At 36.4% G+C, this 288,358-nt stretch overlaps 27 protein-coding genes and 1 long non-coding RNA gene across 34 annotated transcripts; 8 read left to right on the plus strand and 20 right to left on the minus strand.

Annotated features, from left to right (window-relative positions):
• Positions 1–2,574: 2,574 nt before the first annotated feature.
• On the minus strand, positions 2,575–11,249 carry LOC110801856 (uncharacterized). The gene is made up of 5 exons (XM_022007266.2): positions 10,212–11,249; positions 9,043–9,116; positions 7,880–7,991; positions 5,598–5,650; positions 2,575–3,087 (listed from the first exon to the last, which is right to left on the minus strand). The coding sequence occupies exons 1-5, from the start codon at positions 11,125–11,127 to the stop codon at positions 2,944–2,946; spliced, it is 1,299 nt and encodes a 432-aa protein (XP_021862958.1). The 5' UTR covers positions 11,128–11,249; the 3' UTR covers positions 2,575–2,943.
• A 1,489-nt stretch (positions 11,250–12,738) lies between these two features.
• Positions 12,739–15,714, minus strand: LOC130459585 (uncharacterized). Its single transcript, XR_008919094.1, has 3 exons — positions 15,577–15,714; positions 15,095–15,146; positions 12,739–12,910 (listed from the first exon to the last, which is right to left on the minus strand). It is a non-coding gene; the product is annotated as an uncharacterized lncRNA (long non-coding RNA).
• A 9,571-nt stretch (positions 15,715–25,285) lies between these two features.
• Positions 25,286–26,626, minus strand: LOC130459467 (ethylene-responsive transcription factor ERF084-like). The gene has a single exon (XM_056826846.1). It carries the CDS (start codon positions 26,575–26,577, stop codon positions 25,693–25,695), a length of 885 nt encoding a protein of 294 aa, XP_056682824.1. The 5' UTR covers positions 26,578–26,626; the 3' UTR covers positions 25,286–25,692.
• Positions 26,627–36,011: 9,385 nt separating this feature from the next.
• On the plus strand, positions 36,012–39,225 carry LOC110801897 (uncharacterized). Its single transcript, XM_056842597.1, has 2 exons — positions 36,012–37,948; positions 38,022–39,225. The coding sequence occupies exons 1-2, from the start codon at positions 36,012–36,014 to the stop codon at positions 39,223–39,225; spliced, it is 3,141 nt and encodes a 1,046-aa protein (XP_056698575.1).
• Positions 39,226–39,740: 515 nt separating this feature from the next.
• LOC110801894 (uncharacterized) lies at positions 39,741–44,979 on the plus strand. Its single transcript, XM_056826847.1, has 6 exons — positions 39,741–40,332; positions 40,427–40,636; positions 41,170–41,439; positions 43,519–44,289; positions 44,387–44,739; positions 44,826–44,979. The coding sequence occupies exons 1-4, from the start codon at positions 40,045–40,047 to the stop codon at positions 43,957–43,959; spliced, it is 1,209 nt and encodes a 402-aa protein (XP_056682825.1). The 5' UTR covers positions 39,741–40,044; the 3' UTR covers positions 43,960–44,289; positions 44,387–44,739; positions 44,826–44,979.
• Positions 44,980–45,116: 137 nt separating this feature from the next.
• On the plus strand, positions 45,117–47,149 carry LOC110777819 (uncharacterized). Its single transcript, XM_056826848.1, has 3 exons — positions 45,117–45,199; positions 46,631–46,700; positions 46,798–47,149. Exons 1-3 carry the CDS (start codon positions 45,150–45,152, stop codon positions 47,101–47,103), a joined length of 426 nt encoding a protein of 141 aa, XP_056682826.1. The 5' UTR covers positions 45,117–45,149; the 3' UTR covers positions 47,104–47,149.
• A 2,902-nt stretch (positions 47,150–50,051) lies between these two features.
• Positions 50,052–53,913, plus strand: LOC110803634 (protein FAR1-RELATED SEQUENCE 5-like). The gene is made up of 4 exons (XM_056842598.1): positions 50,052–50,058; positions 51,055–52,501; positions 53,482–53,839; positions 53,896–53,913. The coding sequence occupies exons 1-4, from the start codon at positions 50,052–50,054 to the stop codon at positions 53,911–53,913; spliced, it is 1,830 nt and encodes a 609-aa protein (XP_056698576.1).
• Positions 53,914–56,653: 2,740 nt separating this feature from the next.
• On the minus strand, positions 56,654–57,969 carry LOC130472167 (uncharacterized). The gene is made up of 3 exons (XM_056842640.1): positions 57,842–57,969; positions 57,555–57,764; positions 56,654–57,084 (listed from the first exon to the last, which is right to left on the minus strand). The coding sequence occupies exons 1-3, from the start codon at positions 57,899–57,901 to the stop codon at positions 56,968–56,970; spliced, it is 387 nt and encodes a 128-aa protein (XP_056698618.1). The 5' UTR covers positions 57,902–57,969; the 3' UTR covers positions 56,654–56,967.
• A 968-nt stretch (positions 57,970–58,937) lies between these two features.
• On the minus strand, positions 58,938–60,770 carry LOC130472168 (uncharacterized). The gene is made up of 3 exons (XM_056842641.1): positions 60,569–60,770; positions 59,377–59,996; positions 58,938–59,298 (listed from the first exon to the last, which is right to left on the minus strand). Exons 1-3 carry the CDS (start codon positions 60,752–60,754, stop codon positions 59,070–59,072), a joined length of 1,035 nt encoding a protein of 344 aa, XP_056698619.1. The 5' UTR covers positions 60,755–60,770; the 3' UTR covers positions 58,938–59,069.
• A 619-nt stretch (positions 60,771–61,389) lies between these two features.
• LOC130472169 (uncharacterized) lies at positions 61,390–64,351 on the minus strand. Its single transcript, XM_056842642.1, has 7 exons — positions 64,034–64,351; positions 63,780–63,909; positions 63,081–63,166; positions 62,048–62,804; positions 61,775–61,957; positions 61,603–61,683; positions 61,390–61,518 (listed from the first exon to the last, which is right to left on the minus strand). Exons 3-7 carry the CDS (start codon positions 63,152–63,154, stop codon positions 61,405–61,407), a joined length of 1,209 nt encoding a protein of 402 aa, XP_056698620.1. The 5' UTR covers positions 63,155–63,166; positions 63,780–63,909; positions 64,034–64,351; the 3' UTR covers positions 61,390–61,404.
• A 6,972-nt stretch (positions 64,352–71,323) lies between these two features.
• LOC110801891 (uncharacterized) lies at positions 71,324–71,908 on the plus strand. The gene has a single exon (XM_022007298.1). The coding sequence runs from the start codon at positions 71,324–71,326 to the stop codon at positions 71,906–71,908; it is 585 nt and encodes a 194-aa protein (XP_021862990.1).
• A 7,399-nt stretch (positions 71,909–79,307) lies between these two features.
• On the minus strand, positions 79,308–85,833 carry LOC110801863 (uncharacterized). Of its 2 annotated transcripts, none has more exons than XM_022007273.2 (9): positions 85,527–85,833; positions 85,105–85,211; positions 83,814–83,912; positions 82,524–82,637; positions 81,994–82,113; positions 81,675–81,788; positions 81,197–81,294; positions 80,450–80,660; positions 79,308–79,661 (listed from the first exon to the last, which is right to left on the minus strand). In XM_022007273.2, exons 2-9 carry the CDS (start codon positions 85,181–85,183, stop codon positions 79,576–79,578), a joined length of 921 nt encoding a protein of 306 aa, XP_021862965.1. In that variant the 5' UTR covers positions 85,184–85,211; positions 85,527–85,833; the 3' UTR covers positions 79,308–79,575. The 2 variants fall into 2 exon arrangements, with proteins under 2 accessions (XP_021862965.1, XP_021862966.1); XM_022007274.2 differs by having other exon boundaries at positions 82,003–82,113; positions 85,527–85,824.
• Positions 85,834–87,387: 1,554 nt separating this feature from the next.
• On the minus strand, positions 87,388–92,701 carry LOC110801858 (putative disease resistance protein RGA3). 2 transcript variants are annotated; one of them, XM_022007268.2, is made up of 3 exons: positions 89,998–92,701; positions 88,392–89,775; positions 87,388–87,991 (listed from the first exon to the last, which is right to left on the minus strand). In XM_022007268.2, exons 1-2 carry the CDS (start codon positions 90,809–90,811, stop codon positions 89,060–89,062), a joined length of 1,530 nt encoding a protein of 509 aa, XP_021862960.2. In that variant the 5' UTR covers positions 90,812–92,701; the 3' UTR covers positions 87,388–87,991; positions 88,392–89,059. The 2 variants fall into 2 exon arrangements, with proteins under 2 accessions (XP_021862960.2, XP_056698621.1); XM_056842643.1 differs by having other exon boundaries at positions 88,392–92,700.
• Positions 92,702–92,730: 29 nt separating this feature from the next.
• Positions 92,731–98,803, minus strand: LOC130472170 (disease resistance protein RGA2). The gene is made up of 2 exons (XM_056842644.1): positions 98,284–98,803; positions 92,731–96,649 (listed from the first exon to the last, which is right to left on the minus strand). Exons 1-2 carry the CDS (start codon positions 98,313–98,315, stop codon positions 95,821–95,823), a joined length of 861 nt encoding a protein of 286 aa, XP_056698622.1. The 5' UTR covers positions 98,316–98,803; the 3' UTR covers positions 92,731–95,820.
• An 8,276-nt stretch (positions 98,804–107,079) lies between these two features.
• LOC110801872 (F-box/LRR-repeat protein 14) lies at positions 107,080–110,642 on the minus strand. Its single transcript, XM_022007280.2, has 2 exons — positions 110,460–110,642; positions 107,080–108,690 (listed from the first exon to the last, which is right to left on the minus strand). The coding sequence occupies exon 2, from the start codon at positions 108,650–108,652 to the stop codon at positions 107,240–107,242; it is 1,413 nt and encodes a 470-aa protein (XP_021862972.1). The 5' UTR covers positions 108,653–108,690; positions 110,460–110,642; the 3' UTR covers positions 107,080–107,239.
• Positions 110,643–112,864: 2,222 nt separating this feature from the next.
• Positions 112,865–122,287, plus strand: LOC110801855 (APO protein 2, chloroplastic). 4 transcript variants are annotated; one of them, XM_056842645.1, is made up of 6 exons: positions 112,866–113,189; positions 114,451–114,512; positions 114,993–115,153; positions 115,279–115,631; positions 116,229–117,095; positions 121,948–122,287. In XM_056842645.1, the coding sequence occupies exons 2-5, from the start codon at positions 114,464–114,466 to the stop codon at positions 117,064–117,066; spliced, it is 1,401 nt and encodes a 466-aa protein (XP_056698623.1). In that variant the 5' UTR covers positions 112,866–113,189; positions 114,451–114,463; the 3' UTR covers positions 117,067–117,095; positions 121,948–122,287. The 4 variants fall into 4 exon arrangements, with proteins under 4 accessions (XP_021862956.1, XP_056698623.1, XP_056698624.1 ...); XM_056842646.1 differs by having other exon boundaries at positions 121,953–122,287; XM_022007264.2 differs by lacking the exon at positions 121,948–122,287 and having other exon boundaries at positions 112,865–113,189; positions 116,229–117,324.
• On the minus strand, positions 118,069–121,721 carry LOC110801866 (flotillin-like protein 6). The gene is made up of 3 exons (XM_022007276.2): positions 121,107–121,721; positions 119,580–119,975; positions 118,069–118,772 (listed from the first exon to the last, which is right to left on the minus strand). Exons 1-3 carry the CDS (start codon positions 121,647–121,649, stop codon positions 118,221–118,223), a joined length of 1,491 nt encoding a protein of 496 aa, XP_021862968.1. The 5' UTR covers positions 121,650–121,721; the 3' UTR covers positions 118,069–118,220.
• A 433-nt stretch (positions 122,288–122,720) lies between the features above and the next one.
• Positions 122,721–130,611, minus strand: LOC110801860 (BRAP2 RING ZnF UBP domain-containing protein 2). 2 transcript variants are annotated; one of them, XM_022007271.2, is made up of 12 exons: positions 130,315–130,611; positions 128,894–129,009; positions 128,686–128,794; positions 128,485–128,599; positions 125,890–125,987; positions 125,522–125,628; positions 125,075–125,324; positions 124,923–124,976; positions 124,681–124,824; positions 124,474–124,538; positions 123,261–123,315; positions 122,721–123,129 (listed from the first exon to the last, which is right to left on the minus strand). In XM_022007271.2, exons 1-12 carry the CDS (start codon positions 130,561–130,563, stop codon positions 123,103–123,105), a joined length of 1,389 nt encoding a protein of 462 aa, XP_021862963.1. In that variant the 5' UTR covers positions 130,564–130,611; the 3' UTR covers positions 122,721–123,102. The 2 variants fall into 2 exon arrangements, with proteins under 2 accessions (XP_021862963.1, XP_021862962.1); XM_022007270.2 differs by having other exon boundaries at positions 122,721–123,160; positions 130,315–130,610.
• Positions 130,612–133,874: 3,263 nt separating this feature from the next.
• Positions 133,875–139,084, plus strand: LOC110801871 (cysteine-rich receptor-like protein kinase 43). Its single transcript, XM_022007279.2, has 6 exons — positions 133,875–134,036; positions 134,594–134,790; positions 137,264–137,393; positions 138,002–138,129; positions 138,442–138,538; positions 138,636–139,084. The coding sequence occupies exons 2-6, from the start codon at positions 134,596–134,598 to the stop codon at positions 138,938–138,940; spliced, it is 855 nt and encodes a 284-aa protein (XP_021862971.1). The 5' UTR covers positions 133,875–134,036; positions 134,594–134,595; the 3' UTR covers positions 138,941–139,084.
• Positions 139,085–139,475: 391 nt separating this feature from the next.
• Positions 139,476–145,330, minus strand: LOC110801889 (uncharacterized protein At4g15970-like). Its single transcript, XM_022007296.2, has 4 exons — positions 144,697–145,330; positions 143,072–143,163; positions 141,188–141,574; positions 139,476–140,196 (listed from the first exon to the last, which is right to left on the minus strand). Exons 1-4 carry the CDS (start codon positions 145,328–145,330, stop codon positions 139,699–139,701), a joined length of 1,611 nt encoding a protein of 536 aa, XP_021862988.1. The 3' UTR covers positions 139,476–139,698.
• A 3,027-nt stretch (positions 145,331–148,357) lies between these two features.
• Positions 148,358–149,383, minus strand: LOC110801888 (uncharacterized). Its single transcript, XM_022007295.1, has one exon. The coding sequence runs from the start codon at positions 149,381–149,383 to the stop codon at positions 148,358–148,360; it is 1,026 nt and encodes a 341-aa protein (XP_021862987.1).
• A 4,364-nt stretch (positions 149,384–153,747) lies between these two features.
• LOC110801869 (uncharacterized protein At4g15970-like) lies at positions 153,748–158,002 on the minus strand. The gene is made up of 3 exons (XM_022007278.2): positions 157,783–158,002; positions 155,545–155,916; positions 153,748–154,465 (listed from the first exon to the last, which is right to left on the minus strand). The coding sequence occupies exons 1-3, from the start codon at positions 157,987–157,989 to the stop codon at positions 153,980–153,982; spliced, it is 1,065 nt and encodes a 354-aa protein (XP_021862970.1). The 5' UTR covers positions 157,990–158,002; the 3' UTR covers positions 153,748–153,979.
• Positions 158,003–193,097: 35,095 nt separating this feature from the next.
• Positions 193,098–196,091, minus strand: LOC110801875 (uncharacterized protein At4g15970). The gene is made up of 3 exons (XM_022007282.2): positions 195,621–196,091; positions 194,363–194,734; positions 193,098–193,722 (listed from the first exon to the last, which is right to left on the minus strand). The coding sequence occupies exons 1-3, from the start codon at positions 195,885–195,887 to the stop codon at positions 193,237–193,239; spliced, it is 1,125 nt and encodes a 374-aa protein (XP_021862974.1). The 5' UTR covers positions 195,888–196,091; the 3' UTR covers positions 193,098–193,236.
• Positions 196,092–204,883: 8,792 nt separating this feature from the next.
• Positions 204,884–207,875, minus strand: LOC110801876 (uncharacterized protein At4g15970). The gene is made up of 3 exons (XM_022007283.2): positions 207,439–207,875; positions 206,320–206,691; positions 204,884–205,538 (listed from the first exon to the last, which is right to left on the minus strand). Exons 1-3 carry the CDS (start codon positions 207,616–207,618, stop codon positions 205,053–205,055), a joined length of 1,038 nt encoding a protein of 345 aa, XP_021862975.1. The 5' UTR covers positions 207,619–207,875; the 3' UTR covers positions 204,884–205,052.
• A 6,560-nt stretch (positions 207,876–214,435) lies between these two features.
• Positions 214,436–217,868, minus strand: LOC110801868 (uncharacterized protein At4g15970-like). Its single transcript, XM_022007277.2, has 3 exons — positions 217,319–217,868; positions 215,728–216,099; positions 214,436–214,960 (listed from the first exon to the last, which is right to left on the minus strand). The coding sequence occupies exons 1-3, from the start codon at positions 217,571–217,573 to the stop codon at positions 214,475–214,477; spliced, it is 1,113 nt and encodes a 370-aa protein (XP_021862969.1). The 5' UTR covers positions 217,574–217,868; the 3' UTR covers positions 214,436–214,474.
• A 3,434-nt stretch (positions 217,869–221,302) lies between these two features.
• Positions 221,303–223,367, plus strand: LOC110801887 (uncharacterized). The gene is made up of 5 exons (XM_022007293.2): positions 221,303–221,688; positions 221,804–222,290; positions 222,366–222,590; positions 222,747–222,839; positions 222,939–223,367. The coding sequence occupies exons 1-5, from the start codon at positions 221,303–221,305 to the stop codon at positions 223,365–223,367; spliced, it is 1,620 nt and encodes a 539-aa protein (XP_021862985.2).
• Positions 223,368–242,385: 19,018 nt separating this feature from the next.
• LOC130472143 (protein FAR1-RELATED SEQUENCE 5-like) lies at positions 242,386–244,515 on the minus strand. The gene is made up of 6 exons (XM_056842605.1): positions 244,163–244,515; positions 243,053–244,073; positions 242,880–242,963; positions 242,760–242,801; positions 242,612–242,674; positions 242,386–242,523 (listed from the first exon to the last, which is right to left on the minus strand). The coding sequence occupies exons 1-6, from the start codon at positions 244,513–244,515 to the stop codon at positions 242,386–242,388; spliced, it is 1,701 nt and encodes a 566-aa protein (XP_056698583.1).
• Positions 244,516–244,551: 36 nt separating this feature from the next.
• On the minus strand, positions 244,552–245,837 carry LOC130472144 (protein FAR1-RELATED SEQUENCE 5-like). The gene is made up of 2 exons (XM_056842607.1): positions 245,714–245,837; positions 244,552–245,267 (listed from the first exon to the last, which is right to left on the minus strand). Exons 1-2 carry the CDS (start codon positions 245,835–245,837, stop codon positions 244,552–244,554), a joined length of 840 nt encoding a protein of 279 aa, XP_056698585.1.
• Between the last annotated feature and the right edge of the window lie 42,521 nt (positions 245,838–288,358).

Genomic DNA, 288,358 nt, shown 5'->3' on the forward strand with positions numbered 1-288,358 from the left:
GCGACTGATAAACATAGATGCTAAATTTGACATAGCTGCTTGCTCCTTTTAATGTTTTTAGTTTATAAAAATTTGATTCTCCCGCCTCTTTTTTGCAAACTATTACCCCTAAATGGACCTTCATATGCCAAGGTACAATTACATATTTGCAAGTCTAGATTCCAACTGAAAAACATAATCAGAAATACACCTTTAGCAAGAAACTATCAAAACCCTTCACCAAGAAAACTATCGAAAGTGAAGAACAACAAAATTAAGCAAAATAGAAACACATGTAGTCATGTAGTCATGTGTATTGTAAGTATATGTAATATTAACAAAAGCTAGTCGTCTGAATCATAATCTGGATCATCTTGCAAGATATAATCTTACTTCTTAGTCGTATGAACACTTAGAAACTGCATGTGAAGATGTTCAAGACGGGGACACACTTGATTGTAACAATCATCAAGGTTTAGGAATCGATCGTCCCAAATAAAATGAATTTAAAAAAATTAAATTCAGATAAAATAAGTTGATAAATATCCGAATAATACATGCATAGTAACAAAAGATTCAACTAGAACAAAGCCTAATTCGACCGGAAATAAATGAGTATTTTCTTCAAACTCCACATGGATTATGGTTAGGTCCGCCTTCAAATTGACTCATATTGTTTATATTTTGGTGTACATTAAAATAAGAAAATTTCCAACCATAATATATAAAAAGGAAATATTACTCTTTTCACGTTTTTATTAGACACATAATTAGCTTGCATGGGCACATAGTTTTATGACGCTCATATAAAATTATGGACTGATCAAAACTGGGCCGGGTTCGGGCAGATTTTTGTGCCCAAAGCCCGCTATTTCGAGCCAAAATTAGCGGGCATTTCAGGCCATTTTCCGGGACGGACTAAATTTATAACTAAAATTGTTGTTTTACGTAGCCCAAAGCCCGCATTTTTTTAAAAGTTCAGGCCGAGCCCAAAAGTCGGGCCGGCATATTCTGCCCAAAACCCGCTAAATTTTGGGCCATGTCGGATCGAGTCCATGATAATCAGCTCTATAAAATTAGTACTCCCTCCGTTTCTTTTTGTTTGTTACGTATTCCTTTTAGGGTGTTTCACAATGTTTGTTACGTGGGAAAATCTTTCCTTTTATAAACTTATTATACTATCATTTTTTGTGCCATCTTTTAATTTTAAGGAAATTTTGTGAAACACTACCTTAATGTTTGGACATTTTGTGAATTACTACCTTATAAAAACTTTTTTATATTTTCCTACCTTATAAGTTTGATATGTTTTAGTAACACTACCTTGTAACAGAAAACGTTAAATCTCTCCGTTTGTGGACCCCACCCGCAACGACTTTATTCCATTTCTTTTTTTCCTCTTTCTGAATCTCTGTTCTCTTCTACTATTTCTCAATCTTTGTCCTCCCATTTCTCAATCTCTTACTTCTCTTTCTCAATAACTCAAGAATATGACCACCGTGGCACTTTACGCGCGTATACACAACAAAATCTTTGGATGACCTTGCATCTGGACTTCGCTTCGAGCTTCTTCAACGTCCCTTGTTAAGAATGTGGAATATTGTCAACTCCACCGTTGAAATAACAACAGCGCATGTCAATCAGATCATCTAAAAGTACAACACTTTGCCAATAACTCAAGAAAATCAAGTTGAGGTTGACCGACAAACTATTTCTTTCCATCTCTGCTAAAATAATGTGTTTGTGGATTCTTATTAGTTATCATGTAACCTGCAACTATATCAAATGATAAAGGATGTGATGTGGGCGTTGTTTGCGAGTCGTAAATCACTTAATTCAATGACAATGAACTATAAAAATGAGTCAAAGATTGAGAAAGAGAAGTAGAGATTGAGGAACGAGGGGACAAAGATTGAGAGAGAGTAGTAGAATAAAGAAAAATGGAATAAAATCGTTGGAGGTGGGACCCACAAACGGAGAGATTTAACGTTTTCTGTTACAAGGTAATGTTACTAAAACATATCAAACTTATAAGGTAGGAAAATATAAAAAAGATTTTATAAGGTAGTAATTCACAAAACGTCCAAACATTAAGGTAGTGTTTCCCAAAATTTCCTAATTTTAATTGGTCCAATTTTTTCAACTCATTAAATATCTTTGCAATTTCCCAAGTATGTTAAGTTAGCAATCTTTGTGCTTTTCCATTATTGGTTCATTTTGATAAATAAAACAATCTTATTAGTTGTTATTATTATTAGTGGATTGAGGTTTTACTTGGATTTACTTTTTTTATAATAAAAAAAAGAATATTTATTATACGTTAATAAACGTGCAAAAGTCCAAACGTAACAAACAAAAAGAAACGGAGGGAGTAATCCGTACTCTGTATTAAATGGTGCAAATGAGCAAGTCCAACCATTATTTCATAAAAAATGCAACTTCTTAGTGTCAAAATTCATAGGAAGAAGTATGAAGTGAACCAAACACAACATAGGAAATTATTTCATGAAAAAATGCTAATTCTGAATATTAAAATGTCAACCAAACAATCTAAGGGGACAATTCCTAGGAATTTTGACCCAAAAAAAAAAAAACTCCTATAAAATCCTAAAGGAACTTTATTCCATGTCAATCAAACAAACAGATAAACAGCTTTATCTTCTACCAAGCTCTCTCAACATCAAATTGTGAAAACTAAGAGAAGCTATTCTCCACAATCTACATTCAGCTCTTCATTCAGCTTTACACTGTATACATAAATAAAATAAAATAAAATGGAACGGCCGATCGATTCCTAAATGCAACCATCTTCCAAATCCCTCTAACCTCAGCTACCATTTGAACCTTAAAATCGAAATAAAAAACAGACTTCTTGAACTATAGAAAGTAGGTGCAACACCACCACAGATTAAAAGCAAATTAGCCCTATTCCCTTAATGAAACAAAATGTATGTATACGTTGTTTTAATTCTTGTAATCAGGATTGTCACGGAGGCCAAGTTTTGAAAGAACAAAGCAATAGGACTCCCAGTCAGTTCTTCTAAGATATTTCAACAGCTTCTTCCTTTGCTGCACCTTCGCTAGCAGTCCTCGACGAGAGTGCTTATCCTACAACAAAAGAACCAGCATAACTGTTAGCAATACAGTTGACAATACAGTTGACAGAGGAGAAAATCAAGGGATAGTATCACAAGTAAAACATTATGACGCCTCTTTCAAATTCAGTTTTCATATCAAGCTGACAAAAATACTACTCCCTCCGTCTCTTTTTGTTCTTTACGTTTTCCTTTCTGGGTGTCCCAAAATGTTCTTTACATTTCGTTTTAGGGTGTCACATAAATGCTTTAATATTCTATCAAAATCTGTGTCCAATGATTATTTTAACCAATTAAATTCATTTGAGCATTCAATCTCGCACATTTTTCCATTGGGGCTTTAAATTTTTCTCATTTTTCCAATATTAGAATTTTGATAAAGTGAAAACATTATAAATAAACGTAATTTGCCATGTTTAAATAAAAAAATAGAGTAATCTCAATGCACAGTAAAATGCTACAATGATACAAAATTCTAATCACACCCCCAAACCCCTACTACACTCCAAAAACATACTCCCTCCGTATTTATTTAAGGGATACACTTGCCTTTTCCGGCCGTATTTATTTAAGAGATACACTTGCCATTTTTAGTAACTTATCAACCCCACCATCTATTTAAATAATCTATCTAATATATGTTATGTCCCACCATCTTATTAAACAAATAATTTCATAACTACACCCCACTCCCCACCCCCTAAAATGACATGGTCCCCACCTATTTTACTTATTAAAATATATACCCAACCCCACTTGTTTAATTACTTTATTTCATTCAATTATTTTTCTTAATAACTGTGTCCGGCCAAGTGTATCCCTTAAATAAATACGGAGGGAGTATGATATAGAAATTCTAATGTATGAATTGCAAGGTAGAGTACACTGTACAGACAGCATAAGAACTTCGTGATACATAACTGGATGAGTTTTGTCATCCATCCTATATTCCTATGGGATTAACTGTGTAGCATAGCTACCAAATAACCACAAGTACTTGTATGTTGTATTACACAAATAGAAAGATCCCAAAACAATTGCCACTCAAGAGCAACATACTCCAATTCATAATCAAGGATAGAGACACAAATCAAATAACTAGCAAGGTGAAAAAATAATGACAGATATGAGGGGACGTTTGGTTGAGCTTTTTGGAATTGGTTGAATTAGAGTTAGAATTCATTCCATTTATTTTATTGTTTGGTTGGGTCTTTTTGGAATCAGGTCTCTTACCAAAGGGGTTCTATCTCCATGACTCTACTCATACCCCTGGAATCTCATACCCACCTCTTACCATAGGATACCACCCAAGTTACTAACCCTAGTTCACAAAAGATAGAGGAGAGAGAGGAGGGTACAACTGGCCACCATCTTCAACCAAATCCCCGGCGACCTTCGATCCAGCGAGAGAGAAGAACTCACCAAGATTAACCCCACCACTTCTGATCCGGCCAGCATCGCCATTTAATCCTTCCCTTTTCTCCGGCAATGTTGGATTCTTGCTGAAACTTTTTATTTCGACGGATTTTTTTCCGGCAAATTAGTTTTTTAGACAGAATTTATCCTTGTGATTTGAATTGTTATCAATAGAGTAGGATTTCAGATGAGAAAAACTGAGCAACTTTTAAATCCTCGTTAGTCGCAAGTCTGCAAAACAGAAATTTACTAGGATATTCTAACAAACATTTGTAACGAACCCAAATCAGATGAGAGTCAAGCCAGCTGTGCGCTTCACATACTCCAGAAGAGGACAAAACAAGAAGGTGCAAAAGGAAGCTTCTGAGCAGCAAGGGCAAGCACCACATCAGCAAGGATAAGACAAGAGTAGTAACACGAGGTGCGGAAAGGGTGTAAATAAAAGGGAAAGGTTGAGTGAGAATAGGCAGGCAATTTGTGAGTATTATTCTCTGGAGAGTAACAGCCTTAAGCTGTCCTTGAGACTGGTCACCTAAAGTCACCCCCCTTTTGTAAGCTGACAATTTTGAGCAATAGAAATCAATCCAACAATTCCCTAAAATTATTCTGTTGCATTTATTTCTGTAATTCTGCAGTAAGATCGTGCGAACATTTTCCCTTTTCTATTTTCTTTTTTCCTTGTTATTTCATAGGTCTGCTACTTTTTTATTGTAGATTCATTTTACTTTACATGTAAAATTTATCATTTTTGGATCAACTATAGGGAGTATTCGAATCAAAATTATCATTTTTAGATCATTGGGTGTTCAATAATCCATTCTAAAAGTGAACCAAACATTATGAATGAGATGTAAAATTCATTCCAAGATTAAACCAAACAACTTCAAGTTGGTTGGTTTTGAATCCATACCCCCCTTGGTATGAGGTTACATACCAATCCATTCCATTTTAATGAACCAAACGGTTCCGGAGCAAAGGAACTTCATCAGTTATCTCTTAAAAGGACAAAATAAGTCCAAGAGAAACAATTCCTGAATGAATATTAATACACACCTGTAATACACAATAACATACAGAAATGCAAAGGATCCCTGACAGAGACTTTACCTTCTTGTGCAAGACTGAAGATAGGTGAAGTATTTCTGTTGTAAGTTGTGCAACTGCAAAGTAGAACAAGATGGATGATGATCAGTTGCAAATCTTGCAATACATAAATGAGAACGGCAGTCATGAACACAGTTGTAATATTTAAATCTTATTCTTAAACTGGTGCCTTCCATTTACTTGAGTTCAACAGTGTATTTAGTATGTTTCCTATAACTCAAAGGTTTGAAAACCTTCACTACCATCTAAAAATTAATATTTCCACAGCCTATGTTCAATTGCCTACAATTTTGTTAGCGGTCCAGGATCAGGAACGATCTGACACCATTAGCCTTGGACAAAGTCCATCAACTTGAAGCACCAAGCGATTCAATGTAGGGTTTCAACCTTTAGACTCTTATTTGCCTCCCTTTTCTTTTCTTCTATTTTTCCCTCCCCTTCTACTCCCTTTTAATGTAGGTTTGAGATGGTGTTTTCCATATTGCCTCCCTTACCTTTTTTTTTAACCCTTCTCCTTTGTGATTCTACTCATTCTAGTTTAGATGCTTTTGAGTTGTGGTCTTTCCACTAGTTTCTAAAAGTGAGTACTAAGTCTCCTCCCATTCTGTTTCCTCCTCGGAGTCCTTCCTATTCTACCCAACTATTCCAATAGGTTTTACTACTCAACACTAGCCAAAATAAAGTTCACTACAATTTTTTTATTACATAACTTATATGCTGCCATTCCTATAGCCTCATCAAGCCATTTATGCCAAGTACATGAAAGAAGATGGGTAAATGGATTTATGCTGGTGATGGTTCTTTCTTTCCTTTCAAAGAACCAAAACAGAAAAAATCTTCGCCGTCCTGGTCAAAAGCTCTTTTCCTACAGCCTTGAGTCTAACCTATTCTGCAGGTTCATGCAAAATCATAACCTGGTGGCGGTGGGTATTTTTTTTCCTTTGTTTTTCTTAAAAAATCAAAACTAGAGAAACCATAGACGGCCATCCCCCCCCCCCCCCCCCCCACACAAAAAAAAAATACACAAGGAGGGAAGAAGAGGAAGACCTAGAAAGATGATAACCAGTATAACCGAAAGGAAAGATAAAGATTCAAGAGAGATAAACAAGCTCATTTGGAAAAGGGAGGAGCACAACCTAGGTGCCAGAAACTACAAACAATAAATACCCTTACACTTCACTGCACTCATTAAATGAGCCCCACCTTGGGCTTAAAAAGATGCACCTAGCACCGGACCTGACTGCGGCACATAGCCACACACCAAAAGCTATCTGGTATTAAACCATATGTTTGATGACAAGGATTCCACAAGCCAAAGACTAATATACCTTCTAAATAATTTGTAAACCTTAATCATACGGAACTCTATTGTCTCTACATTGGCAACACTGAGAAGTTTGAAACTCTCTACATTGGCAACACTGAGAAGTTTGAAACTTACTGATAGAGACTGAACTTAAGAATGAAAGCAGGAATCAGTTAAACAAAGTAGGAAAATCCAGAGATTCTAATTATTTTGGGGTGAGAAAGAACCAAGCAGGTTTCTTTCCAGACCTTTCAGGACATTAACTAGCCCGTTTTAAGTATCACATTCACAAGAATTAAATTACTCAAATGACTAGTAGCCGGTATCTATTAAGAAGAAAGATACATCATGTCCAACATTTATCAAGAGCATCAAAAAAGCACTCCTCCAAAAAAAGAGAGGGAAAAACAATCCGTCAAAAACAGTGTTTGCCGTCCTGTAGAGAAGTACTCCCTCTTTTTTTCTACTTCGACTTTTCCATTATTCATGTTCCCCACTTTGAACATACTTTTTAACTAAAATATAAAAAGAAATCTATTATTTGAAAAGTTAATGGATTTGTCTCAATATATATTTTTAGATATAAAGCTTTTACAAATAGATAGTTAAAGATACTAATGGTTAAATTTTTTGTGTTCCATTGAAAGTCAAAGAGGAACAATTAATAACAAATGGATGTCCAAATCCTGTAAAATATTAGTAGCCATCACCTTTAAACCAACACTTTCATTAACCGCACCAAAATATAGGGAAGAAAGAGGATTTTGGGAAGGGCAGTTCATTTTGTCTCTAAGAGATATCATACAAACTATTCACACAAAAACAATGGTTGAAGTGCTGAACAAAAACTATTCAATATGGCGCAAGTCAGGAAAAAAAAAAATCATATTGGCCTGCACTTTCAAGGGAACAAAGATTAACTTGGGGGGGGGGGGGATCTGAGACTTAAAAAAGCAAAGAACTTAGCCTGCTTGCTTACTTTGAACACGTGTTGATCCACAATCTGACTCGTGCATTTTAAACTCATCCCGCATTTTTTTCAACTCAATCTTCAGTTTCTCCTCAGCAGACATGTTATCTGGATGGAAATACTGCAAACAGAAATATGATAAGAAAAGGTAAGGAAAGTACTTCTATGTTTACGAGACAGTTCTAGCAAACGAAAGCCAGAGTATATACTGTAGTACTGTACTATCTTTGATAGAAAATCTTTTTCTGGAAATGTAACATATCGCAGATTTCTTATAATTGTTTGGTTTTTCACAAAGTTTCCATCCCCGCTATTGGTTCACTAGAAAAACATCAGCATGAATCAAGTCAGGGGTGGAACCAAAAATTATATATAAGAGGGGCCTAAACTTAACATACAATTTTTATAACAATGCAAAATTAAAAAAAACATTCATAAAAAAAGAAAAAAGTAAGTATGAAGTAAGGGAGGAAAGATTCAAACCTTGTACCCACAAAACTCTAAACTTTCAAGGTAAAATTACCACTTGAGCTTTATTAGACATGTGTTTTTATAATGCATATTGAATTTTTAAACATATCATGAGGGAAGCCATGGCCCCAACCACCCCCCCCCCTAATTCCGCCCCTGAATCAAGTAGTAATAAACTAATAATGAAGTGGTCAATATACTGCACTTGATATTCAGAGCTTTAAGTAAAAGTAAAGGGGTTCCAAGCCAGTGCCATCAGAAAAGGATATGAAAACAGAACAAGGAAACAAAAAATCACAAAAAAATGGGTACAGCCGTACAGGGAACCATGGGTGCAGCATCCGCCATAGTTTTACAACTTACTATCAGTTGCCAATTTGCCATGCAAACAGTCTGTCCCAAAATGTTAAGAAGGTAAAGTTTTGTCCTTAATAGCACAAAGTCAACCCGTCCGATTAATCGATTTGGAGCTGCAAATGACGCTATACCACAGCATACACATGCATGTTATCGTGGGGATTGCTGAACAATGGTTGGCCGTTGCCCAACTTAAGTGTTTGGCTGCCCCTCTCCCTAAAGTCAGTCATCTAGCACCATTCTTTGTATTACACTGATCAAATGATGGTTCATGATGTTGTCAAGGCATGTTCACAAATTTAACTGACAAAAGAAAACATGGGATTTCAGAAAGGAACCATTACCTTTTCAACTAAATGCTCTTTTGGAGGAGAAGTCATAAAACTAGATGGATCAGCGAACATACCAACACCGTGGACTACAGGGTAAAAAAAGTGCTTTTATCAGCAAATTAAATCAGAATAGCAAAATGAGCAGCCTTAAACTTGAGTGCAATATTCTTCAACCACTCATCATGACAACAAACAATTCAAAGCTCAGACAAAATTCTCCTCCTCTGCAGAGAGGGTAATACTAAACTAGCCGAGATACGGAGTATAATTTGCTGAATGCAACCATGCAGATTAAAAATATGACAAGAATTGATTTACAATCAACTCAAATTTATACATTAATTTTTAAACTTCTAAGAGAAATGCATTCATGGATACAGAGTTGGATACAATAATTGAGCAGATTAAGGATTTGAGAGTGTGGCCAATGAGGACATAGCGTAATGAATAATTTTAAACTAAGGCTCCCATTTCAAGAAGAGAGCTATAACCCCAAACATCAAACAGATGAAACATTTTTGCTGCCTTTCATGTCCAAGAAAGGAATTTACTCCCTCTTGCATTTCACATGTTCATATTCTATAACACATATTAAGCCCTGAATTATAATAGGCACACTGAATGCTTGAACCCAAATAATCTAACCTATATTGAACCTTGAATATAAATAAAACCATTTTCCAGAATCCTGCACAGAAGTACAGTGAAATCTTAATTTTTCATCAACAATTAAACAAAGTCCACGAATTAGTTTTAAACAACCTCATCCTAACAAAAACATACAGTACTATTCAACATCCTTGAGCTTGGTGCACTATCGAATATGTTTCAAAAAGCAATGATACAGTAGGGTTTTAAGTCATTTCTTCAAATTCAGGCAAAAACTACAATATCATCCCGTCGATACACACAACACATGAGGTTAAATGGCAATCACAAAACAAAGCAATTTCCATTAGCAAATTTTTTTGTTCTCATATGGATGTTAAGATTGACTACTTCATAGTTTGTGATTATCATAACCTGATGTTAAAATTCCTGGGTAACACCTACATAACTAGTATATAAGATAATAGGTAAAGCAATCAACTCGAACATCTGAATCACAGGCGATCAAATAACAGAAAACCCAATTCGTCAAAGAATATAAAAACATTTTCACTGGATAAAGAGACACTCACAGGAAAGGCTCTTGGGTTTCTCCTTGATCGAATCAATGGCCTTCCTCAACTCCACAAATACAGCATCGCCTTCTAGTTTTGATTTATCCTCGTTCACCTTAAGCTTCTTCAACCTTTCATTTAACTCCATTATCGAAAACCAATTCTCTTCCTTTCCACCCGTCTTCTTCCCCGTCACCTCAGGCCTCAGCTCCCTCAGCTTCCTCCCCAGCTCCTCATGAGAGTATATCCTATACAACTGGATTTCCGAAGACTTGTCGTCGACATTTGCTTCCCCTTTCTTCATCTCCTTCTCTTTCATCTCCCTTCCAAACACTGACAACGGCAAGTTCTCCACCGATCCCCCAATCACCTTCCTGCCACCACCGCCGCCGCCGCGTCCACCATAACCACTTCCTAAATTTGCCGGCTGATTTTTAAAGATGTTCTTATAGTTATTCAACGACATATTGGCACTCGTATTCCCACCACCCTGACCTGCTCCCCCTTTCAATTTGAGTAAACTCTCTCTAATCGCAGCAATCGACAACTTTTTCTTCTCGGTGTTATCATTAGGGTTTCCGACATTTCTGGTCAGATTCTTTGGTGGAACCGTCGATCGGCTGCGAAAATCCGACAAATTCCTATTGATTTCATCAATTGACGCCTTTTTCGGAAACGACGAACTTTGAGGATTGAAGTAACCAGTGTTCGACTGTCGCAAACCTGGCGATTCGTGTTGCTTCAGCTTCGACTTAATGTCGGCGAAGTACGAGGAGAAAGGCTGAGTCTTGTCGCCGCCATTGTTATTGTTGTTGCTGTTGTTGTTGTTGTTGTCGGACGAAGATGAAGAAGATGAAGAGAAGAGGAGAGAGAAAGTGAGGTTGGATCTGAGAAGAGTTTGAGAGGGTTTAAGGTGAAGAGCTAAAGACGCCATTGATGGATGCTTGGGAAGGTTCAAAGTTAGACCCTAGAAATGGGAGGCCATTGAAGGAGTAGCGTAAGGAAGGACTGAAGAAGGTTAGTTGATTTGAAGTTGTTGGCTTCTTTTTTTTTTTGGGTGGGCTTGTGTTTTGTGTTGGGTTGTTTACTTGTTTTGGGTCCAGGAAGTTTCACGTGACATGAGTAGCCCCTTGACCAAATTGGTAAAAAAAATATTAACATAAATATTTAATTTTTTATTTATTTTACATAAGCTCAATTTGCATAAAATAAAAGGATTACAAACTACGAGTACAAACTAAAACTAAACAATTACGACCATAAAAGACCTTTGCATAGCTTACAAACCAAGCGAAATAAAATCCACTACGACTTGAGGTAACATTCCCTTCTTCTGGCGACTCTTGATTGTCGTGATAATATTGCTTACAACACCATTGAAGTGGTATCTTGCCCGAAGCATAAACCACGTATGTTTCCTGATACTTTTTTGTTTCCACCAATGACAGTGATTCCCTTATCAAGGGTAGAGCTAAAACAGGGTGAAAGACCAGTAGAAGCGCCCTTGAGACCTATGAAACTTGGGAGACGAAAAGAAAAGTGAAAGAACAACACATACAAGCAGTCCTAGTTGCAAAGTCCTTGTGATTCGCTCACAAGGGAAACAAGTCACTAAAGTGACTTAATTATATTTAATTGTGTTCATGTAATGCAACTTTATCTTAAATTGAAGTACTCCGTACTAATTGAGAGTTATCCTACGTGTTTTTAAATAACTACTACTCCCTCCATCCCAAAATTATCTTCCTGCTTTCCTAAACGAGCGTCCCAAAATTATCTTCCTGTTTCTAATTATAGATGTACTAACTTTTCACTTTACCCTTGTTTGGGACCACGAAAACAAGGAAAACTAATTTAATAACACAAAAATCAGAAAAAGAGGAGGGGACCATTTGATGGAAAAAATGACCCCATATTACCCCTGTTTGTGTTGAATCTGTGTGCTTTAAATCTGAGCATTTTGATTGGTTGAGAATAAATATTATTGTATTCTTATTGGTTAAACTATTTTGATTAGGATCCATGTGCAAAAGAGGAGGGGACCATTTTGCTTATTCCAACACAAGTACAATCCAATCATTAGACTTATCCACTCCAAATATTTTTCTTAAAAACCGTGAAATTGGTCAAACAGGAAGATAATTTTGGGACGGAGGGAGTAAGAGTTATACATATAAAATACTACTAAGAGTTATACATATAAAATACTACTAAGAGTTACGGAGTACATAGTATTCCCTCCGTATTTATTTAAGGGATACACTTGTCTTTTCCGGTCGTATTTATTTAAGAGATACAATTGCCATTTTTAGTAACTTATCAACCCCGCCATCAATTAAATAATACATCTTATTAACTTATGACTCACCATCCTATTAAATAAATAATTTCATAAACCCACCTCACCTCCCACCACCCAAAATGACATGGTCCTCACTTGTTTAATTATTAAAATACTAGTATTTTATACACGCGATGCGTGCGAGATTATACACAAACTAAAATTATAGATGAATATATTGTCACAAACCAGACCAAATTACATAATTTATGGCGATTTTCCTTAAAATAAGAAATGAACACAATTTACTCAAATTCAATACTAAAAAGTAAATACAACTAAAACAGTTTAAAATTTGCATCATATTACTCTTAATTTCTTTCTTTCGTAGATATTTTTTCCCGGATTGTTGATTCTTCTCCTTGATGCGTCTCCACTTTTGATCGAACATGGAAAAATTCAGAAAATTTCAAAAAATCAGAAATAATCAGTTTACTCATAAATTCAGAAAATAATCCAAAAAATTGCAGAAAAATAAAATTAATTAACGACTAAATTTCATTATCCACCTTCCAGCATACATCATCGGTTTTTATTGTAACAAAATAACCAAGTGAAGGGTTATTTTCCAAATTATTCTTCCAGTTTTGCAAACTGAATTGTTATTAGTTCTTCGCTTCATGTTTGATTAATTATTGGTTCCGCTAAATTAATAATTTCATATACAGAAGAAATTAAATAAATCGATGATGTATACTGGAAGGTGGATAATAAAATTTACTCACTAATTAATTTTTTAAGATTTTATGTAGATTTATTTAATTTAATTAAAATAAAATAGATTTAAAAAATTCATTTTATGATTTTTAACACAAAACAACTTTAGTTAAAATACGGAGGAGATTAACTTTGGTCTTTGGATCTCTCTAGATCCCTCACCTCGTTTCTATCTCCTCTCTCATATTTCTCATCGTTCTCTCCCTTTATCTCTCCTCATATCTGAAGAAAAAAAATGGCGGCGAGAAACTCTTGGGTCTAGCTGCATCGTAACTCCTCTCCCTCACCTCTTTTCTATCTCATAGGCGATTATTCACTCCTCCCTCACCTCTTTTCGAGCTCACGGACGATTGGATCTCCCTGCATCGCCGAATTCACAGTAAAACAAAAGGAGATTTTGCAGAAATGGTGAGCATATGGTGAGTTCGAATTATGTTTTTGGGTTTTTAATCGGATTTTACTTCATGCAAAACATTGATTTGTGTAAATTGTTGGTTATTTAGGGTTTAGTTTAAGAATTTATTGTTGCATAATTAATTTTAGTTGGGGTTATTTTTGGAATATTGGGTTTCATGTCAAACATCTTAATTTATTGTTGCATCTTAATTGTTGCAAAACATCTTAATTAGTTATTTTTGGAATTTTGGGTTTCATGTCATGGATTGCGGAAGAAGGTGCATAGTTGCTAGGCGAGGCGCCAGTCAAGGCGATGGGCGAGGCGCGCGCCGAGGAGGGGAGTGAAGGACATCAGGTTGCTGCGATCAGTGCTGCGGGAGCTCTGAATTTGCTTAAAAAAGGCATTCATTTTACTCATGTCTATTTTTTGTTTTTGTTCATTATTGCTACTTTGGAGTTATAGATGATGGTTTTTTAATTCTGAAATGATTCTAATTGTTCCATGATTTATATGATTACTATTGTTTGGGATTTTTTTTTAAGGTCATTGATTTGTGGTTGAGTGGTTAGTGGGATTGTTTGTTAATTTAGACTGATTTCGATTGATTTGTTTAGCTTTAGATTTGTTAATTTGTTTAGATCTATTGAGTGTGTGTAAAATGCCATTTTTAAAAAGCAACAAAACATGTCATAAGTTGATTTGTTAGTTGATGTTAGTTGAATTAAGTAGTTTTTCTTTGATATTGGTGTTGTTGTGGGTAACATGTTTTGGGAAGGGTGGGGAATTTGGGGAATACTTGGGAACCTATATAAAATAAGAGTGAATTTTAATTCTGAAATGATTCAGTTTGTTCCATTGTTTATATGATTAGTGTTGTTTGGGATCTTTTTTAAGGTCATTGATTTGTGGTAATTGGGTGGTTTGTGGGATTGTTTGTTATTTTGGACAGATTTGGATTGATTTGTTTAGCTTTAGATTTGTTAATTTGTTTAGCTTGATTTTGTGTAAAATGTCATTTTAAAATTGCAAAATTAACAAAACATGTCATAAGTTGATGTTAGTTGAATTACATAGTTTTTCTTTGATTTTGGTGTTGTTGTGGGTAATTACAATTATAAAAGGGTTTATTGTTATCTGCATATACATTTTTTTTTTGGGTTAATTTGTGTGGGTTTTCTGGGTTATTGTATATGCAGAAATTGAATTCTGGGTTTCGATCATATTGTGGGATGGATGACTCTGTTGATGCAACTGCTGACAATAAAAAAGGTGGGTTTTTTCTCTCTTTTATAAACTAATAAAATCTGAAATTATAGATTAAAATTTAAAATCATTTAACAGCTTATTTAATTAAAAGCATGATATAAAATCTGTAATAATTAATTAAAATCAACAGAAGCATGCATACTATTTATTTTTTGTTTAAGAGATCGATGGGGAACATACCTTGTGTCGTTGGTAATTGTATGCGTGATGAACTTAAAACCGAGCGTAAAACCTGCAAAAACCATTTTTTATTTCAGGTATTCATGATTTTAATCAAATTATGTCAATTTAAATTAAGCACTCTGAAAATTGGTAAATTGACTATAAACAATATCATAAATTTATAAATTTTGTATCAATTTATAAATTGATAATCAATTTATAATTTTGTTTGAGTGATATGGACATTTAATCATATATTGTTGAGAAAAGATAAAAGCATGAATAAAATTCTGAAATAATTAATTAAAAATCGAACTTAAAATCTTGTAAAACCATTATTTATTTCAGATTTCATGAATTGTAAAATTAATGAATATTCAATTTCATTGCAATAACCAATTTCATCTGTAAGTCATGTATTTTTCAGTCGAATATTTTCATTTACACAAATTTTTGTTTTTATTTTCTGCATGAATCAAGGAGAAGAGTGTATTACTTACACGTATTGGCGGTGGTGGAGCTTGCTATCAACGAACTCTGATGGAACTCGGTTTACAGTGATTTGATGAATGAAAAGATAATTAGTAATTTTAGAAATTGTAATCAATTTATAAATTTGTTTGATTTTTTTCCCCGAACGTGAGAGGTGAGATTAGAGGGATTATTTTTTGGAAACTGTAATCAATTTGGTTCTTTTTTCTCTAATGACGTGAGGTGAGAGATTAAAGGGAGAGATTTTAGGGATTTTTAAATCCTTTCCTGATTTGTGAGAGATTATAGGGAGATTATACGCTAATTCAGGTTTCCTTATTTGTTAAAATTTCAATTTTCAAAATTGAGAACATTGGTATCTGTTTGAAAACGTGGAGGGTAGTTGGGTGAACATGTGAAGGGTGTTTTTGTAATTTTATTGGGGGACACGAAAAGTTAAGTTACAAAAATGCCCTCAGGAGTTGGCTTATATAATAGAGATCTACCCAACTCCACTTGTTTTATTATTTTATTTCATTCAATTCTTCTTCTTAATACTCGTGTCCGGCCTAGTGTATCTCTTAAATAAATACGAAGGGAGTATACATTATGAACTTTCTTTTGAACGGAGGTCCTAATAAACTTTTAATATGTGTATACTTTGTACCGCTACGTGCCTGGTTATGGTTACCTTCATTATATTTCTATTGCTACATATTATTTACACGCTGCCATTTAAGTACTCCATCCGTTTCAGATTAGTTGTTACACTTTCATTTTTCGTCCGTCCCAGATTAGTTGTTATACTTATGAATTAGAAATGACCCCACAATTATTATATTGTCTCTCTCTTTCCACTAAAACTTTTTTGGTCCCCACACCCTCTCTCATTCAATTAAAAAAATACCCCACTAACTCCTATCACATCTACTTTTTCAATAAATACCAATTGATAACCAAACAACCACTTATCACCTAAAACTTTATGCAAAGGTAAATGTAACAACTAATCTGGGATGGAAGGAGTATTTATTGTATTAGATAGGTTTTGGTCCAGTGTCAAAAGACTGAGAAACTATGTTTAATAGGTTACAAGTTTAAATTATCGGTCTCGTTCCTCCCATTTAAAATTTGCAACGTCGTCCTTTTATAAAACTTTTATTAAATGTCCCATTGAGAATCTTAGGAAACTATGTCCAAAAAACACTTAGGAAAATATTACTCGTAACAGTTTGTTGATAAATATTAGGAATAATTGACTGGAAAAATCCCAACTTTGAACGTTTCACTTTTATTAATCCCAACTATGGTTTTTTTTTTAATAATCCAAACTTTTACCCCTAATGACTTTTAACAATCCCAAAAACCGGTAACCTGTTAAAATGGTAAACACTTGCAAACTTGGACTTGGGCTTTTAGTTTCTCTCTAAAAAATTTGGTACACGTCATTCATTCAATATCCATTCACCCAAAGTTAAACCCTTTTTGTTTTTCATCTGCTGTAAAATAAAATAAAAACAAAAACCAAACACCTTCCATGCTCGTATGTTTAACCTTAGATTGTAATTTGACAATTTTTTGATTGTAAAAGGAGGTTCATTTTGACATTTTTGTTTTTACTTTGTGTTATTTGTTTAATTTGGCAGGTAAATAAACTTAAATCATACTACATCATCTTCATCGTGCTTCATTTGGTAACCACCATTTCTGCTATGGTTGTATCCCTTTCAAATAACTGAAATCAAAGGTCATCAACCTTGTTACTACTAGTAAGTTACTGGTAGTAACCCATTTAAATAAATTGAACTCTGTATCCTTTATAAAAAAAAACCCCAAAGGAATACACCCCCTTGAACCCGAAAATGACCCGGTGGATCTAACATATGAGGTTTACTTCGTTCAGCTATTAAATGTCACATTAAAATATGAGGTTTGAAAACATTTAAAATTTTGGGTGGAGAATCAAAGAAAATGACAAAATGAGAAACAAGGGTTATAAGGAGATTTATTAAGGAAAATAAATAAGGGGGAATAAATGCATTTAAAGAAAAAAAAACTAACTCTCTATTGCCATGTCAGCGCCACGCCATACATTACCTGCTACAGTAAGTAACTTACCTGCTAGGCCCGTTAAAAGTCAATAGGTGTAAAAGTTTGGATTATTAAAAAAAAAATTATAGTTGGGATTATTCTGGTCAATTAATCCTAAATATTATGTACGGAGTATATAAGAAATAAATACACCAAGTACTTGTTTAATTTTCAAATGTATGCCTTTAGACAAAATTAATGAAACTCATATTTACTTTTTTCGTTTTTACTCATAATGTTGTTTCACTTTCACGCATGTTAATGCACAATTTTTATCGTTAATGTCTGCAATTATCTTCAAATCAGAATTATAAAAGTTCGATATTTTGGAAAACACATATACCTCCGTCCCAAAACGATCTTTACATTTCTGTTTTTAGTCCATTTTATAAAGTTTTTATTGTGCTTTATTTTTTGATATAAACCTTTATAATCTTACCCCTTTTACCCCACAATCTCACATCATTTACCACTTTTCACTCATTTTCTCTTATTTATTCATTTTTTTTTCTTACATTCACTCACCTTTTTACACTCACTCACTTACTTTATTCATATTTTATTGGAAAAATTGATTCTAAAAATACAACCTTTAAGCGATCTGGTTAAAAAGGGCTGACTTTCCGTTTAACTAAGAATACCACAACCTTTTAGACATGTCTTCTTTTAAAGGGTCCTCTCGTAAATGACTTGCTACAATAGGTAATATGAAAACCAACCTCACAAATTAAACCTTTTTTCTTTATATAATTAACAAGAAGATTAAAAAATATTGTAGCATATTACCTATTTTAGCAAGTTATTATAGAGGGGAGCCTTTTAAAAAAAGATAGGTCCAAAAGGTTGTGTTATTCTTAGATAAACATAAAGTCTGCTCTTTTTAAGTAGATCGCTTAAAGGTTGTATTTTTAGAATCAATTTTTCCTATTTTATTACATTAACACACCTTTTACGCACTCTTCCTTTTTTTCCTTAATATTTGTGCAAATAGTGAAGAGCATTATGACACGGATGTATTATCTAACAAGATCCCACATGATTGTATTTTATCCTACGTATAAATCACCAACAATAGTCAAAGAACAATATGTGCATAAGATAAAAACTCCAAACGTTACGACTTACGAGTATTAAAAAAATGGAGAAAGTATTTTTTATAAAATAAAAAAATAACTTTTAATTGATAAGTAAAAAAACCCATATACCCCACAAAACACACAAATTAAATAATGAGGTAAAATATTTCCCACTTAGACCCTGTTTTTTTGGACTGAAAGTCTTCGAACTGAACTGAACTTATTGAACTTGAACTGAATTTTATTAGATCTGAACTGAACTGAATTTTATTAGATCTGAACTGAACTGAACTTATTGGAAATGAAGTGAATCGAACTTATATTAATTTAACTTAACCGAAATAAAATAAATCATGATAATTATAAATTATAAATAATAATAACTACTCCCTCCGTCCCATAATATAGTGCCTGTTTTCCTAAAATGGTGTCCCTAAATGATGTGCCTATTTCTATTTTAAACCATTAATTTTTACTTTGAAAATTGTACTTTTTGACTTTTATTCAACCCATGTGCTTGATTTTTGTCCTTTTTAGGCCTATTTATTATGTACACACCTTTAATCTATAATTTATCTCTCCATTTTTGCCAACTAACATGTACTTTATCTTGAAAGTACAAATCATTATTGTTTTTATTATCAATGTTATCCTTTACCTTAATAACCGTGATTTTGGTCAAACGGGCACTATATTATGGGACGGAGGGAGTACAATAGTATTAGAAATAATATTCAATAATAGAAAAATGTGAAAACTAAATAAGTAGCTTAAAACAAATATAAATATAAAAATATTAAGTGGTAGATTCATATAACAGAATATGATAGATATTTGTCATTGAATAGTAATTAATGAGTTAAATCGAAATATCATTTATCAGGACATATGGATGCACCATACAAGAATTTCAGACCATTTTAATTCGACATTCATAATTGAGAATTACCGTTGAAATGATGTTAATTTGAGGAGTTAAAGAAAAAGCGAAAGGTTCTATATAATATATATGACAAAAGTCACACAAGTGTATATAAAGTCAATAATTATTTGCACTTTACATTTCATATATAATTTTATATGAATACACACGCTTGGATTACGAGTGTTACAACATCATGCAAATGGTCATGAGAGAGAAGATCCACCAACGTTTATTGAAAATCGGAAAGATGGCATGTTCAAAGTTCGAAATTTTATAGAAACACACATTTGCTCATCTATTCGACGGGGCATAACATGAAAATGATGATGAATTGAAGTTGAAGTGGAAGAAAATATGAGTTGGTAAAACAATGAAATAAGATGATTAGAAAAACAAGAGGATGTAATAGAAGACAATTAATTTATATAGTAAACGAGTCCACCTCGTTCCGCTATCATACTGGCAATAAGGTTAATGATGTAATAATAAATAACAATAATAATTATTATTATGTCGCGCATCGTAAGCGGGTCAAGTATCAAGCTAAGTGTTGTGATAGATGTGACGCATTGTAAGCGGGTCAAGTATCAAGCTAAGTGTTCGACAATTGGGTACGATTTTTACCTTTCTCATTTTCTTCATTGAGGGAATTAGAGACATACATTATATTTCTAATCATCTTATTTCATTGTTTAATTAGAGATAGAATTAGAGACAAAAATTCTCTAAGACTCAAGATATTAGGGCACGAGGTGTTGAACATATCTTCACCAGAATCAGTTTTGTCATTGCTAAAGGAGTGGGGGCCCATATAGTATATCGGGTCCCACTAACTTTTTGTAGATTCGAAGTTGATTAATTAATATATATTGTCTCGGTTTTATAATAATAAAATAATAATAATATATATTTATTGCTAACATTCGATTTTTTTCATCGGTTGTGCTTTCCTTGAATAAGGGAGTCGGGGCTCAGTTAGTTGCTAGCCTCTCATCCAACTTTGTGTAAAAGATTGATTATTAATATTAATAATAAAAAAACTATAATAATAGGAAAATAATACTATAATAATAATCTTAAATAATGGATAATAAAAATGATAACAATGCTAACTAATAATAAAATTGTGGTTACACTAATCATCATCATCATAATAATAATAATAATAATAATAATAATAATAATAATAATAATAATAATAATAATAATAATAATAATAATAATAATAATGAAATACAAATAACTATATTAATATTAATTGAAAAAGTTAGAATAACAAAAACTAAATAAATTATATTAATAATATCTATACTAATATATTAAAAGGCGTTGCAAAAAATGTTTATGTGTCACATAGAACTCTCCTGCTTACGCCACATCATCCACTCACCAATGTTATGTGGTGTTATTGACAACCAAAAATCAATACAATAAGGTTCAAACACAAGACCTCAAGTTTGGTGAATAACTCTCATCACCATCTTAACCAACCACGCACTAATTGTTGTTTATCCATGCACGTTAATTTATAATACATGTTAACATGAAGTATAAAACAACTAAATTTGTATGTTACTTCTTATTTCGTATGGACTATATTAGAATAAAAATAACAGTTACAATATTAGGAAAACCGTGAATTAAACAATTAAAACATTAGGAAAATTACTTTGCATGGTGCAGGTAATGTACACGTGTAGTTGATGAACTTTATGAATCTTTTCACTTTTATTGTCTACATGTATCTTAGTCAAATATTGAGTTGAAAAAAAAAAATCGAATTTTAATTATTCAAAGTAGCAACCGGGGCATCGCCCATGCTACACACTAGTTATAACATAAACAATATAAAAAAAATAGTTAGAATAGAACACGACCTTACTCGACTACTCCACCTAATTTAGAAATTTCCCCATTTTCAGCCAATTTTATGAAAACCCACCATCACAATTCCATTAATTAGTACTTCCTGTGATCATCTTCATCTCCCGATCTCTTCTTCAAATTCCGATCCCCATCATTAATTTCCAAAAACATTAATGAATATAAACAATTAAAATCAAACCAGATTCCCTTCCAATTATGATGGGGTTTTATTTGTTTTTCATGATCTTTACAATGGATGAACTCAACATGCAGCTTTAATTGGAGGTAGAAGTAAAGATGGCCGTGGGCCGAGCCCACAGGTCGCGGGGCCTAACCAGGCCGGGCCTACTCCAGACCCACGTTGTTTCGTGTCGTGTTGGGTCGGGCCGAAAAGTTAAAAATAGGGGTAGACTCAGCTCAAGCCCACAGGCTTTCGGACTGGGACGGGTCGACCCGTCGTGCCCAAGGCTAATTTTACTAAATTTAGTGTGCTTTCTCGTGCCGGGTCGAGTCGTGTCGTGACTTGTCGTGCTTTTTCCAAAAAATTAAGGCACAAGCCCGACCCACGGCCCACGAATTCGTGCCCGTGTCGGGCCGTGCTTTTTTTCGTGCTCGTGTCGGGCCGGACTTTTTTTCATACCGGGTCGCCCCATCGTGCCCAAGGCTAATTTTACTAAATTTAGTGTGCTTTGTCGTGCCGTGCCTTGTCATGCTTTTTTCAAAAAATTAAGGCACAGGCCCGACCCACGGCCCACGACTTCATGCCCGTGCCGGGCCGTGCTTTTTTTCGTGCTCGTGCTGGGTCGACCCAGCCCACAGCCATCTTTAGGGCAGAAGAAGCAGTTTAGCAATTTATAATATGGGTACTAATTTTCCTTGAGCAATTATTAATTTTGCTAAAAGTAAAGAGATTGCGTATTGAGAAACAAATACTGTAAATAAATCCTGCCAAAATCCGTATCTCTTTCCATCAAACTCCCATTGATCTCCCAATCTCTCAGGTCTCTGTTCCAGCAGAGTAGCAGTAGCAGTTACTTCAATCAAACTTCAAAAAAGGAGGTATTTTCAAGTCGCAGTGGGACCCACCTTCACAGCTCAAGATTCACAATTTATATCCAGGTTTTCATGCCAGTTTTTCTGTACGAATTTTCACCTTTTTTAATAAAATTAAAAATACAATACTTAATTCAATAAATAAAAGGTAAAAAAAACTGGGAAAAATAATACTCCATTTTGTTTGAGAGATACACTTGTCATATTTAGTAACTTATCAATTCCACCATTTACGGAGTAGTTAAATAATACATCTAATTTACCCTATCACCCACCATCCTATTAAACAAATAATTTCAGAAACCCACTCTACTATACCTCCCACCCCAAAATGACATGTTCCCCACTTATTTATTTATTAAAGTATCTAATCAATCCCACTTGTTTTATTATTTTATTTCATTCAATTTTTCTTCTTAATACCGTATCCGGTCAATTGTATCTCTTAAATAAATATAAAAGAATTACATTTTGGAAGATATATTGGCAGAGATTATGGGATTTATTTGAAAGTAAAGAGGATCTATACATCTATTACAGTTACAGATTTACAGGTAGCTGAAGTTTCCTCTTGATAATTACTGTTGTTGGACCATATTGCATCATGATGATTTTTCTCATATGGAGTATATCTAGCCAGAAATATGGGACGTAGCCAAGTAGGAGAACTTAGTAAATTTTTGTAGCAATACAATTACTCCGCCAACACCATAGTACGAGTATTATTTTTTATGAAGTACGGAGTACAAGGGAAAATAGTATACTCCCTCTGATCTGAATACCCCGTATTAATCCTCTAATTTCTTTCTAATACGTACTTTAGAACATATTCATGTGCGATCTTCTTTTGTTCATCTTAATGTGTAGTTTAACAATATTAATTTTTTATATTTTTCTAACATACATATTTGTAGATATTTACATTTAAATATTGATTTGAAACGAGTTGAAAAGTCAAAATATGACTAATATTTAAGAACGGGAGATTTTAGAGTTGTTAAGCTCTGTTTTATTGGACTTATTTTGACTGAATTTATTTTATCTGAAATAAACTTATTTGTATGTGAAAATGTCTGAAAAAAAATTATTTTTGCTGAACTTATATTGTCCGAACTTATCTAAACTTAATTGAATTTACACTACAAGAAATTGTACCATTAACGACGGGAAATCCCGTCGCTAAAGGCCAATAATCGTTGATTAATGACGGGACTTCCTGTCGCGAACCCGTCATAAAGGGGGCCGTCGTTAATGTAAAATCTCGTCATAACCCGTCGTAAAACATATTTGTGACGATTGTTCTCGTCTTTGTTTGGTCTTAGCCCCGTTGTGTTTTTTGCGACGGGATTTTTGACCCGTCATCTTTAGATTGTCATCTGAACTTATTTTATCTGAAATGAGTCAAAATAAGTCCAATAGAATATAGCCTTAACATGAACGGGCCCAAATAAAAAGTATCCCTAACTAGCTTGAAGCAGTTCATGCTACATTTTTTTAAACAACAATTCTTACTCGAATTCGATACTTCACTAGCTAGTTTATTATCCTTATAATGTAAGGATGAACCCCAATGCCCCAAATATAAGATTGTGGTAGATGATAATCATATATTGCGTTATCCATAACAAAATAAACTGTAATGTAACCCTATAGGCTGACGGACTTCAAGGTCATGGCCTGTCTTTGAAATGAAAACCAGACTATTGCTATTGTATAATCAATTCAAAATTTGAAATTGTGTTGTTTAGTTATTAGATACCGACCGAGTAATGTCTTGGCCTACTAGAAATGTATACTTTTCAACTAAACGGTTGAGAGTTCAATCCTCATTAGGGATATTTTGAGGGAAATTTTCCTTTATCGCTCCCCCAACTCTTGATTTCTAATCCGCTAACCCAAGCCGGATTGACTTGTGCCGGATTTTGGTCCTGTAGGACACTGAACTATTACATACAAATTCTTCTTCTTTTTTACTTTTTTTTTTCCCAAATACAAGGTACTTGCATTGGATTTTAGAAGTACAAGAATTGAAGTATTTCTTACTAGTTAAGAGAGAGAACAAGTGGAAAATTTTACCATTCAAGATACTCCGTATGATGCAAACTTAAAAGGGACACCCAAAAATGAATATAGAGAAAATCTTGTAGGAAACAAGGGAGCATAAACTTTTGTCGAAAACTACCTTATAATTTGAAGTAGTGTTTTTTGCGAGAAATTAACTACTCCATAAAAATCTATGTTGTACTTTACTACATTTAAATAATTTGGGTTGCAATATACAAGGGAGAACTCTTAATTGGATTACGAACATTGATTCCAAATTTCATGGTTGACTTTTATTAAGTAATATCTTACTCATATAATATAAAATTATTTATAAGATAACTAATCATAGCTTTTTTTTTACAAGATAGTCTTTCACAAAAATACGATTTTATGAGATAGTTTTTGACAAATTTACCTTAATTACTTGATTGTTAGCAGCTAGCATGTGTCAAATTGACAATTTATTTACGCGACCATGCCTTAATTTGTATTATATACTTCGTGTGTGAAATACTCTATTCGTTTCACAAATATAGTTACACTTCGTATGTCTAATGACTCTAATCCTCTATTGGAAACTAACTATTATCACATTGTTCATGCTCAGGCAGTGCCATGACAATGAATAATATAATACGGAGTAATATAAGTAAAAAAAATACAAGTATCACAAACTCACAGTTGGACCAAGATTCCAATTATAATCACAAGAATGATTCTACATACTCACAACTCCAAAATGAAAATAAAAACAAAACCAATGTCTCCTTAATTAAGATACGTATTTTTTTAATATCATTTCTCAACCTCCACGACTTCCAACACATTAACACATAAATACATAATGCTCTTTTTTTGTTCTCTTCAAATTTCAACAAAACAAAATTACTAATTTATTAGGACTCCGTAAATAATTAGTGACTAATTTAATCAAGGATTCGTATTAAAAACAAAATCTCCAAGATCAAAACCCATCTTCTCCTACTACTTAATTAACCATGTACTAATCTATTTAATACTCCGTAAACCGAATTAACTAACCCATGCATCCCTAATTAGAGAGAAAAAAACAATGGAGTACTTTCTAATTATATATGTACTCCCAATTTCAAGTCAAGCTCCATTAACCTATTTTTAGTAACAAGTTGAGACATGGATGTTACCACTTGACACTTTTTCTTATGCGTCGTCGTTTTTGGATTATTCTTAATTAACTCGTACGAGGAAGACGAGGACGAGGATGTCGGCGACATTGTTGTCGTGGGGACCACCGACGGGATTTGGAAGTTGGTTTTCGCCTTTGATCCTCTCAACCGCCTTGCTGCTGCGTCGTATGCACGCGCCGCTTCTTCAGGTGTGTCGAACGTGCCGAGCCAATGGCGGCACTGCCCTACTCGGTCCCTTATCTCCGCTGACCACCTTCCCCACGGCCGCTTTCTTACTCCTCTGTACTTCTTCTCCACTCCTAGCGCCGCCGTTTCGAAACGTTTCGCCGTTTTCTGGTTAGTGGGGTTTGAGGCTTTTGTCGAAATGGTAGTTTTTACGTTTCCAGTTTCGAAACGTTTCGTGATAGTAGGGCAAGGATTCGAAACTTCAACCTCCTTGTTTTCTTTGCATGCTGTTGTTGTTGGGGTGGTGGTGGTGGTGGCGGTTGTTCCAAAGAGTACGTGTTGCCCAACGACAGCGGCAATTCCTTCAAGGACAGCGGACGACGGTGGCGGTGGCGGCGGCGGCGGAGGAGAAGGAGGAGGGGTCTCCCTCTCTTTGCTTCGGCAATGTGGCAAATCAAAAGAAACGTTTCGTGAAAATGATGGTATCAAAGTAGAGAAATAATAAGGTGATGATAATGAATCATATTGATAAAGATTATAGTTGAAAGTAGGATCATTGTTGTAAATTAAAAACGGGAAATTTGGAAATGATTCTTGTTTGAATAAGAAGGAAGAAACGTATTCTAAGGTAAGATCATTCATGGTGAGAAAGATGAGAGAGAAAGAGATAATGGGGGATTTGGGATGAGAAATAATGATGATCAAAGCCACACCACTCCTATATATATATATATATATATATATATATAGGGTCAAATAAAATAAATAATTAAAATATTTATAGTCGTGTGTAGTGTATGTTGTAACCGATGAGTAAAAGCATGATTATTATTTATATTTAATAATTTGTTTTAAATGTAATAAAGTTTACAATAATGACAATTTTTTGGTAGGTTAGAAATTTAAAAAACTTATCCTAGTCTTTTTTCGTGCAAATGACACAAAACAACAATACAAATTATAATTATAAAGGGTGATATAAGGATCAATATGTAACCTACTTAGGCCCTGTTCTTTTTGGCTTAATTTCAGCTTCAGGACTTATTTGGCAGTTCAGTTCAGTTCAGTTCAGTTCAGGAGCATTCAGTTCAGTTCAGTTCAGTTCAGTTCAGGAGCATTCAGTTCAGTTCAGTTCAGTTCAGGAGCATTAAGTTCAGTTCAGTTTAATTCAGTTTAATTCAATTCAATTTAATTTAATTTAATAATAATAATAATAATAATAATATTATTTATTAATATTACTTGTATTATTATTTATATTATTGTATTACTTATTATTTATATTTATATTATTATATTACTTATTATTTATACTTATATTATTATTATTATTATTATTATTATTATTATTTATAACTAAATATTTATTAATAATTACTCCCTCCATTCCTTTTTGTTCTTCCCATTTCTATTTCGGGCGTTCCTATATGTTCTTCCCATTTCCTTTTTTGGACATACCTTTTTACCATAAAATTTCCTACCATCCCTTATTTAATTCATTCACATTTCCCTATTTACCCACCCAACCCCACTTTTATGATTTTTTATTACTTTATTAAAAATATCTTCTCTCTCCTTCATTTCTTTATTACTTTCCTTTACCACTTTATTACTTTCTCTTACATTCAATCAATACTCTTACACTCAATCCTTACAAGATTCCATTTTCTTAATTTCCACACTATTTCACAAACGGGAAGAACATAAAGGAACATAGGGAGTAATATAGTTTATTATTATTTTTATTAATTAGTAATTATTTATTATTAATTATTAATTATTTATTAATAATTATTATCATTTATTATTTATTATTTATTATTAGTTATTAGTTATTAATTATTAATTATTAATTATTTATTATTTATCATTTATTATTAATTATTAGTTATTAGTTATTAATTATTATTATTTATTATTTATTATTTATTATTTATTATTTATTATTTATTATTTATTATTATTATTTATTATTATTATTTATTATTTATTATTTATTATTTATTATTTATTATTTATTATTTATTATTTATTATTTATTATTTATTATTTATTATTTATTATTTATTATTTATTATTTATTATTTATTATTTATTATTTATTATTTATTATTTATTATTTATTATTTATTATTTATTATTTATTATTTATTATTTATTATTTATTATTTATTATTTATTATTTATTATTTATTATTTATTATTTATTATTTATTATTTATTATTTATTATTTATTATTTATTATTTATTTATTATTTATTATTTATTATTTATTATTTATTATTTATTATTTATTATTTATTATTTATTATTTATTATTTATTATTTATTATTTATTATTTATTATTTATTATTTATTATTTATTATTTATTATTTATTATTTATTATTTATTATTTATTATTTATTATTTATTATTTATTATTTATTATTTATTATTTATTTCGGTAATATATTCTGTTAAGTTAAGTTAAGTTAAGTTAAGTTAAGTTAAGTTAAGTTCAGTTCAGTTCAGGAGCATTCAGTTGAGTTCAGTTCAGTTTAATTTAGTTCAGTTCAGTTCAGCTCTGAAGAACAGAGCCTTACTTTCTTCGTCCCTACAAAATTGCTCTCCCCATATACTCCGCATTATAAAGAGATGTCACTATTTAAAGGGAAATATGAATGATTTTTGGACATAAATCATAAAAGTGATTAAGGGGCTTTCAATATTTTTACTGCGTTTGTTTTGTCATAGTAATTTTAAGCTGTCAATTATGTCTAAATGTCTACTACAGTACTACGTATATAGTTTGTTATTACGTTACGGAGTATCTATTACTATATACTAAAAGAGGCACCAAGGAATGACATGTGTCGTTTTCTGGTGCGATTTTTTCCCGCCAAAATGTTTTTTATTTTTTACTTTAAAATAACTAAATTACATTACGTTTTTTTAGGAAACTAAGATAAAACTATATTTTAATTACCATAGATGTGTACTGCATAATATATTATTGGAGGAAAGCTAAATCAATATTATTTTGGAAAAATTACTTTAAATAATCCAACCTTTCGACGATTTTCCATTAATAATCCAACCTTTCGATTATTTTCGAATAATCTAACCTTTACACCCCATTAACTTTTATTACACCCATATGACCGTTTACCTGCTAATAAGGTCACTCTTATTTTTAATAAAAAAAAAACTAAAAAACTTTAGGAAATACAGTATAATTATTTTTTATTTTAAAAAATAAAAATAACTCCTCCCCTCTCGTTTCTCTGTCTCTTTCCTTTGTCTTTCCCGTATGAATTTTCACCAGTTCGTCAATCATCCATGCCATTCACCACCTTTGAGTTTCGAATTGTCATCATTGTTTCAAATACTTGAAGCCCATATTCGCACAAGCCAACACCAGATTTATAGAAGTCCCAAAAATCAAATTGGGGGAAAAAATTCTGATTCTTGTTCAAATATAATTTCAGGCAAATGTTTGAGCAATTCTATCGGGATTGCACATGAATTTGAGTATCTCTTGTTTAATTTCGATCAAATTTATATTTATTTTTATACAACTTGGAGCTTTCACTACCGTTGTCGGAATTCCAAGATGAATTTCTTACATCGTCGAGCATCATCGTTGCTACCACCAATCAACCCCGCACCTCCGGCGGCGCCACTGGTGAATCATCGTCTACTTCTTCAGCAATATCATCAAACTCAATTCTAACACTAGGCTTAGGAAAGCCTGAAATTGAGTACCTGATTGTTGCCGGAAACCACTTCCGCCATGAGTAGAACCACTAGCACCACCCAAATCGCGCGTCACTCGGCGTGTTAATCACGGTCAACCACTGCGTCAATTGTACCCTCGCTGCTGATTGCTCAACCAAAACTCTTTCAGATTCATCTAGTGACAGAATATTATCATCCGAATCAGAAAAATCAAGCTCCGGAATTGGTTCGATCGAACCACTAAGCCGTTTGGTCACGGGCGGATTATCAGCTCCGGCCGCCGTCGAACACCCTTGCTTCGCACTGATTCTACAAGAGTCTCTTTACTCTTCGCCTTCTTACCACCCTTCGCCGGTGCCTTCCGTCTCCTTGCCATGGCTACGAATTCCGTAAAGAGGAGATGAGGTTGAATGAAAGGGGCAGGAGGGATGAAAGAGGGAGGAAGGAATGAAGGATGAATGAAAGGGGAAAAAAAGAAAAAAGAAATTTAACTTTTTATATAACGAATGGTTAGAAGACACGTGTATTAGTTACCTGTTGTATCAGGTTGGTGACCGGTTGGGTGCAATAAAAGTTAATGGGGTACAAAGGTTGGATTATTAGATATTAATCGAAAGGTTGGATTATTAATGGAAAATCGTCGAAAGGTTGGATTATTTAAAGTAATTTTTCCTATTATTTTTTCCTTTATGATATAATTTTATTTATGTATTATTATAACTTTTTAATCTGATAAGAAATATGAAAAATATTGATAAATGAACTTCTAATGTTAGTCTACTATTAATAATATAATACGTAGTACATAGTAACAGGTAAGTAAGAATGTTAATTAAAATAATAATACATGGTAAGTAGACTAACATATAAGTTTATTTATCAAGATTTTACTCAATTCAAAATATGTTGTATTTGACTAACTCGGTTATGCTCGGGTGTTTTCGAAAATTAGTCTTGAGTCATTTGGGTTTGGTTGACGTTGTTAGATTGTTCTACATACAAGTAAATGACTATAATTTTTAACTTTGTATACTAATATGCAAATTTAGTTCATTTGAATATATTTTTTATACAACTTTGAATTTATACTTTTTCATATATCGTTTTTACTTTCATGTTTTCCTAATATCACAAGTATTTTAGTTACTATTAAAATAATAAATTATTTTAGTAGTAGCCGTGCGTTGCACGGGCCCTAAACTAATTATGGATATTTTAGACTATTCTGTAGGTGGACAACAAAATGTCATTTATGTAAATGATCTCAAAAGTTCTCATATAAAATAGGGATTTAATATAACTAAAAGACAAATGTACTCTCTCATTTAATTTTGAATACTTTAGGAACAAATGAAATATAAGATAGAAACTAGAAAGGGGAAGTACAGTGGTCATGCAAGAGTACTTCATAAATAAGGCGCCCTAAAAAACATGCGAAAATTTAGTAATAGTAGAGGAAAGAACAGTAAACAGAGTGGTGAGTCAGTCAAATATACTCCATAACACTATAACTATAACAGTAGTTAGTTTGCTGCACTTTTGAAAACAACAATCTCACATTCTCACTACTACTACTACTACAGTACGGAGTACTACTTTTAGTACACCGTATTTCTTGTCTCATTTTCATTTGGTCACGCTGAGATATAATGTACTCGGTACCATTATTTTTTTCTAAATAAAAAGGGGGAAATTGATTAGTTTGTGCATGCGCTTAGGTAAAGAGAACATAATCGATTTGCAAAATCTCATTCCGAACTCCTTCCGTATTTATTTAAGGGATACACTTATTTTTTCCGGCCATATTTATTTAAGAGATACAATTGTCATTTCTTGTAACTTATCAACTTCACCATCTAATTAAATAATTAACTGAAGTTATTAAGTGTTTACTTAGTGAATTCATAGATTACATAATTCACTTTATTAAAATCTTTTGTCTGATTATATTGTTCCGTTTGCAAACAGAATGAGCTAAGGGAAAAGGAAAAATCAGGGGAGTTTGTTTCTCATGGAAGCCATGACATTTTAACTGAAGCGCTAATTGGAAATCCTGAGCATGGAGGCCATTTAAGGGGAGTGGGCGGAAAAGCAACGCTTATATCAGTTTTTAAAAGAAAGGATCAACTGAGGGTATGCTTACAATTAAACAAGTGGAAGAAATTACAAATTTCCTCACTGAACAAGTAAGGGAGCAGAAAAGGGCTGAAATGAGATTTGTTACCCTTGATGTCTTGAAATCTTGTGGTATACAAGTACTTAAAGATTTGGAGGTTAATATGATTGATGTTCCCACTCGTAGTAGTTGTCGGTCTAATGATCCCGATCCTTTCGCGAATGGCTCTAAGGTTCTTATCTCCCTACCATCATTTGCTTTTCGTACTGTTTTTGCAAGAAAGTAAGAGTATTGCAAGCAACTAGGTTATTTGTGTCAACCTTGTTCATGTATTTTTTTTTACTTTACATGAGCCAATTCCTTGTGATATATTAGTACTTGAAGAAAGCTCTGGAAATCGAGTTGTGGCAACAGGTACATTGTTGAAAAGCGTACCAGGGGAGCTTGTTCATGGCGTTCCATTACTTGAAGATCATGTCAAGGTGAAAATCCTACATGTTGTTGAAGGTGAAGAGAATACACCTCTACCCTTGCCTTTTTTTGGGCACGAGTCCCTTGGTGAGATAAAAGGAAGTTGGGCTCAGTGGCCTCGTTCACAAGTCAGATTATCCATTGAGGTGACATTAATTATACTTATTGATTTCAGCTTATCAATTAACACTTATTGATTTTGATTGACACTAATCTATTTTTTTCATAAAAATATGTATAGAACTTGATCGATCAACCACCACCACCAAAGAAGATTAGAAATAATCTAATGGAGGTAAGAAACTAGTTGACGCCGGTTCACCTATTGAATCTCGTTTTAATGATAATGAAGAAGAACTTGCCCCCTTCCTTATTGGCAAGGACATGTTTTGCCATTGCCAAATAGCTGCAAGCAATTATACAACTTGTATAAGAATCGAGAAGTTGATTTCAGCGTTGATATTGATTTCGAAGAGGATATCTTATACTATCCTGATAAAGTTTCTTTTACTGCTTACGTGTTTGGTGATGATCTTAAGAAATTACTGAACATGGAATACATATGTACATCTTGTGTGGATATCTGGATAAGGTAAAAAAATGTGATCTCTAAAGTTTGTTGAACTTTAGCTAGATATGATTAATACATGTTAACTAATACTTGTTGATTTGGTTAAGGTTTTTGCAAAACGAGATCACGAAAAACAAGCTCCAAGAAGAAGTTGGATTTTTTTGTCCGCATAAGCTAGGGCTGGTTAAACTTCGTCCCAGTATCCACACAAAATATGTGAATCATTCAATTACCCAGCAAAGTACGAAGAAATATATACTTGCCCCGATCCGGCAAGAGTAAGTACATTTATACTACTTATTGATTATAATGCTTTAAATCAGTCCATTTTTTTTCCTTTAAAACTAATATCTTCCTTGTTTATGCAGTAAATATCATTGGATGTTGGTTGTGATTTGCCTTGAAAGAGGGGAAGCCTTTTTCTTTGATTCCATGGCTGATGGGTCGTTAGAGAATTTTCATACCAAAGGCTCCTTGTCTGTGTAAGTACTCTAGCTTCCTTACCTCACACACTTCTCTCTTTCTCTCTCCTCTTTCTTACTCTTCACTACCGACATATCTTCGAGATTCAATCCGCAACTATAAGCCATTCATCGAACCAATAATTTATGCTTTACTGGCTGCATTGTGGCATTTGTATAAATGTATAATTGTAGATGGCCTTGACTATGTTGGATATCTGATCATTTATCTAAAGTTTTACATTTGCTGCTGGAACTAATCAACTACTTATTAACTGCAATTATATATGTTTTATTTTTTGGTTTTTAACTTAAATTCTTTTACTTCTGCAGTTTTAGTTCTGGCTTTTTGCAAATAGTTTTTGTATTGTATGTGATGTTTTTTTCCATGTCATGCCTCAATGTGATGCGGTTCGTGCTTATTAACTTATCACTTCCTTAAGCTTTCATTCGTAGTGCACTTATTTTAACAAAAAATGTGTAGTAGATTGGCATTTATATAGTTCACAATAGTTACCAGACTTGGGTCCCATTCTGGAGGGTAGTAGAAATTAATTATCAGTTCGAGCTGCTGAAAGAGTAGAATGTGGCAGAAACATAAGCTAAAATGAGTATAGAATTATCAGCTCGATCTGCTGCAAGAGTAGACTGTAGCAGAAGCAAGCAAACAGAAGCTAAAATGAGTATATAATAACCATAGCAAACACCAGAATCAAAGAAGTCTCAGCACAAGGAGTAAGGACCAAATATCCAGATGACAGAAACGGCACAGGAACAATTTCTTTTTTCTTTCTGCTCCACTAATCAAGTATAACATGATTAACATCTATGATAGACTTAATCTCACAGTTACTGTGGTTCTTAGCTCTTTGCACCCTGTAGCTTCATTCTATTTGTTAATGTCTGCAAGTTAAATAAGGGATTGGCTGATTTTGCAGTTGCAAAATAGTTTGGGCTGTGTTGTAGTTGCTATGGGAGGTGAAAATGTTCGGTTCGTCCTCTTCCTCTTCTCTATTTGTAATTTGATTTGGTGATTTGGTTTAGTTTTCTAGGATTGTCTTTGTGTTAGTTTGTTAATTATTGCTTCTTATAGAATAGGAGCAATTTTATGATTTGTTGCTGAAAACTTTGAATTTTGAATTTGAATGGATTAATGAGAATTGAGGGGATTAATGAGAGTTGATGGTAAACGACAGTATACTCTAGTACGGACCCAGATTTCTACTGTCAAACTCAAAACTGATTGCTTAACATCTTGAATAGTTGAATGTCTATATCTAGGCATGATCAGTAAAACAAATGGATTCATCTCAATTTGTTTGATTTGTTTCTTTTGCTTGTTATTTTCCACAGAACTGGTTTCATTTATCCCCAACTAAAATAGGCTTAGTCAACTAATAATTAGAGGTTTAGTTTATAATTAAAAGGTTGAAGATAATTCTCCATAATAACAACGAAACAAGAAGAAAAATCTGTTGTATCATTCGTCCTGTGCAGTACTGTGATTGGTACATTATCTCAGTTTGTCAGAAAATTGATTATTGGTCGTATTGGATTGTATCAAGTTTGTGGCCGGGTTTGAACCTGATGAAATATTTATCACATTGGACCCTTGGACGGTATGAACCAGTGCATAGTTTTTTTTTTGATGAACCAGTGCATAGTTGTCGTGTTGGATTATATTCTGAGCTTCCTGGCCAGTGATGAACCGATGCATACAATCTGTTACAACTTCTGCAAACTGATATTTGCCTGGGCTGAGTACACTCTTAGGCAGTAGTATCTATTCGGTTGTTCAAAATGAAATTCCAGTACTTGACTGAGTCATTAACTAGGTGTCATACTCACAGTTTGATTTGTCATGTGCTGCAACAAACTGTTGCTTGAGTTTATTACTATGGTGTCATGTACTCAACATATCCCATTGGGCCTATAGGTAAATAACAAAGTTCATTACTTGTATCTTGCAACTGTATTATACTCTGGTACGGAATCAGATTTCTGCTGTCAAAACTGAGTATTTGAAATCTTGAATAGTTGTCAGAGGCGAAATCTCTATCCAGGCATATTCAGGAAAACAAATGGATTCATCTCAATTTGTTTCTTTTGCATGTTATTTCAAAACTGAGTGCATTTATCCCCAAATAAAATAGGCTTAGTTAACTTATAATTAGAGAAGGTTGAAGATAATTCAACATAATAACAAAGAAAAGAGAAGAAACATCTGTTATATCAACCACCACTGCTAGAACAACCTTATAACTTATTGCTTGTATTCACATATCCAGGCACTCAATTGGTTATTTTTCTTGATGTCTTGCTTGTATTCACATATCCAGGCACTCAATTGGTTATTTTTCTTGATGTCTTGCTTGTATTCACATATCCAGGCACTCAATTGGTTGAAATCTTACTATTAGGATTCTCAGAAGAGTGCAATTCCATACCATAGTGCAAAAGTGAATTATTCGTTGTTGGCAGCCTAATCTGGTAAAGTTTCTTTTATTTTCTCTTCTCCTTTTATTTCTTCTCTTTTGATGATGGTGGTTATTTTACAAGTGTTATTTTAAATATCATTTTATTTAAAATAAAATTATATATCATAATCTCTTATATATGTTCATGATTGGAGTAATAACGACCAATAAACTAAAAAGTCATGCATTTTGTATGTATGAATTTTTTTTGTGAAATAAGTATGGAGATGATATATGTGAGATATGTATTTGGTTAGATATGGACAGAAGTTGGATTTCACGAAAACGTAATACGCCTGAATTTCGTCAAGGGGTTGAGGAATTTATTCAATTTGCATTGAAACACAAAAAGGAGGGGGGTAAAATATGTTGCCCTTGTAGGAATTGTGGCAATATTACTACGGTCTCTACAGAAAGTCAATTACGAGATCATATATTTTGGAATGGGTTTTCTAAGAATTATACCGAATGGATATGGCATGGTGAAGGGATTTCAGGTAAGACAAACAATAACTATGAGGATCCTGTAGAGAATCTAAGTAACGATCATTTATCTTATGAAAATGATGAGTTAGATGATTTTGTGCATGATACGGAGGATAATTTAGAAGAGAGGTCGCATGTTCTTGATAGTTTTTTGAGTGATGCCGAAAAACCTTTGCATGAGGGTTGCACCAAGTATACTAAATTGTCTAGTGTGCTAAGTCTGTTCCAGATAAAAGCAGAAGGTGGGTGGACTGATAAAAGTTTTACAAAGTTGATGGAAAAACTAAAAGACATGTTCCCCGAGAACAATGAGCTTGCAAGTTCTACATACCATACTAAAAAAATGTTGTGTCCGATGGGTTTGGATGCAGAGAGGATACACGCTTGCCCTAATAATTGTGTGTTGTATCGAAAAGAGTACAATGAGTTGCAAGAATGTCCAAGATGTGGGGAATCTCGATATAAGGTGAGTGACAATGGTGATGCTACCAATGAACCTGCCAAGGTACTATGGTACCTGCCTATAGTTCCGAGATTGAAACGCTTGTTCGCTAATGCCAAAGATGCTGAAAATTTAACATGGCATGCTGACAAGCGCACAAAAGATGAAATGATTCGACATGTAGCCGATTCCCCACAGTGGAAACATATTGATGATCAATTCGAGGAATTTGGTCGTGAATCAAGGAATTTGAGGTTAGGATTATGTACAGATGGGATCAACCCGTTTGGTAACATGAGTAGCCAACATAGCACATGGCCTGTTTCGCTCGTGATATACAATTTGCCACCTTGGCTAACCATGAAGCGGAAGTACATTATGTTGTCATTGTTGATATCAGGGCCTAAGCAACCTGGGAATGACATAGATGTGTACTTAGCACCACTAATTGAAGACTTAAAAATGTTGTGGGATGAAGGTGTGCCTGTGTTTGATGCATATCGACAAGAGACTTTTACATTGCGTGCCATGATATATTGCACAATTAATGATTTTCCTGCATATGGGAATTTATTCGGTCACGTCACAAAGGGTTATAAAGCATGCCCTATTTGTGAAAATGATACAAAAGCAATTCATTTAGAGAAATGTAATAAGCAGGTATACATGAGCACTAGGGTGTTTTTGCCTCGTAGTCATCCCTATCGCAAACTTCGAAAGGCATTTGATGGAAAACCTGAGCATAGATCTGCCCCTATTCCTCTAACAGGGAAGCAAGTCTATGAACAGGTTAAGGACATCAATTGTGTATTTGGAAAACCATACAAAGCTACGACTGGCCAAGCTTGTTACAAAAAGATGTCTATATTTTGGAGCCTTCCATACTGGGAACATTTGGATGTAAGACATTGTATTGACGTGATGCATGTTGAGAAGAACGTATTTGATAGTCTTATTGGCACGCTTCTAAACATACCAGGTAAAACAAAGGATGGAAAAAATGCAAGGGATGACATGGTTAAATTGGGAATTCGACCGGAGTTGGAAGCTGTAAAGAAGGGAAAACGCGATTATTTACCTCCAGCTTGTTACACTTTATCTAAAAAGGAGAAAAGGGTCTTATGTCGGTCCTTACATGGCGTGAAGGTTCCTCACGGGTATTCCTCCAATATCCAGAGGCTTGTTTCGATGAAAGACTTGAAATTAATAGGCTTGAAATCCCATGACTGTCACACTTTAATGCAAGAGATTTTGCCGATTGCAATCAGGTCTATTTTGCCAAAAAAAAGTAAGACACGCCATAATCCGTTTGTGTTTGTTTTTCAAAGCTTTATGCTCAAGGGTAATTGATCCTGGGAAGTTGGATTCATTGCAAGCGCAAGTAGTTGTCACTTTATGTGAACTTGAGATGTATTTTCCGCCTTCTTTTTTCGACATTATGGTGCATCTAGTAGTTCATTTGGTGAGAGAAGTTAAATTATGTGGCCCAGTTTACCTTAGGTACATGTATCCATTTGAGCGCAATATGGGTGATCTAAAAGGCTATGTGAGGAATCGATCCCGACCTGAAGGTAGCATAATTGAGGGTTACTTGAGTGATGAGGTCCTCGGATATTGTACCGAGCATTTGGCAGAGCTTGAAATGGTTGGGCTCCCTACGCCTCGCCATGATGAAGATAGAACACAAGGAAAGGGCACAATTGGGCGTCGAGTCATCACCCTTAGCCCTGAAAAACTAGATCAAGCGTACTTATACATATTACAACAAAGTGCGGAGGTGCATCCTTATTTGGAAGATCATATGGAGACTATCAGATTGGAAAATCCTGGAAAAGGTGAAAAGGTTATAAGAGATGAACACAACCGCACATTCATTAAGTGGTTTCAAAAGAAGGTGACTGACCAGTTACGACATGCACCACATGATGTCACTGATGTCATTAATATGTTAGCATTCGGCCCAAACGCTAACGTTATATCCTATGAGGGGTATGATATAAATGGGTATTGCTTCTACACCAAGAGAAAGGATAGTACTAGTACCATGCAGAACAGCGGTGTTTCTTTAGTAGCGTCCGGTCTGCATTTTGCGAGTGCCAAGGACAATAGACCACGACATGCGAAGATGTCATACTACAGAGTAATTGAAGACATATTCGAACTTGATTTCAGTGAGTTTAGAGTTCCTGTGTTTCATTGCAAGTGGATGGAAATAGGCAAAGGGGTTAAAACGGATGAATTAGGATATACATCAGTAAATTTTGGTAAATTGGGTCACCATGATGAGCCATTTATAATGGCATCACAGGCAAAACAAGTATTTTACATGAGCAATCCATCTGAAAAATCATGGTCGGTAGTTATTCAAGGAAAGAGACATGGTGTTGCGGTTGCTGACCTTGTGCCTGACGAGACAGAATTTAATGAAGTTGATGAGATTCCTACTTTTGCAATGTATCAAAATACACCAGTTAGTGTAGACGACTTAACTGGACATTATTTGCGTGATGATCATAATGGAGGCGAATGGGATACACTGAAATGAAATCTAGATAGGTACTTATGTGTTCAAGACATGTTATATGTATATTACATGTGTCTATTACCTTGATCGTATATTAACAAACATGTTACATCTGTCATTTCAGGTACTCTTTTTCTTCTTCTTTGGATTCATCTTAGTACCCGTGTGAAGGACTGATTTCTAAGAGGTAAGATTCCTTTGTCTTTTCCTTGATGAACATGAGCAATATGAGTGCTTATATTCTTCTCTTTTTGCATTCTTGTCTACTGCTTGTGTTTAGGCCAGCTCCCGAGGTTTGATTATCATATTTTCCACGTATAGACTATGCCTTATCAGTGAAATCACAGATCCTAGCATGAAATTTAAACTACATTACATGTTTATTAGAATAATGCTTGAAATTTGAACTTCCATCTGCCTATAAATGTTGCATTCTGATCTGGTTCAGTTATATTTATGTAGCTGCTGTTGGGTTTTGGGCTTCTGCCTAAGTGGATGCTGGTGAATTGAAGGCTATTAGGGCAGGTTCAGCTAATTTCGTTTACCTCGGTTGACTTAACTAGCTTATTTTTTGTGTTTAGTTTTCTGTTATTTTGAATAGATTTTAGGCTAGCTTTATTCTTTTAAGCTTGCAGCTTGTTGCAGGCCTAAGTGGCAGTTTGAGCTTGTACAAACTTGAAAGCGCTTTTGATTAATATTTTTTCTTATTTACCAAAAAATATTATGGTTATTTATTTTCCTATTTCAATTATGGTTATTTATTTTCCTATTTCATTTTAATACTTGAATTGTACTGTGACTCACCATAAACCAATTCTTTGTTAGGAATTATTAATTTTTATGGCTTCCGGAGAAGATCATCCTCCTTCTCAGGGGGATACACAGGAGAAGACGAAGAAAAGCGCAAGTCACAAAAGGAGAGGGCCTACAACGGCGAAGTATATCATGGAAGATGATGATGGACCATATGCTCTTCAGTGGAGTGACGATGGTTCTGCTATTGGAGAATTCATGAATAGGTACATAGCCTATACTGGGTCAATTACTCGTTCAAAGGTCAAGATTCACATTACACACTGGAGCATGGTTGATGAGGAAATAAAGGAAAGATTATGGGTTTGTATCAAGGTACAATGCTTTTACTTTTGTGTTAGCACCCCTTTCCCACGTGTCATTCAATGTCTCGTGTGTACTCTAACATTAAAAAATCATGTTTTTGTAGAAATTATTCTTGTGTGATGACAACAAGAAAGAATTTGTGCTGAGGAATTGCAATAAAAGGTGGAAGGATTTCAAGACCAGATTGACGAGCGCGTATTTCAATAAATGCACAAAAAATGAAGTGGACAACCCACCATGGAAGGAATATGCAGGCATTGATGAGGAAGATTGGAAAGTCTTTAAAGAGCAACGTGAATCAGATGAATTCAAGGTGATTAAACTTACTTATATGTGTTTGTTTTAAACTCGGGAACTGTTGCCCCGAAGCAAGAATCAGCCTTATTTGATACTTCATTGTTCTGTGAAGACTTATCTTCTGTTGCTCAGATAGGTGCTGTTAGTTTTGAGAATGAGCAGTTTAGTCCACGGCTAGGTTGTGGCAAAGATCCTTTGTCCATGGATAGGTTGGGACTTATATTTGCATTTCTTCCAGTTTTACAGTGCATTCATGAATCTTAATGAATACTTTTTAAACGGAGTATATAATATTGGAAATCTATCCCAAATCATAAGTTAATTGACTCATTAATGATTAGTGTGAATCTTTTCTAACAAAACAACAATACATGCCATATGGTTTAGGACAAATGCGATCAATGAGAAAACGCTCTTCTGGAGAAACATATGGGACTGGCACTGACTTTACACACACAAAAACACACACCTTGTGAACCTCAAACATTTTTGCACGATTCTTCTCTTTAACTGAAATACTTATGCTGGAAATTTTATTTCTTTTGGCAGGTTACCAGTGAAAGAAATCGAGCTAAACAAGCCAATAATTTGTATCCCCATCACTTGGGTCGCGGTGGATATGGAAAACTAGAAGAACGGTTTGTCCAAGAGCAACTGAAAAAGGCCATGTTGTCTGGTGCATCTTCTTCAAAGGGTGTTGAATCAGGTGAAACACCTGTAGTAACTCCAAGACCTCGTTATGAAAGGTGGATGGATGGAAGAAAGGACAAGAACGGGAATATCCCTAATGAGAAAACGAAATTGGTTGTAGAGAAGCTCGTAAGTATCTTTTTCATATTTCTCTTTATAATTTCTTAGTCTATTCTGTTAACTGAGGTGTGAATTGTGGCCCACCAATTAAATTTCCCTCCATTTTTTCCTAACATACGTTCATTGTTTGACTTCTTCTCTGCCATTCTTCTTCTTCTTTGATTTGCATGACTAATCTGTTGCTATTTGATCTGCATTTCCTGCTGCTGTTATCTGATCTGCAGTGTTTTTTTTACTGATCTGCACTAATCTGTTATGTGATCTGCACTGTTTTTCACTGATCTTCTATCTGATCTGCACTGTTCTGCACTTATCTGTTATCCGATCTGCACTGTTTTGCACTAATATGCTATCTGATATGGACTATTTTGCACTGATCTGCACTAATCTCTTGACTGATTTGCACTGATCTGCACTGATATGCACTGGCAGCACTGATCTACACTGACTGACCTGAATGATCTGTAGCTGTTGCTGACTCGTTTGTTTAATATAGTGCAGATCTGCCTGACTGATCTGTTGCCCTGTAACTAGAATGTCCCCCGTGCATTCGCACGGGATGTATAAAATGTTAGAATTAGAATAAAGTGTAGTCATTGTTTAAACTAATAGCAATTACTCCATACAAATAAACCTGCTAAAAGGGAAAATGAAATCATAGATCCTAAATAATTCAAAATTGCAAAAGACTATTCCTACTTCAAATAGTAGAATGTAAACCCCATAGAGTCATCCATAAACCAGTAAACCACATACCCATTTCCATTTGTCACTTTAGTTAATCTTCAATTTTAATAGTCGTTGCAATAAAAAATTTACAAAGGAAAAATAAAATCATTCATCAAAATTTAAAAAACTTACACAAAATCATATTTACCCTCCAAGATAAGTTATATAACCAATACCAAGTAAAACTCATTAGACTAAAAAAAAAACTATAATTGTAAAGTTATAAACTTGTAACACATAACGTTGACACCTTCACATAAATAGAGATATCATTAACAGTAACCAAAATCCACCAAATAACAAATTTTGGGAAGGTACATTTCTGTTGTCAACCGAGTCATGATCCATGCCATGCCACATTCACTATAAGTGCTATCTATTGGTTCTGTCTCCTGATCAAGTTAAGGCCTACCAAAGTCGACTTCACAAAAGTTCATGCGAAAATTATTTGCTAAGTATTGCGTACTTATACAAGCTTATGATATGACCTTGATGTTCTTGTGAAAATTTGATCTATAAACACGAATCATCCCTATTAGGTAAAAATTGTAAACTAAAACAAAAGGTCCTCAGTTCTATTTCTGTCTGATGTGATCTGACGAATGACGACTAACATTCAGCATGTAGCTACTTCATACTTGAGAAATTGAAGTACATGCACCAACAATAATTAGTGCCATTTTTCCTATATGGGGTGAAACGACCAATATGTATTAAACAACTCTAGCATGATCCATTAACCAAAATTTGGTCCACATAGGTCCTTTTTCCCTTATGGAATAAGAAATAGATTAAGCCGTTAGGCGGGAAGAAGCGAGGAATATATTGAATAAATAGAGATATCTTGACTGATTTGCACTGATCTGCACTGATCTGCACTGGCAGCACTGATCTTCTATCTGATCTGCACTGTTCTGCACTTATCTGTTATCTGATCTGCACTGTTTTGCACTGATATGCTATCTGATATGGACTATTTTGCACTGATCTGCACTAATCTCTTGACTGATTTGCACTGATCTGCACTGGCAGCACTGATCTGCACTGGCTGATCTGCACTGACTGACCTGAATGATCTGTAGCTGTTGCTGACTCGTCTGTTTGATATGCACTGATCTTCTATCTGATCTGCCTGACTGATCTGTTGCCCTGTAATATTCAAATAAAATTTCACAAATATTAGCTAATCTAAGTTAAGACTCCTTGAACGTTTAAACTTTCCCCAAACCCAATTCATTTGCAGGATTCCTTTATTCAAATCAACTAAAGTTATTAAGTGTTTAGTAAGTGAATTCATAGATTACATAATTCACTTTATTAAAATCTTTTGTCTGATTATATTGTTCCGTTTGCAAACAGAATGAGCTAAGGGAAAAGGAAAAATCAGGGGAGTTTGTTTCTCATGGAAGCCATGACATTTTAACTGAAGCGCTTGGAAATCCTGAGCATGGAGGCCATGTAAGGGGAGTGGGCGGAAAAGCAACGCTTACATCAGTTTTTAAAAGAAAGAGGCGTTGTAATCAAACAGAGGGTATGCTTACAATTAAACAAGTGGAAGAAATTACAAATTTCCTCACTGAACAAGTAAGGGAGCAGACAAGGGCTGAAATGAGAGTTGTTACCCTTGATGTCTTGAAATCTTGTGGTATACAAGTACCTAAAGATTTGGAGGTTAATATGGTTGATGTTCCCACTCGTAGTAGTTGTCAGTCTGTTGATCCCGATCCTTTCGCGAATGGCTCTAAGGTTCTTATCTCCCTACCATCATTTGCTTTTCGTACTGTTTTTGCAAGAAAGTAAGAGTATTGCAAGCAACTAGGTTATTTGTGTCAACCTTGTTCATGTATTTTTTTTACTTTACAGGAGCCAATTCCTTGTGATATATTAGTACTTGAAGAAAGCTCTGGAAATCGAGTTGTGGCAACAGGTACATTGTTGAAAAGCGTACCAGGGGAGCTTGTTCATGGCGTTCCATTACTTGAAGATCATGTCAAGGTGAAAATCCTACATGTTGTTGAAGGTGAAGAGAATACACCTCTACCCTTGCCTTTTTTTGGGCACGAGTCCCTTGGTGAGATAAAAGGAAGTTGGGCTCAGTGGCCTCGTTCACAAGTCAGATTATCCATTGAGGTGACATTAATTATACTTATTGATTTCAGCTTATCAATTAACACTTATTGATTTTGATTGACACTAATCTTGTTTTTTTTCATAAAAATATGTATAGAACTTGATCGATCAACCACCACCACCAAAGAAGATTAGAAATAATCTAATGGAGGGTAAGAAACTAGTTGACACCGGTTCAGCTGTTGAATCTCGTTTTAATGATAATGAAGAAGAACTCACCCCCTTCCTTATTGGCAAGGACATGTTTTTGGCATTGCCAAATAGCTGCAAGCAATTATACAACTTGTATAAGAATCGAGATGTTGATTTCAGCGTTGATGTTGATTTCGAAGAGGATATCTTATACTATCCTGATAAAGTTTCTTTTACTGCTTACGTGTTTGGTGATGATCTTAAGAAATTACTGAACATGGAATACATACGTACATCTTGTGTGGATATCTGGATAAGGTAAAAAAATGTGATCTCTAAAGTTTGTTGAACTTTAGCTAGATATGATTAATACAGGTTAACTAATACTTGTTGATATGGTTAAGGTTTTTGCAAAACGAGATCACGAAAAACAAGCTCCAAGAAGAAGTTGGATTTTTTTGTCCGCATAAGCTAGGGCTGGTTAAACTTCGTCCCAGTATCCACACAAAATATGTGAATCATTCAATTACCAAGCAAAGTACGAAGAACTATATACTTGCCCCGATCCGTCAAGAGTAAGTACATTTATACTACTTATTGATTATAATGCTTTAAATCAGTCCATTTTTTTCCTTTAAAACTAATATCTTCCTTGTTTATGCAGTAAATATCATTGGATGTTGGTTGTAATTTGCCTTGAAAGAGGGGAAGCCTTTTTCTTTGATTCCATGGCTGATGGGTCGTTAGAGAATTTGCATACCAAAGGCTCCTTGTCTGTGTAAGTACTCTAGCTTCCTTACCTCACACTCTTCTCTCTTTCTCTCTCCTCTTTCTTACTCTTCACTACCGACATATCTTCGAGATTCAATCTGCAACTATAAGCCATTCATCGAACCAATAATTTCTGCTTTACTGGCTGCATTGTGGCATTTGTATAAATGTATAATTGTAGATGGCCTTGACTATGTTGGATATCTGATCATTTATCTAAAGTTTTACATTTGCGCTGGAACTAATCAACTACTTATTAACTGCAATTATACTAGTATGTGCCTAAAGAAATAGAACTCTGTCTTCCAGTGTTCTCCAGAAGCCAATGGCTATTTTAGGCTTTTGCTTTCCGTTTTACCTTGACATCCAAACTCCTCTAATTTGAATCCTTGCATCTTGGATTTTGTTACATGTAGACCAAATAGGAGTTAGGTTTATTTGAGACAAAGGATACTAATTCAATTTCTGCTGTCTCATGGTAGTCCAAGCTTATTGATGCCTTCTAGTCTATATTGATTTGTTCCCTTGCTGTAACATCTTGGATTTTGTTACCTGTAAACCACTTATTGCTATATTGATTTGTTCCCTTGCTGTAACATAATCTTATAAAACAAACAAGTTAACCCAACATCAGTAAATCAAACATATTTGTACACCAATTGGGAAGCAAAAAATGAGATACAACCTTGGATACTTTGGCACCACATGCAAGAGGCAGCCAACATAGAGGCGCATGTAAAGATATTTACAGTGTTTGCGCCATCACCACCGGTACCGATAATGTCATTTATATAGAATGTGGCAAAAACATAAGCTAAAATGAGTATAGAATTATCAGCTCGATCTGCTGCAAGAGTAGCCTGTAGCAGAAACAAGCCAACAGAAACACAAGCTAAAATGAGTATATAATAACCATAGCAAACACCAGAATCAAAGAAGTCTCAGCACAAGGAGTAAGGACCAAATATCCAGATGACAGAAACGGCACAGGAACAGTTTCTTTTTTCTTTCTGCTCCACTAATCAAGTATAACATGATTAACATCTATGATAGACTTAATCTCACAGTTACTGTGGTTCTTAGCTTTTTTTGCACCCTGTAGCTTCATTATGTTTGTTAATGTCTGCAAGTTAAATAAGGGATTGGCTGATTTTGCAGTTGCAAAATAGTTTGGGCTGTGTTGTAGTTGCTATGGGAGCTGAAAATGTTCTAAGGCTTGCGCCATTTCATCCAACCTCTTCTCAGCTTGAACACATAAGCTGGATTTAGCTAAAGAAACCATAATTTCATTGTGAATCAAGTTTCACAAACTGAATATTTGCATGTTCCCTTGGCAATCTTTGTGCTAGCTTGTTCCCTAGATATTATGGCTTTCCCCTTTAACAGTATGAACAAAAGCAAAATTAAATTATGTGGATTTTTTTCCTTTGATGTTCAGCGCATATAGGACTTTAATGAACATGGACAAAGGATCTCGGAAAACGAAGCTAACGTGGAAGGTGGTTAAGGTAAATTTTTATTATATTATATTTTTTGTTGTGAGAATAAAGACCTTATTTATTTATGTGTTGACATCATTTTTATCTTATATTATACGTGGTGAAGTGTCCTCGTTCTCAACAAGTTGGGCTAGTTGAGTCCGGCTATTATGTCTTGAAGTATATGGATCAAATAGTATCTCTTGTATTGAAAAAGGAACGTGATTTTCAAAAGGTAATTAACGTATCAAATTTTTTAACTTTAAATTTGCACTTGCTTAATTGTTTGAGTGTACTTGCGTCGATTCTAATATATCTATGCATTTGGTTTTGTTTATGTAGCATTTCACTCTGGAGGCATATACTCAAGAAATTATCGATGATGTTCGTGAAAGATGGTGTAGATTTTTCATTGATAATTTTTTATAGTTAATTAATTTCAGTTTGACACTTAGTTGACATAAACTTCTCAAATTCGTGTCCAGGATTTTCTAATATGTAAAAATACAATCAAAAGTATTATGTATGACTTTTATGAAATTTTGAGATTATATTGCAGTGGTTTGAATTTTTATTTATGCCATTTAATTTCGATCGGTCTGAATGTGGCCATTTAGAAAAAAAATGTGGCGCATCTACAACATCGTCGACGTCCATTTTTGTCGTCGCTTCTCATGTATACAGGAAATACCGTAAATTACTATATACGTCGCCTCTTAAAAAACAAGCGACACCATAGTGTACCATATACATCACCTCAAATGAAGTAGGCGACACTATAGAGTATCATATACATCGCCTCCAATAAAGGAGGCGACACCATAGAGTATCATATACATCCCCTCCACTATGGAGGCGACACCATAGAGTACATTTGAATCGCCTCAACTTAAGCAGGAGACACCTTAGAGTCCCTTTGAATCGCCTCAAACGAAGTAGGCGACACGATAGGGCACCATATGCGTCGCCTAAAACGAATTAGGAGACTCAGAAAAGTACATACAAATCCATAAATTTCCTATTCAGAGTCGCCTCTAACATAAGAGGCGACACATAAACTGACCTACAGTGTCGGTTCATAGGCGACACATAAAGGGGGTACCTATAGAATCGCCCCCTGTGGAGTCGCCCGTGAAGCGACTCTATAGGTGGTTAAGAGGCGACTCCAAAAGGTGTTTTTGTAGTAGTGATTACAGCTTGTTTATGGTTTTTCTTTTTCTCTCATTAGTGTTTTTTTGTGGTTTATTTTTGTGCCCTTAATTTTTTGTGGTTCATGAATGAGATGGGAATGACATCCATAAGCACGCCAGGGCAGGGCATGGCCCAAGCACCGCATGCCCAAGGCACAACGATCGGACCACATGCACAATGCCCCGACTATAAGCACACGATACGAATAAAATTTTCGGTCAAGTCGGGACACGATACGAACAAAATTTTCGGGGCATTGTGCATGTGGTCCGATCGTTGTGCCTTGGGTATGCGGTGCTTGGGCCATGCCCTTCCCTTGCGTGCTTATGGATTCCATTACCATCTCATTCATTCGTACCGTGTGCTTATAGTCGGGGCATTGTGCATGTGGTCCGGTCGTTGTGCCTAGCTTGGGCATGCGGTGCTTGGGCCATGCCCTGCCCTTGCGTGCTTATGGATGTCATTCCCATCTCATTCATTCGTACCGTGTGCTTATAGTCGGGGCATTATGCATGTGGTCCGATCGTTGTGCCTTGGGCATGCGGTGCTTGGGCCATGCCCTGCCCTTGCGTGCTTATGGATGCCATTCCCATCTCATTCATTCGTACCGTGTGCTTATAGTCATGCGGTGCTTGGGCCATGCCCTGCCCTTGCGTGCTTATGGATGCCATTCCCATCTCATTCATTCGTATCGTGCTAACGATGGCATTGACGTCCCATAATGCTCCTTAACCAAGGTCTCGGGTTCGAGCCTTGCGAATGGAAAAAATCTCAACTGGGAGGGATGCTGCCCATCGAGGTACCCATGCAAACTCCCGCGGGAGATTAGTCCACTTGCCGAAGGCGGTGGGAACTCCTCGTAGTAGAACCTAAAAAAATCAACCTCACCATCTAATTAAATAATCTATCTAATATATCTTATGTCCTACCACCCTATTAAACAAATAATTTCAGAACTACACCCACCCGCACCGCCTAAAATGAAATGGTCCCCACTTGTTTTACCTATTAAAATATCTACCCAACCCCACTTGTTTTATTACTTTATTTCATTTAATTTTTCTTCTTAATACCCGTGTCCGGCCAAGTGAATCCCTTAAATAAATACGGAGGGAGTATTACGGAGTACTAGCTATTTGGTTTTTTTCAACTCTGTATTTTGATGGAGGTAAAATAATCAACTTAATAAATTGCATACATGATTCATTACTCGAGCTTGAGCTAATATTTGCAACAAATGATATGATAGTCTATTACTCTGCATAAGTTTATAATTAGAACTAATAAAATTGGTTAATTCCACCACGTACACTTTCCATGAGCTACTTCAATAATTCCTTGGAGTTTCCTTTCGCTCTATATATCCTTCTCACCTTTCCTCAACTCGTGGGCGAGATCGACTAGCTTAAACCGTATGTAATGCTAATGCCTACTAGATTCTTCATTAATATATTAATTAACTTATCCAGATTTATGATATGTTTCAATATAATTAAAAATACACGTAACATAATATGGAGTGTATGTTATTTACTTAATTATACAATTCATAAATTGTTACATGGAATTCCTAATTGATATCATGATATGTGGAATCACGCATACGGTGTTCCAATCTTATTATTACCAACTGGTAAGGTCATTCTTGTGCTTAGCTAGTACATGTTGTGTATATATACTCGTATGATTTGTTTTGTTTTGACTTATATAGTAGAAAAACAATAAATATATATATATATATATATATATATATATATATATATATATATATATATATATATATATATATATATATATATATATATATATATATATATATATATATATATATATATATATATAGGGTCCCCCTCCAATGAGAAGGACATTAAAATGGGAAGAATAGGAAGCCACCGTAGCCGTCCATCTCGCGAAATCTTGAGCCGTTGATCTCGCGCGTGAAAACAACGCGACAAATCCCCAACAACCAAAACAACGCCACATTATTTCCCCCAAAATCCCGACATTCTCTTTCTTCTTTCTAAAATCCTTCAATGGCGAAAACCTACGAAATCCAAGAAACAAGAATTAAAGAAATCACGAGAAATTTGTTCATGGCTGAAACCAAGAATTAATTCTTCCAACTCGATTTTATCATCCTTCTTGCTAAGCTATTCAATTTCTGCTTCTCCTAAAAGAAATTCGTCCATAATGGAAGGTACTTTTTTTAATTATTGAACAAATTACAAATTGATTGAGAAATTGAATTGATTGATATTTTTGATTGAAAATTGCGTTAATTTTGAATGAATTTTGCATAAATTTTGATTGTGTCTTTGGTTGTTCATGAGATCGAAAGGGAGAGTAAACCCCTGTTTTTAATTGCGAAAATATTAAAATTAATGAAACAATAATTCATTTATAGTGAATAGAGTTGATTAGTAATTTCGAATGAAAATTGCGAAAATTAGTAAGTAAATTGCATAAATTTTTAATTATTCATGTTGAGTTTTAGGGGGGGTTTAAAGTCCCTGCTGTTCGGTTTTTGAAGAAACAAAAAAGAGATTGCAACTGATAATAAATTGAGCAAATGAGCAAAATTGTTGCAACTGTTTAGGGTGTGAACCAATTGAGCAAATGAGCAAAATTGTTGCAACTGTTAGGATGTGAACCAATTGAGCAAATGAGCAAAATTGTTTCAACTGTTTAGGGTGTGAATCCCCAATTGAGAAAATGAGCAAAGTTGTTACAACTATTTAGGGTGTGAATCAATTTTACTCATTTATGCTAATTTTTGAGAATGAGCAAAATTACAGAACTGATTTTTTGGAAATTATTTGCTCATTTGTTCAAATGAGCAAATATGGACAAAATCAGTAAATGTGTGGAAGAAATTATTTTGCTCATTTGGTCAAATGAGCAAATTTTGGCACAAGCAGTAACTGCCTGGAATATTAAATTTTGCTCATTTGGTCAAATGAGCTAACTTTGCCACAATTAGTAAAAGCCTGAAATATGTAAATTTGCTCATTTGACTTTTGGCACAAGCATTAACTGCCTGGAATATTAAATTTTGCTCATTTGGTCAAATGAGCAAATTAATTTTGCTCATTTGATCAAATGAGCAAATTAATTTTGTTTTGCTTGAATCTGATTGTTACTGCTTTCATTTAATATATGTAATTATTTTTGGTTTGTGCATTGCCTATTTCAGTTCCTACTGTAGTTCTTACAATAGAGTCTACAGAGCCTGCAAAGGAGGGGCCTGCAAATCCTACAAGAGTATCTACAGTGCCTACGATAGTCCCTATGGAGTCTACAACAGAACCTATGGAGCATAGAACAGTACCTACGGCGCCTACACCAGTCTCTACAGTGCCTACAGAACAACCTACACCAGTCGAATATATTCGAAGTCCTAGAGCAGAAACATATCTGACTCAAGATGGAACTAGGGAATGGATTCCATATTGTGTTGAAGATAAGAAACCACGTGAAGGAATGGTATTCAAAACTTTAGAAAAGGCTATCGAATTTTATAAGGAGTATGCTGTAATATGTGGTTTTGACGTTCGTTCATCTACGGTATACAAGAATAGCAAAGGTATCGTTCAAAAGTATTATCTTTGTAGTAGAGAAGGTATCTTAGAATCCGAAGGTAATTATGATGAAAAAGGGAAGCGACGCCGTAAAAGAAACTCAAAGAGAGTTGGTTGCAAGGCTAGAATCATTTGGAATCTTATCAATGAAGATGGAGAATACAAAGTTACCAAATTTTTTGAGCCTCATAACCATTGCCTAGCCTCTCCTACATCCATGCCATATTTGAGAAGTTCAAGGAAAATGACGATGGTTCACAAGAATTTTGTGAATAATAATACAAGAATGAACATTGGACCAACGAAATCTTTTCGGCTATTTAAGGAAAATGTAGGTAGTTACGACAATGTTGGAGCCACAATGAAAGACTTTATGAACTTTCATAGAGATTTGAAGGAGCACATCAAGGGTGATGATGCTAAGATGTTAATTGAGAATTTTATACGAAAAAGAGATGTTTTCAATGGGTTCTACTTTGATTATGCCCTAGATGAACATGATCATGTTTCCCATCTGTTTTGGGCGGATGCAACTAGCCGTAAAAATTATTCATTGTTTGGAGAGATGATATCCTTTGATTGCACCTACGACTCCAACACATACTCAATGGTTTTAGCTCCTTTCACCGGAGTAGACCATCACAAGTCTTGCATAAAATTTGGGGTTGGTTTACTTTCTAAAGAAGATGCTCAATCATTTGAATGGCTTTTTAGGACTTTCCTTAATGCTATGGGAAATTGTGAGCCTAGATATTTGATAACCGATCAAGATCCGGCAATGAAAGTTGCCATAAATGAGGTGTTTGTTAACACTCGCCACCGACTTTGTTTGTGGCATATAATGAAAAAAGTTCCTGAAAAAGTAGGCCCTGAGCTCAAACAAGATGAAGATTTTCTTAAGTTGTTAAATGAGTGTGTGTGGGACATGGAACAAGAATCCGAGGAATTTGAAGCTACTTGGAACTCGCTTATGGTTCAATATAACCTTGTGGAGAATGGTTGGTTCCAACATATGTTTTCAATAAGAGAACATTGGATACCATGCTACTTTAGAGATCTCAGGTATGGCAGCATTTTCTCTCTTTATTAATATGCATTGATGTCAAATTTTTTTATTTTGTTAATCTAATTTAATCTCATCAAAAATTTGATATCATTTCTGCTTATTTACTTTCTGTCAATCTGTTTTTTTGGCACCTTTCACCAGTTAAGTTGTGATGTATGGTGTTTACTTGAAGTCTAGCTTAAGATTAAGTTGTTGAGAATGCTCTTTCCAGATAAGTTACGTCCTGCATTCACTTTTTTGAAGTCTTCTTGTATCCTGTCTTCTTGAATCCTGCCTTATTAGATTTGTGGGTTTCTGATTTTTTTTCTGTGCCTTTTTTGATTAATTAGGTACAACTTTTGTTTTTTTTATTAATTATTCTTGCTCCTTTTCTATAATTGGGGTGTTGTTTTTTTATTGTTCAGATGATGTTTGCATTTTGTGTAATTCAAATTTGGTTTGATTTGGGGTTTTGGAATTGCATTCATCTCAATAAATTTACTCATTTAAACAAATGAGCAAAATATATTTACTCATTCATAATCAGAAACTTTAATTTCTGCAAATGAGCAAAATTCATTTACTCATTTGTTTAAATGAGTAAAATAAATTTACTCATTTAGACAAATGAGCAAAATAAATTTACTCATTTAGACAAATGAGCAAAATAAATTTACTCATTTAAAATCAGAAACTTTAATTTCTGCAAATGAGCAAAATTCATTTACTCATTTGTCTAAATGTGTAAAATAAATTTACTCATTTAGACAAATGAGCAAAACAAATTTACTCATTTGGCTAAATGAGCAAAAAAGGTACTCATTTTTGGAAATGAGCAGAAATATGTCCAAACCATAATAGTTACTTGTGTAGAAAATTTACTCATTTGTCTAAATGAGCAAAAATATTACTCATTTGTGCAAATGAGCAGAAAATTTTTTGATTACTTTTTTGTTTTAAATGTCATAAATTTCATATGTTAAGCTATTGAATGCAGGTTAGGAGGCATTTTAAGAACTACCTCTAGATCAGAAAGTGAGAATAGTTTTTTCAATAATTTCACCAATCCGCATGTGACACTTGTAGAATTCTGCATGCGTTTTGAAAGTGCAATGGATGCACAAAGGCACAAGCAAGATAAGCTAAATACAGAATCCATTCACTCTGTTCCTCAATTTATAACTCCATTGCCTTTGGAGAAACATGCAGCTGAGGTGTATACCAGAAAATTTTTCTACATGTTCCAGGATGAGGTGTACAAGGCTTGTTTCAGATGTGGGATTAGTTCTATTAGAATGGAAGAAAATATTGAAATCGCACAAGTCATGGACCATTCTCGACAGAAAACAAGTAAGGTAACATTTAATTCTGGAAATCTCATGACATCATGTTCTTGCAAATTGTTTGAGAGATTGGGGGTTTTATGTAAACATGCAATATGTGTTTTAAATGCAAGACAAGTTACAAAGATTCCAGAGTACTACATTCTTGATCGATGGACAAAAGAGGCAACCAAAAGGCCAATTTTTGATATGCATGGTAACTTCCTTGAAGAATGTAGGAAGATGAACACAACAACTAAAATGTTAGGGGAAGTCTGGTCGGAGATTTTTAACTGTGTAGGCCTTGCAGAGGGAAATGAGGAAAATTTGCAACAATTTCTCGATAATCTTAGAGATTTTAGTAAGAATTTGGTAGAAAAAGGAAAGTGTGTGCCAATGACAAAAACTCAAGAGATGGAGCTTTTTGTTGGTCCTAGTGCGTCTTCTAACCTCAACATCCAAAATCCAATACCATCAAAGAATAAAGGCAAGAGACATAGAATAGTAGGAGAAAAGGAGGCAGCAATTGAGCAAAGTCAGAAACCCAAAAGAAAATGTAAAGCTTGTGGGGCATATGATTATCACGACAGTCGTAACTGCCCGAACAAAACTACAACCTAAGCAAGGTAACTGCCAAATTAAATTCAGCTTATTTACTTTCTGTCAATCTGTGTTTTTGGCACCTTTTCACCAGTTAAGTTTTGATGTATGGGGTTTACATGAATTCTAGCTTAAGATTAAGTTTTGATGTGTGGTGTTTTCATGGAGTCCAAGGGAATTGTGTCTACTTTGTTAATGATGATGATCTCAAATTTGTATCTTCTTACAGCCTACTAGATGATAGGCAAGAGTATATATTGACCATCAACATCAACACAATTATTCTTTTAATACCTTCTTACTGTAAGTCTCCTCCTGATTTTCTGCTGGTGGGCAAGTTTTCCCTAAATGTTGATGGTCAATATATACTCTTGCCTAGTTGTTTATTGTTGTTAGCTCAACATATTGCATTTTCCTTTTGGAGAGGGATTAGAATTAATTTACAGAGGGTTGAAGGAGAGGTGTGTCAGGAGGAGGGGGGTCGGGGTCGGGTAAAGTATAAAGTAAGCTATGATAGATTCCTGGATTACTGGGTGCGGTTTTGAATTTTATGTGCTGATTGGGGGTAATGATCACGAGTAAAAACCTCAAAATCTTAATCCACTCTGCAAGATGGAGTAACCATTTATTGTTGTCGGTTCTGTAACTCGATATTACTGTAAGGGCTAGAGGGGAAGATATTGTCTCTTTTGCGGATCAGAAAGTGTGACTAGTAATAAGTGTTTTAACCTAGAATTGTTTATTTCACGTGGCAAAGATAACAGAATGGTTACTATATTAATGTTACGTTCGTGATCTCTTGATCACCCACCCATCTCTATTCTATTATAGTTGTTGTGTGTAATTCTGTTTGGTTATTGTAAACCTCTGACTGGAAGTGTAATTCTGTTTGGTTACAGCCTACTAGATGATAGGGTAACCTTGTTTTCACAATGCCCCAACTTACAAACCCCTCTCAAATCTCCTGTCTGGTTTAATCTGATGCCACAACATCAACATCAACATCAACATCAACATCAACATCAACATCAACATCACAGGTTAGTAATTAATGTACTCACTCGATCAGTATTCATTCATAGTTGTGTAATGCTCTTTCCGGATCAGTGGACATTATTTACTAGAAACATTCTCTTTGGCTCTCTCAGGTAACTAGGAATCTAGAAGCAGTGGACATATTTAGGCACGTAGATGATCGTCAAGAAGCTGCTGAATGCTTAGCAAGGGAAGCTTTGGGAAGAATGAGCAAAAGCAACATAAACATTTCCTGCTTAGTTATTCTTTTTGAGTACAATTTTGTACATTTTGGAACGTATTTAAGTGTAACAACTAATTATTGTGGAATACAATTGGCACTGGAAACAAATGAGAAAATATTTTTGCTGTGTTTATTTCTTGTGTTACATCTTGCACTGCTTAGTTCAGTGTTCTATTTATTTCTTGTGAACCGCATTGATGATCTGAACTGCATTGTTCAGTAGAGGAGTGCAAAACAGAAGGAATATTAAAATTTGCTCATTTATAAACAAATGAGCAAATATTTGGATTCGAAACTTAAATATTTGCTCATTTAGAATAATGAGCAAATATTTAGAATCTAATCTATATTTTTTGTTCATTTAAATACAATGAGCAAATATTAAATTGAAATTCAAAATTTTCTTATTTAAAAACAATGAACTAATGTTTAACTTTTAACTTCAAATTTTGCTCATTTCCAATCAATGAGCAAATATCGAAGTTCGAAATTTAAAATTTGCTCATTTAGAGACAAATGAGAAAATGTTTAGACTCCTATTTGCTCATTTAGTATTTGCTCATTTAGAAACTTTAATATTTGCTCATGTAGTATTAATGAGCAAATGTTTAAATTCCAAACTTTAAAAATTGCTCATTTAGTAATAATGAGCAAATGTTTAAATTCCGAACTTTAATATTTGCTCATTTAGGAACAATGAGCAAAAGAAAAAAACCGAACTTCAAATATTGATCATTTACAATCAATGAGCAAATATCGAAGTTCGAAATTTAAAATTTGCTCAAATATCGAAATTTAAAATTTAAAATTGCTCATTTAGTAAAATAATGAGCAAATGTTTAAATTCCGAAATTAAAAAATTGCTCATATAAAACCAAATGAGCTATCAAACACCAAATATAAATTAGATCTTTGATATTTGCTCATTTATAAATAATGAGCAAATGTTTAGACTCCTATTTGCTCATTTAGTAACAATGAACGAAACTTTAATATTTGCTCATTTAGTAATAATGAGCAAATGTTTGAATTCCGAACTTTCAAAATTGATCATTTACAAAGAATGACCGAATGTTTAACTTTCAAAATTGCACCTATTTCTTTACTGCTGAAACAACACTACTACAACCAAGATATACAGAATCCCCTCGAGAAGATACTGACTGAACAGTTACACCAATCTTAGGTATCTTAAGACCAATACCAGATGGCTGACGGAAGTCAAGGACGCTAATGGAATCAGCAGTGCAGAACAACCCATCATTTCCTTCTTTGCAGAAATTAGAAGAATATGAGATCATCTTTAGCTAACTCTGGTTTTGCCTTTGATTTTCTTGTCTATGATGACTGATGCTTCATTGATATCACTTTTGATTATATCCACGCAATATTTGGAAGCAAGTTTGTCCATTGTCAATAGCTGCAAAAAAAAACATCCGTTAATCAAAATTTAGTGGCGTTGACCTAGTAAACAGCAAACACCCTTCCATGTTGCGATGAACTTGAGTACTTGAAACAAAAGGAATTACTTTATAAAAAAATTCCAGAATTCTGATCCAAAAACTGCAGATTATTTGGAGGAAAGGTTTATAAAGTAATCTACAAAAACTGCAGATTACTTTATAAAACTGCAGATTATTTGGAAGCAAAACTGCAGATTTTTCATTAATTTTGCTCATTTGATCAAATGAGCAAATTAATTTTGTTTTGCTTGAATTTGATTGTTACTGCTTTCATTTAATATGGTTGGTAAAATTATGGTGCATGCCTTACAGTAGAAGAGTAGAGATTGATTTAAGAAAAATTTTGAACAAGAAATATATCACTGGAAGAAAACAGTAGAAAGCAACTATTTTCTACTAAAAATACTATCAATATTAAAATACTTACATCGTTTTTCTTCAAACCACAATCCCACTTTTTCACTCCCATATAGGCCTCCATGTGCCGCATAAGAGAAATTCCACAGTATTCGTGCGCAGCATCAGTGGATTGCCAATCAAAAGGCAGCAAACAAGAAGTCATATTCATGATATCTTTCTTCAACAAGTTACCTTGTACCGAGCCCTGATTTCCCATCACGTGGGCAAATGCATACCTCTGTATAAAATATAACACGTGTATTAGTAAATATCAATAGCTAAGATAAACAAATGTAAGAGATTATAATTGTATACCAGGTTCTTCATAAGGTTACAATAACTTGGAAAACCTTCAACCCAATCAATCAAATCCATTGAATTTAGGAGAGTGTTGAAGTAGACAAGAAAATAATGGGCAGCCCGACAAACAGGGAAGAAATACAACGCAGTATCCTTGATTTCAAACCGACTTCTCTTCAATTCTTTGTCTGCTGCTTCTAAAAACTTTGCATTCCTAAGTTTAACAGATTCCTTGCTAAATTCCAAAATCATTTCCTAAAATGATAAAAAATAGATGTAAGAAATAAATAAAAGACGATATGTGTTTATGTTTAAACAATGAGAATATTGAGCAAATGATCGGATTTAAAATCTATCTCCAACAAAATGCACATAGGAAAAAACATATATGTCACAACTTCAAGAATGAGAACAATCATATAAGATTCTTCCTGAAATAATGCCAAATCATCGCAGCAATTAAGATTTACACATCTAAATCTTAAAAGGTTCCACTCAATAAAGCTACAATAAAGATAGAAGCTCTAATTTCTCTAACAGAAATAGTTACTGGTGAAACGGTAAGAGATATTTTCAACTCACAGATGAATAAGCTGATATGCAATAATAGGGGTGCCGAAGCAAAGCCAACATCGATTCTGCAAAGTTTGCTCATTTGGTCAAATGAGCAAACTTTGGCACAAGAAGTAACTACCTGGAATATGTAATTTTGCTCATTTGGGCAAATGAGCAAATTTTGGCACAAGCAGTAACTGCCTAGAATATGAAAATTTGCTCATTTAGTCAAATGAGCAAATTTTGCAACAAGCACTAACTGCCTGGAAAATATAATTTTGCTCATTTGGTCAAATGAGTAAAATAGAAGAAGTAACTTTCTGGCACAAGCACTAACTGACATGGCTACTTAGTGAAAAATTTCTATGATTTTATGATCCAAATTAAAGCACTGAAGTGTCATCCAGGTCGGACTGCCAAGATCCAACACTAGTACTTGAGTTAAAATGAAAACTCTGAGTGAAATAGGGGGTTGAGAGACTACAGGAGTAGCGTACTCAAACAGTTTCTCACCAGAGAGGCAGAAACTAATTCGTTTAGAATATTTGTAGCAATGTGCCAATGTTTTGTTCAAATAGCTGAATGTCCATCCCTTGGCCTTAAGACAGGGGAGGGGGACTAAGCATTCTGATAATTCAGGAGATGATATAGCCAATGCCCTAAATGAGAAACTTAAATGCAACCAAAATCATTGAAGATTTTTTAACAAGAAATAAAAACTTACTGCTGGTAGACAACTGAAAAAGAAACGAGCTGGTGAGGAATCAGATTTGTATTGTTCTTTGGAATTTAGAATCAACAACCAAGCGTCAATTATGGGAGAGAACATTCCATTGCCTTGTTTGAATGACTGAAAATGAAGCCTTGTCAAAGAAAATTCATCACGTTCACCAACTTTCCACACAAAAAGTTTTTCACTGAAAAAAAAATCAAGTAATAAATCAGAATGTAAGTTAAATGACTTTTTTTTTAAAAAAAAATGATAAGAAACATACTCAGCAGGTTCTTGAGGGTTTATCACATAATCCACAATGGCTTTTTGTGCAGGTGTTAGCGCACTTTTTATATTCACCATTCGATCCTTATATGGTGAGCACAAAGACTTCGACAGAGTAACTTCCCTATTCTCCACCTTCTGCCTTTTGTTTACCTCACAGGGTCCTTTTCCTTTTGTTGGTGAATCCCTCTTTTTCTGATTCCTCCTTCTATCCAACCTCAGTTCTCTTTCAGCCACTTCTTTCTCTAAAAACACCGCTTCTTCAAAAATTGCATTTTCATGGAATTTAATAACAGTGTCTATCCCTGGCAGAGTATCATCCACCTCAACCTCGTTATCCTTCAAAATTTTGTGTAAAACATCAGCAGCAATTTCAGAAACAGTTTCATTAATCGGTGAGTCAAGACCAAGGCTAAAGGACGGGGGTACCAGCTCCTGTGCACATCTTGCATTTTTGTTTCGTATCCCTTTTTCAACAATATCATCCCAAGCTTTAATCACAATCAGATTCCTCCAAAACTCATCATCTTCATCTTGGCTAAATCTTAGAACAGACTCTTCACGAGGAATTTCAGCACGCTCTTCACGAGGAATTTCAGCACGCTCTTCACGAGGAATCTGCACAAAAAAAAGAATCAGAAATCTAAGCAGCTCTATGAATCAGTCCTTATCTTTGCTCATTTGAACAAATGAGCAGATGTTTTTGCTCATTTGAACAAATGAGTAGATTGTTTTAAATAAGCAGATTTTTTTGCTCATTTTAATTTTTTTTTTTGCTCATTTGAACAGAATGAGTAAATTTTTTTTTCATTTACATGAAATATGAGTAATTTTTCTAATATCTTCTTCTTCCTCCTCCTCCCAGACCACCCAGAAACTCTACCAAAAATCCTCAATTTAATCAATCCCAAATTCCACACAAAAAATGTAATAACTCAATTAAAAATTACTAGCTCATTTCTAATATTCACAAAGATATATTCACCGACAAGTTAAGGATGGCAGCGAAAGAAAGAGGGTTGGAAACAGATATATTCTACTTTGATCAAAAAGCTATTAACTGGGAAGACTATATATTGAACACTCATTTTCCTGGTTTAGTAAAATATGTCTTCAACTGATCAAAACCATTTGCAACAGCAAAAGTAATTAAGGTGATCGATAAAAATTATACAAAGTCGTAATCATACCCCAGATTGATTCTCTGTTATATTTGGATTGGGAGTAACAACATTCTCTGTTTGGTTGACGTTGTTTGTAGAAGAACAGTTGTCCCACACAACTGAAGCTGAATCTCTCAAGGACTGAATTCTTTGATCATCTGGGAAATCAGAATATGCTTGTTGCGCCTTTAGCTGAAACTTCTCCATTGCCATTGCAAGTTCATTAGCAGCAACAACCAACTCCAAAATACAATCCTACAAACATGACACAATAAGCAAAACTTTAAACTCGAACTTTAAATGAGAATATTCTGATCGAGGAACTAAAACAGGCTTAGGGAATTCAACTCAAATCCTATGATGGTGGTGAAATCAATGTGATAGAATTGAGGAAGTTTGAGGATTGTTGATTTCTTATTTTTGACTCAAACCTCTGTATTTTTTCATTGCTCGTTTGAACGATTGAGAAATCAATAAGCACGTATACATGAGATCAGCATAAATCGAGGGAGTGGGAAATTGGGTACACGAGTCCCGAGAGGATAAATACGAATTTAATCAGGGATGCATAAATGAGTAAATTACATTCAAATTTTGCTCATTTGTGCAAATGAGCAAGTTATATTTTGCTCATTTGGACAAATGAGCAATCCAAATTTTGGTGATTTGTTAAAATGAGCATGTTACATTTTGCTCATTTGGACAAATGAACAACTTACATTTGAATTGCGCATTTGGACAAATGAGCAAGTTATATTTTGCTCATTTGGACAATTGAACAATTCAAATTTTGCTCATTTGTCAAAATGAGCAAGTTACATTTTGCTCATTTTAACAAATGAGCAAGTTTCAGAATGCTCATTTTAACAAATGTTACTTACTTGTTTCAACTGAAACTTGTTCTTCTCAACAGGAGGGTTGACATTTTCTACAATTTGAGGGGCTTCATTCTCTTCAGGACAAGCAGAAGCGTTTTCCTTCAAGAAAAAAAAAACAATCCGTGTTAATATAGTGGTATAAAGTGCTTAAACAATATGAAATAAAAATATACAAAAATTAACCTTTGATTGATATTCAGGAACTTCTTGTTCAGTCGGTACATTTTGTTCGGGATTCTCATTTTCAATAACCTCTTCTTGTTGCTAAATAAAGTGATAAAAAGTTAATACTATTCAAACTCAAAATAATAATAAAAAAAAGGAAAAGCAGTTAAAAAGGTATTGAATTGAATACCTTTTGAGTTCCAGATGTTTCACCCTTATCTACTGCATCATTCATCCCGTGGAATGCAATCCTACCCAATTCGATCTCAAGTTTTTCTCGTGTGGATAGCATATTACAATTCCATCCTTTTATTATAGGCAGTGATCTTTCAATACGCACTTCCTCTAAGGCAACTTTATCCACATAGAACAGCTACAAAAAAAAAAAAAAAGATTAGATGATAAATAAGAGAATGTGAATGAAATTTATAAAAAAAAAAAAGAAGAAAAAAACAGTAATTACCATAAGAAATACCAAAGATCCAGCAAACCATCTTCCCTCTACCTCTTCCCAGTACATCTTACTGTTAACCAAGCATTGAAGCACAAAATTACACCAATTCAAATTTTTGATTTGACTCATTTCCTTCAAATAACGCAGAATCCAGCAGTTAACAAATTGGTTCTGTCCTCCATGAATAAGAGTCGAAGTAACAAGAACTACGTAATTCCTCAACCACATATCCGAAGATGCTTTACTTGACTTCAAATGATCAGTAAGAACCCCAACAGGAATCAGTTGAGTGAAAGTCTCCTTCACCTTCACATTTTCACCTTTAACTGCCTTAACTTTTTTTGCTTTTTTCGCTGCTTTCTCCTTCATGAACTTCTTGAATTGTTTCTTCCAACAATCCAAGATTTCTACGTCCTTACAATCATTATCCAAGTTGATCTCTTCAACACCTAGAGGAAGCCCCAACACCTCGTGCACGTCCTTCTCAGTGATGAAGAATTCATTTCCGTGAATTCTTAAACAACACGTATTAGCATCAAAACTCTCCACAAGAAACAAACCTAGATGTAGTGGCAGTTTGGAGATTTTCAAAGATAAAAGGTCCCCAAAGCCTACATTCTCGATTGCACTTCGTTGAGAAGCAGAAATCGTCTTGTTCAGTTGAGCAATACTATTCGGGGACATCCTTGTCAACAACATGGGTAGTTCTTTCTTTATAGGTATTGTAGGTTTCCTTGCAATATGTTTGAACGATACTGTTCGCAAGCTACATTAAAATTAAAAAAAAAACACATTCATAATCAATTATTAAATTTTGCTCATTTGGTCAAATGAGCAAACTTTGGCAGAAGCAGTAACTGCCAAGAATATGTAATTTTGCTCATTTGGACAAATGAGCAAATTTTGCAACAAGCAGTAACTGCCTGGAAAATATAATTTTGCTCATTTGGTCAAATGAGCAAATTTTAATAGAAGAAGAAAGTTTCTCGTATAAGTTATGTTGCTCATTGTCTCAAAATGCAGAGAATGAAAAGTTTAGTACCTCGGTTTAGCAGCTTTTGAAGCAGTGACATTTTCATCTTTAGGCAACTTCGGTGTTGAAGTGTTATCAGCCATTTTACATGTATACTGTTAAAAAAAATATCAAAAAAAGTCAATAAAATGGAATTTTAGAGTAGGCATAGTTGTTGATTCAGAAATGAGCAAAATGGAAGCAAATGAGTAGTTATTTATTTGCTCATTTTAAATAAATGAACAAATTTCTAAAATCCGAAACAATAATTTTTACTCATTTACAAACAATGAGCAAATGTTTCAATTCAAACATTAATAAAATGAGCAAGATTTTCAAGAATGAGCACTTTTCCAGACAAATTAAATGAGCAAATTATAAAACAAAATAAACGAGCATGATTTTCAGAACAATATGAAAAATGATCATTTTCATAAATGAACACATTTTCCAAAACCAGAAAAATGAGCAAAAATAAATATAAATGGCTAATTTTAAATAGTAATTGCTCAATTATTTGCTCAATTTCACTAAATAGTAATTGCTTATTTAAATATGACCTAAATTTATTAAAAAATAAAACTAAAAATAAAAAAATAATTCACGAAAAACAAAAAAAACTAAATGCTATGTCAAATTAGATCTACACAATTTCACTTCAAACAACAAAAATCAACTACAATTACACATTATATAACCCTAAAAATTGAAAACACCAAAATCACTCACTAAAGAAGAGGACGAAGATATTGAGACGATCGGCGATGAGTTAAAAGTCGCCGGAGTGGTGACCGTCGGCGAAGAGTTGTCGGAGCAGTGAATTTCGCCAAAAATTGTTCGCAATTTCCTCAATTACTACCTAATCACATAAAACAAGAATAAAATTGATGTTAACTACTTTTCAAATGAGAAAAATTAAAAACGAAATTAATAAATCATCAATGCAAACCCTAACATTTACAAAAAAAACAAAAAAAACTCACAAATTTGAAGAAGAGAAGACAACGCGTTGATAATGTCACAAATTTGGAGATGGTGGCGGCGCGACGGTTGTAGCAAGTGACGAAGGAGAACACGGTGGCGAGTGAAAATGGAGGAGAGAGAAAATGAAGAGAGAAAACGTGAGTTCTGGAAATGAGGAGAGAGAAAAGTAAAACGCGAAAATGAGGAAAGAAGTTTGCTCATTTGATTTTTTTCATATTTACGAAAATGCCATTAGTAAACCGCGATTGATTTGTTTTCAGCGGTTAGATTTAATCACGATGAACGCACACGATTGCTTCTCATTCTTCTCATTTTAAGCTCCCTTCTCATTTGAGTGCAATTCTATATATATATATATATATATATATATATATATATATATATATATGCTACTTTATCCGTTTTTTAAAGTTATTTACGCTTTGAAATACGTGTCCAAAATATGAAAACTTTGATTGTAAATTCTGACTATTATATTGTAACGCCCCAACCTCTAATTCAATTATTAAAGCATAATTAGCAGCGGAATTAACCTAATTGGTCGGGACATTACCTGCCGTAACTCCTTCTTGGGAATTACAAGGCAAACATCAATCATAAGCTATTAAATACTCCAAAATATATATAATAATCCTTTATATTACCAAAATAAAAGTACATAACTTACTAAAAGTCTTTAATTAAAACTATTAAAACTATAAGCATAAACTAGGTGAATATTATTAAAGTGAAAATTCATTGCCACTACTCGTGTCCATCGTCCCCATCAGTACCTAAAACAGAAAATAAAACGGTGAGCCGAAGACTCAGTAATGAACTATTCTAGCAGCGTAAATTTATTTTAATTCATTTTATTTAATAACATTGGGAGAATAGAATAGGTAAAACATTTAATAAAACATCATATTTAATTCATTCATAAACTTTGCAATTTAACATGCTAGTTGTCCGCAAGTACGAACCGTGAAGGAATTCTCCACTGGGCCTGGGCCCATAAGAGCCTGGGCTCATCGTCGTAACATGGGGCTTGGGCCCTGAGCCTGAGATCATTTACCATGGGAGTCTGGGCTCGTAATCCATGGGTGGACAGGTGTCCGTGGTGCATGCATGACCGATATATAAGAAGATAGTATTTTATATACTGCCAGACAAACCAGGTCTTTCACTTTCATTTATCATGTTTTATGTAATTTTACTAAGCCTTGGCTCTTGTATCTCAGTTGAAATAACATAACTCTTTGAGATCATAAAACATCATTTAGATCCTGGGATCAATAAAAATATCAATTCTTTTTTAGCATTGGATAAACATCATTTTATGAGAAAACTCAATCAAATCATATTATAGGAAACAATTCAATCGAATCATATTTCATCCCACAATCCATAAAACACATCAAAATATTTAATTCATAAATTCAATCATAACGTCATAATTTCATAAATCATATTTATAAGGGGATTGCGGGAACTAGCAATAGCCGTTACCTCACTTCCACAAATTGCTAAGCTTTTCCTTAGTTCGTTCTTCCTGAGCTCCGAGTCCAATTTCTTTCAAAATATTAAATAATTGAATTAGTTATTGAAATGATAAATAATTTAACTCAATATTTCGAAATATTATAAATAACAAATTTTTTAATAATAATGTTGAAAATATATAATTTCATAATTTTAATGAAAATATTATTAAACACAATTTTAGTGAAAAATATATGTTTTCTCCTAAATCAATTCACACGAAATTTTATTTAAATTGTCCTTGATAAATCAATCTAGTAACTCATTTCAATGAAATCGATAATAAAACCTGAAAAATAATAAACAATTTTATTAGTAAATATGCATTTTATATAAATTATTAAATCATAAGTATTGTTAAATTAGAATCTGAAAATTATAAATCAGGCTTAACTCACCCAAAAAGCCCAAATTGTAAAATGGCCCAATCTGAAATTGGATTTGAGGAAGGATAAAAATCAAGTTTCAAATGAAACTGATTCCTCTTTTTTTTCGAATGAGGGCACGAACAGGGGAGCACGAAGGGTGGAAGAGAGGAAGGGAGCGTGGAGGTTGGACTGGGCTTCGCCGGGGATTTCGACGGCGATGGTGACGGTGGTTGAACGGCGGCGGAGCAGTTAAGGGGAGGTGGTGAGCGACGCGAAGAAGGGGAAGAAACAGGGGAGATTTGTGTGGTGGTTTGCGGCGAGTCTGGGAGGAGTAGGGGGGTGGCTTGCTGGGTTATTTTGGGGCGGAGGTTACTTGGCAAGGTGACGAAAATGGCTGGAGGTGGTGGTGGTTGTGGGAGGTGGTGCGACGAGAGAAAGAGAGAACGAGGCAGGGGAGGGCGAGAAGAGAGGAGGGAGCAGGGGAAGGGAGCTACGGTGGGGGTGGTGGTGTTCGGTGGTTCTGGGTGGTCGGGAGATGCGGGGTGGTTGAGTGGTGGTGAGAATGGTGGTGGTCAGTGGTGGATGCGGTGGTGGCAGACGGTGGTTGATGGTGGTTGGTTGGATTGAATCACAGAAAATCAAGGAGTGAGATTGAAATTGAAATTGAAATTGTATTTGGTTTGTTGTTGAAATTCCATCTTAATTTCTGAATTTGTATATGAGAAGTGTGATGAACAAGGAGGTGTGCTTGGGGTCCAAGTATCTGAATGTAGACTGAATTGTGGGAAGGAAGGAAGTCTTGACTTCCTGGTTTATACGTGGAGAGCAAGGGAAGAAAGCAAAAATGGAATTTTTTGTTCTTGAGGGATATTTTAATAATTTCACATTATTAGGCAAAATTCAGAAATTGTTTGTAATTTTCAGAAACTTATAAAAATAGAAATGTTTAACTAAATAAATTCTTATAAAAATATCGTTAACGATAAATAAATAAATTTTTGTTTATAAATTTATCGTTTAAAATAAATCGTAAAAACGATTAAAATAACGAAATTCGATTATTCGAAATTTATTTTAAACGAAATCAAGTTAATAAATATTTTTTAATTTTAATAAAGGCAAATTTGCAAAAAAGGAATTTCCGGCGTTGACTCCTTAACCTTTTATATTTATTTTTGTCAAAACACACCTTAACCTTAAATTAATTTGTGAGAGGCAAAAAAAAAGGAATTTCCGGCGTTGACTCCAAAACTCCGGTGGTTGACCTCACGTGATAGTCACGTGCTCTACCATTTCCCTACTTGCACCCTTTTCCCTCCAAAAATTGAGGTCCTTTATAAATCAGAAAAAAGAAAACCTAAAAAAAATCTCGACATTCTCTTCATCTTCCCTGCAACGCATTCAATGAACCCTCATCAATGAAGCGTCATCATTGAAACCGAGAAATTTAGCCAATTAACAGAGTATGTTATCATCAATGCTTCTAGTACTTAAGTTCATCAATTTTTACTGTTTTTGGCCCAAAATTCTGAATTTTTTCTCCCCTTTTTTTGGCGTTTTTGCTTCTTCTGCTTGGTTGTACTTCCATGGCTAAAAAAGGAAAGGGGAAGGCGTCAGCTTCAAGAAAAAGGAAGAGGAAGGAGACAAGAATAGACAACTACTTGAATTACAGAGTAATTCACAAACAAAGGTACATTACCATTTTTAAACGTTGATTTTACTGTTAAATTTAGGGCTTAGTTTAGTAATTAATTGTGATTAGTGAAAGGCATGTGTTTTTGGTAATGACTGTTAATATTAGAACTAGGTTCCTTAAAATTCGATTATTAAACTGATTAGGGTTTAATGTTGATGTGCTAATTGAAAGATGCTTATTGTGGTTGTCTGTATGGGCTTAATCTGATTGAATAATTACGAATTGATTTGTAAAGGTTGAAAATTTTGGGTTTAATCTGGTTGCTTAATTAGTAAATTTTGGCTTTGATGAATTGTTGGCATTTGTGTTGTTGATTTTTTGTTGTTGGCATATTTGTGATTATAAGAAGGAAATTGAATTTTGTGTTTCGTTGGATGTGCATCAGGTTTAACGGTAGGATTAACGTAGAACAAAGTTGGTTTAAATTGATGGAGGGTGTTACAATTAGGTTGTTTCACGGGGGTAAGTTTGTATCTAGGAATAATAAAACTACGTATGAGAGGGGTGATAATCCTAAGGCTGGTATGTCATTGCATACAAATGTGGAGGAGATATGTTACTTTGAGTTTGTAGATTGGATTAGGAAATTGGGATACGAAGTAGGCCAGATATGGTTTAGGAGGCGAGGGTGTAGTTTACATGGGAATGGAAGGAAAGAGATTAAGAGTGATGTTGAGATTCCCGAGTTTTTGAGTGCACCCGAAAAGGATGGGTCGTACCAATTGTATGTGGTGCATGTTGAAAAGGAGTATGATGATCGTAGTCGTTTTCCCGCACATGTGAAGTGGTATAGTGATAGTGGAACTGAATCAAGTGGGGGAGGAAGCAACTCTTTGAGTGGTGACACAGCAAGGGGGGGCCCACAGTTGCATCTAGTCAGCAGTACAGTCAGCAGCTCTAGTCAAAACCCTAATTCTAGTCAACACTCTACACATTCTCAAAGCTTAAACAAATTGCCTCCATCCACAAATCAGTCCACAGGACTCCCACCTTCCATTTTGTCCAGAGAAAACCCACCCCCTTCCACTATCCAAACTCCATCCACAACACTCCTTCATTCCACACCCAAATTTCCCCCACTGCCAGTTACTACAGTGAGACAAAAAATTCCCACAGTCTCCCTTTTTAAGAAAACAGTTGCTGAAAAGGAGGCATTATTGAAACAAAAATTACCTGCTGTGACTGAGGATAGAGCTGTGAGTGAGAGTCAGAAGTCAACTGGATCAGGTGAGCATAGATCTAGGTTAGTTGGGGTTAAGGGAACATTTGCAGGAGCTGAGGAGAGAGCTATTGAGGGTCAGGAAACAGCAGAAACAGGTGAGCAAATATTAAATTCAGCTAGGGGTGAGGATGAGGAGGTAGTTGTGAAGGAGGGTAGAGTTGTGTCTGAGTTGGATAATGACAGTGATGTATTGCTGAGTGAGGGTGACTATGAAGATGACAGTGATGATGATTTTTCCACAAGTTTGTAGAACAAGATATAACAGAGAGTGTTGCAAGGACTATAGGAGGAGTACAAGAAGGAGAAGGGGAACAGGAAGAAGATGAAGATGAGGTTGGGTTTGACATTGGTGATGATGTAGAGCTTAATGATAGTGATAATGAAGTTGTTACCATAATAGGGTCAGATGATGAAGGAACAAATTATCCTTGTTTCAATCCAAATGTAGATTTAAAAGTGCCATTTGAGTTGTTTAAGGGATTGAAGTTTCCATCAAACACTGTTTTGAGGAAGGCAATTAGGTACAATGCTATAGACAAAGGGTATAATTACTACTACTTGCATAACAATAGGAGTAGAGTTTCTGTGTATTGTGCAAATAGGTGTGGCTGTCGAGTGAGGGGAGGTAGGAGTGTGAAGTGTGTTTGCAAACAGAAGAGAAAGTGCAGATTTAAGATTCATGCAAGAAAATTGAAAGGAGAGGACAGTTGGCAAATAAAGAGTATAAGGTCAGAACATATATGTGGGTGGCAGTTTAACAACCCTAAGGTTACCTCAAAGTACCTAGCTGAGAGATACTTAGAGGATTGGAGGGATGAACCAAACACAAAAGTGAAAGCATTTATTAGGAGAGCAAGGAGGGAGGTGAAGTCAGAAATAGGGTATTACAAGGCATATTACAGCAAGTCTTTAGCTTTGAAAATGATATTTGGGGATGCTAGCTTAGAGTACAAAAGGGTATGGGACTATGCAGCAGCTATTAGGAAGTATAACCCGGGAAGCACAACTGCAGTGAAGGTACAAGGCATAGAAAACCCACCTCCATTGTTTCAGAGATTATATGTGTGTTTGCAAACTTGCAAAGAGGGTTTTTTGGCTGGGTGCAGGCCAATAATAGGTGTTGATGGGGCACATTTGAGGGGACCATACACTGGTATATTGTTGACTGCAGTAGGGAAGGATGGGAACAATAACATCTTCCCTGTAGCATGGGCAGGGGTGGAGACTGAAAATGCTGAAACTTGGTGCTGGTTTTTGGAGCTACTGAGGGAAGACATCATTTATGTGGCTGACTCTGTGACTTGGGTTCATGAGAAGGAAGAACTCACCTACATGTCTGACAGACAGAAGGTACAATCCATTTAACTCACCTACATATGTTGTTTTATGCTGTTGTGTAGTTAGTTTGACCATATTTAACTTGTTCGTGTCCGATTTCAAACCCGAGTCTTAAATATTTCAAACTTGACCATGTTTGACCATATTTAACTTGTTCGTGTCCGATTTCAAACCCGAGTCTTAAATATTGAAAGTTGACCATGTTTGACCATATTTAACTTGTTCGTGTCCGATTTCAAAACCAAGTCTTAAATATTTAAAGTTGATCATGTTTGACCATATTAACTTGATCGTGTCCGATTTCAAACCCGAGTCTTAAATATTTCAAACGTGACCATGTTTAACCATATTTAACTTGTTCGTGTCCGATTTCAAACCCGAGTCTTAAATATTTCAAAGTTGACCATGTTTGACCATATTTAACTTGTTCGTGTCCGATTTCAAACCCGAGTCTTAAATATTTCAAACTTGACCAACTTTAAACTTTCCATTTAATTCAAAATGAAACAAAACTTCTGATCTCCATATCCCCCTTTTTCAATGCATTCATGGTCTCTTGGTGTTGCAGGGTTTGCTTGATGCTTTCAGAACAGTCATGCCAAATGCAGATACCATATACTGTTGTAGGCATATCTGGACTAACTTCAAAAGCAAGTTTCCTGGTGTAATATACAAAGAACATTTCTGGAAGGCAGCTAGATCATCCACTAAGGTATACACATACATATTCTTTCTCTCTGCTTGCTTTCTCTGATTCTGCATAATGTGGTAGGTCTACATCAGGCTTAAACTAACTCCATACATATGTTGTTTCCAGCACCATTTCAACACTCACATGGAAGCTATAAAGGAATTGAATGTTGAAGCATTTAAGTACTTGGATGAGATCAACATAGCTCACTGGTCTAGACATGGGTTCAACACTGCTTCCAACTCAGGAATGCTCCTAAACAACTGTTGTGAGAGCTTTAATAATGTGTTGAGGGAGGCAAGGGCAAAACCAATCCTACAGCTAATGGAATGGGTTAGGAGGTATGTCATGGAAAGATTCACCTCAAAAAGGAAAGGATTGAAGAACTACAAGGGAGTTATTATGCCTTCTGTTGTTAAGATGGTGCAGAAGGGTCTTCAATAAGTGCATAACATGAGAATAAGACAAGCTGACTTACTTGAGTTTGAGGTGGACCATGACCAGGACACATTTGTTGTCAACTTGGAAACTAAAGTGTGTGGATGCTACAAATGGAGTCTAATGGGAATACCTTGCTGCCATGCATTGGCCTGTATCCAAACAAAGAGGCTAAACTACGAAGACTTCATCCACCATGCCTATCATATTCAAACCTATGCTAAGTCTTATGACCCACCATTCAAAGGTATGCTTGGTCAGAACCAGTGGGATCAAATACCCTACCCAGGTCCATTGCCTCCTCCTTACAGAAAAATGCCTGGGAGGCCAAGCAAGCACAAGAGGAAAAAGGGAGCTGGAGAGAATGAAGACAAGCAGCATGTCAAGAGAGCAAAGAGACAGAATAAGTGCAGCAGATGTGGTGGCCTTGGACACTACAAACCAAAGTGTCCTATGCCTGCACCACCTACTGAAACAGTGGCTACTTCAACCTCTGCAGCAGTTCAAAATGTAGATGGTCAGGTTGCAACTCAGGAACCCATGGTGGTTCAATCTTCCCCAAATGCTCCTGCAGTTAACCCAAGTCAGCAGCAAGATTAGGGTGTTAGTTTGTTAGCAAGTCAGCAGCAAGATTAAGGAGTTAGTTTGTTGTCTGCAGCAAGTCAGCAAGTTTAGTGTAGTGAATGCAGTGGCTGCTTTTATTTTGGGTGGTAGTTTAGTGTAACATTGCTTTTATTTTGCCGATGAAACCCGAGTCAACTTTGGTACTTGTAAGTCAACATTTGTGATTTGACAACTTAGATTTCTTTTGGCTGCAACTTTGGTATTTGACAACTTGCAAAAACTCTATTTTCTTGACATCTTATATAAGTCAACTTTGGTATTTGTATGTCAACATTATCCATTTTGACAACTTTGATTTCTTTTGGAAAATTACTCTACGATATCTTATTACGAGCATGTTTTGGTAACGAAATAAATTCCCTTAAATACGAATAATATATTTTATTCGAGCACTACCAAAATTATAACGAGGCAAACTTTCCGAAAAATACGAGTCCGATTCATTTTGGAAATTAAAACGAGGAAAAATTTCCATTCCATTCATAACCAAATTGGTTTGATTACAACCAAGCCATTAAACTACGAAGGTATTACAACGAAGAATGTAACCCAACCTAGCTTCTTAATTGCCTAACATACCGATTAAGTTCATCCTACCATCTACCCGAATAGCTTGATTGTAGTGAAACTAAAAAAGACAGACACAATTGCACACACACAAATCATCCCCATTAGCTTATTCTGACTCAAGCCATCCTTCTCAGACCCCCAAGCATCCATCAACATGCCATTGTTCTTCTTCAATCTGTCAACCTCTTCGATTAGTCTAAGCTTCTCTTGATCAATGCAAGCTAATATGTTCCTCATAATGGCAAGATCAGTGGAAAACCTATGTTTTTCTGCTACAAGCACATTGGTAACATCCCTTTTCCAATCAACAACACCTTCATCAAGCCAATCGAATTTTTCGCACCCCCTTTGCCTAGTTTCAAGATTATAGAATTTACAAGCAATGAACTTTCTTCTCGGGTTTTCATGGGTCCAAGCAGTCCTCTTGGCAACACGAAACCCACATTCACATTTCACTTCATTCATTCGACCCATAGTTACTGCAATTAAAGCAAAAAAAAAACCTGATTGAATTACAGATTTGGGGAAAAAAAACCCTAATTTTTCGACAAGGAAATTCCACAAACTTAAAGCAAATTCTTACCTAATACTTCGCAAGGAGAATCGAATTATGTTGGAGATGATTGAAGTCACTCGCTATTCAATAAAATTTGCAGAGGGGAATCCCAATTTTTTGGATCATTGAGTCTGGGAGGAAGAAGAACAGAGAGGAAGTTTTTTTTTTTTGTTTTTTTTTCTAATTTATAAAGGACCTCAATTTTTGGAGGGAAAAGGGTGCAAGTAGTAAAGTGGTAGAGCATGTGACCATCACGTGAGGTCAACCACCAGAATTTTGGAGTCAATGCCGGAGATTCCTTTTTTTTTGTCACTCACAAATTAATTTAAGGTTTAGGTGTGTTTTGACAAAAATAAATATAAAAGGTGTCTTGTCGCAAATTTTGGACTATAGAAGACCCTTTTTGGTAAATTTGCCTTTAATAAATCAAGTTTAAAATTTCGGGGTATTACATATATACTCCATCCGTTCCAGAATACTCGCAACGGTTTGACTTTTTGCACTATTCACATAATTCACTTTGACCCTATTTAATTTATAGTATACGAAAATAAGTGTTAGCATATAATATATTGTTGGATTCATAATATAATATAATATAATATATTTTTTATAATATATAATTTAAGATATTGATGGTCAAAGTTGTGCATTGGCAATCGTGTACACAGTCAAACCGTTGCGAGTATTCCGGGACAGAGGGAGTATGTATCAAAATGTTACATGTAAGATCTTGTTATATTGGTCTCAGTATGTATTTTCAGAATATCAATTTTTTATAATTTTTCCACATACGAAATTGGATATATTAGTAGTTAAATTTTGCATTGTAGTCCGTGCAAATAGTAACGGTAAAGAACTTTCTGAACGAAGGTAGTACTCCCTCCATTCCTTTTTGATGTTCCTATTTGGAGTTTGGGTGGAAAATAAGAAAATGAAATATTGTAATGATTAAGTGTAAGAGTAATGATTGAGTGTACGAGAAAGTGTTGAAGCAAGCTTTACCAAAGAACACTGTGAGTGCCCCACATTGATAAAAGAGAAGAGATATAATCACTTACACCCTCCGTCCTAGATTAGTTGTTACACTTTCATTTTTCGTCCGTCCCAAATTAGTTGTTACACTTCTAAATTAGGAATGACCCCAAAATTATTATATTGTCTCTCTCTACCCACTAAATTTTTGTTTGTCCCCACACCCTCTCTTATTCAATTAAAAAAAACAATCCACTAACTTTTATCACATGTACTTTTTCAATAAAATTACAATTGATAACCAAACAACCACTTATCACCTAAAACTTTGTACAAAGGTAAATGTAACAACTAATCTGAGACGGAGGGAGTAATAAGGCCAAGGGGCTACTCCCCTTATTGCCATATGGTTTTAAGGTGGAAGCTCTTACGGTCTTATTAAGTGGACTCTCGACCCAGAACCATATCTAACAGAAAGTACTCCCTCCGTATTTATTTAAGAGATACACTTGGCCGGGCACGGGTTTTAAGAAAAGGAATTGAATGAAATAAAGTAATAAAACAAGTGGGGTTGAGTAGATATTTTAATAAGAAAAATATGTGGGGACCATGTCATTTTAGGGAGTAAGGGGTGGGAGTGGGGTGTAGATATATTATTTAATTAGATGGTGGATTTGATAAGTTACTAAAAATGGCAAGTGTATCTCTTAAATAAATACAGCCGGAAAAAGCAAGTGTATCTCTTAAATAAATAAAGAGGGAGTAATAAAGAAACGAATGAGAGAAAACACGCTCGTACAAATATTTGTTTAATTTTACGGAGTATTGTCCCTTAATACTCGACCTGTTTTGACCGGACACGCTTGCCAATGCACAACTTTGACCACCAATTTTTTTAACTACATATTATAAAAACTTATAAAAATATTAATATTTTAAAAATATATATTAAAATGAAGTCAACAATATATTATATACTAACATTTGTTTTCATATACTATAAATAAAAATATGGTCAAAATAAATTATGTAAATAGTATAAAAAGTCAAACCGGGTCGAGTATTAAGGGACGGAGGGAATATTACGGAATAACGCGGAAGTATTACCGAAATAATTCCGTATAATCGATTGTTTTTCTTAAAAGTCAGGAGGCTAATAAAAACACTTTGACTCTTGAAAAAACAAAAGTTTGTTAGTACATGGAAGACAGCTTGTAAAACGTCAAATATTGCAAATGAGGATGATAATTACGCAATGTAAAACAAAATGGAGTAAATTAAAAAAATTAAAAAAAAAATGGATATAGGCTGGGTTCAGGAAATCACAATAATTAACGTCAGATAATCGTCATCTTTATGAAGCAGAAAAGATAGTACGAGCTGATCAGTACCTTTGACTGCTTGAAATGATAGATTGATATGAAAAATACATAAATTACATGCAGTATACAGAAAAAAAGAAATACAGTTGAGTATCAGTAATTATTAGTACTCCGTATTTATTTAATTAATACTCCTTCCGTCCCGGAATACTCGACCCGGTTTGACCGGCACAGAGTTTAATACAGTGGAGTATCAATAATTATTAGTACTCCTTATTTATTTAATTAATACTCCCTCCGTCCCGGAATACTCGACCCGGTTTGACCGGCACAGAGTTTAAGGGACTTGAATTGACTTATTTAATTTAATAGGTAGTAGTTGATAGTAGGGTATTATTTTAATGTAGTTAGTGGGAGGTGGGTTAAGAGGTGGGGTTGGGGGAGAGTAGGGGTTGAATTTTTAATTATTTTTTGTATGGAGTAGATGGTAGGTGGGTTAATAGGGGTGGAGTGAGAAATAATATAATATTGTTAGAATATTTCCATTTTTAAAAACAGATCAAGTATTAAGGGACGACCCGATAAGGAAAACAGGTCAAGTATTCCGGGACGGAGGGAGTACTTTGATTGATTATCTTGCTTGCATCTTGCATGGCGTAATGCTCACGGTCTACCGCAAGATATTCTCTTGTACGTACGTCTCTCATCGTAGCAATTTACCTCCTTTTACAACTTGGGTCAAACGTACTATCTTCTATTTTGACTTAATTTCAATACAATTCAATATAGGTTTAGATCAATGAATCGTGTTACTATGAGTAATCGTCGTACTTGGTAATTAGAATCGTGTCACTAGACTCACTACGTACGAGTAATCGAGTTCAGTTCTAAATACAAAAAAATATCGAATTTACAACTTTTGGATATGTAGATAAATAATACATTCGAATTTATACGACCAGTTATAATAATCAATTTTGGCGGAACCAAACCAATTAACCGATCAAATACTATGAAGTACCCATTTTTTTATCTCGGCAATTTAGTTCGTTTATGTTAGGAACACAATTGTCAAAAATTTATGATATATTACAACGTGTTTTAATTAGAAGCATACGGAGTATAATGGAAAGGAGTTCAATCAGTTTTGATAAGGAGTTACATTAACTTTTTACGAGGTACTAATTAAATAACATTGGTGGATCATTTGGAATCTATTGCAAATCTGCAAGAAACAAATTTATCATAATACAGCAGTAATTCGTCTTTATATAACGATTGTTAAAAACTACTCCATTGTAACAAATGTATCATAATATAATAGTAATTCAATTTTATGTAACGACTGTTAAAAACTACTCCATTGTATCTAACACTTCGCTACGTAACAAGCGTCAATACTCCGTATTATTTTATCCTTTTTAAAGACCACGTTACTCGAGCTGACTTTGGTGGGTACAAAATATTTATTTGGGAAAATAAATATGAGCAACAAAAACCAAATGGAGGAACAACTTAATTAATTATGGGTCTAGCTATATGAAGGAAGTCCCTAACAAGACAACACAAGAGTGTAACTTATGATAAGCTAATTAAAGAAACACAATTCCATTCCTCCAACAACAAACAAACTAAAGAGAATGTCGGTCCATTTACCCACTAAAACACACAAACACCGGCTATATTGACAATCTATGAAATTGGGAGAACAAAGTTTGCATGTTGTAGCATTTTTTTACTCAAAATAAAAGGGAACATGCTTTGGACTGCAATTTTTTTTACTTAAACTTGGGTTCCCTTTTGTGTTTTTTACTGTGTCATGCAAAAAGTTAAGAACTTTGAAGAAAAATGATGGTGAAAAAAAGTAAGGTATGATTATAACTTTACGAAATTATTTGTGTTAAGAAAGTGCAAATACGTGTAACTTATACTCTGATGATCTGATTTCTTGCTTGTTTGTTTTTAAAGCTAAGTGTTGTTGCTTGCATAACAAACAACTATAACATCAGTTTGATCTATAGCTAAACAGTGTTCAAAAGTGCCATAAATTCATTTATTTGATCGATTTACATTTATATAATTGGTTATAATTTATACATAAGGGTGAAATTGGTAAAATTCTAGGTAAGTACTAAAATTAGTTTTTTTTTTTTTTTTTTATTCCAATGAGCCACAAGGGCAATATAAATTACAAATGGGGGTGGGGGGATTTGAACCTGAGACCTATTGTACACAGGCCCTCAATCTTAACCACTAGGCCAAGGCATCATTGGTAAGTACTAAAATTAGTAATATGGATGAAGTACTATGACTTTTCCGAGGTTTTTTTTTTTAAAAAAAAAATATTTAGGTGACCGCAGATCCGGAGTCTATCTATCTATGCTTATTTGGAAGGGTTATGTGTAAACCGCAGAGGAACACATACATTGTTCCGCAAAAGAAGAATAAAATGATTAACATATATGATATGTGCATGTAACGATATTTTTTAATACTCGTAATTGTTATTATAAGTGTTGTATGGGGTATTGGAATTTTTAAGATATTTTTCTTTTTTTTTAAAAAGGTTCCAAAAAGTCATGATAACATATGTGAAAGAGTCTATTTAAGTATTCAACTATGATATGAGGTAAATAATTTAATAAGTCAACTTTAGGAACTTTTTTTAATTTCATTTTTATAGATAAAAAATTAAAAATAAAGTACATTAGGAGGTCCTCCTATTTATTTCAAAAACATCGTATATATTTTGATATAATAAACTCCGTATTTCACTGATGACGGTGGGAATTTAACTTGTGTTTTCCTAGTTCATAATTTTCACAATTTCTTTTTTTAGTGATTAAACACCGATAATGAAGATATTATGTGTTCAAGATTAGAGAAATTATATCTTACCAAAATCCGTACATGTTACCATGGATGTGGTGGGAAAAAAAATGTAATGATGTCATAATTTTGCAACCCCTTACCCCACTGGTGACTACAACAGTTCTGATACATGCACACAGTGCTGTTGTAGTACCAGAACCAGACTTAGACCTTGGAAAAGAACAAAATATCAATTGCCAGACCAAGTTCTTCATTCTTACAAGTACTTTTATTTGTCTCACTTTCATCTCCTAATTTTCCTTTTCTTCTTCTTCTTCTTCTGTTGTTGTAGAAGTGCAATTAATAGTAATTTTCATTGAAACATCTCAATGTTCAAGGGAATTACACTCGTACTGTACATTCGGTTATTTTTATTTTATTTTTTTTTTTAAAAAAAAATTAAAATCTCAAAGAGAATTCGTATATCGATTAAATAGGAAAATAAGTTGGAACTTTATGAACATTTTAAACACTGAATAATAAGGTAATGAACCTTCCCTGAAAAAGGGTGTTACATATCGATGATTTGAGGCTTTCTATTAAGTTTCTTTATATCGTACAAAGTATTTTGATTTTCTTGAATTTAAGCCATACGAATTACTCCGTACACGAAAGCACATTGTTGCTATTTGCAAAGTTACTCCATAATCTTATTGACTTGGTTTTATAGAATTATAGGCGAAGTAAGAAGTAATGTCAAGCCTCAAGTGGCTAGTTATGGACACAAGTGACCCAAATATAACCATTTTTAGTATCAACATAAAATATACCAGTACCAAAAACGCAAATGATTTACAAAGCATATTTGCTACTTCTAATACCAAATTAAAGGATATCAGTACATGCCAACTAACTTAATTGGTAAAGTCTTAAGGGAGTGGTACCCTAGACCTGGGATTGAATCTCGTCTACATCATTTATCGCCTTGCTCTTTGTGGCTCTCTCTATAAAAAAAAATAAAAAAAATCAATGGGTACCAATACAAGCCACTTGTGATATTGGCATAAGCCACTTGAAGCTTAGAGTTTATCGAAGTAGCCAGGCAAATCTAGCACATAATTTTTATTTTACCAGGATCATCTTTTCTGAAAAATGGACAATGCAATAGAAGTAATTACGATCGACGTATCTGTTTAATGAAACCACATATACTAATTGAGAATACTGTTATTATACTAACTATTCTTACCAACACAAAAAAAGACTTACAGCACGTACAAAACTGTAAAAATGCTAAGTACATTGTCAAACACAGAAGGTAAAGTGGTTTCAGCTTGTTACAATTGGACAACCAAGTTTCTGAATGTTTCCTTTGTTTTAGAACTTCTTTTGCTTTGGAAAGGAAACATTCAGTAAGGTTTAAACTTCCTAGCAGCTCGTATCTGCTGTATCCGTTTCTTGTCCTCTTCAAATTTACTTTGCAGTTTCATAACCTCTGCAAACAGAAAGAGTTGATTCAATACAGGATACTTAAAAGCTCAAGAAAATAATGAAATGAATCTGCATCTACAATTGTCTACAAAAGAACCAAAATCTGATCATTTACAGGAAAATCCAGAGTGAAGAAGATTGCAACATGTAAACAAATTGTAATTCACAAATTTTACAAGACGGACTTTGAAAATATTCCCCGAAACCAGTTGAGCATTAAAAGAGTATCAGACAATGATTCTTCTGTACTGCTGGCCAAAAACAATCTTCTTTGGACGGCATAAAGTGGAAGGGGAATGGATACACAATTGCAGTGGTTGGAAGGGGAATGTAACAGAACTTACACAAATAGGTTGTGGCAGTTATGGGGTGAACAGAACAAATAAATATGTTAACTTCATAGATGTAATATTGTAATTGAGTGACTCTACTATGTTCCAAAAGTTACAGTCAGAATGAACGTTGCAAGTTGTAAAAAATCCCCAAGTATGAGGAAATGAGAAGTCAAAACTTGAAATGTGTTGCTGACAACACAACACATGGTAATGTAATACGGATACCCCCATTTTGTTCTGTAGTTGGGGGTTTATCGGGTTGTTCATCAAGAATGTTGGAAGTCTCAAGATGAATGAAGAACATAAATTAGCACTAATTAAAATATGGTTATAATACTTATAAAAGCCATCAACATATTGAGCTTAAGTGGAAGCCTAATATAAAGAGGATTTCTATGGCATCCCACTTCCGAAGTAACAAATTGACCTAAAGAGCATGAATAATATGAGAACATACCACTTCTGTGTGCTTCTTTCCTCTGGAATCGGTAGAAATCTAGCCCAACATCCTTACTCTTTTTCTTGGCTAATTTGTCGCGAACAGCAGCCTCCGCTACAGACCCAACAGCAACACCACTATCAGGATCAGTTGTCCTTTTGCCACCCTTGCGATGAACAACAACAGTCCATCCCTCCTCTGTAAGCTTGGTTTCTCTCTCTCTTCTTGCCTGTGATATAAAACCAAGACAATTAAACACATATCGAGGAGGCAGTTAGCGTAGCCATACACCACTGAGAAACAGAATTCAGATTTGAACACCAACAGATTACCAAAGAAAAATAGCTAAAACTGAATTATACGTGTAGGACTAGAATTTGTTAATTTGTCCCAAATACACAACAATGTAAAAGGAATTCCCGGACAATCACAAGGCATTTATTTCACATCAAGGGACGATTCCCAACAATGCGTTCAGAACAGTAACTGGATTTTAAAATAATGTAACCATCTGCTCTTAGTTTTAAATTTAAAAGGTCTACAGTAAAGCAAGAAGAATACAAGAGCACGCACACTCCAATAAAAAGCCTAGTACTGCTTGTTTGTATGTGCTTCAGACACAAATGTATGAATCTATATTGAGAAGCAATTACATATTAAAATGGCAGACGAAGGGGTTTGAAATAATGACACCACTTTGAAGTTTTAACCAATTGTTATTATTGGAGAAGCATCTGAAACAACGAGGAGAAAAAGAAAATTCACCTGCTCCTCCTGCTCCTCATGTGCAGTTATAAAGTTGTCAATCTGTTCTTGCAGCACCTTCACTCCGGGTCTCCTATCGTGGAATTCCTTAATCCACTCTGTAATATATGTTAACCCAAAAGGTCATGCTAAATGTTGCATTCAAAATTCATACAAAACTCCGCTGAGAAAATCATGAAACAATGAGGACGCTGACATAAAATGCAAAGAGAAAAACCACAGAACGTAAAATGTGACCTCAGGTAACCTCAGAAAGAATAATATAATATCAAATTTCAACAACTCCAGATTTGTAGGATTTAAGGCTAAAAAGAAGATAAATTTTACTCTTTTTAGAGGGATCATAGCAAAATGTAAAGACATGATTCCTTCGTTGTCAGATTCATCAGTCATCCAATGACAACAAAAGAACCAAGACGATCACACATCGATTTGGAAACGCTTTAAAGTAACATAAATGGAAAGTACTTTTGCATACTTTTCATGCCTTTGGAGTCATCTTCCACTCCTGAAGAGATTTGATATACGTCATCCGTGGCAACTTCTTGCATCTTACCATCCTTTTTCTTTTTATGAGCCTTCTTTGACTTTCCTTAACAAAAGAAAAAAAATTATGTCAACATAATACCAAAATCTCACAACAGCGGGTGAGATGATAAACATGCAAGTACCTGGTGTGAATTATTATCTTCTCCTAGACACAATTTGTCTATAAGCAGGTGCAGTTCATCATTACAATGATGCATGTTTAAAGAAAAGAGAAACAGAAGGGAGAAACCATTCCTAGAGAAACAAACCTTTTTCACCTTTTAGAGAATTATCTGGATCTGGTTCATCATTCGCAATCACCACTATGTTTGGTTCACTTGATGGAGGATTATCCTTGCTTTTATTCTTAGGAGCTTTCTTTGACTTATCTACAGAAAAAGGGAAAGCTTGCTAAGAGAATAACAAATCAGTTCTTATCTCCAATTTCCATCTAATGAAGTATTTCATTGGTTGCATGCTTTTGTATTTTCTATCTATTTCAGGCTTCAGATACTCCCTTCATCAGGAAACATTCTAAGAGTTCAGTTAACTGTTCCATTTTTTAAAACAACCTGAGATGTACTCCCTCCATCCCATTTTCACAATCCTGTTTCATTTTTAAGAAAGAAAACTAACACTTCGTACTTGACTAGATTCTTACTATTAATCCTGTCTCATTTTTTTTATTCTTTACAAAATGCAAGTAAATAGTGTGAATTCTGAAGACACAAGCATTAAGATGATGCATGTTTTAAGAAAACAGAAACAGAAGGGTAAACCCATTCATAAAGCAACAAACCTTTTTTTCTTTTCAAGGAATCCTCTGCATGTGGTTCATCATTCATCACCATGCTTGGTTCACTCGATGGAGGATTTTCCTTGCTTTTGTTTTTACGAGCTTTCTTCGACTTATCTACAAGAAAGCGAAAGCTCACTAAGAGAAAAACAAATCACAATTATATCTCCAATGCCATATAATATCATACTTTCTATTTTCTATCATCTACGGAGTACTTCAGATACTCTTTTTATCAGGAAGAACATTATCAAAGTTCAGTTAAGTAGTTAACCATTCCATTCTTTTAAACAACTTGAGATGTACTCCCTGCATCCCATTTAACAGTCCCATTTCATTTTTAAGAAATCAAAGTAACAAGCATTTGACTAGTTTCTTTAGTAAAATATTCTGTAGTAAATTATGAGGTAAAAAAATACTCCGTAGTAATAAATACAATTATACAATGTACTTATTGTATTTATTTTAATTTTTTCGTTTTAAACTTTACTTATTTTTACTATCCCTTATAATATTTTTTCTATAGTATATATTTTTACCTCTTATTTTAATTTCATTACTTACATTTTCCCCCTCTTCCTTATTTATTCTTTTAACTTCTCGTTCCTGTCTAGTTTGATTGGTCACATTGACGATCTTCTATATCGATTCATGTTAGCCGACCCCAAATCATTTTAGGACTAAGGCTTTGTTGTTGTTGTTGTAGTAAATTATGAGGTACTCAAGCTTGCAACGGAAGTACTGCTAACATGCTTGAATTTTGACAAATAAATAAATTCAGACATAAATCTTTTATCCAGGAAAAAAAGAACAAAAAGGTTCAAAGAAAGCCTTTACTCTTTAATGAGGCCTGCATAAGTCATGTTAGACTGATGCTCCCTTAAAGTTTTCATTTCCATGGTTTGATCAATTCTTTGGGGCCTTGGGGGAGAAGTACCACTACCCTCTTTAGACAGAAGAAATATACACTGGTCTATTCTAGTCAAAGGGAAAGTAAGAATCCGTTTGGTTTGGTGTAAAACGTTTTCAGTGCAAAATGATTTTCCAAGGGAAAACACAATTCCAAACTAGTTTTCCTTTGTTTGGTTTCTTAAAAGGAAATGGGAGAAGATGGTGAAGATTCAGGGGAAGAAGGAAAAGGTTTTCCACCTCTGAGGGAGTTATGGAAAATTATTTTCCATCCCTTGCCAAACCAAACAACGTAAAATGATTGAAAAGGGGAAAATCATTTTCCATGATAACATTTTACACCCTACCAAACGGAGCCTAAATGAGCATGCAATATGGACTTACGAGCTTTCCGATCTGCTCCAGCTACATGATCCTTATTCTTCTCAACAATAGCACACTTGTCATCACGTTGAAAAGGAAATAAACCCCATGCACCTTCACCTGAAAAATATCCCAGAAGATACAATTTATAACACCGGCAAGAGCCCATCTCCTAGAGAAGAATATTTTAGAAACTGGTACAGGGGAAAAAGAGTCCTTTTGTTTGAACCACAAATTTGGAAAGTAGCATGAAGGAATAGCCTGGTTAACCAAGGGAATGGCAAACAAAAACACATTGAAATTTACTTATGATGCATAGAATGCTAGCAGGCTTTGGTAACTAAACTGTACACTGTTTCACCCCTCGCACCATGCACCCAGAAGTTAGCGTGATTCAATTATGTGTAATAAAATCAATAAAGACTTCTCCTTTTAACTCACTAAAGGATGCAGCTAGCATCACTGCTAACAGTGCTAAGTACTAAGCTTAGTTCAACTAAGCCACAACTACAGAATTTCAGTTCGATTATATAACATATAGGCTAAGAAGTGCCAATCTTTTGACCAATCGGTACTACAAAATAGCATATAGTACTATGAATTTCTTTTACATTACCATTCCCCATATTCTAATTTCTAATAGTAAGACCCAAAAATTATATCAGGGAATAAGGGACACATCAGCATATTTATCCAGTTTCTTGTGATCTCTCCCCCACACTCCAAACATCAATGCACTTCCAACATCCTGCTTACTACAACGAGTAAATTAAGAACCTTTTCCCGCCTCACTCTTTTCCTATGGGAAGCAGTTTACGAACACTTTGAAGATAGAAGGGAAAGGAAGGGGAGGGAAAGAGGAGGGGGAAAGGGGTGAATTGGTGCTCTCTACTTTCCCTTCAAATCTCCCGAATTTCGGAGGACTGATGTTTATCACCCCAACCCCTTATCCAAACAACTGAGCTTGTTCCCCTCCCTTTATCAGTTTATCCCTTTCTCTCCCGTTATCTTATCCAAACAAAGTGCAAATATCCATTGTGAATAACATGAAGACAAAAATCTAATCATCACAAAGCAAATGCATTAATGCTGCCACAAGCTATATGATGTTGAAATGAAGCTAAATACATTTAAAAGTTATTTTCTTTGCATACATATGCACAAGTGTCAAGTCCAATCAAATTTTACTCCTCATAGAGCAACCTATTGGGTACATGAAGATGATTATAACTACAAAGAAACAAAGCGTTGCACGAAAAGTAACAAGATCAAATTACAAAACCCCTAAAGACACGAGTAAGATGAACAATACCCATTTTAACGAGCTCGTGACCGCGTTTTTTGATCTTCTTCATCTTCTTTATCTTCTTTTCAGGTTTGATGCTTCCCATTTCTATTCGCTATAACCCAGAAACAGCCCTGAAGCACCAATTTCATGTTTAATTACTAACCAAATGACATAACCCACTAAGGAATTTCATCAAACACCTTGCGGGCATTAAAATTCAATCACCCAACAGCAGAAACTAGTAAATTAACAAAACTTTATTTGAAAAATATGTGTTAGCAACTTAGCACTAATAGCGTAAGAAAGCAGAGATCAAACATAACTTGGAAAATGTAGAGATTCAATAATACCAGTCCCACCGAATTAAAACAGGTAAACTAGTCCAAGCACACAATTAATCATGAACAAGAAATTGAAATTCAATTTTAAAACCACTAAAAAGGTACCTGAAGCGCTGAACGTCTCCTTCTCCTTGTAGAGTAATACGGCGACGGAGTTGGTGAGTGGTAAGGGGCGGTCCGGCGGAGCTTCAGCAGTTCAGCTTCTCGTAGACTACGTCGTAGTGGGCGCGCGGTGAGGTGAGCCGCAGAGCTGGTGACGGTGGTGTACCCGTAAGCCGGTGACGTTGGTGGACCTAGGGGGCGGTGAGGGCAGAGGGCTGGGCAAGTGGGCGGCGCTGTGGGGAGCAGGGGAGGAGAGGAGTAGGTGTTACGCGAAATAGGTCTGAAACTCTATCGGGTCTGCACTCTGTACATTTTTTTTTTTTTTTGGCGATTTTTTTATTTTATTTTTAAATTTGTTATTCCTGTCCCGAAATACTCGCACCGTTTTGACTTTTTACACTATTTACCTAATTAATTTTGACCCTATTTTATTTCTAGTATATGAAGACAAATGTTAGTATATACTATATTGTTGACTTCATCTTAATATATATTTTCAAATATTAATATTTTATATATTTTTATAATATGTGGTTAAAGATATTGGTGGTCAAAGTTGTGCATTGACAAATGTATCCACCTAAAACCGTGCGAGTTTATTTATCTTTTTCAAAAATTCGCTGGACTCTCCATAGTTCCGCAGCGTATCAATATTTTTAGACCAAGGCACCATTGGTATAATGGGGTTAGGAGGATTACTGGATTAGTCATTGTATTTGTGAAAGTATAAGCATCAATTATACGAATTACTTGTCAAAATGATAACTTTGATAAATCACGAATTCATATTTGTTTTTTGAATCTAAAATCACAAATTCATTTGATGTTCTTTAATATTGTAGTTTTTGGATGTAAAAATATAAAAGAAGGTAACCATACGATTATGCTTAACGATTTCCCATTCTATTTATGTTAGATTCCAACACGATAAAAATTCACTCCTACACAGATCAGCTACCCTAGGTGCATTTCAACACGGGTGTATAATAGAGATACTCTATAAAACCAATTACAGCGGTCAAAGACGTCATTAGCAACGTCAAACTATGTTTGGTTGATGTTGGTCTGAGCATTGTGTAAATATTTTGCCTTGCAGTAACAAGTCAGCAACACCCATCAATTAGAAAGAAAAACCAAAAGTTTTCAAACTTGTTTTAGAGGTTTTTATTAACCTGCAAATTAGTACAGTACTCTTCTTCTCGGCAACACTCGTTGCGTTATTTGACCGTATTTGTATTTTGTAAATGTACAGTAGTAAGGCCAGACACCTTCCTGTATCAGTGATTAAGTGAATATAGCGTAATTAAGAGTAAAATGTTGAAAGATTGCATAACTTGCAAAAGACTCGCTGAAAGTTCTCTTCATGAAAGTCTTGTGACACTACCAAGACAGTATACCTGATCAAAAGGCGGTCCGGGCGGGCCTGGCCAAGCTTCGGGCTAATTTTCTGTGCCCAAAATCCGCTATTTCGGGTCAAAAATAATGGCCTTTTCAGGCCAATTTCGGACCGGCCCAAATTTATAACTAAAATTGATGTTTTACGTGCCCAAAGTCTGCAATTTTTTTAAAAAGTTCGGGCCGGGATCTTCTGCCCAAAACCCAGTTACTTCGGGCCATGTTGTTGATCAGCTCTACAAGAGAGTCACCTTCCTTAGTGACTTCACAATGGACAAGCTTGCATCATTGTACAGGACCCGAGAAGCATAAGCCAAAACACGCCATTAAACCAAGCCAAAGCATACAACTCTACCTAAATAGTAGAAAAGTTTAGCTTAATCAAGCTTATGGTCTAAAATTGATCATTATATACATAAAAGTATAAAACAATTGGCACCCTCCTTCTAGTAGATATACAAGAATCCCAGCCAAAAAAAAAGAGTAGATATACAAGAAGTAGCAAGAGAACACCTGCATATAATATACCCAAAAGGATGCATGATAACAAACTCTTGAACTAGAGAAATAAATACTAGTGCTTAAATGGAAGCAAAATATGAATCCTTACTATCTCTTACATAGTAAAAGTGGTTGTAGAAGATTTTTCCAGACCACACAAAGCCAGTAACAAAACACAATCTAGTTGAAATGTAAATTACAGTACATTGACATGTACTCGTCTCTTACGGAGTGATTCGAGTCCAAAAACCGAACACTTATAACTTGCAAGCAATCCACTGATCCACCTACTGAAATTCATCTTTCAATTGTCCACTTTGCGAATCTAAAATGATGATATGCACAACTGATTAACTGAATACTGCAGGAGAAACAAGTCAAACAACAGCGCGTGCTCTTCAGACCAAGCAGGGCCTATACGAATTATTGAAAGACAGTCTTTAGGTTTTGCGACACCAACAGCATCCTGTTTTTCCAGATTCAGACCACAGAGGAGTGAGGACTGAGTCACTCTGAGTGACACACATACAGCATTGCAGCATTCACATGAGAGCAGTCTCTCAATGGTGTTCCTGAGTCATTGTAAAAAAAGTCCAAACAAAAAGGCAAAATTGTTAGAAGATGTATTTCATTCTACTCGCTTATTAATCTATGAAATTCTTTGTTCGTAGGAAAATTAAAATGCTGCATAAGTATAGGCATGGTGTTTTCCTTTCCACCATCACTTTTTTTGAAGTACTACCTCCAATCCTTAATATTCTTTATGACCAAAGCACAATCGATGAACCAATAGGATAAGTTTTTTTTTTCTTTCCTTTATTGATCCATCATTGCTCACCAGTACACAAATCTTTATCTTCCTAATTGAGTTATAAAATAATACCAAAAAACAATTAAGTAGAATTATAATTTTGAAAAAAAAACATATTGTAAGATAAAAAATGAAAATCTATGAAGTAGATAGGTGCTAACCTGGAGGCCATTGAGTCAGATATATTTAAGATCTAAATCGGGGATGTGGCGTATTTTGGAGCAGTCTTCTCCATCTGGTTCTGGTTCTGGTTCTGGTTCTGGTTCTGGTTCTCGACATCTTTCCCTCAACCCATCACAACTTGATATGGAAAGAGATGTGAGGGAGGGGATGCGGCTTATTGATTCTGGCAACGACCTCACTTTGTGGCAAACCATAATAGTCAGTGTTCTTAAAGACGTGAGGTGATGGAGCCATTCTGGAAGGTCTTCTAAGTTTTCGAGACGTTCAATAACGTGGGTTTCAAGGGAAAACAAGTATTGAATCCCCTTGGGCAGTTTTACAACCTTTGGAAGATTGTGAGTTTATGAAAGGCTTTCCATGGCATCCCATCTTCCTTTTCTTCCAATTCCAGTTTATGGCAGTCCGAAAGTCGGAGACTGTGCAAGTTGATCATATGCTCTATTCCTCCTCCTAACAGACTCTTTAGGTTCATTGCAGGTTTTCAATTGACAATACGTGTCTTACCCAACTCTCTGCATAACTAGACAGAATCTCCACCTCAGAAAAGATTAATTTGAGAGATCTAATACTTTGTAAAGACTCCCCAAAAAGAGAATTCACTAACCCCATATTGTCTATTTCTAAAGTATTCAAATTAATAATGTCATCACCAGTAGGGGTTGAACTTGTTTGCTCTCTTCTCTTTCACATGTGGAATTCCAGGAAAAGATGTCAAATTTGGGCAACCAAAGATCGTCAATTTATGAAGACCAGGGATGACACCATCCGTTTCCACCCCTACTTCTGGTCTCCACCATCCCTTTAACTTTGGAAAATTCCACAGAATAAGCTCCTCAAGTAAAGGAAAACAAGGAATATTACCCTTATCATCCTCCATGTACTCTACACCGGGCATGTTATCGAGTTGAAGGATTTTGAGATGCTGGAGTTGACTCAGCTGTGGCAAATGTTGCAACCTTTCAAAACGCTCCAGACAGATTCTAACAAGTCGTGGTAAATTGGCCGCAATTGCTGCAACCCAACCTGGCAATCGGATGCTTTTATATCCATAAATCTTAATCAGTATAAGATCATGGTGGGGTTGGAGGACTTCCAGTAATCTTTCATCAAGAACAATTGGTGTTTCGTACTTAGCCCCCTTTATTACTAAAGCCTTGATGTGTTTTTTGCTTAACAAATATGATCCCTCCTCGGCATTTGTTGCATCATATGAATAACTCTCTCTAAATTGAATTTTAAGTTCACCTCTAAGGTTATTTAGAGGCATCAGTTCTCTAAGCTGACCGATGTGCACTTGGTTAGAACTTCCTCCACCCAAAACAAACGTTGACAGCGTGTTAAGATTAATCAAACTACCCATACCTGCAGGCATATGAGTCAATGCATCACACCCAGATATATCAAGGTGCCTAAGATTAACTAATTCTCTCAAGTCCTCCGGCAACTCTTTTAGTTGTACACAATATTTTAGCTTTAATACTTGCAAATTATACAGCTTTGAAATCGATTTAGGAAGCCTCTCCAGATCACGATTGAAAGAGAGATCAAGATATCTTAAATGTAATAGGTTGTTTAATGAATTACCTAAAGATCTTATATGAAGCCTACTCAAGTCCAACACCCGTAAATGCCTGCAATTTGCAAGTATTATGGCCACGTCAGATTCACAAAATACTTCATCATCAAAACCAGGTCGTTGAAGTTGAAGGAGAGTACGCATTATCCTCATCTTGCCCAAAGTATCACCCGCACAAGGCAACAGGGAATGCCTAACAGCAACTGAGACATGATGAATTTTCTTGTTCAGATGGCTTGTGCTAGTATCCATCACTAAGCACGACTCTTTTCCAGCTACTACTTGTGTGAGATCATGGATCAAATCGTGCATTTTGACTGAATAAATTTCACCATGCTCATCCATTACCATATCTTGAAAAAAGCATCTCTGCAACAAAATTGAAAAATATTCCTCACCAACATCTTCTTCATTTCGAATTTTCTTCGGACATTCAAGACAACCCTCTGCTAACCAAAGATTGATCAGAAACTCTTTCCTGATTTCATAATCCTTGGGGAAGAGTGCACAATAGCTGAAACAGGTCTTTAATTCACGAGTAAGATGATAGTAACTAAACTTCAATATTTGCATTATACCATCTTCACCTTGCCTTATCTTAGCCAAATCTATTTCTTGAAATGACAGCCACTTGCTTTTATCTTGATCATACAGCATGCTGCCTATTACCCTTATTGAGAGAGGAACATTTGCACATTTTTTCACAATATTTTTTCCAACGACAACAAGTGCATCGTCTACCTGTTTACTCCCTTGGTTAAATGCTATTCTCTCAAACAAGCACCAAGAATCTTCATCTGACAAACCTTTCAGCTCGTGCATAGGATAATCTCCTATAGCTCTTGCCACCCTTTGTGAGCGGGTAGTTACGATAATTCTACTTCCCTCTACACCCAAAAGCAAGAAATCTCTTAACTTAGCCCATTCGTTGCGATCCTCCTTCCAGACATCATCAAGAACTAGAAAGTACCGTTTGCCTTGAATCCGTTGACGAACTGTTATAGGAGAACTCTTTATTCTCTTTAATTTTCAGTTTTTAAATCCAAATGATCAAATGTGATCATTGGAAGTTTTGGCGGGAAAGTTAGTTAAAGTTGTTAGCTAGCTTGAAGAATAAGTTGCTTAAAATTAGGGGGTTTGTTAGAGAGTTAGTTAGCTGTTTTTGGCAGCTTATAAACTAATTCGGGTACATTGTATTAGCATCATAATACAATACAAATCTTCCCAAACTCTCTCTCTCTCTCTCCTTTCATCTGAATTCTGAATTCTCTTCTTCTTCTTATCTCTGAGTCACATTCTTCTTTTAGAATCTGTTGTTGGCTTCCATTAAAGGAGAGCTATCCGAGCTCCCTTATCATTGGTATCAGAGCCAATCGCTGCTAAAAAAAAAACTCTCTCCCTGCAGTTGATTGAAGCTAGAACTGGCTGCTGCTACCAGAAGAAAGGCAGCTATGGAGGATCAATTCAAAAATTTAGAAAAGAGGTTGGAGGAGCAGAACTCCAAACTCGAAGATCAGAACAAAAAAATGGAGCAAAAATTCGAAGAGATGATGAAGTTTATGCAGACTCTTAAGGATTCAGCAACTAGCAATGAAGATACTTCATTCTCGACTCCAAAATCTCAACCTCACAGAACACTAGGTATGAATCCCAAGCTTACTTTTCCTAAATTTGATGGCACCAACCCTAGAATTTGGGTAAAAAAATGCTGCAAGTACTTCTCATTATGTAAAGTCCCTGAGGAACAGAAGGTGGATCTTGCCTCTCTCAACATGACAGATAAGGCTGAGAGTTGGGTGATGAATTATTTGTCAGTTAGAAAAAGTATAATAGTTGATTGGAATGATTTTGTGGCCGATTTGTATGCTAGATTCAGGGATAGTTCAGCACAAAATGTGGTTGAAAATTTTAATAAATTGCAGCAAACTGGTTTATTAGAGGATTATGTGGATGAATTTGAGAATTTGAGGTCAATCATGATGATGAATAACCATATCTTGCCTGAAACTTACTTGTTGGAAAGATTTGTTGGTGGACTTAAAGCAGCTGTTAAACCTTTTGTTAAAGCCTTTAAACCTGATTCCATTTCTGAAGCCATTGATTTGGCTAGGTTACAGGAGGAGAATCTGGTAGCTACAAAAACAACCTACAAACAACCATTTTATAGCCCAAAGCCATTGCAGTCTGTACCACTCCTAACCAACAGCAAACCACCACTCTTACCTACACCACAAATTAAACCAAATACCACCTTATCCTTGACCAAATACCCACAACAAAGAACAAAAAACTTCAAATACATACCAGCTGATGTCAGGCAAGAAAAGATTGCCAAGGGATTGTGTTACTACTGTGATGCTCCATATGACAGGAATCACAAGTGTCAATTTAGGGAACCACAGTTATTTACTGTAGAGATTCCAGGTGATATTATTGAAGAACTCAGTGATAGTGATGAGTTGGATCTAGAGAGAGAGAGAGAGAGAGAGAGTTTGGGAAGATTTGTATTGTATTATGATGCTAATACAATGTACCCGAATTAGTTTATAAGCTGCCAAAAACAGCTAACTAACTCTCTAACAAACCCCCTAATTTTAAGCAACTTATTCTTCAAGCTAGCTAACAACTTTAACTAACTTTCCCGCCAAAACTTCCAATGATCACATTTGATCATTTGGATTTAAAAACTGAAAATTAAAGAGAATAAAGAGTTCTCCTATAACAATATATTGTTATAGGAGAACTCTTTATTCTCTTTAATTTTCAGTTTTTAAATCCAAATGATCAAATGTGATCATTGGAAGTTTTGGCGGGAAAGTTAGTTAAAGTTGTTAGCTAGCTTGAAGAATAAGTTGCTTAAAATTAGGGGGTTTGTTAGAGAGTTAGTTAGCTGTTTTTGGCAGCTTATAAACTAATTCGGGTACATGGTACATGGAGATTGTGTGTGGATTATAGGGAACTAAATAATAGAACTGTGAAGAATAAATTCCCTATACCAGTGATTGATGAACTATTGGATGAATTGTCTGGGGCTGCTGTGTTTTCTAAGCTTGATCTTAGATCTGGTTACCACCAAATGAGAGTTAGTCCATCAGACATATACAAAACAGCTTTCAAAACCCATACTGGACACTATGAGTTCCTTGTTATGCCATTTGGCCTTACCAATGCTCCAGCTTCATTCCAGAACTGGATGAATCAGGTATTTAAACCTCTTTTAAGAAAATGTGTCTTAGTCTTTTTTGATGACATATTGGTGTATAGCAGGACTCTAGAAGACCACTGGACTCATCTGGCAATGGTGTTTGAGTTAATGAAAGCTAACTATATGTTTGCAAAGTTAAGCAAATGTGTATTTGCTACTGAAAAGGTGGAATATCTAGGCCATTATATAGCTGCAGATGGTGTTCATACAGATCCAAACAAGATAAATGCTGTACAAAGTTGGCCAGTTCCCTCTACTATTAAGGAACTAAGGGGCTTCCTGGGTTTAGCAGGATATTACAGGAAATTTGTCAAAGGATATGCAGTCATTAGCAAACCCTTAACTGATCAATTGAAGAAAGGTGGATTCCAATGGAATGATCAAGCCCAAGCTGCATTTGAGAAACTTAAAGCAGCTTTGGTAACTGCTCCTGTTTTGGCCATTCCCAACTTTGACAAGCAGTTTGGGGCAGTGTTAATGCAAGATGGACATCCTCTAGCATTCATTAGCAGAGCCCTTGGGCCTAAATGGCAACAATTATCAGTGTATGAGAAGGAGCTTTTGGCAATTGTGTTTGCTGTCCAAAAATGGGAGCAGTATTTGATGGGGAACCATTTCCTTATCAAGACAGATCAAAAAAGTCTTAAATGGCTCCTACAGCAGAAGATATCCACTCCTTTTCAGCAATTTTGGTTATCTAAACTCATGGGTTTTGACTATGAAATTCAATACAAAAGTGGCAAGGAAAATCTGGCTGCTGATGCCCTATCTAGACTACCAGGTGCTGAAATATTGATTATGGCTATGTCAGTTGTGGATTCCAATTTGGCTAGTTTAATTCTAGCTAGCTATCAAGCTGATGATGCTTTGAAAGAAGTGTTGCACTCTCTTTCTCAAGGCCAACTGGTGGAAGGGTATTCTCTGCAGAATGGACTTTTGAAACACAAAAACAGAATTGTGGTGGGGCCTGATTTGGATCTTAGACACAAGATTATTGAGTGGCAACATTCAGCTCCTGAAAGTGGACATGGGGGAAGAGAATTGACCATCCAAAGAATAAAAGCTATCTTTGCTTGGAGGGGATTAACTAAGGATGTCAGAAACTTTGTTAGGCAATGTGTTACTTGTCAATCAACCAAGTATGATACAGCTGCATCTCCTGGTTTACTCCAGCCTTTACCAATTCCGGAACAAGTATGGGTGGATGTATCCATGGATTTCATCTCTGGATTACCTAAATCTGGTGGGAAAGATGTGATTTTTGTGGTTGTTGATAGGTTAAGTAAATATGCACATTTCATGGCTATTTCTCATCCTTATACAGCTGTTTCAGTTGCTCAATGTTACTTGGATAATGTTTTCAAACATCATGGGTGGCCAAGATCTATTGTGAGTGATAGGGATGCAGTGTTTTTGAGCAATTTCTGGAAAGGGTTGTTCTCCTTAATGGCACTAGTTTCTTGTTGTCTAGTGCATACCATCCCCAAACTGATGGCCAGACAGAAGTAGTGAACAGATGTGTGGAAAACTACCTTAGATGTATGACTGGTGAACATCCTAAAGACTGGCACATGTGGTTGCCATTGGCACAATGGTGGTACAACACCCATTTTCACACTTCCAGCAAGCTCACACCCTATGAGGTTGTGTATAACCAGTCTCCCCCACTTCACTTGCCTTACTTGCCTGGTGAGTCAAGCAATGCTGAAGTAGATAGAAGCTTAGTGAGGAGAGAAAATATGATAGCTACTCTCAAGTTTCATTTGGCCAAGGCTCAAGAAAGAATGAAAGTACAAGCTGATAAGCATAGGTCTGAAAGAGTGTTTGCAATTGGGGATTGGGTCTGGCTTAAGCTACAAGCTTACAGACAACAAACTGTGCAAAGAAGATCCAACCAGAAGTTGGCTCATCTATTTTATGGTCCATTCCAAGTGTTAGCTCCTGTGGGAAAGGTTGCTTACAAACTGAAGTTGCCTGCAGATGCTAAGATACACAATGTTTTTCATGTATCACAACTCAAGAGGTTCCAAGGAGCACTTCCTATTGCAGCTCACATACCAGATTGGTTTTCTGGCACTGATCCCTCCTTGAACCCTATTCAGCCTGCTGCTATACTTGACAAGCGTGTGGTGATGATTAATGATGTTCCACAGGATCAATATTTAGTCAGCTGGACTGGATTTGCAGACCATGAAGCCACTTGGGAAGCTGCCACTACCTTTCAAGCTCAGTTTCCTACTTTCACAGTTTAAGACTTGAGGACAAGTCTCTTAAAGGGGGAAGTATTGTTATAGGAGAACTCTTTATTCTCTTTAATTTTCAGTTTTTAAATCCAAATGATCAAATGTGATCATTGGAAGTTTTGGCGGGAAAGTTAGTTAAAGTTGTTAGCTAGCTTGAAGAATAAGTTGCTTAAAATTAGGGGGTTTGTTAGAGAGTTAGTTAGCTGTTTTTGGCAGCTTATAAACTAATTCGGGTACATTGTATTAGCATCATAATACAATACAAATCTTCCCAAACTCTCTCTCTCTCTCTCTCTCTCTCTCCTTTCATCTGAATTCTGAATTCTCTTCTTCTTCTTATCTCTGAGTCACATTCTTCTTTTAGAATCTGTTGTTGGCTTCCATTAAAGGAGAGCTATCCGAGCTCCCTTATCACGAACCTCCTTCTGTAGCCCTTCTAGATTAAGCTCAGTACTCTTACCAAGCATCTTGGAAAGGATTTCTTTCAAACCAAATTCTTCAGAGACACAAACCCAAAAGCACAATTCAAATGAACTTTTGATCATATCATCTTGAAACACAAATTGAGCAAGTGCAGTTTTTCCCAACCCACCGATCCCAACAATACTCACAAAAGAAACATTATCTTCAGCAGCATCTGAGTCTTGAAACAGCAGATCCAGAATAGCCTTCTTGTCAGCATCTCTCCCTATAATACTGTGTTCATTCACATAGGAAGATGTTTCTTCTCTCCTCTTAACAGGTATATATACATCACTAAAGCCAAACTTAGCACGATCTTCAGCAATGCCATCCAACTTCATTCTAAGCTTTTTAATCTTGCGAGATGTATTAGCAGCAAAAAGCAACTGGTTCTCACCAGAGAAGAAACGGCGTACCTTTTTGGAGATCTTACCACCAGGCACACTTTTCTGCTTCTGAGCAATAGTGTTGAATTTATCGAACAAATCATCAGCATCATAGACAGCATCTTTGAGCTTGCCAATCCAATCTTTTCCCTCACTGTTGAGTTCCTGGTGTTTGGGCTCTGAATCAAGAAGGACAGCATTGATGGTTTCAACAGTTCGCTCGAGGTCTGCAAGTTGGGATTCATGCGCAAACAAGGAGCAAAGTTGTCTCACCTCCTTAGTTTGCAGTGCAGAAAGCAGCGTCTGAGCAACAGTGAGTACCATACCAGTAGGCAGTAGCCATTTGAAGTGTATTTTCAGAGAACTGAAGCAAAGAAAGGAGGAATGAATTGTGGTGTAGTGTACATCCTCTATGTCAATTATTGTATCTTTTTGCTTTGTTTTTTTTTAGGTTGACGGGGTCAGACTTACAAGTGAGGCCAGTAAAGCCAGCCATCATGTCACACTCAATAAGCTCCATGGCATCCTTTTTTTTGACTTCTACCCCCTATTATAGTATTTTGGAGTATCAAAATTATTGATTTCGATATTTTCTAATAAAATACTCGTAAATAAATATGAACAGGCCAGCTAAAGGGAGGTCCAGGGCACCTACAGCACCGGGCCACAAAATTTTAGGCTCAAAAAGAAATCATGTTGGTTAAACCCCCCAAGAAGTATTTAATAGCTGTTTTATTAAGCATTATGTAATCTTTGTCCCAGTTGGTAGTTAAGACCAGGGTTCGATTCTACAACAGTTTTGAATAGCAAAAATAACCTACTCGTATAAGTTTTGTTTATTAAACGCCAAATAATCTAGAACATAAATAAGTTGCAAAAGCTTGTGTGATGCAACATTCTGAGAATAACCAGCAAAACAGAATTCACCTCAAAACAATATTGCAAGCTACAATTCCATGTCAAGAACAAAGATTAGGCAAAGTGTTGAATTAAAGGAAGATTCTGCAATAGCTACAATAAAACGGTAGCCACCATAATAAAATAAATCTCAGCCTTCTATTTTTATTGACTCGTCAGAACCGTTGATTATGCTGACTTTTTAGTTTTTATTTTTTAATTAAAATTAGTTTTTTAATAAAAATAAAAGCATTAAAAATACCCCACTTTCATAATTCAATCATCCACGTTATGAGGAAGCGGTTTCTCTGTGAAAAAAAACAGATGAACAAAAATTCTGAAACTTCAATTCAAAATTAATGTTCTTGTTGATCTTCATAATCAGGGGGCTTGGTAAAATTTCTGAAACGTCAATCCGACTGCCTAAAATTCCACCCAGTTGAACTATACTATTGCTACAATTTTAATCTTTAAATGATACGGAGTACATATTTACAAATTACAAGTAGCTTTTTGAGGGGAAGTTTTTGAATAATGTTTTCGTTGCTTGTTCATACTTGAAATTTATTGTTTTGGTTTGAAGATGGGGCAAATTAGTGATGTTGGCGAACCCATATTTTTCTTTATCTGTATATATAATCCCATTATTTATTTTATCTATTAAATGCTCTATCTCATACTACATAGTTAACATTCCAATCCAAATTAGCGACCTGCACACTGTATATTTTATTTCATTTGTATATATATTTCCATTATTTATTTATAAAACTGGGGAGGAATCCTAATTTTTTGTTTAAATTTTTTATTTATTTATTAATAAAAAGTCAATGTAATCGACGGTTCTGATGAGTCAACAAAGATAAATGGTTGAGATTCATTTTATTATGGTGGCTTGAATTAAATTAATCAGATAAAATTTGGATCCAGAACAAGCATATGTAAACCCGAACCCGAAACTGAAAACCCGAACTAACCCGATCCCGAACTCAATAAGCTCAAAAATTGAAACCCATTTCTCCCCCATTGCAATCAAATAACAACCCACAACACTAAACTGCAAATTAAAACACTTAATCAAGAAATGAGAGAGAGTTATACCATGGGAATGGTGTAGAAAATGTTGCTAACATGGGGCCAAAGTACGGGCCTGGTCAGAAACGGCTCGAACCCAATCAGGATCACCAATTCACCATAATCAAGGGCATTAACAGAAATCCCAGAAGTAAAATCCAAAAACTCTCGCCCTTCAACATCATACAATTTACAGCGGAGAGCACCAACGGAACTCTGGCGTAGGTCCTCACTATCACCTTTGCGTCTTCCTCCATTATCTGCTTAGTTTTCGCGCCAATTTATGAGGCATTCTTTTTCTGCTGCGAAACGTCGACGTTTATGCATGCTGAAGTTGCGGATGACAGAAATTGCGCGCGCTTATGTTGTCCGGAGGTGAGTGTTGAGAGGTTGAATTGACGACGGAGATTGGTGGACGAAGCGACAGTGTTTCCGAGGATGCAGTGAAACAAAGAAGAGGAGTCATTGGTTCAGTAGAAAGAAGAGAAGTTCTCTATGTAGAAAGGGGTTTTCAACCTTTTTTTTTTTTTTTCTCGAAGGACAGCCAATTGATTATTTACTTGTATTTGACTATTTATACCTACTCCCTCCATTCCTTTTTGTTGTACCCATAAGGAATGTTGGGGTTATTTTAAGAAAACTGAATCTTGGATTGTATTGGGATATGGGTAATGATTGGGTGTAAGAATAATGATTGGGTGTAAGAAAAAGAATAAAGTAAAGAGAGAGAAAGTATTAAATTAATTGGGGAAAAAGTAGATATTTATTAAAGTATTGAAATAAATCAGCAAATAAATTCAGTCACATGGGGCCATGGGACCCATCTGAGATTACATGGACCAATAAGAAAGCAGCAAACAATGAATCACGTTTTTTTGGCTGGAAATTTTGGCCAAACTGTTGACTTTCACTTTTCCCTCCAAAATTTTCCCAAAATAAAAAAACAGGGGATTACATTTTTCCCTCCAAATTTTTGAGGGGTTGTAAAAGTGAATTCCCTTTATAAATAGGGTCACTTTCTCCCACAAAAAAACAAAATCTGACTAAAACCAAGTTCAATAAATACACCAAAAATTCTTCCTCAATTCAGCATTAAAGAGCAAAAAAACAGGGGACTTAATGGCTTCAGATCAAGAGGATGACGATTTCCTCGGTTTTTCTGATGATGAAGGCGACGGCATTAACTCCGATTCTGACTCGGAGGAAGGTGATGATGCTGCTGACTTGGTACAAGCTTCTCAAAATACTGCTGCTGAATTTGGGGACATTGGGTTTAATGAAGATGTACCAAACAGCACTGAATATGTACAGCAAGTACCAGAAGTAGAAGGGGAAGGGCAGCAGCAAACTACCAACTTTCAAGAGGTACCCTTTCTTTTTGATTTGAACTTTCCACCACCATCAGAAAATGCATCACCTCATCATCATCAAACAGCAACACACACAACAGATCATCACAAGCCAAGGACTCCAAGAATAAATAATGAATTGAGGCTAGAAATATTGGTGTTCCTGCTCAATAGAAAGATTCCAGATTCAGAAACTTTGTTGTATGGGGCAATAAGGGATGCAGTCATAGAATATGATTACACCAGAAAAACCATAGGCAAAATATGGGACAAAGCAAAGAAACAGAAGGCAGCAATGAATTCATATATTGTGCAAAGCCAATATCACAGATGTGGAAGGAAAAAGGTTCAAGTCTCCTATGACTCAATTGCAAAAATAGGCATGGGGGACAGAACATGCATCGTAGATCTTGCAAGAATGCTGAATTTGGGACCAACAACAGTATGGAGGCTCATCAAGAGGAAAATTATAAAGCCACACTCAAGTCCCTTGCATCCAGGCATTTCAGAAGCATGCAAAATGGCAAGGATAAGGTGGGCAATCAGACTGATAATGGACTACACTATACCACAAGAACCAACATATTACAGCATGTATGACTTCATTCATATTGATGAGAAGTGGTTTTATTTGACTCAAAAAAACCAGAGAGTTTATCTTGCAAACAATGAACCCTATCCACACAGAAGTGCAAGTTCAAGAACCAAGATACCAAAATTCATGTTCATGGCAGCAGTAGCCAGACCAAGGTGGGGTGAAAATGGGGAATGTGAATTTGATGGTAAAATAGGCATATTTCCATTCACAAATGCAATTGCAGCCAAGAGGACATCAAAAAACAGACTCAAGGGGACCATTGAAACAAAGCCAGTGAAGTCTGTAAATCAAATAGAGACAAGGGCAATGATGATCAACAACCTACTTCCAGCAATCAAGGCCAAGTGGCCACCACATGAAGGGGAAAAGGTCATCTATATCATTCAAGATAATGCAAAGGCACATATATTGCAAAGTGATCCTGAATGGCAACTACACTACAAACAAGATGGGTTCACTTTTGTGTTGACTCAACAGCCAGCAAACAGTCCAGATTGCAACATCTTGGACTTGGGATTTTTCAGGTCAATACAATCACTTATGCACAAGAAAATGCCTAAAACTGTGGAGGACTTAAGTGGAGCAGTGTATGATTCTTTTAATGAGTTGCATCCTAAGACATTGTCTAATGTGTGGATGACATTACAGTTTGTTTCTAATGAGATTCTAAAACACAAAGGCAACAATGATTACCAACTTCCACACAACAAGAAGAAGATTTTAGAAGATGAAGGCAGACTGCCAGAGCAAGTCAAAGCACCTATATATGGGCAGTTAATGAATGCATGCAACTCTATGATGAATGGAAAGCAAACCAGTGAAGCAAAGTGAAAACAATTAGATAACTTTTTGTGTTTTGGGGACATGTTTTTAAAATGACAAGTAAAACCAATGTGTCACTTTTGTAAGCTTAAATGCAAGCATAACATGTAGGCAAAACATTTTGTAAGCATATCTTTTGGAAGCATCAATGAATGAATCTCATGTTTAAGTTTAGTAAAGTTTTTTTTCTTCATTCTTATTCACATCAATATAGAGTAATCAAGGCAAGGCAATAAACAAGGCAGCATTGGCAGAAAAAGTACAAGGCACAAGAGGTAAGGCAGCATTGGCAACACTATAAACAAGGCAGCATTGGGTTCTTAAGAACAAGGCAGCATTTGCAATATCACAACTCTAAACACATCGGCTTCAAAATGGAAATAAATAATAATATCACATCATTTTCAGATGGAAATTATTCCCATTTTGAAACCGATGCGTCAAAAGATGTAATTTTGACAAAAACAATCAATTCATCATTGATAACACATGGAATATGCCTCACATAAACAAAGAATCATAAATATCTCAGAATGTCCCCAAAAATCATTGAATCAAACCCTTTCCAATTAAACTTAGCTCCTGAAAAACATCATGGATGCTAATGGTGCATGAGTTTGATTGAAAAACAAAGGGTTTGACACTCATAAAATGAAGACTCATCACAGATCACAAGGCATAAGTACAAAAACTTTATCACATCACATCTCTAAACACATCGGCATCCAAATGGAAAGAATGCATATCACATCATTTTCAGATGGAAATTCTTCCCAATTGGATGCCGATGTGCCAAAAGATGTAATGGACAAGGAAACAAGAACAAAGCAGCAAAAACAAGGAAGCAATGAACAAGGCAACATCATTGAATCTCAGTTAAGTTGTTTTACATCATTGACAGATTTGTTTCTAAATGATTTACAACCTCACCACCAATTCACCAAAGGGGATACTAGATCAATCAATGATGTGACATGATCTGTATTCCCTTTGGTGATTGGTGGTGAGGGACATGTTTAGAATCAAATATCTCAGGTTATCAACACATACATCACAGAATATCAACACTAACATCATTGAATATCAGAAACACATTATACATGTTTTGCAATACATGAATTGCCTCTCCTGTCTAACCTGACATAAGATCTCAGAATGTCCCCAAGCATCATTGACACAAACCCTATCCCCTAACACTTAGCTCCGGAAGAGCATCAATGATGCTAATGGTGCACAAGTGTTATTGGAACATTGGGTTTGAGTCTCAGCAAATGAAAGACTCATCACAGATCAAGCATAACAATAACAATCAACAATGCATCAGATCACCATGAACTGATCAAAACATAGGGTTTGAACCTCATCAAATGAAAGACTCATCACAGACCTCCACTGATTCATGGGACATGAAGCATTAAACAGATCATTAACATGTAGGGTTTCATTTCTCAGACATATTGACACACATCATTGATCAAGTAGTTTCAATACTATCATATCTTTAACATTCTTCTGCCGAACGGAATGATTGATATTCACATTCCGTTGTGTGAAATGACATTCACTCCGTTCGACAAAAGAAGTTAAAGGACAATTATCAAAACAAAGATCTCAGAATATCAACAATCACATCATTGAAGATCACAAACCTCCTAATATTGATCTCAGAATGTCCCCAAGCATCATTAAAACAACTCCAAACCACAAACACTTAGCGCCCGAGAAATATCATTACTGATACTAATGGCAGCACGAGCATTTGTGGTTAGTTGGACTTATTCCTCAGCAAAAAAAAGACTCATCATCGATCACAACAAATAAAGGGACATTATTGTATCCTAAAGGGACATGCTTGGACATTAAGCATTCAACACCAGGCCACACTGAGAGGACTGAAATAACCCAAACCCTATCCCCAAATTATGTTCATTTCATGCCTTTACTAAACCAAAACATAGTTATACTGATCAAATCTCATACTCACCAAAGCATCATATTTATCATACACAAAACATACCATAAAACAGGGGACATTAAGCCATCAAATCATGTTCATCACACAGACAACATTCCACAAAATTTCATAACCATATGGAAACACCATCATCCAATCATCATTATCAATATCAATTTCATAACATCATTATCTAACATCAACATCCATACAACTAATCACAACATCATCATCCAAACAACAACACCCCTGGCCAACAACAGATCACAGTTGTTGGCATCCACCTTATGACTCCACAGCTAGCCAGCATTCAATAAAATGAAAAAAGGGAGAAAGGAGACAGACTTATCTAAGCATCATCAGACGCTGAAGCCGATTTTTTTCCCTTTTCTCCTTTCTTTGAGGAGGGATAACCAGATGAAAGTTGTCCTGGAGACCCAACAGCATCACCATTCTCATTTTCACACTCTCCAACATACACCAGATCAAATGAATCAGACCCATTTGGTTCCTTGCAATCAATAGGGGACAAACAACATGATTAGTGCCCTCATAAAATAACAGGGGACCATGAATTAAAATCAGATTTAATCAAACAACTCAAAATAAAGTTCCAAATAATTTCAGATCACCATGGTTACCACATGCAATGAGATAAATGAGAGCAAATCACACAATAATTCCATTAAAATCCAACTAATTATCCGAATACATCCAGATCCCATTTTTACCCAAAAAATGTGAAATAATATCCCAAATACATCCAGATCTCATTTTTAACCACATGCAATGGGAAATCAGATCAACAAAACACATGAATATTCCGATTTTCTTCAAATAATTTCCAAATAGCTCCAAATAAAATCAGAACTCAATTTTAACAACATGCAATGAAAAAACAGAGCACAAAATACAATCAGAACTCAATTTTAACAACATGCAATGAGAAAACAGAGCAAAGAATAACATAAAAAGCCCGAATGAATCCAACAGATCTCCAAAAAATTCCCAAAAATTTCGAAATAATACCAGATCTGCATTTTTAACACATGCAATGGGAAATCAGACCAACTTATCCAAAAAATAATCCGAGTTTAATGAACAATACTCCAAATAAATCCAACATTAATCAAATCCCACTTTTTTAGACATGCAAACAATCATCAAACCATTTTAATAAAACCGACATCAATAACCCTAAATAAATCGCAAAAAATCAAAAGTAATACCTCATCGGAATCTCCTTCACCGAAAAAACGCAGATCTGAGGGAGTGGGTTTCCGATCGTCATATTTTGACTCAACCTCCTCTCCTGGCTCCACTTCCCTCTTCCGAAACCATTCTTCCAAATAGTTTCGAGTACTCGTATTTTCTTTTTGGGCCAAATACAGATTGTTTTTATATTCGGCGGAGTAGGAATGCTCGTTATTGGGACAGTTGCACTTGGATCCCCAATCACAGTTGGAATCGGGGTTTCTTTGACCAGAAGTTCCCACCCCAGAATCACCTCGAGTTCTAGACAAAGAAGAACCCATAAAGTACCAGAAAAACAGAGATCAGCGACGATTAGGGACCAAAAAGGGGACAAAAATAGAGGGGATCTGATCGGAAAATGAATCCGAGTAATTTTTATGAACGTTTTTCGGCGAAAACGTTTCAGATTTGTGAGATTTGGAGAGGAAAACCCAGATCAGAGGCGGAAAACCTAGGGTTTTCTCAAGAACAGGGGAGGGATTTTAAGAGAGAGAGAGAGTGAAATAAGAGAGAGAGAGAGAGATCCGAAGAGGTGAGAGAGATAAATCAGAATGAGAGGTGAGAGAGGGATTGTGAGATAGGGACGGGTTATAAAGGGAGGGGGGTGGGGTTAGGTTAATTAATTAAATAGGGTGGGTGGGGTAAAAGTGGGTGGGAAAGGGTAGAATCTTAGGGTATTTTTTGTAAATAGTGGGGAATCTTAGGGTAAATTGGTAAAAAAACTATGGCCAAAAATAGTAAAGATTCAGTAGGGGAACAACAAAAAGAAACGCCAAAAAAGGAAATGGGAACAACAAAAAGGAATGGAGGGAGTAGTATTTAAAAAGCAAAACCACATTTGATTAGATGACACGTGTCAACACTAATGATTAGATGACACGTGTCGCCCATTCTTTCCTCCATCAATTTGGATTTTTATTTTATTTTCTTTGTTGTTTGATATATTACACAACTCCAATTTCCTCTTTCACTTCATCTTCCTAATACACCATCAATTCACCAATCTATTCATTCAACATCTTCCACTTCATCTTCCCGATTAACACTTAATATTAATGCACTATTTAATTTATGTATTACTTCAACTGTCAAAATTTACTTCTATTTAAATCATATATTCTCTTAAAATCACAAGCTCAATAAAATTAGAACTTAAAAAGATAGATTAAGTAACCATATACAACCGCCCGTTCTTTGAACGAGCTCAAAAGCTAGTTTGTTCAGGATGGTAAGCCAAGGGTGGCACGTAGCTTTACAAATACTTCATACGGAGTAGTTGTTACTCCCAAGTATCTTAGTACTCGCACCGGTTTGACCGGTGCGGAGTTTAAGACACTTGAATTGACTTATTAATTTAACAAAAGGTCTTGCATGCACAAGGTGTACAATAAATTTATTGTGCACCAACATAAATTTTACCCAGTTTTCTCTAACTTTAACTCAGTTTTCTCTAACTTTTATATTATTAAAAAAAATTAATAAATAAACATTTAAAGTGTTAAATGATTAATTTTATACATTATTAGTCATTTTAAAGAAATATTTTTTTTATTAAAATGAATGTTTTTATTACTAAAAAGTAGATAACTTTTACATATATAAGAGTAACTTTTAAGCATTTTACATCAACTTTAACTTTGGTGTACAATATTTATCGTACACCCCATGTAAATAAGAATTTGTGCTAACCTAATGGCTGTTAGTTGATAGTGGATTTTTTTTTTTAATATAGTTAGTGAAAAATGTGTAAGGGGTGGGGAGTGGTGAGTGAGGGTTGTGAATTTTAAAATGATTTTTTTTAGGAAGTAGGGGTGTAGGTGGGTTAGTAGGTAAGGATGAGAAATAATATAATATTAGTAAAAGTTTCTATTTATAGAAGCGGTGCAAGTATTAAGGGACGACCCGAAAAGGAAAGCGGTGCGAGTATTAAGGGACGGAGGGAGTACTTGTTAGTGTATAAATAGATATTGGTATAGTTTTTGTTATAAAAAATAAAAAGTGGATAACTCGTAAGGCATTTTTTCATAATGAAGATTAATGTAGATGATATTAATTGAGAATAACTTTTTGTAAATGCATCACTACAAGTCTAAAAATAATGTAATGAAATAAGATGATTACTTTGGTGATTGAAGTACTTAATCTTATTATCGTCAAAGCAATTTTTTTTGAAAATATGTGTCCAATAAAAATCATACTCACTCTGTTCTCGAATATTAGTCAGATTTTGAATCTTGACATTATTCACAATTGAAGAGAATCTTCTAATTTATTTCCAATACGTATTTCAAAACATATTCACGTGAGATCTTATTTTGTTCGTCTTAATGTGTATTTTAACAATATCAAACTTTTATATTTTTTTAACATACGTACTTGAAGATATTTACTTTTAAATATTAAGTTGAAACGAATTGAAAAGTTAAAACATGACTAATATTTAAGAATGGAGGAAGTAGTGCGAACTAGGAATAATATGATGGTGGAAAAAAGAAAAATGTTTGTTTTAAAAAAAAAAAAAAAGAGAATGTTAGTGATAGTTGAAAAAATTAGAAGTAAACAAATTAAAAAAAGAAAAAAGAAAAAAGGTTGATATGAGTTGGTAGTCAAACCTGGGACATCTAGGCGAAAATAGAGTTTACAAAACCTCACCTAACCACTGCAACGTCCTTCATCATACGTATATATTTCGCAGATTTAATATATATATAGCTAGTTTTGGCTTGCTGTAGAATCACACGGTTTTTTTTTCTTTTTCCCCCGGGGTGGCACGTGTCCCCCTTGGCCCTTAGCTCAGTCCGCCACTGACTCCAGTGTACGGCCAAGTACCAACAAAGCTTTTCCTCAAAAAAAAAAAAGTACCAACAAAGCAACCAACATAGATACATGAGCTCCATTCAGTTAATACACCAATATTACAGTACATTCACTTTGCAACCTGTGGTTTATTTTGTTTAAACATCTAAATGTATAGCTAAATTCTGACTAACATAAAGTCACAGAAGATCAGTACATCCAAGACAAATCTTGCTTAAATGAAACAGTTCTTGCCACCCTGTGAATACCTCTCTCAGAAACCTGAGGGCAGTCTTCCACCGCCAACAACGACAATTTGTTTGATCCCACCAGCGGCTTAAATCCATCATCGGTAACTCCCAAACACTTGCTAACACGCAAAACAGACAACTTCGAAAACTGAGCTACAACTTGTATACCTTCATCACTAATCTCCTGACATCTCACGAGTTCCAGAGTTTCAAGGCAGTTATTATTAGCTGAACATAATAAAGCCTTCATCCCTTCATCGTTGAATGAATAAACACGGTCTAATGAAAGCTCGCGAAGAGGGCAACTTCTAATCAAGTAAAGAATTCCATCTAAAGTAAATGAAGAAAGTGAAGGGAACTCACAATCTGCAAATGATATTCTGACTGATTCCAGAAAAGTACAGTTTTCTGCCAATGCTTTCAAGCTTTCATCTGTTAATGTTAAACGATTGTTCATCAGAAGAGACACTGAAAAATCTGATGGTATTCGGAGAGATATTGATTTTAGACCTCTTGAGGTTCGGGATAAGCCGATGATGTCATTGTCCCTGATTCCAACACACATGTCCAAGTGAATCTTCTCCAAATTCCTGCACTTGTCTAAAACACAAGCAAGACCTTTTCCAGGCATGATGATGCAGTTTATCAAGCTCAGTTCCGTCATGTTTTCACATGGAACCAATTGCTTTTTCCATCTGTCTATTGCTATTCGGTCGTATAGCTTCATGTATCTGTAATTGGCATCCACTTCAAATTGCAATTGTTTTAGATTTCGCCAACTAAATCCAAGCTTCACCAAATCACCTTCCCCAATAGCTCGACAATTCTTGATTATAAGGTATTGAATCTTTTCAAGCTTTCCAAGATACTCAACCCACTCAGCACTACTAATGTTTAAGCATCGAATAAGATGCAACACACTTAGATTCTTACACCCAACAACAACACAGAGGATTCCACAGCCTGTTATTCTAGGAGTGAAATTCAATTTCAAGGACGAGAGTTTTGAACATGAACCCAAGTAACCAATACCAGCGTCTGTAATGAAGGTGCAGTGACTTAAGGTCAGATCTAGTAGAGAAGGGCAACTGTTTGAAAGGGCAAGAAGCCCTTGATCATCCAACTGTTTACCGAATTTGGACATCCATCCAGAGTAAACAATTTCCACTTTCATCAAGTTGGAAAACCTGTTGCATAGAATGTTTAAAGCTTCATTTGCTGGGTTCAGACCGCAACCAACACGAAGGAACAGTCTCTGCTCATTCTCTAGCTCGTGGAGGCGCTTGCAAGATAAAGACACGGAATTTCTATCTTCTGTTCGTGTAAGCCTCCTTAAAACGTCGTATATCAATGCATCTGGCAAAACGTCCATGACGATTGACGACTAAACTTCCTTGCTAGTTAGGACGCCTACAACAAGACGAACATGAAAAGAAAAATGGTGGTTAGAGCAATTAAAAGAAGTACAGACCAGGGGCACAGCTTCTGAGTCGCATTCAAACCTAAGCTAAAGGATGTGATGTTAAAAGTTAAAACTCCAGTCTGGAAAAGGTATTTCATATAGGCAAAAAATTCTTTAAAAAATTAGACATGAGTTAATTCGCCTGAATGCTTTCAAGGGGAGGAGAGCCATTTTACACCAAATAGGCAAATAACAGAAATTAATTCCATATAAGTGCAGTGCGGTCATTGCTAAAGTTTCAATCTTGCTAATGAAATCTTTTAAGGTCTATGTGCTTTGTGCTACACATCTTTGTTCACCAAAAATATTAGGCATAGATTCTCTCTGAAAAGATAAACATATGTCAGTATAAAGACGAAGAAGTCATCAATTCGATTTTTATGGATACCCATGAAACACCACAAAATGCCCTAAATTTTATCTACCTAAACCCACACGCTGAAAGCAACAGAAACAAAAATTTAGATTCGCGGATAAACACTAAAAGGAAAACAAAAATTGAATTCTTCAATAAACATTGATTGATACCCACAACGGCCCAACCCACCACGGCACCACCTGCCCTTATTTTCATTCCCTAAGCCAGGAACTAAAACTAAACAAAAACTCACATTTGATTTCAACATTCTTATTGTAAAATTTGTAATCCAGGTACAAAGGAATAACTTTCAGGCTTGTAGGTCGCCAGGGTAACGGTGCGTCCCTCTCATCAGAAATCTGAAAAAGAAGAAGTCCTTTTTGGAATAGCTCTCATAAAGCAATGAGGCAGCTTCTAAACTTTCTTTGCTACCAAAAGAAAACGAAAGAATAGTAACCACTAGATACAGTCAAGGGTTTTTAAACCTTTGTTTAAAGGTGGTAACCATGACCTTCACCCTAAAAGCAATAGCTAAAAACGTGATGCATTGGATGGTCATACGGCAGGCCTGCATTCATAACGTCACAAAACGGGGTTGCTTAACCTACGAATTAAGTCGGTTTCTCTACCCTTTAGCACCAAATTCATGCAACCACAAGTCCACAACCATGTGAACCATCAACATATATGAAATGTCCTCAATCATGTTGGAAAAAGTTGCAAGAATACTAACATGTCAAATTAGCAGTACCAGATATCAAGAGCCGTTTTTTCGACATCAGTAGCACACTAATCAACCATCAATGTAAACACCAGATGAGCCGAAACCACATTAATTTCCTAACCCTTAAAAATGTCTCGGCCAGTAAACCAATTTCAAAATTTGTAAGTAACTTATACTCTATCTGAATCAAATTCATACATTTTGACCATCATTTCTATCACAATAATACTAGCAACTTATAAAATAATAACATCCGTAAAAACAAAAACAAACAAAAACAAAAAAATAAAAAATAAAAAAAATAGTGCTGGTCTTAATTCATTCATTATAACTCAGCAGACATGTTGATAAATTAAAACCAAAATCAACGACCTTCCCCAACAAAATTCAAATGTGTTGCAAATCATTTAGAGACTCAGTAGGTCCCTTCTGCCGGAAATGGAACAGTGATTCCAGAAAGGCTCGTTGATACCTTTACGCCGACACGAAATCTGCCAATTACACTTACAGAACTACCAAAATCTCACACAAGTATCAAATCTGAAACACGAGCTGAATTGAATTGAATTGAACTGAACAATATTTCAAAATTTAACCTAGAAAATAAAAATAGAAATAGGAGATTAGGAATTTACCTGATTCCAAATTGGGAGATTGTGCTGTGGGATTTGCGGGAGAGGAAAACGAAATGTAACGGAAGAACCCTAAAAAGGGAGAATGAAGATTTTTTTGATGGTTTTGGGCATTACAGAAGTTCGGTGGGGGAAGCCGTTAATTCGTTATTAAACAATCTCAAAAGTATTTGCCTTTTTTTTTTGTTGTTGTTGTTGTACCACCCAGTTCATTAGTGTAAGGTTAGAGCAAGTGAATTAGCTTGGCAAAAAAGAACGAAAAAGAAATGTTTATTTGATAAACATGTGAATTTAATAATAAAAATAAATTTAAAAAATGGTTAAAAGAAAAATCAAGCAACTTGCTAACCATTGGAGCAAATACACGTGAAAAAATAGAAGCTTGAAAATTTGACGTGGCAAATAAAAGCAACTTACCAATTTACTTACTATTAAAGATGTTCTTGGTAGATTCCGAATTGATCTCCTAGGATAAACTTTCAAAAACTATAAAAAAAAATATTAATTGTACATTTAGCAATTTAGCAAATAAACGCAAATAAATCTTGAATTAATCTAATTATAAAAATCTCTCAATTATATTTACATGAAACATCAGTTAGATTATTTTGAATCATGATTTATTGAGGTTTTATAAATTTGTCGTCAAAACTTATTACTTAGGTAATGTATTTGATCATGCGATTGTATAATTTTTGGTTTTACTATACAAAATTGTCAATTGATAATGCCTTTTTAATTTTTCAATAAGATCGTGGTTATCAATGAAAATTATTACTCCATAATTTGAGCGGCTTTTTAAAAATTATATACTCCGTATGTACTACATTTTAAAAAAAAATATTTGAATGTTTGAAGATACTCCTTATAACATAATTTTTTAATTTAACCTTCTTACCCTAATTTTCTCTTTACAAAAATCTTATACTTGTTGTGGACCACAAAATAAAAAATTTAAATGATTTTTCAAATGAGCACTATATAAATTGTAGTTAATACGTTAATATCTATACTAATATATTAAAAGGCGTTGAGAAAAATGTCAGGATAACTCTCATTACCATCTTAACCAACAACCATTTGTGGTTTATCTCTTCATATTAATTTATAAATGAATGGTAACATGAAGTTTACAACAACTAAACTTTTATGTGACTTTTTATTTTCTATTGACTATTTTGGAAAAAAATAATAAATTAAAGAATTAGGACAACCATGAATAAACATGATGTCATAAGTCTCATAAGCATCAACTACAAAAAATGCCTTGCATGACTGCATATGTCTAATTTGGTGTTTGTTAATTTTGAATCACTTATTTTTTCCACTAGAAAACAAACTATACAAATTGTAAAATGATGCAATTGAAAAATGATTTCTCATGATAAATGACTTAGTGTGTTTGTGTAGTTGACGAACTTAATGAATGCTTTCACTTAATGCTATACATGTATCTTATCAAATATTTTGCTCAAGAAAAATCTAAAATTTTAACTATTCAATGTAGCAATCGGGGCATCGCCCGAGCCACACACTAGTTTTTACTTTAAATCTTGGTAGTCTTGGGTTCAACTCTTACCAAGTGTCCAAGTGGGTATGTATCCCTTTATCTCCTCCCTACTCTCAAATGTTAATAGTGGACTAATTAAGAAGCCACGAGAGTTAAAGTTTCGTCAGGGTTACTCTTACAAAATGAATCCTCTTTATTGTGACACTTATTAATTTTATAGACTTTCTATTTCTATTTGCTACACTTACATGGACATAATAACTAATCCATAATTGTTATTTAATATTGTATGTGTGCACGTCAAATTACATATGCATCTAGAACTTCATACTCCACTTCATTTTATGCAATCATTTTGCACATCATGTACACGAGAATGATAACTAACAGTCCAACACAGGTTAGTGAAGTTGGTTGGGAACTTACAAGTTCGAGCCCCATCAATTGCGTTATGTTTGAAAATGAGTTAAAGTTGATTTGTGTAGCTAAACTGAATAACCTGAAATAGATGTTTCTTACTACTATCAAAAAAATGTAAAAGAGAATGAAAACATTCAACAACCATACTGTATGAACCAAATATTTTAGAGAGAAAAAATAATGAGATGTTCAATCACGATCAAGTCACCATATTAGAAGTTCTCCTCGTAAGTAGGGTCTCATAATGGTTCTTTTTCTCTTTCTTTATTAAAAAAATTGTTTAACATCGGGCTATTTTTATAGGTTTAAAAAATTCTTGCATGCAGAGTTGTATTTGTTTCAAAATTGACACACTTTAAATGTTTTATTTATAGGAAGGTGATTAATTATTATTGCTATTTTAACAAAAAACAACAACAAAAAAAAAAGAATGAAAAAAGAAAAAGAAAAAGAAAAAGAAAAATCGCTTTATCACATTCACACCAAAATATCGTTACTCATTATCCTCCTCCCCTCTTCAATCTCCCTCAACTCAACCCTCTTGCTCCATTTCTTCTACTGTTCCTTGTGTTCTTTTCTGTTTCCTTAATTTCAACCAAATTTTCTAAGCAATCAGAATTCTTCAGTTTATGCAATTAACAATTTGTAAGAATTGCCCAACAATATTTGTTATTCACCGGATTAAATTAAAGATTACCCAGTTGAATTGCACCCGATTGAAGTGAATTTGGAGCTACCCATCTGTTGCCAACACTGAATTTACTTTCCTTTTCATTGTTCAAAGTTTCCCATTGAAGAAGAAGGTATGATTTTAAAATTATGTTACTTATTGAAATTACTATAAAATGCTGGAATTTATGTCTGACATTTGATATAGTTATATTGATGTGATTATGGGTGTGATTTTTTTCCTGAAAGGCATTTAATTTGTATGTATGGATTAAAATTATGAATTAGGTGGAATTATTTGCTGATTTTTCTGGTTTATTTGGAGATGGTAATTTGGTTCTTGCTGTTCATGCTTCCGAATTATTACGCACTACTGAATGAACTCATAGTACTATCTCTGTTCGGAATTAATAATCGTGTTGATAGTGTAATTTGAATTAGAAATGTGACAATTGAATTCGGATGGAGGTTGTAGTTTCTAGAGGGGGTAACAAGATGTCAAAATTGAAGAAAAAGGGAAATGAAAGGAGTATTTGTTTTTTTGTAAGATTGTCAAATTTGGATTATGATGCCAGTTCCTGATTTCAGCTTCTAATGAGTAATACCCTTTTTACATGTTTTTCTTTTGTTATCAAAGTTCATAATTATTGTCCTTTGTTGGAACATTTCAAGTGGCCTTTTGGTTTGATGTAGGGAGTTAAATTTCTAATGAAATTTCCATCTATATTCCTGAGTATTGAGGAGTGTGATACTATGCTTGATCGACTTTTCTCAGGAATCTTCACTTACCCGGGGGATGTTGGGTAAACAAGTTTTGCATTATGTAGCAAGTCGAAGTGTAGAACTCCGCAATAAGTTGTATTTATCCGGGGGATTTGGGTAAATTTATGAAAAGATTCATGTGATATTGGGAAATTAACGAAATCGAAGTATAAGAAGCAACGATTATTTATTTATTTATCATGATGTGGTCATATTTAATTGAGAACAGGTATCGCCAAAGTTTCTTATCTAATTATCAGTCTAAACTTGAAGTATACAACCAATCAAGTCTAATACAAAGTACAAATGTATAGTATTCCGTTGAAGGTTTAGACTTCTATTTAAGATGAAGTAATTGTGAATCAAAAGCTGTTGTTTATAGCTGCCATCTTTAGTAATTGGGTAATTACAATATAAAATATCATGGTGCTAAAGTTTTTGCTTAGAGAAATTGTCTTCTTTTATTATTATCTACTTATCTTGGAGTTTTAATAAACCTCTGACGGAAGGTAGTAGAAGCTAGTTAAAAAGGTTAATCTTTTGTTTTTTAGTTAATGAAATGCTGTCATTCTACTGCAATACCTTTCCATGTGTTTTTCCTCTTACTTCTGTGTTCCTTTTATTCTTTCTCAGTCCATCCCTGGGGATGCCATTGGTGATTCTCCAGCCAAGTTCGGTGACTCCAGTGATAGGAGGTCCGCCTTTATGCCTTTACCTTTTACTCTTTTATTGTACTAGAACTTGGCGGAGCAGGATGCAGGACAACAAATCATATTGCTTCATTTGCTACTTCTCTCTTAATGTTTCCTGTTTTCAGTAAAAATGCTATACTTACACTTACCAGAGTCACCTCTCTAAATGCATCTGTTTTTTGGAGTCCCTTGGTTAGTAGTAAAGCTTCATCAGCCTTTAGCTCACCCACGTTCTTCTCTTCATTCTATATGAAGTTTAGTTTTTATTCTATGTCTCATTTCACCTTTCCTTGTAACTCAAAGCTACACAAGTTACCCGAGAAGTATTCACCGTTAACTTTTTCTTGGTTCATGCATGATGTGTTGTCAAATCCAGTTGCTACCTTCATGTTAAAGTTCACAAAAAAAAAAGTAAAGCCCTTGATTTTTTGGGATGTTTCCCACATTGTATAGATCTTTAATTCCGTCTTTTGGTTCATACAGGGTCTTTATCTCATGTACAAGCATGCCCTATGCATTCAGGCTACCTTAATGAACGTGTCTTGCTTCGTCGTAATACTTTGCTCAGTGTTTCCTACATCAGAAAATCAGAGTTTGTGAAGCTCAATGCCTACTATGATCTTGGTTTTGTTAATCATTTGAAGGTACCTTTTGTCGTTGTATGCGTTATGGTTTCTGACTTCTGGTGCATGATTGAAGCTACAATCTTTTGCTCCCTCCTTGTCTGGTTTTTATACTAGTACTGATATTACGGCTTATCTTTCAATAGGTGTGTGGCAATCTATCCAAACTTTTATTAAAGCATAGAATTCCACCGCAAAGTTCGAGCCATACTTCTGCTGTGGTCATTAAGAATGATTATCCCCAAAATGCTGATCTGCCGAAATATTACTCAAAGAAGGAAAAGAAGCCTTTTCCAGTACCTATAGTAGAGCTGAGGCGAGCAGCCAGAGAAAGATTAAAGAATAGCAAAGGGCAACCTAGAAGACCTGTGCCTCCACCAAAGAATGGCCTTCTGGTTAAGCGCCTAATACCAGTTGCTTATGATGTAGTGAATGCGAGGATTTTATTGACAAACAATCTGAAGAAGCTCTTGAAAGTTGTGACCTTCCATGCATGCAAGTAATGTTTCTTGTCAAACTCTTTATTAAATAAGTTGCTAGTTTCTATATGTATCTGCTTATGCATGTACACACTACTGAATTTTGGCTAGTGATTCCTTGCTAGTTTGCATTTTGATTTTGCATGCAGTTTCTTTAGAAGATTCTTGTCAATGTTTAAACCTGTAATTTTGAATAATTCAAGGGCTGTAACACTTATTGGCTTTTCTTGACATCCTCAAACATTCAAACAATCTGATAGTTGGAAGAGTGTCATTATGTTGCATGCACCTGCTTATTTCATTCTGGGAAATGATTGTACTGTTCATCTATCTAGATCCTCCTTATTATATATAGGACTTCCTATCCTGAATTCATTTAGTTGAAACTTGAAACACCTGAGGGATTCCAGATGTCAAACCTTGAAAGCATCATCAGTTTTGTTGTATTTTGATTTGAACAGCCATAGTCGTACTTAAACATATAATCTCTCTTAAAATGTATTTTGGTTCGACTGAAAAGAAACCTCTCAGGTGATGTCATATTAGGAAATCTTTTAATTTCTGATTACTACAAGTGATGTTATGTTTCCTTTTCAATATTTTTTTTGGCTGTGTAGATGCTGCAATGAAATCCATGTTGGGCCCGTTGGGCACCCATTCAAGTCTTGCAGGGGTCCAGGAGCATCGAATCGGTATGGTAATCACGACTGGGGAAGTGCTGTGGTGGAAGACATTTTGGTCCCTGTAGAAGCTTATCATCTTGATGACCGTCTCAGGAAGCGTATCGCTCATGACGAAAGATTTTCAATTCCCCGTATCCCTGCAGTGGTAGAACTTTGCATCCAAGCTGGTGTTAATCTTACAGGATACCCTACAAAGAGGCGAAGAAAGGCCATCATTCGTATTGGCAAAAGTGAATTTATTGATGCAGATGAAAGTCATCTGCCAGATCCTGAACCCGAACCCGAAAATTCCAGTGTGACAGTATTATCTGAAATACCTGATGCAGAAATAGTACCCCCGTCTAGTGTTGAGGAAACAGTCTTACTCGCCGAAGAAACCCTCATAGCATGGGAAAGGATGAGACAAGGGGCCAATAAGTTGATGAAAATGTATCCGGTTAGGGTTTGTGGGTATTGCCCCGAGGTGCACGTGGGGTCTTCGGGGCACAAGGCTCAGAACTGTGGGGCCTACAAGCACCAGCAACGGAATGGACAGCACGGCTGGCAAAGGGCGGTTCTTAATGATCTGATACCACCCCGATACGTGTGGCATGTTCCTGATGTTAATGGTCCTCCAATGAAGCGGGAACTTCGAAGCTATTATGGTCAGGCACCTGCAGTGGTGGAATTGTGTGTTCAAGCTGGGGCTGCAGTTCCCGAGCAATATATGCCAACTATGAGATTAGATATTGGAATTCCAGTAAGTATTGAGGAAGCTGAAAAGGTGGTTTGATTATAGTTGACGTCAATGGAGATTATAAGGTAAATTTCTTTTTCCAAAGTTCGAATTCATTGCAGTTAGTTGTGTTGTTTCTTTTGCATACCTAACACCACTTCTAGCTAGAGCTGCACTTTTGAGAAAAGAATGGTTTAAATACCATTAAGAATTTGTTCTTCTCTTGTAATGCCTCGCCGATAGCTATAACAATTCTATCAAACCTTGATGATATTAGTAAAATCAATTTTACTTGTTTAAGACAAACTACAGAAATTGGCTCATGGTTGTGCAAACTTCAGAACAGAATTTGTGAACTGTTTAGCTTTCTCATTTACTTCTGATTATCATTGGCTAGGTATATCTTCTGTCGGTTTTTGGTTTGTTGCTGAATAAAGAGGAAAATGATTTAGTAATTCTAAGAATCTTCATTATCATTATCATTACCGCATTGCCTCAAAGAGGCTCCCGCAAGAAGCGGAGTAAGGGGGGTCGGACGTACGCAACCTTAACCCTGCAATTGCAGAGAGGTTGTTTCCAATTGACCCAAAAACGATAACGGGACAACCATCTTCTACTTCGTGGAAAGGAAGCCAAGAGGTTTAAGAGCCATTTTGATTTAGTCCATTACATCTCACAGCCAAAAGAACAAATTAATCTTTGGCTCTATCGGAAATGGTCATAAAACTAAAATAGTAATGATACAAAAAGTTATGCGTATAGCTTCGTATTCGCTTGTACTTGCACATAGCTCTTTTTTATTTCATTTTTCATTTATTGACCCACCCACTAGCGACCCGTGACGCCCATTATCGACCCGCTAAAACTGACCCTTTCCACGACCCGTTTTTGACCCACACCGACCATGACTCGACCCGGCAGATAACCAGGTCTAGTCATGACCAAACAGGCTCTCAAGGGTAGCAGGTTCATACTAGTAACATCAAGATATGATGTTCCAATAACTTTCACAGGCAACATGATCTTTGCAGTTGTACTGGAGAAATTGACACAGAGAAAAATAAAACACAACTATAAAAGATCCCAGGTCCACACTGTAAACAGGTAAATTATTCCTAAGACATCATATTAACAAGAAACTAGAGTAACAAAAACATATGATGCTCAAAACATAACTGAAAAATTCTAGAATTAATTCAAAGGTCAGAATTTCACTTGGTAACTGCAGCAACAGAACCCTTTCCTTGATCAGTATCAGTCAAAGTGGCTAGCCAAGCAGGTGGCAACATCCCAGTTTGTTCATGAACCGTCTTCAATAGTGGTGGCAACATACTATAGACCTCGGCTACATCTCTCATAGACCCACCCGAAACAGACCCACTTCCGGTTGCACCACCACCAGACGACGACCCTGATGACCAAATACTGATCTTTGGTTGCAAACCCTGAACAGCATTTGCATTAATCTTTGCCATTTCTTGAAATGTTCCAGAGTTTATCATCATGTAGTCTCTTAAAGCAGCATAGTTTCCATCAAGGGCTTTAAGAAGGGTACTAATGTAAAATCCTTGAGCTTGAGCAAGTGCCACAATTCCTTCTGCATCTTTCTTTTTTCCGTAGAGGCCTGCATCAGCTGCTTGCTGTCGAGTGTAGAAAGCTGCATCTGCTGATGCTTTCTCTGCCTCTGCTTGCTTTTGCTTCTCGTATAGGTTTGCATCTGCTTCTCTTTGGTTGTTGTATAGGTTTCGGTTTGCTTCTTGTACCTGTTATCCAAAATTACATGATCATATACATACTCCGTACTAGACTTAGTTATTGGACGGGTCGGGTCATGGTCGGTGCATGTCAAAAGCGGGTTGGGTAATGAAAGGGTAAATTTTAGCGGGTCAATAAAGGGCGGATCAAAGCAGGTCGCGGGTCAATAGCGGGCCGATAGTGAATGGGTCAATATACGACCAAAGAAAAATGAAAAAGAGTCGTATGCGAATACAAGTGAATACAAAGTTATCCATATAATTTTTTATACGAAAATGATAAAGGTCGCAACATGCGACCTTTAAGCCGTGTCACAATGATGACTAACATGCTTACGTGTCGTGATTTAAATTGGAAACTAAAATATTTAACTTATATAACCTATTATACATGTTTTTTTTTAAAAAAGGTAGGAAAATCTTAATATTCTAATTTGTTTCCTTCTTTATATTGACTAACTTATTTACATATTTTTATAGTAAAAATATTGCATTGATAGTAAAAATATTCTGATGACGCAGAGCTTACGTGACGCCTATATGTACGTATCAATTAAACTCTGACACGTAAGATTGCGACAACTAATTGTCGCAACTTGCGGCCTTTATCATGGCTATCCTATTTTAGTTTTCAAAATTATTGTGTTATAAGTTCGGCCATATATTGACTATGTCCAATAAGAACCCCGCCCTACCCAGTAAGAACGGTATTAACATGATCCGAGTCCTATACCCATTGGGCTACCCTACCCAATAACCAGGTTTACTCCGTACTCTTATAAACAAAATTAGCAAAGCCTTATTAGAAATTAGTACCTTAATATCATACTCAACAGTGGCCTTACTAAGAAGTTCAGCCCTAAGTTTTTCAGTCCTTGTAAGAGCATTCTTCTTCTCCACCTCGACCTGAAGCTCAGCCTCTCGAATCGAAACCGCCTGCTTAGCCTCAACCTCCGCCAGCTGAGCCGCCTTGGTCCACTCCGCCTTTAGGGCAGCCAATTCAGCACTTGCTTTAGCAACATCAGCCTCTTTCTGGTTCTCAAATATCTTAACCTCACTCCTAACCTTAACTTCCTCCTTTTGACCTTCTCCATCCCTTTGTGTAGATACAATCTTGGTTTCTGCATCAATTTTTGCTGCATTTTGTGCTGTTTGCCCTTGCCTTAACTTTGATCCTATTTCTCCCTTCATCTTTGCTTCTGCAACATCCACCTTAAAAGTACATGCAGATGCTAGAATCAGTCTCTTAGGTTCCAAAATATCTTTAATAACATGGATGCATGATTAATTTAAGGCTTAATTAGCATAAGAAACATTGTTGTTGCAGGATTATCATTTTCAACACGTTTACATTAACCAGTATACAAAATGTTCCTTGTGATTCAAGTTATACTTCATCTGTTCTTAAATACTTGCAACAGTTTGACTGACACACTTGCCAAGACACTAGTTTGACCGTAATTATATGCAATTACATAAAATAGTGAGTAGTAAAATATGTAAATAGTTGATATTTGAAAATTTACATTAGGAGTAATCCAACAACATATTATACAATAACATTTGATTTTTATATATTAGTAAGAAAGTTTGGTCAAAGTTAATGTATGAATAATGCAAAAGTCAAACTGTTACAAATATTTATAATCAGATTGAATAATAAACATAGTAATACATAGACAGATAGAAATGCTAAATCCGTGCACAAAAGTTCTCATAATCTCATTTTGTCATTTCAAGCGTAATGATTGCTAGAGTCTTGGTCGTGGACGGCAGAAAGGTCCGTCTCAGAGATGTGTTTCCAAACACATATATGAGGGCTAGGCGGTAATTACACAATTATTTTGAAAATTTTGAGTACCATATTTGAGAAATGAACACCATTTTTGAACTTTCGAATACCAGTTTCGATCTTATGAGTACCATTTTTAAACTTATGAATACCATATTTTAACTTATTATGGTCTGAGATGTTTTTGTAAAAACATGTCTAAGATGGGAAAATACTCCCTCCTTGGTCGCAAAAGTCAGATCAGTTTTGACAGGTCTATTTCACATACTTATCTTTCAATTACAACAACAACAACAAAGCCTTAGTCCCAAAATGATTTGGGGTCGACTAACATGAATCGTCGTAGGAGATCGTCATTGTCACCAATCAAACAAAAAAGGAGCAAGAAGTAATAAGATACTAATTATCTTTCAATTCTAAGACTAATAATCATGTGTAAAATCTCAGACTTCATTGTGTATGATCCATAAAAATAACTGCCTAATACAAACATTTTGGCATGAAAGAAAGAAAAATAAATTTACAAAAATCAAGATATATATCAAAATTACCTTAGCCTGATTAGCAGCTTCCATCTGAGTTTTCTGACCCAAATAAGAAAAATATTCATGTCCACGAACATCAACAAGTTGTTTAATATTAGCATTATAGATAATCAACCCAAACTGATTCAACTCCAACTGAACCTTATCAAACACTTCCTTCTTAAACTCTTTAGTCCCCTTAAACACTTCCTCCATTGTCATCGAAGCCGCGAGAACTCGAGTTTCACCTTCAATAATCCCCTGTACAAGTTCATGTACATGGTTCGACGTCATGTCATGTGGTGCCATGAGTTTAGCATAAAGAATGAGGCTTTCTTCGGACTCGACACGGGGCCCGATAGTGAAGACGGCGGGCAGCAAGAAGGGCAGCTTTTCGGCACTCATGGCTTGAACCTCGAAGGTGTAGTTAACCGGTGAGACATTGACCCGTACGTAGAGCTGACCAGGGAGGATTAGAGCTTTTTTGGCTAGTTTGATGTCTTTGATGGACCATCCTGTAATGGCTAGGTATTCTGAGGGACCAGCTACTCTATACAATGGAATTAACATGGTTGTTTTTGAGAGTTTTCTTTGTTGTGTTTTAATGGGATTTGTTTTATGATTTTGTTGTTGAATGTTATTAGGGTTAAAATGAAGTTAATGGTGGGGGTTTTTGGTTGTTTGATCATGCATTAATGTAGGAGGGATTTGTTAGCTTAGATCCGGGCTTCTAGAATCTAGACTACAAATAATACTACTCGGTATATTATATCTTGTGTTTTGATTTTTATTTAAATTTGTTGTTGTTGTTATGGAAAATTATCTATCTATTATTTAGGTTAAAAATATTTGAGATTTTTTTTGCAAGGTAAGGATGAATAGCCCTATCGGGTCGAAACCCCGCACGGGTCAACCCGCCCGGGTTAACAGGCTAGACACTTTGAGAGTGGGGGGAGTGATAAGGGAAACCCTCCCTCAAAGTGTCCCTAGTGGGGATTGAACCCCCAACCTTTTGGTTGGAAGGTGAAATCCTTTCCACTAGGTCAAGACACACTTGGTTTTGAGATTTGTTGTTGACTTCCTGTATGCATGATTATATTACCAAATTTGATACTGACGAATGTGCCATTTGAATTTACAACGCTCTTACATTCCAAAGAGACAAGTGGAGTGAGTATCGCGTATTTATTTATTTAAAAAATATTTGTATATGGATTTTAATGTGTCTTTACAACGCTCTTACATTCTAAGTGGAGTGAGTATCGCGTATTTATTTATTTAAAAACCATTTGTAAATGGATTTTAATGTGTTTGAGTGTTTGATGCTTTGATTGGGTTGAGACTTTAATTGTTAGCAAAATCAAAATCAAAATCCTTGCGCAACTGATCAAGAATTACTTTAAATCGTCTTAAGAGCGTTATCTACTTATCTTTACTACTTCGTATGAAGTTCTCTGTATGTGATAAGAGGTGTAAATCATGCAGCAAATCACTTCTTTCAAGTAGTAAATCATGCAGTAAATCATGATAGTAAATCATTTCTTTCGAGTAGTAAATCATATCTTTCACGTAGTAAATCAAGTAGCAAAAACAGTCGTTCAAGTATAGTATCCTTTCATCTCAAAGACCACACCGTTAATCTAGTAAAACAGCTGAACTCTGGTTAGTCTGGCATAAGCAACAGCTAAACAATGTAACGGAAACATCACCAGAATCATCAAGGGCAGAATACTAACAGAATATACACTGTTTAAGAGAGACTAAATGCCAGTGAAGACCATTTTGTTTGTATTCTTATCTAAAACAACTACCAAAACAACCATTCATATTTACAAGTAACAAACTCTGGTTCACCCATTCCAATATGAGTATCTGTACTAACAAAAGTCCCATCACTCAATGCGAGTATTGACGTATATGAACTAATTATTTCACCTCTTCTTCCGGTTTTTGGAATTGGTAGCCTTTGTAGTTGAGGATTCGCCTCCTAACTTCAAAACAGCACCATCATCTACTTCATCAGCTACGGATAGTTGCTCCACTGCTTGCCCTGCTTCAAGGTGTAACATCAAGTCTTTGAGCTGCAAAATATAGCAAAAAAAGAAAAAAAAAACAGATTTATCATCTATTGATCAGAAGCAGCCTCCTGGAAGACGTGCCAATTTAACAAAAATCACAAACCTGTTCTTCAAGAACTCGTATTTTATCATCCTTCAGTCTCACAGCTTTCTCCTCCCTGCAGCAATATAAAATTAGTACGCAAAAATGCAAAATATGTTAAATTTCTTTAACCCTATGTAATATCATTCTACTTGCAAAAGAAACAACTAATTTCCATAAGGATACAAGCAGCAAAAATGAGATACATTCATTTAGGATGACAAAAACTTCATCCCCGTGTAGAAAGTAGAAGTCTATCATGGAGAGTGAGCAACTTGCCAGATTTCAGTACAGTGAAAATAATGTAAACAAAATGAGCACTCTACCTATAATTTTAATCCTATAAATGCCACGAGAAAAAGGGACACCACCCAGTCCCAGGGGTTTATTTTATCACAACCCCGTATTAGTCTTAAACGCGCCTTCCATTGACTCACCCGCCACGTTACTAATCTCCTCAACAGAAGAAAAAAGAAAAGAAAAGAAAAAAAAACAATTGCGAAAACAAAATCCGGTTATCACACTAGATCAAGAAGCATTATTCTGAAATTCCAATACATTATAGAAGTAGCATTTAAATAAACATCTACAACAACTACCTCTGATGAGGCATTTAGCGAGTATAATGTAAGCACAAAATCACTTACTTTACTAGTTTAGGAAAAGACTACAAGTATTGACGTTAAGTTTGGACAAGACTCCCCAATAACGATGAGAAAAGGGATTCATAACATAGTCCGGAATTGAACCGTGTTATCATTCTGCAAATTGGGCATCTGATTCCTATGACAAGTGCTGGAAGCACACACATTCTAAGTTTCTAACGATCAACTAAACCCATTCAGACACAACCTGCCCCTCGGGTTCGTCAGTCTTATTTCCTAATCAGCTTGCGATGTTGTAATCAGAAACATCAGAACAAACAAGAGTTTACATTAGGTAAAAAATGACACAAAATCCCAGAAGGTCAACAAGGATTAGTATCATGTATTCATGTGTCACTATTTATATCTCATCACACAACATCTCCTGACTTTGATACATCATAAACTTAAAACAAAATCACTTTGTGTTAGTGATTGGTGTATGCAGGTGATGTTGTAGAATGAAAGGTCTTGGAATATAAGATGGGAACTTAATAGAAAGAAGATCCTTACAGCAACAACTGTCTGAATGGTTTCCACAGTCAAAATTGAGTATATGACAAAGAACCAAGGTTAGACATTGGCTTTACCTTCCCTCAATTTCCTGTATCTTGGCCTTCCAGATCTCTTGATTTTTCAACAGATTTTCATTAATCTGCAGGCAATCATTGAACACAAGGATCTGAGTTCATTTACGGAAAAACAGCCAAGAATAAACACTAACATTGATGAATAACAGGGAGCTAGCACAAGACATCTATCTAATCAAATGAGCAAAGGCTGACGCAGATACATACCTCATCCAGAAATTTCTTTTCTTTCATACATCTATCCACTTTTGCTTGCAATTTCTGCAATTTCAAGCTCACAGCCTTGTCTACAGCTTCAGCTATATCTTTTTCAGTCTCTTCTTTAATCTCTTGCAATAAAGACTCAAAATACTGCAAATGCACACCAAGAAAATGATCTCATCAAATCAAGAAACATAAGAAAGAAATGCAACGAGCAAGAATCACACTTTTACTGTAGGTGGCCTCACCAATTTTTGATTCTCAAGCTGTGTGGAAAGAAGCTCATTGTATTCATTTACAATCTGGTAAGACAAACCACGGCCAGGGAAAATCAATATCTGCAATTTGCAGAACAAACCAAAGATCTCTAACTTAAATTAAAGAAGAAGAAAAAACATACAGCTTCAACTTTACTATTTACGATAGCATCGTCAATGCCAGGATCTCCACCGCACTCAAAGCTTCCACAGCCATGCGCAGCATGTGAACATGGAACATTTAGCTCAACTAACTTTCCATCAGTTTTTGACTGTATCAAACGGTGAACATAGTTGTCGCCTACATAATCCCAAACACGCCGAGTTTCCAAGTCCAGGGAATAGCAGTGCTGTGTTTCTTTCCAATGCATTATAGAATGGCCCTCTTTATACCTGGATCAAACGCTTCCTGGTCAGAAAATTTAGACAATTAGAATATATTGGCTTTTTTTACAGGTGTATTTATAATGTTTGTATTCTTTGTTACATTCCCTTGGCAGTTTGAATAATAGGAACAGTTTCAGAATAGCAAGGAACTTGAAACTCTGTGATTGAACTATAATTGCATTATTTAAGAACAAAATTATTACCTTCCACAGCCCACAAAACCACATATTACACATATCCACAAATTCTCCGAGGTTTGGCAAACGAAACACGTTGAATTATCAGGCTTCTGTTGACAATATCGACAAACCTAGATGGTGATCATAACAGGTCAATAAATAGAAGAGCAAAATCTTAGTAACACGTAACTGAGAGACGACATATATATAGGCTCCCTAATAGGAAAGGGAAAGTAATGATAAATGAATTTCCGAACAATTCTCAAGTTAGCAAAATCACAAAACAAGAAACCTACAAGTCAACCATCACTCTTGGCTTCTTGGAGTTCAGGGGAAGGTAATGAACTATTGAAAAACTTAAAAGGACAAGAAGAATCTCTTGAAAAACTTACAGGACAAGAAGAATCTGTCCACTTAGAGATGCAGGAGCAGTGGAAAGAATGATTACAAATGGTTGTGAGAATTCCACCGGTTTCTTGATCCAATCTCTCTGCCATACCAGAACATTCAGAAAGCCCGTCAAAGCCATGGGACAAATTTAAAGAAGACAAGCCCTATGGTAATTTCCATGTTAATATTTATTGTAACATACATGTATGTCTGTGCACCATAATTGAACAAGTATATGCTTGTGTGTAAACAAGTCATAAGTGACAAAAAAGTCGTGCACTTCTGAAATGTGATCCAGAAATTTGACTTTGGATAATCATTTAAGAAATATTCACCCCATCAATTTTCAAAAACCACCCACAACAAATGTGCAAGGTAACCGCCAATGTTACCTCATTAGGACCAACCTTCAATTGATAGATGTGTCTAATCTTTTAAGGTTAATCGTGGAGAAGGTGCATCACAACTTCAATCTGGAGAAGAGTAACTGAATAAATTCAACACCCTCCTAGTTTGACCAGTGTGGGAAATAGGGTTTGTGTTTGTCAGATGCAATTAGTTAAAGCCGATATGATGAAATATTTATAATAATATCCAGAAATTTAACAAACTTTGTACTGGTATTGTCACAAAAGTACTCCCTCCATCCCTAAAAGATTGCCCCAAATGTTTTTGTTCACTTTTTTAAGAGTTGAGCAAACTCAAAAGCAAGTAGGTAGGTAGATTTATCTTTTACCTTAATTAAATAATAGTGTGTGAGGAAAGACATGTGAGGACCACAAACCAAATAAGGTATGAGGCAAACAAAAAGGGACATCCATTTATGGTATACAGAGTAATCGTTCAAGGACGGAGGGACTACTAAACAAACCAAAAGGACCGTGGGGAGTTTCCTTATATCAGGTTATCTATAGAAGTCTGACATCATTTGGTAGGGTGGGAGAAGGTGTGGAATCCAAAAGAGAAAGTAGTTGGGTCTTGGAACGTTTAATCCGAGAATATTGCCTTAGTCTGGCTACAGAGCATTCCCTTGGATCAGGCTTGCTTTGCCTCACACTAATTAAGAATGAGAACGGCCTTCAAGTTGTGGTGCGTAAAGGCAGGGCTTTATGTCACTATGTGAGTCCCTGTAAATTGACATCTCAGGCACCAAACTATCTGTAGGTACAGTGAAATTTTAGAACAAGGATATGGGACAGAATTTCTTTAAACACTGTTGCTTTTCCTTGACTCTCCAGTCTCATTTTCTTCATATCTCTGTCGTTTAATACCCTTCATAGCATTAGTGTCTCTTAAATTTCCATTTTCACAAAGCATGTTGATGAAGGGAACCAGAAAAATGTGTATGCATTCACTTGCTTGCTTCCTCCACTTTATTAACCATTTCCTGAAAAGGGATATTGCGAGTTGATAGTTGTCAGGTCTATTCCAACAACTCACAGACCAACATCAACTTAGTCTTTACAACATATTTTCTTTCTACTGACATCTGAAGGCAAAACATTTAGCTTGCGCTTCAACTGCTGTCCTAAACATGAAAAAGCCTTGGAGCCTTGGAGGTCTATATTTCAAGATGGCTATGTACAAATTCGGGAAGTACTACACTGTTATTGAATAGCGAGGGTAATGAGGGCCTTTTTGGAATTGTCTTCTCTTAAAGATTGGTCAAATCTTTCAGATCATGGTTTAGGCCCTTTAGGGTCAAAAGAATGCCAAGATAATTTGGAAATCTTTTTTTGCTATTGCACACATACCAGTAAAGAGCCAGTATAGAAAGTAAGATACTACAGTGAAAGTATATTCTGGGCTGAGTAAAAGAAAAGCACAATTTGGTCGCCAACAGTGTATAACAAAGCCGAGTAGCAACACATACAATAACATCCTCCAGTATGTATGGAGTCTATGGATGTTATGACACCCATATCAATCCAAATAAAAGCAAGAAACAATTCACCTGCTGGAGAAAACAACCGTTTTCACTTTTAAGGCCTAGCTATCGACTTTAAACAGTAACAGTAGCAGAATAATCTGCATTTTTTAGACCATAACAACAACCAACCAAAAAAGGTTGCATAGGGTTAAAAAAAAATCTAGAATTATGTATCTCACATCTTACCTCCCATACAATGCCCCTTTTTCCATGGGAGTATTGTTCTACTCTAGTTTGCTCGAAGCAACATAACTATACTAATAATTTATAACAAGACATTTCGCATTCCACGTGTCCTCCCCTTGTAATTCCATTTCCTATTTTTCTTCATCATCTCCCTCTTTCCTTATCTTTTCTCCTCCTCCTCCAAATGTTCCCCTTCCCTATCTTTTGACCTTTTCCGGACAATTAACTTCGTCATTTCCTCCGCCACCTCATTTTTTCATCAAGTTCCTAATTCATTCTCTTTTTAAAATTAAAAAATCACCCCGACGGTCTAAAAAACTAATGATTAGAAGATTAAGCTGCTAGGAAAAAGAAAAAGGCAAAGAAGTTCCATTTAATTAATGTTTACTTTAGTTCTTTGGAAATTATTCAATGCAATACTTGCAACAGATCTACAGAAGTAGTGAATAAAATATAGGGGAATGCCATTAAACCCACATACCTAAACATACTGGACATGTAGGCTGCTCAGTCGAATTCAGAAGAGAAGCTTGTCCACGTTCAATAGAGCCCGTGTATTGCACATCAATGGTAAAATGCACATGACAAGCTTCTGGCTAGATAAATACGCAGTCAGAACTTACTAAAAAAGATATTGAAAAACTTTGCATATACTTGGAGCAAAAAAAGTTGAAAAAACAACCTCTAGAGATGAAAATGTTTGCCCATTGAAATGCTTGTAGAACCCATCTGTTGACTCCTGACTGTCAAATTTAACCAGAACAATATATCTGTCCTCCATTTCATCATTCCTAGACACAACACAAAGCAGTCGGAAACTCAAAACACAATCATAAGTGGGCATAAATTATTTTAAAAATCACAAGAAAGCCATTAAGACGTTTTCTCACCTGACAATTCGCATTTCAAGCATATGTTGAATAAAAGAACCAGAAAACCGGCAAAAATCTGCATATGTCATGTGATTTGGAACTCCAAGAACACATGCAAGAGGTTTTCTCCCAACCTAAGCATCATCATGTGTGGGTTAGGACCAACTCATAATCTCATATTGGAAATCATTCAGTAGGATTGAAATTGCATAATATCCTTTCTCTAAAAACTAGTTCCAATGGGAAATTATCAATGCCCTAGAACTTGCCACTTATCATTAAGGAACCTTATAAACATTACAGCACGTCTGCAAGGAAAGTCCATGAAAACAAATTGATACCAAGCTAAAATTACTGCTAGAGTTAACCCTCGATCACCCTCCATTTTGTCCTGATACCCTAAACAACTGCAAAAAGGTGCTCTTCCAAGACTGTTATGCGATTAGTTTGTTTTACAGTATCCTAGTAATCACTCTCTGGATAAAATAATTATCGAATTCAAACATCCCCAACAATACCACATTCAAAGTCATGATGGAGTATGATGCCCCTCATTAGATTTCATCATGGAGAGTCACCCTATCATCATACTGGAGAAACAACCGAAAGTGTCTTGTAAGAATTCAAAAGCAAGACATCCGTCTATAACTTTGATTCCCAACAATAACACTACACATTTACACATAACCAAAATGAAGAACAGCCTCACCGCTAAGACTTCAAAGAAATTGTTATCCTTTTCACCACACCAATCACCCACTTCGACAGATAAATTATTAGTAAAAATGCAATTCCTCCTTCCTGAAATACCTTCTCATATGAAATGTCAAAGATAAGAAGTTTGACTAAAATATGTAGGGTTTTAACAATCTAAAGTTTAAAATTACTGGATGATGTACTACATAATTACAAATGAACAAAGACTAACTCCGAGGACCACAATATGTCCATTAGAGAAGGAAATCCATGATGGAGGCAGTAAACTATCTAGCAAGATCGTAATATACCAGAATTCCAAAAATTTAAAAAGACTCCAATCTACTGTAGAACAAGGAGGGTTGAGCGAGGACACAATCTTGATCATACAATTGCAAATAGGATCAATCACACTCTTACCCCCAACAATTGCAAATATATTTTGAAAATCATATGCACATTAGATAACAAGAGCTAAATTGCCCAAATCTTGAGGTCGAATTTGCATAATTTTGATACAAAACTACATTTTCAGCATTGATGATTCAATATACACTTAATCCAAATTATTTAGCGCCATCAAATATTGTAACAACACAATATCAACCAAAAATAAACGAATCCACAAAGCTCTAATATCAAAAGTAGGAACTCATTTAGACCAATCAAAGCCCCAAATTCATACAATCTGCGAAAATTCTCAGCAAAGATGTACAAATAGGAAATGGATAGAGAGGGTATACCGGGAGTTCGGAGAGGGAGGAGGAAGAAGTGACATCGTCGGAGAAGAAATGTATGACACCGCGAGTTTCTTCGATTCTAGGGTTTCCGGAAGAGAACGACAAGGTTTGCGTAGAAGTGGCGGAGGAGAGTTGTGACGAAGAATCGCCGCAAGCCATCGCTATTGATGGAGGGGAAAGGGAGGTTAAGCTGGATTGCGGTGGTTCGGCGGTGGGAGATGTGCTCGCGCTAGTTGAGGTTGCTCCTGCCATTTCTGGAATCAGTTTGAGTGTTGAGTTTGAGAGGGAGAAAAAAAAGGAAGGAAAGGTAGACGACGATTATTTATATGGTGCGATGTAGAGCTGTCAAAACGGTTACTCGAGTCGGGTCCAGGTCTGCTCATCTCGGGTCTCGGGTCATGATCTGGTCGGGTCTTGTCGGGTCATTTTATCATCGGGTGCAAGTCGGGTTCAGGTCGGGTTCGGTCAGGTTGAATATTTATCGGGTCATGTTGGGTTATTTTCCCATTTCGGTATAGGTCGAGTTCGGTTCGGGTTCGGGTCGGGTCTTTTTCTAGTCGGGTACAATTACGGGTTCGGGTCTTAACGAGTCGGGTCAAGTTTAGATCGGATAATTATCGGGTCGGTTAAAATTCAGGTCGGGTATCGGACACGGGTTAAGACCGCGTACGATAGCTATCAGGATTAGTCAAGTTTTAACCTTATAATTAACTTTTATAAATTTGGTTAAATTTGGTTTCACGCTTTTCACTTGTTCTAGGTTAGGTAATTATAAAAAATAATATTAACTTGATTCAAGTTATTATTTAGTTAGGTAAATGACAAATCGGGTTGTCAACAGGTCACGTAAAATCAGGTAACGGGTTGTCACGAATTGAGTCAATAACAGGTTTCATCGGGTTATAATCGGTTTCGGGTTGACATCGGGTCGGGTGTTGAATCGGTTCAGGTCATTTTTCGGTCGGGTAAGCTGACTCAGTTTTGTTATCGGTTATATTTCGGTCGGGTATCAGGTTCAGGTCCGGGTCATGCATTAACGGGTCGAAATCGGTCGTCGGTTTTAACGGGTTTGATACGGTCGGGTTACGGGTTTTCTATTTTAACCAAATTTCGGGTATCGGGTCGGGTCCGGATCCTTAAAAATCCAGGTCGGTTCAGGTCGGTTTCTCGGGTCGGGTCAGTTTTTGACAGCTCTAGTGCGATGGCAGCTTGTGGTGGACCAGCCGGTCGCCCGGTCACACCTCACAACTTCACAAGCTTCTTCTCGCAAACAGGAACGGTTCCTCTCCAAATCTTGCAATTCTTTGGCCAATGGGGTTAACTTGTACATGTGTGCACAATCTATATAATAGGGGCTTCGTTTTATTGGACTTATTTTGACTGAACTTATATTATCTGAATTTAATTGAATTTATCTGAACTTAACTGAAATTATCTGAACTTATTTTATCTGAAAAAAACTTATTTTGTCTGAAATAGACTTATTTGTGTGTGAAAATATTTGAAAAAAACTTATTTTTGTTGAATTTATATTATCTGAACTTAAATGAACTTATTTTGTCTGAAATAAGTCAAAATAAGTCGAACAGAACAGGGCCTAAATTTATTACATATGGAGATCATTTTTATTTTTTATTTTTTTTAAAACTTTTATCATGTTTTAATTGATTTTTATATTATGAAAAAAAAATGGATAAAATATTTTTAAGCGTTAAATTTTATACATTATTACTAGTGATTGTGATGAAGGAATACATTTTATTAAAATAAAATGCTTTAACATTAAAAGTCATAACTTTTATATTATATTGGTGTAATTTTTAAACATTTTGAGTTAACTTTTACTCCGATGTACAATATTATTATACACTACCTTTAGATGAGAACTTGTGAAAATATTACATAAGTGATAAAGAGGGGAAAATAATAAGAAAATGAATGAAGCAAAATAGGTCATCTGATTTACAAAGAGATTAAACAGGATAGTTTTTTTTTTTATTCGTTTAATATTTTTCATATTAGACGGCCATTTAATACGGTAGTTCACTTAGTGGTAAGGTGTGATATTAGTAATCATTCAGAATATGTTTATATTGGTTCGTTTCCTCAAAGTATAACAACCTTAGCGGGAATTGATTTGATTCAATAAAATGCACGCGCAATCTTCCTCAAGGGAGAAAAAATAAGGACCATATACACGTGTACACGATGGAATTGCATTGAAATATTTACATAGGTCATAGAGGAGGAAATGATAAGAAAGCGAATGAAGTGAATACGTGGTTGTTTGAGTTGAACATCTTCAAATGAAGTTAATTTTGTAATATGTGTACGATAGGTCTCAGGTTCGAATCTTCCCTCCCCCATTTGTCATTCTATTGCATTTATGACTCATTCGCACGAGTTATTATTATTATTATTATCATTGTTGTTCTTGTTATTGTGTAGTTATTATTAGAACTATTATTGTTATTGTTGTTATTTTAATAATATTATAACTATTATTATTAATGTTGTTATTGTGTAGTCAATAAATAAACAATTTTTTTTTTAAATTTTATATTTCATACATTTTATTTCTAATTATTTTGTCGCAGATCTTGGGCGGATGAGCCATGGTGGGTGCCACCATTTATGGGCGGCTCACCATGGTTATCGGCCGCCAATTTTGGACGACAGCCGCGAAAGAATTTCATTAATTAAAATTAACCCCTCCATCGTCGAAGCTTCCCACATGGCCGACGACCACGACGTTGAAGGAACGTCGTCGCCCATGAGGTGGTGAGTTCCAGGTGGTGCTGCGTTGCGTGGTGGTAGTATGAGAATCAGGTGATGGTGCATGGCGATGGAGTTGGTACGTTCCAGGGGAGGGTGGAGCTGTTGCGTGGTGGAGGTGTGGTGTGAGGATCAAATGATAGTGGTGCGTAATGCTGCGCGCTGGTGGTGTGAGGATCAGACGATGGTGGTGCGTAGTGGGGAAGATGATGGTGGTGGAGATGGTTCTCTAAACCATTTTTAATGAAGGGGGGGTGGTGGAGATGGTGACTAGGGCTGCCGGATTTTATCGCCGGAAAATATTTTCAGATATCGGAGTAAGAGGGAGGGTGAAAAGTTATGGTGAAAAGTTGTGGTGAAAAGTGAAGACGTGAGGTGGATTTAAAAGGGCACAACCGTCCTTTCGCGTAAAATACGCGGATATTTTTAACAAACGAAGACGTCCAATAACGATACACCAAATTAATCATTACCCATATAAAAGGGTTTCTAAACCTCAAGTGGCTTGTGTCCATATGGACACAAGTGATCCAAATACAACCATCTTGAATACCAACACATAATATATCAGTATCAAAATGCAAAATTGCTTAGAAGTACCACCAATACAAGTCATATTGTGTTATTGGTATTCGCATAATTTGTGTTGGTACTAACATATTTTATATTGGTACTTCAGATTCTGTATTGGTATTACTTATGTCCATATGGTCATATGGACACAAATCACTTGTGACAAAGACTTCCTCACCCATATAAATCACTTGCCTCCATTTTTTATACAAACTACTCTGACAGTCTGACTTATTCCTCTCTAACTTTCAAACAAAAAACAAAATCCCAAACCGCATCCTAAAAGAAACCGACCTACAAACTTACAGAATAAATTCTTGATTGAACAGTTGAACACTTCATCGGTACTTCTTCTGTCCATCTCACCCCCTACTAAGGTAAACTCCACTCAATTAAATTTCATCCCCCTTTTCAATCTAAGCTCTTAAAATTCATTACTCTGCAACTTTTCCATATTTGATTTGAATAATGTCTGCTAAGTTATTTTTTAATTTTTTTTAAGGTGCTGTTAATGGTTTTATTGATAACTTTGAACTCGTATAATGAGATCAGAAACTGGGTGCAATTCAATACCCACCTTGCTTTCTGATTAATAGATAGTTTCCTTGATAAAATTTTGATAGATGGTCCAATTCCGATGAACTAGGCTTCTATGTAAGACCAATTGAATGTTTAACCTGTAAATCTTGGGGTTACTGATAATGCATAAATGGGGTTAAAATTTTGAAGGGTTTGGAGCGTTTTATGTCTTGAAATTGGATGTGAATTGGATTGTTTTACAGTTTTTTAGAACATTTTCTTGTTTAATGATTTAATACTATGGGGGCTTAGAGGATGTAAAATGTTGGCCTATCCAGTTATTTCCTTAATTTGTGAATTGTGAGGTGAAGTGAAGTTATTTATAGTTTCCATGGTTTATATTGTATGGAGTTAGGTATGGAGATCACACCACACGATATTACCGCGTTTCTGAGTGAGCAACCATTAGGTAGGGAGGATGCTTTTGGTAGAACCCTACTTGGTCACATTCCTGCAAACAATTCTTATGGACTCGCGGAGATGAATGTGGCGATCAGAGTGTCACACCCCCGAAGAGAAGGCCAAGATGAGAATCTTCACATGCAGTTTAAAGTATGTTTAATGTTCATTAGGTGCTGTGTTTCGTTCTTATATCTAAATTCAATATTTTTCTTGCTGAATTTGCTAATCAATTTGTACTAATGAACACTGGAGTTCAGAAGTGGTTTGTTTCAGCTAGCTATTAGTGTCACTGGCTATGATGCATTTCAGTTTGACAGTAGTTATGGAAGAGTTTAAGAAAATGAGTAGCGCGTTATTTCTAGTCTATGTGTGTAGTAACTGCAAAATATTATTGTTTGGTGAGCATAGGAAGTTTAATTCCCCGTGGGAAGTTCTACATGCCGAGGGGGTTAAGCAACTTCCCATTTTGTGGGATGTGAACTTCCTAGTAAGTATGTCAACCAAACAATCTCTATATTTTTACTTCCTAAGAAATTGGACATCCCATAAATTAGAATGTCAACCAAACAACATTAATTTTTTTTCATCAACACTTGAAGACTGCAATGTGATGACCACATTCTGTTACAGTGTTACCAATCTCTATCGCCGTCTCCTTTTAGTTGAGTGTATAATCTAATTATTTTGCTTCCTCTTCTACTCTAATTCCTCTTTTCATCTCCCCTACACAGTTACACTACTCTCTCTAGCTCCCTCTTATGCCTTCCCTTTAGAAGCCTCTTTTTTTCCTTTTTACTAACCTCACGATTTCTTAGTCTAGACCTTCATCAGCAGCAATAGTATCAGTTTTTTTATCTCTTTCGACTTATTCCATGTTTGGCATTTAGTAGATTGCTAATAGTAATTGATATTTTTTGATAGCAATTTTGACCAGCAATTATTAGCAAATTTTGGAAGAATTGATAGCCCTAGTAGGAGTATTTAGTTTTAGCTGTTTCAATTTGCAAAATAACATACTTGTATACACATATGAGTACTATTATTGCTGTACTGAAAATTGAGTAAGGTGTTAATAAGTTTTGTCTTATAACTTCTAGTCTTCTAATTATGATTATCCTGTCGGTATTTTTAACAGTAGTATGTTGGACTCAATCTACTCCTAATATTTACTAATTACTCTGTGCAAAAGACTTAATTATAACGGATCCTCTCATTCCTTTCCGTCCTCAGCCAATTTTCGATTACCATCTCCTTCGTTCGTCTGATACCCTCAACTTTTTGATCCATCTGTCCCTGCATACCGGTAATCGTTCTCTTTCACCTCCTTCTTCTTTAGCAACATCATTATTCTCCTAATAATTTATTGTTCCTCTCATATATATCCTTTTATTTTCTCGAAGCACAAGATTTTTCATGGCTCTGAAGCTCTCCGTTTTGAAGCAGAAAGTTTGGCAGTTGGGTATTTTGTACTTGCTGAGTTGCTGGCTTTTATCTTGTCTAGCGATGTAGCCTTCTGAAGGCATTGAGGTCTTCACAGGATTACATGAGTGCTAAGAGGGACAGTATAAGCTTTACTATCTGAGGATGCAGCAAAAAATATTTTTCTAACTGAGGTTACATGGCCTTTTTGTTTGCTATTTTTTTAGAGGTAAGCCAAAGATGGCCTATCACAGGACTTGGAATTGCAAACCTCACCCCTCCTAACCCCATTATTTTTCAAACCCAGACGTTGGCCTGGGTAGAGCTGATCAAAATCAGCCCGAACGAAAAAGGTATTGAGTTTGGATAGACATTTTGGGCTCGGATTGTTTGAAATGTGTTTCAGCTTTGATACCCCAAAATCAAAGTTTAAGTTATAAAATTGATCTGGCCAAAAGGGCCCGAAAATCCCACCTTTTTCCCCCCAAATAGCGGGTTTTGGCGTGAGATTTTTTGTCCCAAAACGGGCAATCTTTTTGTCCAAGGCCCGGCCCATGGTCACGTCTAGGCATGGATGATAAAAGTACTACCCGTTTTCAATCTCGCGGCTCAAATTTGTGAAACACAAAACAGCCTTCACTTGACCCTGCAATTTTACTGAGCTTCACGCTGTGAGTTCAGACGTCAGATGAAAACAAATAATTTTCTTACTCCTGTTAAGCAACGACATAGGGACAATTAAGCCAACACGATTGTTGATTGATTGTTGGGTCAAAGTAATTTTGTAGAGATTTTACTTGCATTATTTCAAAATAATTTATTTATTGTAACGTTGAACTTTTTATGTTACTTCCTTCTACTTCTGTTCTTGGTTGTTTTAGTCAACCCTTCTTGCTTCAAATTTAATGTCTCTTTCAGATTCAGACTGCCAATGCTATTCTGAATGTTAATTTTAGACGAGTTAGAATACCAATGAAAGTTTTACTTTTCCCTTTAAATTACTTGTGCAATATTGTTTCTCATTTTAGAACTGAAATGCAATTTGAGAAAATCCTTAATACATGCATGTGTTGAAAACGAAAAGAGGCAGCATTTGATTCTTACATATGGTACATTCAATTAACATTTTAACAACGCATCTGTTTTCTTCCGTCATTTTCAGACATATACAGATTATTTTATTTTTTTGTACTGTGAACTGCAGAATGAATTGAAGTTGTGTTTTCTTAAACACCGAAATATCATTGGTTTGATTGGATTTTCCGAGACAAAGGAGAACTTTTACCTTGTCTACGAAATGGTGCAAGCCAGGCCGTTATCAGAACTTGTCAAGGGTTAGTTGATTGTTTGTTTTGTCGAAATCTTTATAGTTGTATTTATTTTTGGCTCAGTTAATGGTTTAGAGTGTTGAAAGGCTACTTATATTCTTTTCTCTCTGAAAATCGTGGTCACTACCCCCTCCCCCGCAGTCCGCCTTCTCCTATTTCATCACTCTTTATTCCTCTCTGTTTTCTCTTCAATTCCTTCTATTAGATTGTAAGTATTGTCCATTTGGACATTTGATACAACATAGTTACCTATTTTGTGCACATCTCTTCGGTCATGAATTTATGAGTGTGGCATGTTTACTAGTGTTCGTAATGTCTGGCAAATGATAAATCAAAGAAATTATTTCACCTCTTGCAAGGAAGTCAACTTTGAAAAATGTGGATTTCCTTGGAAAAAGTGAAAATTTTCATTGGATTTATCACCTCCCGTAATGTCTTTATCCCGTCCAAAAAAAACGTCTTTTTATGATTCATGCTTAGCAAATACGAGCAAAAAAGAAACCAAATGTTGTTTCACCTTCTCCTTCAACGTTGGGTTGAGTTATCCTAATTGATAGTACCGAGTATGTTTATATCAACAAAACATGTGTTAAACATTGTGTTTGGTCAAACAGGCTTAACATGGGAGCAAGCATTGAAGGTTCTTAAAGGAACTGTTTCCGGGTTGGCTTTTCTTCATAGCCATCCAGAAGGACCATTTGTGCATTCCAACATCAGTACAAACAGCATTCTTGTTACTAAGGTATCATCTTTGTGAATATTGGTTCGGATTATCTGTTGTTTTTCCGAAACTTGCATCTCAATACCCTTGTATAATTGCAATTTAGGCTCTGTTCTATTCGACTTATTTTGACTGAACTTATATTATTTGAACTTATTGTATCTGGAAAAAAAATTATTTTGTCAGAAATAAACTTATTTGTGTGTGAAAATGTTTGAAAAAACTTTTTTTTTTTGAACTTAACTGAAATAAGTCTGACAGAACAGATCCTTACTTTTTCCATTGCCATCGACCAATTCTTCACTAATCGCCCTGTTGTCTACTCATCTTCAGGACTTCGTTCCCAAAATCGTTGATTTTAGGTGTTGTGTAGTAGAAGGGCAAAAAACCACCCATGATAATCCCAGATACTATCCTTCACAGCAAGAAGGTATGCTTATCTAGGCTCCGTTTAGTTTGGTGTAACGTTTTCAGTGAAAATGATATTCCAATTTCACGACTAATCTCCTTTTCATATTGACAAACAGGCGCTGGTGTTGTCAAAGCGGATATCTTTGCATTTGGACTCGTTGCCCTACAGCTGATTACAAAGGATGGAAGAACAGCTTACGCGGTGGAAGAAGGTTTAGATATGTCTCCTCGCCATATTCTTGATTTATATGTCCCAATGTTTAAAGAAAAGGGAAATCTTGTTCATGCATCATATGGGCAAGAAAAGGAATCGAGAAAGATAACAGAAATGATTTTCAACTGTTTGAAGAAGGATTCTCAGCTTGATTTGAAAAGTTTTCACAGAGATTTGGTTTTATTAAGCTTAGCTAAACAATGTTAATTATCCGTCAACAGATTTTCATTTTCTTCAGTAAAGTAGTGTTTGTAAAAATGTAACAAACCCATACAAACCTGAATTCAGAAATTACATAAACTTTGATCGGATTCAATTGGTAGAAGATACACTCGGTTGTTTGTAGCTTTATATGCAACCGTGTCGTTTTGTAATTTTATTCCTTCAGAAAAACACATTTTTATTATTTAAAAGGACATTTTTACAAACGAAAAACACATCCACTTTAAAAGAACATATTGTTTAGTGAAGTACAACACAATTACTAACACAAATTAAAATGTGCACCCGGTTGTATGTATCTCTACATGCAACCGGGTTAAAAACACATTTTTACGGGTTAAAAACACATTTTAACAGTTTATAAGCACATATATTATTTGTTTTTTTAAAAGCGGATCTTTTTGTGTAAAAATGTGCTTTTAACGGTAAATATGTACTTTCAAACAATAAAATTGTGCTTTTAAAGGAGTAAAAATACAATACCGACTCAGTTGCATGTAAATCTACATGCAACCGAGTGTACCAATATAAAGAATTTTTCTGATAAAAATGTATGTGCTTAAACTGTGGAATTGTGCTTTTAAACCGCAAAAACGTATTTCTAAATTGGGGAAAATGTGTTTTCAAACCGTAAAAAATGTGCGTTTAATCCAATTGTATGTAGAACTACATACAACTGAGTACACCTTCAAATTTGCGGGATTCAGAAACTCAGTACGTCTTACAAGGATAAACTATGAAATTCAAGAAAGAGAGCCCAAACATTTACTTGGGACACTCCAATTAAAAGATTGCGATAATACAGAGTGATTCGCAGAAATTATAGTTTTCCAATCTTCTAATGCAGTATTTAGGTCATCAATTTTCCTATCTAATCCCACACAACAATTAGCATGCAGAGTACAAACCTTGTTGAAGTTTCTGTTTAGTGCACAAAACCCACTAAAATAATCAGTATCCAAAAACCTTATTTTCAACCCGAGTTCTTTAACAAATGTACCACGTTTGATTCTGTTAAATGCATCTTGATCGTGTGCACCTGGATATAAGGATCTTGAGTTTACCCAGAATTCAAAGAATTTGATGGTACGATTGTTAGACCTTGCGAAAAAAAGTCCCATATTGGGATGGTTGTTCACGTCGTGTTTTCTTCCGTTGTATAGATCACATGAAGTTTGGAAGTCTGAATCGTCATGAAGAAAATGCGGGAATGGATCTCGAAACCATACAATATCAGCATCCTGTAAAACAAAGAAATTGTAGTTTCAAGGGGTTTGGATTATAAACTATTAAGGCTCTGTTTTGTTTTAGTAGGGTGTAAAACATTTTCAAGGTAAATGATTTTTCGCTTTTAAATGGTTTTATGTTGTTTGGTTTGGCAAGAGATGAAAAATAATTTTCTATAACTTCGTTAAAGGTGGAAAAATATTTTCTTGTAAGGAATCAAACAAAGAAAAATTGGTTTGAATTTGTGTTTTTTTTTAAAAAAAATGTTTTCCATGGAAAATCATTTTTCACTGAAGCTCCGGTTGGTTTGGTGTAAAACGTTTTCAGTGCAAAATGATTTTCCATTGGAAAATTCAATTTCATACTAGTTTTCCTTTGTTTGGTTCCTCCAAAAGAAAATGGGAGAAGAGGATGAAGATTGAGGGGAAGCCGACACGAAAAAAGCCCGGCCTGCCACGGGCATGAAAAAAGCACGGCCCGACACGAGCACTAAGTCGTGAGCCGATTTTTTTGGAAGAAAGCACGACAAGGCACGACGGCCCGGCCTGGCCCGACCCGCCACAAAAGCCCGTGGGCCTGTGCCTTGATTTGAACTTTTCATCTCAGCCTAGCCCGACCCGACACGAAGCCGAGTGGGCCTGGTTCATCCCGAAGTCTGACTCGACCTTCCCACGACCATCTTTACCGAAGAAGGGAGAGGGGGGTAAGGTGGAAAAGTGGTTTCTCTTGTTTTCAAATGAAAAGGGTTTTTCCACCTTTTTGGGAGTTGCGAAAAATTGTTTTTCATCTTTTGTCAAACCAAACAACTTAAAATGATTGAAAATAGGAAAATCGTTTTACATGAAAACATTTTACACCCTACCAAACCAAAGAAAACAAGTTTGAAATTGTGTTTTTCCTTGAAAATAGCATTCTATGAAAAATCATTTTCCACTACAAACATTTTACGCCAAATCAAACAGAGCCTTAAAGTTCTGTGTGGTGAAAAAGTTCGTCATTTCTTACCGTGGTAACAAAGTTATACCCCAAGTTCAAAACTTTTTGCAAGAAAGCAAGTCTTCTCCACATAAAGTCCAAGTAGAGGGGTGTCCTAAAATTAGCATGGTGAGCCATTGCATTTGCTGATGATTCATTAGTTTTCAGAAGATAACAGTAGAAAACTGATGTCTGACACCGAGAATAGGCGTTGTGGTCGACTGCTATAACCAGTAAATGATTGAGAAGGTAAGCTGTATTATTTCCAACTCTGAAACTCTTTAAGAAGATATCGAATATGGAGTTTGGTGCTGCCCATGCTTCGTTTAAGAATGTCAAGATTACTGTTTTCTTGTTTGTTGAAGCCGCCTTTAGAAGTGTTCTTAGTTCATAATGCTCATCATAGACCTTCAAATTCTTTTTTGTTGAAATAATGTAAGAAATCACATTGCATGAGATTATCAAATGAATTTCAGGCCAAAGAAAAACTTGGTTTAATTTCCTTGATTGAGTAAACCTAAAAATACTCGATTTTAGAGTCGAGAAACTCGAGTTTTAGGCTGCGTTCTATTCACCTGATTTTCACTTATTTTTTCTGAACTTAACTGAACTTATTAAAACTTATCAAAATTTATTTTAGTTATAAGTTGTACTTGGTCAACCCTTATTTTTTCTGAACTTAACTGAACTTATATGACCTTATCTGAACTTATTTTTCCTGAAATAAGTGGAAATAAGGTGAACAAAACAGGGCCTTAAACTTTTTGAAAGAAAAAATAAAAAGAACATGACTCTTCTTATTACTCCCCTACTGTGTTTTGCAATAATAATCACTACCTAACTTTTCCCTCAAAAGAAAAAAGTACTCCCTTATGAACATTTTCTCTTCTGGTTGTAGTCTTGGGGGTGTTTGATAACTAGCTTTTAGCTTTTGGTTTTTGGTTTTTGGTTAATTTGGTCAAACAGCAAGGTATGTGTTTGGTAAATAACTTTTTCCTTGATTTAAAATTCAGCTTTTCTGTCAAAATTCAAAAGCTAGTAACATACTCTGTAGCTTTTTCATGTTGGTTGTTGGCTTTTTATTTTGCTAATTACTACACATTTTTTTATCCCTAGTTAGTAATTACAGACCTTTCATACCATTGTCATTAGGTCATTTTGTAAGAAACAGTCAGTAGCTAACATCCAACTTTGCCAAACATATTTTTAGAAAATGTATTGTGAAACAACCAACCTAAAAAGCATATCACAAACAACTAGTCAAACAAGTTAAGTAAAACAGCCAACAACCAAACACCCCCTTTACCTGAATTCTTACAAGGGTACTTAAATAAAAGAGAAATTCTACATGGTAGACTTATAGTTTTGAAAATCTATATGGTGGAAACAAAATGTTAAATATACTCCATCCGTATTTTAAGAAGAGATACACTTTTCTTAAACAACCATATTTTAAAAAGAGATACACTTTCATTTTTTGACATGTTTTGGTCCTAACTTCCAATTATATTAATATTTCTTTTTTCTTGTGGTTCATACACTTAATCACATCATCTTTTTTATATAATAAATAATTCTACCAATACCCCACTTTGATCACATTTTAATAAATTCAGGTCACCCTTCTAAAATTGTGTGTCGGTCAAAGTGTATCTCTTTTTAAAATACGGATGAAGTGGTATAGTAGTATTAGTTTGAACTTTGAAGGGATACAAAAAGAAGTCATGATTAGACATACTAAAGTTATAATCACACCAAACATAACGAATTGTTTTCATGAATGTACTCAATAATTATTATCATAGCCCTTTAATTAATTTATATAAAAAATAAAAAATAAAAATAACCGATTGAAAGAAGAAATCTATAAAAAATAAACAATTGAAATTAAGTAGAAGAGAAGCCGAGACTCACCGGTTCATCAAGAGTCGAAAATGTATTGAAACAACTGAAAGAGGAAGAGAAGCTTACGACAAGGAATACATATGCAAGTGCTGATATCAACACTGCAATTTTAAGCAACATTTTTTTTGTAAAATCAAATAAATGGTTTGTGTATGAAATAGACGATGAATATGGGGATTAAGGACAATGATGTAACGGGTAAAAGAATAAGAATAATTTTTTTTAAAAAATGTTGATTTGGAAATTAGATATTGATAACATAAATGGGAGATATATTATTAGAATATATACATTAAAAATTATCAAAAAAATAATTATTACTAGAATATTAAAAAGGTAGGAAACAATTATATTTTGATTTTTTGAAATCTGATTTTATTTCCTTCTAGCTAGTATATACACAAGTGATTGAATAGCTGATAGAATAAGGATTGCAGGATTCTAACAAATCATCATCTCTCATACGAAGTATGTTATTTAATTACATTTTGGTCGATCTTCATTGTTGTTTTTACTGAATAAATAATTACCTGCTTGTACACTTGCATCATTTAATAATAATTTTGCATGAGTCTCGTGTGCTCATACGAGTGGTGTATTTAAAAAATAAACATGTCTATCTTGTTTAAAATTAAGAGATCTGACACGTGCATATACATGGCTAATCAAGGGTGAAATGGGAGGAGGGGGGCGGAGGCTGGTGGGGGTCATGACGATCTTTTCTGAAGTATGCCGTTGTAAAAAATATATTTAAATCCTATATTTTTTTAGAAAGTTAGTGTAGAAAATATATTTTTTCTTGGCCCCCTAATACAAAAATGTCTGGTTCCACCACTTAGGCTTTACTAGTAATTAAATTAAGGATTTTTTCACCACCTTATAAAGTCCAATTTTTCAAACTTACCAACTTATAAAATTTTAATTTTAAATTATCACCTTATAAAATCACAAATCTTCAAAGTTACCACATGTTAATGGATTCTGTCAATTTCGTTAATAGGTGGTAACTTTGAAGGTTTATTTATGTTTTTCCTCCAAAATTTTCACTTTTGGGTTTAAAATTACCACCATATAAAACCACAAACATTCAAAGTTACCATATGTTAACGAACAAATTGACAAAATCCGTTAACATGTGGTAATTTTAAATTAAAATTTTATAAGGTGGTAATTTTAAATTAAAATTTTATAAGGTGGTAAGTTTGAAAAAGATGATAATTTTAAAATTTTCCTTAAATTGATGATAAAACAGTAAAGATAAATTAAATAAATCCTCTACATGAGATATATATAATCTATTATGAAAGTAGAGAGAAAGGGAGAGAGAGGAAGAGAGAAAACTGTCAGTTGTTCTCTTATTTCATTAGGCATCCATAATATATACATATACATAGTATTATATAGGGGTAAGGGTATAATGGGCATCCACCCTAATATATATTTTATAACACTCCCCCTTGGATGTCCATTATCCAAAACAATATAATGCCTTATAATGCGCATGAAATGCTGCCTCGTTAAAAACCTTACCAGGAAAACCCAGTGGGAAAAACATGGTTAAGGGAAAAAGAGTGCAGCGCGCATTTACTCCCCCTAATGACAACATCACTAAAGATCTTTGAGATGGCGCAAACCAATGAGGTGAATCAACTTTTTAAATGTAGCAGTAGGAAGCGCCTTAGTAAACAAATCTGCCAAATTTTCACTTGAACGAATCTGCAAGACATTTATATCGCCATTCTTCTGAAGTTCATGAGTGAAAAAGAATTTTGGTGATATGTGCTTTGTTCTATCACCTTTGATGTATCCTTCCTTGAGCTGTGCAATACATGCTACATTATCCTCATATAAAATTGTTGGTGCCTCTTTCCCGGAAGATAAACCACAATCTTCTCTTATATGCTGAATCACAGACCTTAGCCATACACATTCACGACTAGCCTCGTGAATTGCTAAAATCTCATAATGGTTAGAGGAAGTAGCTGCAATAGTTTGCTTCATAGAACGCCAAGACCCTCCACATGTGAATAGATATCCAGTTTGTGATCGACCATTATGAGGATCTGATAAATACCCTGCATCTGCAAAACCAACTAAACCTTCTTTTGATAAATTAGGAAAAAACAAACCCATATCTTTCGTACCTTGTAGATAACGAAGTACATGTTTAATCCCATTCCAGTGCCTGCGGGTTGGGCATGAGCTAAACCTTGCTAACAAATTCACAGAAAATGATATGTCAGGTCTTGTATGACTAGCAAGATACATCAGTGCTCCAATTTCACTTTAGTATGGTACTTCAGGACTAAGAATTTCTTCATCATTTTCCCGAGGACGGAAAGGGTCCTTATCCACTTCAATTGATCTTACAACCATAGGGCTACTCAATGGATGTGCTTGATTCACAGAGAACCTTTTTAGCACCTTTTCTGTATATGTTGTTTGATGCACAAGGATTCCATTCTTTAGGTGCTCAATTTGTAACCCCAAGCAAATTTTTGTCTTTCCAAGATCTTTCATTTCAAATTCTTTCTTTAAACATTCCACGGTCATGGAAATCTCTTCAGGAGTTCCAACAATGTTTAGATCATCAACATACACTGCAACTATAACAAATCCTGATCCAAATCTCTTTATAAAAATACATGGGCTAATGGGATCATTCTTATAGCCTTCTTTCAATAAGTACTCACTAAGGCGATTATACCACATACGCCCAGATTGTTTCAATCCATATAGAGATCTATTCAATTTGATAGAGAAATGTTCTCGAGAACTTGATTTTGTTGCTTCTGGCAACTTAAATCCTTCTGGGAGTTTCATATAGATATCATTATCCAGTGGACCATACAAATAAGCTGTGACTACATCCATTAAGCGTAAGTCAAGTCCCTCTCTCATTGCCAGACTAATTATATATCTAAAAGTTGTTGCATCCACCACAGGAGAATATGTCTCCTCATAATCAATACCAGGTCTTTGTGAGAATCCTTGTGCAACTAATCTTGCTTTATATCTTTCAATATCACTATTTTCATTTTTCTTTCGCACAAAGACCCATTTATGTCCCACTGGCTTTACATCTTCAGGTGTACGGACTACAGGTCCGAATACTTCTCTTTTTGCAAGAGATTTCAATTCTGATTCAATTGCTTCCTTCCACTTTGGCCAATCATCTCTATGTCTACATTCTTCAATAGACTTTGGTTCATGATCCTCATCATCATCCACAACATTTAATGCTACATTGCATGCAAAAACATCATCGACGTCGATATGATTTCGGTTCCATGTAATTCCAGACATGATATAATTTATCGAAATTTCTTCATTATCAGGTACCTGAATTTCATCTTCTATCATGTCTAAAGTCTCTTCTGGAGATCCTTTAAAATTGATCGTATCCTCTATTGGACCATCATTAACCATTGCTCCTTTCCTTTTTCGAGGATTCTTGTCTTTGGAACCTATTGGTCTTCCACGCTTCTGGCGTGCCTTAGACTCATTAGCAACATCATTTTGTCCTTCCGGGACATCAATCTTAATTGGAGCATTCACAACTGGTATATGTGACTTAGTCACTTTCTTTGGGTCAGTAAAAGCGTCTGGCAACTGATTTGCTAAACTTTGTAAATGAATTATCTTTTGAACTTCTAGTTCACATTGCTTAGTACGAGGATCAAAATGAGATAATGATAATTCATTCCAACTAATTTCTTTATCCAGCTGTTTGTTTTCTCCCCCTAAACCTGGGAAAACTGACTCATTAAAATGACAATCAGCAAAACGAGCCTTAAATAAATCCCCTGTAGTTGGCTCAAGATATTTGATTATTGATGGGGAATCAAATCCAACATATATTCCCAACCTCCTTTGAGGACCCATCTTGGAGCGTTGTGGTGGAGCTATAGGGACATAAACTGCACATCCAAAAATTCTAAGATGGGATATATTTGGTTCCTGACCAAAAACCAATTGTGATGGGGAGAACTTATGATAATTTGATGGCCTGATGCGAATTAATGCTGCTGCATGTAATATAGCATGTCCCCAAGCAGTAATTGGGAGTTTAGACTTCATTAGCAATGGTCTAGCAATCAACTGAATGCGTTTAATTAATGATTCAGCAAGACCGTTTTGTGTATGAACATGTGCTACAGGATGTTCAACATTTATCCCAATGGACATGCAATAATCATTGAAAGATTGTGAAGTAAATTCACCAGCATTATCAAGACGAATAGACTTAATAGGAGTATCTGGAAAATGTGCTCTTAATTTAATCAATTGAGCAAGTAATCTCGCAAACGCCAGGTTGCGAGATGATAACAAACATACATGTGACCATCTAGTCGATGCATCGATTAAAACCATAAAGTATCTAAATGGTCCACATGGGGGATGTATTGGCCCACAAATATACCCTTGTATACGTTCCAGAAAATTGATTGATTCAAAATTTATCTTAGCTGGTGATGGTCGAATTATCAACTTTCCTTGTGAGCAAGCAACACATGAAAAATTATTAGAGAGAATCTGCTGGCTCTTTAATGAATGCCCACAAGAATTTTCAATGATTTTTCGCATCATGATTGAACCGGGATGGCCTAACCGGTCATGCCAAACTATGAAGCTATCAGTAAACTTCTGGTTTACTATAGCATGTGTTTCAATAGAATTAATTCTCGTGTAGTACAAACCAGTGGAGAATGTAGGTAATTTCTCCAAGACAGTCTTTGTGCCATTAGTTATGCTCGTGATTTGAAGGAATTCATCATTCCTTCACTAATAGTCTCAATATGATAACCATTACTTCGAATATCTTTAAAACTCAATAAATTTCTTTGAGACTTGGGAGAATATAATGCATCAATGATGACAAATTTAGTTCCCATAGGCAACAATATATTTGCTCTTCCGGAGCCTTCTATAATATTAGTACTACCCGATATAGTACTCACACTAGTTTTTCTCATCATCAATTGAGAGAAATATTTCTTATTCTTAAGTATAGTATGAGTAGTTGCACTGTCTGCAAGACACAATTCTTCATCATTTATTTCCCATTGACCTTGAGAGGTATTCATATTCTTCAAGGAAATAAAAATATGTGTCACAAAACTAAACAGGTCCAAAATAACCATTATAAAATAAAACACCCAAAATAATACAATATCTTAGAAAACACACAGAATATAAAGTCATTATACAATCACAAAGTTCATAACTTAAACACATAATGTCATAATTAAAATACTACAATTCTATACCAAATCCAACACAACATATTAAAACTTAATTATTCCCTTCAGGGGAAGTAAAGAAATCTGCAACTTCTAGGTGAGTTGTATCACCAGACTCAAAATCACCTTCCCCATCTTCAAATACAAGATTGGTCTCAACATTCTTTCCTTTCTTCTTCAATGATGATTGATAAAGGTTAACAAGGTGTTTTGGAGTGCGACATACGCGTGACCAATGGCCTTTTCCTCCACAACGATAACAAACACTAGTCACATTGTCACTTTTTCCTTTCTCACCTTTACCATCTTTGCGGTCCCACTTCTGGTGGGAATGTGAGTTCTTGTAATAACCTCCACGACCTCTACCATAGCCACCAAAACCACGTCCACGCCCACGACCTCGCCATTGGCCACGACCACGACCACTGCTGCTGGCATGGTCTTTATTCTTTGATATTTTCCCGCTATGGGATATCACATTCTCTTCAGGGAATGGAGTTGATCCAGTAGGGCGTGCTTCATGATTTTTCATTAACAGCTCATTATTTTGTTCAGCCACAAGAAGACAAGATATCAATTCAGAATATTTTTTAAAACCTTTTTCTCGATAATGTGTCTGCAGGACAACATTGTTTGCATGAAAAGTGGAGTATGTTTTTTCTAACAAATCTGCATCGGTAATTTTCTCTCCACATAATTTCAGTTGAGAAGTAATTTTAAACATGGCTGAATTATATTCACTCACAGATTTAAAATCTTGTAATCTCAAATGCAACCAATCATAACGAGCCTTTGGCAATATCACAGTTTTCTGGTGGTCATACCTTTCCTTTAGATTACTCCAAAGGATTTGTGGGTCTTTAATTGTCAGATACTCAGTTTTAAGCCCCTCGTGGAGGTGATGGCGAAGAAATATCATAGCTTTAGCTTTATCTTGACATGTTGCTTTATTTCCTTCTTTTATTGTGTCACCAAGCCCTTTAGCATCTAGGTGTATTTCAGCATCTAACACCCATGACAAATAGTTTTTTCCAGTAATATCAAGGGCCACAATCTCAAGCTTTGCAAGGTTTGACATAATTCGCTATGCAAAACAATTGATTCTACAAATTAAGACGTCGGAATTATAAGTAAACATACCCTCTACAAGTTGTGATAAATATTAAGTATCATACTGACACTATAATAGTAAAATTTATGGGTATGTTACTGGGCTAGACACAAATGAATATAAAAGTAAAAGAAAAGGCTCCTTTTCACATAAAAGATGGAGTGCACGTGTGGCTTCAAACAACAGATAGCACTAGTAGAAAATCATTCATTTGCTGCTACGGATTGGCGGCGTTCTTTCGCATACGCCTCGTAGCAAAGCGCATATTCACATTTTGGGGTATGTGAACATTCATCGGCGGCGTCAATTTTGAAGAAAACGCCTCAAACCAATTTAAAGCTTTAGTCAGCGGCGTTACTTTGTTTAAACGTCTCAAGGAAACAATCTCTGGCTAAAACAAAAACTCGGTTTCTAATCCCAACTGATCACTCTCTTATTTTATCTCCCAAACCCTTTTCTTCATCGTCCCTTCCGCCACCTTCGTCTCCTCCCTTTCTCTGTCAAACGTCCCCGTCCAACTATCCTATTTCCTTCAATTCACCCTCTACCCTCGCTACTACTCTTTCGCCGACCTCCCATTTCTATCCTCAACGCTCAAGTCCCCCACTTTTCCTTAACAACTCCTTCACCGCCACCTCCTCCGATTTCGAGGATGACTTCTTCGTCCTGGCGTGAAGCTCAACAGCTCCCCCATGTTCGACGACATATGCTGAGGTTGTTTAATTTGATCGCAATACCTTCTTCGATCTCATTTTGGTAATGAATTTTTTTTCTCTCTCCTCGATTATTCTATATGTCGTTGATTTTTCAGATCTTGTTTTGTGTTAGGGTTTATCAAAATTTTGTGTTGTTTTTCTTAATTTTGTTTTTAGTTAACCCTAACTGTACAATTTTTCTATTTAATAGTTACTTTTATGGTTTATGAGATTTGAATCTTCGTTTTTTTTTTCTGTACGATCTACAAATGCCAAGAAGTGATAGATTGAGGAAAGAGAAATCAGAGTCTCAGAGGAAGACAAAACGTAATTAAGGTGAGCTAAAAATCAGTTGAATTTCTATTTGCAAGTTTTGAATGAATTCTTATGCTCAACTACTCTTCTTGTTTGGGAAATGGTGCAGCAGCCATTAACGGCAGGTGTTGCGGTGGGTTTGTCACTCGGACATTCGAGTCTATGCTCAAGGAATGTTCGGAAACAAAAAATCTTACTTTACTTCAATCCACAATTCAATCTTCTTTGGGTTTGTACAATTTGGCTAACTTTTATTTGGATTTAGGCTGATTTTCATCCCGTTAATGTTATAATTGTTAGATTTTATGTGTTTTATAGATGGTAATAAAGAGGGGAATCAACAAACGCATATGGACTAAAATCCTCAAGAAGCTCCAACAACCGCGGAAGTTCCGAAGAGGTTAGATATATTTTGTCGCATTATTGTGTAATTGTTTGATCTTTAAAAAACTCAATTATAGTGGTGAATGGGAAAGTGTGATTGTTGGGAAATTAACTAGATATGAGTTTTAATGTGTTGGAGATGATATTCTTCCACATGGAATGTAATTGATAGTGTGATAGTAATATATTAGAGAGGTAATGCATCTTACTAGTCCAACCTAATAAAAAGAGTTTTAGTACTAGCATTAAGCCACAAACTTGAATTATAATCTTGTGTATTGTGGAAAAACTGAGGTCTGATTGAACAATGTTAGTTGAGGTGGTAGACTATAAAAGTACTTATACAGAGGTTATCAGGATAAATAGAAGCACCTATATAAGAAGGTCAACATACTTTTTGAAGATTTAGTACAAAAACAGTGTGATTATAAGGAAAATATTATTGGTCTTATGCTAATTCTAACAAAATCCATTTCAATTTCGCATAATATAAGTTGTTGTTTACTAGCTTATTCTCCTGTATCAAATTAGGCTAATCGATCTTAAAATAATTTAATGAATGAGTACTAATATGATATGTAATATTTTAATAATTAGAAATAGAACATAAAGGAATTGGATTATTTCCTTTATGAAATCCATGTAAGCTATGTTGGAGTGATAGGGTGATTCTTATTGAATGAGGAAATGACATGGAACTCTCTTGTGAGCGGGGAAATGACGCACCATTATTATAAAATTTCATCTTATGCCACTACTATAAAGAATCTTTTTTGTAAATTGTGTCATTTCGTAAGGGATTGGGACAATGTAACCATTGACTATGGACGGGGATAATATATGTTATCTTGTTTGTTATATGCTCCATTTTGTTGCATTTCATTGATAATCGGAATTAGATTCACCTAATTGTTTGGTTGTTTGCCAGGGCCTTTTCAACTCAATAGCGTATGGTCTTCACTCTTCTGTGAGGCGGGCTATTTATGAGAGACTGGATCTGTAAGTCAAGGACTTCTAGGGTGACTTTTTGTCATAAAGTTACTTCTCTTGCCCACCTGCTTCTGATGTCAGCAAGTCATTGCAGTGCAATGGCTTGTATAAATAATGGCTGGAGATTATATTTCAGTTGATATATTCCCACATTAAAGGGGTGTCTATTTTAGAGGGAAATGTGCAACTCCAGTACTCATAGAACTTATTTTACACACCTGTTTACTGCAGTCAGAGAGTGCTCAAGGAGATGTTGCTGCTATGGGAGGTAGAGGACGAGTAGCAGGTGGCCGCGGGCGGGGAATGAGAAGGCGATGAGCGTAATGAGAATTGAAGTCACTTGGGAGTTAGCTGAAGTTTTGATGGTGATGCTATCCTGTTTGTGCTATGTCGAGTTACATGTGGAAGGGAAATGTTTCAAGCGTATCCTGCTGAATGGAAGACAATCGTATGTATGCTCAACGAATTGGTGCCCTAGATAAAGTATTTTAATGAAGTTGTGCTTGCCTATATGTGTATTGTGCTTCCGATCTGGGCCATAATTAGATTTTGATTAGTCTGCATGATTTGAATATAATGATGAAGGGTTTGTACTATGTTTGGGGAAGCTGTTTAGGAAGTGTTACAGGGTTTTGTCGTGAAGTAGTTTTGAAAATTTTGGTTTGTGTACGGATTAGTTGATGATTTATCATTATAAACACTCTTTATGTTCTTTTGGGCCTATGTTTATATACTTTAACTATTGCAACATAACAATAATTAGTAATCAAGAACCTGCCAACATTTCTGATTTTTTTTTGAAAAAGTACTGCTTATTTGAGGCGTTTTTAAGAAGTTAACTTTGCAAATACCATATTCATTTGAGGCGTCTTTAGGAAGAAATTATACTAAATGCAATATTTCTTTGAGGCGTTTAATCAAAAAACGCCTCCAATAAATTATTGTTTTGAGCCGCAAATGAATACCTATTCATTTGCTGCCATCCCATTTGCTGCTACGCTAAATACGCCGCTAATCAATATAAAAGTGACGCCTCTAATAAATGTTTTTCTACTAGTGTAGTAATTGTACTATTCTTATATTAAGGACCATTTTTGTAAGAATCTTCACGCACTTGTTTTTATCTCTTCATTTTATTATACTCCCTAAATTGATGATACTTATGCAAAAACAAACAAGAATTAAGGCAAAGATTGCAGCATGATCACGAAATAATTAACAATTACAAAAAAAAAAAAAACTTGAAAGATTTCACTAAAAATAATGGTAACCGAATTGCGGCATAACTGCATAACCGAATTTGATTACCAAATGAAAATAATACACTATTTCAAAGCATTAAGCAAATCAAAAAAAAATCTAGATTAACTTAGTAAAGTTGGGCCGCAAAAACAAAAACGGTTTCTAAAATTAATATGAACCGCAGTGAATCAAATTGATATCCACGCATGATGTTGCCGCATTAAATCGCAATTTACATAAACATTCATCAATCAGACATAATTTATAGTATTCTAACTCAATTTTACACGGTAATACGTACAAATAAGTTAACATAAACATGGTACGAAGTATTTAGAAGACATACAAAATTAACGTACAGAGGCATATAGTGCAGATCATTGAAACAACTTAATAAAATAATTAGTTTAATCAAATCATAAGTATATAATAATCATATCATATGCAAGATCACAAAACTTCTTTAAAAGAAAATCATGAAAGTAAAGACGAGTATAAACCAAATAATATAGTAATTACTTCGTAGTAATACTAACCGATAACGATGATTCTCGTAGTTATTTTCTCCTTTGTTCAATTGCGGTTTCCTTTGATTTTCATCAACAATTAGCAATGGTGCTGATAACGTATTATGAAAGTAGAGAGAAAGGGAGAGAGAGGAAGAGAGAAAACTGTCAGTTGTTCTCTTATTTCATTAGGCATCCATAATATATACATATACATAGTATTATATAGGGGTAAGGGTATAATGGGCATCCACCCTAATATATATTTTATAACATAATCCATATACTTCATACTTCGTATATAATAAATGAAAAAAACAAATCTATATAATAACATGGGCATCGACCAAGTCAAAAAGTAATGATGATATACAAATCAAATTAAAACAAAAATTACAAAAACACCTGAATGAAGTCTATGTGACAAACTATCACATGTGACATTTACTTGGAACTGTCCAATGAAAAGGTTGTGACACGGCCGTGTGATTTCCCAAAAAATAATTTTTCCAAATACTTAATGTTGTATTTAGGTCAGCAATTTTTCTATCTAACCCAACACAACAATTAGCATGCATTGTACAAACCTTGTTAATATCTCTACTTGTTGAACAAAACCCACTAAAATAATTTGTATCTAAAAACCTTACTTTAACTCCTAATTCTTTGAATGAAGGCTCATGTTTTATTCTGTTAAATGCATCTTGTTCATGTAAATTCGGATACTTGTGTCTTAAGGAAACCCAATACTCGTAGAATTTGATCGTACGACTGTTAGACCTCGCGAAAAGGAATCCGACGTTCGGAAAGTTGTTCAAGTCGAATTGTCCGCCGTTGAAACGATCACATGAGGTTTGGAAGTCTGATTCGGGGATAAAATGTGGGAATGGATCTCGAAACCATACAACATCAGTATCCTGCATGTTTGAGTAAGATTTGATTAAGTTTTGTTCGATAATTAAATAAATCAATAGTTGAAAATGATTCTCGAAAAAAAAGAAAGCGACAATTAATTATTAAGAGTATATAATTACAAATTTATCAAAAACTACCTTATAAAACGATTTTTGCGAGAAACTACTTTATATAAAAAAAATAATCACGTTGTAATATATATTACATTCGTTTTATAAAGATATCTTTACAATTACTATTTGCACAAATATTTAGACAAAAGTTAAAAAAAATTGGTTGAATATAACAAAATATGGATAAAGTAAGAGAAATGTGGTTGGATGTAAGAAAAAAAAAATGAAGTGAGAAAAAGTGAGTGGAACATTGTAAATATTGTGGGGTAAAAAAGATAAAGTAGTAAATTTTCATGTCCAAAAATAAAATAAAGCAAAGTTTAAAAACGGACTAAAACGGAAAGTGTAAAGATCATTTTGAAACGGGGTAGTACAAGTTTATTATTTTTGGCTGAATTATGAACGTTGACTCAAAATTTTGGGGTTATCTTTACGTTAATACGTTATGTATCTCACATGTCATCTAATTAACCATTTCCTATGAGATGCCACATGAGATACAAATATAGTAAAGTAAATCCCAGAATTTTGATTTTACGTTTATAATCTAGCCATAGGCAGTGGAGTACAACATAAGTGTTTTATAAGGTGATAAATAACAACATTTTATAGTTTTTGACAAATATGTTTAATATAATGTATTACCTCCGTTTCGTAAACTTATTTACGCTTTGAAAAATGTGCCCAAATATCAAAACTTAGACCATATATTCTCACTATTATATCTATAAAAAATTATCATGAGATATTTTGTTAGATTTGTCTCAAAATGTATTTTATAATTATCAACTTTTTATAATTTTTAGTCATATGAAATTGGATATATTAATGGTCAAACATTACACCGGAGTCAATGCAAATAATAAGTGTAAAGATTTTTTTGAAACGGATGCAGTAATATACTAATGTGCATGTTTAATATAATGTACGGGTACGTAATTCGTAAGGAGAAAAGTAATTAACGTTACCGTGATAACGAAGTTATATCCCAAAGTCAAAATAGTTTTCAAGAAGGCAAGTCTTCTCCAAACCATATCCAAATAAACAGGAGTCATGAAGTTAGCTTGATGAGCCAATGTAGACGATGCATTTGATTTCAGAAGATAGCAATGGGAGACTAGTGTCTTGCACCGTGAATAGGCGTCGTCGTCGACGGCTATTACTAACAAATGATTGAGAAGGTAAGATGTGTTGTTTCCAATTCTGAAACTCTCTAAGAAGATGTCAAATATGGAGTTTGGTGCTGCCCATGCTTCGTTTAAATACGTCAAGATCACTGTTTTCTCGTTCGTTGAAGCCGCCTTTAGAAGGTTTCTTAGCTCATAATATTCATCATGGACCTTCAAATTCAATTCATATAATTGTTGAATAAAATTGTACATACAACTTTTCAGCGTAATGTTTGTGTGTACGTAATGACGGAATCTTAAACAGTTTTACGAAAGGGACTAGTAGAATAATTAAGTAATATAATATAAATTTTATACAATTTTAATCAAATTTTAAAGGGGACGAAAACTAAAAATATACTAGTATATACTACGGAATTTTTCGCCTAAAGGTGGCAGGCCATAAAATTTGATTAGTCATTAGTCCATCCTTTTTTCATTAACGGCTTCTTATTACACCAACTTAATAGTGCTATGATTTAAAACTCTGTTAGAGCTAGTCTATGTATAACTTTCATCTGATTTTTCACGTCTTTGAAAACTCATAACGGTATATAAGCTACAATATTTATCAAGGTATCAGAGGTGACGATTCAATATAGCCCATTATGTGTCCAAAAGGGATGGTTAATTGACTTGAAGAATATAATGATAACATGGAGATTATTTGAAGAACTGTGTCGAACTATAAAGTCCTTTGATGCTTCGTATTGATTACCTAAAACGATTGTTATTTAATATACGAAAATGATGCGCACGTCGCAACATGCGACTTTTAAGCCGTGTCACACTGATGACATGCCATGTTTATGTGTCATGATTTAAATTGGAAACTAAAATATTTAACTTAATTATACTACCTCCGTTTAAAAAAAAATTAAATCTTTACACTTACTATTTGCACGGACTCCGGTGTAATGTTTGACCGTTAATATATCCAATTTTGTATGGTATAAAAAGTTATAAAAATTTGATATTTATAAAATACATTTTTAGATGAATCTAACAAGATATCTCATGATAATTTTTTTAGATATAATAGTGAGAATTTATGGTCAAAATTTTAATTTTTAGGCACATTTTTTAAAGCGTAAAGAACTTTATGAAACGGAGGTAGTATAACGTTTAAAAGATGTTACAAAAAGGTAGGAAAATCTTAATATTCTATCCTTTTTTATATCGACTACCTAATTTACATATTTTCATATTAAAAATAGTGCATTGATAGTAAAAATATTATAATGACGTATAGCATACGTGACGCCTAAATGTAACAACTAAACTCCAACAAGTAAGAATTGTCGTAACTTGCGACCTTTATCATCACCCTTTAATCTATTGCTGGAACTCTTTGAAGTCTAGAAAAAAACCACTTACATTTGAGAGGAAAAATGACAAACATATAAGAATATCGCCACCTATTACCAATTCATTTTAGGAGAATGGAATCCCGGCCCACTAGACTTGTTGACATGTTTGTGATCGGATACTTTATTATTCGGTTAAGTGTCCACTTTTCAAAAACAGCGTTCCCGCATAAGTGTCCACTTTCCATTTTTGAACATACACTTTTCCCACTTTTCCATACACTTTTCCCACTTTTCCACATACTTTTCCCATTTTTCCATAAATCATTATTACTTTTTCTTACACATTCTACACTTTTCCCACTTTTCAATCAGCATCACATCCACTTTTATTTGTACTTTATCAATAAACAATTATCTACTTTTTCCTTTCCAAAAAAAAAACATTCACAATCATTACCTCTTACACACAATTCAGTTTTATTAAATCCCGCGTAAATGTCCTAAGTGGACACTTATTTAGGAAGGAAGGGAGTAATAAATTATACGAAGTACTAGTTATAAGACACTAATCCTATGACTCTATGAGTGTTTTGGTTATTTAAGATTTTCTTGATAATTTCTACTCGATCACTAAGTTAGTACGTCCGTACATTACTCTGTGTGTAGAATTAGTTGTCACATTAAGAGCGTAATTAATTAAAGAAACAAGTGACAAAGAAATACTCACTGGATCATCAATTGACGAAGATAAGTTGAACCGATTGAAAGAAGAAGAGAATCGCCGGCCCAAGCTAGGTAGAAGTTGGCCATAGTTGTTGCATGAAGAACAATATAGAACGAGAAACCCGAATGCAAGGGTTGAGATAAACACTGTGAATTTACCCAACATTGCGAAATTCCAAGGCCTTGTTGTTGATGATGATGAATAATCCATCAATAATATTCAGATTGTGAATGAAATGTTGTTTAATCTCCTCTCCTAATAAATGAGTATATATTAATTAATTAAACCCTTTGAATTTTATGTTACGATGACTAATATTGTTGTTTTTACATTAGCTAGTGTCTTTACGTGATTAATAATCTTACCGCACATGTTACGACCGCTACCTTGTTAATTTAAGATTAGTCAAACGATTGAATATAATGAAGGAAGTTTATAAATTTAGATGAAGTTATTGGCATTGAAATTGGAAAATACAATAAGCCTTATATGAAACGGGCTAACAATAAATTGAGAGAGTTATCTATTACATCTACTTTATTTTCTTTTATTTTCTATCCTTTTTTCTATAAATAGTTTACGTATGGAAAAAAATATTAGAATATAAAATGTGAGAACTAATAGCTACCACATAATAATAATTTTCATAAAAGAATTTTGGTAATATTTTAGTTAAATAGGTATATCAAATGGAAAATTTGTGAGTCTGGATCCTCTAGAGTTTTAATAAAACTCTACAAGGTAGAGTTGTATCTATCTTGTAGAGTTTTTTGAGAACTCTAGAGGATCAAAAACCAAAATTTATTTACTTAATATTTTGGTCAAATTTGCATATCAAGCATATAAAATATGTAATATGTAGTAGGGCATAGTTGCATATTAAATGAGGATGTAACTGATTTATTTATTATGCATTTGCTTTATATATGAAGAGATATAAGTGAAACCTTTTATACAAAAACTGAGAACTGAATTATTCTGTGAATAATCAGTCTGAATTTATGAGTGTGAATGCAGCAAAACTCTGAGCTTTTAAGAATGCAGAAGAGAGAGATGAGAAAGAAAGGTGGCTGCCAAATGATTATTGTTATTGCTTCAACCCTAAACTCCAACGTTCACCTTTCCTTACATTATATATCCTAGCTACAGGACAAAACACTGAAAACAATAAAACAGTAAAGACAAACTACAGCTCATTACAGCAAATTCTATGAGGATTCTCCTAGGACTGCTGACATGGACTAAGGCTAATAAAATGTAAAGCATATAGCAGAATACGTAATTGTCCTTAATACTCCCCCTCAAGCTGGGAGTGATGTAGTAGAAGAAGCTCCCAACTTGCTGAGTAGTTTTTGATGTTGTTTAACTGGTAGGATTTTGGTGAGGATGTCAGCAACCTGATTAGTAGAAGAGACATGTTCAGTGATGATTTCTCCAGCTTGAATCTTGTCTCTAATGTAGTGACAATCAATTTCAAGGTGCTTTGTCCTCTCATGCAGGATCGGGTTTGCTGCTATTGCCAATGCAGCTTCGTTGTCACACTTCAATATTGTTGGAGGTAGGTTTTTTAGGCCTAGGTCTTTGAGTAGAGTTTTGAGCCAAGTGACTTCACATGTTGTGATAGCCATGGACCTATATTCTGCCTCAGCTGTTGATCTGGCCACCACCGTTTGTTTCTTTGCTTTCCATGAGATTGGTGATTGACCGAGGAATATGCAGTAGCCTGAAGTCGACCTTCTAGATATAGGGCAGCTTGCCCAATCGCTGTCACAATAAGCAGTGAGGTATGCAGCTGATGTAGAAGCAAACAATATGCCTTGCGAGTATGTGCCAAGCAGATATCTGAGGAGTCTCTTGGCTGCTTGCATATGAACCGTTGTAGGCTGGTGCATGTGTTGACTTAATAGTTGCACAGAGAATGCAATGTCAGGTCTTGTGATTGTCAGGTAGATCAATTTTCCAAGTAACCTCTGGTATGCAGTTGGTGAGGGGAGAATATCTCCTTTATCAGGTGTCAATTTCAGATTAGGATCCATGGGAAGCTGAAGTGGTTTAGCATCCATCATGTTGTATTCTTTGAGAAGGTCCAGAGTGTATTTCCTTTGTGATACGAAGAAGCCAGCTGAGGATCTATCAATTTCCAAACCCAAGAAGTACCTTAGCTCTCCTAGATCTTTCATGAGGAAGGCATGACTTAACATGTCTTTCAGCTTCTGAATTTCTTCTAGGGAATTTCCTGATATCAAGAGATCATCAACATACACTAAGATCAGTGTTATGTTGTCGTGTCGAGTTTTTGTAAAGAGACTATAGTCAGCTTTAGATTGATTGTACCCAAATTCCACCAAAGTAAGTGACAGTTTAGAAAACCATTGCCTAGGAGCTTGTTTTAGGCCGTATAGAGATTTCTTCAGTTTGCACACTGTTGTGGATGATGGTTTTTTAGCTTCTGTATTTAGCTCAATTCTGCTCCCAAAGTGAGTATAACCCTTAGGCATTTTCATATACACACATTCATGCAAATCTCCATGGAGAAAAGCATTGGTCACATCCATTTGGAATGTGTACCAATCTTGCATTGCTGCAACTGCCAATACAGCTCTAACAGTAGTCATCTTAGCAACGGGTGCAAAGGTCTCAGCATAGTCCTCCCCGTACCTCTGATTGCATCCAAGTATAACCAATCTGGATTTGTACCTTTCTACACTGTCATCAGAGTTGAATTTGGTTCTATATAACCATTTGCATCCAATTGCAGTCTTCCCCAGTGGAAGTGTCGTGACATCCCAAGTATCATTTTTTTCTAGAGCTTCTAGCTCTTTGTTCATGGCTACAACCCACTGAGATTGTGATACAGCCTCTTTGAATGATATAGGGTCTTTAGAGTTGGTGATCTTAGAGAGAAAACAGAAGAAAGTTGGCTCCAGAATAGCATCAGCAATGTCGGATATCGAGGCAAAGTTAGCTGAAGGCATTTGTGTTAGGTTATGATACATATGACATTACATAGATCATGCGGAAACAACCATTAACCCAGGACAACATATTATTTACACATAATCATATAGCATAATTTAGATGCATACTCTTTGTTGCGTGCCCTCCCTAGCTGCGCCCGAACCGAACAAGAACAAGTCTTTAGGACTCCAAGTGTCGTCCCTCCGTAGATAGTCCACAGCACGTCCGGATCCGCCTTAAGATTGACCAACTAGAATCGCCCTTAAGGTACTAGAAATTTCGGCACTTTGTGAGCAAGATGTGTTTTAGTTTTCTCTCAAAAAACTCACTTTTGAATACTTTGAAACTTATGTATAAATTATGACCCCTAGGCCTTTATTTATAGAGTTATGGAAAAGGAATCGTAATCCTAGTAGGATACGAATTAATTGAAATTAGAATCCTACATGAATTCTATTTAATTAATTTATCCAATTAGGAATAGTAATTTAATCATACACTGACTCTTGCAGATTCAGGAATCATGCATGAGCACAAACTCACACACACACGGCAGCCACAAGGGCTGCCCATGCGCGTGCGAGCAGCAGCCCACGCAGCACGGCCCACGCATCCGTGGCCCTTGGCACGCGCTGGGCTTGTGGCGTGCGTGCTTGCTGGGCGATGGCCCGGCTTCGTGCTGGGCCTTCGTCCGGCAGGCCTCGTCCGATGCTAATTCGTACGATACGCTTCCGATTAAATTTCCATTTCCGGAATCTATTTCCGATACGAACAATATTTAATATTTCCGATTCCGGAATTAATTTCCGTTTTCGAACAAATATTTAATATTTCCGTTTCCGGAATTATTTTCCGATTCCGGTAATATTTCCGATTCTGACAATATTTCCGTTTCCGGCAATATTTCCGATTCTGGTAATATTTCCATTTCCAATAATATTTTCCGATACGTACCATGTTTCCGTTTCCGGCAACATCTACGACTTGGATAATATTCATATTTCCGATACGATCCATATTTCCGTTTCCGGCAATATCATCGTTTCCGGAGTATTCATTTCTTGCCTGTGACGATCTTAGCTCCCACTGAAACCAAGATCCGTCGGTTCCGAATATTCATAGATGGAGTATTTAATGCCATTAAATACTTGATCCGTTTACGTACTATTTGTGTGACCCTACGGGTTCAGTCAAGAGTAAGCTGTGGATTAATATCATTAATTCCACTTGAACTGAAGCGGCCTCTAGCTAGGCATTCAGCTCACTTGATCTCACTGAATTATTAACTTGTTAATTAATACTGAACCGCATTTATTAGACTTAACATAGAATGCATACTTGGACCAAGGGCATTATTTCCTTCAGTCTCCCACTTGTCCTTAGGGACAAGTGTGCATTTCCTAATTCCTTTGTCGCTCGATGCTTGCTCTTGAACATAAGGTAAGAGTTGTCATCCTTATTATGTCCAGAGGTGTTCCTCGGTTTCAGAGTTCAACTGATCAAATAAACAGATAATCATAGCCTATGATTCATCCGAGCACGGCCATGCATTTCACAGTTTCTAGCTCTCCGAGTGGCCTTGTACAACTTTTAAGCATCTCATCCCGATTTATGGGAGGACAATCCCAATCTTGCGATCTTGAGATTAGACTTCGTTTGATAGGTGATTACCTGAGCGTTGCCTTTATAGCCTCCTTTTACGGTGCGACGGTTGGTCAACGTCAAAGCAACCAGTTCTCAAACAAGTAATCTCAAATCACTCAGGTATTGAGGATTTAGTGTCTAATAATTTAATGAAATTTACTTATGACAGACTTTCATCTCTTACAGTAAAGTTTCATAGGTCTTGTCCGATACTAGTCTTCCCAAAGTAAGTATCTATGCAAATGATTATGACATTGCCATGTCCACATAGTTCAAGAAACAGAACTACTAGTCATCTTGCACTCTAATCGTCTAACGTTTTCTATGCGTCCAATTTTATAGAAAACTCCGATTAGGGACCATTTTCAACCTTTGACATTCAAGTTCACTTGATAGACATTTCTTAGTCACAGGACTGGTCCTGACAGTCTATCTTGAATATATCGTCAAGTTGAAGGGACTCATCATTTAATAAACCACAAATTAAATGGAAAAATGAATTTCTTTCATTTATTGTGAATGATTAACCAATAATGTTTTACAAAGATTTAAACTCTAAAACTTTAAAACATTAAACAGAGACATCAAAGCCATTCTCCAATATGCTTGATTCCCATAGCTGCAGTGTGCGAGTTGTGCTTCGCTTGCGGCAGAGGTTTAGTTAATGGATCTGATATGTTGTCATCAGTTCCAATTTTGCTTATCTCGACTTCTTTTCTTTCAACGAACTCTCGTAGAAGGTGAAATCTACGAAGTACATGCTTGACTCTCTGGTGGTGTCTAGGCTCTTTCGCCTGTGCAATAGCTCCGTTATTATCACAATACAGGGCTATTGGTCCTTTAATGGAGGGGACTACACCAAGTTCTCCTATGAACTTCCTTAGCCATATAGCTTCCTTTGCTGCTTCATGTGCAGCAATGTACTCCGCTTCAGTTGTAGAATCCGCAATGGTGCTTTGCTTAGCACTTTTCCAGCTTACTGCTCCTCCGTTGAGGCAGAAGACAAACCCAGACTGTGATCTGAAATCATCTTTGTCGGTTTGGAAACTTGCGTCCGTATAGCCTTTAACAATTAATTCATCATCTCCACCATAGACCAGGAAGTCATCTTTGTGCCTTTTCAGGTACTTCAGAATGTTCTTGGCAGCAGTCCAATGCGCCTCTCCTGGGTCTGACTGGTATCTGCTCGTAGCACTGAGTGCGTACGCAACATCCGGGCGTGTACATATCATAGCATACATTATTGAACCAATCAATGATGCATATGGAATCCCATTCATTCGTCTACGCTCATCAAGTGTTTTTGGGCACTGAGTCTTGCTTAGAGTCATTCCATGAGACATGGGTAGGTAGCCTCGCTTGGAGTCCGCCATCTTGAACCTATCAAGCACCTTATTGATATAAGTGCTTTGACTAAGTCCAATCATCTTTTTAGATCTATCTCTGTAAATCTTGATGCCCAATATGTACTGTGCTTCTCCTAGATCCTTCATCGAAAAACATTTCCCAAGCCAAATCTTGACAGAGTTCAACATAGGAATGTCATTTCCGATAAGCAATATGTCGTCGACATATAATACTAGGAAAGCAATTTTGCTCCCACTGACCTTCTTGTATACACAAGATTCGTCTGCGTTCTTGATGAAACCAAAGTCACTGACTGCTTCATCAAAACGTATATTCCAGCTCCTGGATGCCTGCTTCAATCCGTAGATTGACTTCTTTAGCTTGCATACCTTTTTAGCATTCTTTGGATCCTCAAAACCTTCAGGCTGTGTCATAAACACAGTTTCTGTTAAAACGCCGTTTAAGAAAGCAGTTTTGACATCCATCTGCCATATTTCGTAATCGTAATATGCAGCGATTGCTAACATTATTCGAATAGACTTTAGCATTGCAACTGGTGAAAAGGTTTCATCGTAATCCACACCGTGGACTTGCCTGTAACCTTTTGCAACCAATCTAGCTTTGAAAACTTCAAGTTTCCCATCCTTGTCCTTTTTCAGTTTGAAAACCCATTTGCTTCCAATGGCTTGGTAGCCATCTGGCAAATCGACCAAATCCCATACTTGGTTTTCAGACATGGAGTCTAATTCAGATTGCATGGCTTCTTGCCATTGCTTGGAGCTAGGGCTCGTCATAGCTTGCTTGTAAGTCGCAGGTTCATCACTTTCAAGTAATAGAACGTCATAGCTCTCGTTCGTCAAAATACCTAAGTACCTTTCCGGTTGAGATCTATATCTTTGCGATCTACGCGGGGTAACATTTCTAGATTGACCATGATTCTCACCAGATTCTTCTAAAGATCTCTGAGTTTCATCCTGAATGTCATCTTGAGCATTCTCTAGAGTTTGTTGTTCGACTCGAATTTCTTCGAGGTCTACTTTTCTCCCACTTGTCATTTTGGAAATATGATCCTTCTCCAAAAAGACACCATCTCGAGCAACAAACATTTTGTTCTCAGATGTATTGTAGAAGTAATACCCCTTTGTTTCCTTTGGATAGCCCACAAGGATACATTTGTCAGATTTTGGATGAAGTTTGTCTGAAATTAATCGTTTGACGTATACTTCACATCCCCAAATCTTAAGAAAAGACACATTTGGAGGCTTTCCAAACCATAATTCGTATGGAGTCTTTTCGACAGCTTTAGACGGAGCTCTATTTATAGTGAGTGCAGCTGTATTTAGTGCATGTCCCCAAAATTCTAATGGAAGTTCGGCCTGACCCATCATTGACCTGACCATGTCTAGCAAGGTTCTGTTCCTCCGTTCTGACACACCGTTCCATTGTGGTGTTCCAGGAGGAGTCAATTCTGATAGAATTCCACATTCTTTCAGATGGTCATCAAATTCATAGCTCAGATATTCACCGCCTCTATCAGACCGCAGTGCCTTAATCTTCTTGCCTAATTGATTCTCTACTTCACTCTGAAATTCCTTGAATTTGTCAAAGGATTCAGACTTATGCTTCATTAGGTAGACATAACCATACCTACTGAAGTCATCAGTGAAAGTGATAAAGTAGCTGAAACCACCTCTAGCATTTGTACTCATTGGTCCACATACATCTGTATGGATTAAACCCAATAGTTCATTTGCTCTTTCTCCAACTTTAGAGAAAGGTTGCTTTGTCATTTTGCCAAGTAAACATGATTCGCATTTACCATAATCCTCTAAGTCAAATGGTTCTAGAATTCCTTCTCTTTGAAGTCTTTCTAAGCGTTTCAAGTTTATATGGCCTAATCGACAATGCCACAGATAGGTGAGATCTGAATCATCCTTTTTGGCCTTTTTGGTATTTATGTTATATACTTGTTTGTCGTGATCTAATAAATAAAGTCCATTGACTAATCTAGCAGATCCATAAAACATCTCTTTAAAATAAAACGAACAACTATTGTCTTTTATTATAAAGGAAAATCCCTTAGCATCTAAGCAAGAAACTGAAATGATGTTTTTAGTAAGACTTGGAACATGGAAACATTCTTCCAGTTCCAAAACTAGCCCGGAGGGCAACGACAAATAGTAAGTTCCTACAGCTAATGCAGCAATCCGTGCTCCATTTCCCACTCGTAGGTCGACTTCACCCTTGCTTAACTTTCTACTTCTTCTTAGTCCCTGTGGATTGGAACATAAGTGTGAGCCACAACCTGTATCTAATACCCAAGAAGTTGAATTAGCAAGTATACAGTCTATAACGAAAATACCTGAAGATGGAACGACTGTTCCGTTCTTCTGATCTTCCTTTAGCTTTGGACATTCTCTTTTGTAATGGCCTATTCCATCACAATAAAGACAGCTTGATGTGGACTTGTCCTGCTTTGATTTAGCATTGCCCTTGGACTTTCCACCTTTCTTGAATGGTCTCTTTCTAGCCTTGAGTAAATCTTTGGCTTCACAGTCCAGTACTATTTCAGCCTTTCTGACAAGGTGAATAAATTCTGCAACTGTTTCTTCTCTTGGTTCACTTAGGTATTGTTGCTTGAAGCGACCAAACCCACTGTGTAGTGAATTGAGCAAGACAGAGACTGCCATCCTTTCGCTTATTGGTGTTCCTAGTAGACTTAGGCGATCAAAATATGAACACATAAGATCCACATGGAACCTCAGTGGGACGCCTACCCTCTGTTTAGTGCGAAGGAGCTGAACATGTGTTTCTTGGACCTCCATCCTATAACACCTGTTGGGAGAACTAACCTTTAGCCCAGACATTGATTCAATCAACTCATGGACGTTCAGGTCCCTGTCCTCCGTACTTCCACGACAGATATCCCTCAGATTCTTGATGAGCGTAAAAGGTTCATAGGCTACAAACCTTCTAGCCCAATCATCAGGGATATTGTTCAGCATGAGACTCATAACCTTTTTGAGATCCGCATCCCAGGCGTAAAATCTCTCAGGGGTCATGTCTCTGGCATAGTAGCTTGGCATGGGATGTGATAGTACATACTCAAGTCCATTGAGTTTGACTATTTCAACTAGCTTAGCTTCCCATTCAAGAAAATTTGTCAGGTTCAGCTTGACCATAAGCTCAGAACCCATGATGATGTTTTGATTGTTGTTTGCCATATTAAAAACTACAATTGAAAAGAATAAACAAATAAATAACCATTCACAGTTTCTCTTAATAAACTTAAATTCTAGCATACATGCATAATTCAATGTTTATTAAGCATTTTATTCAAGTTATGTGTTCCGGCAGGTGTGAATAAAATGATTCCAAGATCCTAAAATCATTGAAGAACTAAGCACAGTTTGTCGACTTAATCCTAGAACATCTTAGGTAAGCAAAAGCCTTTTGCTAATAGTCTAGAAACTATTCTTGGTTGATAGGTACGTCTAAGAACTTATTAGGTAAACCTATCGAATTTGCCACGACATAAAAGGACTCCTTACTTATATCGTTGAGTTTCACCAAAACTAACATGTACTCACAATTATTTGTGTACCTTGCCCCTTTAGGACCAATAAGTAACACCTCGCTGAGCGAAAACTATTACTAGATTGATGTAAAGGATATCCAAGCAAGTGTATATTTTGGCATGGCACCTTTTAACTCAATTTTTAAGTTTGGAACTTAAGGCTCTTACTATGTTGGTTAGATTTTAAGTGAACTAAAATCCTTAATCATGCAACATAATCAAGCTTATGATCTCATGCATTTTAAGACATATTTAAAACAATAAATAACTTAAAACATGCATAAGATATTTGTGATCTAGTATGGCCCGACTTCATCTTGAAGCTTTGACTTCAAAGTCCGTCTTGAAAATCTCCGTGGGAGGCACCATTTTCTTCAAATAGGATAAGCTATAACTAATTACAACTATTTGATGGTACGCAGACCATATTTGAATTGAAAAATAACTTTGGTGCTTTAGACCAATTACATTCAAATTAATGGTACGCAGACCATATTTTCTATCCTATTTGGGCCATACTAGTCACTTCATAACCTGCAAAACAGTACATATACAATATATACCATTCACCCATTCATTATCATGAATGGCCCACATAGCTGGTTAGTAAAACACATTATGCATCACGTAAACATTTGCAGCAATTAATCAAGGGCACCAATAATCTACCAATTATTCAGTCCTTATTAATTCTAATCAAGTTGTTTTAACCTTAAGGATTTGTAGACCTAATCAAGAGTTTATGACTAAAAAGCGCTCCCACTTAAACCAATAAATTCATATGCTTTACTAATTTTAAACATAAAATTGTATTTCTAGTCTAACCGGAAACATACAAATTTAATTAAAATTTAAAGCTCATATAAATTTATAATTGAATCCAAAAATTTAATTTAATTTCAGTCGCATTTAAATTAATTCATGATTTTAATTTTAGTAAAATAATTAGAATAAATTCCATTTATTATAATTATAATATTCAAAATTAAAATCCAAGAAATTAATTCAAATTATTAATTTTAAAATTAATTAAAATTACGTGAACTGAAATTTTCAAATTAAACATTCAAAACGATCTAATCGTAACGCAAACACCCTACGCGTTGCACGCCCATGGGCCGTACGCACACAGCCATTGCTGGCCATGTGCGCGCAGCCCATGCGCTCGTCGCATAGCTGCTGCTGTCCTATCGCAAGCCTCCGCACAGCGCCCCATCGCACGCGAGCTATCGCTCGCAGTGTGCGCGCGCGAGATCGCTCGCTGGGCGTGCTGGCTCGCTCGCTGTGCGCACGAGCCATCGCTCGCTGGGGCGCGACATCGCTCGCTGGGCGAGCGACATCGCGCGCTGTGCGCGCGAGCCATCGCTCGCTGGGGCGCGACATCGCTCGCTGGGCGAGCGACATCGCGCGCTGTGCGCGCGAGTTATGCTGGGCGCAGCGCTCGTGGCACGCGAGCTTGCGCTCGCTGCGCGCGAGGCTGCGCGTACTTGTGCGAGGCAGCGCGCGTTGTGGCGCAGCTCGCTTGCTGCCCACACGCGACTGCCTTGGCTCGCCCTTCGCCCATGCCCATTCGTTCACTGCTCGTGGCACACGACACAAGGCAGGGCTGCTGCCTTGTGCTCGTGCACTACGCCCTTGCTCATTGCATTCGTGCCGCACGGGCGACGAGCTCCCTTGCTCGTCGTCGCATGCCCGCATTATACAACACCCCTTAAGGGTTACACGAAGCGTCCATTGCTTCGTGCGTGCAAGTTATTTGAACGAATCGCATAAAAATTTAAAATTTATATTTAAAATTAATGACAAATTAATAAATATTATTAATTTCATAATTTTAGGGCGAAAAATCGAAAATTTATTATCCAATTGATTTCCGATTGATATGGATTCAAGTCTAGGTCATAAAAATTTAAAATTTATCGTAAATTTACAATTTTTATGGTGGTTTTTAATCATAGGTTTCTAATTAAATTACAATTAATTATGAAAATCAAATTAATTCTAAATTATTCTAATTTTCAACAAATTAATCATAATTACAAATTAGATTGCATAATTAACAAGACTAGGCATTCAAACTTGTTAAACATATGCAGTAGGTCAATCAAAAATTCAAGATTTATCAACAAGAATCGCAAATATTTAATTTAACATCTTAAATTTACGAAATTTTGCATTCGAAAAACTAAAACCTTCGAAGAGTCATAGTTAGGCTTCGAATTTGAGAATTCTGGGTTCGGCAGAAAAATACTATTTTTGTCAAAATTTTAGAATGCCTTTTACATGCGGAATTGACACAAAAATCACTCAATTCGGATGAGTAATGAAGAAACTGCCGAAAAACTGCGTACATATAATTAAATAAACGCAATTTGCAATTAATTAACAATTACGAAAATTAATCACCCCTTTTAATTCTTGCAAATTTGTAATATTTAACCATGTTCATGCAATTTAGATTATGAAAATAATAAGGGGCTCGTGATACCACTGTTAGGTTATGATACATATGACATTACATAGATCATGCGGAAACAACCATTAACCCAGGACAACATATTATTTACACATAATCATATAGCATAATTTAGATGCATACTCTTTGTTGCGTGCCCTCCCTAGCTGCGCCCGAACCGAACAAGAACAAGTCTTTAGGACTCCAAGTGTCGTCCCTCCGTAGATAGTCCACAGCACGTCCGGATCCGCCTTAAGATTGACCAACTAGAATCGCCCTTAAGGTACTAGAAATTTCGGCACTTTGTGAGCAAGATGTGTTTTAGTTTTCTCTCAAAAAACTCACTTTTGAATACTTTGAAACTTATGTATAAATTATGACCCCTAGGCCTTTATTTATAGAGTTATGGAAAAGGAATCGTAATCCTAGTAGGATACGAATTAATTGAAATTATAATCCTACATGAATTCTATTTAATTAATTTATCCAATTAGGAATAGTAATTTAATCATACACTGACTCTTGCAGATTCAGGAATCATGCATGAGCACAAACTCACACACACACGGCAGCCACAAGGGCTGCCCATGCGCGTGCGAGCAGCAGCCCACGCAGCACGGCCCACGCATCCGTGGCCCTTGGCGCGCGCTGGGCTTGTGGCGTGCGTGCTTGCTGGGCGATGGCCCGGCTTCGTGCTGGGCCTTCGTCCGGCAGGCCTCGTCCGATGCTAATTCGTACGATACGCTTCCGATTAAATTTCCATTTCCGGAATCTATTTCCGATACGAACAATATTTAATATTTCCGATTCCGGAATTAATTTCCGTTTTCGAACAAATATTTAATATTTCCGTTTCCGGAATTATTTTCCGATTCCGGTAATATTTCCGATTCTGACAATATTTCCGTTTCCGGCAATATTTCCGATTCTGGTAATATTTCCATTTCCAATAATATTTTCCGATACGTACCATGTTTCCGTTTCCGGCAACATCTACGACTTGGATAATATTCATATTTCCGATACGATCCATATTTCCGTTTCCGGCAATATCATCGTTTCCGGAGTATTCATTTCTTGCCTGTGACGATCTTAGCTCCCACTGAAACCAAGATCCGTCGGTTCCGAATATTCATAGATGGAGTATTTAATGCCATTAAATACTTGATCCGTTTACGTACTATTTGTGTGACCCTACGGGTTCAGTCAAGAGTAAGCTGTGGATTAATATCATTAATTCCACTTGAACTGAAGCGGCCTCTAGCTAGGCATTCAGCTCACTTGATCTCACTGAATTATTAACTTGTTAATTAATACTGAACCGCATTTATTAGACTTAACATAGAATGCATACTTGGACCAAGGGCATTATTTCCTTCAATTTGAACTTTGTAATCTTTCATCCAACCTGGTTGAGTGATATTTCTGGTTGTTCTTCTAGGTTCTTGCACCACTGTAGGAGATAGATGTGGTGACTGATGCATAGGAGATAAAGACTGAATGGGTTGCGTAGGTGATGAAGGTTGAGGAGTATCCTGACTTTCAGTTTCTCGTTCTATCTCATCATTAGCAAACCAGTAATGATCATGAGCAAACACAGGTTTGGTTGTTTCTGGTTTCGGGTTAGGAATAGGTTTCATGTAGTTTTGATCTGTGTTGGTGTGAAATGGGAACACTTCTTCATGGAACGTGACATCCCTCGAAACAAACATCTGCATATTGAGAAGGTTAAGAAGTTTAAATCCTCGCTGAGTTGGTGGATATCCCATGAAGACACAAGGGACTCCCCTAGGAGAGAACTTGTCTGTAGATTGTTCTGGGTTGCTAGCAAATGCTAGGCATCCCATCACCCTTAAGTGACTATAATCAGGTTCCTTCTTGTGCAACGCTTCATATGGAGTTTTGTTCTGCAAGACTTGTACAGGAAGCCTATTTATAATGTGTGCTGCTGTCATGACACAATCTCCCCAATACATAAGAGGCAGAGCAGCTTGAAATCTCAAGGCCCTTGACACTTCTAAGATATGCCGATGCTTTCTTTCAACTCTTGCGTTCTGTTGTGGCCTTTTAACACAGGAAGTTTGATGTATTATCCCGTTTTGTGCAAAGAAAGCTCTACACGTTTCATCATCGAATTCCAATGCATTATCTGATCGCAGAAATTTTACAGATTTCTTGAAGTGATTTTTAGCATAACTCAAGAATGTTTCAAGAGTACTCAAAGATTGAGATTTGAACTGCAACAGGTAGATCCAAGTAGATCTAGTATGATCATCAACTATGGTCATGAAATGCCTGTATTTTCCTCTGGTGCACACTCTATACGGGCCCCAAATATCCATGTGTATCAGTTCAAAAGGTTCAGAAGCATGGGAAAAACTCAGTTGAAAAGGAAGTTTGGTGAATTTGGACATAGGACATGTGATGCAAATAGGGTTTGTGTTTTGGATGTGAGGTTTAACAACATCAATATGTTGTAACTTTGACAAGGAAGCATGTCCAAGCCTGTGATGCCACAGGGCAAACTGATCAGGTTTGGTTTTGGGTGAGTTTAGAGGATTTTTGTGGAGTTCGGGTAATTTTTGGCTAACCAGACAAGTAGCTTTGTGTGAGGCATTCTCTTTTGTATTCAGGTAGTATAGACCGTTCTTGACTTGGCCTATTCCTTTCACTTCCTTTGTAGAACTGTCTCTTATCTCACAGTGCCTAGCGAAGAATTGAACCTCACAATTTCCATCCTTGATTAGTTTCTGCACAGATAGCAAGTTGTGTTTGAAATTTGGCACGCACAACACATTTTTTAGTGTCAGACCAGGTGCTACACTAGTTCTACCCATGTGTGTGATTTTTGTTGTGTCACCTGTGGGAAGATTGATTCTAGGAGAGTTTTGTACCTGTACCACCTCACTCAACTTACTTAGAGATGGTGTCATATGGTCAGATGCTCCCGAATCAATAATCCATTCATCCGTTAATCCAGTAACATGGAAGCACGATATCATGCCTGAGAAATGGTTATCAATCTCTTCATCTGTCTCTGAATCTCTAATTGTTGCTTTTGTTGTGAGAGTTGGCAACAACTTAACTAGTTGATCTAGTTGTTGTTGAGTGAACAGCAGTCCAGGCTCCCCCTGAGATACATTTGCAGCCATTCTAGGGTAACTTTGCCGGTTGTTATTCCACTTGTTACCAGAGGAAGTTCCCGGTTGTTCTCTTTGAGAACCTTTTTCCACTTGTTTCCCATGTCTTGAGTGCCATTTTGGGTATCCTATGATTGTCCAACATTTTTCAGCACTGTGACCCTTTCCTCCACATGCCTTGCATATCACCACATTGTCACCTTGATTCTTGCTAAACATAGCTGACATTTCAGTCTCATACTTAGGTGTTTTTAACACCTCCCTTTGTGATTCCTCTTGTTGTAGGACTGAACATGCTATCTCTACTGTTGGAAGAGGGCTCATCATGAGCAACTGACTTCTTTGTGGACCATATATGTCATCTAGTCCATTTAAGAACTGAAAGAGTTTAGACTCTTCCTTTTGAAGGTTTATAGCTTCTATAAACTTTTGCATATCAGCATTAGTAGTAGTCAACACAGGCAAAGAATTCATGCATTCTAGTTCTTCCCATATCATAGATAAAGAAGTGTAATATTCATTTATGGAGGCAGAATTTTGTCTAGTCTCATAGAGATCTTTGTTTAACTTGTATTTCCTAGAGCCATTTGTCAAAGAGAATCTGGTTTCAAGTTGTTTCCATATATCTTTGGCAGAATTCACATATAATATGGACTTCTTAACTGAAGGTGAAACATTGTGATGTATCCAAGCAACCACCATATTATTGCAAATTTCCCAAAGTTCAGATTTTACCTCATCAGTTGTTTCTTTGACAGTGTCTCCATTGACAAATCCCAGCTTTCTTTTTGATGACAAGTTTATCTCCATGCTCCTTCTCCATGACCTGTAATCTGCAGCTCCTTGGAGCTTATCTACTACTATTGAGGAAGCACTATCAGAAGGGTGTAAGAAAAGTGGATTTTGGATGTCAGAGAAGCTGTATTTAGACATCTTAGAAGAATAATAGGGAAAAAGATCAGATTTTTGGGAAAGATAGATTCTTCAGAAAAGTTAGATTCCGAAAAATTGGATGAGAGGAAGAGAAAGGCTCGATTTTTAAGAGTGTTGTTTGATATTGTGAGGGCTTAAAGCAGAATACTCAATTTTAGCTCACATTCAGTGGCTCTGATACCATGAGAACTGAATTATTCTGTGAATAATCAGTCTGAATTTATGAGTGTGAATGCAGCAAAACTCTGAGCTTTTAAGAATGCAAAAGAGAGAGATGAGAAAGAAAGGTGGCTGCCAAATGATTATTGTTATTGCTTCAACCCTAAACTCCAACGTTCACCTTTCCTTACATTATATATCCTAGCTACAGGACAAAACACTGAAAACAATAAAACAGTAAAGACAAACTACAGCTCATTACAGCAAATTCTATGAGGATTCTCCTAGGACTGCTGACATGGACTAAGGCTAATAAAATGTAAAGCATATAGCAGAATACGTAATTGTCCTTAATAAAAACCGATCAAATAATAGATTTAGATAATATTCTTACGTCTACGTGATATAACCTAGTTAATTAACAATATACGTAGTCGCCATGATTGTATTTTCCATTCTTTTTCCAATTTCGACAAAATTGTCCAACTTATATGCTGAGAAAACTCTTATTAAGGGATTATGTTCTCAAACACAATCTGATCAATAATATAACTTTTTAAGTCTACCCTAATCACTCTTCTTGTAAATTGTAATCTTTCTTTACAAGTAATTAAGAAACACTTTGTTGTTTCAAGGGATCGATATATCCTTTACTATTACAAAGTCAACATTGTGATCACATGGAGAAACTTAGACTGTAATTAAGCACCCATCAATCTTAGTTAGCTAATTATATTATATAACCTTCTTAATTCTTATCTCTTTCAATTTCACACTATAATTAGTAACTTGGAGGATTTATAATCAAGGAACAATAGAGTGAAAGGAGGGAGGAAAATGAAAAGAAAAAAAAATTAGTTGGTGGGACTCGCATGCATGAATTAGAGCTGTCAAAACAGGTCATCGGGTCGGGTTTGGGTCGGGTCATCTCAGGTTTCGGGTCATGATCAGGTCGGGTCGTGTCGGGTCAATATTTCATTCGGGTTGAGTTCGGGTTCGGTCGGGTCGATTTCAGGTCGGGTCATATCGGGTTTTTTCCTATCCCGGGTTCAGGTCGGGTTCGAGTCGGGTCACATTTCGGTCAGGTTTGATTTCGGGTTCGGGTCTTATCGGGTCGGGTTTAAGTCGATTTGTAGCAGATAATTTCGGGTTCGGGTCTTATCGAGTCTGGTTTAAGTCAGTTTGCAACCCAGTTATTTTCGGGTTCGGGTCTTAGTTTGGATCGGATAATAATCAGATCAAATAGAATTCAGATCGGGTCACTCTCAGGGACGGGTCAAACTCGGGTCTGATAATTAACCTATACATTTTAAGAATTTTATATTCTAAAAAATTTTGTTTAACTTATTTTAGAGTTAAATTTTTCAATATTTAGCAATAAATAATTAAAATAGATATATCAATGAAGTTAATATTAGGTCGTGTCATTGATAACTCGGGTAAATCGAGTATCGGGTTCTCACAGGTCGGGTCAATAGCAGGTTTCATCGAGTTACAATCGGTTTCGGGTTGACATCGGGTCGGGTATCAAATCGGGTTCGGGTCATTGTTCGGTCGGGTCAGTTCGGTTATCGGTCATTTTCGGGTCGGGTGTCGGGTTCGGGTTCGGGTGTTACAACATCGGGTTAAAATCGGTAATCGATTTTTTCGGGTCGGGTACAGGTCGGGTTTCAGGTTACCTGTTTTACCGTAATTTCGGGTCATGGTCGGTTACGGGTTCGGTCGGTTCAGGTCGGGTTTTCGGGTCGGGTCAGTTTTTGACAGCTCATGCGCATGTAGTGGCGGATCCAGACTAATATATTAGTGATTGCCAAACATTTTTTGATATTTTGAATCGCTGCATTGTCAAGTTTATATTGAAAAACCTACAAAATTATCAGACTCTAAATATAAAAGGAGAAATTATTTTTTACCACATAAAAAAATCGAAAATTTATTTTTACCACCTAAAAAATATTAAAACTTGTTTTTTACCACCTAAAGATGGAAAAAATAGATGAAACCGTTATATGGAGGGCCACAATAACGGTAATATATCCCTAATATTTTCTTTCTTCCACGATTTCATGTATTTAACCATTCTCTTCTCCTACTTCATTTTTGTTATGAATTCACATGATATTTTTCTCTCATTAATTCACAAAATTAACAAAATTCAATGGAAATGAAGAGAGGAGGGTGAAAGAGTTAAAGAAAATATATCGCAGAGGAAGTGTATAAAATTGGAGGAAAATTGAATCAGTGAGCCCCGCATAACAATTTCATCTTTTTTTTCCCTTTTCATGTGGTTAAAAACAAGTTTTAATTTTTTCTTAGGTGGTAAAATACAAGTTTTAGTTTTATGTAGTAAAAAATAATTTTTTTTGATTTTTTTAGGTGGTAAAAAAATAAATTTTCCATATATAAAAGAAAAACAGAAAAATCAAATTTTAAGTGGGGTCAATTGGTCAGATGACCCCACACAATATACAGTAGCTCCGCCACTAGATGAATAAACTTGTAAATATATTTCTTGGTGGTAATTTTGGCATATTAAACAAGCACAAGGTGATCAATAAATTTCAAAAAATGTTTTACAAGTTGGTAAAATTAAAAATAAAATCGGTAAACAAATAATTTATTAAGACTTAAAACATACTCTGTACCAATTGCCTGTTGGTTCAGTGGTGATTGAGGCTGAACTTGATAAGGAGGACTCGTGTTGGATCCCCCGCCCCAACAATTTGGAAGGGATTGGAACCTATCCACCCAGAACTCGCCTCGAATCCAGATTAACCCTAAAGGTGAACCGGGTGCTAACATATACACACACACACACACACAAAAAAAAAACATACTCTGTACTACCTAAGACATCAGATTTTGACTTGGAAACGTTATCAGGAAGTACATTTGAATGGGACTCTCCAATGCCAAGCTTATGAATAATTAGCCTTATGATTTGTCAAAGGACCAACTCAACCAAAAGGTTAAGCTGATGGTTGAAGCCCCAAGATTAGATTTATACTCTATGACACCCCCTCACATGAAAGCCCTTTGGGCTTGAAGTGTGGATGCAGCATAGGCCGGCCTCCTCATACCCAGGGCGAAATATTCCAATTTGAAAGGAGGGGTGGATGAGATTCGAACCCGTGACCTTTGCGTCACGTTGGCTCTGATACCATATCAAAGGACCAACTCAACCAAAAGCTTAAGCTGATGGTTAAAGCCCTAAGATTAGATTTATACTCTATCATGATTTGAGGAAATATAGTTCTTCCAATCCTCAAGTGTAATCTCTAAATCAGCAATTTTGTTCTCTAACCCAACACAACAATTAGCATGTATTGTACAAACCCTGTTGAAATCTCTGCTCATGGAGCAAAACCCACCAAATAAATCTGGGTACAAGAACTTCATTCTTAATCCCAATTCTTTGATGAACGAACCGTTTTTAATTTGATTAAATACGGATTGTTCGTGTAAATCGGGGTATGTTTGTCCCCAAATTTTTATATGAGACTGTCCTCACCATCAACTGATGGTGAGACCAGTTCACACTTGCGAATTTAAGTATGTTACTTTTATAGTTTAGACATGTTACTTTTTTTTTATAATTTTAGAGGAGGTACTTTTTTTAGTTTAGGTATGTTACTTCTATAGTTTATACATGTTACTTTTTTTTAATACGGAGTAGTTTTAGGGGAGATACCTTCTTAGTTTAGGTATATTACTTCTATAGTTTAGACATGTTACTTTTTTTTAATAATTTTAGAGGAAGTACTTTTTTTAGTTTAGGTATGTTACTTCTATAGTTTATACATGTTACTTTTTTTTATACGGAGTAGTTTTAGGGGAGATACCTTCTTAGTTTAGGTATGTTACTTCTATAGTTGAGACATGTTACTTTTTTTTTTAATAATTTTAGATGAGGTATTTTTTTTAGTTTAGGTATGTTACTTCTATAGTTTAGACATGTTACTTTTTTTTATACGGAATAGTTTTAGGGGAGGTACATTTTTAGTTTAGGTATGTTACTTCTATAGTTTAGACATGTTACTTCTACAGTTTAGACATGTTCTTTTTTTTTTTAATATAATTTTAGAGGATTTTTTTTATATATATATATATGATTTTAGAGGAGGTACTTTTTTAGTTTAGGTATGTTACTTCTATAATTTAGATCTGTTACTTTTCTTTTATAGTTTTAGGGGAGGTACGCTATTGGTTTCGCGCTCATCACACCATCAAGTTGATGGTCTGACTGGTCTCACAGGAGATGCGCTGATGTTTGTCTCGAAGATATCCAAAATTTGTAGAAATCAAGTGTTCGATTGTTGTTAGACATCACCAACATGAATCCTACATTGGGTAAGTTTCTCAAATTATATTTGGTGAATTGGAAATAATCACATGAAACTTGGATATCTAGGTCATTCTTCAGGTATGGAAATGGATCTCGGAACCACATAACATCGAGGTCCTGTAAAGGAAAATTTAGTCGTTAATTTTTTTTTAAAAGTAGGTAAGAAGAAAGATTCTACTGAACCAATATCTATTTCAAATGAGTAAGACAGTAAGTTTAACTATGCAGGTCAATATTTGAGTCACTCTCAAACATAATGCAACCGATAAGACTCGACCTTGTGAGTTGTAACCTCCAACTCTTTTTTGTAACCAGGAAATCTTGAATTCACAAAGTGAGTTCTCCACCAACTTGTGTTGTTTAATTTTATTTTTTATTTTTTAGGTAGGTAAGAAAAAGGATTGTAATGCCAATAAAAGTATTCCGTAGTTCATTATTTGGCAATTGGTTGTTGGTTGGTTCACCTGATTGGTCTGACCGGCTGTTTGTGTTGGCTTTTTATGTTGGTTGTTTGAGTGTAGATTTTCTAAAAATGTGTTTGGTAAAGTTGGTTGTTGGCTACTAGTAGTTTCATACAACATGTAATTGCCAAAATGAAAAGTCAATAGCCAATGTAAAAAGCTTCTCTTACTAGCTTTTGAGTTTTGACGGAAAACCCGGCTGTTTAGCCAAGAAAAATGCCATGTACAAAACATGTATTATTTGCCTGTTTGACCACATGAAAAAGCCAGCAAAATGCCAATTACTACCTCCGTTTCAAAATGATCTTTACACTTTCCGTTTTAGTCCGTTTCATAATGTTCTTTACACTTTGCTATATTCTATTTTTGGACATGAAAATTTACTACCTTATCTTTCTTATCCCGCAGTATTTACAATTTTTCACTCACTTTCTCTTACTTTATTCATTTTTAACTCACATCCACCCACATTTATCTAACTTTATCCATATTTTATTATATTCAGCTAAACAGTCTACTTTTATCTTAATACTAGACTTTAGCTCGTGCGATGCACGGTTTCTATTAAATTGTCACGTTAAAATAAAACTCCTACATATATTGACTGCAATATTTTATATATTAGATTAAATTGATTTTTTTTTTTTATTTTGGATTGAATTTCATTTTAGATTTATTTTTTAATTATTATAGTGTTTGATTTTGGATGAAATTGTATATAAGAAATATTAATAATTATTTATTAAAAATATTTACGTGACATTCGACTTTTTAATTTATAAATAATTTTGAAGTCTTAATTTTCATTGGCTTAAACCATTAGATTTCCTACGTGGCGCTCTAATATTGGATTAATGTTTGATTTTGGATTGAATTTTATTTTAGATTAGTGTTTGATTTTGGATGAATTCTATTTTAGATTTATTTTTTAATTATTAGAGCGTTTGATTTTGGATGGAATTGTATATATTAGTAATTAATTAATTAATTTAAATATCTACGTGACACCTAATTAATTATCTACGTGGCACTCTATTTTTTTAATTCATAAATAAATTAGAAATCTTATTTTTCATTGGCCGAAACCATTAGTAATATTAGGTGGCGCTTTAATAGTTCAGCAAATATGCCTCCTTTATATATGTATATTAGATTAGATTTGTGCAAATAATAACGGTTAGTATCTTTATGAAACGGATGTAGTATCATCCACCGCTACGACCAACAAATGATTAAGAAAATTATTTCCAATTTTGAAACTTTCTAAGAAGAGATCACATATGGAGTTTGGTGCTGCCCATGCTTTGTTTAGAAAGGCTAAGATTATTGTTTTCTCCTTTGTTGAAGCCGCCTTCAAGACCTTCTTAGCTCATAATATTCGTCAATTACCTTCAAAATACACGTTTTTATTTATCTAACTCGTAAAATGAATCGCAATCGAGAAGATTAAAGATTCTAAATAAGACAAACAAAAAGAATTATAAAAATGTGAAAGTATATTGATTTTTTTTTTTAAAGACTTATAATTATATGGATTACTCTGTAATTAAGCTGTGGAGATTATAATTTTGTGTAAATTTAAATTTGTATTAATGAATATTTTATTTTATTTTATTTTTGAAACTTTGTCCCAAAAGAAAATTTTAAGTAATAATGTGCAAAACATTTTTATAATTAAGTGTAAAATTCTGTAAATTTGTAAAATTTCATGTACTAGTACTCCTTATGTCATTTGATTCTTAGGATGATGATAGAAGTACACAAGGTGTGCAAGAGCATCTTGCACACCACCACTTATAATATGCCACCTCAATTTTAAAAGATTCATCTCTTTTGAAAATTTTAAACTGAAATTTGAAATCTGTTTTGAAAATTTAATTTTGAATTTCAAATTTGTTTTAAGTTTCCAACAATCAACAATTAATAATCTTTAATTCCCCATAAAAGCAATAAGTGCATTCTCCATAAAAGCAATAAGTGCATTCCCCATAAAGGAAACGAGTAACCATAAAATCATCTAAAATTTTGATCTTTTCATGACTAAAATGATCCCGTAAAATGGTTTTGATCCGCAATTAAAAATTTGACTATTTATCCTCTTGAGAAGAGTCGAACACGGGTTTACGCAGTTAGAGTAGATGCTGTGACAGCTTAGTAGTGACCATTGTAGCAAGGGGTATCAGCACGTAAGTCTTTGCAAACATAAATCTTTTAATCTAATTTTACCGAGTTTGAGAATTCTAAATATGATTTATGTAAAGGTGAAATGATCCTTTATAGTCGTAGATAATATTATAACACATTCATGTGTTCTAGCTATCTTTTCTAATCTTGGTGGTGAGTCATAATTTTATATTATAACTAGAAGTAAATTAAACAACTTACTAAGTAGATGTTTATGAAAAAGTTAGGGGTTACACATCTATTTTACTTGAGTTTATTTTTATTTAAATTTAATTTCTTCAAAAGTTATATAATCTTGTGTAATCTTAGCCAAACTTAGTAATTAAAGGCTAACTATTCGAAGTTTGATTTAAATAAATTCATTTACAACGTACGGAGTTATTATTTTTGGATAACGTTACTATTTTATAGGTTTAGACATACGGTAATAAAAATTTCATTTGGAGATTAGTAAACATTTTCTGGTATCATTAAGTTTTATTGTAAGCCTTTGTGTAATCATAAAAATATGTAGTATATAATTTTTTTAAAATAAATTATACTCCGTATTTTTAACAACCAACTCTTTTTTGATAATGAAGTAAATTAATTATCAAATAGTCCCCATAAAGATAACGATTTACCAAAAAGTCATAGTTAAAGGTGAAAAAAACATTCAATATTAAGTTTGATGTTTTATTGACTAAAATGATCCCATAATTTGGTTTGTCACAATTAAAAATTTGGTTATTTTTTCTCTAGTCAAGAATCAAGCACGGGTTCTCGCAGTTAGATCGAGTAGATGTTATAGCAGTGTAATAGTGACCCCTTTAGCAAGAGGGATCATCACATATGTCATTTCAAACGAAACTTTTAAATATAATTTTACGGAGTTTGAGAATTCCGAATAAGATTTCTTTAAAGGTGATATCATCCTTTTTAATCGTAGATAATAATACAATATTCGGTCCTAATTCAATAAAGGGTTATTGGCAAAAAAAAAAAATATTATATTTTTACTAGAAAGTACTTCGTATGTTTTTTTAATGAAAATTAAATTTTATAAGTATGTATTTAATACGTGAGATCATTTTATGTATTATGAAATCTAAACATTCGCTGCTTATAAAACCTTATCTATATTCTCAAAATCTCAAATATATTATATATTTTCTAGCACAAATGGATGTGCTGTTACCCCTTGCCAAACTGGTTACAACGAAGTTTATATGATCATATTTACACTGCCCCTAGACCTGCGTTCGATCCTTTATATGTGGATCTTTTTTTTTTCTTTGGGCAATTGTTGTTTTATGTTACTATTGTTTTTATGGTTTCTTTTTAGTATTTACCGAATCATAATAAACAATACTTCATTTCTTTATGTATTGAATCTTTTTATGGGATCATTTGTGAGTTTATTCATAAATTTTATCCAATTTTGTTTATCTTTTCATCCAGTTATATGGCAGTAACGATATGCTATTTCGACAATATATGATGTGGGCTGTAATGACAGATGCGTGCAACGAATAATCTTTTGCATATCAGAAACTCTTTGATGTAGTTTAAGCTTCAGATATTATGAATAATATAATGGTTTTTCAAAAAATATATTTGTTGTAAACAATGAAGTTTAGACTTTGAGTTTAATTATCATGTGTAGCTTCATCAGTTTTTTTTTTTGTTATGTCTTGAAAAAAAATGCATGTACTCATATGATTCGTCTATGGATAATGAAAGAAAATGCATGTACTGATACTCATATCTTTAAACTTAAAAAATCATAGTTAAAGGTGAAGAAAAACATCAACATTTTGATCTTTTCATGACCAAAATGATCCCATAAAAATGGTTTGTCACAATTAAAAATTTGTTTTATTTGCTCTTGACAAGAATCGAACACTGGCACACACGGTTAGAGTATATGTTATATCAGTATAGTAGTGACCATTGTAGCAAGGGGTATCAGCACGTAAGTCATTGCAAACAATTTTTTTTTGTCTAATTTTACCGAGGTTGAGAATTCTGAATGTGATTTTTTAAAAAGGTGAAATGATCCTTTTAATCATAGATAAAGTTATAATACATTGTGTTTTTCAATTTTGGTGGTGGGTCGTCATTTTGCGTTATAACAAGAAGCAAACAACTTAGATGTTTATGAAAATGTTAGAAATTACGTATCTGCTTTACTTGAGTTTGGTTTTATTTAAATTTAATTTCTTCAAAAGTTAAATGATCTCGTGTAAACGTAGTCAAACTTAGTTAGTTATTTAAATCTAGCTCTTTGAAGTTATTGAAATATAAAACAATTGTTAATACTTAAATAAAATTATTTGTGGGCTCTTGTTAGGAAATGAACAGGGGTGCATAATTAAATTACTATATGTTAAAACAACATAGCAGTGACCATTGTGATAAGGGGTATCAACACATCAATCTTTGGAAATTAAATTGTTTTAATCTAATTTTGTTGAGTTTGAGATTTTTTTTTTTAATTATGATTCTTTTAAAGGTGAAATAATCTTTTATAAGGGTAGTCAAAGTTAATACAATGTGTTGCGCTAGCGTACTTTTCCAATCTTGGTGGTGGCAAAATTATTTTGTATTATCAAAGATATGAACAATTTAGGTTATTATAAAAATGTTAGGAGTTACATATCTATTTTAGTTGAGTTTGATTTTATTTAAAATTTAATTTCTTTAAATGTAAAATGATCTCGAATAATGGTAATCAAGGTTAATTAAAAAAAACAAAAAAAAATAACATGTAACCTAACTTTTCAAAGTTACACCTAAACAATCTATCTACAACATACAAAGTCATTTTTCAAAATATTATACAAGTCCAAACATACGGTAAAAACAAATCTTTTTTTGGAGATCGTGAGCTATTTTCTGGTATCGTTATGTTTTATTATAAGCTCTTGCGTGACCATAAAAATATGTAATATTTAATATAAGAAAAAACCAATCTTATATCACCAATAAACCCCTTTTTATATTGAGGACGATAAATTATCTGATAGTTCCCATAAGAGCATCGAGTTGCCAAAATATCCATGTTAAGGTTGAAAAAAAAATGTATATCCAATATTTTGATTTTTGTATGACTAAAATATGATCCCATAAAATGGTTTTTTACACTTTAAATAAATTATTTTTGGGCTCTTGTTAGGAATCGAACACAGGTGCGTGCACTTAGAGTATACTCCCTCCGTCCCTTAATACTTGCACCGCTTTCCTTTTCGGGCTGTCTCTTAATACTTGCACCGTTTCTATAAATAGAAATTTTAACCAATATTATATTATTTCTCACACTTACTTACTAACCCACCTACACCCATACTCCCTACAAAAAATCATTTAAAAATTCAAACCCCCACTCACCACTCCCCACCCATTACACATTTCACACTAACTATATTAAAATAAAATACCCCACTATCAACTAACACGTATTAAATTAATAAGTCAATTCAAGTGTAAACTCCACACCGGTCAAACCGGTGCGAGTATTAAGGGACGGAGGAAGTATATTAAAGCAGTGTAGCAGTGACATTGCGACAAGGGGGTATCAGCACATCAATCCTTAGAAAGAAAATTATTTTATTCTACTTTAGTTGAGTTTGAAATTTTTATGTCATGATTTCTTTAAAAGTGAAATGATCCTCTATAGTAGCAGTGAAATTAAATAGAGTTTTGTTGCAGCTAACTTTTTCAATTTGGTGGTGGCAAAGTTATTTGTATTATAAACGATGTGAACGATTTAGGTTATTAAAAAAATGTTAGGAGTTATACATCTATTTCAGTTGAGTTTGATTTTATTTAAAGGTAAAATGACACCCCCGCTAACTAGTTACTTGATCATCCTACCACTAAGGTTATTGTTCGATCCTCCAACAGTGGACTAATCTCCCGCGGGAGTTTGCATGGGTACCTCGATGGGAAGCATCCCACCTAGTTGAGATTTTTACCATTCCCAAGGCTCGAACCCGAGACCTTGGTATCCTATATGATCATAGTCAAAGTTAATTAAAATATTTTTTTATCTTGATGGCGGATCTTAATTTTGTTTTATAAAAGATTTAAATAACTTAGATTATTAACTCGCCAATAAAAATATTAAAATGATCCCATAAAACCATAATTAAAGTTAAAAACTGAAATGATCTCATAAAACCAAAATTAAACTTAAAAACCCAAGCACTTGAATTTTCATCATATGCTAGGTGATTAGTCTAATGATGTGGTTTTGAGGGGGGGGGGGGGGGGGGGAAATCAAAGCCCTCAGAGGCCGAAAAAAGTAAAAAAATATATTGATATATTTTTATTTCTTAAATTTTTATTGATACATAAATAATTACACATAGATAAACGATTCATTTCTTATTAAAAGTACATTTATGATACAAATGAGATTAAAAAAAAAAATTCTCAAATTAAATTTCACTTGTACTATACAAGGCTTAAAAGTAAAGCCCACAAAACCAAATAAAAAACGTAAACTAAAGAAGAAGTCAACTCTGATCAACAGTTGACCCGGATGCCCAAAAACACTCCATTACAAAGTACGAGCGTGAAGTTTCAGCAGCCACCCTTCCCCACCGGACCAACATCAATGGCAGCTAACAGATATCAGTAGGCAACACCTGAGAAGACTCTTGCCGAGTTGTCGGTGCCTAAGCTCTACTGTTTGAACCTCCCAAGGAGTAAAAATATCAAACGACGCATCACGGCCCTCGGAACCAACAACAACAACCTAACCAACACCTACACTCAATTTAACTGCTACCACCACCATCCACCACATCAGAAACAATATACGAAGTACTTGACTATACAACAATTCATGATGCCTCTACTTACATAAATAAATAAAGGTTGCAATACACTTGACGATAACAATGAAGGGAGGTCAAAGCATTTTTAAATAGTTGCGCTAGTGTATCAGGTTGAGTGACCTAGACATTCCAAAAATACAAACAAGCTTGAATGTCATCAGGAAAATTGAGGAAAAAGGTTATGAAACATAAACATCTGCTGGCGATATTCTATACTTCAACACAAAACTTGACATCATTGTTTGCCAATACAACTCAAGTATTATGTCTCAGAAACACATTCTAAAGTCTTAGGTAACTATTAATCAATATCAAACCTTCACTAAATGTGCCCTGTAGAGAACGATCGCCACAAAACCCTCTCCAAGAAACCTCAAACTGATGAGCTGAATTTGGGGTGCTGATATTTTTAGCAGCTTTTGCCCTGGCTCGAGATACAGCTCGAGAAGCGAGCTCTTGTACTGATAACCCAAGTTCTGTATTCTCACTTTATCGTTCTTCTGTCCAAATGACGAACACTAAGCTAAAATTGATCATGAAGGACCTAAAAAAGCAATAGTTGTAGAGTTTGTGGAAAATACTCCATGTACAATCATGAAGTTGAATTTCACATTTCTTACATAGTTAGACTAGAAGGAATATTTCAACCAAATAAAACGTGAATGGCAAAGATGTATTAACTCAATAACGAGAACATACCATTTACTTTTTGCCTGTTTCTATCTCCATTTGTCTTGCTTTTGATCATTGTATCTCCAGAATCGAACGTTTTGTTCAACCGTTGATCATCCAGAAAAATTAACTAAGTGTCCTTCTGACAATACCAATGAGTAAGGGAGCGTTCAAAGCAACTCCAAATGCAAATTCCATAACCCAAAATCGGATCCAAAACCAAAAACGATAGTAATAGTTGAACAACCGAAATAAAATTAAAGACATTTTCATTGAACCATTTTGTCGAACACCTTGTGTGCAGTTACAATCCTCATCACCTTCGATGCAAACAAAATATTACGGAGAATACAAACTCACCCATCAATGAAAATCTTAAGTGTACACCGAAAATAGTAATTTGTCGCCTGAAAATTTTGTTTTAATCAATTATAACAAAAACAAAACATGGAAAATATGGAGGAGAATTTTGGGGTTTTAATATGTGTTAATTTTCACTGTTTATCAATGGAGGAAAGGGGAAATTGAGGGAGAGTCAAAATAATTGCTGTAGCCCGTAGATGATGATGAAATAGAATGGTAACAATATTTTTTTTTTGGATTAATAGTTTACCTTCAAATGTTTCTTTGATTGACAATGGTAGAGATGAATGGAGATGAAAGAAAATGAAATCCATTACAATTTCACTTGGCGCTCAAACAACAACGGCGCAATTTTCTGAAAATAGTCCCGCCCACTTTCAAAGAAGGCGCAATTCTGTGAAAAAAATCCCGCTCAAATCTCAGTTTTCAGAATCAGTTTTCCCTCTCAATTTTTTGTAGGTTTTGGGAGGTGTCAAAAAATGAGTGGTGGTGTGCAAGAGCATCTTGCACACCATGTGTATCCCTAGCCTTTTCCTGATTCTTAGCTTATTTCTAACCAAATCCCACATCCCAACTTCATATAATATCATCGAAAAAGTAAAAAATGAATTAAGAAGATTCGGTCTAATAAGTACGTTTGTTCTTCTTGCGTACCCGAATTTTAATAATCATACCATAAATTCATAACTACTTAAAATAGCCGAACAAGGCTTGCTTTTTGAGTAACTTTTTTTTACCCAAAGTATCCCGTGTACTAATTTGTAATTACTAATTTTAATAAAAAAAAAAAACCTTACCGATTCATCTCGAGGAGGTTGAGTCAAAGATTCCCTTGAAGCATCATTGGACAACATTAGAAATAAGATTGAACATGTTGCGAGTAACAACAATGCTTTTGCCATTCTTTCTGAACTTTTTGAATTATTATTCTTCATTTTCGTTTCAATTGCAATTCTCTTTTTTACTATGTAATTATAACATAAATAACAACGTAATCCCCTAATTAATAAGGAAATAACAAATAAGGAAACTTTAATTTACATTTTTGTTGATTATTTGCCTTGCACTAAAATGATTTGTTTCTTAAAGTTGAGAACAAAATTAAATATGCAAGTTTTTGCACTTGAGAATTTTTACAATTTCTCCTTTGATGAATGATTTTTTTGTTTTCCGTTGATAAATACAATCGCATACTATGTACAACTGTACAAGTGTTTGTGTGTGTACTATTGTAGCTCATATTTAATTCGACATTGCTACAGGCCGCAATCGAAGACAACAAATATTGTTGTACTTGAATATGCAATATGGTGTATACCTATGGGGAACATGGCAGGTAAGGATATATGACGGGTAAACGAATGGAAATGAAAATAAAGACTGGTATTTACTAGAAAATTCGAGATCCATCTGTAAATGATAAAAGATTAGGAAAACAAGCATTTACTTAAATGAGAAATTATTTCTAAAAAACATTTTTTTTTTTGGTGTAGAAGAGGGCCAAGCCCAGAAAAAAAAAAAAAAAAAAAAAAAAAACGAAAGACAAAAAAGAAAGGCAAAACAACAAACTGAAAAAAGACCAAAAGAAAACAAACACAAACTGAAAAACTACACCCCACTAGAAGCATAGAGCAAGGGAACTGAACCCATTATCTATGCCAGGGCGTTTCTACCACCAACTTCACCTCGTCGTTGGCCCGTTTTCCGGCACCATTCGTGGCCAAGTCCTCCCCCCAAAGTCCTCCAATAAAATGGTTCGAAGGTCCTTCGGGACCGCCCCTAAAAGCTCGAAACTCCTGTCCAGTTGGACTCCATAGTTGGCTAACCAATCCGCCGCCCGGTTCGCCTCTCTATAGCAATGACTAATCGTCACCTTCCAACCATCTCTCTCAATGAGTGCCTTGCACCTCCGAACAATATGAATATATGGGGAGTTGAGAGGCGTGCTCCCAACAAGTAAATTGACCACAACCTCTGAGTCAACCGAGACCTCTACCAAACGATGTCTATCTTGCCATGCTATGCCTAGCCCTCTTTGAACCGCTAGAAGTTCAGCTTTAGTACTTGAACAAATGCCACAGTTTATGGCAAAGATTTCATAAACCTCACCACGGTGACCTCGAACTAGGCCCCCACCGCCTGCCTCACCGGGGTTTCCTTTAGAGGCCCCATCGGTGTTAAGACGCACCCATCCCTCTCTCGGAAAGAGCCACCTGATCAGCTCCTCTGTCCTCTTCCTCTTATTACCACAAAATAACTGTTCCTCCCTCTCCATAGCACGAGCTATCTCTCCTATACGGGCAAAAATAAACGCACCTTGGTCTAATGGGATGTTTGGGTTCTCATTAAAAACCCTCTCGTTCCTCCATTTCCACAGCCACCAACAAGTCATGGCGAACACTCGTGGCCAATGTTCAGATTGGACATTACTGTCCTTACTGACGTTCCTCAAGACCCACTCTTCAAAGGATTCCCTAGACCTCAGAACAACCTCAGGCATACCAACCTTGCGCCAAACAAGTGTAGCAGCAGGGCAATGTTTCACTATGTGCTCCACATTCTCTTCTATATATCCACAAATCTTGCACCTCGGATCATCAGTCATTCTTCTTACAAACCGGAAAGCGTTCGATGCCAGTCTTCACAAAGTCACCAGCCACATGAAAAAACAAATCTTCTGTGGAACACTAATGTTCCAAATATCCCGCCATCCATTCGTGGTAGGAATGTTAGGGACCCCCTCCTCTCTTATCAACTGCAAAGCCGATTTAATTGTGAACTTCCCGGAAGCCGATCCATTCCAGTATATTTCATCAATCCCCTCTTCATCATCTACCAACTCGTGAGCCGCTATCTCTTTGAGCTTACTAGGTGGCAGGTAGTCTGCGAATAATTCGATTTTCCACCCCGTGTTGGGGTCCCACATCTCGTCAACCGTGACATCCTGCACTGCTACTGGTGGTTCCGGGCAGGCCATACTAAGAAGTGGCTCATCCGTTGCCCATCTGTGATGCCAAAAGAAGGTGCGACGCCCATTACCCACAGCCATGTTTACCCCCTTTTGAACTACGTTTATGTTCTCCACAATACCTTTCCAAGCATTCGAGGCATCCGCCCTTGCCTGGAACATATCCACATCACACCTGTTATCACAGTACTTAGCACGCATAACTCGGGACCACAGGGTGTCCTTTTCGGCCAGTACACGCCACCCCAACTTAGCAAGAAAAGCCGCATTCGTTTTCCTCATGGGTCTAATCCCCAAACCCCCTTCCACCTTTGGCTTCGTTACCTTTTCCCACGCAACCAAGTGCATACGTTTCTTCTCCTCCGTGTCCCCCCACAGGAACCCCCTCACCTTTTTATCGACTTCATCGCATATCGCCCGTGGCAACCTAGTTGTGTGCATAGTGTAGAATGGAATTGAAACAAGGGAGGTTTGAGCTAAGGTGGCTCTTCCTGCAATAGACAGCGTTTTAGTTTTCCAACCCGAAAGTTTCTTGCTGATTTTATCCACTAAGTACTGGTAGTCTCTCCTCGACGCTCTACCATTAATAGTTGGGACCCCCAGGTACATACCTAGGTCCTCCGTGGCCTCCATCGAGAGACTTGAGAATATACCATCTCTCGTGTTTAGGTTGGTATTTGGCGAAAAAATAAACTCTGGATTTGTCATAGCTCACCTTGCTGCCAGAAGCCGAGCAAAAGAGGTCCAAACATTTTTTCATCACTTCTGCTTGTGCCACTGTCGCCTCACCAAACAGAATCAGGTCGTCCGCGAAGGCCAAGTTTGAAATCTTCGGGCCATTCCTGCTAGCTCTAACCGTTTTCCACCCTCCAAACTGCACTTCTCTATCAATCAAATGTATCAAACGTTCCATACATATGACATAGAGATAGGGGGATAGAGGATCCCCCTGTCTAATTCCACGGCTAGGGCTAAATTGCTCCATGGGTTCACCGTTCCATAAGATTTGCAGCCGGGCTGAGTTGATACACTTCATGACCAAGTCTACCATCTTACTCGGTAATCTTAACTCCATCAAGGACTTCCGAATAAAGTCCCACCTTAGTCGATCGTATGCCTTCTCGAAGTCTATTTTTACAGCCATAAAACCGGTCTTCCCTTGCTTCTTCCTCATAGTGTGAAGCATTTCTTGCACAATAATTACATTATCCGTGATCTGCCTTTTGGGAACAAAAGTACACTGTGTGGGGGGAGATGAGAGTGGGAAGCAACGGTTTTAGCCGATTGACAATGACCTTGGTCACGATCTTATACACAATGTTGCACAGCCCAATAGGGCAAAACTGGTTTGCTTTCGAAGGCGTGTCACACTTCGGGATGAGAACAAGGAAAGCATTATTGAGGCCCTCCGGAAAGTCTACCCCCTCGATTACTTCCTGTACCGTTCTAATCAAACTTGGACTGATCAAGTCCCAATACTTCTGGTAGAAAATAGGTTGAAAGCCATCCGGTCCCGGGGCCTTGAAAGCTTCCATACTCATAAGGGCAGCACGAACTTCGCAGGGAGCAAAGGGACGATTAATCAACTCAAACTCCTCGTCTTCTATCCGTGGAAAATAATCTTCCAGTAGATGTGCAATGTTTCCAGTACTTGAATTCTCCTCTTGGAACAAACTCTGCCAGTAATCCAATACCAGGTTCTTAACTAGTACTGGGTCCGTCACCCACTCTCCATTGTTATTCTGCAGTGTCTCGATCCGGTTCACCCTTCTTCGGATTATAGTCGAGATATGGAAGAACCTGGTATTACGGTCCCCGTCTTTTAGGGCATCTAATCTTGATTTTTGAAACCACAGTACTTCTTCTTGCTTCAGTACCTTCTCCATCTCCAGGATTAATTTACTCTCTAACTCTATTAGGTGCCTCGACCCGCCGCTCGAGAGTATTTTCTGTATGCCTTCTAGTCTTGCCCACAACTCCGATTTTTTTCGGAAAATATTATGGAAAATATTTCTGTTCCATGCTTCCAGCTTATTGGCAAAAAATTTCAGGAAAGGCACTAGGGGTTCTTCATTTTGCCAACTATTGTGAACAAACTCACTGAATTGGTCATGGTGGATCCACGCTGCCTGAAATCGGAAAGGTTTGCAGGCTACGGGGATTGGAGCAAACCCATTCGGGCTTATGAGTATAGGGCAGTGATCTGAACTAATTTTGGGTAGGTTACGAACTGCCCCTTCTTCAAACCGAAGCCTCCACTCTTCGTTAACTAGACCTCTGTCTAGTCTCGCTGCTTTAATGTTGTCTTCCGTTCCTCTTGCCCATGTATACGCAGGCCCAGAGCAACCAAGATCAATAAGCCCATTCTTCTCAATCCACTCCACGAACAGTCTACACCTTCGAACCATCTCATTCCCTCCAATCCCTATTTCTAAAAAACATGAGATTATATTACTTAAGTGAGAGATTATATTTCTAAAACAACAATCATTGGTCTCAAAATGTTCAAGATCCTGTTATAATAAATTTTACTTTTTGGACTTTAAGCGGACTTTGCGAAGCCCAACATCCTAGCTAAGATAATTCCAAGATTCTCAACTTTGATCATTGAAGCCCAATAAGGTAAGGTGTCCAGCCAACAGAAAAAATAAGTAGATAAGATAAGTTAATAAAAAATACGAAGTAAGAGTTATCCAAATATAATTTATAACTAAGTAAAATAAGTTTTGATATGTTCTAATAAGTTTATATAAGTTCAGATAAATTCGGATAAAATAAGTTTAGAAATAATAAGTGAAAATCAGGTGAGTAACACACACTCTTAATATGGCAGTGCAATAACATGAAATTCCAAACAAGTCAAATGGTAGTTATTAAGCAGAGTTCGCATGTTCAAAATTAATTAATCAAACTAAAATACTTGTTAGTAATTAGCCTTATTTCCCTTTTTTCATGCTCTTAGTATTTAGCCTTATTTTCTATGCACATGCCTTACCAAGCTAGATTTAACCTTATTACTATTGAGGTACTATCACTTCCTTAATCAATGAAAATGTAAACCTGATTTGCTTGTTCCTTATAATTTGTCCGAATTAATCAAGTTACCTTAATGTTCATGTACTTTACTTAAAACTTCATTTTCTACTTTTATTACCATTAACAAACTACTACATAATTAACAAGCATTAAATTGCTCGTAACTCATGATTATTGGCTTGTTTACATTTTCACACCAACCTCCACATCTTTGAAAACCTCATTACTTTGAACACTTATAAGTTTAATCATATTGTACCAACAAAAAGAGTTTAATTATAAATAATTACAAGTCTAAAACTTATCTATCGTTTCATTACACGGTAACTTCCAAGAATTAAAAAATAAATTGACACATCAAATTATTTACCTGTACGTACAAAGTATTTCACTCACATATGACATTTATTTGGGACCGTCCAATTTAAAGGCTGACGTGTCGTCGTATGATTGGAAGACAAATAAGTCTTCCAAACCTCAAGTGTAGTTTTAAGGTCAGCTATTTTGTTGTCTAAACCAATGCAACAATTAGCATGCATTGTACAAACCTTATTCAAATCCTTGCTTCGTTCGCAAAATCCACCAAAATAATCTGTATCCATAAATCTTAACTTCACTCCAAGTTCTCTTACAACGGTACCGTTTTTAATCTCGTTAAAAACATTTTGTTCGTGTAATCCGGGGTACGTGTGCCTGGAGGAAACCCAGAAATCGTAGAATTTGATGGTTCGATTGTTGGACCTTACGAAAAGGAATCCGTTGTTGGGAGCGTTTTGTATGTCGAATTCGTTGCCATTGAAGCTATCACATGAGGTTTGGAAGTCTGAATCGGGATTGAAACGTGGGAATGGATCTCGAAACCACATAACATCAGTATCCTGTCAAATAACATTAAATTTTTAGTTCAATATGAGTTTTTCAAATTAGTAAACATTCAAAATGCAATATATATAGACCTGATCAAAAAGTGGGTCGAGCTGGGTCAATCTTTGGGCCAAGTTTTTCTGCCAAAACCCACTATTTCGGGCCAATTTCATAACTAAAATCCAAGTTTAAATTGCCCAAAATCAACCTAAAAAATTTAAAAATCAAGTCAGCTCCGTAAAAAATTTCCCCAAAACCCACTATTTTTGGGAGTCAGACTCATGATAATCAGTTCTAATATATTTATGTCCTAGACCTTATCAAAAGGCAGGCCGAGCCAAGACGTAAAAATCAGGCCGCATGTCAGGCCGGGCCAGGCCAAGATTCGTGCATGTTTTTGTGCCCAAACACGCTATTTTGGGGTTAAAATGCCGGACTTTTCAGAACGGGCCAAATTTATAACTATAAAGTAGCTTTACGTTGCCCAAAGCCCGTTAAATCATTTAAAATTTCGAGTTAGGCGGGGCCCGAAAATCGGGGTTAAAACATCTGTCCAGACCCGCCAAATTTCTAACCGGGGCTCAAGCTGGTCAGGTCTAATATGTCCAAACTATTAAAATATAGCACGTGCGCGCATAAATGAACAATGCTTACCGTGAAAACAAAGTTGTACCCCAAGCTTAAAATAGTCTGCAAGAAAGCAAGTCTTTCCCACATCATCTCCAAATAGATAGGGGTCATAAACCTTGCTTCATTAGCCATTTTAGAAGACTGCTTAGTCTTGAGAAAATAGCAATGGAAACCCAAATTCCGGCATCGGAAATACGCTTTCTCGTCGACTGCTATAACAACCAGATGATCGAGAAGATGAGATGTATTGTTTCCAATTCTGAAACTCTCTAAGAATATATCAAATATGGAGTTTGGTTCTGCCCATGCATCGTTCAATGTTGTCAAAATTACTGTTTTGTCCTTGGTTGAAGCAGCCTCTAGAACCAACCTTAGATCGTAATACTCGTCTTTGACCTGCATATATAATACTGAGTAATTGAGTCCATGGTTTTAGAAAGAAAAAAAATATATTAGTCGTAGTATGTTTACTTTTCTAATGTTGAGATTAAGACAAACTAATATTGTATAATTGTATCCAATGTTTTAAATTTTGTTTTGTTCGTATGAGAAGCGTAGTTAAAAACAGTGGTTAATTATTACATGTCTACATCAAATGCCATATTATTAACGTATGTAGCGCGAATTGGACCTGTTCAATTCAATTCATTGATTAAATTATCATGTAATGTCAATTTTGATACTAGCTAGTATCATATAATGTACTTGTATAAGTTGTATTACATGATAATTTATAACATATATATAGTGCGACTGTGCGAGGACCAGTTCATCAATTAAATTATCTATGGTCAATTTTGATAGTAGTATGATATAATGTACTTCGTATAACATGATAATTTATATGAATTAATAATCCATCATTTCCTTTAGAAACATTATTGTAAATAGCGCTAATTAAATTAAGACAAAAACTAATTAACTTGAAAATTCATATTGTCATTATTAGCTAGATGGGGTACTCTTACATAAAGCTAGGATGTACTACATGTATTATGTATACTTTTTTTCTTTATTCGCGTTTTAATGTTCTATCTTAGGAATATTGATTTTTTACTCGAATTTTAGGCAAATGATTCTTCCAGAGATAAATACTTTGAAAAAATGATGATTTTCTTAAAGAAAATAAAATTATTCCTTGAAAAAATTAGTACCTCCCAAGTTTTCCATCTATTATTATTGTTTTATCATGAACCACACATTTATCAGGTCAAAAAACTCGAGTCTAAAACAAGTGTAATACGAGGTATAACAGAAATCAAGAGTACGTGTGGAAGCTCACCGGGACCGTGCCGTTATTGCCACCGTAGAAAGTCGATAAGCGCCCGAAACTCGGTACAAACTGGCCATTGTTGTTGCTCGAAGAGTAGAACAAAACAAGAAATGTAACTCCAAGTGCAGAAAAAACTAGTAAACTCTTCAAAATCCTCGAAAAATCGAACGCCTTTGTTATTACTAATGAATAATCATTATTATCCATGGCTGCGGTCGTAGTAATCACCTCCATAAACGGGCCTCTTTCGTCATTAATAACTTTTCCCTCCTCCATAACTCTTCTTGTTTGACTTAGCTTGTGTAGTTTGCTTCACTAGATGGCTGATTAACCCTTAATTAACCTGCCTTAATTAGCTTGGTTTAAAGAGCTTTGAGTAATTAATTATAAATTATGAATATTTAATTTATGGAAATCAAGAAAAGCATGGTAATTAAACCATAGGGAAGATGTTAGTTAGAGAGATATTTCAATAATTTGAAACAATACAAATCAAAAGAGTATAAATATAAGTATGTAGGTGATATCTCCTATTGGTAGACGAAGTATGAAAAAGTCAATTAAGTCCAGAATAATATGGTGGCCACTTTGGACCAAATTTAGTCCAATTAATTTGACACGTCATTAGTCATTAGATCAATTTCTAGACAAGTTCTTTTGTTGTCGTTGTGTGACTTGTGGGTATTCCTAAATTCAATTGGAATACAATAGAAAAGAGTATTGGGAAAAAATTTATCTTTACATAGAATAGTCTCTATTTAAGGAAATTAACTTTTGGCGGATAAATATGTTGGGTTTGTGTTGATTTTGTAAAAAGTAAGTTAATTTTATAATACGGAGTGCGATAAGTTGATAATTTACTTAATTATGTCAGTTTCGAGTTACTGTAATTTGCGTTTTTTTCATGTGTTAGATTTATCTCATGTCGTGTCAGAGATTGACCTTTTAGATGTATTATTCCAAAATTATTACGGTAGGTATCGAGAAGAAAAAGAATTACTAACGACGGATTTTTCTCTATAAACCCGTTATAAAAGGGGTCGGCATAATTGACTAGCCCAACTGTGACTCCGATCCGTTTCAAGTATCTTGTCAATTATTTGGTTCAATAGACTTTATACGCTAGGTTATGATGGGTTCCAAATACTTTTACATAGAACCATTCGCAAAAAGGACTGTATTTGAGTTTGTCATTATTAGTCGCCTGTCGTTAATAGACTTGTTTTCTGAAGTATAGGTAACGTTGGTCGCTTGAGTCCTAATCTAGGTTGTTTTAGGTCTCTTTATGGTGTGTATATGTACACATATTTGGCCTAAAATACCAAAATTAGCAATGACAAAAGAAAGTGTTTAGTCTAAATTAAGCTAAGAGATTGAAAATGAAGTGTGAATAAATTCTAATCGTAATTTCCAAAAATAAAAGGCGTGAAGTTCTTAGTAATTTCCCAAAATATATAATTCCTTTGTGGTCATAAATTGAAAATTGGAGTATTATTTATGAGATATTATTATTATTATTTTATTTATTTTTATTTTTATTTTTTTAATAATAATAATAATAATTACACTACAAGAAATTGTACTATTAACGACGGGAAATCCCGTCGCGAAAGGCCAATAATTGTTGATTAACGACGGGATATCATGTCGCGAACCCGTCATAAAAGGGGGCCGTCGTTAATAGAAATCCCGTCGTAAATCCATCGTAAACCCGTCGTAAAAGACATTTGCGACGGTTATTCCCGTCATTGTTTGGTTGTTAGCCCCGTCGCAAAAGACTTTTGCGACGGGATTTTTGACCCGTCGTAATTAAGTTGTCGTTAAAGATACAAATTCTTGTAATAATAACAAGTTTTTTCTCATTGATAAATGGGCCTATTGATAAATTAGTTTTGCAAGTTGGAAGCTACTCTAGCCACTAGCCAGTCATGAGTTGATAGCTAATTTAGTATGCAACAACTTGCAATTTATTTTTTTACTCTCTAATCTCTATGGCACAAATTTAGGAATTTACTTGAGATTGCTACCAAGTTCGAATAATTATTTAATGTTTACGGAGTATATACCAATATGTGTAATATGTACACAAATATAGTCATAATGGAGAGGAAATTCAAGTAAGTTAAACCTTTTCTCAATAAGAATGGCTTATGCGGTTAAAACTGACTTGATGTAGATTTATCTGACTGAAATCATCCAACACGATTTGTACCTGGACAAATAAAAGTGAAATTAACCAAAATCCAAATCGACCCAAACGAAACCAAATACATGCAGTTGAAATAGATTTGTTTCTCATAATATATAAGTTAATGTTCAATAAGTCTATATTCAATATATACGAAATTCATATGACTACAGATAATAATGGGTCAGATCGGGTCGGATTATACGAACTTTATATCTGACCCACCACTATTCGGACTCGATTTTTTTTTAAGTTGGACATGGACACATATTATATTTATCGGATTTGTGTCGGATTATTTTGCCTCGGATCGGGTCTATTGAGTCGAGTTCGGATTATGTTAGCACTTAAAATCAAAAAATAAGAGTTTTAACACATTATAATGTAATTTTAATATATTTGTTGATGAGGTGGCAATAGTATATAATCCGATTCTAGTCAAATTTTTGATTTTACACAAACTCCACCTCTTATAGGGTTTGGATCGGATTTTCACTTATTCGGATTGAATTTTTTTCGTCGGATCAAGTGGAAATCGGATCGGATTCGAACTGAATTGTCATTCCTATATGTGACGCGACATGAATACAATATACAATAAAATAATAAATGAAAACACGCAAATATAGAATCATACTAGAATATTCCAAGTTGTTGCTAAAAGATCTTTAATAAGAGAGAATAATGAAGTGGAATTAATTTCATATTCACATTTCAAGATTTGGAATTAATTTTCATGTTCAAGTAATGAACACTTCACTTGCATGATTAATTTCAATCATCCACGTTACCACGTATGTGGTCTCTACTCAACGGTAGTATACAGTACACTAGTATACTCCGTAGTATATAGTGTGTGATATTTTCCCATGAACTTTCAAGTCAGCCTTTTTCAAAATTTGTTCTTTATTGTACACCCGTATATGCGTAATTGACGTCTACATCGATCTACTATTTGTTTCAACGAACAAATAAAAATAGAACCCTAGCTAACATTAATGAATATTGGTATAGATCGATGTAGTAGCGAATGTCTACTGCTTTAGTTGGTACGTAAAGTCTTGAGAAGATATGATAAAATAATTCTCCAACTCGTCCTTTCTCATTAATTCAACTCCGTATATATATTACATGAGAAGGCTAATTACGTAACTCTATCTCATCATACAATATTAACAAATATACTCCGTATACTTATCGTAACATCCCCCTCAAGGTGGAGCATGAAGATCTCGAACGCCCATTTTGTTTAGAAAAAACTCAAATTGCGCCTTCCCCAACGCTTTGGTGAAAATATCCGCTAACTGCACCTTCGTTGATACATATGAGGGACAAATGATCCCCTCCTTGATCGCGTCACGAATAAAATGACAATCTGACTCAATGTGCTTCGTTCGTTCATGAAACACAGGATTCTGGGCAATGTGTAAAGCTGACTGACTATCACAAAACATGTTCATACCTTGCTTAAGCTCAACTCCCAAATCTCGTAGTAGTTGTTGCAACCACTTTAACTCACACGTCAATGCCGCCATCGAACGGTACTCTGCTTCTGCAGATGAACGGGAAACAGTATGTTGTTTCTTGGTCTTCCAAGACACTGGAGATAGACCAAGCAACACAAACCAACCAGTCAACGAACGACGCGTCAACGGGCAACTTGCCCAATCCGAATCACACCAACCTTCCAACTGTAATGTACTGTCGGAACGTAAGAGAATCCCTTGACCCGGACACTTTTTCAGATAACGAACCACCCTTAATGCGGCCTCCCAATGCTCCTCTCGCGGGGCTTGCATAAATTGCGACAAAATGTGAACGGAGTACGCCAAGTCGGGCCTTGTGACTGCCAAATAGATCAAGCGCCCAATCAAGCGCCTATACTTCTCTCCGTCTGCCAACACCGGTCCTTCAGCCAAGGCCAATTTGTGATTCTGCTCCATCGGAAAATCTACGGGCTTCGCTCCCAACAACCCCGTTTCTGAAATAATATCCAATGCATATTTTCTCTGACAGACATAAAATCCATGACTATTCCGAGCCACCTCAAGCCCTAGAAAATATTTCAGAGCACCTAGATTCTTCATTTTAAAACATTCACTCAAGTAAGCCTTAAAACTCTCTAAAGCCAACGTATTATTTCCTGCAATAATCATATCGTCGACATAAATAAGCACACTCAATTGCAACGCACCTTTGGTGAGGGTAAACAAAGAATAATCGGAAAGTGATTGCTTAAACCCGTATGTCTTCAGAGCCGTAGACAATTTCTCAAACCAACATCTCGGAGCCTGTTTAAGCCCGTACAACGACTTTCTCATTCTACAGACCTTATCTAAGGCATTTTTCTGAAAGCCAGGAGGGATTTTCATATAAATTTCTTCCTCTAAATCTCCATGCAAGAAAGCATTATGAACATCCATCTGGTGCACCTCCCAATTCTTAACAGCTGCGACAGCCAAAAAAGTACGGACCGTCGCCATTTTTGCTACCGGGGCAAACGTTTCATTATAATCTAGCCCTTCTTCCTGATGATTTCCCATACAGACTAGGCGTGCTTTTAAACGAAGTAAATTTCCGTCCTCATCACGCTTTTCTGTATACACCCATTTGCTTCCAAGTGCTTTCTTTCCTTCCGGCAAACTTTCTAATGTCCAAGTTCCCTGTTCTTCAAGAGCATCAATCTCAGCTGCCATTGCTTTTCGCCAACCCTCATGTTGCATAGCCTGTTTGAATGTTTTTGGAGCTTTTTCTTCCTGCAACGCTGCAATAAAATTTCTGTGTTTCGACGAAAAACGCTCATAATTAACAAAATATGTGATAGGATAAGGAGTACCTGAAGAGGATGTTGCCGTGGGTGAAGTTTCAGAAGTGCTATATTTTTTTCGTATTGTATGAAGCACACAATCCCGCAATTTTGTAGACGGAAACTTCTCACGTCTCCCTCTCCCCAACTCCGTATCACCATCCCTCCTATCACGTGTGCTATCCACAACACCTCCAATGTGTTGCTGCACATTACCAGAAATAACCTGCTGATATTGCCCAGTAGGTACAGCAGTTACAGAAGCTGTAGCTTCGCCCTCCACAGAAGCAGTCAGCTGCTGAGGCGCAAGATGGCTGGGTACAACTGGGCGCACCTCGCCCTGCGCCTCCTGCATCGCTTCACTTCGCCCCTGCAGCGCCTCAGACAGCGCCCCACTGCGCCCCAGCAGCGCCTCGCACCGCGCCTCCTGCATTCCATCGCCCTGTGCCTCATTTCTCGCAGAGCTCTCTGCAGTCACTGCAGTTTCAACATTCACTTCAGCCTGCACATCAGCACCCTCTGCCTGACCAGCAACATACCTGCTCCCAACCCCTTGTGAGCAAGACCTTGCTGTCCCCATAGAAGCATACCTGTCCTCACACTCATCCATATTCCAGTGATCAAAACCACCCACAAACTCACATTCATGTGCAACGCAATCCTCACCAGCATGCCCCAACGACTCAATGTACCCACTTGCATACGGAAACATTCGTTCGTGAAATTTTACATCACGAGAAACAAAAAACTCATGAGTCTCCAAGTCATACATTCGCCACCCTTTTTGACCAAATGGGTAACCAAGAAACACGCATTTCCTACTCCGTGACTCAAACTTGTCTCCCTTACTACGTTGATTATACGCATAGCACAAACAACCAAACACCCTTATAGACACATATGACGGAGGTTTACCAAACAACATCTCATAAGGCGTTTTATTTTGAAGAAGAGGTGTAGGGGTCCGATTAATCAAGAAACAAGCAGCAAGAATACATTCGCCCCAAAATTTCTTAGGCAAATTTCCTTGAAATCGCAATGCTCTACCCACATTCAGAATATGTTGATGTTTCCTCTCCACTCTCCCATTTTGTTGGGGTGTCCCGACACACGACGACTCAAACAATACACCATGCTTAAAAAAATAGCCTTGCAAGCAATTAAATTCCGTACCATTATCACTCCGAACAACTTTGATGTTTTGATTAAATTGACACTTGACAATAGCAATAAAATTAAGAAACATGGACTCAACTTCGGTTTTATTGCTAAGTAAATAAATCCACACACCTCTTGAAAAATCATCAACAATGGTAAGAAAATATTTTGCACCACAAGAAGAAGGTGTCTTATAAGGACCCCATAAATCAATATGCACTAATTCAAAAATTCTACTAGCTTGACTATCACTAATCGGAAAGCTCTCTCTACATTGTTTTGCACGCGGACATACATCACAAATGTTATTTTGCTTCCTAGCAGTACTACTCACATGAGGAAGTAACCTCAACACTTTTTCCGAAGGATGCCCCATACGCTGATGCCATAAGTCAACCACGCAATCCACCGCTAGCACCCTCACTTGCGGAACCCCACGGAAAAAATATAGTCCTTCTCTTCGATCACCCACGCCAATCACCATCTTCGTCGAATGGTCCTGAATAACACACATTTTGTTAGTAAATTGAGCAGAGCAGTTTAATTCGTCACTTAATTGAGTTACAGAAATTAAATTGCAATTTAATTTTGGTACAAACAAAACATTATCCAATACTAAACCACCCTCCAATGTTATTGAACCGTATTGATTAGAATTCGCCATTTGGCCATCCGGTAACACCACCGGACAATTATCCGATGTCTTGACATTACTCAAACTTGCAAGATCACCCGTCACATGATTAGAGGCTCCTGTGTCAATAATCCATTGTAAAGCGACCTTACCTTGTAATTTATGCGTAGGTTTATTTAATATGTCCATGATCTGTTGGACTTGATTGTCTGACACACCGGACAAGCCTTGTGTAGCTGCTGCCCCATTTGCTCCAGACAAGCCAACCACGCCTCCTGCTGCACTCACATTGGCCACCCGAGTTACTGTCGACGAGCCACTGCTCCGTCCACCTCTAGCTCCTCTATGTCCAACAGTCTTGCCGCCCCTGCCTGGCCCCCTGCCCCCTCGTTTTTTTTCATCCCACCAGTCGGGAAACCCAATGAGTTGATAACAACTCTCTTCCTCATGGCCCTCCCGATTGCAATGATTACAGAACTTTTCAGCAGTATCACCAGACCTCGGACGCGACTTCGTCTCCACCTTGAAAGCCATGACACCCTCCTTAGCCTTACCCCCCTTGGCACGCAGACTTTCTGTGTTCACAACAGACTGATATGCTTCATCTACAGAGGGTAATGGAGTCTGTGCGAGCAACTGCGCACGTATAGCTTCATAATGGTCGTCCAGACCGATCAAAAAATAGTGTAGATGATCTTCCTCCCTTATATCTCCCACCTGCTTGGCTATATTACATGAACAACCTGTACAGGTGCATCTAGGTACTCTAGCATATTGAACAAACTCTTTCCATATCTTGGATAAGCGACCAAAATAGACTGTAACACTCTCCGAAACTGACTGTTTGCAGTCACCTAAGGCCAATTTAATATGGCAGACTCGTGTACCGCTAACTACGCAGTACCTCTTCCTCAAATGAGTCCATAGTTCACCAGCAATGTCAAAATCTTCTACCGTTGATCGCAAACTTTCATCAATAGTATTAGTGATCCACGACACTAGCATTGAATTCACAGCGACCCAATGTCTCATCTTGGTCGCATCCGTCTTAGGCTCCTGAATGGAACCATCAAGAAAGCCGTATTTGAATTTAGAGATCATCGATCGCCGCACGGCCTTAGCCCATTCATCGTAATTGGACGTCCCACGGAGTTTGACGGGCGTAATCACCACCCCGGGTCCATCACTCGAGCCAAGATAATAGTCTAGATCAACCTCCTCTCCGTCTTTTCCCATAATACTGGAAGAACGCACAAACTCACGCTCAAAGGAAGATGGGTATACCTCAGAATATCGCTGTTCTCAATGACTGCGGAAGAGAAAAAAAACTAGGTTTAACCTAGGCTCATGATACCATGATAAAATAATTCTCCAACTCGTCCTTTCTCATTAATTCAACTCCGTATATATATTACATGAGAAGGCTAATTACGTAACTCTATCTCATCATACAATATTAACAAATATACTCCGTATACTTATCGTAACAAGATACCATACTATCCAAGATATTGAAATGGATCATGTCTACATCATTTGTTGTTGAAATATAAATTACCTCACCGGAATGCGATCATTCTGTTGATTATTTCCCGGAAATTAAGGGTAAATTAATATTGAGCTACAATCTAGCACCAACGAAAGAAGTGTACAACAATTGGGATCTTGGCTAAAAAAAAAATCTTAATTTTAGTTAACCAATCCGTGGACTATGGACCATGGTGCACAGTGAGCATGGTGCACCATGTGCACCAAAAGAACACATGTGCATAAACAAAAGAACATGACACTACGAAAAAAGAACATGCGATATAATGTTTCATATTTTTGTTATAAAAAATAACATATTTCCCTATTTATTAAAAATATATAAAAAAAATATCCACATTCTTTTCACGTAACCAGATGTTCTTTTAGTTATATACTAGTTTTCTTAAGGTGCATCATACTAACTGTGCACCATGGTCCACCTTCTAAATTGCGCCCCTATCTATAATTTCGAAATCCACCGTTGCAATCTAGTGCGGTAATATACATTTGTAGCCGGTTTGTAGAAATATGATATTTTTAAAGATAATAGAAAACTTTGAAGATGAATTCTTTCTCTAGCTGTATTATTAACTCAGCAACTTCCAAAATTGTAAATCAAATTAACTAGAACCACACGTCCTCGTTCAATCAAAGAGCAGATCAGCCCGCAGAATTTGTTTGACTATTCATAACGTAACATTGTTATTTTATATTTGTATTAGAATAATGGATTTCCGCTTCCATCATTATGTTGTCGTATAGAAGAACTTAAGACTCTGTTCTGTGTACCGTCAAGGGTATGTACATCCTAATTGAAAGTTAAGTTAGAGTCACTATTCACTAAGTCACATTAGAGATGGTACCGACGTAATAGGTCGGGTTAACTTGAGTCAACCAAAACGAAACCAACATGAATTATGAATATAATCAGACCACTAAAAGAGTGAGTTAACGTATCCTTGAAAAGCTCGTTACTTTGAACATGCAATTGAATCATAACTACTGTGGAGATACGTACTACAATTTATGTACTCGTATAATTTAATTAGTTACACTATAATTTTCAAAAAAAATAAAGTGACACATCAATTCATATAAGAGAAGAAAACTTATACACCTAACTAATTAATGAAGGCATTTCATTGGAACCCTCCAATTTGAAGGTTGTGGTGTTGTGTAATTGTTTGAGGACAAATAAGTTTTCCAAACCTCAAGTGTAGTATTAAGATCAGCTATTTTGTTGTGCAACCCAAAACAACAATTAGCATGCATTGTGCAAACCTTGTTGAAATCCTTGCTTCTTTCGCAAAACCCACCAAAATAATCTGTGTCCATGAATCTTAGCTTCACCCCTAGTTTTCTTACGAAATTACCGTTCTTTATCTTGTTAAAAACTTCTTGTTCGTTCCATCGGCGGTATTTGTGTCTTGAAGAAACCCAGAAATCGTAGAATTGGATAGTTCGATTGTTAGACCATACGAAAACATATCCGTTGTTCGGAGAGTTTTGTATGTCGTATTCATTTCCGTTGAAACGGTCGCATGAGGTTTGGAAGTCTGCATCGAGAGTGAAATGTGGGAATGGATCTCGCAACCACATAACATCAGTATCCTGTCAAAAAAAAAAGCTTAATTCATTCAACATGACTTCACATAAGTTTTTGTTTTACATATATACACGTAGTATGTTCAATTTATTAAAACGTGTCACATTGCACGCGTAAAGATGGTTGTGGGCCGAGCCCACGGGCCATGTGCCTGAACGAGTCTGGTTCACACCAACCCCGTTTGTATCGGATCAGGTCGAACATTTTAGAAATGGAGCCTAGGCCCATGTGTCGTAGACATGATCATCTATCGCCCGACCCGAAAGGTATGGCCTTGGGCAACCTCAAATACACATTTTTAAACCAAAGTCGAAATCGGTCTGAAAAAACTCGTTTTGGCCCGAAAAGCCAACACTAAATTTATGGATTTGGGCATGAGTTTTTATTTTAAAGTCGGCCCGACCCGAATTTTGATCACCTCTAATGTGTCGGGTCGGGTCGTCTTGTCTAAGCCTAATTTTACTAAATTTATCCTGCTTTGTCGTGTCGGGTCGGATCGTGTTATACTTTTTCCAAAATACTGCGGCTCAGTCTCAACCCACAAGCCACAACAGCGTACCCTTGTTAGTCCGTGCTTTTTCGTGTCGGGCCGGGCTTTTTGTGCCGGGTCAGGTCGGGCATCGCCCCGCCGACAACTATCTTTACACATGCGCCCATACACAAAGTGCACGTGGACGTCTTGTGACATTTTTTTTTCTTTTTCAATTAAAAGAGTGCATGTATGTACGTTTAATACAGAGGTAAGAAACAGAGAATCAAAGATAGAGAGATTAATTAATTACGTACCGTGAAGACAAAGTTGTAGCCCAAGCTTAAAATAGTTTGCAAGAAAGCAAGTCTTCCCCACATCATCTCCAAATAAATGGGAGTCATGAACTTAGCTTCATGAGCCATCTTAGATGACTGGTTAGTCTTGAGATAATAACAATGGAAACCCAATTCCTCGCATCGAAAATACGCCTTGTCGTCGACTGCTATAACAAGCAGATGATTGAGAAGGTGAGATGTATTGTTTCCAATTCTGAAACTTTCTAAGAACATATCAAATATGGAGTTTGGTTCGGCCCATGCTTCGTTCAAAGTTGTCAAAATTACTGTTTTCTCCTTGGTTGAAGCCGCCTCTAGAACCTTCCTCAAGTCATAATACTCGTCTTTGACCTTCACACATAATACGTTCATACTATCAGATTATACTGACACTTATTTAACTGTTAGATAATGTATTACTTCGTAAGATCTAACCCATGAAATATTAAGTATGAGTTTTCCACATTGATAAAAGAGAGATATAGTCGCTTGATAAGGCTAATGGACAACTCTACTTATTGCTATATGATTTTAAGGTGGAACTTTCTTTGGACTTGTTAACACTATAAGAAAACGGAGTTTTTTCGACTGTCATATTCAGTTGGTAAATGGCTGAAAATAGTCGGTAAACGATTTTTTGACTGAAAATGGTCAGTAAAGAGTAGTCGGTATTAACCTGGAATTCAGTCGGTAAAATCTAGTTAGAAAGTAATCAATCAGTCAGAAATAAGTGGACTTTCTCTATTGAAGACGGAGCGCGGTCCAGGCCCGTATTTAATATAATGCTTAATACGTAATGCTTGCTATCTTAGTTGGGTATAATAAGTATTAGGTGGGTTATTACTTACTAGCGAGATATTATGGAGTACATACATAAAATTGAAATACATAGACGTAGTATAAAGAATGTATAACACCAGGTTCTTTTTGGTTGAATTTAGCTTTTTAAATTCAGTTTAGTTCAGTTTAATTCATTTGATTAACATAAGTGTTTTATCATGAATCTTTACTTATGACAAAAATAAATCGAGTCTATATACACTAATTACAAAAAAAAAGTGTGCACAACAGAAATCAAAAGTACTACCGGAAGCTCACCGTGACATTGCCGTAGAACGCACGCCGGAAACTTTGCAGAGAGTCTACAGAGTGCCGGCTATTGTTGGGTGAAGAATAGTACAAAACGAAGAATACAACTCCAAGCATCGAATAAAACACTGGACTCTTTAAAATCCTCCAAAATTCATTATTCGTGGTCGTCGTCGTTATTGCCCCCATAAATATATATATATATATATATATATATGATCGGACTGCTTGATCTGCTCTAGTCGGTAGTGAGGGTTGATTAATTAACCCTTAATCAACGTTTGAAGAAACTAATTTAAGAAAACATATAACTAATGGCGAACACCAAAAAGGCAAAAACACAGGAAGATGTGGGAGACAAGTTTTTAGGAAATGTGTGCGAAGCTGTTTTCGAAGCTTTCCACTGGCTTAATTAGCTTAGTTTTTAAAATTATTTTGATTATGAAATACTCCAGTTTAAGTCCAAAAGGTTGGTTGCCATTTTGGACCATTTTATAGTCCAATTAATTTAACACGTCATTATTCATTAGTCATTATGTCAGTTTCCACTTTCCAGTCATGTTCTATCTTTTGTTCGTTGTCCTTGTGTGTTTTGTGGCTAGCTTGTGGAGTTGTGGGTATTCTATTATTTATTTATTTGAATTTTAGGTGATGTTGGGTTGATATGAAAAATCTTAGGAAATATGGAGTATGTTTTTATAAAGTAGAAAATTGTATGATTTTTTGGTTGACGAAAACATGGGAGGTCATATTTTCTAGAAATTTTCACTTCCTACAAAATGGAGAAAGTTGTTTGGAGCATCTCCAATGGTTGTAGCTAGGGACTTGCTTGCAATTTTTAGAAATTCCAAGCTACTAGCTTGACCATTGGAGTTCAAATGATAAATTAGCTTGGCCAAGAAAATTAGCTTATTTAAACTAATTTGCTTGAAAAAACTTGGCCAATGAAATAATATTAAATTAAATTAAATTAAAATATTAATTGACAAATATGACTACATTAATTATTAAGCTAGTAGCTAACCACTAGGGCACTAACTAGCTAGAAATGAAAGTAGCTTAAAATATTATGTGGCATGACAAGCTAATTTATAAATTAGCTTACCTAGGTTCCCCACTTTCCTTAGATAAGTAAAAACTTTCATGTGAATTATTTTCCATATTTAACCAAACAATAACACACACTTCTTAGGAATATCTTATACATGGGAAAAAACTTCTTTCTAGGAAATTCTTCTTCCCATAATCAACCAAACGACCCCTTAAACGTTGTAATTAGTTTGGTTAAATAATTTGTTGATACTAAATTACTAAGTGATAACAACATATAGAGAAACGATATTAAGTAGATTTCGACAGCCTATTGGTGCAAGTTTGTAGTGACAAACCGCTCTCAAAAGGTTAACACAACAAGACTTTTGGGTTTGTGTTTAGGGTTTTATCTCTTTTCATAAATCTCAATGATGTTGATTTAGGAAAAGAATAAAATGGGACTATTTATATGTTTCACGAAAAAAGAAAAATTAACAAAGTGGCTTCAAGTCTTACCGGTGCTAAACCCAACTCAAAAACCTCCGTAATCCAGATGCATTATTAATTTCAACAATTATATATTATATATTAACAATAGAAAAGAGTACATGTTGGAAAATTTTGGGCCTTTAGGCCTTTTGCAGTTTGAGTTTTAAATTTTTTTACCCGATTCATTAGAGGTAATCCGGATTCGTGGTAAGTTTTGGGTGGATAGGTTTCAGTCATCTCTCAATTGTTGTTGCAGGGGATCGAACACGGGTCCTACCTACCAAGTTCAGCTCCATTCACCATTAAACCAACAGACAATTAGTAAAATTTTATTTTAATATATATTACTCTAGTATTAAGTTAGCCAAGTGAGTAACCCATACAATAAGTATTTAACTACGACGTAATTGTAAATTGTCGTGACAAAATAAGATCCGTCTGACCGTCTTACAAGAAATTGCTGATTTTAATGTCGGTAAGTAACTACTCCGTACTCCGTAAGTATTAACTGTATTATGGGAGTCCATATGTATATTCAGGAATCTAGGTATCATATCCCTTATCATTATTAATTATCGTGATGTTTTTTAAATGGTAGGTAGGTAACGTAGGTCGGTTGAGTCCTAATTAGTTCGGTCTCTTTTGTTGTGAACTTCTACAAACATTTGGCCACACATGCCAATGAAGAGATCAAGTATCTAAAATTACGTAGATGTCAACTAGTTTAATCGGTAAAATTTTAAGGAGTTGATGTGATTAGTATCCAGTTGTCGCCTTATACTTCGTGCCTCTCTCTACACCCAAAAAAAAAAAAGGTATATAAAACTATCTCTTTAACAATTTAAGTGTAGGAGAAAAACACGATTAAAGAACGTGTTTAGACTAATAAGATAGATAAAAGTTGGTGGAATTGAGGACAGCCTGTTAGGGACGTACTCAAAAACCTATGATATACCGCGAGCTAGTATATCTATTTGATTTTTTGTTCACTTTATTAATTTAGCTTATTGATCAACTACACGAAGCTGGTCGAGGTATATCCGGTAATAAGACGAAGGTTGTCGGGATAAAACGATGATGAGAAAAATAACAAGTGAAAAGAAAGTTTGAAGTTCTTATAGTAACTAATTAATGAAAATAAAAAGTGTAAAGTTAAATAATTAAATACTATTTTTCTGGGATTAATAAGGAGAAAGATCTTACTAAACCAACACCTTTCACAGATTAGTTAGTCCAATCACACATGTCAACACTTTAGAGTAAGGATGATAAGATAATCTCTACTTCCAAGCACAAACGCGTATAATGAGGTTCGAACTTGTGATTTCTAAGTTACAAGGTGAATTTCCTACCATTTACATTAAAAAAAACTTGATTTTGACTTTTTTTAAAAGATAGAGTGTCAAAATATGTTTCTGTCCATAACTATGATCATAAATAACCCATTGATTAGTTTTACAAATTGTAGTATTGTGCGTCTATGCAGTTGACCCAAATCTAGGATTTTACCAAGTACTCCGTACATGTGAGGTGTGATTGTGTGTCGTTTTTTTTTTGGCGGAAGTGACAAATACCGTTGGTATGCGTTTTTCAAGCCAACCTAACCGAAATTGATAGGCCCAATTAACTGGCGCAACATGACCCATACCTGAAATTAATAACCCAAAACAAACATAACTTGATTGTTTGTCCTTTGTTATCCATCAATTTTTTTTTTGTATTTATACAAGAAATAAAGAACATAAGGATATGAATTACAAGCGATTTCCGTAGAAAATGTTTTACCAAAACACGCCACATTTAATACTTCATAATTTTCAATTTATCGTTCACGTTAACAAACCTTTTTTTAAAAAAAAAAAATTAAATTATTGATAAATACAGATCCGCCAATTCATTTTACCAATTCACTTGTCATGCAAAAATCAAGGGGAAGTTGGCGGTTTCGTCATAAATCGTCAATTCAGTTGGTGGTTTATTGTCTTTCATCATGCTTGGACAACAATTTTAACTACAACCGATCTATCAATTTTTTTTAATCAATAATATTAAAAAAAAATATTGCCACATACTACATCTGTTTCAAAGTGATATTTACACTTTCTGTTTTAGTCCATTTCTTAGAGCATCTCCAATTGTTGTAGCTAGGGACTAGCTTGAAATTTATAAAAGTTTCAAGCTAATAGCTAGACCGTTGGAGTGAGAGTAATAAATTAGCTTGGCCAAGCAAATTAGCTTAAACAAGCTAATTTGCTTGACAACTAGCTCTCAAAAATTGCAAAATAATTAATTGACAAGTGGGACAAATGGGACCAATTTAAATAACAAGCTAGTTGCTAGCTATTGAAGCACAAATTAGCTAGACAATGTAATAACTTGAAATCCTATGTGGCATAACAAGCTAATTGTCAAATTCGCCTACCATTAGAGATGCTCTTAATGTTCTTTCCCAAATTCTTATATGAGACTGTCCTCACCATCAGTTGATGGTGAGACCAGTTCACACTTGCGAATTTAGGTATGTTATTTCTATAGTTTAGACATGTTACTTCTTTTTTTTATAATTTTAGAGGAGGTATTTTTTTTTTTAGTTTAAGTATGTTATTTCTATAGTTTATACATGTTACTTTTTTTTTATACGGAGTAGTTTTAGGAGAGATACCTTCTTAGTTTAGGTATGTTACTTCTATAGTTTAGACATGTTACTTTTTTTATATATAATTTTAGAGGAAGTACTTTTTTTTAGTTTAGGTATGTTACTTCTATAGTTTATACATGTTACTTTTTTTTATACGGAGTAGTTTTAGGGGAGATACCTTCTTAGTTTAGGTATGTTACTTCTATAGTTTAGACATGTTACTTTTTTTTAAATAATTTTAGAGGAGATATTTTTTTAGTTTAGGTATGTTTTTTTTTTGACGAGAGTTTAGGTATGTTACTTCTATAGTTTAGATATGTTACTTTTTTTTTTATAATTTTAGATGAGGTACTTTTTTAGTTTAGGTATGTTACTTCTATAGTTTAGACATGTTACTTTTTTTTTTATACGGAATAGTTTTAGGGGAGGTACATTTTTAGTTTAGGTATGTTACTTCTATAGTTTAGACATGTTACTTTTTTTTTTTTTTTTTTTTTTTTTTTTTTTTTTAATTTTAGAGGAGGTACTTTTTTAGTTTAGGTATGTTACTTCTATAGTTTAGATCTGTTACTTTTTTTTTATTATTATATAGTTTTAGGGGAGGTATGCTATTGGTTTCGCCCTCGTCACACCATCAAGTTGATGGTGTGACTGGTCTTACAGGAGACGCGCTAATGTTCTTTACACTTTGTTTTATTCTATTTTTTGATATGAAAATTTACTGTCTTACCCCTTTTACCCCCAAAACATTTACAACTTTTCACAACTTTTCTCTTACTTTATTCATTTTTTTTCTTACACCCTCTTTTTTACCCATCTATCATACTTTGTCCTTATTTTATTATATACACCACCTTTTTATACACTTTTCCTATTTTATCTTAATATTTGTGCAAACAATAAACGTAAAGATAATTTTGAAACGGATGTAGTATATACCTCGGTTAATTAAGGAGAAGAGAAACACGTGAATTGACTTTGGTACTCTAAAAATTGATTTTAACACCTCCAATATCAAAGTGACAACACAGAAAAACATGCTCTACTCACGCAAAGAATTGTCAAAATCAATTCTCAAAAACCACATACTACAACCTTCAAAAATATAAGTAAAATAGAGGAGGAGAAATTTGAAATGAGTAAACATATAAATATACTTAGTATATTACATATGACATTGTTTTGGGACCATCCAATTTGAAGGTTGTGGTGACGTGTAATTATTTGAGGATAAATAAGTCTTCCAAACCTCAAGTGTTGTATTAAGGTCAGCTATTTTCCTATCCAAACCAGTACAACAATTAGCATGCATGGTGCAAACCTTGTTGAAGTCTCTGCCTTTTTGGTAATATTAATCCAACCTTTGGCCGATTTTTTTTTATTAAGCCTACCTATGAGTTATTTTTAAATAATCCAACCTTTTAGGGGTATCATCTTATATTAGTCCATGACCTCCTAGTAACCAGTTTTATAGGTTAACCATGCCACGTGTCACTCTCTAATTGGTTATTTTTATTTTAACTTTAAAGAAAAACCCACACTTTTTTTAGCCTGCTTTCCCTTTCTCACACGGCTCTCTCACTCCTCTTCACTGTGAATACCACCACCATTGTTGCTTTCAACCCCCACCTCTGGCAGCCCTTTGCCTCCGGCTACTCAGCTCACCTTTCTCTCTCCCTTGCTTCCAGAGTTCCAGTAATCGTGCCTCTGCTTTTCCCGATAAACGATCTCAAAAACTACGACCAAATCAAAAAAAAAAACCTACCCCCCAGAAATTCATCACCCCATTCTCTCTCCTAACCTCAGGAACCCGAGACCAACACTAACGTTTAGGCGCAGCAACTGACCAAATGTGTAATCATCAAAATCTAACCAAAACCTTTAACTGATTATACAACCAACTGCATAATCATCAAAATCAAACCAAGCCGAACACGAACTTTCTAATCAAATTATAACCCGCATCCAAATCAACAAACGACCTACTTGATCACTATTCAACCGCCAACACAACTTCATGATCATCACAAATCAAGCCACAAAATTTATTCTAGCAATTGAATCAAAACTGAATCCTTCAATTATACTTCAAATTGAATCGATAATCAAAACTGAATCCTTTAATTTACTTCAAATTGTCCCTGTTTGATATAAATAAGTTTGTGGAAAAAGTGGCAAATTGGCAATTGAGAAGTGAATTTGTAAGTGATGGGTTTTGTGCTTCCAAATTACGGGAATTAATTGTACAATGAGGTAAATTGTAATATCAATGGTGGATGTGGTACTGGGTAACTTTTAGGTTTTTGAGCACTTTTTCATGGGTGTTGCCTGTAACAATTTAGCTTCCCAGAGATGCAACGAATTTGTATTGGTATTTTTGGTTTAGAATTTGGTTGTAGATGTAAGTACGGAGTACTTGAAATAAACAATGTATTCTTAATTAGTTGTTGTTAATGATGAACTGATGTGTTGTAGTTCACGAATTTGAGTAGTTGTGAAGTCCTGAAGGAGATGTGTCATGTGTGGCATTGAAGGGGGAGGGATGATGAAGGTGACTACAGGAAGCAAGGGGTAGAGAAGATGAAGGTGATTACAGAAAGGCATATTAAAAAAGTAAAAAGAAAAAGGGCTAAAATTAAAGAAGCTACCTGATAGTCAGGTAATCGGTCACAAGGACCGATATAAGATGATACCCCTAAAAGGTTGGATTATTTAAAAATAACTCATAGGTAGGCTTAATAAAAGAAAATCGGCCAAAGGTTGGATTAATATTCCAAATTTTCCTTCTCAAAAACCACATACTACAAGTCTACAACCTTCAAAAATATAAGTAAAATAGAGGAGGAGAAATTTGAAATGAGTAAACATATAAATATACTTAGTATATTACATATGACATTGTTTTGGGACCATCCAATTTGAAGGTTGTGGTGACGTGTAATTATTTGAGGATAAATAAGTCTTCCAAACCTCAAGTGTTGTATTAAGGTCAGCTATTTTCCTATCCAAACCAGTACAACAATTAGCATGCATGGTGCAAACCTTGTTGAAATCTCTGCTTTTTTGGCAAAACCCACCAAAATAATTTGTATCTAAGAACCTAAATTTCACGCCAAGTTTTCTAACGTATGTACCGTTTTTTATCCTGTTAAAAACATCTTGTTCATGTAGAGAAGGATATGTTTGTCTTGACGAAACCCAGAATTTGTAGAATTTAATTGTTCGTTTGTTGGATCTTACGAAAAGAAATCCGTTGTTTGGGGGGTTTCGTATGTCGAATTGATTGCCGTTGAATCGGTCACATGAGGTTTGGAAATCTGAACTTGGAGTAAAATGTGGGATTGGATTTCGAAACCACATAACATCAGTATCCTGTAAATTTAAACAAAGAACGTTAGTTACAAGGACTTTCATGAGATTCAGACAAAAGGGTTTTCACCTTTTCACAACTACATTCTTTTTTGGTTGATATGAAGTAGACAATACCATCTTGAGCATGGCCCATTGATTGGCCCAAACAATTGTGGGTTTTGGACAGATTTTTAAGGCCTTTCGGCCTGATTCAATTTATATTTTTTAAGTGGGTTATGCACAACTTGAATTTTCTAATTTTTCTAAGAGGGTGAGTTTAACCCTTAGACTGAACCCCTATCTTCAGACTTTGTCACACCAGCTTTCCACTAATGTTTATCTACTTTTTTTATTATTCAGATTCACATAAGACTCTATCTCCTCATTTTTACACATTATCACCAGATTCGCCTCAAACTCTGCTAAGCTCCTAAAAAAAGATAATTAAATAGGACAAAGTATGATAATGTGGTATAATTTGACTTGGTCGGAGAAAATATAGAGTTTTAAGTGAGTCTTGAATTTTCAAACTCACTTCAAGATTTGTTTAAACTCGAGTCTCACCTTAAGACTTGGGATAAACTCACCCGTTACAAATTTACAACGACTTTTTAATAGGATTAATTTCATATTGCACCATTTCGTGGATAATAGCAATTAAGAGTACACAATAAATACGATACACCTAAAGTACATAAGCGTATGGGTAAAAAAACATGACATTGTGATAAAATAACACGTATGAGATAAAAGTTGCACAAAGATTTCATGTGTGATAGAGAAATTACCGTGAAAATAAAGTTGTAACCAAGTTTCAAAACGGTTTGCAAGAAAGCAAGTCTTTCCCACATCATATTCAAATAAATAGGGGTCATGAACCTCGCTTCATTAGCCATTTGAGATGATTGTTTAGTCTTGAGAAAATAACAATGGGAGATTAACTTCTTGCATCGAAGATACGCCTTTTCGTCGACGGCTATAGCCAATAAATGGTCGACAAGTGGAGCTGTATTATTTCCAACTCTGAAACTTTTTAAGAAAATATCAAACATGGAGTTTGGTTCTGCCCATGCCTCGTTCAAAGATGTCAATATAACTGTTTTTTCCTTGGTTGATGCCGCTTCTAGAACCTTCCTTAGCTCGTAATACTCATCTTTGATCTTCAAGTCCATAGTTTTAAAGAAAATGTCAGTTGTATACATGTAACATGTTTAATTGTGATCGAGGTAATTCATGTGAAAACCATACAACGTAATTTTGGACTTGTTCATTGAATTACTCCGTAATTAATTATCATGAAATGGTCAACTATATATCAACTTATTATTTTGATATTCTGTATAATATACTGTACTTCGTATAGTATTAGTCTTAACAACGTTGTTACATTCGTATGAATCGGTCTTTATGTGTTTAATTAAAGTATACGAAGTAGTATCAACAAATTGTACAAGTAAATAGCTAGTACTAAGTGGTGTATTTCCCCTCAAAAAAAAAAAAAAAGTGGTGTATTTCCATTTTAAAATTATCGTCAAGATAATTACTAATCATTACTAGTATTAAACTCTTACGTGTGTAAGTGTGTTTAGTAAACTGAGTAAATGTGAGTAAATTTGTGTAAATAATTAAGAGGATTCTATAATTTTATTTTTGTTATTAGTTACGGAGTATTAAATTGGAATATATGGAAAAGAAAATATGAGAAAATATGTGGACGTCTCTTTATTATTTTTGCCATTGTTGTTTTCCATCGTTTTTTCCTCAAAACTATGGAAAACTGAGCAAACAAAAAAAAAAAAACTTTTTTTTCCATCATCTCATATTATACTCTGTTTTTCATAGTTTTCCACAATAATACACCAAACAAGTAAAATTCGGAGATTTTCACAAATATATACATATTTACTTTTCTTTAGATTTCTATAGTTTTTTCTTTTCCGTGTTAAAGAAACATGGAGCGATTTCCTTCAATATTGCATAAAGATCCAATAATTCCCAAAATACGTTACTTTCTAACTTAATTCCCACCATACCGTCCACGCCAGGAAGGGAGAAAGATTTTTTTTTTTTCCGGTTCAATGGTGTAAAATATAGCGGTTTCTTTTAAAACAAAACTTTATAAAACCGCTTGGTTTTATAAGCCGCTATTTCAGATAGCGGTTTACTCTTTAAACCGTTGTTTCAGATAGCGGTTTATTGTAGATTTTATAAAAAAAATTAGACCGGCTTTATTGTTGATGTGGACGGTAGAGTGAGAAATAAGTGAAAAAGTAGCGTATTTTGGGAATTTACGAATCATCAAACAATATTGAAGGAAATCGCTCAGAAACATGTTGAAGGAATTTAAAAAGAGTAAAAAGAAGAAAGAAATTAGCTCACCGTGCCATTGACATCATATACCGTAAAAGAAAAGCGCCCCAAAGTTGGTAGAAACTCCCCATAATTATTGGACGACGCATAGTACAAAACTAGGAATGCAACTCCAAGCGTCGAAAAAACAAGCAAACTCTTCAAAATCCTTGCAAAATCTAATGGCAATTTTGCTAATGGGTAAATAGTATTCATGGCCGTCGCCGTCGTCGTAATTACCTCCATAAACGGACTGCTCTCATCACTTTTCCCCACCTCCTCCATAATCAACTCTTCTTGGTTGGATTATAAAACCAGTAGTTTGCTTCACTATGTGATTAATTAGCCCTTAATCACTCTTAATATCACATGATTTACCTTCCTTAAAGGGTTTGATTTTGAGTTAATTATAAGAAGTTAAGAAGAAATATCGAGATTACCAAGAACATATTCTAAAGCATATAGAATATGGATGATTTATGTGGGAGAGATTTTGATTTTTTTCAAAGTAACGTCAAAATATATGTATTATCGCTAGCAATACGGAGTAGCTGATCCTAAGCTGTATATGAAAAGGTCAAGTCTAAAATATTGCAAGTCATATTTTGACAGAGATTAAGTACTGTATTTATTAAAAACGTATATGTATAAATAATACGATTATATCTATTGCATTATACTAAAACAGACATCGGGAATGACACATGTCAATTGTCACCTCCTGGTGAAAAAAATCCCCGCAAAAGTTTTCTTCTTTTTTATTCATTTATTTATTTCAATTAACTTTTATGGAAAAGATTTTGTATTAGACTAAATCTCTATCATTCAGTATTTATTAGATCTTCAGTATATTTTTTCAACGTTTCTCAAAAATACTAATTGTAAAATCATAAAATATATCATAACATTATTAATCTTTTGAAAATTTGCAAGATCATTTGTACTAAGTGCTACTTTATTTTAGAACGATTATTTTGTTATTCAAATATTTTGAATAGTGCGTGCACGGGATCTAATATTCTAGTACTTGGTAATACTTACACGTATCACTACGTACGTAACACCAGGTTATACCGTTATAGGAGAATGTAAATTTACACTCGGGTGTGTGATCAATGATTTCTCCGCTTGCTACATTTCTAAAGTTTTAAACTGAAAATTAATGTACTGTAGTAATCTGTAATACTTGTAAAATTACATGTAATTAATTTTTAAATCAAACAAATGTTTTATGCGGTTTAGGGTTATATATATCATTTTGCTATCAAATGCTTATTTAAACAACATGAGTTTGGATTTAATTTTGTACTCTTAATTTTTTTTTTCTTTATACATCCATAGGATGCTTATTCCATTGATTCGTTGTGCAAGTTGGATTATACTCGTAGTACAGACTAGAGCACTTGTGATAGCTCGATCATTAGGGTTCAAATACAGCGCACAAACCAGCATTCTTAATTAAATTACTACTTAATAATTAGTGATACAAACCTAGGACTAATTAATACCCTACACGTGAATCTTTCTGGCGGAAGGGGCAAGTATCTTGCATTTTCAACTGGTTAGAATTTTTCACGTTTGTCAATGTACAGTAATGGATGAATTAAAATTAAATTCAACATGTTGCTTGTAATCCGAAACAAAAGGGGGTAATTCGTTATTTGTAATCATGTTACGGGGTACTCCGTAATAGTAGGGGTGCAAACGAGCCAAAACTCTCAATAAATTACTCGTGTTCAGACTCGGTTAATCTCGTTCATATTCGTTTATTTAATTAATGAGCCTAGCTTGAACAACTTTTGAAGCTCGTTTAATAAACGAGCTTGAACATGAACTTATGTATGCTCGTTCATTTATGTTCATGAACAACTCATTTATTTATGTTCATGAACAAGTTCATCTATTTGTGTTCATAATCAAAATTTCCATAAATAATTGTATGATCATAGATTAAAATCGTATTCTTACTTTAATTTTAACTACCAAAAATATGTATCATAGAATAAAAATATTTTGATTGGTTACAATGACGATCTCCTATGTCGATTCATGTTAGCCGACCCGAAATTATTTTGGGATTAAGGCTTTGTTGTTATTGTTGTTGACTTGTTAGAATAAAATTTTGAATTGAAATGGCTAAATAGTGAACATTCAAAATTATGTTTTCAAATGATTAAACTTTAAAGTACAAAACTACTTTAAGAAAAAAGCTCGTTTATGAACTCGGCTCGGTTAATAAATAAGACGTTCATGAACCGTTCACGAACACAAAATCTCTTAAACAAACCGAGCTTGAACAAATTTTTGAGCTCGGTTGAATGCTCGGGTTCGGGATCGAGCTCGCCTAAATTAAATGAACATGAATATAAACAGGATAGTACTCGGTTCGGCTTGACTCGTTTACACCCCTACGTAATATAAACTACAAAAATTTGTATCTTTTATGACAACCTAATAACGACGGGTAAAAATCCCGTGGTAAAAGGCCTTTTGCGACGGGGATAACAACCCAACAAAGACGGGAACAACCGTCGCACATGTCTTTTACGACGGGTTAACGACGGGATTTTCCATTAACGACAGTCCCCTTTTATGACGGGTTCGCGACGAAAAATCCCGTCGTTAATCAACAATTATTGGCCTTTAGCAATGGGATTTCCCGTCGTTAATAGTACAATTTCTTATATAGAAATCTTAAAGTATCGGGGTGGAAACAAAATCGAAGATTTAATTAAAGTTTTTAATCCAAGAAACTGTCATGATGCTCAACTTGTTTAGTGGCTAAATCAAATAAAAAGTCAATGAAATTATTAAGGTAATGTACTACATATATGTCTATTTGTTTGAAGTATTATTAAGCAACTTGCAATAAAACAACTAAGATCCACAAGTTCTCCAATTATAGAGAAAGAACTCCTTTGACAACGGGTTGTTAAACGTTGATGAAATAATCCACCTCTGTGATAACGTCGTCATCGAGATCAACCATCACGTCAACGGTCGAGATTAAACGTTGACTAAGGGTCCATCACTAGACACTAGTAGGCTAGTAGGAGACTAAGCTAGCAACTACTGTAATTGCTTAGATAGCCAAAGGTGTTAACCACTTATACTGGATAAACTAGACCGGCCTAAAGATTGTCAAATGTCAAGTGGGTTGGGTTAACCTGAGTACGTCCTACGAACCGAGTTTGTTGGCTAGACCGAATGGGTTCGGCCTAGGCTCGGTAAAAGATTAACCTAGGACTAACTCACATACTGGCTAAGTGAACGGATTACTAATATGTCATATTGTCATAGTCTAATGGATCAAGTCATTTTTTGTTGGTTATTCCTCCTTATTGGGAGAAGATATAATTAGCACAAACAAAGAGAAAATAAAGGAGCGAAAAAGAAGGAGAGAAGTGAGAAAACAAAAAATATTTATAATAATTTGCATCATTAGTTTCTTAGTAATATGCTAGTTGTTGGTGTACAGGCTTGCCATCACACGAGCAAACAACACACTCAGCAAAGCAATACAAGCAACACTGCCTTACTTCATGCAGAAGCCAGCTCATTTCCTTCTAGAAGAAAGCTTAACAGATTCTCCTAGAAATAAGGAAGGTTGTTAGGCTGTTAGAAGGTAGTTAGTTGTAGTTAGTTGCTGATTCATTTAGTCAGTAATGAGCTGTACATTTACTGTGTTTTGATTGGTGGAAACACCTCATAGGAGTTAGCATTTAGGCTGTATATATATACTCTTCATGCTGTAATTATGATTCATTCATTCAATCAAATAATAAACTCTATTCTACTTAGCTTTCTCTCTCAAATTCTCTCAAAGTTTTCACCCTAAAAGGAGAAAACTGACATGGTATCAGAGCAAGATCTTTAGATCCTGCCAAAATTGTTTTCGCAGATTTCTTCTTCTTAATTGCTTGATCAATTGATCAAGTTGTTTTCATATTTTGATTTCTTTGATTCTGTATCAGCAACTGAAATTCTATAGAATTTCGTTCTGTGATTTTCAAAATGCCTACTGAAGTTGATTCTTCACTCAATCCTAATTCAGCTTACTATCTCAGCAACAATGACCTCAATACTTCAAAATTGGTCAATTTAGTGTTTGATGGAAAGTGTTTCAATGACTGGAAAAGGTCTATGATGATAGCATTGTCTGCTAGAAACAAATTGTGCTTTGTTGATGGAACATTGGATCAACCAGCAGCAAACTCTCAAGATTTCAGAATCTGGAACAGGTGTAATGACTTGGTGATCTCATGGATGTTAGGATCTCTTGAAGTTTCGATTGCAAGAAGTGTTCTATACCTCAAAACAACAAGAGATATCTGGTTGGATCTTGAAGAAAGATTTTGTCAATCATCTGGTCCTCAATTGTTCTCAGTCCAGCAGAAATTGTGTGATTTAAATCAAGAAAATCATGAACTGATTTCTGGTTTTTTTTACTAAGATCAAACTTCTTTGGGATCAACTAGATGGTTTGGATCCTCTGCCATCTTGTGTTTGTACTAGATGTAATTGTACACTCACACAAAAACTCCTGAAATCTCAGGAAAATCAAAGGTTGATTCAGTTCCTGATGAAACTGAACAAAAAATATGATCACTCCAAAAGCACTATCCTCATGATGAGTCCACTTCCAACAATTTCAAAAGCCTATGGATTATTGCTTCAAGAAGAACAACAGAAAGAAGTAAATAGCAACAGAAATCACAACTTGGAATCCACTGTGTTTACTGCAAGAAAGTTCACTGATAATAGGACTTATAAGTCCAATTATGGTTCCAATTCTGGCACACTGAATACAGGTGGAAATCAGACAAGGAATTTTACTTATAATAGGAACAACCTGTTTTGTGAACATTGCAGAATGAAAAACCATACAGTTGATAAATGTTGGAAGCTACATGGATATCCTAAGGATTTTAAAGGCAAAGGCAAAAGAGTAGCAGCAGCAGCTCAACTAGAAGAATTTACTGAGAAGGAAAGTGGAAATGAGGCAGATACATGAGTTGTTCATGCCACATTCACAGAAGAACAGTACAACAATCTTTTGAGCCTTCTTAACACTCAGAAAGCTGCTAACCAAGCTGAACATTCTGGTTCTGGTTCTCTTGGCTTAGCAACTACAACTCAATTGAGAGGTACATTATGTATCTTTTCTAAATTCAAAACTAAGTGGATTCTAGATAGTGTTGCAAGTGATCACATGTGTTCAAATAAAAGCATGTTCAGCAAATTAGAATCTGTTGATGACAAGAATCACACTATCACAATTCCTGATGGTACTGAATTACAGGTAACACACAAAGGCTTAGTTGATCTAGGAAATAATATAACACTCAGAAATGTGTTGTATGTTCCAGGTTTTGAGTTCAATCTGATTAGTGTGTCTCAGCTGTGCAATGATATTCAGTGTTCAGTATTATTTACACATGATGAATGCTTTGCCCAGGACCTTTCCAAGAACAAGCACATTCTTCTTGGTAGATTGGACAAAGGCCTGTATTGCTTAAATGAAGAATTGTTGACATCTGACAACAAAACAGTACCAAACAACTAAGCTCTTTCCAGCTTTACATATGAGATTGAAGAAGCTAAACTGTGGCATCTTAGATTAGGACACATTTCTTTTGGCAAAATAAAGAATGTTAAAGGCATTGATGTAAAAGGTTGCCTAGCTGAATGTTTTTGTCAAATTTGTCCATTGGCAAAACAAACAAGGTTTCCCTTCTCTGTTAGTAGCATTAAGTCAGTGCAGCCATTTGATTTGTTACATGTAGATGTGTGGGGACCATATTCTGTACATGATTCTTCTAGGTGTAATCAATTTCTTACAATTGTGGATGATTACACTAGAATGACTTGGACTCACTTAATGAGAAATAAAACAGATTCTGTTAAAATAATGACTGACTTTCTTCTGTATGTTGAGAATCAATTTGGTTCCACAGTGAAATCAGTTAGATCAGACAATGCTCCTGACTTAACAGAAGGTGCAATGAAGGAACTGTTTCTTAGCAAAGGATTCTACATCAGAAAAGCTGCAGCCACACACCTCAGCAAAATGGTGTAGTGGAAAGGAAACATAAACACCTTCTTGAGACTGCAAGAGCTTTGTTTTTCCAATCAAAGCTTATTCCTGATAAGTTCTGGAGTGACTGCATTCTTATTGCAACTTATTTGATTAATAGAATGCCCCTAAAGAGTATCAACTTCAGTACTCCATATGAAAAACTATTCAGACAACCACCTGATTTGTCTCATTTGAAGGTTTTTGGATGCTTATGTTACATTACAACATCAAAGGTCAACAAATCTAAATTTGACCCCAGGGCTAATCCATGTGTTCTGCTTGGATATCCTCCCACTCAGAAAGCCTACAAGGTTTACAATCTTATCACAAGAAAATCAGTTGTTTCTCGAGATGTTGTATTCCATGAGCACCATTTCCCTTTTCATTTCTCATCTAACCCATCAGATGTCTACTCAAATCAATTTTTCTTACCAATTGTCACTCCTTACTCTTCAGATTTTCCTGATATCTCACTTGAAAATCTTAATATCACCAGTTCTTCTACCCCTTTCAATGATTCATCATCACAGTCTTCAACTTATTCTTCTCAATCACCAACAAACTCTCCTAATCAATCTCCTATTATTCCATCTAGTCCAACCATATCTCCTGCTCCAGTACCTAGAAAATCTACCAGAACTATAAAACCACCCTCACATTTCAGTGATTTTGTTTGTCATAAGCCTCCAAGGCACGGGTGCAATTTAGTTGCATATGACAAATTACCAGATCACCACAAACTTCTTATTGCTTCACATATGGAACTGATTGAACCTACTACATATTCTGAAGCTGCTGCACATTCTCAGTGGATAGATGCAATGAATAAAGAAATAGCTGCATTACAACATAATAAAACCTGGGATTATGTTTTATTTCCCAAAGGTAAAAAGGCTATTGGCTGCAAATGGGTCTACAGAATCAAAAAGAATGCAGATGGTTCAGTGGAAAGATACAAAGCTAGGCTGGTTGCAAAGGGATTCACACAAAAATATGGGATAGATTATCATGAAACTTTCTCTCCTGTTGTCAAAATGTCTACTGTGAGATGTCTTATCAGTCTAGCTGCCAGCAAGCAATGGAAACTCTATCAATTGGACATTAACAATGCTTTTCTTCATGGCACTCTTGAAGAAGAAGTATATATGAAAGTTCCTGAGGGTGTAACTGTAACGCCCCGACCTCTAACTCAAGTAATTAAGCAGTAGAGTTGCCCTAATTCGGTCGAGGCATTACCTCCGTAACCCCCTCTTGGGAATTACAAGGCTATTATCCTCATAATACTTTTATAAAACTAATATAACCATGTTCTATGTTAATATTCAAAAGTGACTTACATAACTTAGTAGAAAATTCTTACTTGAACTTAGTACAAATTAAGCTTAAACTAGGTGAACCCTAATAAGAAGAAATCCTTGCCACTAATCGCATCCGCCGTCCCGGTCGGCACCTAAAACATAAAACAAAACGGTGAGCCGAAGACTCAGTAACGTACTACTCTAGCAACGTAAAATCATTTCAACTCATTTTAGTTACTAAAACAGGGAGAATAGAATATCATAAAACATTTAATAAAACGTCATATTAGTTTATTCGTAACCTTTTCTTTATTAACATACTAGTTGTTGGCAAGTATAAACTGGTGGAACGTCTTCCACGATGGACCGGTGTCCATAAGAGCTTGTGCTCAACCGTGGGCCTGTGCCCCTGGGTACATGCATGACCGAAACTGTAAACTGTGAACTGTAACCTGTAAACTGATACTGCCAACAAAACTAGGTCTTTCACTTTTATTTATCATGTTTTAATGAGTTTTATAATTCTCAACCTCTGTACTTCAGTTGAAGTAAAATAACTATTGAGATCAGGTGATCAATAAAACATAATTGTTTCATGCTTCTCATAAATATTATATAAATATGAAATAGTTTACTCCCGCAAATCATAAAACACGATAAAAATGATTTAAATAAATCAAATGTAACGTCGTAATTTTATAATCTCATTTTGAAGGGACTTGCGGGTACTAGCAATAGCCGTTACCTCTATTTGTGATTGGCTAGACCTTTTTCTGTAGCCTTGATTATCGTCCTTCCTGAGCTCCGAGGGTCGAGATCTTTATGGAAATAGGTATAGCCAAGTTATTACTTGCTTTTAGTGATAATAATAATAATAATAATAATAATAATAATAATAATAATAATAATAAAATAATAATAATGAAATAATAATAATTTAAGCACATTTACTTTTTGAAAAAGGCATAAGAGTATAGTGATTAGCTTTTAAATCTTACTAATACGTTAATTCTAGTAGTTCACTTTAAAAGTCAACTGTCAAGTTGGACATGAGTAAAGCATATGACAGGGTGGAGTGGGTGTTTTTAGTGAAGGTGATGGAGAGGCTTGGGTTTGATGATATGTGGATTTCGTGGGTTATGAAATGTGTATCGACAGTATCTCATTCAGTGGTGGTTAATGGTGAACCCTCAGACAATTTTGTGCCAGAGAGGGGCTTGCGACAGGGAGATCCGATCTCCCCGTACCTATTTATCTTGTGTGCGGAGGTGTTTTCTCACCTTATTCAGATGGAGGTAAATAGGAAGTCCCTTCAAGGGGTTCGAGTGTGCAGGGGGGCGCCGGACATATCTCACTTACTATTTGTCGATGACAGCATCATTTTCTGTAGGGCGGACAATAGAGACGTTATGGCAGTAAGGAGAGTGCTGGAGTTATACGGTAATGCGTCTGGACAGGTAATAAACTTTGGGAAATCAGAAATGGTAGTGAGTGCGAATGTAGCTGATGCTCTTAGGGCGGAGTTAGCGTCTGGCCTTGAAGTAAAGATTGCGGAGAGACAAGGGAGATACTTGGGGATGCCGGCGTGGGTTGGGAGATCGAAGTCACAAGCGTTTTCTCCTTTAAAGGAGCGTGTCTGGAAGAGGATCAAAGGGTGGAAACAACAACTTTTGTCGTTCGCAGGTAGAGAAGTCTTACTAAAGGCGGTTGTCCAAGCGATTCCTACCTATTACATGAGTTTGTTTCGACTTCCTGTTGGTCTTTGCCATGACATACAACGTATGATGGCCCGATTTTGGTGGGGGTGTAAGGAGGATGAGAAGAAGATTTGTTGGGTTGCCTGGGATAAGTTGTGTACGGCAAAGGGATGTGGAGGTCTTGGCTTTAGGAGGATTGTTGACTTCAATGAAGCGATGCTGGCAAAACAAGGTTGGAGAATTATCCAAAATCCGGATTTGTTGTCAACAAGAATGCTTAAAGCTCGTTATTTTCCGAATGGGGATTTCCTTAGCTCCGGGGTAGGGTGTAGACCGAGCCTTGTGTGGAGAAGCATATGGAGTTGCAAGTGGGTTTTGGAGAAGGGCTGCAAGTGGATCGTAGGGAATGGGAAAAATATTAGTATATGGACTGACCCATGGTTGAGTCGCCCACCCTCTTTTAGGGTGATTTCGAGTAGAAAGGTTGATTGTGCCTATGACAAGGTGGGGGAGCTTATTGACCGTACGACCGGTGGGTGGGATGTTGCTCGAGTTAGAGACTCTTTTCTACAGTTTGAGGCGGAAGAAATCATTAACATACCACTGGCCTTCACACCATCAGAAGATAGGAGGGTGTGGGGATATACTAAGACAGGTATGTATAGTGTTATGTCTGGGTACAATTTCATTACCTTCTTCAAAAATACAATTGAAGGCAACCCAGGAAGCTCTGAAAGCTCTAAGTTGTGGGATATAATCTGGAGCTTGAATGTACCACCAAAGGTGAGAGTGTTTGTTTGGAGACTTTGTAGTGGTGCCCTGCCAACACGTAAGAGCATTCACAGAAGGGTAGAAAGTGTCATGCCAACGTGCCAGAGGTGCAAGAGATATGATGAAACTGAGCTACATGCTCTACGTTACTGTCCTGCCGCCCATAGAGTGTGGGAGCTAGCAGGGAGAGATGATGTTGTTGAGGGTCCCTGCTTCGAGAGCTCTCAAGAGTGGGTGAGGTGGTGCACTAACAACAACAAGGGGAGTGAGTTAGAGAAGGTGATGGTGTTAGCATGGAATATTTGGAATGATCGAAATAGGGTTGTCCATGGGGGTGAACCACGACACCCATTGGAAATTGTTGGTAGTGCAGATAGCCTAATTACAGCATACTGGGATTCCAAGGAGTGCAAAATGCCTGCTGGGATTGGAAGTATAAAGACGGTGGATCGGTCGGAGGTGAGATGGATACCACCTGATGAAGGTGTGCTGAAAATTAATGTGGATGGTGCGACTTTTGGGGAGAAGGGTGTGGGTATGGGTGCAGTTGTGCGTGACTACAAGGGGGAGGTTTTTAGGGCGGCGTGTCAGCAGACCAACTGTATGTGGGATGCAAACATAGCAGAAGCAAAGGCTGTCGTTCTGGGGCTGAAACTTGCTCTTCAGTCCTACGCTTCTTCGGTCATAGTTGAGAGTGATTGTATTCAAGTGGTGAAGATGCTTAGTGCTGGCCAATGTGACGGATCATACCTAGGTGTTGTAGTTAAGGAAGCTTTATCTACTGCAAGTTTGATTGACAAGGTCAGTTTTGTTCATATCTTTAGGGAGGCTAATGGGGTTGCCCATGAATTGGCTCACTTGAGTCCTTTAGACTACTCTACTAGGATTTGGGTGGGAGTTGGTCCAAATTCTCTGGTTGATGTAATTGCTTCTGATTGCGTTTTAGCTCCTTAATAAAAGTACTGGCTTCGGCCTTTTCATCAAAAAAAAATAAAAAAATAAACCCAAGATATTTTTCAATGAAAAGCAAAGCCCACTATAATTTTAAAAGAAACATAAGCCCATTTACCAAAGTAAATATACAGAATACCTAAGTTTTAGGAGGGGTCTTACTATTTGCAACCCGAGAAGCAATTAACGAAGAGGAGAGCAGCTGATGTGTGATGGTCTGCGCAAGGGAGGGAGCTAACTTTTGGGCGACAATGGCACACCAGAAGGAGGTGCCGCTGGGGCTGATGGTCGAGCTTACGCGGAGGAGCGAGAAATGCAGGGGAGCGAAGCCGCGCGTAGGTAAACGGAGGAGCAGGAGGGAGGCGAGTACGAGCTACGGTGGTGGTGATAGATGAGCAGGAGGTGACTGGGTGGTCAATGGTGGTGGTTTCCGGTGGAATGGGGCGGCAGTGGTGGGTAATGGTGGTGGTTCGAAGATGAGAAATTACAGGGAAGGTGGGTAATTTTGATGGATTTTGAATGGTGAAAATTTCAATTGATGGTTAATCTGATTTGTGTTGCATTTGGGATGAATTAACAACTATTTATAGGAGCAATGGTGTTCTCTGGATGCAACAACTCAGCAAGATTGTATTAACAAGTGTAAGAATTTGAGCAATGGAATTGGTGATTAAGATTAGCTACTCTAGTTTTAGGTACATAGGTTTGATGAATTAGCAAGAGAATTAATTATAGTAGAGGACACATGGATAGTCATGGGTTTGAGCTTCATTGAAATGGTGACACGAAAGAGGGAGAAGAAGGGGAGTTTGAGAACCTGGTTTTCCAATTCTGTGAATCACATAGGGGTATTTTAGTAAATATATTTTTAATTCTCCTTTTTCTGAAAATTAACTAATAAAACCAAGTTTTAACATAATCATAAAACATGAAAATAATACTTATCATTAAAGCATTTTAATTTTCAAAATAAAATATTCATTAATCATGGTTAAAGCTTAATTAGAAAGGCTAATTAAAATAATTAGCATAATTAATCAAGTTTAAAAATCTGGGGTATTACACCCTCACCCCCTTAGAAAAAGTTTCGTCCTCGAAACTGGAGCTCAGTTGGACTTTGGTTTAATCACCACTCATATACATAAGCAATCATACATAAACATGGTTAACATAATCATTTATACTAGAAAGAAAGATTCGTACATCTTACCATTCTTAAGCGAACAATTGGGGGTATTTAGATTTAAATTGATCCTCGACTTCCCACGTGGCCTCGGATGTCAAGTGGTTAGCCCACAAGACCTTAACCATCGGAATCACTTTGTTTCTAAGACGTTTCTCTTTACGATCAAGAATTTCAATCGGCTTTTCCTCGTAAGTAAGATCATTCCGCAACGCTAAGGGTTCGTGTGAAATCACATGGCTTGGATCGGGAACATATTTTCTTAACATTGAAACATGAAATACGTTATGCACTTTCTCCAAGTCGGTCGGTAAGGCAAGTCGATATGTTACTTCGGATACTCTTTCTAATATCTCAAACGGCCCGATGTATCTTGGGCTTAGTTTCCCGGTTTGGCCGAATCTCATTACTCCTTTTGTAGGCGAAATCTTTAAGAACACGTGATCGCCAACCTCAAACTCTAACGGTCTTCTTCGTTGGTCTGCATAACTCTTTTGCCTGCTTTGTGCCGCTTTCATTCTCGATTGGATTAACCGAATCTTGTCGGTGGTTTCCTGAATCAATTCTGGTCCTATGACACGTGCTTCATCGATATCGCTCCAACACAATGGGGTTCGGCATTTTCTACCGTAAAGAGCTTCGTATGGGGCCATGCCAATGGTCGCTTGATAACTGTTGTTGTATGAGAATTCCACCATTGGTAAAAACTTTTCCCACGTTCCTTGAAAATCCAAAATACATGCTCTCAGCATATCCTCGACAATCTGATTAGTGCGCTCGGTTTGCCCGTCAGTTGGTGGATGAAAAGCAGTACTGAAATTAAGTTTCGTTCTAAGGGCTCTCTGTAATTCCTTCCAATATGTGGCTTGATACCTTGGATCACGATCAGAAACAATCGAGCTAGGCACTCCATGTAATCGTACTATGGTATTTACATATAATTCAGCAAGTTGATCCAAACTCCAATTGTTCTTTATTGCCAAGAAATGTGCTGACTTTGTCAACCTGTCCACAATAACCCAAATGGCATTCATTCCTTTGGTCGACCTTGGTAGACCTATGATAAAATCCATCGACACTGAGTCCCACTTCCATTCTGGCACATCCAGAGGCTGCAACAAGCCTGCTGGTCTTTGATGCTCTATCTTGATTCTCTGACATGTTAAACATTTAGCCACGTATTCTGCAACTTCTTGCTTCATGTTGCTCCACCAATACACTTGTCTCAAATCTTTGTACATCTTGTTTCCTCCAGGGTGAATCGAGTATGGTGAAGTATGAGCTTCTTCTAGGATTCTCTTTTTTAACTTTTCTTCATTCGGAACACATAGTCTTCCTTGAAATCTTAACGTACCATCTTCTTGAATAACGAAACCAGGTGACTTCCCGTTTCGTACCTCATTTCTTATTCGTTCCAACTGCAAGTTCTTTCCTTGTGCTTCCTTAATCTCATCGATCAAAGTTGGTCTCATTTCGAGCGTATTCAATCGAGCAATTCTTTGCTTGCTAATGAACTCGATTTCCATCTTTTGCAGATCATCATGATTGGCTCGGGAAAAAGGTAAGATCATATTTAGGTGAGATTTTCGGCTCAATGCATCAGCAACTACGTTAGCCTTTCCAGGGTGGTATTGAATATCAAGATCGTAATATTTCAGGAGTTCTAACCATCTACGTTGTCTCATGTTTAGCTCTTTTTGGGTGAAAATATATTTAAGGCTTTTATGGTCGGTGAAAATCTGACAAGAGGCTCCATACAGGTAATGTCTCCAGATTTTTAGGGCAAAAACTACAGCTGCAAGTTCAAGATCATGAGTAGGGTAGTTTTGTTCATGGGGTTTGAGTTGGCGGGAAGCATAAGCTATGACTTTTCCCTTCTGCATTAGAACACATCCTAATCCATGCTTAGATGCATCATTGTAGATAACAAATCCCTCGGTTCCAGATGGCAAGGTAAGAATAGGGGCAGTGGTGAGACGTCTCTCAAGTTCCTGAAATGCTGACTCACAATCATCACTCCACTCAAATTTTGTGTTCTTTCTAACTAAGCGGGTTATGGGTAAGGCAACCTTAGAAAAGTCTTGAACAAATCTTCGATAATATCCTGCTAAAACCATAAAACTTCGTACTTCGGGGACATTAGTGGGTCTTGACTATTCTACAATTGCTTTATTTTCTCAGGATCAATAGATACACCTTTATCAGAGATAATATGATCCAAAAATGATATTTCTCTAAGCCAGAACTGACATTTTGACAACTTGGCATACAACTAGTTTTGAATTAATGTGTCTAACACTTTCCTCAAATGCTCCTCATGTTCCTCATTACTCCCAGAATATATCAGAATATCATCAATGAAAACAACCACAAACTTATCAAGGTATGGTTTGAAAATGCGGTTCATTAAGTCCATAAATACAGCTGGAGCATTGGTTAACCCAAAAGGCATGACAACAAACTCATAATGGCCATATCTGGTTCTAAAGGCAGTCTTTGGGATATCCTCGGGCTTAATGCGAAGTTGATGGTATCCAGATCTCAAATCTATCTTTGAAAACACTTTTGCACCTCTAAGTTCATCAAACAAATCATCAATACGGGGTAAAGGATATTTATTCTTAATAGTAATCTTGTTTAACTATCTATAATCTATGCATAACCTCAATGTTCCATCTTTCTTCTTCACAAATAGAACTGGGGCTCCCCAAGGTGAAACACTCGGTCAAATATACCCTTTTTCAAGTAATTCATCTAATTGTTTCTTTAACTCTTGTAACTCAGCTGGTGCCATCCTATATGGTGCCTTAGAAATAGGGGTGGATCCTGGAATAAGTTCAATACTGAAGTCTAACTCTCTTGGTGGGGGCATACCAGGTATCTCCTCGGGAAAAACATTTGGATATTCACATACAATGGGTATGTCGGTAATGGATGGTTCGGGAGTATTAAGGTCAACCACACTACAAAGACAACCAGTAAATCCACTCTCAATCATTTTCTGAGATCTCAAAGCATAGACAATTTGAATTATCGGTTTTCTCCTTAATTTTTGGAACGAAATCCTATCACCATTGGGTGTTGTAAAGGTCACACTCTGCCTTAAACAATTAATGCTAGCCTCATATTTCGTCAACCAGTTCATTCCCAAAATCACATCAAAATCAGATAGGTCAAAGGCTATTAGGTCAGTTAGGAACTCTACTTCCCTTAACAAGATATAGGGTTCTACATTTCACAATTTATCCAGCAGGAAAAGCAATAGCATGAAAATCGTAGCATGGTTTTAACTTTAAGCATTTCGCAAATGATGGAGAAATAAAGGAATGTGAAGCTCCAGAATCAAAGAGAACATGGGCAGGTGACGAGTGGATAGAGAAAGTACCAGTGATAACATTATCGTCCTCATCTGCCTCCTCTTGCCTCATCACGAAAACTCTTCCAGTTGTTGGTGGTCATGGTGGGTTGCGGGTTGCGCCTCTCATCACGAAAAATCTACACGATTGATCCAATCCTCAAACTCAACTGGATCGGGCTTGCCATCATAGGACGGTGGGTTGAGAGATGAAAAGTTCTTGAACATCGTCGCACTCTCGTTTTCGTTTACATCTTTCTTCTTTCGAGAATCTTGGATTAACTCGGCTAACACTCACGTTTTCTAATCGTTCCATCCTTTCTTCATGAGCTCCCTGAGGTTGTTCCTCATTGTCATCATCGTGAGCGCCATTATCGCGGAAAGCATCGTCGTGGGTACCCTCAATGGTCGACATTCTGCCAATCATGCATGATTACGAAAAATTTAGAAAATAAATCCCTTTTATCCCGTGCCTACTCTCACGCTCGTTTATATTCATTTTAACTTAGTGTATCTTTACTCTTTTTAATTAAAAGTAATCCTATTGCTCTTACTTAAAGCCTAAATTAATTCTAAGCTCATGTAAAACCAGTGGGTTCCACATGTAAGGTTCAGAACCGTTGCTCTGATACCAAGCTGTAACGCCCCGACCTCTAACTCAAGTAATTAAGCAGCAGAGTTGCCCTAATTCGGTCGAGGCATTACCGCCGTAACCCCCTCTTGGGAATTACAAGGCTATTATCCTCATAATACTTTTATAAAACTAATATAACTATGTTCTATGTTAATATTCAAAAGTGACTTACATAACTTAGTAGAAAATTCTTACTTGAACTTAGTACAAATTAAGCTTAAACTAGGTGAACCCTAATAAGACGAAATCCTTGCCACTAATCGCATCCGCCGTCCCGGTCGGCACCTAAAACATAAAACAAAACGGTGAGCCGAAGACTCAGTAACGTACTACTCTAGGAACGTAAAATCATTTCAACTCATTTTAGTTACTAAAACAGGGAGAATAGAATATCATAAAACATTTAATAAAACATCATATTAGTTTATTCGTAACCTTTTCTTTATTAACATACTAGTTGTTGGCAAGTATAAACTGGTGGAACGTCTTCCACGATGGACCGGTGTCCATAAGAGCCTGTGCTCAACTGTGGGCCTGTGCCCCTGGGTACATGCATGACCGAAACTGTAAACTGTGAACTGTAACCTGTAAACTGATACTGCCAACAAAACTAGGTCTTTCACTTTTATTTATCATGTTTTAATGAGTTTTATAATTCTCAACCTCTGTACTTCAGTTGAAGTAAAATAACTATTGAGATCAGGTGATCAATAAAACATAATTGTTTCATGCTTCTCATAAATATTATATAAATATGAAATAGTTTACTCCCGCAAATCATAAAACACGATAAAAATGATTTAAATAAATCAAATGTAACGTCGTAATTTTATAATCTCATTTTGAAGGGACTTGCGAGTACTAGCAATAGCCGTTACCTCTATTTGTGATTGGCTAGACTTTTTTCTGTAGCCTTGATTATCGTCCTTCCTTAGCTCCGAGGGTCGAGATCTTTATGGAAATAGGTATAGCCAAGTTATTACTTGCTTTTAGTGATAATAATAATAATAATAATAATAATAATAATAATAATAATAATAATAATAATAATAAAATAATAATAATGAAATAATAATAATTTAAGCACATTTACTTTTTGAAAAAGGCATAAGAGTATAGTGATTAGCTTTTAAATCTTACTAATACGTTAATTCTAGTAATTATTAATATATAGATAGGTATCCACCTATCTATATATGCATATGCAACTAAACAGCGTCATTTCATCATTAAATTGCACGCGCGAATCACATGCTTCTTACCAGCAACAGGTATAAAAGCATTATCTGACGTCATTTGGAAGAGATTTCGACATTTTCTCTCTCCTCAACATCACGCCATTTTCTCTCTCATCAAACCTCCCACTCTCTCTCATCAAACCGCCCACTCTCTCACTTCAAACCGTCAATTTCGCTCTATAAAACCTCGATTTGCAGTTCAAAAGCGCAATTCAGTGACAAAACTGAACATCGAGGCGGTTTCGGAAAATTCGAAACCCTAAAAATGGATATTCGTGATGAAGTGAAGCTCAGTAGAACAAAAATTACATTTAATAGAGGAAAAACGCAAAAGTAAGTAATGTACATAATTTATCGCGTTTTCCAGATTTTAATTTGATTTTTTTTCATAATTTTTCGCGTTTGAACATTTTTATTTGATTTTTGTTCATAATTTTTTGCATTTTCCAGAAAAAAGAACAATCGAGTGTAATCGAGTACTGCAGATGTTGTATTGTAAGTGAATTTAAGCTTTCTAAACATTTTTTACTCAATTTAGAAGTTGTATGTGAATTTACGTTTTGAAATTGATCATGTTCATAGTTTTGGACCAAATGTTCATTATCATTTACTATAAGATCTGAAGTGTCCCTGTCTAAATATTATCATTGTTCTAGAGCGTGTGGAAGCATGAAACATTCATGTTCAAAATATGAAAAAAATGTTCAAAATGTGAGACATCATGTTCAAATAGGTTATAATAAATTTTTTGGTTTAATTAGCTGTTCAAATATTCGTGTTCAAAATAGGAAACAACATGTTCAAAATATGAAACAAAATGTTCAAAATGTCAAACAACTTGTTCAAATAGATTATAATAAATTTTTTGGTTATATTAGCTGTTGAAATATTGATGTTCAAAATGTGAAACATAATGTTAAAAATGTCAAATAACTTGTTCAAATAGGATATAATAAAAAATTTGGTTAGATTACCTTTTGAAATATTCATGTTCAAAATATGAAACAACATGTTCAAAATGTAAAACAACTTGTTCAAATTATGAAATAACATGTTCATATATATTGTAAATTTTTTTTTTGGTTTGATTTGTCTGTGCAGAAATCCAAAACCGTTGAATTCTGTGAAACCAGTGACAGCAGATGAATCGGATTCTCAAACGTGAGTGAATTTTTATGTTCAAAACTGTTTGGCAGTTGATCATTATAAGAAGCTAATAGTTATATTTGCAGCCTCAGGCTGATCGATGCAGAAGAACATATTCCATTAGCAATCCTACAGAAGAGAAAACAACGAGAACCTGCAACAACTTCAAAAGTGGTGGATCCAATACTGCTGAAAAACATAAATGAATCATATATGGAGGAAACCGTGAATGATGCGTATGTAACTGTTTATATTCACTTTTATAATTAGAATATAAATATTATCAAATGTTGTTGTGGTTTGTGGTGCTGTTGTTGGAGTTGCTGCTTTTTTGATTTCATGCATTTTATATGTTCATTTCCTAATTCATCGTGTTCAATATATTATCAGTAATGTTCAATTGATGTTTAAAATTGTTCAGTGTGCTATTCACTTTTGTTTAGATTGATGTTCAAATTCTTAACTTATAATGTTCAACATACAATGAATCATGTTCAAAACGTTAATTTTTTTAAAATATGAATGCAGGAATTTTGTTCCTATATGGTTTATAATTTTAAAAAGTTGTTGTTTATATAGGAACCCTCAACCAAAGAATCAGAAAAAGTCCAAAATTACATTCACAGTAAAAGCTCCAGCTGAAAAAGTTATTGATCCAGTTCAAACTGCTCCGGTTCAAGCTGCTCCGGTTCAAGCTGTTGTGGTTCAAGCTGCTACGGTTCAGGAGGAAGACAATGACGATGGTATGCATGCTGCTAGGACAAGGATTCTGCGTAATGTATTGAAGTTTTCTAAACACAAAAAGCATATTCAGCATAACAATCGCAGGATAAGTATGTCCCCTGGAAGGTAATAATTTGATCTTATTACGTTCTGAATAAATATTCTATTGTTATTGTCTTTAGTTTTGGGATGTTCAGTTCCTAAAGGATCATGTTCAATGTTTGAAATCTCAAGTTCAAATGTTTTTATAGGATCATTGTTAGCAAAACACATGTTCAACTTTTAAAATATCATGTTCATATTTTAAAAAATATCATGTTCAACTATATTTGTTGGATAAATTGTGGTATTCAGTTTTTTAGGGTTCATGTTCAACAATTTGATAACAATGTTAAACCTATAATAACCTAGTACAACTTATGTTCAACTTACTACCACCTATGTTCAACTTCCAAAAACTAATGTTCATATTCACCATATGTGGTGTAGGAATGAAATGGCAAGTCCAGAAGCAATAGCATTAAAAATAAAGAAGCAGCAACAAAAGAAAAAAGATGATTTTGAAATGGAGAAGATGAGAGAGGCTGCTATAGCTGAAGAAGCTGGAAGAAAAAGAAAACAAGAAGATGAGAGGAAGAAAAAAGAGGAAGATGAGAGGTTGATAAAGGAAGCTGAGAGGAAGAAGAAAGAGGAAGCTGATATTAAGAAGAAAGAGGAAGCTGAAAGGAAAAAAGCGGAAACTGAAAGGAAAAAAGCTGAAAAAGAGGAAGCTGATAAAAAGAGAAAGGAAGTTGCCGAAGCTAAAAAATTAGCTGCGAAAGAAGAAGCTGAAAGAAAGAAATTAGCTTTAAAAGAGTTAGCTGAAAGAAGGAAGGCCGAGAGGGAAGCTGCAAAATTGGCAGCAGAAAAAAAGAAAGCTGAATTGGTAGCCGAAAAGAAGAAGGCTGAATTGGAGGTTGCAAGGATAGAGAAGGAGAAAGCAAAGCAGGCTGAAGTTGAAGATGAACCTCCATTGAAAAGAAAGCATATTGCTAATAGGAAGCAAAAGGAGAAAAATGTGACGAATTTCTCTTTCGAAAAGAGAATGACAAGAACATCTGCAAATGATATGGAGAATGATATGGAGCCTGAATATGAGGGAAGTGAGAATGTGTCCTCATCTGAAGATGATGATGAAGATGATGAGGATGTCAACATTACACAGTTGTCAGAAAATTCTGATAGTGATAGAGACGATGACAATAACCCGTCAACAAAAAGGAATACACAAAAACAAGTCATACAAAAGACAGAAACTCCAGTTCGTAAAGCTGGCAAGGAGGAGGATCAGAAGAAAAAGGATATCAAAAAGACAGGGGTGAGGGTTAATCATACAGCTTTTATGGAATGGGTTCCTAAACTAACCGAAAATCAAAGAAACGCTATTCAAGAAATCGGGTTAGGACCATTGCTCACTGTTAATCTGCCCCAAAATGATCAGGTAATTTTTAGTTTTTAAAAATGTTAAAAAGTAAAAAACACAGTTTTGTTTAGGTTGATGTTCATATCTTAATGTAGCATGTTCAATATATAAATAACGATGTTCAAAACTTAATTAAATTTTAAATATGAATGCAGACATTTTGTTATTGGCTTCTTGATCAGTATGAAGAAAATTCTTCAACACTGTACTTACCGCGTGGTAACACAATCCGATTGGAGGTGGATGATGTACACATTGTGTACGGTCTTCAAATGGGTGGTCGCAGAATCATTGAGTCCAAGTTTGACCATGATACCGAGGAATACAAAAATTTTCTTACAGAATGGAGGAGAACCTGGAAAATCAGAACTGGAGCACCTAGTGTTTCAAAGATAATCAAGCGATACACAACAGAAGTTGGATTCATAGGTTGTGAACTGCATGATAACTTCATGACTGACTTCTTAGTGGTTGCGGTGAATATATTCATGAAGTCCAGTCAAAGTACACAAGCAAACTACAGATTTCTGCTATCCATGATGGATCGTAATGAGATCAGAAATTTGGATTGGTGTGAATATGTCCTATCGAGTTTGGATGCTACAGTGGAAGACTGGAAACAAAACAAGACAGGATTTTTCAAAGGACCATTGCCTTTCTTACAGGTATTCAACATTTAACCAATAATGTTAAGTACTTTTTAATTCAATGTTTAATACATGAAATTCAACTTTTAATTCATCATGTTCAATTATTTTTATGTTCAATGATTGCATGTTGTTTTTCATACTCATGTGCAACATTTAATTAAATATGTTCAACTTTGAATTCAACATGTTCTAATGTTTAATGTTCAATGATTGCATATTTTGATTCATACTTTTAATATGTTCAATATGTTCAACTTTTGATGCATCATGTCCAACTTTTAATACAACATGTTCAACTTTAAATACATCATGCTGAATACACAGCCATGTCTGATTAATACGTTTAATACGTTTAATATAACTCATTGTCATTAACAAATATTCAATTTTTAACTAGTTATGTTCAAATGTTTTTTAATATTAATACACTTTTTAATTTTAATGCATAGCTATTCTACTTCGACCGCGTCATGAAGAAAAGGGTAGAACAACCAAGAACATTTCCCCTGATATCAACTTGGACAAAGAAAATGGTTAAAGATAGAATAATAGAGGAAAGGAAAGGGTATGGGCTTGGCCGAATTCTTGACAAAATAGAACTGCCGGAACCAGAAGTGCCTCAAGAAAATGTGCCTCAAGAAAATGTGCCTCATAATGTGCAAGGAGAAGCTGTGCAACAACTTGTGCAACAACCTGTGCAACAAAATGTGCAAGGAGAAGCACATAATGTTCAACAACAAGAAAACCCGAAGGTAAATTTTTTTTTTTTTTAATGTTCAGAAATTTATATTCAACGTTCAGCATTTTATGTTTTTTGTTCAGAATGTTGGTTTAAGAATTATGTCATGTTCAGAAAGTAATTTTCAATGTTCATAAAATGTTCAGAATTTTATGTCCTATGTTCATTAAGTTATGTCTTATGTTCAGAAAGTTATTTTCAATGTTCAGAATGTTGTGTTCAGAATGATGTCCTATGTTCAGATAGTTATTTTCAAAGTTCATATAATGTTCAGAATTGTATGTCTAATGTTCAGAAATTCATGTCCTATGTTCAGAATTTGGATTTTCATATTTGAAATATTTACATGTTTTTTTTACAGGATTTCATGATGGATTTCATTATGTTAATGAACAATTTAGAGGCTAACTTGTCTATGTTGAGCACGAAACTGAAAAGGGCTCAAGAACTCTTCCCGAACAACAATTTGGTGAAGAATGTTGAAGAGTTCATGGGGAAAATGGCAAGAGAACCATCAATTCTTAGTCAAGAAGAAGAATTGTATGGGACTGATGAATTCTTGATGGCTGTAGAAGAAATTGAAAGGAGTATTGCAGAGGGAGTTGCTAAGGAGAAATAAGGATTGCAAATGAGGAAGACGAATACGTCCAGTTTAATCCAAATCGCCCCTTTAGCCTAGGAATTGGCCTAACCCCAGAAATACCCAATGATAAGGATGGAGCATCAACTTCAAAATCCCCGGGACAAAATAAAGACGAGCACCTGAACCTCGATCTAAATCTGGGATCATCAAAACAAACTGCTGATCATGTTTTGGAAACACCTGTGACTGGGAATGTCAGGGATGGCACAGCAGCAGTGGCTGGTGAACTAGTGGGGGCACCACAGACTGAGAATGTTCAGGAACACACAGCAACAGTGGCTGGGGAAAAAGTGGCTGCGGTTACCGATGTCACAGAAGGGTAGGATTCAAGTGATATGAATTTGAATGTGGAACACTGAATATTATAAAAATATGTAATTATTAAACAAGTATTTTGAAGTTATGAATGATAAAATGGTTTTTGATAAATGTTCAACTTTTACTATTAAATGTTCAACTTTTAATGTCATATGTTCAAATCATATATTTTGAAGTAATTACTTATATAATGGTTTTGTGTAAATGTTCAACTTTTAATGTCATATGTTCAAATCATATATTTTGAAGTAATTACTTATATAATGGTTTTGTGTAAATGTTCAACTTTTACTGTTATATGTTCAACTTTTACTGTTATATGTTCAACCTTTACTGTTATATGTTCAAATTACTTTTATATGTTATATGTTTAATGTTCAAAATTCTTCTGGAAAATGTTTATATGTTCAATGCAGAATACCAGAGCCCCAAAAACGGCCTCAGCGGGAACTCCGAGACGTACCTGCTTGCTTCAAATCACCGTTCATGGTCAAGTACAAAGATTTATTCAAGACTGTGGAGAACATGAGAGCAATAATTACAGACTATGCGTTTGATGATGGAGACGACAAGTACATAATTAAAATAACATTCATAATTAAAATAACATTCATTTTATTATTTTTATCTTTTGGGATAATTTTTCATAACATCGTTGAATCAATATTGTAGGGAAGTATTATATTTTGATGGAGAAAACTCGATAGACAGAGATGAGATGAAAATATTGGGTCGTGATGGATACATAGACAGCGCTATCGTTGATACATGGTCTTCAATCTTAAACGGGAAATGTTCCAAGACTAAGTTCTACTTCTCCACAGTCCCCTTTGTAAGTATAATACTTGTGGTATACAGTTCTGGATATTATTATTGATTTCAATGTGCAGAATTGTATGTCTTATGTTCAGAATGGTATCCCTTATGTTCATATTGTTATGTCTTATGTTCAGAAAGTTAAAATCAATGTTCACAGAATGTTCTGAATTTTATGTATTATGTTCAGAAGGTTATGTCTTATGTTCATATCTGTTAAATGCAGTTGATCATCAACACCTTCAAAATCAGTCCAGAAACAGATAGCTGGGACACAAGGCTTCATAAATTCAACAACAGATTGACAACTGAAATGAGGAATGCTAGTGTTCATAGCCTTAAGACGTATAAGGAGATATATTTTCCGGTATGTGTAAGTGCGCATTTTTATGTGTTGTGTGTTAACTTCTATGATCGCTCAATAGATATTATAGACAACCGGAAGCTGCCACAACATGTCAAGGCGGGCACAAAATACGAAGGACACCCAACAAAAATGGTAAGTTAACATCCAATGTTCATTAAATGAATATATATATATATGTACATTAAAAATACTTACCTGCTCTTAAAAAATCGAAAATATAGGTCGAAGCTCTAGAATATTTTTACAAATATAATGATTACAAGGTAGGACAAGGATTGTCAAAGTTCAAAGAGGAACTGATTAAGATGAAATGGCGAAGCAATGAGGATGCAATAAACTGTGGTGTATACCTGTTGAAACATATGGAAACATACACAGCAGACCCTGAATTAGAATGGAATCCTGGGTTAAAAGCAAACAATGTAAGTCTTTTGTATAATGTTCATTTTTTGAAAGCGAATGTTCAATATATTATTATAAATATTCAATATTTTCTTTAATTTTCTTCTGGGTGGTTGCAGCTTGATCAGATAAGGAAATTAAGGATGCATTATTGTGCTGAAATTCTATTGGACAATGGAAACAGACATAAGTACCGGATCCAGACTGCTGCTAAAAGAAAAAACGAGGAGAACTGGATGCAAAGCGGAAGCTAGCGGAAGGTAGCGGAAGTCAGGTGGATTGCCTTGGAATTATAGTTCGTTGTTTGTTTATAGTTTATGTAGATTTGATATGACATTTTGGTTGACATGTTTGATTGTGAAATGTTTGGTTTGAAACAATTTGCGAATTAAGTACATATAGTTAAAGGCTATTTGTGGGTTATAATTTCATTTATTCAAATTCGCATTTAAAATTTTCAATGATAAACACCAAATGTTCAAATATGATACAGTAACAATAATGTAAGAAACATCAAAAATTATCTTAAACCAAAGTTTAACATAAATCGAAAAACGAGTTAATCAAACGTATCACATATGAAATTCAAAAAATAGAAAATATCGGAAATTACATATCACGAAAATTATTTATCAAAATTGGCCATAATCTCATCATAAAGCGATACACGAGCAGCAGGAGAATTCAATTCCGTGTTAGCAGAAATTGGAGCGCATTCCGAATATATTCCTTTCCTTTTCTTAGATTGTGAACCAAAACCACCCTACATTACCAAAAACATAAAATATTAGAAAACAATGTACAATAAATGACTAAAAATGTTCATAAGTAAGAGATATATGTTCAAATACCTGAACAAAACATTTCAAAGAGTCCACAACATCTGGTATTGCTTTCTTACCACAAATATCCTCCTACATATGCATCAAATTCGTATATTCAATTAATCAAATGTAATATTCAAAGTTAGAAGAACAATGTTCATAAATAAGATAATACCTGCACAGAATCAGGTACTACACTCTTTCCTGAAATACCTTTCTACACATTATAAAGAAATATATTTAGTTTTGAAAGCATATTCTCAAACTATTTTTTTATTCATATTCACACACTAACCTCAAGGGATGAACCTAATACACGCAACTCTGAGCCAGAACTTGGATGAGAATAAAGGAGAGGATTTCCCAAAGCATCAAACTCCTAAAAAATTGATATTCAACTTTTCATTAACAATGTTCAAAATTTAAATATAAATGTACAACATATAAAATTCATGTAAAACAAATAACCTGAACAGAAGCTTGCGCTTTAGCTTTAACATTTTCAGCATGTTTTTCAGCACGTTTCCTCCAAGCCTTCTTTTTGTTACACTCCTTCTCAACAATACCCTTAGGCCTCTCGTTTGTCTCACCCTTTTTCCTACGCTTTTTTGGATCTTTAATGGATGGACCATCCTTTCCATCGTGACCAGGAACATCAATGCCCTCAACCGGCTCTGCAAAATCAATAGCACCCCTAACACTCTCAACCTTTTGCCTTAACAAATCAAATGCGGTATCAATTTCTACTCTAGCTTCAAGGAAATCTTGACAAGATGTAACCAAACGAACAAACTTCCTCATAGTTTGAAATCTCCAAACAGAAGCAGGAACAACATTTACTTTGGAGGATTGTTCATCAACAACAGCGCTGCACATAGCTGCTTTCGTCCACCTCTTCAAAATGTATTGTTCGGGTAACATAGAAACACAATGTATACTATATATACGAAGAATATGAGAACACAATAAACCCACTTCAGAAAAATGCTTGCATGTACAATTGGACTCAAATGTAATTTTGTTAAACGTAACCTCATGCCTTATCAAATCAGCAGTAACAGGCTTCCATATCAGATAAACAACTTTTTCTGCATCTTCAAATGTACGTTCCTGATTCAATGAAATTCCTCTCAGAAACTGCTCCTCAAACTTCACATATAGATAACTAGTGTACACCTTCCTTGCATGCACAAGTATACTAACATTGGCAGCAGCCATATGCCGATTTCCCCTCAATACACGATAATCATGGTGATTTTCTTTGCTACGCCATGCAGATATAACATCTAAAAACAAGTGATAAAAATCACATAAACCATCTGTTTTCCTCAACCTATCTTTAATAGAATTATTAGTCGATTCACTCCTTTGAGAAGACAAAGCTCCACCAGAGAATGTATCCTTAGAATACGCACGGCACCAATGCTCTCGAATCACATACAAATTATTCAACCATACATTCTTCTCACACTTATAGTGCTTAATGAACCTGAAAGTTAAAATGAATATGAATATTACGTTTTTATAATTGAACAACACCTATAAAGAATTGAACATGAGAATAAAAAGGAAATATACCTTGGCCAATAATGTTCAAACTCAGCAACAGCATCACAGTACTTCAGAAGATAACTAAACAACTCAGTAAAACCTTTCATAGCTCTCTGCGTAGCAATATTCTTCTTTGAATTCTCTCCAAGATGCCATGTACACAAACGGTGACTAGCACCCGGAAACACATCCCTAATAGCAGCAGCAATGGCAGGAGCTTGATCTGTCATTATAGTTTGAGGTATTCCACCACCCATTGATCGCAAAAAAGATTCAAACAACCAAATAAAAGAAGGAATACGCTCATTAACCAGGAACCCCAAACCAAAAACTACATTATTGCAATGATGATTCATTCCAACAAATGGTGCACATATCATATCATACCGATTTGTCCGGTATGTCGTATCAAACACCTATAAATCACCAAAATATTCATAATCCCTTTTCATCCTTCCATCCCTCCAAAAGAAACTAATTAAATGTCCATGTTCATCTAACTCAAAATCATAATAAAAATCACTCTCAGATGATTGTCTTTGAGCAAAGTACCTAATTAACTGATTACAATCTTTACCATCAAGTTTCATTGCCTTTTCAGCAGCTAAAGCGTTGTATGCATCAGCAGTAATAAACCCTAAATTAGGAGATCCTCCAACTTCTTTTCTCATTGCACGAAGCAAATCAGACACTCTACAACCACTGGCTTTCATTGAACTAAGATACTTGAGCTGCTCCCCTGTAATATCTCTTTGAGACCTAAGCAAGTATCTCTTGTCAGCGGGAATCATATGATGATTGTGAGTCATGTTATGCCTCACCACAGTCCAAACACCTTCATTGGTAATAGAAAACTGAATAAAAGCAGTACAACCTGTACGCAATTCAGACCTCTCATACTTCCTCAACGTTTCCTTCTTAACATCTTTAAAGCCAGAATTAGAACAAAGAAATCTGCGCATAATCCACAAACCAGTTCTACGACTAGTCCTAATTAATCCCTTACGAATACTGAAACCCTTCCTAAATGCATAATCATTATACATTTCATAAGCTTCATCATCACTCCTAACTTCTTTTAACATTAATTCTGATGCAGATGCTTCTTCAACCACTACTACTTCTTTAGACACTGTTAAAAAATAGAGGGAAAAGATGATGTTCAATTTAGATTGTACGATGTTCATATATTAAAACCAAATGTTCATAATCATAAACTTCAATAAATGTGTTGCGAAAATAACATAATCACAACGAAAAAAACATTGACAAAAGTAAATACCAAAGTCATGTTCATAATATAGGTGAATAATGTTCAAAATCATCAAAAACAACAAGTGTAAATTTTCCAGAAAATTGGAAAGTCTGAAAAATATTCAAAATATTAAAAAACGATACAAAGTTTCATCAAACTAAAACCTAATACAACTATAAACGTAAAAAAAACAAATATAAAAAGAATTTTAATCACAATTGAATCTAATCACAATTGAAAATCAAAATCGCAAAATCAGAATCGCAAAATCAAAATCGCAAAACAAAAAAAAAAACCAAAAAAAATAATTGAATCAAACTCACATTCCTTCATCAACGCAGAGAGTATTGAGGAATTATCAGCATTAATTTCAGCAAGTATAGCATCAATGGAAGCTTTGCTAGTAAAATCATTCATAGAGCATAATGTTGAAACAGAGGAAGCCATGAAGATTGAAATCAGCAAAATTGAAAGAGAAAAACTGCGTAATGGCTTTAGAAGAGGAGAGAGAAAATTTTGAATTGATCAACGTGATTACAAAGCAAAAGGAAAGAAGGAAAATAGGAAACAAATCTGGCACTAAAATTAATGCCGTGATCAAGAAGGAAAGGAAATCAAAGGGGAAAAACGAAATCAACGCTTTCAGAAGCTTTAGAAGGAAACTAAAGAAGGAAGGTGAGTTTAGGACAAAACGACGACGCATAGGAGTAAAACGCTGCGTTTAGGCTCGTATGCACGCTGAGATGCGTGCATACCTATGCAGCCAAAAATTTGGGTTAATTCTAGTAGTTCACTTTAAAAGTCAACTGTAAAATAAACCCAAGATATTTTTCAATGAAAAGCAAAGCCCACTATAATTTTAAAAGAAACATAAGCCCATTTACCAAAGTAAATATACAGAATACCTAAGTTTTAGGAGGGGTCTTACTATTTGCAACCCGAGAAGCAATTAACGAAGAGGAGAGCAGCTGATGTGTGATGGTCTGCGCAAGGGAGGGAGCTGACTTTTGGGCGACAATGGCACACCGGAAGGAGGTGCCGCTGGGGCTGATGGTCGAGCTTACGCGGAGGAGCGAGAAATGCAGGGGAGCGAAGCCGCGCGTAGGTAAACGGGGGAGCAGGAGGGAGGCGAGTACGAGCTACGGTGGTGGTGATAGATGAGCAGGAGGTGACTGGGTGGTCAATGGTGGTGGTTTCCGGTGGAATGGGGCGGCAGTGGTGGGTAATGGTGGTGGTTCGAAGATGAGAAATTACAGGGAAGGTGGGTAATTTTGATGGATTTTGAATGGTGAAAATTTCAATTGATGGTTAATCTGATTTGTGTTGCATTTGGGATGAATTAACAGCTATTTATAGGAGCAATGGTGTTCTCTGGATGCAACAACTCAGCAAGATTGTATTAACAAGTGTAAGAATTTGAGCAATGGAATTGGTGATTAAGATTAGCTACTCTAGTTTTAGGTACATAGGTTTGATGAATTAGCAAGAGAATTAATTATAGTAGAGGACACATGGATAGTCATGGATTTGAGCTTCATTGAAATGGTGACACGAAAGAGGGAGAAGAAGGGGAGTTTGAGAACCTGGTTTTCCAATTCTGTGAATCACATAGGGGTATTTTAGTAAATATATTTTTAATTCTCCTTTTTCTGAAAATTAACTAATAAAACCAAGTTTTAACATAATCATAAAACATGAAAATAATACTTATCATTAAAGCATTTTAATTTTCAAAATAAAATATTCATTAATCATGGTTAAAGCTTAATTAGAAAGGCTAATTAAAATAATTAGCATAATTAATCAAGTTTAAAAATCTGGGGTATTACAGTAATAGCTCCAAATGGCTATGTGTGTAAGCTAAACAAGTCTCTATATGGACTCAAACAAGCTTCAAGGCAATGGTTTGCTAGACTTCACTGTGAGCTTAAATCCCAAGGCTTTATACAATCCAAGAATGATTATTCACTCTTCATCAAGCATGATTCTACAGATCTTACAGTGGTGGCTGTTTATGTTGATGATATAATCATCACAGGTTCTAATGAGGCTACTATTGCTGCTCTCAAACCACACCTCCATCACACTTTCAGTATCAAAGATCTTGGCCTTCTTAACTTCTTTCTTGGGATTGAAATTAGTCAAACTCCAGATGGTTACATTCTGACTCAGAAGAAGTATACCAAGGAACTTCTCGTTGATTGTGAATGGGACTTATCTAAACCCACTGTCACTCCATTTCCTCTCAACTTGAAGTTAACTACAGATGGTGATCCATATCCCAATGCAGAACTGTATAGATGTTATGTGGGAAAGTTAAACTTTCTTACTCACACCAGACCTGACATCACTTTTGCTGTCCAATCCTTGAGCCAGTTCATGCATTCTCCCACTTTACAGCATGTTGAAGCCCTTACTCACACTCTCAGATACATTAAGGGTACTGCTGGTCAAGGAATCTTATTAAAGGCAACAGATCAACTTACTCTTCAAGCATTTTCTGACTCTGATTGGGCTTCTTGCCCTACTACCAGAAGATCTGTTACTGGATATATTCTTCTGCTAGGCAATTCACCCATCAGTTGGAAATCAAAGAAACAATCTACTATTTCCAAGAGCTCCTCTGAAGCAGAGTATAGAGCTATGTCACAAGCAGCAGGAGAGGTTACATGGGTTGTCAGATTACTAGAAGAGCTTGGTGTTGACAATCTCAAGCCAGTGGTGCTTCACTGTGACAACCAATCAGCAATTCATATTGCTACTAATCCCATATTCCATGAAAGAACTAAGCATATTGAAGTGGATTGCCATTTCACAAGGGACAAGATTCTAGAGGGTTTACTACAATTAAGTTATTTGCCTACCCAAAATCAATTGGCTGATATATTCACTAAGGTACTCCCAAGTGATCAACACAGAAATTTATCCACCAAACTTGGCATGGTTAATGTCTTCCCCATGCCTAGTTTGAGGGGGGGTGTTGGTGTACAGGCTTGCCATCACACGAGCAAACAACACACTCAGCAAAGCAATACAAGCAGCACTGCCTTACTTCATGCAGAAGCCAGCTCATTTCCTTCTAGAAGAAAGCTTAACAGATTCTCCTAGAAATAAGGAAGGTTGTTAGGCTGTTAGAAGGTAGTTAGTTGTAGTTAGTTGCTGATTCATTTAGTCAGTAATGAGCTGTACATTTACTGTGTTTTGATTGGTGGAAACACCTCATAGGAGTGAGCATTTAGGCTGTATATATATACTCTTCATGCTGTAATTATGATTCATTCATTCAATCAAATAATAAACTCTATTCTACTTAGCTTTCTCTCTCAAATTCTCCCAAAGTTTTCATCCTAAAAGGAGAAAACTGACACTAGTTAAACCGGTCAATAAATAAAGTTATTGGCATAATAATAATCACAATTTACTTTTTTTTTGAGAGGTAAGAAGAAAATACATTAGGAGGCCGCACGTGGGTAACTCCTAAGTAATCGTTTGAAATAATAGAAGACAACATAGGGCTAATCCCCGGATCAAAATACATAGTACTTGGAATCAAATGGCCCACGTTTGCAATCCAATCTGCCGCCTGATTAGCTTCCCTGTAGATGTGCGAGATCTCCCAAAAGTCAAAGTGTTGAGAAAGAAGCTTTTTGATATCCTTGATGATGGTGTCAAGTTTCCATTGCCCAGATTCCCTTCACAGTGTTTATGACTAATAGATTGTCTCCTTCTATGAATAAATTCTTGATTTGTAGATGAATTTCTTCTTGAATGCCCTTATGGAGGGCGAGCGCTTCAGCCATGTAGACTTGAGAGTTGCCGAGGTTGGAAGTCGCGGCACTTAAGTGTTGGGCCATATTGTAACACCCTAATAATTCCTTGCTTTTTATAAAACATTTTCCAACTTAAAACACAGGAATTACCAAGATATTACCGCCACCGTGATAACGGCTAAGGCTATTTACCAGAATTACGCAGCGGAAATAACTAACTTTCAAAACACATTAAATAAATAGTGAATGGTCATTAAAACAAGTTGGAACCGTTGAGGCCCAAACTAAAACAAACCGTTTGAAATCCATTAACTGAAAATAGTAGTATTAGTCATGACTATAAATAGAAATAGAGTTTATAAATTACGGAAGCATAAAACTCTCAACTCGAATCCCATGATAACTTCTCCCGCAAGTTATCTCTACAAACCTGCTTTATTGAAAATCTAATCCCCAACAACGCAAATGCAATTGATGGATCATCATAGGGTCATTAAGGCAAAGGCCATGACCAGAAGACATGAAGTACGAAGTCAGCAAAAGCTGAGTACGGACAAGCTAGAATAACATTCTATCCTAACATGCTTCACTCGATAATTAAATAATCCACATGCAAAAGCCATAAAATAAACGAGTAAACATGGAGACAAGACTCGACACGAGACACGACTCTTGACTCACAGATTAATAAAAAGTAGCTTCGAACGGGTAAAGTAAAGTATCCTCAAAAGGAAAGAAAGGGTGATGGGAGCCAACCATACACCAAGATAAGTCGGGCTACTACCGACAGTCGGGCCACACCGACAGGAATTCCAATGCACAACGGCATAAAAGAGAATGAAACAACGTCTTGTATCATTCTAGGAGTACAATTTTTCCGGCAAGACTCCCCCCATTGTTCATACTCAAGGTATATACGTTCCAAGAGTTTTGAAGCTCTTTGGGTTACACTTTACGTTAATTAGTATATTATGTTCAAGGCGACTCAAGACACAACATACAAATAATTGAACAATTAAACAATTCAACAATGACACTTCATTATTTTAGTTCTTTAGGACTTGTGATCAAACAAGACTCAAATGAAATTACTCCCATTGTTCCTTCTCAAAAACACTGTTTGAGATAACCCGACATTGCCTATTAATAAGCGGGGTGTGCCCTTAGCACGAATTGTCCTTAATTCAATTCACATAGACTCTCTAACATATTCTACCCCTTTGGTAGAATATATATTGCTCACTGGCAATATTCGACTGGCTCAATAATTATGCTAGACATCCTGTACTATAGCATAATAATAATAACAACTTGCATGCGCAATACTCATACATGCAAACCAACTTGAACAACATGCTTGACATAATTCAACGATTATAAAAGTCCATAACATGATAGTTCAATAGAATCTATAAGGCATAATTCAATTCATAACATGCTCGTTCATATAGATTCAATAATAATAATAACATGCTCGTTCTCAACATTAAACATGAATTCATAACAACATAATCATTCCCAATCATCAAACATGAATTTATAGCATATAAGTTCACATGATTCGCATTCAATACACTTCACAAAGTCCTCAAGGGATGGGTGGTCACCCTAGTCTTGTACGTACCTGGAATACCTAAGTACGGGGGCCACTGTGCGAATCCCGACTCACTAGAAATCAACTCCTATAAAACAAAATAAGAGAACTAAATTATTATCCATGTTTACTAAATTTTCAGCAACTATTTAAGAAACTAAAACCCTTAGTTTAATCAAAATTCATTCATTAATTGGTAATTTAATAGTCTCAAATAGTCAACTCAAGTCCTAGCATAAAAACATTGACTTTTTCGCTTTAAAACCCTTTAAAACCAACTTTTTAAAGCTTATAACCAATCTGAAAATTTAGGTTGATTCCCATAATTTAAATTGTCATTAAATTATGTGAATCAATCGCTCAATCGATTTGAAACCGAAGCCCTATCAATGGTTTAATCCGAAAACATGTTTTGACTTCAAAAATCAACACTTTATAAACTTATTAAATCTGAAAATCATAATTTAAATCATCAAAACCAATCTCTTTAATTAAAACACAATACTAACCCAATACGGTGTTCATAACCGTTTTAATTAATCCAAACAATCCAATAATTAAATTTTATCACAATACTTAAATCAATTTAAAACTGAAAATTAATAATTTTGAAAACAAAATTTGATCTTTCCAATTGGCAACACACACACACACACACAACAATTATTCGTGTGAACAATGCAATAACAACACACGCAACACGCACCGCAAGCAGCAGTGGCGCGCGCGCAAGGGCAGGCGAGGGGCGACGAGGACGCTGGGCACAGCAAGGCACACACACGGCACAATGTGCGCGCACACAGCACTGTTGTTGTGCTGCGACGCGACGCGGGACGAGTGCGAGCAAGGGACGAGCACGCGAGTGCGCACAACAAGCAGCAGCAGCAGCGGCCTCGTGCACGAGTGCTGGGCGCTGTGGGGCTGCGACGCGACGAGAGGGAGAGAGAGGGGTCCGCGTGAGGCACGGCTGGGCACGAGCACAAGGGCACGGCTCGTGCCTTGTGGCTCAAGAAAGGGCCGGACGAAGAGGAGAGGTAAGAGAGGAGAGAGGAGAGGAAAATTCAGAATTTTTAAGTTAGGGGATCTCATGAAGGGGAGGGGTATTTATAGGTTCTCATCCCTTCATGGGTTAGGTATTAGGGTTTAAGGTTGGGCTTGCTTTTTGGGCTTAGTTGAATTTAATCCTTGCAAGCTTTTGTTGGGTTTGATTATGGCAAACGACTGGGCCTTAATTAAATTAAATTCGTTTTTGAAATACGACCCAACAATTCCCGATTAAATAAATTCATTGAATTTATTTAATAAAAATACGGTTTTTGAAATAATTAATATTTAGTTAATTAAAAATAAAAAGCGCATTTAATTCTCATTAAATGAAATTAATTTATTAAAAAAATACAACGAAATGCTGTATAAATATAATAAAATATATTTATAATTATAGAAAAATACGAGGTATTACAGTCTACCCTCCTTAAAAGAAGTTTCGTCCCAAAACTTGGGCACGGAAATCACAATTTTAAAACTAAACTTGAGACTATTTTGAGACTTTAGTGCGTTTTATTTGCAAAAAGTTTTAGTTGCTGTACTCTTTAAGTAATTCAACATGACAATAAACAGTTAAACTTCACTGGAAACAACGATTCAAGCATATCCTTAAGGGTAAATTGGGTAAATAAGGTAAAAAGCGCGAAATTCTACCGCACTCTACCCCCCCTTAAAGAAAACGAGTTACGGCCCCGTAACTCAACTAACCTCGGGAAAAAGCTCGGGATATTTCTTTCTCATTTCGTCCTCCGCTTCCCAGGTAGCTTCCTCAGACTCTTGGTTAGACCACAACACGTTTACGATCTTAACATCCTTAGTTCGAGTGCTACGCACTTTGCTATCAAGTATCTTGACAGGTCTTTCCTCGAAGGTCAAACTTTGGTCTTACTCTATGGTCTCCGGTTGCAGTACATGAGACTTATCCGGGACATACTTCCTCAATTGGGACACATGAAACACATTATGCAGTCTATGCAAATCCATGGGCAAGGCTAGTCTATACGCTACCTTCCCTATCCGTTCTAAGATCTCATATGGGCCTATATATCTTGGGCTAAGCTTTCCCTTCTTCCCAAATCTCATCACTCCTTTCATTGGTGAAACCTTTAACAACACTTTGTCACCTACATGGAACTCTTCATCCCTACGCTTTAAATCTGCGTAGCTCTTTTGGCGATCTTGCGCGGCTTGGATTTTGGATTGGATAGTCCTAACCTGATTCATAGTGTCCTCTATCAATTGGGGACCTAGTACAACAATTTCACTAATGTCATTCCAACATAGTGGACTTCTACATTTTCGTCCATACAGGGCTTCGAATGGTGCCATTCCAATACTGGCATGATAGCTATTGTTGTATGAAAACTCAATTAAATCTAGGCTATCTTCCCATCCTCCTTGGAAATCAATCACACAAGCTCTTAGCATATCTTCTAGGGTTTGAATAGTCCTTTCGGTTTGTCCATCCGTGGCTGGGTGGAATGCTGTACTCATTTTCAATGTGGTACCAAAGTTCTTCTGCACACTTTTCCAGAAATTCGAAAGGAACCTAGAATCTCTATCTGATAAGATATCCTTAGGAACTCCATGTAATCTCACTACATGTTTGATGTAAGCTTTGGCAAGTTGTTCATTGGTATGAACACAACTGACTTAGTCAACCTATCGACCACTACCCAAATGGTGTCATTTCCACTTTTCGACTTGGGTAAACAAGTGACAAAGTCCATTGAGATACAGTCCCACTTCCAACTCGGAATTTCTAAAGGTTGGACCTTTCCCTGAGGTCTCCTATGCTCAATTTTAACCTTCTGACAAGTCAAACACCTTGCCACGAATTCAGCCACTTCGTTCTTCATCCTTGGCCACCAATAAACCTTTTTCAGATCCTTATACAGCTTGTCACCTCCCGGGTGAACAGAATATGGCGTATTGTGACCTTCTCTCATCAACTTCTCCTTTAGTTCATCACACTTTTGAGGTACGCACCATCGTCCTTTATACCTCAAACTTCCATCCTTGTGGATCTTAAAATCAACCTCCTTTCCTTGCAAAATCTTCTCCTTGATCCGCTCTAGCTTAACATCACCAGCCTGATTCTCCCTGATTTCATCAAATACTGACGACTGGATGGTTAAGGCATTCATCATACCCTCAAGGCATTCTCCACTCACTATTTCTAGATTCAATCGCTGCATGTCCTTACACAGCTCGTTAGCAACTACTAACGTATTCACACCATGACTTGATTTCCTACTCAAGGCATCTGCAACTACATTGGCTTTTCCCTAATGGTACTGAATATCCAGATCATAGTCCTTGATCAATTCCATCCACCTTCGTTGGCGCATATTTAAGTCCTTCTGTGTGAAAATGTACTTCAAACTCTTATGATCCGTAAATATCCTACATTTCACACCATACAGATAGTGTCTCCATATCTTCAATGCAAACACTATGGCGGCTAACTCTAAATCATGGGTAGGGTAATTGGATTCATATGGCTTCAACTGCCTCGATGCATACGCGATTACTTTCCCGTTCTGCATCAACACACACCCTAAACCATTCTTAGAGGCATCACTATACACATCATAAGTACTGCTCTCATCTGGCAAAGTTAACACTGGCGCGGTTGTCAATTGCGTCTTTAAGGCTTGGAACGCTTCCTCACACTGGTCATTCCATTCAAACTTCGCTTCTTTCTTCATCAAGGTTGTCATTGGTTTGGCGATTCTAGAAAAGTCTTGCACAAAGCGTCTATAATAACCCGCTAAACCAAGAAAACTTCGAATATCGGTGACACTCTTAGGTGTAGGCCACTCACTGACAGCTTTTATTTTTGCAGGGTCCACTGCAACTCCTTCCTTAGATACAAAATGTCCTAAGAACTGTAGACACCTACTTTTGTCCCCATTCCCGAAAGGGAAGGTTCGATGATGAAAACGTATATCTCCACTTGACAACGCATCTCCTATAAAATAACGAATCTCAATTCCCCTTTTCATTTCACCCGAAACCTGCTATTTATGGAAACCTGCTGAAAATAGTAACTGCCGTAATGGGTAGTTGCTAAAAGTGGCAAGTTATAAAAGATAGAAATTAACCTGTCAGAATTAGGTGTTGCACTCCAACATAAATCCTAAATGAGATAGAAATTGCGAGAGAATCCTATTCCTAATATGATTCTAAAGTAAGAGTCATGTATTAATTAAAATCCTAACGAGCCTAGAGTTCGTAACGGGCCCAGACGTATCTCGTCACAAGGTTAATACGCACTAAAAGACTCAATTAAATCTCAAATACTCCGGATTCTAAGAATCCGAATCTGACTGAGAAAACAGCCCAGATCCTATTTTCAACGCCTGGTTCTGGGCGCCGAAATCTTCGGCGCCCAGGCCTGGGCGCTGAAAATACCTGGTACGTGTTTTTTTCCTAATTCCTCGTGGATTGGAGTTCTACGAATCTATCTTTCCACGAACTATTTTCGATAAATAGGGCCTTAAGTTCGACGTGAAAACAACATACAATTATATTCATGAGTATTGACTCTGAACCCCTAAGCCTAAGCCTCACGCTGCAAAACCGATCACGCGTTCTGTCGCAATCGATCCATAAATCGAACAGAACGTATCCCGTCCCATAATTTGAGATTCGTTAAATAAAAGGAGAAATAGCAAAGTCAAAGTGGTTAGTTTTCTGAGAACTGTGGCGCACCTCTCAAGGGTGCGTCGTAATGTGTCCCTTTTCTATGATTTAATTGCTTTCCTCGCCCTTTTATGAACTGTTAAACTAACTAAATCTGATTGTTCGATCACGCTTAATAAATATGATATTTTTGGGAAATTGGATTATCATGCTAGGTCCCTTAAAACAATCTAAATCAGATAATCGCGCTCGATCTAGTACTATATGTTGCATATTGTTAAAATCAACTCAGATTAGTTTAATAGTTAACGCATGTCCCTTCAATTATTTATGCTGAGCTAGTAAGGATATCCTGCCTCTGGAGTTATCGAAGAGCGAGTACTCCTCTCGGTAGTTACAGTCCCCCGAACCCTCAATCTCTACCCTGCGGGTGTACGTTGAGCGATCCCCACCACCAGGGATCACAAGGGAACCTACGGCCGTCGTGGTCAAACATAATTGCACTCCCTTTATGTCACGATAACCGGGTTTTGTCAGTTTTTCTCATTGTCGTTAAAAACTGAATGGCGACTCCTATATTACTAGTCAATTGGGTGTAAACTCACAGGAAATCCAATTACACTTGATTTGACAAAAAGAAGCGTCACACCCACGAGGGACGAGGTCACGCATTAGCCTCGTGCTTTTTCGACCCCCTCACAGTGGCGACTCCACTAGGGAAAGTGAAGGAAATACTCGTGCTTGTAGGTAATTAAAATAGCCGAAGGGTGAAACGATCCTACCTCGCGTTTGTTTCCCCATTAAGTTGGGACGACCTGAAAATCAGCATATTAATGTGAACGGACAGAACCGCATAACGAATCTTGGCTCCCTTGGTGTTTCACCTTGGAAGTTGGGACTAAGGATACCCATCGCCAACCGGGGGGTGCATACGCTTCGAATGTTGTCCACTCGGCACTTTCGCTAGTAGTACACCTGTCCGAAACCCAATCGCTCGCCCACTAGGTCCCTCTCGCCTGCATGCCCCTTTGGCTTGCACTTGCGGGTTGGCCTTCTGGGACGAAATTCGTCTGTTGAAAGCACTACCCCGACCGGGGCATGTGGTGGATCTGCGATAGAAGCGGTACCAAGCCAGGCGCAAATAACTACCCATAGAAGCCTATCATAAACTACCCATAGAAGCCTCATGATGGAATGTTAGTTATGTGTAACGAAATGTATGATTGTGTGTGACAAACTATCCTAGAAAAACCAACGACCTTAAAAATTGCCCAAACATTCATAAACCAATTTGCCAAAGAATTATACCGAAATACGTGTTCCGCAAACCCGAACGATCGCCACAAAAATAAGCGACGCTCGGGATGGCCTGTAACGAATCCCACAAACGCTGCACAACGCGTAAAGGACGTTATTAGGCAAGCACGCAAAATCGAAGTCGCATAAAAAAAAGTAGACGCAAACAGAAAACGAGAACCAGCCAGGGACGCATTTTCAACGCCCCTGGCTGGGCGCCATAATTTCTCACGCCCTACGCTGGGCGCTGAAGTTGCTGCTTGGCCTTCTGGTCAGGCGCAGCAGCCTTGGTGCCCGCGCAAAAGGAAAATACGTAGAGGGCGTTAGAAAAGCACTCGATTCTAAAAGCGACTCATAAAAAAGAATAACACTTTGCGTCGTTGTTAGGCCTCCTACGACGACAATGCTCGGCACCGAAACCGAACATGCCAATAATTATAAATGTCACACGGGCAAGTGTTTCGAAAATCCAAAGAATGACCAAAAGAAAGAACTAATAAGTGTACCAACAAAAGAAAGAGTGAAAAACCAATAGAGAGAGTCGAAGTCTAGAATAAGTAATACTTGAAACTTTGGGACCTAAACTTTAGCTTATCTTATGCATAGGACTGGTCCTGCCACTTGGTGCCGATCAGGAAATCAACGGTTAGTGCGCCTCGAAGATACATCGCCAACACCAGGTTTAGTGACTCCAAGCTCCATCCGTCATCCCTCATTTCAAGGATCTCCGCTTCCCCAACCTCGATTCGCACCCTCAAACATGTCCATCGAAGAATTGCGAGACCAGATGGCTCAAATGACCCAACTCATGGGCCAACTGAAAATGGAAAACGAAGCCTTAGCGGCTGCACAAGCCAAAAATGACCTCGATAACGAGAAGATGATTGAAAAAATGGTCCTACAGCAAACCATGGGGAGCAAGTACTTCTCCCTCGATCCTGAACCTTTTCCTGGCAAACTACCAGAAAAGTTTAGTTCATCTGACTTACCAAAGTTTAAAGCCACGGACAATCCCCGTGATCATCTATTGAGCTTTGTGAATGCCATGAACTTGAAAGGCGTGGACAAGTCCATGTATTTACCTGCCTTTCCTTTGTCCTTGGAACCTGTTCCGCTCAAATGGTACTATCACCAGGACCCTAAGCTCTTCCCCACTTGGGAAGACTTTGTCAATGTCTTCATCAAGCAATACTCGTCAAACATGGATTTTCAAGTCACCATGCGCGAGCTGGAAGTTCTCTTCCAAAAGAAAAATGAGGGTTTCACAACCTACTTTGCTAGATGGAGGGATCAGGCGGCCCAGCTAATCAATAGGCCTCCCGAAACAGAATTGGTCCAAAAATTCATTGACAACCTGGACCCGGCCTATAGACAGCACCTTAGGTACCTGGGACTTGACACTTTCAAAAGAGTTTATGATGTGGGAATAAAGATCGAGGATGATCTCGCAAAAATAATACAAAGTAAACCCGCATACAAAAGCAATACCTACAACAGGGGCAATACATCCCAAGCCCAAGAAGTCCATGCCGTAGAGGAGACTCCCGCCTGAAGAAGTCCTGGAAGATGGGTCCGAGACCGAAAGTTTGCCCCACTCGGGTCGACTTTGGTACAAGCCTTTGAAAGACTAACCAATCAAGGAAAGTTGAGACCTACAGGCCCCACCCGTGACCCTCCTGTCAAGAACAAATATTGGGTCGAAGGTACTTATTGCAAATTCCATCAAGGAAATGGACATGACACTGAAAATTGCTGGAACCTAAAAAATACAATCCAGGACATGATAGAGGATGAAGTGATACCTCTCCCTAACGTTGGAAAACCCAACAACAACAAGAGCCCACTCGGCTCTTGTCACATCTCTCTCGACCAACCAGAAAATGAGAACTTTGACCCTACGGTGTACATTACACCACAAGGTGCACCACTCGCCGTGGTCCCTGTGGATCGAATCGAGAGAGAAGTGTGCGGTGTGTGGGATGATGACGCTGAAGATATCTACCTATCTCAAGTATCGGGCTAGGACCTCTTTACTGAAACTTGGCCCGGGTATGCTCTCATTGACACCACCCCTCAGGAACCCGAAGTCGACAATCTCACCCGATCCGGAAGGATATATCAATCGGATATTCGCCCACCTCCTATGGACGATATCCCAGTCAGACAAACTCCTGAGAATGGACGGCACACCACCGTCGCGGAAGTCATTCAAAATCCTCTCTTGAAGCAACTAAAAAGAACCAAGGCCGAGATTACCATCTGGGATCTCATGTGTACTTCAAAGGAACATCGCGAAAAGCTTATTCGCTCACTTCACCTCATCTCGGTGCCTACAGATATCACACCTGACTCATTGGTTAACCACGTCACGAGAGATGCTGGAGAAAAGGCCATAGTTTTCACTGACAAAGACTTGCCCAAAGAAGGGGGTGCTCACAATAAAGCCCTCTATCTAGTAGTTGGATGCAAAGGAAAAAACATCCCCCTAGCACTCGTAGATAATGGTTCGGCGGTTAATGTTTGCCCATTGCGAATCGCCCATTGCTTGGGGCTAGGAAACGATGACTTCCAAACCTCCACGCAAGGGGTACGAGCTTATGATAACTCCCGAAGGCCTGTATTGGGAAAAATCAACCTTACCATACAAACCGGGCCTGTCGCACGCACCACGGAGTTTCAAATAATCGACATCAAGCCCACTTTCAACCTCCTCTTGGGGAGACCTTGGCTCCATGACTTAGGAGGTATGGCTTTTACCTTGCAACAAATGGTTAAACTTAACCATAACGGGGTAATACTAGAAACCCGCGCCCCTCCTCTCGACGTCAGTTGTACTATGGTTGGAACGACCGAAATTGCAGACGACCTTTACGGGTTTCAAATGGAAGAAACAATCCAGTTCATCGAAGATTATGATCCAGCATTCCTAGACCCGCACGCATCCCGAGTCATCCCTAGAATGTTGTTAGCTCAAGGTTATTTCCCTTGAACCCCATTGGGCATAAGGAAGAAGGAATGCACATTCCATCCTTTACCCAACAAATCTACTCCCTTTGGCTTAGGCTATGAACCAACGGAGGAAGATATTTCTGACCGCCTGTCTGGGCTACGCCTTAACAAGACCAAACAAACCACCCTCCTTCCCCCGTATCAAAGAACCCTTAACGGGATGTTCGTTCGGGAAGGAGAAGGACACCCATGCTGTGATTTCCCTGAACCCTTCGTTCAGGATGACTTGCTAAAACCAGGATTTGAAATCTTCCATGACTACCACGCCTTGGATGAGGCACCCCACCTCACCAAGACTAAAACAGCTGAAATATTGGACGACCAGGCTCTATGGACATTGTTTAACGAATCAAGGCCTATGGAGGACGAGACTGTGATGACTACCCTAGCTTTACAAGATGAAGGTTTCGATCCAACCCGGTTAATCGCTCCTGCATCAACACTAGAAGAGATCGAGAACGGATGGGTGAAGACATATCAGTGGGTCAATGCAAAAGGAATAGAATTCAAGATGAGTACCGGTGAAGGACCAAAGTTTTACGAGACTAAACCCAAGGCTTGAGCCACATAGAGCACCTTGATAAAAAGCGCCTAGTAGTTCTTTAGATTGGTAGAAAAATGATAAAGACTTTAGATGGTCCTAAGACCCCTTAGAATATAGGTCAAGTTTATTTCAGTGTGTTTTCCTTATTTTCCAATTGATAAAGGCGTAATGTTTCTCCTAAAATTTTATTCTAACACTAAGTAAGCACCAAATGTACTTGCAAAATACAAAAATAAAGAGGCGGCCCACTCTAGGCCCAACAAACGAGACCCATTCGGTCTTGAAATAGTGCCATGGGAACCAATTCCCGAAACCCACAAAATAAACCGCACCATCCCATTCATATCCCCAAAAACTAGTCAACCAGTGTCATCATAAAAGTCAATCCATGCAACCCAAAGAAATCAAAGGAAATCAAAATCCAAAACAAATGCAAATGTTGCTTAAAAGGGGAATTAATAAAATATAACCCCATCATATCCTTCAAAAGCGACACGCACCTCAACCCACTCAAAAGCCTACACAAAGATCTTCATATCTTCCACACCCTAACTCCATTCTTAAAGCCGTTTCGAGTCACGGATAGAAAAAAATAATCCGGACAAAAATGCATCTCACGCTAACAGTCAAAAAAGCCTCCGAAATAGCCTCAAAATCAATTTTTATACAAGTAAAAAAGGCATAGCACTAAAACGAAAAAAAAGAAATAAATGCAAGAACACGTGAAGCAAAGAGTCAAAAACGACCGCCCAAATCATTTTCAGCGCCCAGGGCTGGGCGCCGAAATCCTTGACGCCCCAGCCTGGGCGTTGAAACTCTCTGCCTGCCTAAATTTTTTTTAGAAGTGCTCGTCATTTTATCCGCACATAACGGAAAAATAACGAACACTTGGGGGGTACAGCACGTATCCAAATAGGCTCACCAAAAAATATAGCCATACAAAAAGTAGTCGAATTTCATTTTTTACGCGACTTACGGCAAACAAAAAACGGCAGACGAAAATAATGATAATACTTCACTCATTTGACCGATTAAGTAATATGCTACCACCTCAGGGAATATCTATTAAAATCTGGCATCCTAGAACTTATTCTAGCTAGAACTACGCGCGACCTGATTCTGACAAGATACGTAGGCAATCCTTACCAAGGATTCGGTCCAATAAAAAAAACAAACATACATAAATTGTGCAAAAAGTGTTAGACATATAAAAATATAAAAAAGGAGGAGAAACAAAAAATGAAAATGAAAAAATAAAATACGCCTTTATTGAAAAATAATAAGAAGGAAAACGAAGTGCTAAGAAATGAAAAAACAAACACAATTGAAAAAATAAAATACGCCTTTATTGAAAAATAATAAGAAGGAAAACAAAGTGCTAAGAAATGAAAAAACAAACACAACTGAAATAAATAAAGGGCACCTACACCCTAGCAAGAACTACACTACTCTAGTTCTTCCGGATCATCAAATAAAGTCTTGTAGAGGGCAATGTTCGCAGGATCCACCCCCACAGTCTTCTGCGCTGCCCCAATATCAATCTCCATAAGAACCGGCTCCTGGACACTAACTTCCAAAGATGCCAAGGCTTCAGAAACATTCTCAGTTATAGCCCGCTCAGCCTCAAGGGCACAGACAATGGTGGAGAAGGATTATTATCATCAACTAGACTAGTCGCTGTTTCTACAGGCGGCTGAGCCTTCCTAACCCATACATTGTTCCGGCGATGATCTCCGCGAGAGCTTGCATTTCTTTTAACAACAGCAGGCCCCTTCATGTTAAGCATCTTTTTAGGCCTGAAACTGGAACGGGGAGGAACTTCCTTTAGCTTTCGATCAGGACGAGCTTTCACAGTCTTAAAACCATGGGTACGAGGTTTGGCAGAATCAGGACCCTCATACTTAACACGAATACAAAGTATCAAAAGCTCAGCTGACTCCCCATTTCGAGCCTCGGTCCTCACAGCTTTATCATCGGAGCTCATCCACAACTTGTAGTTTTCAGAAAGACCCATAAAGCCATTTGTAGCTACGGCCCAACGCGGGAGACCATCATAATACTTAGCCCACGCTTGAACCCGTGCTTGTGAAAAGGCCGCTACTTTAGGTGGTACCGTATCGGAAAAGGGGATAGTCTGCCTTAAACCGTATTGACGCATGACTCGGTAAGGGAAAATATAAATGGGCCGAGATAGCCCCAACAAAGAAACATAAACCGATACATCAGAACCCCCCGTCATAGTAGTCAAACCCCACCATGGTACCACCCACTTAATAGAACAGATGCCATGAGTAAAAAAGGAGACCCATTCGGCCTCGTCCTGGCCTCGGTGCAAATATTTTCGGTTACCCAGGGCTATAGGGCGATAATGTTTAGGATCTGCAGGAGCTTCCAAGAGCCTAAGCCGTTCCACGAGCCAAATCTGAAAAAACCGGTACGATCAAAAAAAATAAAATAAAAAGAAAACGGTTCCTGGGGCGCAGTTTCAACGCCCAGGACCAGGCGCCGATAATTCTAGCGCCCAGCCCTGGGCGCTGAAACTCAGCCCCAAGGCAGGGGGAATGAAAATATATATGCAAAAAAAAAACGTATACATGCGCAAAGAAAAAAAATCGATTACCTGCAGTAATAGGGGGCTTCCCTTAAAATATTCAGATTTGGCATCCTTCTTCAGCTCATCCGCACTCAGCAAAGTCTCGGCAACAACCAACGGCATAATAGAATAGCAACTTTCTATCTGGCTAATCAAGGGGATCAACCTTATGTCACCGAACTCACCATTGTTATTCGACAGCAAATAATGATTCAACAAGCAAAATACAAGGGCTCGAATATTCAATTTCTGTTCGGTCATATTCTTACTAGGCCTGAAGTGGTGTTTTACAAGTTTTGCCAAATTAACCTCATCACCCACAACAACTTCAGCAAGCATGTTAGCATCTAGTCCTAGGAAAGCCCCTATGGTTGTTTTACTCTCTTCAATAGTGCCAGGAGTGGCAGGGGTAGCATTAGTAGGATAACCAAGGATCGCAGCAAATTCATCTGGCAAAGGACATATTTCGTTGCCCCGGAAACAAAAACATGATGATCGGAATCCCAAAAGCTTAGGGTTGCGTGCAGAAAATTATAGTCAATGTTAATTTGTTGTAATCCTAAAAGTGCCTCTAAGTGGTATTCTTTCAACAAAGCCTTTTCTGTAGGATTAAGGGCCTGTAGCCAACGCCTGACAGCCCGTTGGAGTGAGAAAGTAGGAATCGACATGACGAAAACAAGGAGTAACCAAGACACAGCAAAGAAAGAAGGAAATTGAGAGTGATGGAAAATAGGGACGTATCTAGCCCCTATATATAGCTGAACGCATCAAGTGACATCCTGATCCCATTCGGAAACACGTTAAGAAATCCGAAAGTCAAAATTCGCCAGGAAAGGACTTTCAGCGCCCGAAGCTGGGCGCCGAAATAATTAACGCCCAGCCTTGGGCGCCGAAAATGCAGCCAAGGCCCAGATTTCACAAAACGCGGAACAGGAAAAGACTTAAAACCGTGTTGCTAGACACGAGGCCCTATGTACAATTAAGATCAAGCCCAAAAGCACCTTTAAACTCCCAAATAGCAAAAATAAATGGTAAAACTTGGTCGAAACTTAGACTTGTCTCCAGGAACATATATGTACACTTTTCAAAACAAATGTGAAATATCAAGGTCATTCTTCGAAACACCAAAAAATGTTATTAAGTCGTTGGTTTCTCAAATAAAAAATGTTTGTCTGTCAAAAGATTAATCCGGGCCAAGATAAACCGGATGATATTAAACCTTGTCGCCCAAAGACTGAAGTTGCACCCCACGACTTCGCCAAAATAGCACACCACTATGAAAGGTCGCTCGCACATACGAGCACGACCCCAAACATGATTAAAAGACGTTATGAAGTATGCGAAAAATGACTAACAAAGCTCAAGCGCTTGGGGGCTCGCGGAAAGTATACTCCAACAAAAAAGCGCGCAATCAAAATCACATTCCCGGACTGCGCTATACGCCGTCCCATGTTTGGATGATCTCAAAAGAACAGGTTCAACCTCAGAAAAGGGTCGTCATTGACACTTGTACATGGTCCTCTGATCAAAGACCAAGTGGTGGCAAAAATTGAGCCATAAAGACTAGGTCAAAACCACGAAAGCAGACGGTCGCAAGACAAAGGTCCGTCTGAACTCGTTGTCAACCCACGTTCAGGTTACAACTAAATTCGAGCATCCCTCGAAAGAATTCGCTCTTGCAAGAATGAACCAAAGAAATTCTCAAAAAAAAGAAATCACGATGAAAAAATAGGAAACTTGCCCATCTCAGTTGGCAAAGATCACGTCACGAAACACGCGAGTTCCAAAACGAAAAACGAATTCAGGGACGTCCACCCTCAGCGGACAGGGTTCGCCCACCCTCAGCGGGCGGGGTCTGCGTCAGTAGCCGCGCAGGTCCTCAGTTTTCCAAAAATGAAATTTTCAAAATTCAAAATGAAACAGGCTCGCCATCTTCAGCCGGCGGGGTCTACGGCACAAACCACGTAGGTCCTCATTTTTCAAAAAATAAACACAAAACAAATTTCAAAATAGATTCGTCCACTTCTATCGGGCGGGGTGTCCACCCTTAGCGGACAGGTTCGCCATCTTTAGCCGGCGGGGTCTACGTCACAAAACCGCGTAGGTCCTTATTTTTTAAATTCAAAAATAGATTCGTCCACTTCTATCGGACGGGGTGTCCACCCTTAGCGGACAGGCTCGCCATCTTTAGCCGGCGGGGTCTGCGTCACTAACTGCGCAGGTCCTTAGTCGCTGCAGCGATAACTTTTTCTGGTTTTCCATTTTTCCAAAAAAGAACGATGTGAGTAGCTTTCCCTTTTTCCAAAGATTGGTTTTTCATTTTTTCCAAAAAAAGAACGATGTGCTGGATTTTCCTTCGTTTTACGTCCCATAAAAACAAGGGGGTTTTCTCGTTTAGCTAACCTTGAAAATGAGAATCTTTTAAAACGTTTTTACCTCGTGATTGGGCTTGGCCAGGCCCAATTACACTTTATAGCTTTGATTTCGAAAACATCTGTAGCTACTCCCAATGACAAAGTGAGGGAGTTTCTGCGTACCTTTAGATCCTTCCAATGACAAAGTGAGGAAGTTTCTATACTATCCGTTGACAAATCCCAATGACACGTGAGGGATATGCCGACACTTCAAGTGATGACCCTTAAGTCAAATGTTATCACTCTGGGGCTCATGAGACCCTCGCCAAAACAGGTCACCATGGCTTGTGCGACGCACTCTGTCTAATACTTTGACCATCGTCTTACTCCAAGACTCAGTCAAAGTGGGGGCTAACTGTAGACACCTACTTTTATCCCCATTCCCGAAAGGGAAGGTTCGATGATGAAAACGTAAATCTCCACTTGACAACGCATCTCCTATAAAATAACGAATCTCAATTCCCCTTTTCATTTCACCCGAAACCTGCTATTTATGGAAACCTGCTGAAAATTGTAACTGCCGTAATGGGTAGTTGCTAAAAGTGGCAAGTCATAAAAGATAGAAACCTGTCAGAATTAGGTGTTGCACTCCAACATAAATCCTAAATGAGATAGAAATTGCGAGAGAATCCTATTCCTAATATGATTCGAAAGTAAGAGTCACGTATTAATTAAAATCCTAACGAGCCTAGAGTTCGTAACTGGCCCAGACGCATCCCATCACAAGGTTAATACGCACTAAAAGACTCAATTAAATCTCAAATACTCCGGATTCTAAGAATTCGAATGTGACTGAGAAAACAACCCAGATCCTATTTTCAACGCCTGGTTCTGGGCGCCGAAATCTTCGGCGCCCAGGCCTGGGTGCTGAAAATACCTGGTACGTGTTTTTTAATTCCTAATTCCTCGTGGATTAGAGTTCTACGAATCTATCCTTCCACGAACTCTTTTCTATAAATAGGGCCTTAAGTTCGACGTGAAAACAACACACAATTATATTTATGAGTATTGACTCTGAACCCCTAAGCCTAAGCCTCACGCTGCAAAACCGATCACGCGTTCTGTCGCAATCGATCCATAAATCAAACAGAACGTATCCCGTCCCATAATTTGAGATTCGTTAAATAAAAGGAGAAATAGCAAAGTCAAAGTGGTTAGTTTTCTGAGAACTGTGACGCATCTCTCAAGGGTGCGTCGTAATGTGTCCCTTTTTTATGATTTAATTTCTTTCCTCGCCCTTTTATGAACTGTTAAACTAACTAAATCTGATTGTTCGATCACGCTTAATAAATATGATATTTTTGGGAAATTGGATTATCATGCTAGGTCTCTTAAAACAATCTAAATCAGATAATCGCGCTCGATCTAGTACTATATGTTGCATATTGTTAAAATCAACTCAGATTAGTTTAATAGTTAACGCATGTCCCTTCAATTATTTATGCTGAGCTAGTAAGGATATCCTGCCTCTGGAGTTATCGAAGAGCGAGTACTCCTCTCGGTAGTTACAGTCCCCCGAACCCTCAATCTCTACCTTGCGGGTGTACGTTGAGCGATCCCCACCACCAGGGATCACAAGGGAACCTACGGCCGTCGTGGTCAAACATAATTGCACTCCCTTTATGTCACGATAACCGGGTTTTGTCAGTTTTTCTCATTGTCGTTACAAACTGAATGGCGACTCCTATATTACTAGTCAATTGGGTGTAAACTCACAGGAAATCCAATTACACTTGATTTGACAAAAAGAAGCGTCACACCCACGAGGGACGAGGTCACGCATTATCCTCGTGCTTTTTCGACCCCCTCACAGAACGCAACTCTTTCTAGCCAGAATTCACACTTCGAGAATTTGGCATACAACTGATTGTCTCTAAGGGTACTCAACACTGACCTTAAGTGTTCCGCATGATCCTCCTCATTCTTAGAGTAGACCAGAATATCATCTATGAAAACCACTACAAACTTGTCCAAGAATGCATGGAATACTCGGTTCATTAAGTCCATAAAGATTGCAGGTGCATTGGTTAACCCAAAAGGCATAATAGTGAACTCATAATGACCGTATCTAGTCCTAAATGCAGTCTTTGGTATATCGTGATCTGCGATTCTCAATTGATGATAACCTGACCTCAAGTCAATCTTCGAAAACATTCATGCTCCTTTCAACTGGTCAAATAGATCATCTATCCTAGGAAAAGGATACTTATTCTTGATTGTGACCTTATTGAGTTCCCTGTAGTCTGTACAGAGTCTCATGCTACCGTCCTTCTTCTTCACAAACAAGACTGGCGCTCCCCAAGGCGATGCACTTGGTCTAATATAACCTTTCTCTAGCAATTCCTCAAGTTGACCTTTCAACTCACTCATTTCTGCTGGAGCCATTCGGTATGGGGCTTTTGAGATAGGTGCAGTTCCGGGTGCTAAATCTATGGTAAAATCGATTGGTCGACTGGGCGGCATTCCCGGGATCTCCTCCGGAAACACGTCCAAGAATTCACTCACCACTGCAATATCCCATGGTTGCTCTTTCATTACATGGTCTAGGTCTCTCACATTGCATAAGAAGACAGGGTTCCCTTTGTGTATTAATTTCACGAGCTCCATTGCCGTGACGATTCCTACACTCCTAGGCTTCCCAAAACGGAGATACGATACCACCTTTCCTAGAATAGACTTCAAGTGAATCTTCTTCTTCTCACAGTCAATCTTAGCTTTAAACATGGCCAACCAGTCCATTCCCCAAATCACATCTAAATCTCCTAACTCAAATCAATTAGGCTAGACAAGAATATGGTCTTGGCTATGGTTAAAGTTACATTCCTATGAATCTTAGTGCATTTCACGATCTCACCTGTTGGTATCACTATGGGTACTTCTATTTCTTCGGGTTCCTTCAGTTCTAACTTCTCTAAGATACCCTTTGATATAAACGAGTAAGTCGCACCAGAATCAAATAGTACTTTAACTAAAACGGAGTTAATAAAAAAGTACCAGCTATGACGTCAGACGAGTTTTCGGCTTCCTGCCTAGTGATCACATTCAGCTTCCCTTGGGCAACTCCCTTGTTATAGCCACTTCCATTGGCATTTCCATTGGCATTTCGGTTCCCATTTGGTTGATAGTTCCCTCCGGGCTTTCCATTACCCTGGCCACTATTGCCATTGTTTCCACTCTGGTTACCCCTTTGGTTTCCACCATTATTTCCTCCATTCCGGTTTTGGTTATTCCGGTTGTTGTTCTGGCGGTTGTCTTGGTTACCTTGGTTGGGTTTCCCATTCTTGGCCCAACACTCAAATTCTCTATGGCCTAGCTTCTCACAAAACCTACAGACAACTTGGTTTCCATTACAGTCTCGACCTGGGTGATTAATATGGCAACGTCTACACTCATAGACTCTCGTTCCATTCCCTGCAGACTAATTCTTATCTCCGTTGTTATTGTGGAAGTTGTTCCTATTTCCACCATGGTTTCCCTTGAACTGGAAATGGTTGTTTCCCTTGTTTTTCTTAAAATTCCCCTGATTCAGCTGACCACCACCTTGGTTTTGGTTGCCAACATCCTTCCTCTTTTCACCAATCCCATTCCTTCTTTGCTGCAGGCCATACAGATGGGCAGATTTTCCATATAGGGTGTCAAGAGATGTAAAGGTCTCTCCAGCAAGCATTAGTTGCAAGTCCATAGTCAATCCACTCTCAAATCTCTGGGCTCTAAGCTCCTCCGTTTCCACCACTTCCGGTGCAAACCTAGACAACTCGATGAACTTCGAATAATACTCTGTCACAGACATACCATCCATTTTCAACTCGATGAACTCTTGAGCTTTCTGCTTCTTCAGATATGGTGGGTAAAACTTGTTTCTTAAGGCTACCTTGAATGATTCCCATCCAAATCCAGGTGTAGCTCTCAAAGAATTCTCAAATCTTTGCCACCATAGATCGGCTTCTCCCCTAAGGTAATAAACAACACTATTAACCCTAAGGTTCTCTGGGCAATTGACAGCTACGATAAGCTTATCGAACTCCCTTAGCCAGTTCTCAAGTACAGTCGGGTCTATCTCCCCTTGGTACAAAGGAGGCTTACTTTGGACCACCTTCTTAAACATCTCACCAGCTAGATCAACTCCCCGGTTATTCCTATTCTGTGCTAAGTTCTGCACTACTTCAGCCAGTTGCCTGACCACGTCAGCAATTCCTTGGGTAGTCATTTCCCTCCTCCTGAATAAAACAAAAGACTAACTTTAACAACTGAGGTTGGACACTGCCTTACTAACACATTGCACTATCTAGTCATTCAATTGGTGCACATACACACAAAAATTCGGACCCTAGGCCGGATAGGAGCCTGTTTATGGGCCGCTTTTCCCCTTAGTCCGCATCACAAAGTTCAAGTAGTGAAAGATTGAACCACCTTGCAATTACAATTTCATTGAAGAAATGCATAAAATTCCTTTTACGATAATCGCTCAAAGATAGTATAGACTTAGAATTAAGGATATAAGAAGGAATTCTAGATTTTATCACTTCAATGGAAAAAATGATACATCCTTTGGATCGTACTTTATTCGGAAAGCCACAAAACTGAACTACTAAAACCATAAATAGTAGTGTACTACTTTATTGCTTCACTAAATCTAGGCACTAGCTATTACAAAAGCTTAAAATACTACTCAACTATCCAGCCACCCTTACAAACAGGTGAAGAGGGCTCATGGTCTTCAAAATCATCAAAGTCTTCCTCTGGATCAGACTCATACTCCATATCCTCATTGTTTTGCTGTAACACACTGTTTACCTCATCATTGTCGACTTCAGGCTCAATTTCTGTGTCACTGGAGATCTCAATAGTGGGTTCAGGAATGATAGGGTTAGGGTTCTCAATCTGAACAACGTCATCATCACTGTCCTCATCCATCTGAGTCTCTGTATCATGATCTAATCCTGTAAGGTTGGTGTTCTCTACCGTCTTACCATCATCAAAACATTCCTCAGCGAGATCTATAATCGTAGTCATAATCTCCAAATCATATCTCCATCTACCATCTGGAGTACCATACTTGTAGTAATTAGGAATACCATTTTCCATATGCATATCCCGAAATCGATTCTTAAGCTCTATGTATGGGTTCTTGGAAGGTAAGCAATGAATAACCATCTCTTCCATAACATCTTTCTTTCTCAACTCAGGTAGGTTCTTCACTGAAGCAAAGTAATTGCAGGCAAAATCATTGACATAAATGTGTGGGGTCTCACAGTCTAGCTTCTCTAGGTTTCCTAGATTTGCATACTTTGAAATCAACATCTTAATCCTGAAATTTAACAACTACAAAGTCTTACTAAAAGTGTTCCAAAACAAAGTAAGTTCGTTGAGCCATACAATTTTCAATGCACAAGTACATGCTTAATCATGATTCGTGATGCAATTAATCACATAAAGCAAACAAAACATGATCAAACTTTAAAAGATCACAACATCAAGGCATAATCACATAAACACTTGATTAGAAAGGCATACTTAGACAACACATACTTAGACTAATTAACCCTTATTCTACCCATTCCTCACTTAGAAAAGAATTAAAAAATTTCGAAATTAATTTAAATAAATAACTTCAAATATACGCGAAATTCTTAGAAATTAAAATCGAAAATTTTAAATAATTACTCGAATAATTTAATTAATTCGATTACTTTCAAAAATAATTTAAAAGAATTAAATAATTAATTAAATAATTAATTCGGAATTTTCGAAAGAATTTATTATTATTTTTTTTTTGAAAATTCGGAAAAATCCGAAAATAATTTTTTATTTTTTTATTTTTTTGAAAAGTCCGAAAATATTTCGGAAATTCGAAAAATAATTCGAAATTTAAAATAATTTTCAAATACTAGAAATAATTGGTATTTGGCGTTTCAAAATTTTGAGTACTCATAAATAACGTTTTGACTTTAGGAAAATAGTTTTCGAAAATCCTAAAGTTCCGCAATCGTAGTTTAAGGAGTTACCACTTTGCACTATTAATTAATGCAAAGCAGCTCTCAAACTAGAGCTCTGCAAATACCACTTTGTAGTATTACTTACTACAAAGAAGGACTGAAACTAAGCTCTTAGTATACCACTTTTTGCGTGATAACCTAAAGCGTCTGATAACCACTTTGTAACACCCTAATAATTCCTTGCTTTTTATAAAACATTTTTCAACTTAAAACACAGGAATTACCAAGATATTATTGCCACCGTGATAACGGCTAAGGCTATTTACCAGAGTTACGCAGCGGAAATAACTAACTTTCAAAACACATTAAATAAATAATTAATGGTCATTAAAACAAGTTGGAACCATTGAGGCCCAAACTAAAACAAACCGTTTGAAATCCATTAACTGAAAATAGTAGTATTAGTCTTGACTATAAATAGAAATAGAGTTTATAAATTACGGAAGCATAAAACTCTCAACTCGAATCCCATGATAACTTCTCCCGCAAGTTATCTCTACAAACCTGTTTTATTGAAAATCTACTCCCCAACAACGCAAATGCAATTGATGGATCATCATAGGGTCATTAAGGCGAAGGCCATGACCAGAAGACATGAAGCACGAAGTCAGCAAAAGCTGAGTACGGACAAGCTAGAATAACATTCTATCCTTACATGCTTCACTCGACAATTAAATAATCCAAATGCAAAAGCCATAAAATAAACGAGTAAACATGGAGACAAGACTCGACACGAGACACGACTCTTGACTCACAGATTAATAAAAAGTAGCTTCGAACGGGTAAAGTAAAGTATCCTCAAAAGGAAAGAAAGGGTGATGGGAGCCAACCATACACCAAGATAAGTCGGGCTACTACCGACAGTCGGGCCATACCGACAGGAATTCCAATGCACAACAGCATGAAAGAGAATGAAACAACGTCTTGTATCATTCTAGGAGTACAAGTTTTCCGGCAAGACTCCCCCCATTGTTTATACTCAAGGTATATATGTTCCAAGAGTTTTGAAGCTCTTTGGGTTACACTTTACGTTAATTAGTATATTAAGTTCAAGGCGACTCAAGACACAACATACAAACAATTGAACAATTAAACAATTCAACAATGACACTTCATTATTTTAATTCTTTAGGACTTGTGATCAAACAAGACTCAAGTGAAATTACTCTCATTGTTCCTTCACAAAAACACTGTTTGAGATAACCCGACATTGCCTATTAACAAGCGGGGTGTACCCTTAGCACGAATTGTCCTTAATTCAATTCACATAGACTCTCTAACATATTCTACCCCTTTGGTAGAATATATATTGCTCACTGGCAATATTCGACTGGCTCAATAATTATGCTAGACATCCTGTACTAAAGCGTAATAATAATAACAACTTGCATGCGCAATACTCATACATGCAAACCAACTTGAACAGCATGCTTGACATAATTCAACGATTATAAAAGTCCATAACATGATAGTTCAATAGAATCTATAAGGCATAATTCAATTCATAACATGCTCGTTCATATAGATTCAATAATAATAATAACATGCTCGTTCTCAACATTAAACATGAATTCATAACAACATAATCATTCACAATCATCAAACATGAATTCATAGCATATAAGTTCACATGATTCGCATTCAATACACTTCACAAAGTCCTCAAGGGATGGGTGGTCACCCTAGTCTTGTACGTACCTGGAATACCTAAGTACGGGGGCCACTGTGCGAATCCCGACTCACTAGAAATCAACTCCTAGAAAACAAAATAAGAGAACTAAATTATTATCCATGTTTACTAAATTTCCAGCAACTATTTAAGAAACTAAAACCCTTAGTTTAATTAAAATTCATTCATTAATTGGTAATTTAATAGTCTCAAATAGTCAACTCAAGTCCTAGCATAAAAAAATTGACTTTTTCGCTTTAAAACCCTTAAAAACCAACTTTTTAAAGCTTATAACCAATCTGAAAATTTAGGTTGATTCCCATAATTTAAATTGTGATTAAATTATGTGAATCAATCGCTCAATCGATTTGAAACCGAAACCCTAACAATGGTTTAATCCGAAAACATGTTTTGACTTCAAAAATCAACACTTTATAAACTTGTTAAATCTGGAAATTATAATTTAAATCATCAAAACCAATCTCTTTAATTAAAACACAATACTAACCCAATACGGTGTTCATAACCGTTTTAATTAATCCAAACAATCCAATAGTTAAATTTAATCCCAATACTTAAATCAATTTAAAACTGAAAATTAATAATTTTGAAAACAAAATTTGATCTTTCCAATTGGCAACAAACACACACACAACAATTATTCGCGTTGTGTGCGTGTGCGTCGCACGAACAATGCAACAACAACACACGCAACACGCATTGCAAGCAGCAGTGGCGCGCGCGCAAGGGCAGGCGAGGGGCGACGAGGGCGCTGGGCACATCAAGGCACACACACGGCACAGCATGCGCGCACACAGCACTGCTGTTGTGCTGCGATGCGACGTGGGACGAGGGCGAGCAAGGGACGAGCACGCGAGTGCGCACAACAAGCAGCAGCAGCAGCGGCCTCGTGCACGAGTGCTGGGCGCTGCGGGGCTGCGACGCGATGAGAGGGAGAGAGAGGGGTGCGCGTGAGGCGCGGCTGGGCACGAGCACAAGGGCACGGCTCGTGCCTTGTGGCTCAAGAAAGGGCTGGACGAAGAGGAGAGGTAAGAGAGGAGAGAAGATAGCAAAATTCATAATTTTTAAGTTAGGGGATCTCATGAAGGGGAGGGATATTTATAGGTTCTCATCCCTTCATGGGTTAGGTATTAGGGTTTAAGGTTGGGCTTGCTTTTTGGGCTTAGTTGAATTTAATCCTTGCAAGATTTTGTTGGGTTTGATTATGGCAAACGAATGGGCTTTAATTAAATTAAATTCGTTTTTGAAATACGACCCAACAATTCCCGATTAAATAAATTCATTGAATTTATTTAATAAAAATACGGTTTTCGAAATAATTAATATTTAGTTAATTAAAAATAAAAAGCGCATTTAATTCTCATTAACTGAAATTAATTTATAAAAAAAATACAACGAAATTCTTTATAAATATAATAAAATATATTTATAATTATAGAAAAATACGAGGTATTACGCATATGGTCTCTGATAATGAAGCCTGCTGTAGCCGAGGAATTTTTGCGTGATCCATCAAAGTTGAGTTTGGAATGGTTTGGAAGTGGTGGATGCCAGCGGACAGGAATGTTGGTGAAGGTTGCTGGGGTGGTGGGTGAGGAACCTGAAAGGAGTCCTGTTTCCAGGGCAGAGTCTAGTTTGTTCCTGGCAATCCATTCTGAGGGAGCTGAAATGGCTGCAAAGTAGATTTTGACTAGGTTAAAAGGTCTATTTTTGAATACGCAGTTATTTCTTTCTTTCCAGATTGCCCAAACCATAAAAACAACTTTAATCTGGGTTTAGAAAATTTTCGTAGAGAGCTTAGGAGCTCCATTATAGGTTGAAACTGAAAGGAGAAGTCTAGCCATTTTTTTATGAGTGGGTAGTTCCAGGGGTTTTTGACAATTGGACACTGAAGAAAGAGATGATCGATTGTTTCGACATAGGTGTAGACACCTACTTTTGTCCCCGTTCCCGCAAGGGAAAGGTTCGATGATGAAAGCATAAAAACTCCACTTGACAACGCATCTCCTATAAAATAAACGAATCTCGATTCCCTATTTCATTTCACCAGAAACCTGCTATTTATGGAAACCTGCTAAAAATAGTAACTGCCGTAAAAGGTAGCTTCTAAAAGTGGCAAATCATAAAAGATAGAAACCTGTCAGAATTAGGTGTTGCATTCCAACATAAATCCTAAATGAGATAGAAAACTGAGAGAATCCTATTCCTAATAGGATTCGGAAATACGAGTTACGTATTAATTTAAATCCTAACGAGCCTAGAGTTCGTAACGGGCCCAGACGCATTCCGTCACAAATTGATACGCGCTAAAAGACTCAAATTAATCTCAAACTCTACGGATTTTAGAATCCGAATCTGACTAAACAAAAAACTGCCCAGACCCTATTTTCAACGCCTGGCTCTGGGCGCTGAAAATACCTGGGTACGTTTCTTTTCCTAATTCTTTGCGGATTAGAACTCTGCAATTCTATCTTTCCACGAACTCTTCCCTATAAATAGACCCTAGTTTCGACGTGAAACGACACACAACAACACATAATATATTCTGAGTATTGACTCTAAACCCCTTAGCCTAAGCCTCTCGCTGCGAAACTGTTCACGCGTTCTGTCGCAATCAATCCATAAATCGAACAGAACGTATCCCGTCCCGTAATCGAGATACGTTAAATAAAAAGGAGAAATAGCAAAGTCAAAGTGGTTAGTTTTCTGAGAACCGTGACGCACCTCTCAAGGGTGCGTCGTAATGTGTCCCTTTTCGATGATTTAACTGCTTTCCTCGCCCTTTTTATGAACTGTTAAACTAACCTAATATGATTTTTCTATCACGCCTAATAAATATAATATTTTTGGGAAATCGGATTATCATGCTAGGTCCCTTAATGCTATTTAAATTAGATAATCACGATCGAATTAGTATTATATGCTGCATGTTGCTAAAATCAATTCAGATTAGTTTAATAGTTAACGCATGTCCCTTCAATTATTTATGCTGAGCTAGTAAGGATATCCTGCCTCTGGAGTTATCGACGAGCGAATTACTCCTCTCGGTAGTTACAGTCCCCCGAACCCTCAATCTCTACCTTGCGGGTGTATATTGAGAGATCCCCACACCAGGGATCACAAGGGCACCTACGGCCGTCGTGGTCAAACATAATTGCACTCCCTTTATGTCACGATAACCGGGTTTTGTCAGTTTTTCTCATTGTCGTTAAAAACTGAATGGCGACTCCTATATTACTAGTCAATTGGGTGTATACTCACAGGAAATCCAATTACACTTGATTGAATAAAAAGAATCGTCACACCCACGAGGGACAAGGTCACGCATTAGCCTCGCGCTTTTTCGACCCCCTCACAGTGGCGACTCCACTGGGGATATACTCGTGCTTGTAGATAATCAAAATAGCCGAAGGGTGAACCGATCATACCCCGCGTTTATTTCCCCATCAAGTTGGGACGACCTGAAAATCAGCATATTAATGTGAACGGGCATAACATCATAACGAATCTCGGCTCCCTCGGGAGTTGGGACTAAGGATACCTTTTTCGCCAATAGGGGGGTGCATACGCCGCGCATGTTTCCCACTCGGTACTTGTGCAGGTAGTACACCTATCCCGAACCCAATCGCTCGCCCATTAGGTCCCTCTCGCCTGCATGCCCCCTTGGCTTGCACTTGCGGGTTGGCCTCTTGGGCGAAATTCGTCTGTTGAAGACACTACCTCGACCGAGGCATGTGTTGGATCTACGATAGAAGCGGTACCAAGCCAGGCGTAAATAAACTACCCATAGAAGCCTATCATAAACTACGTGGCATACTTAATTTTCAAATCCATGTTTGTATTGTAGTTATGTGTAGCGAAATATGTGATTGTGTGTGACAAACTATCCTAGAAAACCAACGACCTTAAAAATTTCCCAAACATTCATAGACTAATTTGCCAAAGAGTTATACCGAAACACGTGTTCCGCAAACCCGAATGATCGCCACAAAATAAGCGACGCTCGGGATGGCCTATAACGAATCCCAAAAACGATGTCACGCGTAAAGGACGTTATTAGGCAAGCACGCAAATCGAAGTCGCATAAACAGAAAACAGAAAACGAGAACCAGCCAGGGACGCATTTTCAACGCCCCTGGCTGGGCGCCAAAATTTCTCACGCCCACTGCTGGGCGCTGAAGTTGCTGCTTGACTTTCTGGTCAGGCGCAGCAGCCTCGGTGCCCAAGCAAAAAGAAAGTACGTAGCACAAAAAATGTTCATCAAAAGAATTGCTACGAGGGCGTAAGAAAAGCACTCGATTTCAAAAGGCGACTCGCGAAAAATTAATAACTCTTTGTGTCGTCGTTAGGCCTCCTACGACGGCAATGCTCGGCACCAAAACCGAACATGCTAACAACTATGAATTTCACACAAGCATGTGTTTCGAAAATCCAAATAATGACCAAATTAAAAAAAAACCCCAAAAAAGTGTACCGAAAGAAGAAAGAGCGAAAAAGTGAAAAACCAATGTAGAGAGTCGAAGTCTAGACTAAGTAATGCCTGAAACTTTGGGAACCTAAACTTTAGCTTATCTTATGCCTAGGACTGGTCCTGCCACTTGGTGCCGATCAGGGAATCAACGGCTAGTGCGTCTCGAAGATACATCACCAGGTCTAGCAACTCCAAGCTTCGTCCGTCGTCCCTCATTTCAAGGATCTCCGCTTCCCCAACCTCGATTCGCACCTCAAAACATGTCCATCGAAGATTTGCGAGACCAGATGGTCCAAATGACCCAACTCATGGGCCAACTGAAAATGGAAAACGAAGCCTTAGCGGCTGCGCAAGCCAAAAATGACCTCGAAAACGAGAAGAGGATCGAAAAAATTGTCCTACAGCAAACCATGGGGAGCAAATACTTCTCCCTCGAGCCTGAACCTTTTTCTGGCAAATTACCAGAAAAGTTCAGTTCATCTGACTTACCAAAGTTCAAGGCCACGGACAACCCCCGTGATCATCTACTGAGCTTTGTGAATACCATGAACTTGAAAGGCGTGGACAAGTCCATGTACCTACCTGCCTTTCCTTTGTCCTTGGAACCTGTGCCGCTCAAATGGTACTATCACCAGGACCCTATGCTCTTCCCCACTTGGGAAGACTTTGTCAATGTCTTCATCAAGCAATACTCGTCGAACATGGATTTCCAAGTCACCATGCGCGAGCTAGAAGTTCTCTTCCAAAAGAAAAATGAGGGTTTCACAACCTACTTTGCTAGATGGAGGGACCAGGCGGCCCAGCTAATCAATAGGCCTCCCGAAACAAAATTGGTCCAAAAATTCATTGACAACTTGGACCAGGCTTACAGACAACACCTTAGGTACCTGGGACTCGACACTTTCAAAAGGGTTTATGATGTGGGAATAAAAATCGAGGACGACCTCGCCAAAACCATACAGAGCAAACCTGGATATAAGACCAACACCTATAATCGGGGTAACACACCCCAAGCCCAAGAAGTCCATGCTGTAGAAGAGGCTCCCGCCCGAAGATACCCTGTAAAATGGGTCCGAGACCGAAATTTTGCCCCACTCGGGTCAACTTTGGTACAAGCCTTTGAAAGACTAACCAATCAAGGAAAGTTGAGACCTATAGGCTCCACCCGTGACCCTCCTGTCAAAAACAAATATTGGGTCGAAGGTACTTACTGCAAATTCCATCAAGGAAATGGGCATGACACTGAAAACTGCTGGCATCTAAAATATACGATCCAGGACATGATAGAGGATGAAGTAATACCTCTCCCTAACGTTGGCAAACCCAAAAACAACAAGAGCCCACTCGGCTCTTGTCATATCTCTCTCGACCAACCAGAGAATTTCGACCCCACGGTGTATATTACACCTCAAGGTGCACCACTCGCTGTGGTACCTATGGATCGAATCGAGGGGGAAGTGTGCGGTGTGTGGAACGATGATGCTGAAGATATTTACCTATCTCAAATCTCGGGCCAGGACCTCTTCACTGAAACTTGGCCCGGGTATGCTCTCATTGACACCACCCCTCAGGAGCCCGAGGTCGACAACCTCACCCGATCCGGAAGGATATACCAACCGGATATTCACCCACCTCCTATGGACGACATCCCGGTTAGGCAAACTCCTGAGAACGGGCGGCACGCCACCGTCGCGGAAGTCATTAAAAATCCTCTCCTGAAATAACTGAAAAGAACCAAGGCTGAGATTACCATCTGGGATCTTATGTGTACTTCAAAGGAACATCGCGAAAAGCTTATTCTCTCACTTGACCTCATCTCAGTACCCACAGATATCACACCTGACTCATTGGTTAGCCATGTCACGAGTGATGCCGGAGAAAAGGCCACAGTTTTCACTGATAAAGACTTACCCAAAGAGGGGGGTGCTCACAATAAATCCCTTTACTTAGTGGTTGGATGCAAAGGACAAAACATCCCCCTAGCGCTCGTAGATAATGGTTCGGCGGTTAATGTCTGCCCATTGCGAACCGCCCATTGCTTGGGGCTAGGAAGCGATGACTTCCAAACTTCCTCACAAGGGGTACGAGCTTATGATAACTCCCGAAGGCCTGTGTTGGGAAAAATCAACCTTACCATACAAGCTGGGCCTGTGGCACGCACCACAGAGTTTCAAATAATCGACATCAAGCCCACTTTCAACCTCCTCTTGGGGCGACCTTGGCTCCATGACTTAGGAGGTGTGGCTTCAACCTTGCACCAAATGGTTAAACTTAACCATAACGGGGTAGTACTAGAAATCCGCGCCCCTCCTCTCGACGTCAGTTGTACTATGGTTGGAACGGCCGAAACTGCAGATGACCTTTATGGGTTTCAAATGGAAGAAGCAATCCAGTTCATCGAAGATTATGATCCAGCATTCCTATACCCGCACGCATCCCGAGTCATCCCTAGAATGCTGTTGGCTCAAGGTTATTTCCCAGGAACCCCATTGGGCATAAGGAAGAAGGAATGCACATTCCATCCTTTTCCCGACAAATCTACTCCCTTTGGCTTAGGTTATGAACCAACGGAAGAAGATATTGTTGACTGCCTATCTAGGCTACGCCTTAACAAAGCCAAACAAACCACCCTCCTTCCCCCATATCAAAGGACCCTTTTACGGGATGTTTGTTCGGGAAAGAGAAGAACACCCATGATGTGATTTCCCTGAACCCTTCGTTCAGGATGGCTTGCTAAAACCCGGATTTGAAATTTTCCATGACTGCCACACCTTGGATGAGGCACCCCACCTCACCAAGACTAAAACAACTGAAATATTGGACAACCAGGCTCTATGGACATTGTTTAACGAATCGAGGCCTATGGAGAACGAGACTGTGATGACTACCTTAGCTTTACAAGATGAAGGTTTTGATCCAACCCGGTTAATTTCTCCTGCATCAACACTAGAAGAGGTCGGGAACGGATGGGTGAAGACATGTCAGTGGGTCAACGCAAAAGGAATAGGATTCAAGATGAGTACCGGTGAAGGACCGAAGTTTTATGAGACTAAACCCCAAGCTTGAGCCATATAGAGCACCATTAGTAAAAAACGCCTAGTAGTTCTTTAGATTGACAGAAAAAATAATAGAGACTTTAGATGGTCCTAAGGCCCTTTAGAATATGGGTCAGTTTTATTTCAGTATGTTTTTCTTACTTTCCAAATCAATAAAGGCGTAATATTTCTCCTAAAATTTTTATTTTAACACTAAATAAACACCAAATGTACTTGCAAAATAAAAAAATAATAATAATAAAAGCGGCCCACTATAGGCCCAACAAACAAAGCCCACTCGGTTTTGAAATAATGCCATGTGAACCAGTTCCCGAAACCCACAAAATAAACCACACTATCTCATCCTCAAAAAGCCAACCATCATAAGAGCCAATCCATGCAACCCAAAATCAAAAAGAAATCAAAAATTTAAAACAAATGCAAATGTTACCAAAAAAATAAATTCATAAAACATAGAATCCACCAACAGCTTTCACATAGATTCCATCATACCCTCCACAAAGATCTTCATAAGTTCCGCACCCTAACTCCATTTTCAAAACTGTTTTGAGTCACCAATAGAAAAAATTAATCTGGACAAAAATGCGTTTCACGCTAAGAGTCAAAAAAGCCTCCAAAATAGCCTCAAAATTAACTTTAACTACGAAGCAAAATATCAAGGCACAAAAAAACGAATTGGAAATAAACGCAAGAACATGTGAAGCAAAAACGTCAAAATTGACCGCCCAAGTTATTTTCAGCGCCCAGGGCTGGGCGCCGAAATTTCTGACGCCCCAGCCTGGGCGTTGAAACTCTCTGCCTGCAAAAGTTTTCCTTGTTTTCAAAAAGTGCCCGTCATTTTATCCGCACACAACGGAAAAATAACGAACACTTGGGGGGTACAGTACGTATCCAAATAGGTTTACCAACAAATTGGTCGAATTTTACGCAACCTATGGAAAACGGCAGATGAAAATAATGGCAAATACTTCACTCATTTGACCGATTAAGTAATATGTTTCCACTTCAGGACATATCTACCGAAATCCGGCATACTAGAACTTATTCTAAAAGCTAAGAACTACGCGCGACCTGATTCTGACAAGATACGTAGGCAATCCTTACCAAGGATTCGGTCCAAATAATAATAAAAAATTATATTCTTTGTGTAAAAAGTGTTAGACATATAAACAAAATTGAATGGGAACTAAAAATACGCCTTTATTAAAATATAATAAGAAGGAAAACAAAGTGCTAGGAATAAAACAAACACAACTGAAATAAATAGAGGGCACCTACACCCTAGCAAAGAACTACACTACTCTAGTTCTTCCGGATCATCAAATAAAGTATTGAAGAGAGCAATGTTCGCAGGATCCACCCCCATAGTCTTCTGCGCTGCCCCAATATCAATCTCGCAGGACACTAACTTCCAAAGATGCCAAAGCTTTAGAAACATTCTCAGTTATAGCCCGCTCAGCCTCAAGGGCACAAACAGTGGTGGGAGAAGGATTACTATCATCAACTGGACTAGCCACTGTTTCTACAGGCGGCTGAGCCTTCCTAACCCATACATTGTTCCGGCGACGATCTCCGCGAGAGCTTGCATTTCTTTTAACAACAGCAGGCCCCTTCATGTTAGGCACCTTTTTAGGCCTGACACTGGAACGGGGAAGAACTTCCTTTTGCTTTCTATCAGGACGAGCTTTCACAGTCTTAAAACTATAGGTACGAGGTCTGGCAGAATCAGGACCCTCATACTTAACACGAATACGAGGTATCAAAAGCTCAGCCGGCTCCCCATTACGAGCCTCGGTCCTCACATCCTTGTCATCGGAACTCATCCACAACTTATAGTTTTCAGAAAGACCCACAAACCCATTTGTAGCTACAGCCCAACGCGGGAGACCATCGTAATACCTAGCCCACGCTAAGACCCGTGTTTGTGCAAAGGTCGCTACCTTAGGTGGTACCGTATCAGAAAAGGGGATAGTCTGCCTTAAACCATATTGACGCATGACTCGGTAAGGGAAAATATAAATGGGACAAGATAGCCCCAACAAAGAAATATAAACCGATACATCAGACCCCCCTGTCATAGCAGTCAAACCCCACCATGGTACCACCCACTTAACAGAACAAATGCCATAAGTAAAAAAGGAGGTCCATTCGGCCTCGTCCTGGCCTTGGTGCAAGTATTTTCGGTTACCCAAAGCTATAGGGCAATAATGTTTAGGATCGGCAGGAGCTTCCAAAAGTCTAAGCCGTTCTGCCAGCCAAATCTGCAAAAATAGGTACGATCAAATCAAAAGAATGAAAAGAAAGAAAAAAGGTTCCTGGGGCGCAGTTTCCACGCCCAGGACCAGGCGCCGAATATTCCAGCGCCCAGCCCTGGGCGCTGAAACTCAGCCCCAGGCGAAAAGAAATATATAAAAGTGGCGTATGTATGCGCAAAGAAAAAATAGATTACCTGCAGTAATAGGGGGTTTCCCTTAAAAATTTCGGATTTGGCATCCTTCTTCAGCTCATCCGCACTCAGCAAAGTCTCAGCAACAACCAACGGCATAATAGAATAGCAACTTTCCATCTGGCTAATCAAGGGGATCAGCCTTATGTCACCGAACTCACCATTATTATTCGACAGCAAATAATGATTCAACAAGCAAAATACAAGGGCTCGAATGTTCAATTTTTGTTCGGTCATATTCTTACTAGGCCTAAAATGATGTTTTACGAGTTTTGCCAAGTTAACCTTAACGTCTACAACAAGTTCAGCAAACATGTTATCATCTAGCCCTAGGAAAGCCCTTATGGTTGTTTTACCCTCTTCAATAGTGCCAGGGGTAACAGGAGTAGCATTAGTAGGATAACCAAGGATCGCAGCAAATTCATCAGGCAAAGGACATATTTCATTGCCCCGAAAGGAAAAAATATGATGATCGGAGTCCCAAAAGTTTAGGGCAGCATGCAGAAAATTATAATCAATATTAATTTGTTGTAAGCCTAAAAGTGCCTCTAAGTGGTATTCTTTTAACAAAGCTTTTTCTGTGGGAGTAAGGGCTCGTAGCCAACGCCTAACAGTCCGTTGGAGTGAGAAAGTAGGGATCGACATGGCAAAAGCAGTAAATAATTAGAGCACAGCAAAAAAGAAAGAAAGAATTTGAGAGTGGTGGAAAATAAGGACGTACCTAGCCCCTATATATAGCTGAACGCACCCAATAAACATCCTGATCCCATTCGGAAACGTGTTTAGAAATCCGAAAATCAAATATTACCAGGAAAGAACTTTCAGCGCCCGCCTCTGGGCGTCGAAATTTTTAACGCCTGAGCTTGGGCGCTGAAAATGCAGCCCAAGGCCCAGATTTCACAAAAACACGGAATAGGAAAGAACTTAAGACCGTGTTGCTAAAACACGAGGCCCTATTACAAGTAAGATCAAGCCCAAAGCACCTTTAGCTCCCCAAACAAGCAAAAAATAATAATAACATTGAAACTTGGTCGAAACTTAGACTCATCCCAAAAAACGCTCATGTACACTTTTCAAAAAAAGCAAGTTAAATATCATGGTCATTCTTCGAAACACCAAAAATATGTGTCGTCAAGTCATTGGTTTTCCAAATAGAAAATGTTTGTCTGTCAAAGGGATAATCCGGGCCAAGCCAAAACCGGATGTCACCTGAAAGCTAAAGTCGCACTCCACGGCTTCAGTAAAATAGCAAACTACTATAGGAGGCCGCTCGCACATACGAGCGTGACCCCGAACATGATTACAAGACGCGAAAAATAACCGACGAGCCGCAACACTTGGGGGCTCGCGAAAAGTGGACTCCAACAAAGAGCGCGCAATCAAAATCACATTCCCAGACTGCGCCACGCACCATATCATGTTTGGATATCTCAAAAAAATATATTGTTAAATATACACAGTGTGGACCCACTTATAGGACACATCTAATCGGGAAATATTACGACCCACCAACAGGTTGTAATCACCGAAGGCTCTTCTACATAGGCAAAATAAGAAATTCAAAATGGGCTCGCCCACCCTCAGCGGGCGGGGTCTGCGTCACTAGCCGCGCAGGTCCTCAGTTTTTCAAAGAATAAAGTCTTCAAATTTAAAATAGGCTCGCCATCTTCAGCCGGCGGGGTCTACGGCGCAAACCACGTAGTCCTTATTTTCAAAAAAAAAACAACAAAAAATTTCAAACAGATTCGTCCACTTCTATCGGACGGGGGGTCCACCCTCAGCGGACAGGCTCGCCATCTTCAGCCGGCGGGGTCTACGTCACAAACCGCGTAGGTCCTTATTTTCAAAAATTTCAAAACAGATTCGTCCACTTCTATCGGACGGGGTGTCCACCCTCAGCGGACAAGGTTCGCCACCTTCAGCGGGCGGGGTCTACGTCACAAACCGCGTAGGTCCTTATTTTCAAAAACATCAAACAGATTCGTCCACTTCTATCAGACGGGGGGTCCACCCTCAGAGGACAGGCTCGCCCACCTTCAGCGGGCGGGGTCTGCGTCACTAACAGCGCAGGTCCTTAGTCGCTGCAGCGGTAACTTTTATTGGTTTTCCCTTTTTCCAAAAATTAAAGGATTGGTTTGTTGGATTTTCCTTCGTTTTACATCCTATAAAAACAAGGGGGTTTTCTCGTTTAGCTAGCCCTGAAAATGAGAATCTTTAAAAACGTTTTACCTCGTGATTGGGCTTGGCCAGGCCCAATTACACTTTACAGCTTTAATTTCGAAAACATCTGTAGTTACTCCCAATGACAAAGTGAGGGAGTTTCTACGCATCTTTAGATCCTTCCAATGACAAAGTGAGGAAGTTTCTATACTATCAGTTGACAAATCCCAATGACACGTGAGGGATATGTCGACACTTCAAGTGATGACCCTTAAGTCAAATGTTATCACTCGGGGGCTCGTGAGACCCTCGCAAAACAGGTCACATACACCATGGCTTGTGTGACGCACTCCGTCTAGTACTTTGACCATCGTCTTACTCCAAGACTCAGTCAAAGTGGGGGCTAACTGTAGACACCTACTTTTGTCCCCGTTCCCGCAAGTGAAAGGTTCGATGATGAAAGCATAAAAACTCCACTTGACAACGCATCTCCTATAAAATAAACGAATCTCGATTCCCTATTTCATTTCACCCAAACCTGCTATTTATGGAAACCTGCTAAAAATAGTAACTGCCGTAAAAGGTAGCTTCTAAAAGTGGCAAATCATAAAAGATAGAAACCTGTCAGAATTAGGTGTTGCATTCCAACATAAATCCTAAATGAGATAGAAAACTGCGAGAATCCTATTCCTAATAGGATTCGGAAATAAGAGTTACGTATTAATTTAAATCCTAACGAGCCTAGAGTTCGTAACGGGCCCAGACGCATTCCGTCACAAATTGATACGCGCTAAAAGACTCAAATTAATCTCAAACTCTACGGATTTCAGAATCCGAATCTGACTAAACAAAAAACTGCCCAAACCCTATTTTCAACGCCTGGCTCTGGGCGCCGAAGAGGCCTGGGCGCTGAAAATACTTGGGTACGTTTCTTTTCCTAATTCTTTGCGGATTAGAACTCTGCAATTCTATCTTTCCACGAACTCTTCCCTATAAATAGGCCCCTAGTTTCGACGTGAAACGACACACAACAACACATAATATATTCTGAGTATTGACTCTAAACCCCTTAGCCTAAGCCTCTCGCTGCGAAACTGTTCACGCGTTCTGTCGCAATCGATCCATAAATCGAACATAACGTATCCCGTCCCATAATCGAGATTCGTTAAATAAAAAGGAGAAATAGCAAAGTCAAAGTGGTTAGTTTTCTGAGAACCGTAACGCACCTCTCAAGGGTGCGTCGTAATGTGTCTCTTTTCGATGATTTAACTGCTTTCCTCGCCCTTTTTATGAACTGTTAAACTAACCTAATATGATTGTTCTATCACGCCTAATAAATATAATATTTTTGGGAAATCGGATTATCATGCTAGGTCCCTTAATGCTATTTAAATCAGATAATCACGATCGAATTAGTATTATATGCTGCATGTTGCTAAAATCAATTCAGATTAGTTTAATAGTTAACGCATGTCCCTTCAATTATTTATGCTGAGCTAGTAAGGATATCCTGCCTCTGGAGTTATCGACGAGCGAATTACTCCTCTCGGTAGTTACAGTCCCCCGAACCCTCAATCTCTACCTTGCGGGTGTATATTGAGAGATCCCCACACCAGGTATCACAAGGGAACCTACGGCCGTCGTGGTCAAACATAATTGCACTCCCTTTATGTCACGATAACCGGGTTTTGTCAGTTTTTTTCATTGTCGTTAAAAACTGAATGGCGACTCCTATATTACTAGTCAATTGGGTGTATACTCACAGGAAATCCAATTACACTTGATTGAATAAAAAGAATCGTCACACCCACGAGGGACAAGGTCACGCATTAGCCTCGCGCTTTTTCGACCCCCTCACAATAGGTGTCGCATAGAGGGAAAATATCTGTGTTTAAGATGTGACGGGAGAAAAGAATGTGCCGAACTGTGATGCTTTTATGACCTATTTCTCATAGAAAAATTTTGATTTTCGGTGGAATATCTAATTTCCATAGCCAGTTGAATTCCCATTTGCTAGAGTTCTGTGGAATTTTATGGGCGAGCCAAGTTGCTGATTTGATAGAGAAGTCCCCTGAAGTGGTGGGTCCCCAAATTGGCCTTTCATCTGTTGGGATTAGCGGGAGGGGGAGGCCTTTGATTTTCAAAACTATGTGCTCAGGAAGGAGAGTCTCTAAAAGAGGGAGATTCCATTGTTGGCCCGGTAGGATGAAATTTGAGACCCGAAGGTCTTTATCAATAGATTCTTGATTTGAGTTTGTAAGGGACATCAAATTTTCTTGAGAAATCCAATTATCCAACCAAAAAAGGATAGAGCTCCCATTTCCGATTTTCCAACGGATTCCTTTTCGGAGAATTTCACGTTGACAGAGAATCTGTTTCCAGATGTGCGAGTCTTTTTGTTTCGGTTTGCATTGAAGAAAGTTCGTGTTATTAAGATACTTTTTAGACATAATAGAAACCCAAAGGTTGGAGGGGTTTGTCATTATTTTCCATCCTAATTTTGCCAAAAAAGTTCTGTTGAGGGGTCTAAATTTGCGTAGACCTAGGCCTCCCTGGGATTTCGGTTTGCAGATAGTGTCCCATGAAATGAGGGGGGTTGAGTTGGACTTGTCTGTTTGTTTCCTAAAAAAGTTCCTATAAGTAGCGTCTAGATGGTTGCAAAAAAAATTCGGAAGGAGAAAAGAGGAGCATACGTAGGCTGGTAGAGCTTCAAGATTGCTCTAAACTAGTGTTAATCTTCCTTCTTTCGAAAGGTAGTTTGCATGCCACATTTGAATTCTATTTTGGTTTTTGTGCATAACGTTGTTATAGTCGTTTTTAGATGGTTTGTAGTTGGAAAAATACGCACCTAGGTATCTACCTAGTGACATCGAGCTTTGCATGTTGAAACTTCCAGCAATATTAAGTCTTTTAGTGTTGCAAATTTGTTTAGAGAAGAAAATAGCGGACTTGTGGAAGTTCACTAATTGGCCAGAGAGGGTACAAAACTCTGTAATAATATTCTTAAGGTTACTACATGAAGTGTTTGTTGCTTTGCAGAAAAGCAGGCTATCGTCTGCAAACATGAGGCAAGGAACTTTCGGGGTATGAGGAGCAATTTTAAAACCAATGCCAGAAGCAGTATTGTAAAAATTCTGCGAAGGTCGTCGACCTTCGACGACTTCAAAACCTTATATTAATCTGGACCTTTAGATTATGTTGATTAAATCATAGCCATTCATCTAATATTTTTTT

Source organism: Spinacia oleracea, chromosome 4 (genome assembly GCF_020520425.1).
Source record: "Spinacia oleracea cultivar Varoflay chromosome 4, BTI_SOV_V1, whole genome shotgun sequence".
Classification (NCBI taxonomy): domain Eukaryota; kingdom Viridiplantae; phylum Streptophyta; class Magnoliopsida; order Caryophyllales; family Amaranthaceae; genus Spinacia; species Spinacia oleracea.

Coding starts and splice junctions, on each gene's coding strand:
- LOC110801856 (XM_022007266.2), bottom strand. CDS start 11,127: ATGGCGTCTTTAGCTCTTCACCTTAAACCCTCTCAAACTCTTCTCAGA. Junction 7,992..9,042: donor AAGAGCATTTAGTTGAAAAG/GTAATGGTTCCT, acceptor TTCTGTTTGCAG/TATTTCCATCCAGATAACAT. Junction 5,651..7,879: donor TGGATCAACACGTGTTCAAA/GTAAGCAAGCAG, acceptor TCTACTTTGCAG/TTGCACAACTTACAACAGAA.
- LOC130459467 (XM_056826846.1), bottom strand. CDS start 26,577: ATGAATGATCTTACCTTAGAATACGTTTCTTCCTTCTTATTCAAACAA.
- LOC110801897 (XM_056842597.1), top strand. CDS start 36,012: ATGGACAGAAGTTGGATTTCACGAAAACGTAATACGCCTGAATTTCGT. Junction 37,949..38,021: donor ATTTTGCCGATTGCAATCAG/GTCTATTTTGCC, acceptor TTTATGCTCAAG/GGTAATTGATCCTGGGAAGT.
- LOC110801894 (XM_056826847.1), top strand. CDS start 40,045: ATGGCTTCCGGAGAAGATCATCCTCCTTCTCAGGGGGATACACAGGAG. Junction 40,637..41,169: donor GTGAATCAGATGAATTCAAG/GTGATTAAACTT, acceptor TTCTTTTGGCAG/GTTACCAGTGAAAGAAATCG. Junction 41,440..43,518: donor AATTGGTTGTAGAGAAGCTC/GTAAGTATCTTT, acceptor GTTTGCAAACAG/AATGAGCTAAGGGAAAAGGA.
- LOC110777819 (XM_056826848.1), top strand. CDS start 45,150: ATGGCTGATGGGTCGTTAGAGAATTTGCATACCAAAGGCTCCTTGTCT. Junction 45,200..46,630: donor ACCAAAGGCTCCTTGTCTGT/GTAAGTACTCTA, acceptor TTTGATGTTCAG/CGCATATAGGACTTTAATGA. Junction 46,701..46,797: donor TAACGTGGAAGGTGGTTAAG/GTAAATTTTTAT, acceptor TACGTGGTGAAG/TGTCCTCGTTCTCAACAAGT.
- LOC110803634 (XM_056842598.1), top strand. Junction 52,502..53,481: donor TGCTACTTTAGAGATCTCAG/GTATGGCAGCAT, acceptor TATTGAATGCAG/GTTAGGAGGCATTTTAAGAA.
- LOC130472167 (XM_056842640.1), bottom strand. CDS start 57,901: ATGGATTTGATTGATTGGGTTGAAGGTTTTCCAAGTTATTGTAACCTT. Junction 57,765..57,841: donor GTAACCTTATGAAGAACCTG/GTATACAATTAT, acceptor TATTTTATACAG/AGGTATGCATTTGCCCACGT. Junction 57,085..57,554: donor GTGGTTTGAAGAAAAACGAT/GTAAGTATTTTA, acceptor TTTTTTTTGCAG/CTATTGACAATGGACAAACT.
- LOC130472168 (XM_056842641.1), bottom strand. CDS start 60,754: ATGGCAATGGAGAAGTTTCAGCTAAAGGCGCAACAAGCATATTCTGAT. Junction 59,997..60,568: donor TAACAGAGAATCAATCTGGG/GTATGATTACGA, acceptor TTTTTTGTGCAG/ATTCCTCGTGAAGAGCGTGC. Junction 59,299..59,376: donor AACCCTCAAGAACCTGCTGA/GTATGTTTCTTA, acceptor TTTTTTTTTCAG/TGAAAAACTTTTTGTGTGGA.
- LOC130472169 (XM_056842642.1), bottom strand. CDS start 63,154: ATGGCTGATAACACTTCAACACCGAAGTTGCCTAAAGATGAAAATGTC. Junction 61,958..62,047: donor GATCTTTGGTATTTCTTATG/GTAATTACTGTT, acceptor TTTTTTTTGTAG/CTGTTCTATGTGGATAAAGT. Junction 61,519..61,602: donor TTCCTGAATATCAATCAAAG/GTTAATTTTTGT, acceptor TTTTTCTTGAAG/GAAAACGCTTCTGCTTGTCC.
- LOC110801891 (XM_022007298.1), top strand. CDS start 71,324: ATGAGAATAAGACAAGCTGACTTACTTGAGTTTGAGGTGGACCATGAC.
- LOC110801863 (XM_022007273.2), bottom strand. CDS start 85,183: ATGGGAAGCATCAAACCTGAAAAGAAGATAAAGAAGATGAAGAAGATC. Junction 81,789..81,993: donor TTCTCTAAAAGGTGAAAAAG/GTTTGTTTCTCT, acceptor TCTTTTGTTAAG/GAAAGTCAAAGAAGGCTCAT. Junction 80,661..81,196: donor ATGAGGAGCAGGAGGAGCAG/GTGAATTTTCTT, acceptor TTTATATCACAG/GCAAGAAGAGAGAGAGAAAC.
- LOC110801858 (XM_056842643.1), bottom strand. CDS start 90,811: ATGCACGAGCTGAAAGGTTTGTCAGATGAAGATTCTTGGTGCTTGTTT.
- LOC130472170 (XM_056842644.1), bottom strand. CDS start 98,315: ATGTTAGCAACATTTTCTACACCATTCCCATG. Junction 96,650..98,283: donor TTTTCTACACCATTCCCATG/GTATAACTCTCT, acceptor TCTTTGCTTCAG/TTCTCTGAAAATACACTTCA.
- LOC110801872 (XM_022007280.2), bottom strand. CDS start 108,652: ATGGACGTTTTGCCAGATGCATTGATATACGACGTTTTAAGGAGGCTT.
- LOC110801855 (XM_022007264.2), top strand. CDS start 114,464: ATGCCATTGGTGATTCTCCAGCCAAGTTCGGTGACTCCAGTGATAGGA. Junction 115,154..115,278: donor GTTTTGTTAATCATTTGAAG/GTACCTTTTGTC, acceptor ATCTTTCAATAG/GTGTGTGGCAATCTATCCAA. Junction 115,632..116,228: donor GTGACCTTCCATGCATGCAA/GTAATGTTTCTT, acceptor TTGGCTGTGTAG/ATGCTGCAATGAAATCCATG.
- LOC110801866 (XM_022007276.2), bottom strand. CDS start 121,649: ATGTTAATTCCATTGTATAGAGTAGCTGGTCCCTCAGAATACCTAGCC. Junction 119,976..121,106: donor AAGCTGCTAATCAGGCTAAG/GTAATTTTGATA, acceptor TGTACTTTTAAG/GTGGATGTTGCAGAAGCAAA. Junction 118,773..119,579: donor CTGTTGAGTATGATATTAAG/GTACTAATTTCT, acceptor TTTGGATAACAG/GTACAAGAAGCAAACCGAAA.
- LOC110801860 (XM_022007270.2), bottom strand. CDS start 130,563: ATGGCAGGAGCAACCTCAACTAGCGCGAGCACATCTCCCACCGCCGAA. Junction 124,539..124,680: donor AAAAGAAATTTCTGGATGAG/GTATGTATCTGC, acceptor GATTGCCTGCAG/ATTAATGAAAATCTGTTGAA. Junction 123,161..123,260: donor TACGAGTTCTTGAAGAACAG/GTTTGTGATTTT, acceptor TATATTTTGCAG/CTCAAAGACTTGATGTTACA.
- LOC110801871 (XM_022007279.2), top strand. CDS start 134,596: ATGGAGATCACACCACACGATATTACCGCGTTTCTGAGTGAGCAACCA. Junction 137,394..138,001: donor GTTATCAGAACTTGTCAAGG/GTTAGTTGATTG, acceptor TTGGTCAAACAG/GCTTAACATGGGAGCAAGCA. Junction 138,130..138,441: donor ACAGCATTCTTGTTACTAAG/GTATCATCTTTG, acceptor ACTCATCTTCAG/GACTTCGTTCCCAAAATCGT.
- LOC110801889 (XM_022007296.2), bottom strand. CDS start 145,330: ATGTATCTTGCTAGTCATACAAGACCTGACATATCATTTTCTGTGAAT. Junction 143,164..144,696: donor AAAGTTGATTCACCTCATTG/GTTTGCGCCATC, acceptor TTAAAATTGCAG/TGTTGATATCAGCACTTGCA. Junction 140,197..141,187: donor GGTATAACTTTGTTACCACG/GTAAGAAATGAC, acceptor TTTGTTTTACAG/GATGCTGATATTGTATGGTT.
- LOC110801888 (XM_022007295.1), bottom strand. CDS start 149,383: ATGTCAAACCTTGCAAAGCTTGAGATTGTGGCCCTTGATATTACTGGA.
- LOC110801869 (XM_022007278.2), bottom strand. CDS start 157,989: ATGGATTATTCATCATCATCAACAACAAGGCCTTGGAATTTCGCAATG. Junction 155,917..157,782: donor CTTCGTCAATTGATGATCCA/GTGAGTATTTCT, acceptor TTGAATTTGAAG/GTCCATGATGAATATTATGA. Junction 154,466..155,544: donor GATATAACTTCGTTATCACG/GTAACGTTAATT, acceptor TCAAACATGCAG/GATACTGATGTTGTATGGTT.
- LOC110801875 (XM_022007282.2), bottom strand. CDS start 195,887: ATGGAGGAGGGAAAAGTTATTAATGACGAAAGAGGCCCGTTTATGGAG. Junction 194,735..195,620: donor GCAATAACGGCACGGTCCCG/GTGAGCTTCCAC, acceptor TTATATATGCAG/GTCAAAGACGAGTATTACGA. Junction 193,723..194,362: donor GGTACAACTTTGTTTTCACG/GTAAGCATTGTT, acceptor GTTATTTGACAG/GATACTGATGTTATGTGGTT.
- LOC110801876 (XM_022007283.2), bottom strand. CDS start 207,618: ATGGGGGCAATAACGACGACGACCACGAATAATGAATTTTGGAGGATT. Junction 206,692..207,438: donor CGTTCTACGGCAATGTCACG/GTGAGCTTCCGG, acceptor TTATGTGTGAAG/GTCAAAGACGAGTATTATGA. Junction 205,539..206,319: donor GCTACAACTTTGTCTTCACG/GTACGTAATTAA, acceptor TTTTTTTGACAG/GATACTGATGTTATGTGGTT.
- LOC110801868 (XM_022007277.2), bottom strand. CDS start 217,573: ATGGAGGAGGTGGGGAAAAGTGATGAGAGCAGTCCGTTTATGGAGGTA. Junction 216,100..217,318: donor TATATGATGTCAATGGCACG/GTGAGCTAATTT, acceptor ATGGACTTGAAG/ATCAAAGATGAGTATTACGA. Junction 214,961..215,727: donor GTTACAACTTTATTTTCACG/GTAATTTCTCTA, acceptor TTAAATTTACAG/GATACTGATGTTATGTGGTT.
- LOC110801887 (XM_022007293.2), top strand. CDS start 221,303: ATGCCTACTGAAGTTGATTCTTCACTCAATCCTAATTCAGCTTACTAT. Junction 222,291..222,365: donor AGAAGGAAAGTGGAAATGAG/GCAGATACATGA, acceptor CTTAACACTCAG/AAAGCTGCTAACCAAGCTGA. Junction 222,840..222,938: donor TGACATCTGACAACAAAACA/GTACCAAACAAC, acceptor GGCAAAATAAAG/AATGTTAAAGGCATTGATGT.
- LOC130472143 (XM_056842605.1), bottom strand. CDS start 244,515: ATGATATGTGCACCATTTGTTGGAATGAATCATCATTGCAATAATGTA. Junction 244,074..244,162: donor TTTGAACATTATTGGCCAAG/GTATATTTCCTT, acceptor TTTAACTTTCAG/GTTCATTAAGCACTATAAGT. Junction 242,675..242,759: donor TAGTACCTGATTCTGTGCAG/GTATTATCTTAT, acceptor ATGCATATGTAG/GAGGATATTTGTGGTAAGAA.
- LOC130472144 (XM_056842607.1), bottom strand. CDS start 245,837: ATGGCTTCCTCTGTTTCAACATTATGCTCTATGAATGATTTTACTAGC. Junction 245,268..245,713: donor CTCTGCGTTGATGAAGGAAT/GTGAGTTTGATT, acceptor ATTTTTTAACAG/TGTCTAAAGAAGTAGTAGTG.